Genomic DNA, 241148 nt, shown 5'->3' with positions numbered 1-241148 from the left:
CCCGACTGTTGCGGTCTTGAGGCCCGAGGGCCGCCGGGTCCTCTTCTCGCCTACCACGGCCCGTGGGTCCTCGCAGCTCTAGCCCCTCGCTTAGGCCTCTCCCGCCCGCCCGTGCCGCCAGCTTTCCCGGGGCCCCTCCGCGCAGTGTATGGGGTTATTTTTACTTTCGGTTATCTAGCTTTATGAAGACTCCACACCACTCATACAGCTAGATAACCAAAGATAACAACCAACCCCGCCTCCTGGCTGCCGTCGCCGCCTCTTCCACGCAGCCTCTCGGCTGCCGCTGCGGACGCCTGTATCGCCGAAGCATCCTGGTCGCCCGCCGATGGGCGCTGGGGAAAGGGTACACTGGTAGAGGTGGGGGACTGGGAGAGAAACAGAGTCCAGGACGGAAAAAGACTCAGAGACACTGGGACATAGACATGACAGAGACCGAAAAAGGCGTGGAAGGGACGCGACGGCCGACGGTGTCGAAGTCCGGGAATCGCCCCCGGATCCCCAAAGCTTGCGACGCCTCGTTTCCCGCTCCCCATTCGAGCCAGAAGCGAGAGAGTTCCGCTGGTCCCTGGGAGGAGGGACTCTCGGGCTTTTCGTGCCACACGGGAAGACTGCAGGGACCGAGACAGAGGCCTCCCAAACCTCACGGGGTCTACATTGCCCTCCTTTGGGAGATCCAGGCGCATCCGATAGACCGAACCTTAGCTTCCAGCGGAGCCCAAGCCTCTGTGTGGGGTCGTAGGGGGAAGGCGCGGAGCCGGCCCCACCACAGCTTCCACCTCGCGAGGGCGGTGGAAGCGAAGCGGAGCTCATGCAGGGGAAAGGGCTGGATCCAAGCCTCCGACTAAAAGGGGGAGCGGGTAGCGAAATCCTGGGGGTAAAACCCCGGAGGTGTCCCAGAAGGAAACAGGGAAATCCTAGCAACCCAAAGGGGGTGGGAGGAGGCGACCCAGGGACTACCAAGCGAGTCTCTCTAGGAGAGAAGGAAAAGGCAGAGACACACCCAAGAAGGGATCCGAGAGAGCACCCACGAGATGGGGAAGAGGGAAGAAAGCGGAGGGCGGGCCGGGAAGGTGAGCCGAGTCCCGGGCCCCGCAGGACCCCCCAGAGAAATGGCTTTGTACAAAGAGGTCCAGAATCACCCAGGGCTGTGAAAATGGCCGGGGGTCCGAAGCGAGAGGCGCCCTAGGGGTTGGTGGGAGTTCCGATCAGGAACGGGAATCGTCTTGGGGGTCCCGGGAGCCCTGAGGAGGGTGTGGGGCTCGGCCAGCCCCCCTAGAGGTGGAGGTGCCGGCACGCAGGATTCCGAGGCTCTAGCCCACCTCGTGTCCCGAGCCAACCAGGCCACTTACATCGAGCCTAGTGTGCCCATCCGTGCTCTCCCGCGCGGTCCTCCCTGCAGGTTCCCGCCCACGGAATGCCATTGCCCTGGGTCCGAGATGCCAGGGCTCAGCGGGCGCCGGGGTGGAGGCGCCCGCCGGGATCTCAGCCTCCGCCGAGCCAAGGCGAGCAGGGCAGAGCGGGCCTCACCTCCCTAGCTCCTTCCGTAGCTTCTGCCGCTGCTCTGACCCGGGCGCGCTCCGGCTCCGGACTTTTCATTCATCCTTTCACGCTCCCTCCCCAGGCGAGCCCGTGATTGGCTCCGCCGAGCCTGACGTCACCACCTCGTTCCCCCGCCGGCTCCGCCCCTCCCCCTTCCCAGGTTGAACCGGAGTGCGCAACTGGGGCGCCCTCCCCCCGGGAGAATGGTGAGGGGCGGAGGAACTACTATGTCTGTGTGCTGATTCCCAGCCTTTTGCTGCATCCCCGACGCCTGCCGGCCATCTCCAATCCATTGCCATTTGTGCTTTTGCACTCCAACCTCACTCTTTTTGTAGGTTCTACATTTTCCATTTTGGCCCTAGGTGTATTGCACCAGGTCCAGGGCTCAATGATGGGAAAAGAGATCGGGTGACATCTCCTCAAAAAGAACCAGATGGCTGGAGATTCTACCTCTACCTGCCTTCTCTCATCAGGATATTCTTTGTGCCTCCCAGACTGTGATCTTAATCTTTTAGGGTGGACGGGAACCTCCCTTGTTGGTTTTCAATCCAAAACAGTGAGGGAAAGATCCTGGAAGTTTGGGACTCCTATTGGGAGATGCAGGGTCTGAGCGAGGCTGGGCCTCCTTCTTCGCCGTGCAGAAATGAGAATATCTCTTGAACTTGTTCGCAGCACCAAAGTTCCAGGTAGGGGAGGCTGGGGATCCCAGCTGGCATTAGTCTGGGCAACACCTGCAGATCTGACCTAGCCCTGGAGGCCCTCGCTAGAGCTTTCTCTCCCTTCCCCCACCCCGTGCGCCTTGAACCGCGAACCCTGCACCCCCAACCCGGGTTCCATCTCCGGGTGTCTGGAGAGCCGGGGTCACAGGGAGAAAAATCATTCTCCAAGCAGGGTTTCAAGTTGCGGGCTTTCCCGACCCCGTTCCCCATGTGGCCGGGAGAATCAGAAGCGAATAATGCCGTGTCCCAACTCCCGGTGGCACACGCTGGTCCGCAGGCGGGATCCGGATTCTCCAAGGCTGGCGGAGCCCTCTGAGATCGAGCTGCGGACCCCCATTTGAGCCGCTGTGACTGACAGGGAGCAGTTCTATTTCCTGGTGCCGAGTTACCCCATCCCTCCACCCACTCTCCTCTGGGCCCCTTTTCTAAAAAATTCTATGACTTGGACATCGGGAGCCAGTCCCTCTGCCTAATATGGGTTGGGTCCTATCACCAGGGATCCTACAGCAACTGGGGTGCACTGGGTTTGGCCCAGTGTTTGGCCATCAGACCCAGCCAGGTGGTTTTATCTGCCCCAGGGTCCTGCCTCTGCATAGCCTAAGACAAAGCCCAGCCTGAATGCTATTTGCCTTGGTTAGATGCAAGCCGTGCCAGTGGATTTCATCTGGTGCTCCCCTCAAAAACTGGAAAATGTATGAATAATTGCTGCCTGATTGTGAGGTGGGGGACACTTTGAAATAGGATAAAGCCCAGGGCCCTGCGTTTCCCCACCACAGTGACAGGAGGGAGCTGAAGCAGATGCCCTGATTTCCCCAGGTCTCAGAGCAGTGCTTGGCACACCTTTTCCCCCTCTGTCAGCCTCCATAGGGTCTCAAGGCCCCTACCCAAGGGAAAGGCTCTCTAGAAACTTCCACAGTGTCAATTCTTCACCCTCCCAGAACTGACAGCACACCAGCCAATGGTGGGGTATAGCTGCAGAAAAGCAGAGCCCTCCCCACGCTCACAGGTAGACATACCCCACTGGTGTGCTGCTAAATGCATTCCCTACATACATCCCCCATGCCAGGCCCCAGAGAAACTATACGCCTCTTCATGCCTACAGACCTCCTCAAATATTTCTCAGTGTACCACCTCACACCCCTTTATAGGATACCCAATATCCTCTGGACATTCCAGCAATCCTAAAGAGGGCCTACACTTCTCCGAACATACCACCAACTTCCCCTACAAGTATCTCTCCATTTGCCCTTCCACGAGATCCCTTAAAAGCACCCTAAACGAACCTTTCTGCCCCTCCATCCTACCCTCACCCAGCTCCTGGAGGCTGGGGCCAGCATGTGGGAAAGAGGCTGTCTTGCTAGCTAGCACACTCCCCTTTCTCCTCTGTAATAATTTCCAACCAAGTTCCCTGCCCTCTGTGGGGCCCAAGCTTATCTCCACAATTCCTTGCCCTGGCCTGGGCCATCCAGACAGCTTAGCAAGAAGCAGGAACCTCCCTTCCCCTTCAGCCACTGCTGTATTTTTGTTGGGGAGGAAGGAGGACAGAAACAGTTTTTTGTCCAACAGAAACCCCTCAACCACACCCTTATTGCCCAAATTCAGACTCAACTGGAATTCCTGAAAAACCAAGGTCAGGAAAGAAGTGGGTACATATCTAAATTTCCCCAAATAGTTAGACAAAGAACTAGATCCCCTTGCACCTTACTATGGCTTTGGCTCCTACAGAGGTACCTCAGTCTAAACAGAGTGTCCAAATATAAGGGGTGGGGGCCCACAAAAGAAAATGGAGATTATTCTAAGTTGTCCTGGTACTATCTACTTGGAATCCCCCTCTCTGCCTAGATTCCTAATGAAGTAATTTTTTGTTTAGTTTTGTCTGGGTGGAGTTGACAACCTGATCTCCCACAGCTCCTGCTCAGGGATGACGATGAGTGGGGCACCGTCTTTATTCTAATGGAGATAGAACTGCAAGCCATGAAAGAAGCAGAAAACTCCCCACCATCATATTAACTGGAATTGGTTTGTATACCAAGCCACGTTGCTCCAGTTTCAAAAAAGAAACTAATTCAAGAGTAGCAAATGAGACAGCCCCTCAAGGGCAGAGGCGACTTCATACATTTTTGACTCTATGGTATCTAACACCATGCTTAAAACAAAGTGGGTACCCAGTAACTGATGAATTAATTTATTTTAATTTTTATTTTATATTGGAGTATAGTTGATTAACAATGTTGTATTAGTTTCAGGTGTACAGCAAAGTGATTCAGTTATACATATTCATATATTTATTCTTTTTCAAATTCTTTTCCCATTTAGGTTATTACAGAATACTGAGCAGAGTTCCCTGTGCTATACAGTAGGTCCTTCAGTAACTGATGAATTAATAAAAGAATGTGTGTCTCTGTGAGTGTGTCTGCAAGTCTGAGTTTGTCTTCATGTGGATTGAGCCCATTGTGGATGCAGAGGGTGGGCATTGACAAAAGGTGTGTCCTGTGGGATCTGCGTATGGGGATGAGAGGGGAGTGTGGGGAGTTGTATGTTAGTGACTATTCCGCAGTTCCTTTGACCAGAAGGGACCCTTCTACTGCGGAGAACTGGATACAGCAGACCTGAGAGAAGCTAACAGCTGGAGTAAAATGGGTGCATTAGATGCCCCTTGCGCTTGGCTAACCAGCCTCAGTCTCTCTAGGAAGGCCTCAGTTGGAGCAGAGCCCTCTGCTTCCAGCACACAGCAGATTCCGCTGCAGTGTTCTTAGAGCGATGGTCTGCAGACCCCACCCAAGTCCTTCAAGGGAAATTCTGGCAGACTGTGGAGAGAGCACACCACATCCCTGGTGCTGATCTCAGTCTGTAAGTGTCTCAAATAGCCAAGGAGCATACATTCTTTGCCAGTGCCTGTCCCCACCCCCATCCCTACAGCCCTGATGCCCACCCATTGTCTGTGTCCCTGAAGAGGTCCATGTATAAAAAAACATGGCCTGAATTATGCTCTCTGGATGCAGCTTTTGGATGGATCTTTATAATTTGGGTCCCAAAATATATTTTGGCATCAAGCAACTCTCTTGAAATATTTAGGTAATTAAATAAAAAGCATATTTGTTCTTTGTTTCAATTATCAGGTTAATTTGCCTCGAAGATACAGATGAAAGCTGCATTTGGAAGAGGGTGGGTTCAGATATTTATTTCTGTCTTATAAGTGCATCATTATTGTGAACATTATCATACATTATTCTTTTGCTATAGAATATTTGCATTTTCTATGGGATAGCGACAAATAAAGCAAGAATTTGCAGTAAAAAAAACATGGGGAAGCTGTGAAAAAAAAAATCTCTATATGGGCAGATGAGTTTAAAGGGCGTGGAGACATAATCTGGAAGATTTCATCCCTGGGGACACCACCCTTCGCTCCCCACAAAGTGTTTTTCTCCTCTTGAGAGGCCAGCCTGAAAATTCCTCAGGTCTATCTAAGCACTGCCTCCCTGCCTGCTCCCAATTCTGTCCTTGAACCCACACACAGCTCACTTGCTTGAGAGCCCTGTGGAGTTGGAAAGGTGAGAACAAGGTGACAGAGGTGATAGAGGGTTAGCCATCAGCAAATGGTCTCTTTGAGAGGCAAAAGCATGAGTGTGTAAGGGTGCTGTGTACGCACACATGCACGCGCACACACACAAACCTATCAACTAAGACAAATGCAATGACATATCTACAGATATTCTCAGCAGTACCACCTCCCAATGCTTACACACCCTGGCACACACACCCACTCACAGCTGTTTAAGCTCTGCAGGTCCCCCTTCACCACAACCCACACTCCTTTCCTTTCTCACCTCTATCACCCATGTGCAGATATCTCTGCTCCTCTGCAACCAACCACCGCCCCCTGTGTCAACTGGCCTCCATCTCTGTCCTCAGCAGCCTATGAGGGAGGGGGAAAAGAGTCCCCCGGAATCCTCAGTGCCTCTCCTCTCTCTCACGGAACTGGGTGCAGGGTGGCCTTCATTCCTAAGTCTCCATGTTCCATTCCCATTATCAATGACTATACAAGTCTTACAACAATCAGAATAGACCGAAATCAGGGGCTGAAAGCTAGAAGAGACAGGGCATGGGGTAGAGAGGTGTAGGGAACAGGAGAAAACCCAGATGATTGCAGAGCCAGCTTCTTTCTCCATGCTCACCCCCAACACCACCATCGAAAACAAACAAATAAGAAAATAAATACCCCCAAAGCCAAAGGGGGACACCTACGATGACACCAGAAACAAAGGAGGCTGCTTCTTCTCGGATGCCCAGCTCCTGTCAAGGAGGAGAATACAAAGGTTAAAGTCTTTTGAGTGGCTCCAGTCTTCTCTCACTAATACCTCTGTCTCCCTGACACTCTCTCACCAACTCCTTTTCTCCTAGTCTTATGTTTTTAGGACCTAGACAGTCTAGGTTCCCCTCTTCTGCCAGAGCTCTGGGCTGCACAGGGAGATAGCTAAAAGAGAAAAGCCTAGACATGCAGGGAAGGCAGGGCCCCTGGCCTGAACTTCTCTGGCTCCATCTTGCCTGGACGACTCTAACCCAGGCCCATCTTCACAACCTCCTTCCACCTCCCTCCAAAACCTTGCCGGCCCAGGGGTTTGAACTGAGCCTGTGGAGATGTTGTGGTCCTTCTGACTTAAAACTAGAGGAGTAATTCCCTGCCCCATGGCTACCATCCCCTCACAGATTCCTGTTGCTCATGGTGTACGAGAAAGCATGCTCAAGATAGAATGGGGTCAGACATACATTTTTGTCTCTCTAGCTGTAACTGCATTGTAAACTGTAAAGTGCTACGCACTTGAGATACTGTCAATCATATTGTGTCTCTAGCTTTCTTCCCCCTTCTCATCATTACCTATCTATCTATCATCTACCCATGAATATCACTAAGGATCCATAAAGACATCTCCTGTAGCTATCAATTTCTCCCTCTCTCCTTCTCCTTCTCTTTGTCACATACACAAAAGGTGTGAATACAAAGCAGTTTTTTTAAAAAATTTTAATGTTGGGTATGAAACCCAGTCTCAATATTTTATAGTCTTACTTTCCCAGTATTTGCTTCAGGCTAAATTATGATTTTGAGGAATGACATGTGTACCACAGGTAACCCAGCTCCTAAAATACTAAGAGAAGTGTATTTGTGTGTGTGTGTGTGTGTGTGTGTGTGTGTGTTGGGGTAATTTGGTGATTCCTTCTACATCAAACTCAATTCCACAACGAATTCTTCCTCTTCTCCTTTTTTTTTTTTTTTTTAAGTCAGGAAGATAACCTACCTAAATGCAGAGGAAATCAGAAAAAAAAGGAAGGCTGGGGAGCAGAGATAAGCCTTAAATCCAAGCCTGATTTCTAGGAGGGGTGTTTTGAGTGCCCCCCTCCCCACTTCTAACACCCATGAATACCCACTTAACTCCCAGCCTCAGCTCTGCCAGCCCATCCATTTCATAAAGGGGTGTCTCAGTCTGGAATTCTCTTCAGACCAAAGAGGGGGCCAACTCCAACCCCCAACTTGATAGAAAATAAGCACAAGGACAGTTGGGGAGCCTAAGGTTCCTTCTCCCACCCTAATCAAAAAGCGTCATGGGGTCCCTGGAGCAGCTGTACCTCTCTTTGCTGACCTCGGCCCTGCACCCCGCCCTACACCCCCACCCCCACACACGATGTCCAGGGGGACGTGGTGACAAGCACCACACCCCAGGAGGCATGGAACAGGTGTGTGCTTGTTTGGTGGCCGCATCCTCAGCCTCTCCCACAAACCTGGCCCCTGGGGTACCAGAAATAGTCTGCCGGCCTCTAGCCTCTACTACCCCACAATGGTCCCAGCCTCTCTCCCAGAAAGCACCATGTGGGTGGGGACTGGGGATAAGAATAGTGTTTTCTTTCTGTCTCCTCTGGCCCTTCTTAAAAAACAAGAAATTAAAAAAACCACCGTCAGATGGGTCGCATAAGGGGTGGAGCAGGGTTCTCTCCCCTTTTGAACCTAGGCATCTGCCCCCAATACCTCACTTGCCTTTAAGCTTTCCCACCTCCCAGCTCATGAGAAAAGCAAGGAAAAAGGGGAATAAAATTAATCTAAATGCTATCGATGTTTTTTCCTAATTCTGGTCTCCACCTTTTTGGAGATGTGGCTCCTTCCCCAGCCCCCAATCACCCCAGTCCCTCAGACTTTGTCCGCCCCTAAAACCTGAAGTCTTTGGGGCAGAGAGGAATAAGAGTCAGAGCGAGGGAAGAAGGTCAGGAGTCCAAATACAGAACCATTTTTTCTCTTCCCTCACATCTCCACTACAATCTTCCTTCCTGCCTCTCCTCTGGTGCAAGCATTAAGATGTTGGCCCTGTCTGGTGGAGAGAAGGGAGGGGCGGATTAATAGGATCAGTAGCACCGTGACCCTAAAGCCCCCCTGAATCCCATTGACAAACTTAGTAAGCTGTCTCCCGGTTGGCCTGGGCTAGGGGAAGGAGGGGGACCAAGAGGCGCTCTGGGACAGCTGGGCAGGGGCCTGCCTCAGCCCACCTCGATAGATAGATGGGGGAAGCAAGAGATGAAATCCCACTCTGCCAACTACTACTCACACACACGCCTCATCCCTTTTGGTCACCCCTAAATCTTTTATCAGCCTTTCTTTTCTGTGATTATTGTACCCGCCTCCATTAGCCAGTGGGCAAAGTAGGAAGGTAGGGCGCCCTGACTGATTTTAGGGGATCCCTTCCCACCCCCAGCTCAGATGTCTGAGGCGCTAGGACCCTCCCGAAAGAATGGCCACTTACCCGGCTGCTGTGAGGAGGACATCCTGCTCGGGCGTCCTGCCGCTGGACTGCCTGGACTGCCTCTTTCTCCCGGCTCCTAGCCGCTGGACTGCCTCTTTCTCCCGGCTCCTAGCCTCTTGTGGAGTGGAGGATGCAGCTCCGATGACGTAGCATCTGTCTATCCATTCAGGAATTTCGCTTGCCTCTCTCTTTCTTTCTCTTGCTGCGCTCCCTGGAAAGGCAGCAAAAAGGGGGTGCTGCCCCTGTCTGGAGACACCATCACCACCAGAATAACAACCCACTCTGATGAAGCCCCTCCTTCTCCCATCTAATGCCTGTCTGGGAAGGGGTCTTTGTCATCTTCACTCTTTCCCACCTCCTCCTACTGCCTTTTCTAACCTGAGGCAGGAAGAAGGGGCTAAGGAAAGCTATTGTTCCTCCAGGCCACCCTTATCCCCAAAGGAAGCAAGAGAAAGTGTGTGACAGAAATACCCTGTCCCCAGTCTCCTTCCCCTTCTAATTCACCTTCGAACTTGAGAGCGTGATTCAATGATGTGTGTCTAGGGTGGGGAGTGGAGTTGATACGGAGTGATAGAAAGAGGACACAGTTTGCCATTTGGAGGTTCAAAGTATTCCGGTCTCCCCTTCCCAAACCTCCCCCAGCTCTCTGTCCCTGTCAGCTCAACTAATCACAAATCCAGATCTTAGCTGTAAAAGAGAAAGTGACAGTCAGAAGATGAAGGCTGAGAGCTGGAGGGGTGACCAAGATGGGGGGGGCAGTGAAGGCCAGCACTTAGAAGCCTAGACAAGAGAAGAGGAGGGGTGCGACCACAGATCCAAAGTGGGAGATAAATTATCTTGTTCTTAGAGGAGGGAGAGTGAGTTGGGGGTTGGTTTCCAGGGCTGGGGTCCCGATATCTGGTGGAAGCTGGGGCCCAGAATGGTACAATGGTCGGGTCTCTTTTCTCTCCCTCACTCCCACCCTCAGCCCCTCCCTCTTCTCCCTCCCTCTCTTCCTGGCCTGCATGGGAACTCAGTCTGAGCTCGACGTGACAGACAGCAGGCCTGCATGCTAATGAAGTTTGTCTCAAGTTCATTGTCAAAGCCCCCCCTTCCCCAAGGCCCCCTCCCCTCTTCTCTCATACACAAATCTCCCTCCAACTTTTGTCCCACAGACCTGGAGGCCACTTGAGTCTCTGCTGGCTCCCCTCTCTCACCCTCCCCCACCGCTTTCAGTCTCCCCTCTCCTCACCACCTCCCTCAGCTGGGGCGGGGGGCTCTCTTCTCCCTGGTGCCTTCCCAGCCACCTTCTGGCCTGGCCATCCCTAAGCTCTGAAAGGGGGATTCTGAGGGCAAAGGTCAGAGTCTATAGACCTGGTCCTTCTTTGCCTACCCCAAAGTAGGCAGACTTTGGGGAGGTGGGAGAAGGTAACAGACTGCCCCCAATCAAGGCTACCTGCCCCCCAATTCTCAGCCCTGTTCTGGCCCAGTCCCCCCATTCCAGCCTCAGCTTCCCCCTCCCCTCATTCCTCCCATTATGATTATTTTGCTCTCCCCTTGATTACATCTGCTTCACTAGCTCAGAAATAAAGATCCTTTGAGACTAATTTTGCACCCCCCGCCCCCAGCTCCCCACCCCTTCCCTCCTCCTTCCCTCTGGACCAGGGCTCCCTTTAGCTCCTTTCTCACCGGCTGAAGACATTGAGTTCCTTGTCTAGGGAGCTGGGGGGTTGATGGGAGGGGGTGCCAGGGGAATGGAGGGGGGGGTCTCTCCAACTCTGGGACGTGTCCAGCAATCCAAACCTGTCCTTCCTTTGTTCCTACAAATCTCTTCATACTGTCACCACCCTCTGGAGTCTGCCTTTCTCCCAGTAACCAAGGGATTGGGGAGGAAGGGGAGGAGGACCCTGAACTCACTCCACCCCTCAATTCCAGGGAAAGGAGGGAGGGGGAGAAAGGCAGAAAAAAATTTAATCCCCCCCTCATTAGCCAGAAAGGAAGCTAAAGGGGATAATTATAATTAAAAGCAGACAGCTGTGGATTGCGTCTTTTATGTTCCTCCAGGCTTCCTCCCCACTTCTGCCACTATCACCCAAAAATCTGCGCAACTCCATGAGCATCTTCCCCTTGGCTTCCTGAGAGTGGGAGTGTGCTAAGAGAGGGAGGCATGGGGGCAGATTCGGGGAAGGGGACTGCACTTCCTCTCCCATAGACAGCACTTTCTTAAACATCTCAAAAGGCCTAGGACATGGAGATATCTCTTCCTATCCCCCAACCTGTACCCCAAAGCATGGGCCTGTAGGAGGGGGGCATTCAGGAGATTAATTCAATAATTTGGGGAAATCTTTGATTTTCCTAATAAAATAGTAATAACTTATTCATAATGATACTAATTCTAAGAATTTAAATATAACCTAGAATGTTTTCTCATTCAGGCTTCTCTTTCCTCCTCCCTTGGAGTGGCCTTAAAACATAGGAGGGGTAACTAAAAGCCGGAAGAGCTAGGATCTGTAAGGGAGTGTGTTATATCAAAGAAAGGCTCATAGATTTAGAGTACACAGAAATGCGCACAGATACATACGTATGCTCGATAATTTTCAGGGTGGTGTGGCTACGCCTAGCTCTGCTATCCTATGTATTTATAGAACTTGATCATAGGCCAGAACAGCAGGGTAATTATAACAATATTAGCATATATGCAAATCAGGTAACCTATATACACTGAATGGAAGCAGATTATTATTTATTTCTCTCCCCCCCCACCCCCCGCTCCTTCCCTGGTATCAGCTCTGGCTTCTCAGAGCTGCACACCAGCAATTATCTGACATTATAAGAGGGGGTTGTAGCCCTGGAGGAGGGGGCTGAGGGGAGTAGGACAAGAAAAAAAAACCTACAGGCGGGTTTTATCTCATTTTACTCAATGTTATTCTGGGAAGACTAGAGAGGGGCTCAGTGAGAACCCCTTGAATTAACAAAGGGAGGGGGTACGGAGAGACAGAGACCTGAGAACAGAGACAGATGAAGTCAGAAAAGCTGCGAAGCAGTGACAGAAATGGAGAGAGACAGATCCACAGTTCAAGGGAGTAAAGAAGCCAGAAACAGAGTCGAGAGGCACGAAGAATCCAGATCTGGAGAGAAAACAAGGATCTGGAGGCGGGAGGGATGAGCTTTCCAGGTTCACTCAGGATGGGCTTGGGGCAGCCCGAGGACCGAGGCCTTCCCCAGTCCTCTGCTGGCTCCAGAGCCCAACCCACATTACCAAGTCCTTTGCCCTCTTTCCACCACCTAGTAAGTGGTCAAGGGACCCCCGCCGAGGCTTTTGGCGCATCATTTATCCTAACAACCACAGGATAAGCATAAATCGCATGAAGCAAGTCCGACTCTCCAACTTCCTTTCTCCCACCAGGGCTGGGCCGGGAACCCCTCCTCTCCTCTCAGGGGCTGTCTCACTCTCTGGTTCCCCAGCTAGATCTCCACGGGGTGCATCGGTCTCTAAGGAGTCAGCCATACCACTCCCTCCCTTCTCCTGTTCTATCCTTCTTTTACTCAGACACTATTTATACCAGATCCAAGATTGGGAAGTGGGACCTTGACAGTTTTCATTGCTTTTCCATCATATTGTTCCCAGCGCTTGCCCTAATAAGTTGGGTACCTCTTCCTCTGCGTTGCGGGGTGGGATTCTGCTGGCCCATGGCAGCCATGGACCAGTGACTGGGATTTCAGAGCCTCACCTATATCCTTCCCTCCACTCCACTCAGAAGAAGCCTCCAGCCCCTAGATGAATTAAGGAAGTATCTCTGTTTGGTCCCAAAACCCTTTTTATGTCCCTAGATATTCTTGTATCTCCATCATGTTTCAAATGTCTTTCTCCAGGTACCACTTGCAATGTGGCAATCTAACTGTCTGTTTCAAAAAAAAACCTTTGCCCACCTGAGGCAAACTTCGAAGAAGGCGATATAGGGAAGGGGGGATTACCAAAACTGTGGCAGGGTCCAAGGGCCAAAATGCCTGCTCTTAAGTGATATAATGAAGAAGAGGAAGGGTCCCTGAGAGAAACGAGACAGAGACAGACACCCAAAGAGAACGCAGCCAAAAGACTGAAAGGAAACAAAATTTCAAGGCTCTACTTAGATTTTTACACAAAAACGAAAATGTGCTGTCACGTAAATCTACATAGACCAGCAAGATGGATAGGCTTTATCACCAATGAGCTCTGCATCTACGACATGAATTTGTTTTTGTATGTGCTCTTGGAGCTGGCTGTGTTTCTCTGTGGCCATGTAATACAGAATAGTAAAAGAATTGAAGAGGCAGTGAGAGAAACACAGACAAACGGAGCAGAGAGAGAAACTGAGAGAGGCAGAGACCGACCCAGAGACAGCGACCTGCAAGAGTGAAAGAAAAAGGTACTAAGAGGCACCAGAAAGCCAGTTAAGGATCAGGGCAGATCCAGAGACTGACAGCCAGCCAGCCCCAAGGGCCACGCTTTCCATTCTCTAACCCACGTTAGAGACATGGGACGTGGCCCTCAATTCTGCGTGTTTCTCCCCCAGGCTCAGCCCAGAAATTGGTGAGTAGATTTGCAGCTTCATCAGGCACATCCCTCTGCGTGCATCTGGAGTCTTTTGGACAATGGATCTAATCCCTCCCGGGGCTGCCCCTTAGACACCCATCTCCATGCAGCCTGGCATTCTACGATGGGGACTCACCTGCCTGTGTTTCCCTTTTGCGCTAGGCACTTTCCTGCTGCTGTGGCTCTCCTGTTACAATAACTGAGCTCCAAAACTATAGAGCGCCCTGTGTGCACCTAAATATCTCTTATCTTCTCTCCTACAAAATTAATTTCTCTGGCAATCCAATTGGACATCTGTAACCGCACATTGCCGGGTGTGGTTCTCAGAGCTGTCCATGTGTAGAGAGGGTTTGTGTATGGCATGAATAGGTTTATGTTTTTATCCAGCACAGTCTACGTGTACCGGCACCTACCTGCAGTCAGGCTCTACCATCGGCCAGGCATGTCTGGCCATCACTGGTGCTGCTACAGCCCAGGGCACCTTTCAAACCCGGGACTTCTGGGGTGCAATTCAGATAGTTTTTTACCCCAAAGTTCCCCCCTAAAGCTGCCAAACTCTCCCCTTTTGCTGGGTTGATAATATGTCAGATACATCTGATTCTCCCACAAACCAGTCTTTCACCAAAGAGCTCCCATGGCACCAAATAATCACGGCCACCCTGGAAAGGAGACAGACCTTGCCACAGAGGCTTGGTCTAGCATGCCAGCTTGATAATGATACCAGTGAGCTAGAGAGAGATTTTCTACTTGACATCTCCCTAGTTGTGTATTGGTACCTATATTTGTATACATATGTTACTTTTATTCTTGGAACCATATACATCTCTTCTGCTCGTTTTCACAAAAATAATGGTCTCCATGTGGGCACCTGGCCAAACACCGGCACTGTGTGGGATACATGTGGCACGGAATACATACTGGCACACATATCGCATGCCTGCTTTATACTCTAACACAGTGCCATTTTCTTGGTGCAGTGCCCGCTTCTGTCGGCTTCACAGAGGGTTCTTTAGGTCCGATGCTCATTTCTGGGGCTCAGGCTCTGGGGTCTGGGCTGGATCCCTCAGCTAAAAATGCAGTCAGTATTCCCCACCTTCGGAGCCCCTACAGCCTTAGTCCAAGCAGAGCTACTGAACTCTGGGTGGCTGCGTATATGGCTACTGCTGTGCCTGCTGGTGAGACCAGGCAGGTTCCCTCCCCACTGCCGGGAGCTCTCCCCAGGGTCACCACTGTGATGGGTTGAGTCGTCAGCACTGAAACCCCCCTGAGCGGCAGTGTGTGCACAAGTAGGTTTGTGTGTCTCTGCCTCATGTCTATATGCAGTGCGCAGTCATGTGTGTGCTGGTTGGTGTATGTGTACTATGATCACATATATGTCCGTATGACCATATGACCCTCTGTGACTGGTGTGTGTGTGTAGTTTGGGGCTATATGTGTTACATTTGTTGATCTCGGTGTTTGTGTTTGTCGCCGTGCGCTGTGCTTGCGCAGCGCACGCCCTTCAGTTGGCTGTGAGCCTCGGTGTCTTTGTGGCTCGTGGACCATGGTCTGCGGCGCCCTGAATCCCAGTGTGCGTGGACCTGTGGCTTCTATGTGTGAACTGCGGGTGCCCGGGCGCGGCCAAAGCCAGGGAGGAGCACGCCCGTGCGGCCCCAGCCGGCGCCCCTGCCTCTTCTCTGCGCTTTCGCGGGCAGCAGCGGTTCCGGCTCCCGCTTGCGACAAAGTCCAAGCTCCGCAGCGGCACGGGGCTCGGACGCGCCGGGCGGCGCCGAGGGGGCTCCGGGTGCGAAGGGCGAGGCGTGGGGGACACTCGCTTCTTCCCCAGGGCGGGACGACCGCGGACGCCTCCGACGCGAGAGCCGCAGGGCTGCGGGCGCCCAGGAGAGGAAATGAAAGCACGAGAAGAGCCGAGGAGAGAAGTGAGCAGAAGAAAACAGAGAATCGGAAAGAGAGAAAAGGGAAAAACAAAATCTATTTGAAAAGAAATAACACGTTAAAACAAACGAGATAAAATAACACTAAATGAAATGAAAAGGAAACATACCAAAGGCATTTAAAATGTTAAACTAAATTATAGAAACGGCAAAGGAACAAAATGGAAAAGAAACGACTCCAAGGCGCCCGAGGGGAAAGGGAGCCTAGACGGGGCGAGTCGGCGTTTGAGAGCTTCGGGGATCCGGGCGGCTGCGCTCGGCCCAAGCCAAGCCCCCGGGGCCTCCTCTGCTCGTCCGCCCGCTCCCCGGACCCGGGTCCGGCGAAAAGCCCCGCTGGAGGGTCTGTTAGTCCCGACTCGCCCCGCCAGCAGCGATGGCACAGAGGACCACCTCTGCCCCCCAACTCCGCTACTGAACTCACCCCCGGGGAAAATAAAACCAAGAATGATCCTCCTATCCCCCCCCCACATCCCCCGACTGTCAGGGTCAGTTCCCCCCAGGGTTCGTGTTCTTGGCCGCGAGGCCCTTGTAGGCGCTTCTCTGGGTTCGTGGCGCCAAGCGGAGCCACGGGAAAACCGGCCTGTTGACAGCGTGGGGTTTGGGGGACGCGGCGGCGCCCACTCCCTGCCGGCAGCTCAGGGCCCCAGCCCCAGCCAGGAAGTCCCGGACTGTGGTGCGGGGCCAGGGGGGTGAGTAATTAATAACCAGGAGCAGCTAGGGTGTCAGGGGATCCTGGCAAGATGAGGAGAAGGAAGATGAGAGAGACAGAATAGAAAAGACGGGGCCAAGAACGGGGCGGATAAGAGAGGAAGAAATGCTGGAGAAAAGGAAACATAGAGATAAAGGGGAAAAGGGAGACGGAGAAAGGTGGTGGAAGGGCAGCCGAGCCCCTCGAGGAGTTTGGCCGGAGGCACTGATATCCTCTCTCCCTGAAGCACCGCTGGGGGCCCTTGACCTTATCTTCCAAAGCTGCTGAATTCTGCCTTTAGACCCTGGGCTTCCAGTAGCGGATGGGGAGACCATAACATGGTAGCCTGCAACAGGCTTCAGAGAACTAGGAACGTGCAGACTCCGCTGAACATGTCTGTGGCTCTCAGAAGCAGAGAAAGGTGATAGAGAGAGTGTGAGGCGATGGGGAAGCTGTAACATCTTAGGGCACAGAGAAGGTGCCTAAGAGATGCACCCAGCAAGCTGAAGTTCTCCAGATAAAGGTGCAGAGCCATTTCTGGAATCACAGCCACCAAGAGGCTTGGCTGAGTTCAGAGCTCACCCATAAGCTCCAGCTGACTCAGTGGCCATTTTACTCTCAGAACACCTGAATAAATACCTACCCTAGTCTCTCTCCTGGCCCCCGTATCCATGGACTGGTGGGGAGCAGGCTGCTAGGACCAACTATGTGGCCTTGGCCAAGTTATTTCCTCCTTTATAAAAGGAGAGTCTGGGGCTGGGAGTCACCAGTCCTTCCAGTGGAAAGATGATCAGAGCCAGGAAGGAATGAGACCAACCCAGGTTTGGCGAGTCAGTCAGTCTCACCCCAGAACATTTTGGACTTCATCAGTAAACATACTGTGTATTAATTTTCAGCAGGGTGCGGTCCAACCTAAGAGAAAGGCACCAGCTGTGGGGAGCAAGAGGACTTCCCAGGAGGGTGAATAACCAGGCAGTGTGCTCTGGGCAGAGGATGACATAAGGCCAGACAGCTTGATGGGAGAGCAAGGTGTTGGGAAGAGCACAGTCTGCAATGGCAGCCCTGCCACTTAGCTGGCTGTGTGACTCTAAGCCAGTTACCTAACTCTGAGCCTCTGTTCGGAACAGGTAAAATGCAGGAGAGGAAACATACTTCCTTGGGTTGTGAACTCAGTGCGTTAATGCACCCAGTGTGTACCTGTTTGGCCCCTCATAGACACTCAAGAAATAGTAAGTTTCTTCCAGTCCAGGACTGTTATGTCAACTGTTTGATTTTCATATTTGCTGGGAGAAATTTTCATATTTGCTGGGGGGGAGGGGGGCTTGGGAGGTGAGGAATGGCTGTAGCTTGCTGCCTTCTTGTTTTAACCAGTCTACAAATCCTTGTGTCAGCCTCAAATTATCTCAAATAAACAAATACACACATAACAAAATGTCACCCTTTAAAAAAATGATACTAAAATAAAATAAAACATACCTCAGTACATTGAAATAGCCTGAAACAAAATGCTGTACAAGTGGAATTCCTCCTGGAACCCTCACCAGTCAACTGTTACATCTCTTAGAGTTTAATATACTCAAAAGTGTTAGAATTTTTACTTGGAACTGAATAATTTGTGCTGCCTTTCTATCTGCCCCTCCCCACCACCAACTTTCCTTATTTACATACTTATTTTCAGAGAATTGTGGAGATTCTATGTATGGAAAAATGCATATTTGACTATTTGTGTTTTGGTTTTTAATCCCCCAAGTTAAATCTATAAATCTGATACAATTCCAAGCAGATATCTGTTCAAGAATGGTTGTAACAATAAAGTTTTGGAAATTAATTCAATACTGAAATAAATCAATAAAATGTTGTGCAGTAGTTAAAATAAAAATTTAGACATCTATATCAACACGAGTAGATCTCACAATATAATGAAAGCAAGTTTCAGTCCTAGTTCTGTCACTTACTGAAGTGGGTGACCTTAGGCTTTCCAGTGTTTCGATTTCAATTTTCCTCACTTAGTTGTGGGGAACTACAAATAACTTACACACTACACACTACAAATAACTTATATGACCCTACCTACTGCACCACACCTCATACTGAATGCGTCTCCCTTACGCCTCCAACTCAGAGGCCCAGAGTCTCCAGATGGAGGGGATCCTAAGTCTGGAGGCACTTGGGCTCTGGGGGGATTGAGGTGAGTTAAAAGGATGAAAGGTTGGGCAGAGTGGCTCATTATCACCTTACCTCCCCTTTCACATTTCTCCCACCTCTCCAGTCGCTGCCCATTTCCCCTGTCCTGGCTCTTTCTCAGCCTGGCTTTCAAGTCTATGGAGAGTGGAGGGAGTCCCAGTGGAGGGAGTGGGAAATGGACTGAGATTCCACTGGGAGGGTTATCATTTGGATTCTAAGAAGAATTTTCTGACCTCCCAAGGCAGGAGACCCAATATCTTTCCCCAAAGAAGAGTTCCTGGGAATGGAAAGTGTTGGAGGCAGAGGACGTTAGTGAAGACACCCCAGCACCCCCAGGAGAGGGAGGAGGGAAAGGGAGAAAAAGGAGGCTCTGAGAGGGCACTGGGAGAATTCTTATTTCTGTGCTCTGTCAAGTGGAGAGGGGCTTCCATCGCCCAGCTAACGAACTTCTTCCCAAATTCTCTGTGCAAGATTCGGCTGCTCCCGGAGGGGGGTCCTTTCTAACAAGGTGCCCCCGGGCTCTGCCCCTCCCTCCCCAGGAGCTGAAGCCGCCAAAGGTTCCTGGAATATAATGGATCATTTTCCAATTTACCAGGGTCTTAGAGATTACGCCGCTAATCCCATCAAAGACCATCTGCTTACATTGTCCCTCCTGAGCCAAAATAAATAGATCCTTTACTCTCTCCACTTCAGCTCCTCTGGGGTATTGTAGCGGGAGAAAGTTCGACAAGGCCCATCCCATTTCCCCCTCCCTCCTGCTGCGGGCTGGACAGAAAAGGAGAAAACAAACTTAGCTTGTCTGAGGTGTGAAAGGTCACTTATGCTCCTGACCTGCATTCTTCTCGGGAGCCTGTGACGATGGGAATCGGGGAGAGGGGCGGGCCCGGGGCTCTGGGGGTCTCTGAGGATCAGCCCCCTGTGGAGGTGTGGGACAGCCTGTTCTGTGCCCCACTGGCCTGCTGTCTCAGCTCTGAGGCCACCTTGCCCCAGCCCACTTTTGGTCTCTCTTTCTCTCTAGTCTCTTCAAGTTTCTCCCACCTGTGACTGTTGGGAAATAATTATTGAAATCTAACTTTCATCCCTCCCTTGGCAGAACTGTGGGGAAGAGGACACGAAAATCCACAGAAGCACTAATTTAATTCCATCTAAAAGTCATTTCTTCTATAGACTTTTCACACTTATTCTCTTCTTTGTTATTACTCTGTTGTCAAAAGGGGCTTCATAAATGGTGGAGGGAGAGGCTTAGGAGGAGCCTCACGGGAAGTTTATTTATGGCTGAACCAGGAGGAATATGTATGTGCAAATCGGTTCCAGGATTTAGATCATGCAAGTTATTTATTGAAAGGTGATAAGTGCCATAGAAAATAAATGAAATATAAAACAGGGTAAGGGAGTGAGGGATGGGGCCTCACTGAGAAGGTGGCATTTGAACAAAGACTTGCAGAAGATGAGAGAATTATTCAAGAGGAAATCAGGAGAGAGTTCCACACACAAAGAATAGCCAGTCTCTTCCCATCGCTTCCTGTGTCTTGGCCACTTCTAACCCATTCTGTCTCTCAACCATTATTTTTAGCTGTTTTCTGACCTGCTCAAGAACCTAAAGGGGCTCCCAGCAGCCTGCTTTATCATCTCCAGGACAATCTGCAGAGGCAGGTCTCCCCAGCTCGGCCAACAACCAACTGCCTGTTTGGAGCGACTGCCCCAAACACACTTGGTCTCCAGAAGGGGCACATATTTTAGAAAAGCAGCGTAGTGACAGAAATAACACAGACATTGGAGTCAGGACGATCTCAGTTTGAATCATTCCAGCTCTGCTGCTTACTAGCTAGGTGATCTTGGGTCTGGATCCTCAACTCTCTGACTCTCCATTTTCCTCATTTGTAAAACAGAGATAATGCCAACCTCACAGGACTGCTGTGAAAAATCAATGAGGTAATACACAGTTCCTGGCGGGTGTTCTATACAAAACACTGTGCAAGACAGAGCAGGGACTGTGCCCCAACACCACAGAGAAGTTCGAAAGCCTTTGCTCAAGAAATTTAACAGCAGTGTGTAAAGCATTTGCACATTTAGGGACACAATGTTAATTTCCCAGTTATAAGATTTGTTCATTTGGCAAACGTGGCTGGATACTTCTATATACAAAGCACTAAGAGACACAAAAGGGAATGAGGCGTATGCCCTGGTTAAAGAGTGAAGACAAGGACACAGATTACTGATGTACATAGCAGGACATGATATGTGCTCAGAAAACGAGATAGAAATTCTAAGGGGAGAGCAAGAGGTCCTTTTTAAAAATTTATTTTATTTTATTTATTTATTTTTGGCTGTGTTGGGTCTACGTTGTTGCACGCGGGCTTTCTCTAGTTGCAGCGAGCGGGGGCTACCCTTCCTTGCAGTGCGCGCGCAGGCTTCCCATTGCAGTGACTTCTCCTGTTGCGGAGCATGGGCTCTAGGCATGCGGGCTTCAGTAGTTGTGGCGCATGGGCTCAGTAGTTGTGGCTCGTGGGCTCTAGAGTGCAGGCTCAGTAGCTGTGGTACATGGGCTTAGTTGCTCCGTGGCATGTGGGATCTTCCCAGACCAGGGCTCGAACCCGTGTCCCCTGCATTGGCAGGCGGATTCTTAACCACTGTGCCACAAGCGAAGCTCAAGAGATAATATTCAGTTGGCATAATGTGGAATCAGGAAGATTTCGTTAAGGGGGTGGCATGAGCTGGGTGGGCCTTGAAGGATGAATAGGACCTGAACATGCAGAATGTAGGGAAAGGAGAGAATGGGAGAGACCATGCTTCACGATAATGCATATCAATAAGACTTGAACATTTAGGTAATCGTAAGCTCATTATGAACCGATACCATCATGTAACTGGTAAAGGCTAACGTGGTCTTTGGCTTTATGAGGCGAAGAATCACATCCAGATCAAGAAAGATGAAGAATGTTACTGCTCTTTGAACTGGCTTCATCTGAAGTGAGATACTAACATATAAGATAGCACTGAGAAGAGGATTAGCTAAAAACAGGGGGCTCTGTGATATATAAGGGGTATGACCATGGGCGGGTTACTTCACCTGTCTCGTCTTCAGTTTCCTTATTAGTAAGTAAGGTGAGAATGACATTGGCTGCACAGTAAGTGAGGATTAAATGAGATTATATGAAAACACCCACTAAAGTGACTGGCACATGGAAAATACAAGACGTGATTTCTGTATTTAACTTTCAATGGGCCATCATGTAGAAGAGGGGCAGACTAGGGATTGACATATATACATTAATATGTATAACTAATAAGAACCCGCTGTATAGCACAGGGAACTCCACTTCGCTATACAGTAGAAACTAACACAACATTGTAAAACAACTGTACCCCAATTAAAAAAAAAAAGGAAAGAAAGAAAAGGGACAGACTAATAGTGCAGGGGAAAAACAAATACCACATGCTAACGCACATGTATGGAATCTAAAAAAATGGTACTGATGAACCTAGTGGCAGAGCAGGAATAAAGACGCAGACATGTGCAATGTACTTGAGGACACGGTGTGTGTGGGGGGGAAGGGGAAGCTGGGGCGAAGTGAGAGAGTAGCGCTGACATATATACCCTACCAAATGTGAAATGGATGGCTAGGGGGAAGCTGCTGCAGAGCACAGGGAGCAGCTGGGTGCTTTGTGACGACCTAGAGGGGTGGGAGAGGGAGCATGGGAGGGAGGCTCAAGAGGGAGGGGATATGGGGACATACGTATACGTATAGCTGATTCACTTTGTTGTACAGCAGAAACTAACACACCATTGTAAAGCAATTACACTCCAATAAAGATATTTAAAAAAATAGTGTAGGAGAAGAATCGGTGAATGGAAATAAGGAAGCAGATTAGGGTTGGCATGAAGAAGGATGTATAAATGGCCAGAAAAGACCAAATATAGAGAATGTTTTGTTAATAATGGCCACCCATCAAAGACATAGAGGAAGGAATTTCTGATTTGGGTAAGGGATTGAACTAGCTGTTTCAAACATTCCTTCCAATGCCAAGATTCTGACACAAAGCAGTGGATGTGTCAGCTTAAATTGAAAACTATAAGCTTCCTTGAAAGTTCCATGAAGGCAGGAATCATGCCCGTTTGGTTCATTTCTCTATCAAGTGCCCAAAAGAGTATAACAGGCATTTGATAAATAATTTGTTGAATGAATGAATAAATGAGTGTTCTGTTTCAAGTGCTTTATATGCATTATTACAAAGGCAGTAAATGTTACAGTTCAAAGGAAAAGCATGGGAAGAAGTGAGGTCTGGAAGAAACAGGGAGAATCAAGGAGTCATAGCCCATAGACAGAGAAAACAGGATAAGATGGTGGTATTTGTTGTACTGTGCTAAAGGAAATTTGGGGCGTCACTGGGCTGCACATCCACGGATGGCTGCTAAAATAGGATGTTGGACAGAGCAACAGGAGAAATGGAAATAATATAGAAAGGTGAATTTTGTCTTAGAGTTACAAAACCAAGCAGAGTGAAACTAAGGAGAAGGCAACATATTTCCACTGGGGTGATGTTCACGACACAGAAGACTTGCGTTATGGTGGCAAAGGTGGCATGATCAACTCCCTGCTTTGTACCACAGTAGCTTTTCAGGATTTCATGGCTGAGATGGGGGTTTACTCAATGGCCCCCAGCTTTTGGCAGAGCCTTCCTTCCTGTAGCAAAGAACCAATACTCGATGGGAGGATAAAATGAAGTTTCCATTAACTACACTCCTGATTTCTGCTTTGCTTTTGCTTTGCTGAGAAATGCTATGGGCTTTCTATCTATGGAGAAAGTGGAGGAGACATGTCTTTGGTGTCCTGAGGCAGGAATGGGTGAGGCACTCACTTCTTCAGAGTACCATTATTTGATTTTAAAAAAAGAAAAAAAAAGATTCCTGCCACAGTTCTTTTCCCAATCAGTCTAGATTGGGAGTCCTATCTGAATGCCTCCTTACCCTGATCCAGATTTCTCATGCAGTGTTCTGAATTTTCCTTTTTCTTTTTATGCCCTTTTGAAAGCTGGAACACTCCAACCCCAGGGGCTATTTGAAAACGACCCTAGGAAATATGCATTTGGTTCCCCTCAGATTTTCTCTTCCCTGCCTGCATCTTTACCATTAGAGAGTGTCATCCTTTGAAAGAATGTAGGTAGAGAAAGGGAAAAGGTGCTTAAAGTCAGGGGAATACAGACGAGGTGCTCCGTCTCATCTCTTGGTTTCTTGCCTTGTGCTGCCACCTAGTGTCCAAAAACCTTAAATACCTTGCTGTAGGGAGGGACCACAGTTCATTCATTCATGCAGATTCATTTATACATTCATTCTCTCTTTGTTTGTTTTCGGGTTTTTGTTGTTGTTTGTTTTTGTTTTTGGCTGCACCGCGCGTCTTGCGGGATCCTAATTCCCCAACCAGGGATAGAACCTGGGCCCCCAGCAGCTGGAAGCACAGAGTCCTAACCTCTGGACCGCCAGGGAAGTCCCAAAACATTCATTCTTTTTTTTTTTTAACTTTAAAATTTTATTTATTTATGTTTGGCTGCATTGGGTCTTCGTTGCTGCGTGCAGGCTTTCTGTAGTTGCGGAGATCAGGGGCTACTCTTTGTTGCGGTGCGCAGGCTTCTCATTGTGGTGGCTTCTCTTGTTGCGGAGCACGGGCTCTAGGCACGCGGGCTTCAGTAGTTGTGGCACGTGGGCTCAGTAGCTGTGGCTCGCGGGCTCTAGATCACAGGCTCAGTAGTTGTGCACGGGCTTAGTTGCTCCGCGGCATGTGGGATCTTCCAGGACCAGGGCTTGAACTCGTGTCCCCTGCATTGGCAGATGGATTCTTAACCACTGCCCCACCAGGGAAGTCCTACATTCATTCTTTTATTCACTGATGCCCTTAACCTTTTAGTAAAAATATGCTAAGCCTTCCCTCTGGCCAATTATGGAGCAAGTCACCCCATCCCTCTGTTTGTTTCTAGGTATCCCTGCTTTCATGCTGCTCTAGACAGTTCCCTCTCTGCCCTTTTCTCCCTGTTAAAAAAAGAGGCTCCAGCCTTTCAACCTCTTGCTATGGTTGAAACTCATTCCTTTTTGTTAGCAGAGGTAGAGAAGCTGTGCTCTGTATTCCCTTCCTGACCATGAGTTTCCAACTTGAGGCACAGCCTTGATGGGAATGAAGAGCATAGACCACAAAGACAGTGGAAGGGAGCAATGACACAGTATGAGATTAGACAAAGGTATAACCTTTGTGGCATGTTATAGTTAATAAATAGTGTCAACATATGTCAGGATATTTAAGATTTATAGCAACCTAGTGAGGCTCACAGGGCAGGTATTAGTATCATCATTTCACAGGTGAGGAAACGGATGCTAAAGAAAGTCAAGCAGTTAGCTAATCAGTGGCAAAGCTGGGTAAGTCACAGGTCTCCTGGCTCTCATCCAGGGTTCATTCCTTTAGAGCAGGCTGTCTGAAAGAAGAGAATGGAAATGTAGAGCTAGAGAGCCCCATGTATGCCTGGAGGAGGAGGGGACAGGGAGATGGAAGTGGTGGCATCGCAAAATAGCACACTACCAAGCAACATGCCCTAGAGGGGAGCGTATGTGGCCAGGAGACTCAAGCTGACTTTTTCCTACGGGAGAGTTGGAACTCCTCCTTTGGCACAAATGCTCCTCCTGGTGGCCATGCGAGGCTATGGCAATATCCTCCTCCACACAGGAGGAGAGTGAGGAGAGAGGAAGGAGAGGGGCTGGAAGGGCTGACCTGGGCTGGGAAGAGAAGCTGGGAAGTAGAGTCATTTAATCCACACTGATGTGGATTTCCAGAAAGACAGGCACATTCATACTAAAGTATAAATAGATAAAACCCATTTTGGGGCTTCCCTGGTGGCGCAGTGGTTGAGAGTCCGCCTGCCGATGCAGGGGACGTGGGTTCGTGCCCCAGTCCGGGAAGATCCCACATGCCGCGGAGCGGCTGGGCCCGTGAGCCATGGCCGCTGAGCCTGCGCGTCCGGAGCCTGTGCTCCGCAACGGGAGAGGCCACAACAGTGAGAGGCCCGCGTACCAAAAAAAAAAAAAAACCCAACACATTTTGAATGTATTTTATAATTTCTACAGTTACTATAACATCTAAAATGTATTAAACACTTAATCTTTGCTAGGCACTATTCTAAGTGCTTTACTTGCATTATATTGACTCCTCACAACCCTACGAGGTAAGTACTCACGGAGAGTCCAAGAGGTTAAGCAATATGTTCTGAGTCATACTAGTAAGTGGTGGGGCCTGGGCTGACTCCAAAGCCTGCAACACTGCTTCCCTCTACCTAACACTTGGAACAGAACTGACTGTGTAAAAGTAGGCAAAATTTATTTATGTCGGAATCCAATGGGAGAAAATAATCTCTCTTCCTAGGGGTATCTCTGATCTATCCCAGTTTCCAGGAATGACTCCCTCCTACAAGGCCACTCAGTCTAGAAACACAGCACAACAGCTCACCTGACAGAGCCTGAAATGTGGAAGTTGAAGGATTAACAAGAATGGACCAAATGTTTATTTGATTGGTTCAAATCAGCCAAACTAAAATTTAACACACAGCACATGACTGCTTTGAACACTGCCTAGTGGGGGGCGGGGGGAGGGGTGCGCGGGGGCGGGGTTAAGGTGAGAGGAGCAAAGATAGCTAAGAAACAGTCCATATCCTTTGAGAATATAAGAGACTAGTTGGGAAGACAAACATTTGCAAAAATATCTCTGAGATAAGGAAAAATATGACAAAGAAAAGCAAAAAATACTAAGAGTGGGGGTTGGAAGAGGTAGAACTAAAATGTCCCTTAGAGGATTTGAAGGGGTTTTAGGTAGGAGGTGGCATCTGAATTGGGCTTTAAGTGTGGGTAGGATTTCAACAGACACATATGGGGGGGTTAGATAAGGAAGAAAAGGAATTAAAGAGGGAAGCAATAGCAAGAACAAACACTGGGTTAGGAGTGCAGGGCATGTTGAAGGCTCATGTTTTGGCTAGGTAGAATATAAGTCCACAAAGGGCACTTGCAGGATGAAAGGCTGGCATTAGAGGGTGGAGAGCCTTGGATGCCAAGCTAAAGGGTTAGAACTTCATTCAGCACCAAGAGCAATTTCGGATTTTTACCTACAAGGAGTGATATGTTCAAAACTATGCTTTAGAATGAAATCTGTCAGTGATAGTTGAAGAGGGTTTGCTAATTTCTAGGCAAAAAGAACAAAGGCTGACTGAAGGAGGTGGTGGGCAGATAAAGAAGGGGCGGATGTACAGTGAACATGCAGAGATTCAGGGGACCTGGACACTGGCTGGATATGGTAGAGGAGCGGGAAGAAATTATGTGGTGAAATACCACACAAAGGCTTTACCACTAACTAGACTTGTGAACACCACCACTTTCTAGTAGTTTCCTCACCTATAACAATGGGAATAGTAAATCAACTTTACACAATTATTGTAAGAGGATTGGATTTGACTGTGTATGGAAAGAACCTGGCATATAGCAGGTACTCAATACCTGGTAACTATTAGATTATGGTGTGTTTTTTTTTTGCAGTAAGCGGGCCTCTCACTGTTGTGGCCTCTCCCGTTGCGGAGCACAGGCTCCGGACGAGCAGGCTCAGCGGCCATGGCTCACGGGCCCAGCCGCTCCGCGGCATGTGGGATCTTCCCGGACCGGGGCACGAACCCGTGTCCCCTGCATCGGCAGGCGGACTCTCAACCACTGCACCACCAGGGAAGCCCTAGATTATGATTTTGAACGTGATCATTAAAAGTATGGTGACAGCATTAACTGAAATGGGAAACATGGTGGGAGAGCAGATTTTTCTGTGTGGGGAGGGGAAGTGGTTGTTGGCTCAGGAATTCAATACAGGACTTGTGGAATCTGAGGAGTTACATCCAGGTAGAGCTGTCTAACAGGTAACTATCTCATTTGGGTCTGGAATTCAAGAGAGAGGCTGTGAGTCATCAACGTAAAGAAGATCACTGAAGCCACAGAAGTAGGTGAGAAAACCCAAAGAGAGAGGGGAGAGAGAGAAGAGATGAGGGTGGAGGCACACAAACACTTAGAGGGCATGAAGAATTACAGACGTTCTCTTGAGAGGAGAACCGGGAGAAGGCAGAGCCACACAGCCAGAAGAAGACGGCCTCAGGATGGAGGTCATCGTTCTGCATCACAAGCTACTAAGACGTGAAGGAGGACAACAGAGACCAAGATTTTCAGTATGGCTTTGAGACTGTTTGGGACCTTGAAGACTACAATTTCAGGAGAGAAAAGGGGCTGGAACACGTAATTCAAGGGGTGAGAGGTAAATGAGAGTCAATAGACACTTCTTGATCACTGTTTAGAAAAGTTTGATGATGAAAAATAGGAGAGTTTGAGAAGGTACAAGTTTGAGAAGGTAAAAAAGGTGATGGAACTCTTTTCTTGTATAGGAGAGATTTAACTATATTTGCTGGAAGAGGAAGGACATTAATACTCTATTAATGGAAGATACTGCTCAAATAAGGCAAAGGTTCTAGGGGAGGAGGGAAGGGCAGGAGTACTTCGGAAGGGTCAACCTTCAAGGAGGGAGAAGAAACGACTTTTCAGAGACAGGAATTTAGGAAAAGAGGGAGATAAGAGAAAATACTAAAGAGTCACCAAAAACATATTTTGGAAGCTCACATAGAATAGTCTAGAAACCACTGCGCAGGAAAGCAGCAAAAATCGGGCCAGAGGCTTAAAGAAAGAGCAGAAGATTGAGAATTATCTCTATGGGAAATTTGGTGTAACTTTCCCCTCGGCCTTTCAAGTGAGTTGTGTATCCCGGGGGAGTTGTGAGAAACAAAGGATAAAGGATTTTGGGGAAAGGCAGGGGCTGAGAGTTGGAGGGCCAAATATAATCTATCATATCAGCAAAAATTAAAGGTGTTAACATCCAATGTTGGCAGAAGTACAGGCAAATGAATGCTACCCATATACTTCTAGTACAATTTTTCTGGAAGGCCAACTTGGCAATATGTGTTAAAAGCTTTTCAAATGTGCATACTCTTTGGCCTTCCACTTTCAGTTCTAAGTATTCAGTCTAAGGAAATAAAATATGTACATGTATGTTCAGTGCTATTTATAATAGAAAAAAAGGAAACTAACAGAATTTTAATCAGGGCAGTACTATGCAGACACTAAAAATATAGAAAATCATTTACTGACATGATAAAATGATTATGACATTAGTAAGTGAAAAAGAAAACATAATACACAAAATATAAGTGTGTTCTCAGTCTTTTAAATGCCTATCTACCTACGCACACATTTGGAGAAAGAGAGAGAAGGAGAGGGAGAGAGAAAAAGAGAGAGAGAGATGAAGACATGTATCTGGCTTGGGCAACAGAGAAAGTATTGTGACCATTAGCTGTGATAAACAATTTAGGAGAAATTAACAGTTTCAGTCCTGGAGATACTGAGTTTTTGTTCAGTTTAATCCGTAAAATACCCTGGGGATATGTTATATAGGTAGCTGGATACATAGATCTGAAGCTCAAGAGAGAGATTTAAGCTACTGACATAGATTGGGAGTCATCAGCATTTACGTGCTTGCTTAAACCTCAGGACTAGATGACACTTCCCTGAAAAGGAGTAAAGAAGAAAGGGCAGCAAATACAGAACCCCCGGGAAACAACACACAGTAAGCAAAATGAGTATAGCCAGTAAAGAATAATGTCTCTTAGATCACCAGCAATCTATAGTTCTTGTACACCACCCCATTACTGGAGACATGTAACCTTGCTTCCATCTGACTGAAAAAATCCACAGGAGCTCTCCTACACCACCTTTCCTACCTCAAGGGTCTGTATATAATTATGACTTGTGCCTTTAACCCTGCTGCCTACTTCAGAGGAGGAGACTTCTCACTTCCTTGCAAAAGCCAACCGGTCTCTTCAACTGGCTGATTTCTCAACTCCCTCCCATCCCCTCTGATGATGCATGTTCAAGTGTTCCCTTTCTTGAGCATTTTCAGTATCTCCTATGCTGCTGGTTTTGTCCCCTTTACCTACAAACATGCCATGATTTTCTCAATCTTAGGAACTCCAACTGGCATTATTTCTCCAGTATTTCCTGCTTGATTTTTCTTCCCTGTAGTGCCAAACTTCTCTGCATGATTTACGTCCTCTGTCATCACTTCACAACTGCTTTCTTTATAAACCACAGCAATATGTTTACCAACTGCCTCTGTTGAAACTACCCTCTCAAAAGTTACCAACAATCTCCTTATCTTAAAATCTAATGGGTTTTATTTGGCCAACACAGTCTTTGATCTTTTCGCAAGTTTGATGATGCTGACCATCCTTCTTTCTTGAAAACAGTTTCCAGTTTGGTTTAATAAACTTTGATGGAACACCTCTTAGTTAGGTGCAAAGGATAATACTTGATCTCTGAGGAGTTTAGCCCAGTTGGAGCAGTTCAGTGAATTTAGCAACAGAGACCTTTGCCCCGGTCAGAAAGGCTTCAGTGGAATGGTGAAGGCTGACCTTAGACTACAGTGAGTTGAAGAGTAAAGCCAACTTATAATGGGAAAAGATAGAGTAGAAATAGCAAATGCAATTAATTCTGTTACGAAATTTGTTGGAGAAGGGAAAAAGAGATAAAACTTTCTAGAAAGTACCTAGAAGGGATTATAGGACAGTGGAGCAGTGGAGAGACTTAAACATGTTCTTAGACTGAAGGAAAGGTGCAAGTAGAAAGGGAAAAGTTGAAAACAGAGGAGGGGGACTTCCCCGGTGGCACAGTGGTTAAGAATCCGCCTGCCAATGCAAGGGACACAGGTTCGATCCCTGGTCCGGGAAGATCCCACATGCTGCGAAGCAACTAAGCTTGTGTGCCACAACTACTGAGCCTGCGCTCTAGAGCCCGCGAGCCACAACTACTGAAGCCCGTGTGACTAGAGCGCATGCTCTGCAACAAGAGAAGCCACCGCAATGAGAAGCCCACGCACCGCAACGAAGAGTAGCCCCTGCTCGCCACAATTAGAAAAAGCCCGTGCGCAGCATAAATAAATAAGAAAAGAAAAAGAGGAAGGGAAGGGTATAACTGATGGGGCAAAGCCCTGGAAGTACCAAGAGGGTTGGAATTGATATTATAGAACTGCTATGAACAGGAACAGGAACCTCTTCCACTAAAATTATACTTAAGCATGTATGATTTGAGGGTGGGAAAAGAGTTCCTCTTTGTTACTATACTAGAGAGGCTAAAGACTGTGGCCCAACAAATCTGGCCTACAGATTGTGTGTGTGTGTGTGTTTTGTGTGTGTGTGTGTTTACCTGCATAGAGCTTCAAAAGAATCTGAATTGGTTACCCACATTTAAAAATCATGAGATTTCAAACAAAAATCTGGATTTCCAGCTTTATCTTAAAAACTAGAAGATGTGGCAACACAAGCTTTGGTAACCAGAGACTGCTGACTTCTTTGGATGGGCTGTGGCCTCTCCAGTCTCCGCCGCTCCCTCATACTTACCACATGATCACTTCACTTATTTATGTTATCTGCCTGGCTCCTCTAGGCATCTGAATTTGTCACCCTTCCTATTATTATCTTTCCTACTTTTTTTTTTTTTTGGTCATGCTGTGCAGCATGCTGAGATCTTAGTTCCCCAACCAGGGATTGAACCCATGCCCCCTGCATTGGGAACGCAGAGTCTTAACCACTGGACCGACAGGGAAGTCTCTCTTACTTCTGAGACTGATTTTTATGTCACTTTCAATGGCTTCTCTTTCTTGTATCGGATAACTGGATGTTGCTTCTGTTCTCAATCTTCTTCTTCTACACGTTTTCCCTTCAAGAACTTGTTCAAGTTCAATCTATCACTTCTGTGCAGATTACTTGTAACTCAATATTATAAAATCTTTGAATATTGGAGTTGGAAAAGGAATTTAGAGATTGGATAGTTCAATCTTCCCAATCCATAGAACATAGTTGGATAACAGACTTCTATAATTCAAAAGAACTTTAAAGATGAACTAGCTTAATCTACAAATAAGGACATTTAGGTCTCACAGAGATTAAACATTGCTCTCTACTTAACCATACAATTCTGCGCAATTCAAGACACATCTACTACTTTGTGCAAGACACCTTGGGGGAATATAAACTTGAATTAGATAGGGTTCCTTCTCTCAAGGAACTCACTTCTAGCACAAGCACACGAAATAAAATGTGGTTAAGTCCTATAATGGAGAAAGAACATGACATTAATGGACAACCAAGGACAGCAAAGTTCCAATGATGGACATCTGCATATGTAACTATACGAGTAGATTTAACTAGATCTTGGGAAGGGGGTAGGGCACATTCTTCTTTTTATAGTTCTTGCTGTGTGTATATGTTCCTTAATATCTGAGAATATAAACTCAGATGGATTAAGTAACTTGTCCAAGGCGACTCTGTCAGTTAAAGGCAAGGCCAGGCCTAGAAATCTGGTCTCCTAACTCAGACTCCAGTGTTCTTTCTCTTACATCTCAGTGTGTCTTCAGCCCTCATTTCTCCTGAGCACTATCCTGTATTCTCAACTGTCTGCTAGGCATTTCTAAAAGAAGGCTTACTTCCTTGTTTTACTTGGTAGCACGACCATTCATCCAGTTGGGATGCGTCAACATCCTGTAGCTACCTACAACAATACACATAACAACAATACACATAACAACAATACACATAACAACAACAATACACCTACAACAATACACATAACAACAACTACAACACCCTCACACTTATTCTGGCAATAGGTCCTATTAATTTGTCCTTCAAAATGTCTCCTTTGTCCAGGCATTTCTTTGGTGACCACTTCCACTTCCCCAGTGGAAAGCCTTATTATCTTCATATGGTTTTGCCTTCAGCCCCTGATAAACTCATAGAGCCTTAGAGTTGAGAAGAATCTTAGAGGTTATCTACATCCACCCTTTACCCAGAGAGAGAATCACTTCTGTAGTACTCCTGATCCGGACAATGGTCAGCCAGCTGTTGTGCAGGGTATTCAACTACTTCTAGGGCAGCTCATTTCACCACTAGACACCCAAGTAATTAGAAAATTCAGCCACTCGCTCACTCAACAAATGTTTACTGATCATGTTCTCTGTTCAGGCGTAGTGCTTGGCACACTGGAGGTTTAGCTGTACAGGGCTCCCCACAGGCCTTCTGCATTTCCGCCTTTCCTGTCTTTGTTCACTGGCCTCAAGTAACTTTCAGTTGAGTTTCTTCTTCTCTAACATGGAGATAATAATACCTACCTCGAAGGGTTTTTGTGAGGATCAACTGATATAACATGTGTAGAAATGCTCTGGAAACCAAGTGTAATATAGCTAAGGCTTTCCCCTCATCTCTCCAACTGTGTATTATATTTGGGGGTGGTGGTGGTGGAGGTGATTCCACTATCATCTTTTAGATATTTTATACATACAAAAGAATAGTTGTTATATGTGTGTTATAAGATATAATGGATACCCACAAATCTACCATTTAGCCCAATAACTAGAACATTACCAAGAGCATCCACTTTTCTTCCCCATCCCATCCCCAAACTCTCTCCAAAGTAACTACTAATAAATTTTGTGTTTATCCTTCCTCTGCTTTTCAAAACATTTTGTCATATATACCCAAACAATATATTGTTTAATTTCGCTTGTTTCTGAAATTTATGAAAATGGTCTCAAATACTTGCAGTGTTCTGGGATTTCTTTTATCATTCAATGGTATGTTCCTAAGATTTAGTCAATCCAATTATACATACTTTGAAGCTTCATGTCCTTGACGTAGCCTCTTCAGATCACAAGAGCACAAAGCGATCCTTCCCACTATGAACGCCTCTAGCAGTCACTGTCTATTTTTAAAATGAGCTGAAATTGTAGCTTCACTTTTGCTATATCTTAAGTGGCATCACCCTAACTAGACGTAAACTCCTTGGAAGGCAGGGAGGTGGCTTATCGTGGTAGGAGGGCACTGAATGGGTGGCCTGGGTTCCAATTCCGGTGTCACCCTCACAGGCAGTGTCCTCGGCCTGGCTCCTTCCCCTTTCTGAGCCTCCCACTTCTTTCTTTACTTTAACAGGAGGGTTTTTGCGAGGAACTCCTGAAACAGCGGATACAACGCGCTTCGTAAACTGCGAATTAATATTCACGTCACCGTTGGGCCCACAGTTTCCAGAGGGGCCTCTGCAAACAGGGCCAGGCCAGTGGCGCTCTGGCTGTGTTTGCGGACGGCCGTGTCACCCGCGAGGGCAGGGACCTGGATTCTTCCTTTCTTCGGGATACTCCAGGCAGCTCCATGGCGGGCCATACTCTTAACGGAGGCTAAACTTCTGTGAAAACTGCCGGCAGGCGGGAGGGCGTTCCCTCCCCCTCGAATTGGGCAGGGCGCGAGGCAGTTGTATTCACGCATGCGCATCTCCTCCTCGAGGCCCTGGTGAGACCCAGCCAAAATTGGTTCGCTCCGCTCGTGTTTTTTCCATACAGGGGCTACAATCTTTTCTGTACGCACGCGTCTTGTGTAGGCTGCGGTTGGCTGATGGTCCCATCCGTCATCGGATGAGCCAATGAAGTGAGCCTCAAGATCCACTTCCCGCCCTTCGGTGGGGAGCCCTAGGAGTGGATTTGGGTCTTTGTCCGCACTCATGCCCGTGCGGGTCAAGCGGTTGGGAAGTTAGCCTGGGAGCGTGCAGGAAGCTTGGCTCACCCGCCGGCGACCGACTACCTTATTTGCTGTCATAGCGGGAAGGGTGAATGAGAGAGTGAAGGGGGCGGTGTAAAGGGTGACGGGGTCCCCAGGGGTCGTTGCTAGTCAATCACTTGTTGAGCACCCACTGTATGCCAGACGCTGCCCTAGGCAGGCGCTTTGGAACGGTCATGTCTGCTTCCATGGGGGCTTACAGCCTAGTGGGACAGGTTAAACAAGTGCTTTTATTGCCTTACACCTCCCTTCTTCCCCTTGGCCTCAGATGGAGATTCTCCTCTTCGCGAATACTAAACCAATTCAAGGTCCCCACCCGGCACTGGGTGGCAGCGCTGGGGTTGGACACCAAGGCGCCGAGGCCAGCCTCCCCTCCCAGCCGAGGGCGGTGTCTGGGGGTGAGGACTGGCGCTGCGGTCACGTGAGGGCGGGGTTTGGCGGGCGCGTGACCTCCGTGTAGGCGGGGCCCTTCCCCTTCCTCTTCCCTTTCCCCTTCCCTCTTGGGCCCTCGGCGTCGTCGCCAGCTTTTATTGGACACATGGCGGCTGATGCGCAGTAAATGGGAGTGGCTCTGGGCGGCCACACTGCGAAGGCGGGGACCTCAAGCCAAAAGAAGTGCCCAAATGAGGCCTAAGAGCTGTAAATAGGTGGAAACGGGGGCAAAGCAAAGGGGGGTGGGGTGGGTAAATGCAAGTCAATCCAACTGGAAGCAATAAAGCCTAGGCTCAAATGAACTATACCTTTTTGGGAACTGCGCTGTGGAAAGAACCTGAGAGCCACCTTTTCTTTTTGGGCCTAGGGTTTACCAACTGAAATAGAGCAAGGCACTGGACGTGCCCCTTAGCCGGGCAATGACACTGAATGATTTAAGTTTGCAATCAGAAACAAGCAGTCTGTATTGGCTCAGTAGGAGCCACTTTGGAGCCTGGGGTGGGGTCGCCTTATGTCCCTTTCACATCCGCTTGCTGTTCCTGAAACAAGTTTCCACAATCACAAGGCTGGAAAAGTTAGCCCATGGGACTGAGGGGTGAGTCACAAGAACATGAGCTACAGGGAACTGCTTGGCCTCCTTGGCTGGAACAATCAGATACCACCCTTTGTTTCCCACCTCCCAAGAGTCACCTCTTTGGGGATAGGCGCCCACTGGGTGCTAATTCTTCAGTGGAGTGATAACTAGAAGAAACTGGAATCCACGCTCCTCAGCCCCATTGGATCTGGTGCTGGAAAGTAGAGAAGCTGCAGAAAGTTACCACGCCCATGAGGGGAAAAAAAACCCTTTGTAGATTGTAGCGCTCAGTTTATGGACTGCACTTTCACATGCATTATCTCATTTTAGTCTGACTGAACACGTACTGTGCGCCAGGCACTGAGCCAGACACAAAAACGGGTGAGGCAGTGAATTTTTAAGAAGAGCTTTCAGTCCAGTTGTACAGAGTAAATAGAAACTAGTACCTACAGTTTCAGGTAGAATGAGGTAGGAGCTATAAAAAGGGCAGATTCCTAAGACACTTCATAAGAGAAGAATATCATAGCCAGCTGGGTAGGATGGGGGAAATCAGGAAAAGTTTAATGGAGGTAAAGTTGTAGGAGTAAAAGCTTGAATGATAGGAAAGTTTTCAAAGAAATAGGCATGTAGAGCCCTACTTATTGCCCATAGAACCTCTTCTTACCCAAGTAAGTTAATCTATTTTCATGTCTTTGACAAGTAGCAGTAATAAAAATAATAACACTGATTGAGCACTTAAGGATCAGGAATGGTTTCAAGTGATTAATATGTAACGTTTATTTAAATCTCACAGCAACCCATTTTACACATGAAGTGACTTGAGTCATGAAGAAGTTAAGGTACTCTCTAGGCTGATGTCTCACAAGCCTTCTCTTGCCTCTGGCCTACACATTGTCCTGAGCCCCAGCTTCATTCATCCAGCTGCCTACCAGGTAGTTCCTCCGGAATATCCTCCAGGTATCTAGTAAAGAAGTGTTCTCTCTCCTTATTGAAAGAAAACCAGTGACCTCTAGGGTTGCACCAGGTCCACCACACCTGACCCTGCAGTTACCCCTGGGGAGCAAAACACTCCTCCCTACCTTCGATGCCCCAAAGAATGCATCAGTGAATTTTCCCTTTTTCAAGGTTAGCACAAGCCTAATGAGTCAAGGGACTTCCCTGGTGGTCCAGTGATTAAGACTCCGCACTTCCACTGCAGGGGGCATGAGTTCGATCCCTAGTCGTGGAACTAAGATCCCGGATGCGGTGCGGCCAAAAAAAAAGACTAATGAGTCAAGCAGGCCTTTAGTGAAGTTAGGAGATCACAGATAAGAAATACACTTCTGGTTCTTCTGATCTCTACAACTCAAACTCTTATGCAGCTTGGGGCCCTCTATGAGTCTCTCCTTGCCCCGCCCTCCAGCCTTTTTCCTTGGTCCTTGGAGTTCCCATGTCCCAAGGACGACGACTTCACAGGTGACCAACACTATGAATGGCTTCCCTCTTCATAAAAACCTTCTCTCTACCCATGGGGTGACCTCACCCTGCTGGCCCTCCACGTACACCTCCAACTCAGTTCATCTGAAACGAAACTCATCTCCTTCGGACGTACCTGGTGGCCTTGTCTGGCGCCACAGCACCACCATCCAGTCAGTAGTCCAAGCATGAGTTTGAGAGTCGTTGACTCGCCTCCCTTTCCTTCGTCCTCTACCCTCACCAGGCAGTTTCCGAGTCCTGTTAATTCTACCTCTTAAGTTATTTACTAAATTCAGCCTCTCACTTGCAAAGGACCCTGACTGGACCTCAATTCTGCCTGCCTTCCAACTGGTTCTCAGCATTACTGTCTGAGGGAGCTTATACTGGCAGGAAGCTTTCTGAAGTGCAAATCTGATCAAGTCCCGCCTCTATTTAAAATCCTTTGATGACCAAATATCTCCTGCAGAATAAAATCCAAATTACGGCAATCAAGGCCCTTCACAGTGAGGTTTCCGCCTACCTCTTCAGCTTTCTCTGCTATACCTTTGACCCATACCACAGTATTAGATTTCCTGAATGCACCATTTTCTCTCCATACTTTACACGCTATTCCGGCTACCAGGAATGACTTCCCTGCCCTCATTTGTACATGTCTTCCAAATCCAGCTCAAATACCTCCCCTAAGTAGCCTCCCCTGATCTGTACTGGCTCGGATTTCGGTGTGCCTCCTCCTCTGATCCCACGGCCCACTTACAGCCTTCCTACATGTCATTTAATGCAGCCTGCTGACTCAAGTGTTAACTGTTGGTTCACCTGTCTCTTGTCCCCGCTTAACTGTGAGTTGAGGGGCAGGAGCTGTCTTGTTCCTCTCTGTATCTCCAATACCTAACAAAGAGTTTCACACACAGCAGGTGCTTAATAAATGTTTGTTGCATTTAAGACAGGAGGATGGCATGACTGAAGACTCAAAGGGTCTGTCAAGGAATGGACTGTACTGCCTGGTTGCCCTAGTGGCCAAGGGATGTGCAGTGGAGCTGCATGGACTACACCTGGAAAAGAGGTTGTGTCAGTTCTTTGAAGGCCCTGGGAACCCTGCCCAGGAGTTTGGGCTTATTTGGTGGGCAGTAGAGAACCATGAGGTGCTGGATGATCAGTGCTGTGCCAAAGATGGGAGGATGGATTAGAGAAGGCGAAGGCTTGGGTTAGAGAAAACGGGTAGCTATTAGTTCTGTCTTCCAGTTGATGAAACAGTGGCTTGGGCAAATGGTGACTACCCGAGGCCACACAGCTGGTAAGCAACAGAACTAGGAGTTGAACAAGTTCTGGACTATGCCAAGTCCAGAGATCTTTGTACCACACCACAGCGGGTATGCAGTAGATGGGGCTTCAAGGTTGTCCCAGTGTGAATGGATACTCCATTAATCAGGACAGGATAGGTTATGTTGCAGACACAATTCTCAAATCTCTGTGGCTTAACATAACACACTTATTTTCCATTCACACAAAGTCCACTGTGGTGCTGGACATCACCTTAAGGCAGCTTAGCCATCCAGGCTGCTTTGACATGCTTCCACAGTTGCCACGATAGGGAAAGAGCACTTGGAGAATCACATACCAGCTTGACTTTGGAAGTGACACACATTACTTCCAGTACGGTCCACTGGCCAGAACTAGTCTGATGACCTCACTTGACTACACAGGGACTGGGAAATACAGTCTTCTATGTGTCCAGGAAGCAGAAGAGGGCAGGAAATATTTGTGGGCAATAGTAATGCCTACCCAGGACATCAGGGGCCGATGCCTACAGAGAAGGAGGGGTGAGGCCAAACAGTCTGAGTGTATGAGATGTGCAAAGGAGAGAGGTTTTGCTCGGGATTTGTGTTAGGTCAAGGCTGTTCTAGTCACAGGCAGCCAGCAGGGGAACCTCATCCGGGGCGATAGTACTACCTTCTTAACCCTTTCCCACTCAGCATCTTTCACCTCTGCTCCAGCTGAGGGAGAAGTGAAGCAAAATCTGTAATGACCCTGAGAGGGAGGCAGGACTGGTACAGATGACCGCAGTTTTCAGATGAGGAATCCAAGGAATGAAGACATTCTGTGATGTGCCTGCATAGGCAGCAACCAAAGCATTAAAACCACGGTTTGTGGATTTTAGGCATTTGCAGGCCTGTCGCCGCCATCGTATGTGGGCCCTTCATACTGCATCTTTGCCTCTGCAGCACCTAGCATGGGCCTAGTACAGAAGAGTGGCCAAACCCCGTTAGTAGTGAGCCAGGCCCTCCCTGTGCACTTCCCTCCAGAGCCCCTGCATCTACAGCACAGCTGTGCAGGGCACACGGCTTCGGGAGCAAGAGCCACCAGCCCCTGCCAGCCTCTGCAGAAAGGCACCAGGTGGGGAAGCCCTTTGGGGTATGTGAGGAGGGCAGAGAGAGGCTCCTGGCACTGTTAAAGGGCGCTTCAGAAGGGAGGGGTAGGGCAGCTGCCCCTTCGGGAGGGAACTCTGTGGGGGCCGTGAAGGTGGACTCCATCTGTGCCTAACAGAGCGCCTGGGCAACTTTCTGCCGTGGAAGTTTTCCGTAGCTGAAGGTCCTCTATCACACTCCTCCTCCACGCACACTCCATCTGTTCCTGACCTGGCCTTGAGTGGTATTTGTTTTTCTTGTGTCCCAGGATCCCTCCTCTGGCTTCTAACCAGACAACCCTCCTGAGTCCTGGGGCTGCTTCTGCTTCTGACCAGAGCACCTGGAAGAAATTCTCAGCTGAAAACCCCACCTCAGACGTCGTGAGTGTCCGCCCGGCAGGCTAACCGCCCTTCTTTCCTGCTGAGGTGGAGCTCTGGACTCCCACCCTGGCAGGGCCACACGATCCTTCCTTCCCCTACTCAGTCGACCGCACCAAAGAAACCAGAACCCAGGCCGAAGTATCAGAAACGTGTATTCTTTTTCTTTTAATAGTAAACCTCTTTACAACAAATATAGTGAAAGAGTTTTCAAACAAAACTCATAAGAATCTCGAGGACTTTGTCTTTTCTTATTGTGTAGAATACTAAGAAAGCATCACCATACAGCACAAAAAGAAATATTGAAAACAAATCAACAGTCACACACTTGGACTCGCCCTCCCCAGGACCCAGGATGAGCCCTAGGAGTGTGGGTGATTGTCGGGTTTGAGGGTGGGGCACCTCGGGGCCTGTCTCCCCTCCCTCTCCCTCCCCCCTTCCCTCTGGGACTTGAATGGGGAAGACAGAGAGAATCCAGATTCTCCGTATGACACTCCAGCCCCCCTCCCCCGCTACAAATCCCATTCCTTCTACCAACTGCTTAGGGGATGGAGAGGTGGCAAGAGGGGAGATGAAGCGTTCCCAGGCTCCATGTCTCCTCCCCTCCGTGAAAGCCTAATTTCACCCCCCATCCCACCCCAGGGGATTCCAAAGAGTCAGTTAAAAATATATAGATATTTCTAGATACACTTTTACATCATTTCTGTCTCTCCAAACAAATAAATAATCAGCAAGAGAAGGTGCATTACTTCCTTCCTGTCCAAGGTGGGAAGGGCTGGATAAGGGTCAGGGGTCAGTCTCGCTGCATTGAGTGCACTGCTGGGGGGAGGGGAAATGGTGTGTTCCACTGGGGGAGGGGTATATGTGTGGGAGGTCCTCTTGCCCACTATCCCTGAAAGCTGTGGGAAACCTGGGGAGGGGAGGGGCATTGGATGACTCCAGTGATTACTTTGGCAAATGCCCAGTTCTTCGGAGGAAGGAGTGGGTGGAGGCAAATTTGGCTTGTGAGAGGAAGAAGAAATGAAGTCCCCACTTGAGGTCTGGGTTCCCAGAGACCCATTCATCAGGCCGGCCAGGGGCCCCTAACCCCAAGAGAAACCTCGGGATACTGAATTGCAGATCACATATTCATTCACAGATCACCCCCTGCCCCCAGGGATAGAGAGAAAAGGACACGCACACATCCACACATGGTAATCAAAAGCCAGGTTTGCCATTACAAGGCAGAGGGCAAAACTGGTGAATATTGCACCGTGAACTGCAGGGGCCCTCACCCCGACCCCATGTTTAATGGTGGCCAAGCCCAGCCTAGAAAGGTGGGCAGACTGATGGCGGGAATAGCCTGAGAAGGGAAGGCCAGTCATTCAACGTTTATTGAGCACCTATCATTCACCTTTCACCCAATCAGCATTTGTTGAGCGCTGGCTATGTGCCAGGCACTGGGCAAGGCTCTGGGAATGCATGCATGCATGCACAAGACTACACCCTGGCTTCTTTCAAGGTCCTGATCAAGTCTCATCTATTGACACTCCCCCTAGGAACGTGCAGGAAGACTGGGCATGCTGTGTGCCCAATCAGCGTTGGGGGGGTAAGCTGTAAGGAAGGACCACAGCCCAGGTGAGCAGAAAGCTGCAGAGAGGAAGAGGAACTTGAGTATCATCCTGAAAGCAGGAGGGGGTGTGGGGGGAAGAGGGTACTCCAAGAAAGGGAGCTGGGTATAAAGGCCTGGGGACTGGGTGAACAATTGTGCGTGGAACTGCAGGAGAGGTAGGGCTACAGGGAGAAGCAAAGAGGGCCAAGTGCCAGATCCCCAAGTGAAGTATAAACATATTAGAGCTGAGGGTAAGAACAGGGGCTGCAGCAGGGACGAAGAGAGTGGGGCTCAGGAAGGAGGGCCACAGAGCTGGAAGCCAGGGCTGTGTGGCTGCAAGAAGAGCCATCTGTCCCTCTGTAAACACACACTCAGGCACACAAACACACACGCACACACCCTCAGAGCGCAGTTCACACAGATTCACACACACATGCCCAGACGGGCTCAGAAACACATAAAGGTACACCCATGCAACCATACACACACACACACACACATAAATACAAAGGTACACTCAGACACATAAATACCAGATGCCCTCATAAACACACTCGGGTACCTGTGCGGTCACACGCACCCCTCTGCTCTGGTTTCCTTCCCTGCATCAAGTATCGGAATACTGCAAGCGGCTGGATCGTAGAGGCAGGCAGCGTCGCCTACCACAAAACCGGGCCTTGTCTAACTCTACTTTCCCACCAGGATGAAACCCCAAGGGAGCACTGCACCCCTTGGGCAGAGGGGCTGGGCTTCTTATGTGAAGGAGTGGGGCAGGCCCCAGTCTGCCTGCCCACGTCACCCCAGGACAGGCCCCTTAGGGCAGGGAGTAGTGGTGGACTGTGGGCCGGGGGCCTGCCCCCTCCAGTTTGATCTGTGATCCAGCCTGGGGTCTCAGGACCCCACGCTTTGGCTGCCCCCACTGGGGAGGCAGTAGAGAGGGTGGACTTGGGGGGGGGAGGGGAGGGGAGCAAGAACAACAGCAGAAGAATCTCGTCTGTACAGTACGGGCCGTTTGAGTCATTATTATTACAATATACTTTGACAAAAATAGAATCTCATTTCATATCAATACAACAACAACAACAAAAAAAACAGTTTCCTGGACTGTTACACTGCTAACGTTTTCCAAAGGTTGCTATTTACAATTACAGTAGCCAAGACAGAAGGTGGGATGCTGCCTGGGGGTGGTGGGACAGGAGGTAGCGAGACAATGAGGGCGCCAAGAGCAGGGAGGTGGGGTCAGGAGCGGAAGGAGCTGGGAGGAGGGCTGGGGAGAGGGGCCGAGGAGGAAAGAAGGGAGGCAGGCCTTCTGCGGACCTCCTCCATCCCCTCTCCCACCCTCACACACCACCCCAATGTCCACTCCTCTGGGGATGTGTACGTGCAAGGAAGAGCAAGTCCCCTCACTCACGCTAGTCCCTGGATGCAAGGGTTTCCAGTCCTCAGGCACCCCGGGGTGCCTGAGGCCACCTCCTGCCGAGCCACTTCACTCTCCCCAGTTCTCCCTGCGCTTTGTGGCCGGCTTTACGGGGCTGGTGTCAACTGAGGGACGGGGAGCTATTGCACTGTGTATCTTAGAGAAAGTGCTGGGGAAGGGAGGGGGCCCCCAATTCACCCCCTGCCCCAGCCCTTCTGCCCCTCCTCAGCCCTCTCCTCATGGCTCTCTGTCTTTCTCTCCAACTGTGCTTCATAGGGGCCCCACCTCAAGCCCCTTCCCTCCAGCCTCGATTCCCAGGCAGCCTTCCCAGCCCCAAACCTCGGCCAGCACCCGCACACCTTGGAGGTGCAGATCACATGAGAATCAGTTGAGAGTGTGTGGTGTGTGTGCAGGGGCCTCTGGGGCCCAGGCTTGGGTATTCTGCCCCATGTGCCTGTGGCCGTAGGAACAGCTGAGAAGCAGAGACCTTCTTCAGAACCTCTGCCTCACTTTCCCCCTGAAACACAAAACCACCCATGAGGCCGACTTTGGGGTTTCAGTCTATTGTAAGGGGTTTTTGTTGTTTGGTAGTTTTTGGTTATTTCCCTCTGTCTGGGGGATGGGGTGGGAGGGCCCCGCATGCAGGGCTCGGCACCTGTCCTTTCCCAAGGCCTATCGGGCCCCCCACCCCCTCCTGCAGCATATGTGTACAACGTGCAAAGTGTCCCCCCCTTCCCGCAAAAAAGAGCCCCCCAGCCAGTGAAACTGGTGGGGGGTGCAGAAAGAGGGGATGGGAGCATCCCCCTCTCCAAAGCGAGAATCCAAATTAAAAAAAATATAATAATAATAATAATAATATAATAATTATACACAAATGTAACCGTCAACAGGACACGGAGCACAAGAAAGGAAGTGGGGGTCGAGCGGGAGGAGCCCAGGACAGGGAGGGGTGGGCGGTGAGATTGTCAACTCTTCATCAGGGAGGCTGAGAGGAGGGGAGTGGGAACCGTCACTTTAATGTCTGTGAAAAGAGGAGATGGAGAAGGGGGTGTGAGGGCGTGGCCCAGGCTACGGGGTATGTGCCCCCCACGTCCCTCTCCCAGTAGGGCCAGGATTCTAGTGGCAGGGCCAGCTCTGAGGGGAGGAAGTCATCGAGCAGAAGGACTGATGCTGGAGGGAGGGGAGATGGGCCTTTGGCGGGGGTGAAAGGGTGTCCGTGCTGCCCCATAAGGGCTGATGGAAGGGCTGGCTGGCCACCTCTTAGGTGGGAGATGAGACAGGCTGGGGGCATATGGGCCAGTCCCTGGGTGCAGCAGACAATGGCAGACCGGAGGGGCGATGCTACAGTACCCAAGTATCGAGCCGCATCCTCTTCACAGCTGAGCCCTCAGCCTCAGGCTCTGGGGCTGGGCGCAGCAGGCCCAGTGTGGGCCCGAAGTCTCCCCGTCCATCATCCCGGTCCCCCGTCTCATAGGAGGCCCCAGCCGGGCTGCTGAGACTGTCGCCAGGCTCAGGGCGGGTAGCCGGAAACACAGCTGGAGGGGGAGGCGCAGGGCTGCGCTCACGGCTTGGGGACACTGGTTCCGACTTGATGCTGATGTGGGGGTGGGTGGTGACCGTGAGGGCAGCACCCACGTGGGGCAAGGGGCTGCCGGGGCTGGAGGCAGGCAGTGGGCATGGAGTACAGGGGACAGAAATAGAGGAGGTGAGGGACAGAAAAAGTGATGGGAGGTCACACGACAGGGAGTGAGAGAGGACAGAAAGTGAGAGGATGGGGGTTGGGGGTGGGGTGAGGCAAGTGGATGGAGACAGGGGCAGCAGGAGAGAGAGGACCAAGTGAAGGGAAAAGAAGGAAAAGAAGTCACGTGAGTTGTCTTTCCATCCCATGTCATCTTCTGCAGAGCCAGGAGGGCCCCGCACCCCACCCCAAGCCCGGGCTGGCTGGGGGAAAGGCTCAGGATGGCTCTCCCAGGCCTTGACAGGGGACTCCAGGGCTGCCACTTAGTGGCTTACGTGCTGTCCACTGATGACAGACAACCTCAGAGGGATCTCAGCTCTCAAGAGGCCCCTCCTCTTCCCACCCCTCAGCTCCCCCTTCCCCAACACTGGTGGGGCATCCCCTGGGACTCACATTAGGTTGCTGAGGGACACGGGGACCAGGTGGGGCTGCTGCTGAGGTGGCGGCTGGGGCTGCTGGGGAGGCTGGGGCTGCGGCTGCGGCTGGGGCTGCGGCGGCTGCGGCGGCTGCGGTGGCTGCTGCCAGGCGGTGACACTGCCTAGCGACAGCCCCCCAGGCGAACTGAAGGCCGGTAAGGAGGAGAGCTCTGCACTGGTCAACTGGTAATCTGCATGGGGTGGGGAAGAAAGGGCGGGTGAGCTTCTTGCAGTGGGAGAGAGGACCGAGGCTCCCATCGGGGAGCCGCCTCCAGGACTATCAGGGTGGGGGGAGTTGTTAACGACAGGTGTGAATAATCAACTAAGCCCGTACAAATTCAGTGAAGATGGCACTCAAAGAAACGCAAATCTTGATAACCACGAGGTGCTGTTTTTTAACAGGATGCAAAGAGAGGTGGTTTTTTAAAATAGTGTTTAACTTTTTTTTTTTTTTAACCGTGTGTAGGTATCACTTTTAGAATGTCAATTTTAAAAAAGAAGGCGAGGGACTTCCCTGGTGGCACAGTGGTTAAGAATCCGTCTGCCAAGGCAGGGGACACAGGTTCCAGCCCTGCTCCGGGAAGATCCCACATGCCGCGGAGCAGCTAAGCCCGTGTGCCACAACTACTGAGCCCACGCGCCACAACTACTGAAGCCCGCGCACCTAGAGTCCGTGCTCCACAACAAGAGAAGCCACCGCAATGAGAAGCCCGTGCACCGCAACGAAGAGTAGCCCCTGCTCACCACAACTAGAGAAAGCCCGCACGCGGCAGCGAAGACCCAAAGCAGGCAAAATTAAAAATATAAATAAATAAATTTTAAAAAAATAAAAAAGGGGAAAAATGGTAGGTAGGAAAGGTCTAATATATGTCTAATTGTCATCTCTTCAACTGCCAAGTCTTCAAGAGCCTTTCTGAGATTAGAGGGGAATGGTGGGAAATGCTAGGTGAATGGCGCATCTGAAGCAAATGACTGTAACTACCATTCCACCTTCCTCAAAGTCCCTGAGTCTCCTGAAGACTGTCAACACATAAAACAGGTAGGAATAGGTAGCAGCAAGCGTTCGGGCTGCTGTGCCCACAAACACAGAGGACGCACATCTGCCACCCAGAAGGGCCTACAAGAGCAGAGGGGCTGTGAGTGAAACAGGCCTGCGGTGCAACTGGCCAAGGTTCTGGCGGATTTCCCCATGAGGTGGCACTCGTTGTTTTCAAAATTTCTGTCTTAATGAAGAAACTGTGATGTTTGCACTGAACAAACAGAACCATGAAATGTTTCACGATTTACGCAGCTCTGTTCCGTTTCACGCCGCAGCCTGTTTGGGACACTCTAGAAAATGCCTTCCCTGAGGAACACAGGCTACTGCACTGCAGCGTGATGCGGGGGGCACACCCGCCAGCCTTCCCAGTGCTACACCATGCGCTCCTACTTGAGGGGCCATCTGCTCCAGCCCTCTGTCTTGACGCAGGGAAGACAGGATTATCTGTGCAACAGAACGGTAAGGTGAAGGGCATGAGCGATGGGGTCAAACTTCCTAGCCACCTCCACTTACAGTCCATGCGATCTTCGGCGAGTTACTTAGTCTGTCCATAAACCGGAGGCAATAATCCTGCCTGCATCACTCAGCTGCTATGAGGACTGAGCACGTTAATACACACGCAGTATGTAGAACAGTGTCTGGCACATGATAAATAATCAAAAGATTTACCTGCTGTTATTATTAATTTACAAATGAGGTGACTGCAGCCTCAAGTTTGAGGAACTCTCCCCAGGTCACAGAGAAAGCCAATGGCAGAGCTAAGACACGACCCCAGGCTTCTTTTATTACCTTTAAATCTCACTCTATAGATGGTCCACTCTTGCCTCTGGTCTCATAACAATGTTAATTAGCCAGGAGTTTTGAGATGCTTACATTTAAAAAGCAGACCAAGGGCAGACAGGGGCCCCTAGGACCAACTATTTGCAACATTCATTTTACAAACAAGGAAACCAACCCCGAACAGTGCAGTGTTGCCCATTGTCCCCCAGCCAGTGAATGGTAGGGACTCAAACCCCAGTCTTGCACTTTCCCACCACACTCCAGCCCTGTCTACCTGGAGATCTGGCTCCCCAGCAGGCCCCTTGGTCTCCTCCTAGAGCGAGCAAGCCAGACCTCTGCAGCCAGTGTCAACAAGGGGCCAGGTGCGTCCCTTATCCATGATATTACCACAGGCAGATCACCCCCAGCCGGAACTTGGACTGGGGCCAGGCACTGTAAATAGTGAACAACTAAACAGCAATGTGTTCATTGGGGATTTGTTTATATACGTAGGGTCACCTGAAAACACCTGCTGTTTAAACCGAGGTCTGCTTAACTACTCCTGCAGCAAGAGGAACTGGAGCCCTTGGTTTCTGAGAGGATGTGAGAAAGCCCAAACACTTCCCAGCAGGGCTCCAACGGCAGGCCCCGGGTCAGAATCTGCTTTCACACCAGACTGACAAATAGAGTCTAAAGTCTGGCCTTGCTGAGCGCCTGTCGCAGGTTCACTGACACCCACTAACCTGCCTCCTGCTTCACAGAGACTGGTGGAGGACCTGAGAAGATGGCAGGAAACCACCACCATGGGATTCCCAAATAAACAGCAGCTCCTGAAAAGTGGCCTGTGCTGCCCTCTACCAACCGCCCCCGCTGGTAGGGCTAGAAGGGCCTCAGAGACCTCCTGTCCACCCACAACTCACAGATGAGAACTCCCACTGGCCCCCAAAGGTGCGGCCATCTGAAGCAGTCCTCTCAGAAGCTGCCCAAGGACATGATAACTTGGGAGTGGGTACACACATGGGAGCACACACAAGGGACGAGGGACTTCACAAGACACCCAGGTGATAAAATCTGGACACAGACCCACATGCCAGGGTCTGGCCTCTCAACACGAGGCAGTTCCTCCAGCTCTCTTGCCTGCCCCGAAGGGCTTTCCCACACACAGGGTTGGGTTCTGGATTTTCACACCCAGGGAAGAGGTGGGATTTTGTGGGTATCTGTACTGGTGTCTGGGACCTACCTAGCATGGTTCAACTCTGGAATGTGGGCTTGGGGAGTGGGTAGAAGTTTAGGGGTCTTTTGGTCTAGTCTGATCTCACCACAGAACAGCCCTGATGCAAGCCATTCACAGGTGAGAAAAGCTGGGGAACATCAGAAGCCTCTTCAGTGGGAGAAACAGACCAGGTTCCCAGCCACATCGATGCTCTGAAACAAGGTGACAAGGCATTTCCGCACTGGGAAGTCCTTCCTGACACAGCAGCTTGGAATGCAGGCAAGGATGGCTGAAAATGTCACAGACTGTTCCTGGGAGGGTGTGAGTGGGTGACAGAGGCCAGGACAGCCCTGGGGACCCAGGACGGCCCAAGCACTGGGTGTCCTTTCTGAATTTTTCTACCCAGAGGTCTCTCCCATGTCTCCAAGTGACTCTTCACCTTCAGATCCCCTCCCCCACTTTCATCAGACCTCCTCCTCCCTTTCCCCCTCATCATTCCACCAAGCCAACATCAGGGTGAGAGACCCCCTTCTTCCTCCTCCGGCCCACCCTGGAGTCCCTACTTGGCTTTCCCAGGAAGCTGGATAAATCTTCCTGACCATGCTTCCTCTCGGGTCTCCTCAGCCTCCCTGTCTCTCTCTCTCATTCCTCCGTTCTTCTCCTCCAGGAAGCCTTGCTGAACTCGGCATGCTCCCCTCCCCACTCCCCGACCCTGGTCAGCCCGAGTCCCCAGCTGCTCAGCCCACCTCAGAAGGGAGCTCCCCAAGGACAGGGCTTCCCTCTCCATTAGGTCCTATTTAAAAATAAGGGATACTCATACCCACTTAAATTTGATTTTCAGACAAAACAATGAATAATTTTTGCACAAGTATGTCTTTGAGACAGTTCCAATAACACCATCACCGTGTGAATGGCATCCGATGTTACTATTTGCTAAATCTGGCAACCTTAATTAGGTAGGGGCTACCCCAAATCAATGGCCCTCCTCAGATGGGGGCATCCCCCGGAGAATACCTCGTGTTCCTTCTCTGGTCCCTCCTGTGCCCCAAGGCCAAGTGCACACAGCTACATGTCACATGAACACTCACCTGTGTTGTAGGCGGTGGGCATGGAAGAGAAGGGGAGGCCCTGGCTGAGTAAACTCGGTGTTGCCACGGAAACCACTGGGGTGGTGAGCGAGTGGGTAGACTGGGAGACCCCAAGGCGCTGGGCATTGTTCTGCAGGAGAAAAGAGTCTGTCAAGAGGTGGCAAATGGGAGGGCTGCTTTATCCAGGCCCCCCATTCCAAGGACAAGCTGGGGTCCCTGAATCTCAAGGCCCAGGAGGAATACCTCAGCATGAAGACACCGCAGACACACAAACACTGGTGCATTCACAGAGACACTGAGATCCACGGAGAGAGACATGCACACACAGATTCACTGACGCCTACACACATGCAAAAAGGAAAGTACATATGCTGGCCCTGGGGCCCCAACACCAGCCATGGGCCCTGTCTCCATTCTTCTCCTGGTTAGTCCCCCTAGAGTCTACCCTCCATCTGTCACACTGCAGCACACGCCCTGGTAGAAGTGTGCTGGCATCTGTGAGAGGAATGCAGGGCCTGGCGTGGCGTGTGCCTGCGTGTACGCACACACGTGTGTGGGGCTGTCAGCTCCATCTGCCGCTGAGTCACTTGTTTATTCCAACTCCGCGCTGGGGCCGTAACTGCCGCCGTGTTGGCCGCCAAAGCCTGCCTGCCTTTTCCAGCCTCTCTGGCCTCCCGTCAGGGAGTTCGGGAGGGAGGAGCCCCCGCCCCACTCCTGGCTGAGTGTGAGGATGTAAGCGTGTATATGTGTGACAGAGGAAGAGTGCTGCGTATGCCTCTGAGTGTCTGTAAGACAGGCTGCGTGCAGGAGGGAGCACCAGGAGAGAGGGAAGCAGGGAAGCCCCTGACCAAGGACAACTCTGGCCTTGCCTTGGGCCTCAGCTTTCCCTAGAAAACCGATTTTCCTGTCCAGCTGGCATCCCTCCTAAGGAGGTCCCTGTCCTGGGTGGGCATGAATAGAGTCAGAGGGCAAGCGCAAGGGCCTAATCCAGGCACCCAGGGATACACTGAGATGGGACCTCTGAGGCCTGAGGCAGGCCCACTCCACTGGTGCACGTGCATGCGTGCGCGCGCGCGCACACACACACACACACACACACACAGGTGTGTCTGCATGAATGCAACATCCCATGAAAACATCCACGGACACTCAGGTACACACACATGCATTGAACTCCTCGCCCCCACCCCGTTCATCTCTGCATCCCACTTGGCACTAAGCATAGCTCTTGGCAAATAACCAGATAAACAAACACCACACACTACACACACAGGCGAAAGGACAAAGGCACACACATACTCCATGCTGGGGGACCGCAGAGCAATGGGCTAACCCAGAATTTAAAGCCACAGCAAACATCTCACAGCCTCACTTACCAGATCTAAATGGTCCTCAGTCTGGGAGCAGAAATAAAACCAAGGGGATGGTTCAGTCTCTGGCCCCTGCCCTCCCCTCACGCCCCTGCCCCCACAGCCATGCCGTCTACCTCTTTGCATCGGAGCAGGATGGCTCTCCAGCCTAGGAGGGCAGAGCTCTTCACTGTCCTGATTTCCAGAAGATGCTATATCCCAATGCCCACCAGTTAGGAAACCCTCACAGCCTAATCCTCATCCCTCTGATCACCCTCCTATTATCGTCAGGGAACCTTCTCTCCCACCTCCTGTCCCTTTTTACTGCCCTTGAGACTGGTACTTCTGTGCTCCAACCTCTTGGAACGCCCTTCGGGAAGGAAGAGCTCATAAAAAGCCACGATTCCATGATCTCTCTAGGGAAGTCCTAACTGCTGGTTCTCTCTCCTGCTAGAGGTCGGCTCTGTCCTCCCACCCTACTGCTCCCCACTCTCCCATTCCCCAGCCCCTGGCCCTCGGTCCAGACACCCCACTCACCAAATGATGCATTAACCCCTTTCCTCCCTGGGAAGTGATGACCCTCAGGTCAGGCTTGCGGCTGGGGGCTCCAAGCTGGGCGCTGTGGGTGGGTGGGGGCGGAGACTTGGCAGGGATGACCTTGTTTAGGCTGTTGCCGTTGGCCATGGGGAGGAGGCCAGGGGAAGCCCGGGCACTGACGTAGCCATTCCCTGGAAAGGTGAAGAGATGAGGGTAAAAGGAAAAACGTGGACCCACCGCCCTGTTAACTGCTCCCAAACCAATACTCCTGTCACCCAGAACTTCTCAAAGCCATGTTCAAACTTTGAGTGGCTACTAAGTTCTCTCATTTTCCCCTAAAACCACCCTGGTCTTGGGAGTAAGGGGAGAACACTCCTTACTCCTCAATCATCGGGTTCATCCCCCTGCCTCTAAGCTACATGTGATGGGACTGGGTAGTAGGAGCTGGTCTCCAACGACAGGACGTCCAGCACCTGCCCCCAACTGGGCCCATAATGACGCAGGTTGGAGAAGGGTGGCAGCCTGGAAGTTGAGACTCAGTGTGGATCCCGGTCACAAGGGCAAATCAACCACTCAGACTGCTCCCCTTGCCTTGAGCTCGGGATGCTGTGATTTGGATAAGCACGTGACAAGATGCCTGTAGCTCTGGGAAAAAGATGAGCCATTCATTTGCAGTGCTGGTGTTACTGGAACTGGGGGACTGATGACATAGCTGCCACCAAAATTAGACTGGTAATAACAAGCAGAATAACCATCTTTTACATTTGTTCCACACTCCATAACCAACACAGGGCCTTCACACGGGTATCATCGTATTTAATCCTCACACTAACCCTGCAAGACGGACAGGACATGTATCATTAGCCCTATCTACAGACGAGGAACACCTGCCAACCGCTGGTTCGGAGAGGTGTGATGACTTCTCCAGGGCCACACAACCACTTTCTACGTGTTGCGCTCGAGGGCCTAGAAGTATCACCGTTCCCTTAAGGTCTGCAGGCACTTCACTGGACATTTCCCTGGAGAGGGAGGGGTATTCACCCATTCCCCCCATTTCCTGCCCCCGTACACAACTGCTGCCAAGGAGGTAGTACATGGCTCCTGGGGCCAAGCTGGGGAACTCTAAAACCCAGAGATGTGGCGGTGACCAACGTCAGAAGTATCACCTTGCCCTCTGCCCTGAGAGCACACTGCTTCCCTGGAAGTGTGTGGCTGCCTCCATCCCAATTCCCGGATCACTCCGGGAATGGCAGGAATGTTGGGGTGACGTCAATGGTGACATTCGAAGTCACAGTCACCAGCCGGACAACAGCACAGGGCAGGAGGGGCTGTCAGCTGCTGGGGGGGCGGGGTGGCATGGGGCGAGCAGCCTTTCTTCTGTGGTTCACAGGCGTGTGCTTACAAGTGCACATCTAATGTCTGGATATTTCCATAAGGGTGAGAAAGTGTCCGTACGTGTGTAAGTGCGTGTGAGTCTGTGCCTCTTATCGGTCGCCAATGTCAGATATTCGTATCTTCCAGATCCCAACCAGACGCCTCCCCCCCCCCAATGAACTGCAAAAATCTGGAACCTCTCTTCCAACTAGAAATGTTGGTCAGTTCTCAGAGTTTTCCCAGAATTCCCTGAGCCTACATCTCTGCCAATCATCCGCACCAATCACTGCTACAGACAAAAAAATCCAGGGACTTAAAAATCCTCAGATACTACAACCAGCTCAGGCCCTGGGATCTTCCTCTCCCCTAATCTAGGCCACTCTCGGTCCCTGGAACACCTGAGGCCACCGAGCAGGCAGACCCTGGCCCTCCCCCAGGCAGAAAGGCAGCTTTACTCACCGACAGGGCTGGGGCAGGCTCCGTTAGCACTGTTGAGGTCTCCCCCCAGCATGGCCCCTGGAGGAAAAAGAGAACCATAAGCCGACAGGACAGCCTCTTCCAGAGTGAGTCCGGGGAACTGGACTCACTGGGAGTCACACTCCCTTCCCTCTGGAACCACATACGTGGGAGAGTGCTGTGGTGGGTGAAGGGAAGTAGTCACCGTGGAAAATGGAATCCCAAAGTCTCACCACACCTCACTGCCACGTCACCTACCCACCTATCAGGTCACTTACCCGCGCTGGCTGGCCGCTGGGGCAGGCCGGGAGACACACTGTTCCTCTGTAGTGCTGGCTGCTGGGGGGACAGGAGCCGTGGGTCCGTGAGGGATGACGTCACCAGGGAAGGGGTGACCAGGGAGCCGCTGGGATTGCTGAACTGCAGTGAGCTCTGATTGGACACGGGCACCGTGACGGGCATGGCAAAGTTGGGGGCCGGGACAGCTGACTAGACAGAAGATGGAGAGGCAGGGTCAGGCCAGGGTGATCCCTTACCCTGGACTCACTTTGCCTGGGAGGGCAGGCCAGGGTTCCTCTAGCCTCTGGGCTGTGGGTCCTTGGGCCAGTAGCTCCATCTCTCTGCTCTGGAACCCCCTGGAGTCATGCCTGCCACTCCCACCAAGGAAGTATGCTGGTTGGAGTGCTTTGGGATCCAGCTCTGGCCCAGAGAATGAGAAGAAGGCTCTGCTCACTGCAGAGAGACCCGGGGACACCTGGAACCCCCCTAGCGGAGGTGGGTTAGTCCTCAGCCAGGCAGGACACACAGAGAGCAGGTTAGAGGCCCTGAGTACAGACCCAAACTCACACATACAGCTGTTAAGGATGAGCGCGTGGGTCGGGGCGTCACCTCACTTTGTCGCCTCTCATCCGTCTGCCTGCTGCAGAGGGCGTTCACCCCCCTCACTGCCTTCCCCTTCAGCAGGAGTCTCTGCCTCCCCTTGACAGTGCTATTATCTTGGGCTGGGGGTGTCAGAGCAGGCCCAAAGGGGCCTCTCCCCAGAACAAATCTGGGCAAAGAGCACATTCTCTACTTTCCTGTCATCTAAGGATCTCAGGTCATCTACACACTTCTTGCTGGTGAGGGGGACACTCCAGGCCTCTCCCGGCTTATGCTCCATCCAAGATGAGTCTCAGCAAGGGTCACGGGTTTATCACGACCAACGTCAGAGGTTCCTCAGTGGTCACCCATAGCCCCAGCATGGCTCAGAGCAGAACATCCATCAGAGGCAGCCGAGGGCCGGGGCGGGGCGCGAAGCCACACCATGCACCACAGGGAGGCTCTCCTCCATGCGACTACTCACGGCCAGTCTATAACTCTGCATCATTTTATCAAACTCCTCGTCTATCTTTTTATATTTCTCCTCCGTCTGGGGGGTCAGGGCAAACACCTCGTCCACCTCAGGGCTCTCACATTCCCTGTGCTTCTTGTGCAGCGCCTGGGGGGGAAGGGGCCGGAAGGGGGGGCCAACAGAGAGAGAGTGAGTGGGGCTCACCCCATAGCGCCGGAAGAGCCCGTCGAGCTCCTCGCTGGCGCGCCGGTACTTGTCCTCCAGCAGGGGGCTCTGTTCCAGCGAGTCCTCCCCGTCGGGCTCCGGGCTGTCGCAGCCGTTGAAGCCCTTCTTCCTCAGGGTCTGTAACCGCACCACTACCGTCAGCAGGGGTGAGGGTCCTCCCAGCCCCGACCACCCCCCCACCCCCCCCCCACCCCCCCCCCCCCGCCTCCCTGGCATTCCTTCCAGCCCTTCCCTAAGACTCTCCTACTAGGGCACTGTGTGACTGTGTGGTTGGTGGGGGAGGCGTCAGAATACAGGGTCACGTGGAAGGTGGGCCTAACCCAGGGACTGCAGCCGGCACAGGGACATGTGCTTCCAAGGTGACAGGTGGGGTGGGGGGTTTCTGGGGGATGAGCTGAGGGGCTGGTACCCTGTCTACCCTTAGGTGAGCCCCAGCCAGAAGGCACAGAGCGCTCTCCAGCGCAAGGCAGTCAGGGCTGTCTTTGCCCGGCTCAATTCCTGGGCTCTACTTAAAAGAAGAAGGGGAAAGAGAAATCGAAATGGAGACAGAGAGGCAGAAGAATAAGAGGGAGAAAGACAAAACATTTCTTTGCATTTACTGAGTTCCTACCATGTAGCACCTTGTACGCTGTCCTCGAGCAAAGGCCACAGCTTCTCCCATGCACCCACACAAAGGAGGGGATGCACACCTGGTGGTGTGGAGGAGACCCCAAAGCTGACCTCTCCATGCTCAAAACATCTTCACAGATGCTTGTTTTGTCTTGAAAATGAATGTGAATTTCACATTCTAGTCTACAGTAAATCTGTTTTCTCTAATATAAAAATAAAAGAATTTCTTCCACATCTGTGGAGTGGAAGTCTCGCTCCAGGAAGGCAGGCCTGTGGCTTCCCAGGCACCCTTCTTCATCGGCACAGGTCCCGTACCCCCAGTGTGAGAAGCAGGAACTGGGCTGTCTCATTCAATTCACACAACACCCTTCAAAGCAGGCACTGGCCCCATTTCGTGGAGGTGGGCACCAAGGCTCTGGGAAGCGAAACCACCTGCCCAAGGCCACACAGCCAGTAAAGGCCAGAGCTGGATTCCAAAGCCCACGTCCTTTAATGGTTTACAATGTCAGCTCTCTTTGAAACAGAAAATAGAGCCACAGGGACCCACAAAGGGACAGAGACAGAGCAGCAGAGATGGAAACAAAGAGGGAGACAGAGAAAGGAAGAGTCAGATGCAGGAGCATATCAAAAGATGGAGAAGGAAGGAAAAAGAGAGAGAGAGAGAGAGAGAGAGAGAGAATTTGAGAGCAGACAGAGCAGAGATGTCATGTTGTGCCTGACAGACATGAAGAAAGCGGCTCAGAGAGGGCTGGGGTGGAACTGGGCTGGGTGGGCAGCCCCATCTGACATCTACCTCACTGCCCTCCTTCCTTCTCCGGCCCGGGGTTTGTAGAAGAGGATGTGGGTTTATATGTGTGTGCGCACAGGTGAGGGGGCTTCAAGGGGCACGTGGACACGTGTGTGTGCACGGGGAGGTCCAAGTGTGCACGCTGCATGGGCACGTGGTGTGCAGTTGCAGGCGGGGGTGGGGTCCGCGTGCGCGGGCCCACCTCGATGATGTCGGCGTTGGTGCGGCTCTCGTGCGGCTCGTTGTACTCCGTGTACTTGAGCAGCACCTTGTCCATGTCCGTGCTGGCGTACTGGAACAGCTTGTTGGAGTGGTTGAAGATGATGAGCGCGATCTCGCAGTCACAGAGCACGCTCAGCTCGTACGCCTTCTTCATCAGCCCGAACTTCCTCTTGGTGAATGTCACCTGTAGGTGGGCGTGTGGGCGGCCAGGTCTGGCTCAGTCAAGGTCTGCCCAGGAGTCCCACCTACAGGAAGCTGGACATAGCCAGCCCCTGCCTCAGGGTAACCCTGTTCTCAGGAGCCCCTGGTCTGGGCAAGGAACAGGCCAGCACCCCTCTGCCAACACATGGCCAAGGCACAGCCCAGGGCCAATTCACTGAAAGCAGACATTCAGATGGACAGAACTCCACACCTCTGTGCTGGGGGCTATAAACAGGTTAGGGAGGGAGAAGAGAAGAGCTTCCAGGCTCTTCCCTTGGGGTAGGAGGAGGGGAAGGATTCATCTTGGGAAAGGGGAAGTGCCTGGGTGCGGCCTGAGGTTTGCACATTGCATATTGTAGGGGCTCAGGTCTGCCTGGTCGCAGCAGCAGGTAAGTCTTGGGGTTCTAGGACACAGGGTCCTAAGAGCTGCAGGGAGGTGGGGATTCCTCTTCTCCCAACTCAGCCCTTGCCCTTCCATAACAGGCTCCAGAGCCCCCTTCTTCCAGGAAGCCTTCTTGGAGTGTCTGGAAGTGGAGTGGAGGCAGAGGCCAGCTCCCTGCCCTCATCCACTCCGTGAAGCTCCCGGATCCCCTCACCTGTCGGTTCCGCTCATCGGTGATTCGCTGGATCTGAATCTTTTTCCTCCCCATCTTTTCCGGGGATCTTCACTGCCGGGGAGGGGAGGGGATAGCTGGGTGGCGGGTCTCGGCACACCTTACACTGTGCTCATGAACAGTCTCGGACCAGCACTCAGTTCATGGTCTGCGGGACACCTTCTGCACAGCCTCCTGGGTGGGGAGGGTCACAAGAGGACTGTCAGCCCTGGCAACCCTCAGGCCTGCTCCTTTGGCACACGGGCCAGCCTCACAGCACCCCTGTGAGAGGCTGGCGGCATCTGAGCCCCATCCACAAACTAAGGAAATGGTGGCGACCTGAGGTGATGGCATGCCACAGCCAGGCACAAGCCGGAATTCACTCAGGGCCCAGGACTCTGCTCCAGGCTCCTTCCACACCATCACTGCTGCCCTCAGGTTCTAGGTCAGACAGCACACAATCAGGGAGCTCCCTGGCTCCTAAGGGTCTGAGTCTTAGAGAACGTCCCACCCCCTCACTTCTCCCCAGAGCCCACCAGGAGCAAAGACACCTGGGCTTGCCAGCTGCCCCGCTGGCCTAGGACGGTGGCTCCCATACGGAGCCCGGTGCAGAGAACGTGCCGAGTGAACACCCGCCGAGGCTGTGAACAGCTAGCCCGGTGTGCCTGCTGCCAGAATGGGAGTGTGTCTGCACCCCTGGCTCGAGAATATACCAGAGCAGGTCTAGAGCAGTGGTCCTCATACCAGACTCATGGAACCCTGGAGCCTGGAGTCCCAAAGTAGGGCTTGGGCTGCAGAACCCCTATCTCCCTTTAACCAGGGCTCCTCTACACCAATCTGTTTTACTCAGTGGGCCTTGGCCTAAATTTCTGCTTTGAAGAAAGGATTCTGCTCCTTTAAATAAACAAACAAACCAACCAACCACCCCTCTACACCAGAGGTCAGTAAATTTTTTCTTTACAAAGCCAAATAGGGGGCTTCCCTGGTGGCGCAGTGGTTGGGAGTCCGCCTGCCGATGCAGGGGACACGGGTTCGTGCCCCGGTCCGGGAGGATCCCACATGCCGCGGAGCGGCTGGGCCCCATGAGCCATGGCCGCTGAGCCTGCACGTCCGGAGCCTGTGCTCCACAACGGGAGAGGCCACAACAGTGAGAGACCCGTGTACCACAAAAAAAAAAAAAAAAAAAGAAAAGCCAAATAGGGACCTCCCTGGCGGTCCAGTGGTAAAGAATCTGCCTTCCAATGCAGGGGACATGGGTTTGATCCCTGGTTGGGGAACTAAGATCCCACATGCCACAGGGCAACTAAGCCCTTGCGCCACAACTACTGAGCTCGCGCACCTCAACTAGAGAGCCCGTGTGCCGCAACGAAGAGCCCACGTGCTCTGGAGCCCACGCGCCACAACGAAAGATCCCACGTGCCGCAACTAAGACCCATTGCAGCAAAAAAAAAAAAAAAAAAAGGTAAATAAATATTTAAAAAAAAAAGAAGCCAAATAGTAAGCATTTCAGGTTTTGCAGGCCATACCGTCCCTGTTGTAACTACTCAACTCTGCCATTGCAGCATGAAAGCAGCTGTAGACAACACATTTAAAAGAACGAGTGTGGCTCTGCCCCAATAACACTAGATTTATAAGAACAGGCATGGCCAGATTTGGTCCATGCGTCACAGTTTGCCAACTCCTGCTCTAGAGGAGTGGGGCATGCCTAGAACCCAAGCCCAGCCTAAGAGCACTGCCTCCCAACCTTGCTCAACTCAAAGCATGTAGAGAAAATATAGAACCAGTGCCAGACAGGAAAGAGGCTGCTGGCAGCCAGGGGGACACAGGCACCAGGTGGAAGGATCCTTGTTTCAGTACACCTATAAACCCATCATGGCCCACTGGTCGAAGAGCTCCAATTAAAGAGCCAGGAAGGAAAACGGAGGCCCTGCACTGTACAGCGTGAGGTACCACAGGATGGAAGGAGGCACAGGGCTGGCAGCCCAGCCTGAGCCAGACAAGGTGCACGCTCTCAGGTGTGGGTAGCACCTAAACAGGCTGGGTGCGCCCCCGGGGACTGGAAGGGCCCAGGATGGAGGCACAAGATGACCCCAGGGCCCTTCTGGCTCTGTGATTCCAGAGATGGAATAGTGGGAGATGGTGGAAAGGGGCAGTAGGCATGGGACCCACGCTTTCTAAAGCCACTCTGATAGGGTCCTGGAAGGAGCCCAGACCACAGAAGCCCAGTCCTCCTTTCCAGAGTTCCCCTTCCACAGAGTCCCTGCCAGAGGGCCCACTACAGAGTCCAGGAAGGTGGGCTCTCGCCTCCCCACAACCAACCTGGGCAGAGGGTGGGTGTTTGACGACAGAGACACCTGTAATTAGGAACCCTCTCCCCAGCCCCCATTTCCAGTGGCTGCTGAGGTTCTCTAGCCTTCACATATTCACTCAACCGTGGGTCCCAAGGTTCCACAGTAGATGCCAAAGTTCAGCCTTGGCATCTTGGCCATAGAGGGAAGGAGAGAGGGAAGGCAGGGAATCTATGGCCTTGGGAGGAGCCAGGAATATCCCTCCCCACCCTTTCCCATGACCAGGACTTTCCCTCAGGCGTTGCCTAGCCCAGCTGGAAAGAGAGCTTCTGCTCTGTCCAGGTAGCTTCAGAAAACAATGTAGCCCCCTCCCCACACCTAGAAGGACGCTCCACACCTCCCTCTCTCTCCCCAGGGAGAAATCTTCAAACCCTCTTCCCTTCTTCCTTATCCTCAAGGTGCTCCATGGGCCTTGGGCCTCCTACTGTCCACCCTCACACATGCCCTAGGACATCACCATCACCAGCCCAGCCAACCCTGAGTTGGCTGAACAGATATCTGGACCCAGAACTAGCTCCAGCCACCCCATCCCTCGCCTGTGACCCCGATCTCTGCCAAACACACCACTGCAAAGGCTCCAGCCCGAGGAGTTCGGCTGCCCCGCCTCCCAGTGCAATCCAAAGGCTGTCTTTTCCAGAGTTGCAGTGGTACGGGTTTGGCAGAGAACAGGGCGGGGAGGGCACACTGAGGGCAAGGGAGGGCTAAGAAGAGGGCTTTTTAAAATTTTTCAAGAAGAAGGCTTTTTAAATGGGATTCTCTGGCCTGGCCTTGAAAACCCCAATCTCGACTGGTAAATGCAGTCACCATCACCCTCCTCTGGCTCACAGTATCCACCTTTCATCCCTCTCCCATTTTACTATCTCCTTCTCGCCACCTTTTGCTCATCAGCGAATTTTTGCTGAGAGGTAACCTCTACCAGTTTCTGGCCAATGCTGTCTCTTCCCTGAAGTTGGGAGAGATCCCTCTCTTTGCTCTCACGATCCTCAGAAAAGTCATTCCTACAGTCTAACTTCATTCCTTTGGTTCTCCCCAAGATTATTGACTCTCAGAGTATTTTGTTCTTTTCTTTCTAGCACTTATCATGATTGTAAATAATTACAATTCTGTGCTTCTATTTAATGCCTGGCTCCCCTATGAGACTGAAGCTTCATGAGGGCAGGAACCACATCTGTATCCTTCACCACTCTATCCCGTGTAAGGAGGAGCTTGGGAAATGTCTGTTGAAAGGAAGAAAGGATTGTTTCATCGCTGTGACCCTGTGAGAAGTCCTTCTTCTGGTCTAACTTCTGTTGCAGGACCAGCTCCTCCCACTCTATCCTCTGAGGAGACAGAACTCTTCCTCTCCCAGCTGCGTCGGCAGCTTGTCGGTTTGGACGCCACCTACCCTCCAACTACCCCTGCTACTCCAGGCCTCAACCCTCCCTACCCTCAGGTTGGTTGGTACAGAGGGTGAGACTCTAAAGTCTTCTAAGGAGCAGCCCTGAGTACATGGAGATGGAGAGGACTGGGTTGCTTAGGCAACTGTCACCTGGCAACCAGCTCCCTGGCTGATCTCCTACACCACCACCCCCACCCCCGCCTCATGCTGGGGGAGCTGGGATGCTAGAGGGATCAGGGCTGAGAAGACAGGGAAGCCACAGAGACCCACTGAGCATCCTCTGATAGAGCAAAGTCAGGGTTAAAAAGACCAGGCCTCATCTATATCCAGTAGCCCAAAGCACTTTTTATGATTCCATGTTCCCATGGCGCCCTCCCCATTGCCACTCCTACCTCTGTGCCAACACTGCCAGAGGAGGAGATGCCCCTACCTTGGGCAGTCCTTCCTCCTATCTAACCAGGAACCTTCCTACAAAGCAGGCTCAGTCTGTACTCATCTCTTTCCCCTTCTGCTATCCATTCTACACTGTTGCAGTCTTGGAAAGCTTGGGGGCAAGAACAGTAAGGGCAACAACTCAGCCCTTACTTTGGAAAAAGGGGTGGCTGGGGCCTGGGTGGGCACAATGAACCCTAAACTGACCCTATCCAAGGTATGGAGGCCTATCTTGACCAAGCTTCCCTCCTATCCAATTAGGGAGATTTTAATGAACACCTGGACCTCCTTAATTAGTTCTCTTCCTAATTACCTAACCAACTGCCAGGAGCCAGAGGCCTGGGCATCTGTTATCCAGATGTGAGCCTTTTCTTCTTCGCCTGGGCCGGCCCCATTCCTCTTCCCCTTTCCAGCCCGCTCCTCCTCTAGGAGGCCCTCCCAGATGACCTGGCTTTTGGCTGCTTCTCCTGGAGGCCAAAGGCTTGGGAGGGCTTAGGGCTGCCACGGAGACGGGGTTATCCAGGATGGCCTTCCTGCTCTGACGGCCCCAGGGCCCACCCAATCCTGACCTCAGGCCACAGCTGTGACTCCTTGGGCTGGCAGCATCTCTGTCACCAAAGGTACCCCCTCGAAGACTCCAGCGCTTCTGCTTCTGATTCACCTACTCGGAGTAGTGCTGGCAGGACAGGATTGGGCAGGGTGGACCTCCTGGGGAGTAAGTGGGAGCAGACAGAGATAGGGCCTCCCCCAACAGAGACAGAAGGAGCAAAGAGGGAGGAGGATGGCAGCTGGACTGAGTCCCAGGGAGGCAGGCGCAGACCCACCGTCTGTGGAGAAGGGTGGCTGCAGAGAAGCCTTTGCAAATGAGACAGGACACAGGGCAGGAGGCTCATCTGACAACACTCTTGACAAGGAGTAGAGGCTGAGTGAGGGGACCAGAAACGGTGGGGGTCCCAGAAGGACCCCACGGACAACCCGTTTCCTCAGCTGGGCTACAGACCCAATAGGAACATGTGGGTTGTGCTGACATGCAAATAAGGTGCAAATAACATATAAAATGTACCCTAAAGGGGATCTTGGTTTGGAGGGGGCATGGGAGAAGTAACAGGCTCCTGCCTCCCCCAGTGTAACACCACTTGGTACCTGAGCAATATTCAAACCATTCTCGGGTTTCAGAATGATGCTATCTCAGTTCCTGTGTGAGGGTGGCCTGGGGCCAGCGGGAGGAGTTGGGGCGAGCGGTCAGGGCAGCCTCCCGAAGCTGCAGTTGCAGCAGGGCTGCCCTTCCTGGGGGAGCTGCAGGAGAAGTGCCTTCCAGGGGCTAGCCTCCACCTCCCCTCTCCTGCTGTTGTCAGGGGACTACCTACCTCCCCTTCTGCCCTGCACCCTTCCACCCATATCCATCCTCTGTCCCAGCGGCCCAGAGGTTCAGAGGAACTGCAGAGCATCTGCTTGCAGCGCTGCCATACCAGCGCAAGTCAAAATGGAGCAGCTGCCCAGAGAGGCTGAGTGAGCAGCCCCCGTCACAGAGCATCGGGCTTCAAACCCTGCTCTTCCACACAGTGAGAAACTCTCATTAAGCAGGCCCTTCATCCCTTCCTCCCAGGCTGCTCAGGGCTGTGGACTGGAGGGGAAGGCAGGAGGTGCTGGAGACAGCTGTCATCCCTCCTCCCGCCCCTTCCCTGTAGCTGGGCTGCAGGGCATGAAATAAGCAGCAGGCGCTGGGGGAGGGGGTGACAATCCAATCCACCTGTCACCCCCACAGTCAGGCGGCCTCAAACAGCCTGCTCACTAACGAGGGAGGAGACGTGGGTGAGGCAGACACAGAGGGGGGTGGCAGAGGGGGACAGACACACAGACACAGGAAAAGAGACAGAGAAAAAGTGGCAGAGTCCAAGAGGAAGGCAGAGTGAGGGGCAGAGGCGGACAAGGCGAGGGCCAGAGGACAGAGGGAGAGGCAGGAGACTAGACAGAGACAGAGATTGAGAGAGAAGCAGGTAGAGAACAAGAAACTGCTTGCACGACGCTGATGCTAGGCCGAGCACGTGGGCGAAACTCAACAGGACTCCAACCCTGTCCTCTGAAATCCTGCAGTCCTGCCAAGAGACAGACAAGGGAAGGGCAGGGCCCACCTAGGGCAGGGCAGGGAGAGGCAAGGAGGCCCTCAGGGGCCAGGACTGAGCCCAGACCTGGCCGGGGATGGAGCATCTTGGCTCTTGAGGCTCTGGCTAGGTCCAGGCTCCAGGGCAAGCAGGCCCTGAGAGTGGGCAGAGGTGGGCACAAGGCCCAGCGGCCCTCTAAACGCCCGGGGTACTGCCTCCATTCCTGCCTCACCCCAGGGCTCACAAACCTTCCAAGCCACTCTCTCTGAACTGCAGCCCTCTACGCAGAGACACATGCTGAGGAGCTCTGGAAGATGGGTGGGAAGGTAAACTCAGTGACCACCAAGAGATGGGGCCCAGGCAAGAGAGCCCTGGGGTTCGCAGCCTCTGGAATCTACACAGACAGCCCTTCCTTCACAAACACTGTACTAGCCCCGAAGTGGGGGGCATCACCCTCCCCTCGAAGTCTGGGCAAAGGCAGTGCTGGGGTCTCAAGCTGCCCCTCTCCCCCACCGCCCACAGTCCAATTCTCACACCCCCGCCTGCTCCCCACCCACTGCTCCCTGGCTCCTCCCTGTTCTCCACTCTCTCTGCCCCCTCTCTGCTCCCCCTCCCACAAGGCAGCCTCCTTTCATTCGCCCCGAAGTTCTTCTAGGGTCTGCTCTCAAAGGCACAGGCAGGTCCCCATCCCCATCCTCCTCCTCCCTTCAAAGTTCTGTTTGGCAGGCTCACTCCCCAAACCCCTGGTTCCCACCATCCTCCCCTCCCTCGGGGACTCCCCTCCCCCAGCCCAACAGCCTCAGGGTTGGGCAGGGGCTATTTTTAGTCTGGGCACTGAGCTAATTTTAACTCACCGACAAGGGACCTGGGGGCGGACTGTTGGGCTGTGGGGAGGGAGAGAGGGCCAGTCCAAGAAAGCTGGACCTGGGGCGGGGGTGGTCTCAGGTCGCAGGCACCCTAAGAACACAAGCGGAGGTCGGCACTGAAGCCTTCGCTTAAGGGGCTTAAGGGACAGGAATCGACTTGCCAAGAGGAGCACCCAGTGCGGGGAGCAGGGCTAGGAGCCCTCCCTCCAGTTTCCGCTGGACAACTCTCCCGAGCCCCACCCTAGGCTTTCCGCCCTCTTCTCCTTGGCAAATCTCCTGGGATGGGGCCAGCCTGTTCTCTGCCCAGGAGATGCCTCTCCAGTGAGGGTCTGTCTCCCGAGCCGCCTCCACTGCTTCCCCACCCCAGCTTGTCCTTCCTGTAGTCTAGCTCTCATCCTTCCTGTAGCATCACTGAGGCTGTGTGGCCCCTACAGAGGCAGCAGCCGCCCCCCCACCCCACCCCCGACCTCCAGCACTTCCCACCCCAGCTCTGGCCTTGCCCTGGTGGCCTCTAGGCTGGCTCCTAGGAACCACCCTGCGCCCACAAGTTCCCAGAGCCACCCCGCTGACCTCAGGAAGAATCTGGGGGCAACAGGAGACTGAGTCCTAGTAGAAAAGGGGTAGGTGAGGTAGGGTAATGAACAGCCCAGGGAAATACGGGGACTATGGGTAGGGATTCTGGATGCCTGGGTTCTAGTCCCTGCCCTGGCCCTAACTCACTGTGTGAACTTGAATAAGGCACTGCCCCCGCCAGAGTTCACCCCACTGGCCAGTACAATGGGTAAGTGGAGTGGACTAGGTACCCAAGTGCCCTTCCAGCCTAGACATTCTGTTCCTATGCTCTTTATAGAGGCTCAAAAGGAAGGGAGGTCAGGACTGTGTGATTCCATGGAGAGATAACAGAAGAGTTGGTCCAGTTAGGTCCCCTGTCCTCCAGCTTAGGAGAGGAGGGCAATGTGGAGGCCAGAAGAGTGGAGGAACAGGCCTGATGAAGACGGAGGTGCTTTCGGAACGATAACCTCCACAACAGATGGCCAAGGGTTGACAGAGGCTCATGGTCAGCCAGGGCAGGCGCCAGGCAGGGCGCACAGGCCCTGGCAGCAGGGGTTCTGCCAAGCCACTCCCCTCACACACCTGGAGTGCCTGTCAGACCCAGGGCCTGGGATCCTGCTTCTGGTTAGAGTAGTGACTGGCCCAAGGTCGCTGTCATGGTCATTAGTGGGGCCAGCTCTGGAACCTGAGCCTGGGCCTTGCCTCATGCTCCACCCAGCAGGCCAATCAGTAATGACTCACTACTGCTTATTTGCATGGGGATTTGCATAGTGTCTCTGACCTCATTCCATCAAGTTCTACTTCCCATTCTAGGACCTGGGACACCCCCACCCAGCATCCCTAGGCAGTTAGGGACCCCACGTGGAGTTCTTGGCACCTCAGGTCTCCAGTCTCATCCTTCTTCTGCAGAAAACATTTCTGAATTGATCTAGTGGTACTGTCTAGAGCTCTCAATCCAACTGGGTCCTCCACTCTTGTCCAGGTCCCCTGTCCAGGAAGGGATTTGAGGGGAGGAGGTGTAATTATGAGGAACAAGTAAGCACTGTAGCTAGAGAAATTTGATAAGATGCATGGGGTAAAGTGTGATGGCTCCAAAACTGCCTGGGGGTTCCTCAGGAGAAAAACCCTATTCCCCTCTCTAGTGCCAAGGCTGGGGCAGCAGTAGGACATGAGCGGACTGTCCCTACTTCCACCTCTATCCCCACTTCTAAATTCCACTCCCCAAAGTGCAAAACGAGAGGAAATAGCCTAGTACAGCAGGCGACATAGATGTAGAGTACAGAGAGGACTTCCCAGGCTGAGTCTTTGAACTCAAAGTAGTCTCTGGGGCTAAAATTTGCTTTGTTAGAAGTTACCTGACTAAGCATGGGCAGCTGGTAACACTTGGGAGGGCACTGCGGCCCCAGCATTGTAGTCCAACTAATGGGAGCTAGAAGACAGCCAATCCCCTGCCTACCTTGAAGAGGTCAAATGACCTGTTTGTCCAGTTATAATACCTATGCTTCTAGCTGTACCCTCTGAAACAATGAAGCCAAGCAGGCAGTGGTCTCCTATCCCGGGAAGTCCTTCCTGCTATCTAACCACCATTCCTCCCACTGCAGCCAACCCTTCCCCTGCAACCTAAGCCCATTCCACTCATCTAGATGAGAGTGGCGGACAGGGGCCCCTGGCCAGCCGAAGCCTCGGCTGAGGAGAGGTGGGGCGGTTGGGACGGTTAGTGGGTCACCTTCCACCTCCCCACCCAACTTCCCTCTGGGGTCTCAGGAGACAGAAGTGAAAGTGGCAGCTGGGGCCTTGGGGGCGGGTCAGCTTGAGAGCCGTTGGGGTGAGCAAAATGCCACCAGTGCTGGGTCTGGGCTGCCTGCCACTGCAGCAGGCGGGCTGGTGGTTAGATCAGGAGAGGGACTGCCCATGGAAATGAGGGCTTGGGAAAACTATGGAGCATGGGCCCCTGGCCGAAGGAAGAACAAGCTGAAGAGAAAAAAGTGGAGAAAAACAGGCAGTAGACAGTCTCAGAAGGGCACTGTATTCCAGGGCAGTGGTCTGTCCCCTTGTTTAAAGCAGCAAGATCCTTCTTTCCCATCCAGAGAACAGGGGCAAGGCTGCTTTAGCTGAAGCAGATGAAGGGGGTCCAGGTCCTGATTGCTGGAACGTGAGAGCAAGGAGAGACGGGAGGAGGCCTGAGGCCTGGGCCCTCAGACTGGACAGCACCAATTCCGATGGAAGGGAAGGTGGAGGATGAGAATGTGAAGTGTTCACCTACAACTGCAGACAGCACTGCCCCCCACAAAGAGGCCAATCCAATCACGGAAAGCAAATCCTCCTAGAGACATCGTGACCTCGGGAAGCCACCGGGGATTTAAAGGGGCCGCTCAGGGTGGCAGCTGGATCTCCTTCTGACTCGAAGGACAGTCCTCTAAGCCCCTGGCAAGGGAGGGCCGGCAGTGCGGCTACGTGGGCCTGCTGAGGCGGCCAGCCAGGCAGCTCTTATAGGATTAGCTTGCTGCTTTCAGGAAAGGTGCCAGGTGAGGCTAAGATGCCCAGCCAGATGGAGCTGCCCCGACCCCGCCACACTAGCAGGCAGCACGGGGATGGGGGGTGGGGGGGGCCTACACACACCTAGGCAAATACTTGCCCCCAGACTTGATCCATGCCCCTCACCAATATCCAGTCTCTCACCCCTTCAAGAAGATACTGTGCAAAGGCCGCTCTGATTTCTGACAGCTAGGGCCCCTATGTGCTCAGCATTCTCTCCCACTCCTATGGTCAGGATTTACCCTTCCTCTGAGTGGGAAGTCCTGCCTATTGTCTGCTCTCAATCCCTCTGCTACATTTTACAACCAGGGCCCCACCCCAGAGAGCAGGTGAGGAGGCCAAGGGGTTCCTCATCTCTGCTCCCTGTCAGCTCCCCACCCTCTGGGCTGACAGGTGGGGGAGACAAGAGGGAACAGCTGGGCCAGGACACCTGTCCCCACCCAGTCAGCCTGGGCCCCACAGGCCTGCCATGGGGTATGCATAGGGGAGTCAGCAGAGAGGCAGGCAGCTGTGGGGGATGGAGAAAAGGGGCTCAGAGGTCAAAGAGAGATGTGCCTGGGGAGGCCTGAGGCAACCCTTTCAAGATCAGCCCTTCCTCCTGGTCTACCCCCAACCATTAACACACGCATGCTTTAAAGGTTTGAGGTCACCTACTCCATCCCCTTGCCTCCGTGTTACTCGATCCAACTGGAGTGGGAAGACTCCACAAAGAGACCAACCCTCCTCTCCCCATCCACACCCACTCCCGCCCGTATGTCTTCCCTTGAGATTTGAGGATGAGCTCTCTCTTATTCCTTGTTCTCCCAACCCTCAATCCCAAGTATTTGCTGGCAGGGGTGGGGGCAGGGAGATCATGAGAGATAAGTAAGCACTCAGCCAGAGGGATCTGGTAAGACTCTGGGGTGAAATGTGGAGTGGGCAGGTTCTGAGACAAGGAGGCAGCTGGTTGTGGAGGGCAGAGCTGGGCTCAGCTTCGCAAGCCCGTCCCAGGGTCCTCTCAGGGCCTCCTAAGTCCCCCTCACATCAAGTCCCTACCCAGGACACTGCGTGCCTCCACCCCACCTTCTGGACCGCTGCCTTAGCAGGCAAGTCCAGGGCCAGGTTGGAGCTGATGTCTGGAAGAAAGGATGCAGCCACTTTCCAAGCACCCACTCTGTGTTGAGTGCCACACGTTTTCCCATGGAACCTCCTTCCTTTTCCAGGGGAGGCATCTCTGTTTCACAGAAATGGAAACCAACTCAGAACGTGCAGACACATGCCCAAGGTCACCAGGAACTAGTGGCCGAGGAGGGCTGGCTGCTGAGCACAGCGCTTCCCCGCACAACCTGGACAGAGAGCAGGCAGGTTCTCCCTCCCAGGAGTAACAGCACATTCCTTCCAGGGCAGATTCCCTAATATCTGGGCCTGGGAGGCTCAAGTCAGCCATGCCTCTTGCCTTTGCACAAGCCCAGGACTCTTGTGGCTCAAGTCTTTGCTGATCTAGTCTCTCTCCTCATCCATCTCATATGGCGGCTTTAGGGGGTACCAACTGGTACCCAGGAAGGGTCTCTGAGTGTCACTTGTCCTGCCTACATACCCCTGCTTTGGGGGCTTCCTCCCATGGCACTCAATCAGAAGACAATACCTTCTCAGGGAACCAAAGCATGTCCCCCCGCCTGCCCCCCCCATCTTGCCACCAGACCCTAATCCTCTGCACTCCTGCCAGGGAATCCTACTGGGTTCGTTCTTCCCTTCAATGTATCCTCCTCCTCTTCCCAGGTCTCCCTGGGCCTCCTTTTCCACTGCCCCTCCCGCAGGGCAGGATCCTTCCCTTAACCTTAGACAAAAGCCCTGAACACCTCCTAACTGGGAAAGCTTGAGCAAGTCACTTAAATCTCTGACTCAGTCTCCTCAATTACAAAAAACAATGTGGAGAAAAATAAATGAGTCTTCCTATGTTTCCAGCACAGAGCTTGGCACACAGGGACACAACAAATGGAAGTTTCCTTTCTCCAATCCCCAGGGATCTCAAAAGTTTTAGTTTTTGGTCTCCAAAGTATATTGGAAAATAGGGTGAGTGGGGTACTGCCCTTGGGTAAAAGTGCTCACGACCAGGGGGCAAAAAATGTTCCTTCTCTATATGCTTCCCTGGTCTCTCCAACTCCTAGGGCAGTGGCCAGAGCACCCAGCCAGAGGCACCAAGCCAAGGTCAGTGAGCAGGCCTAGAGCCTGGAGCCTCCTGGGAGGGTGAGTTTAAATGAGTAAATATGGTCCCACCTGGCTGAGGCCAGCAACAGGCCAGAGCTCCATCCAAGTCCTTCCCTTCCCAGCCTACAACAGAGGGGAGAGAGATCAGACAATAGACACAGCTGCCACCCCTCAACCCCAGGCTATCAGGGTCCTGTGCAGAGTCAGTGAATGCATCCCCCTGTCTCCACACCAGGCAGGACCAGCCAGAGAAGCATGGCTAGGCTCCCAGGAAGGAGAGGTTGTGGCTACAGCCTCAAGAAAAGGAAAAATCAGATGCAAAGGGTCTTGGGGATCACCCAGGCCAGAGTTGGCCCCAAAATGCTTGAGGGCTCAGATGTAACCTTGATACCTCAGAATGGCCTTGCTTATCTGGGTGAGTGGGGAGGGCAAAAGAGACCAGTGACAAACCACCAAAACACCCAGGTGCGCTGCTCACCACAAGGCTAAGTGAAACTCCTGTACATCTGGAAAGCAGACTTACCCAAGGACATACAGTTCGAGTGAGGGGCTGAGGCAGGTTGAGCCAGGGGCACAGAGAGGGAAAAATGGTGGCAGGGGTGGAGTGCTGCAAGGGGCAGTGAGGGAAGTCAGCCAGGGCTCCCCAACTCACATGCCATGCTCTAGGTCTAAACTCAATCCCTCTTGCTCAAGTCAACACTCCTCTCTTCAGAGTGGTGCATGCCTCTGCCTTCTTGCCTCCAGTCCCCTCACCCTGTCCCCAGTCTCCAATCTTTCAATTATCTTTGCCTTTCGCTACTCCCACCCGCTACAGGGAGCAGCTGCTTCACGGGTGTCTACACAGTCGTGTGTATGTGCTGCACACCTCCATGCATGTGTGCCACTAAACGCTGTGGACCTGCCAGGTGCATCTGGGCATGCCAGTCTGCACAAGACCCCCACCCCGCCCCCTTCACGGGAAAGGAGCCCAAAGGCTAGCCATCCCACAGCTCTCAGGACAAACTCTCCTCAGGATACTTTCAGTCCCAGGCATGGGGGAAGAAGAGAAAATAAATATTACAGGAGCCAAACAGCACCATCCCCACTAGGCCAAAGTTCAAGGCCTTTCAGCAGAGCCACCAAGAGCCACTGGCGAAGAAAGTATTTTGAGATCCCATCCTTCCCAAGCCAAGTTAGAGCTCTCTCTCTCTCTCCCATCTATCTCCACTGATAAGTTCTTCCTGAAGTCTAAGCTCCATTCTGCCTGCTGCAGTTGTGGACGGACAGGGGAACATCAACCACAGAAAGGTTTTCAGCTCCCAGAACAGAACTACTAGCACCTAACACCTCCCCCTCACCCCATGAGTAAGTCACCAAACTGGGACAGAAGGACAGACGGTTGGCCGGACTCCTGACCCATGACTGGCTCATAAAAGTCACCAGAGATTACAGTGATGCTGAGGCTATGCTGGCCCTGCCACCATCTCCTCCTTCCCTCTAAAAGGGAGAGAATTGCCTCAAACCAGTTGGCCTCAGAGAGCCTGAAGAGTCCCAGCTATGATCGCAAGGGGTGGGGAGAACCCACCACCACAGTGCCACAAGACCCATAGGCTGACCCTTGAGGATGGATTCTAGGCCCATGTCTGATCCTCTTACCCACTTCCAGGACCCAGCCGAACACCAACTATGACTTGTTCCCAAGAGGTCGAGGCCTCTATTACACATCCCCCACTGACTCCCCTTCTCCAGTAAGGCCACCACCCTCTGGACTAGAGGGGCAGAGAAGCAGGGAGCCTGGCTTTAAATACAACTAGGGAAATGCTGGACCCACCCATTTGTTCCATTTGACTCCTCTTGCTCCCACAGAGGTACAGAAGTGGGTGGCAAAGTGTCCAACACAGGGCCCTCCCATACCAGGCCAGGGTAAGCATTGAGATTCTGGACCAAAGCCAACTGGGGAGGGCAAGGGGCCCAGCTGGCCAGAAGAAGAAGGTTGACAGGATGAGCAGAGGGGCAGGCTCTCTGGGGGCACAAGGCCCAGGGATACCCACAGCAGAGAGACCTTCCAGGGCAGGGTCGGGGAGGAGGGTGGGAGAGGCTAGGTCACAATCAATGAGGGCCTAAACCCAAGGTGTCCTCTTTCCTGTCCCCCTCAGAGGCCAGGAGGCCTCTCCCAGCTTCCTTGCTACTGGTCCTCCAGCCCCAACCTGGGGAGTCTACCCTCTGCCTTCTCCCCTCATCACACCTCCCAGGAAAGACCCAGGAAAGGTTAAAAAAAAAAAAAAAAAAATCTTCTGGCGAGATTATGTAACAGCAGCCAGAAAGACTATCATATCTCCGAGCCTATGAGAAGAACCAGGAGCCAAGAGGGGCAGAGCTGGGAAGCCCAGGCTCCTCCAGTCCAGGGACAGCAGGTACAGAGTGGTGTAGACAACGGGCAGTCCCCGCCACCCTCTCATGTCCTCCACTACTCTATTCCAGGCACTGGGCACAGCAGACAGAATCCAGCCCAACCTCTCATGCCCATCCCCCAACACAAGGGTCCTGCTTCTCCACTTGGACCAGGGCCTCCAAGGGGAAGGACTGTGTCTTCTTTCCTATGGTCTCTCCCTGCTATGAAGCCATGCCTGAAAGAGTGGTGGTTGGACTAAAGCTCTGACACAGATTTGCTGTGTGACCTCAGATTAAAAAAAACAACCTCTCTGGCCTCTAAAGGTATGTAAGTGAAAGCTCCCCCTTCTCCCAGAGAAACCAGAGACCCTGCCCTTTACAAATGCACACGCATATACATACATATACACACAAATACTCTAACACACATAGGCTGTGTTGGGGGAGGGGTGGCAGGGAAGTTACAACAAAGAGAATATGACCACTGAGACCCAAGGGTCCAAATGTCTGCTGGGGAAAGTGGAGAAAGAGCTACACATAAGCTCTTGTGAACCCCCAATCACTCCATATAAACGCGTCTTCAGCCACCCTCACACTGATCCCACCCCACCCCCATCTCCTGCCCAACACACTGGGAAACCACAGGAAGGAAATTCATTCCCAGGCAGGCCGTGGGAGCTGGGACAGCCAGGCTAAGTCCTGGGGCGGGTGTGACCCGGCGGCCACAGGCGGGTAGACATCTGTGAACACTGACATGTGCCTTTTTCAATGCTCTCCTTGGCTACTAAGACTTCTCTGTTGGGGGTTTGGAGGGGAGCGGGAGGTGGACAGCTCCCTAACTTCAAAATACCCAATGTTCTGCTGGCCAGGGCTCCCCTGCTATCTCGAGGCCAGAGCAGCCCAAGGTCACCGCCCCAGACGGTAAACTTCCCATAGTCCAGGCTGGCCCCTGAATTGCCTAGGACACCCACTGAGGGGATGGGGGAAGGGGCAGCAGAGGGCCACTCCCCCAAACCAAAGAAACCAGGCCTACAAGGAGACCTCAAAGGGGGGCTGAGCACTGAGAAGGGGGACACAGGATCCACCCACTGTACCCTCCCCCAACCCATCAACAATGGGCTGCTTAAGCGAAGGCAGAGAGAGTCCCCCACTCAAAGGACAAACCTGGGATAACCGAGTCAGTGGTTCCAAAGGTGCCCACACTCAGGAGCCCTCCTTTCATTGGGGAGAGACCTCAGGAGGCCACTGAGAGATGAGCTTCAATCACTAGGGGAAGGGAGGCCCTGTAAGACCAAACCTGATAGGAAAGGGGCTAGCACTGGGGTGAGAGACTAGATGCATCTTAGCCTCTTTGGCCCTCCCTCCCCAAAAGCCCCCCAACACTCACTAGACCCCCACTCCCAGCCCAGTTCAGCCAGCCATAGGTGGAGAGAGAGACTGGAGAACTCTTGCCCAGATGCTGAACAGCTGCAAACTTCTGGCCGGGGGTTCTCCAGCTGGGGCTGCTGACAAACCAGATCAGGGGTCTCGGGAGCGGGCTAGGAGGTCCCAAGGAAGGGTCCCGCGTGCCCACCTCCGTGGTGACTCCGCGTCCCAGCTCCACAGGCGCCGGGCAAACCCGGGCCCCGGACACACACACACTCACACACCTCAACCCACCACCCTGGTGTCATCTGAACAACATCCCCCCTCCCTCCCCCGCTTCCCAAACAGCTGCGGCTCCCCCCGCCCCCACCCTCCCGCCGCCCTCCCAGGCCCCCTTCTGCACCATTTCGGGCCAAGGAGGAGGGAACAGGCGGCGCGAGGAGGGAGAGGGAGGGAGGGCCGGCTGTTAAAATGTCAGTCGCTCCCGGCTGTCACCAGAGACCCCGTCTGAGGATGGCGCCCCTTCCCAGACCACTCAGGGATCGCCCTAAACCCCCGGACACCAACAGACCGGCGCGCCCCCAAGCCCCCGGTCCCCACCCCGACCCCAACACCCAAGGGAATTACAGCCCACTCCACTTGTCCCCACAGCCGACTCCCTCACCCAAACAGTCCCCCATATAATCTCCCACGAACGCCACACGAAAACAGCCCGCTCCGCGAGTTCCTCCCAGTCCAGAAGGCCACCCCATCCCACCCCTCAGGGGGACGGTCTAGACCACCCTCCACCCCAACCCCAGGACGGGGTGGGGGAGGGGGCCTCTTAAAGCGGCAGGCTCATTATTTTTCTATACTCACCGGCCCCACTGGGGGAAGGGGGGTGTCACGGCTGGGAGGGGGTAGCCCTCGCCCCTAGTCCGGGGGATCTTCAGCACCTGGAAGCCGCAGCTCCGGGCGGGGGGAATAATAAATGAGGCCGGCGTCCGCGCGGGCCCTGGGCGGCGCCGGGGGGCCTAGGCCCCCGTCCTCGGCGCGGGGGCGGGCAGGCAGGCGGGGGACCCGGGCCGAGCGTCCGAGTCGCCTCGGCTGTTGTTGATATTTTGCTTCCTTCCTCCTTTCGGGCTCCAAAGGTAACTCCTCCAGCCCCCAAGAGTCAAGGCCGACGTAGGCACAGCTCAGCCTAGCTTGAGGGGGTGGGGGGAACAGGGGTGATGGACAGGCGGGGGGCCAATGAGAGGAACCCGTGGGGGCGTGGGGGCGGGGCCGGAGTAAAGGCGGTCCCAGGGACGCGGCCCCGCCCCTCGCTTTCCTCGGGCCGGCCGAGCCGGGCCGGGTCGGCCCCCACCCCACCGCCCTTCCAAGCTAGGCTGCGGCGCCGGGAGCGGCAGATCCCTCCGCCAGCCGGGAGGGAGGGAGACAGCGACGGACCGAGGCTAAGTAGGCACGCGAGACCCAGAGGCCCCTAAAGGGATCGGCCCGCGCCCGTGGTGCCCCCGCTTCGAGCTGGCCGGACGGCCGCCTAGCACTGCTGCCACCGTGCGCTCGAGAAGGTCCTTTCCCGGGAGCTTCCTCGGACTGCGTGCACACTCTCGCATACACACACACTCTACCTCGACAGCTCCCCCCATCCCCCAAGCCCCAGGAGATTTGGGAGGTGGGAGTCTAAGTAGATAAATTAAGGGTAGACGCTAAGTGTTGAAAAGATTCCATCTTCCTCACTTAGGGTGTGCCGAAGCTCCACTTAAAGGGACACGTTCATTTCTGGCGGGTTACCTGGAGAGCTCGCTTGCTCCCTCTACCTGAGACAGGCCCCCTCCCCTCCCGGAGCCGGCTCGGCAGACGCCCATCAATTTAAAGCGACAGCTCATAGTTCGTGGGTGACCTAATCCCCAATGCCTGCGGCCCCAGAACACTTACAGCCGGCCCCAGAACACTTACAGCCGAGGGGGGCAATTTAAAGGGGTGTGACCCTAATTTCCCCCAGCACAGGAAACGCCCCAAAGCATCTTATTAAAGAAGCAGTAGTAGCTGTTTTAAAAAGTTTTTAATTCCTGTTTGCTCCAGGGTGTGGTGAATCTTCTCGTGCCCTGCAACAGGAGTGTGGGTGCCATGCCTACTGGACAACTGACCCATCAGACTTCCTCTCCCAGCATCCCTGTTACTCCAACGTCTGCTTCCTACCTTGAGCTTGAGGAAATGATGGAATCTGGCTTAGATCTCAAAGAACATTGGAGAACAGAAGGGCACTCAGTTCTTCACACACCCTGATTTCTATCTGGCTGGGTCTGATTTACTGGACAAAGACTCAATTCTAGGTTAAGGGCTGAAGAGACGAATATATCCCGAAAGAGGCAGCATGTTATGGTGATAAGAGGCATCAACTTTGGAGTAGTCAAGCTACCTTGGTTCAAATCCTTATTCCACCATTTATTAACTGGGAACAGAGGCACGTTACTTAACTTCCCTGTACCTCATGATCCTCATGGGTAAAATAGAGATTTTGATAATAGTACCTAACTCATAAATTGGTGTGAAGATTAAATTAGTTCATACAAGTAGATTGCTTTGAACAGTACCTCATGCTGCATTATAATAATTCAAGGGCTGGACTGTCAAAACCCCCTTTAGGCCCATTATCTCATACAAGCATTAGTGGAGGCAAGTTCAGTGGAATTGCTTTGCAAATAGATTGGAGGCTTATCTTGTATGCTTTAAGACAGGAAGCCAGCAAGCTCCTATTTCCTTGGCCTCAGTTTCCAACTCTTCCACTTGGCCTTTCCTTCAGGAAACCTGATTTAAAGTGTTCCACTTTGTCCCCAATCATAGCTTCTTAGTTCCCCATTAGATTTGAGAGATGGGGCCCCAGCACCAGAAGATGTCAGTCTTCCCTACCAGGCAGGGCTAGCTTGCCTGAAGGACCTCAGTGTAGGCAGGGGGAGCCCATCTGCCCTGTCCCCAAGGACTCAGAGAAGAACAGAGCCTTGTGCCAGGCCTGGGGCTGTGGCAATAGCAGGATGGGAAAGTGCCCCCCCCCTCAAGTGGGGAACCTCCCCTCACTTGTGGCCTCTATTTTTAGTGCTTCCCCAGGCTCTAGCTGGAGAAACCGTTTAGTCATCAGGGTGTTTATTTTCCGGCTGTTTCCGATGTCGGGAAAGCAGAATGTTGAGACTGGAGAGATCCAGGGCTGCTGGAAAAGACTTCTTAGGAACAGGCCTGGGAACACAGCCTTCAGACCACTGGGTCTCAGATCACAGGAAAAAAAAGTGGGCAGGGGGGCAGCCAAGCCCCCAGGACACTGAGAAAGCTGGGTTCTCAGCCTGCCTCCAGTTTTGAGGCTTTCAAGCTAGAGACCCTCTGGCCCCAGCTCTATTGGAAGGATTCTCTTCAAAACCATTAGCAGCCCCAGAACAAATTATTTCCCAGGGCTGATTCCCAGAAACCCCCTCCCCAACATCCTACAGATCTGAGTGGTGAGCCTCCCGCCAACCACAGCTCCAGCCAATCTCAAGCCCGAGGTAGGTTTGCCAGGGCTGTGATTGGCCACCTGGTCCTCCCTGCCTTGGAATGTTGGGTCCTAAATAAAGGAATGAGGAAGGAAGGTAGGTGAGTCACCTAGGAGGGTGTTAAAGGGCCAGGAAGAGCAGGGGGGAGAAAGGAGGGCAGGGAAAAGCTCAGTGGGGGAGATGGAGTGTCCTGGACCCTGAGATGCTGAAATGATAATCCACTAGAAAACAGAGTAGGAAAGAGCAGGAGAGGCTGACATTACAAGTAGAATAGAATTTACATATACATGTATTTATAGAGAGAACTTCATAGGAAAGGAAAAGTAACAAACATGAGGTCTTGATTTCCATGGAGAACTAAGAAAGGATCTAGGGAGTGTTGCTGGAAGTTAGATTATAATAAAGACTTCCTGAAAATGACTCACTACATCTTTTTCTTCTAGCCCCTGGACTACCCATCCCAGGATGTGCTAGGTGGAAAATGCCTAGGCAGGCTCAGATGGCTGGGTCTCATTTTTCCTTCTCTCCCTCTGACTACCAACTCAATCTTTCTTAGAGAAAAGTCAACTAACGTTGCTATAAAATCCCCTGTGAGTCGGACAGATGCCCACCAAAGTCCTAAAAACTGTGTGTAAACTCCTCAGTACAGTATCATCTTCATCAATTTATATGGCAAAGGGACATCAATAGCTCCCTTTAGTCACACCTCCCCAAGCATCCCTATCCAACTTAATTTGGAAAGGTCTTCCTCATCCACAAGGGCTGCTTCTCTCCTGACTGTTGTCTCATAAATAAGGGAAGCCATTACCACTGTTTCAGCCTCTAACTGGCTGCTTGGTTAACCCTCTTGCCTTCTCCACAGTCATTTGGACAATCTCCATCCTCACCTCCATCCATGTCATAGTTTCCATTGGGCTGATCATTCTTCCTCCCAGTTTTCCAGTAATCCCAGCAAAGGCCCCCAATCTTTCCCATCTTCCACCTCACTTGTGAGGGGAAGGGCCATCAGCATGGGTAATATACTGGTGATCCTTCGACTTGTGTGTCTTCCTGTACCTCTGATTCTGTATAGTGTTCTCCACTCTGTGTATCTACCTCATCGGTACACACTGCATTGTACTGACATTTTTGGTTTCTAATTTACTCTCCTTCACTAGATTTTGAACTCCTTGAGGGCAGCAGTTTAACTCAACTTTGAGTCTTCAGGGCTTTTCAGGGCCTGGCATGGAATGTGCTCAGCAAAAGTCTGTTTCATCAATCTGTATATGTGTTTGTAGCTGTGTATCTGAGTTAAGACTATAAAAACGTTATTGAACACTTCTAATTGTCTATTGATAACTGTGCTAGTCCAGGGATGGGGCTCTGATCTGGGACCGAACAAGTCCCGCTTTGGGCGGGGGCAGGGTGCGGGGCGGAGTTGGGCAGAGAGGTGTCCAAGACTGTGTTGGCAGAGCTGTGCCCCAAGCTCAGTGCCAGGGTGCCTGGGGCCAGGCCCAGGGCAAAGGGCAGACGTCCCACCCTGGAACTGAAGGAGGTAGGGAAGGGGTGCCTAACCTGGGTCCTGGGTGAGTGCCCACCCCCCCCCACGAGTTCCCTGCCCCCGGCTGGGCAGGATGTGGTGGCAGCTGCAGGAGGGTGGGCAGGATGTGGGGGTGGGGGCAGCTGAAACGAAGCCTGACAGTCGTCTCCCCAGCTCCTCCCTTCTTCCCTCTCCCCACCCCCCACCGCCCCCTCCATGTCACGTGGTTCCAGCCCGGGCACCGACGGACTATTTCCCCCTTCCCGCGGAAGGACATAATTGACATTGCAAACTTGAGTCACCACCGACTTTAGCTATACCACGCCTTTTTCTTGCCCCATAGCGCAAGACGGAAAGTTTTCCAAATACACATTTCTTTAAAGCCTTGATCGCTAACCCTGGAGTGGACCCTTTAAATGCAAATGAACCGCCCTCTCGCTTTTGCCCCCCCCCACCCCCACCCCATCTTCGCTCCTCGTGCCCAGACTCCGCCAGCTGCCATTGACGTCACGCGTGCGTCAGCGTCGCCAGCCCAACCAGACGGCACGTGGGGGGAAGAAGGTGGCCTTAAAGGGCCAGACGCTCTCGGACTGCCGGGTTAGTGCTGTGAGATTTGGCCTTGAAAAAGAGGAATGAAATGGGAGGTGGGGAACTCTTTTGGAACAGAAAGAAATGCAGGATAGACGTTAGGAAGGACTTCCCAGAGTAGGACGGACAGGCCTTTCCTTTAGATTCCCCAGAAGCTTGGGTATTTGCTCCTGGGAGAGAAACCAAGGAGGAGCAGAACAACTCTGAGGGTAAAGGAAACTTGGCATTTACGACTCGCGCAATTATAATTTCGGCCTTTCCTCTATCCCTGCCCAGCATGTCCACAGCGCAAGGACTTCGGTCACTTCGGGATCCTCAGCACCACCAACAAGGGCGTAGTAGATACTCAATTTAAGTATTTGTAGAATGAATTGAGTACGATGCAAAGCCACCTCTTTTAGGAGGCTTTCCCTGATTGCCCCACCCAGCCACGCGTAGCACATACCGAAGCTAAAGGCAATCTCACTCTCTTTTGAACACCCACGGGGTTTAATGAATTTACATCTTCCTTCCAGGCATTAGCGACCGCAAGGGCAGTGGTTAAGAGCACGAACTTGGAATCACATAAACGTAGGTTCCAGTTCCATTTATATAGTTTACAAGCTGAGTGACTTTGGACAAATCTCTTCATCTTGGTTCTAATAACTGTCAAATGGGGCTAATGCTACTTAGACCACAGATTTGTTATGAGGATTAAATGGGACAATTTTTGTGAAGTTCCTATATGGTATCTAATGCATAGTAAGCACTCAATAATGGTGGAGAGCAGGTTTTAAGATGGCCATCTCCCCCACTAAACTTCAAGTCTCTTGAGAGCAAGGAGCTTGCCATACTAATTTATTCCCAGCACCAACACAATGCAAGGCTTATAGTTGGTGCTTTTAAAATGTGTGTTGAATGAATAAACATGAATGAATGAGTATTTCAGTGTTTCCTGAAATCTGACCTCCAAACCCACCCCTGAAGTTGTTACCAAAGAGAGAAAACATTACAAGTGCCCCCTCTGGCCCCAGGTTTTAAGCTCTGTGGTAGAGCCTCGAGGTAGAGTTGGGGTGAGGCCCTAATCTCTGTGGTTGAACCAAAAGTATTATGCAAACAAGCCTCAAATGATTGGTCTGCAATGGAGACCTGAAGGGGCCCTCCCCACCTCTCCCCATCCCCAGCTGCTAGAACCCTGTCCCAGCAAACCCAGGCTGGTCATCTGCCAGGAACACAGGACACTAGGGAGCTAGAAGAGAGCTTCTTGCCCCTTCAGAGTTTCTCAGCCCCAACACTAATCCATCTTTGGCCTTTTCTTCCCTGGAGCCTAGTCTGTCCCCCCATCAATTCGTCTCCCCAGCTCTGCCTCCCATCCCCCATTCCAACCCTCATTCCCTCCACAGCTTTCCAACAGTTATAGTGGAGGGCGAGGGGGACACAAGACCTCCTATCACCTGATTCCAGCTCCTTGGCCAGAGGAGCAGTAGCCACCTCGTCCTGGTTCAGCCTGTCTTGAAGCTGCTTATCGATCTGATTTTCAATATCTGTCACCATCTCTGAAGTAGAAGGGCTGACAGACAACAGAAGGGACTTCCTGCCAGGGGAGGAGCTATGAGCAGAAGGCAGTGAGAGCCCTCTCCTTCCTTGAAGACCAGGAAGATGTGGTGAGACCCTCCTCTGGCTGAGAGCAAACCTGTCAGCCCAAGGAACCCTGGGGGGTGCGGGTGGGTTTCCCCCACAGGAATCTCCCATCGGCCTTCATGCTGGCTCCACCCCCTGCGGGGGTAGGGTGCCGCCCAGGAACACTCTGTGTTCCAGAAAACCCCAAAATAACCCGCCTTAGCTGTCCGGCTACTATTTCTGTCCATCTTGTTTAATTATTCAAACCCAAGTTGGGGAGTGAACTATAAAAAGCTCTCCTACTTGGGGACCCAGGAGAGCTGGGAGACTCGCCAGGTTGCAAAAGCAGCAGACCACAGGGTTTGGGTGAGGTCACTCAGTCCAGCCTCCTGCCTGAAAGTTCCATCTGCTGTTTGCTGGCTTCCTCTGCTAGAAGAGGAGAATCCAGGTCTCCCTCCCTAAATCTCCCTCATGCTCTCATTTCAGCATCCCTCCAACCCTGCCGTGCCTGGGCTCCACCCGGTCTCCCTTTACTCAAAGTATTTCCTCTCAGCCATCTCTTTGCTGACTGCTCCCTAGTCCTGGTTCTTAACCCACAGGTAATATTGTCAAACCCAAGCCTAAGGGATTGAGGGAGGTGGGGTGGCAGGGAGTGTAGGTAAAGAGGTCAGGTCAGGTGGAAACAGACAGGGGGATGGACACCATGCCCTGGGAGGGCACTCTATCAGCTGGGGGCTGGGCAGCACTGTTCTGGGTGGGGCAGGTTCCTGCCCACTGCAGGCGCTGAGTCTCTTCAGGAGCTTCTCTTGGGGACTCTGACATTGTAGCTGATCGGATGGAGGGAAGGCAGCAGGGAGGACTTTCTTTCTTTTCTGGACCTGGTCTTCTTCTAGTTGGCCAGAAGTCCAGTGTCAGTTTCCATTGAAACTGAAGCCCAGAGCAGGCTGAGAGCAGAAAGCAGGATTCCCCTGGGGGCCATTTCGGTGAAGCCCCTCCCACCACAGACCTTTCCTGGAAAGGTGGTAACAAGGGATGTGGTCATGGTTGCTGGGGCAACATGGGGTCATCCCAGTGACCAGTCTTTGGAGGTGGGGAGTGAGGGGATTGGTGTTAGTGAAGGGGAGACAGGCAGTTAGTTAGTCTGAGCAGGAGGGGCTGAAAGAGAGCCTAAGACAGCCACTGAGATCCCAGAGACAAACACATGTGGATGTGGAGTTATAGGATGACAAAGGACAAGGGGCCTTGAGCCTCAAGAGGGGAACAGACCACATGGGGAAGATCCAGAGACCCAGGGCAGAGAAAGCACAGCAGTGGGGTGAGATGTCCAGTGTGGGAGGGGGAACCAGCAGCCTGGCAGAAGCCAGGGACAGGGGAGGGTGGCAGGACTTTCCGAGAGTCAGTGTGGGACCTGTGTGTTAAAAAAGAACCTTGGGTTTCACACCTGGGCCTATTTGGGGGCTTGTTCCCACACATTCCCTTTCAGCAGCAGCAGCAACTCCTGGCAGGTCCAGCCTGGCTCTCCCTGCTGTGGCTGCTACTAGAGCTACAAGGGGAGGTTGCTGAGGTAGGGGGAAGAGGCACGCCGTTGCTAAGCAACCAGAGGCTGTACCTGTGTGGTGGCATAGGAGGGGGCCCTGGCACCGTTTGTAGGGGGCAGGGGAAGCAAGGAGACAGTAAAGGAACAGAGTGGACAAAGCTCAAGGCTCCCTCTCCCATCCTCCTCATGATGGTTACAGAGGAGAGGTGTACTTGTCACTCCACGTGTTAATGAGTGTGTGTATGGTCCTTCTCCAGGATGCTATGATTGTGTGTGTGGGCTTGCCTGTGAGGTACTCATCAGACTATCTCCTTTTTAAAATTAATTAATTAATTTATTTATTTATTTATTTTTGGCTGTGTTGGGTCTTCGTTGCTGCGCACGGGCTTTCTCTAGCTGCGACGAGCGGAAGCTACTCTTCGTTGCGTTGCGCGGGCTTCTCATTGCAGTGGCTTCTCCTGTTGCAGAGCATAGGCTCTAGGTGCGCGGGCTTCAGTAGTTGTGGCTCCCAGGCTCTAGAGCGCAGGCTCAGTAGTTGTGGCATGCGGGCTTAGTTGCTCCACGGCATGTAGGATCTTCCCGGACCAGGGCTCGAACCCGTGTCCCCTGCATTGGTAGGTGGATTCTTAACCACTGCGCCACCAGGGAAGCTCCAGACTATCTGTTGAGGGCTGTTGGGGGTGGGGACGGGAGGTAGGGGACAAAAGACCAGGTCAAGCATTTTTCATCGGGTGATAGAAGGGGTCAAGGATTTGCCCCATCCACTAAAAGGTAGGAGCTTCTGCAGAACTGCAAAGGCCGGAGGGTAGAAGCTTGGCAGGAGTTGGAATGGGAGGAGAGGCTGGCTGGAACCTGCACTGGCCTCCCAGTCAGACAGAGGCTCTGCAGAGGAGAGGCAGCCTGGCAGCAGGATCCCTCTCTCATCCTGGAAGTCTCAGTGTTCTCAAAGCTGAAGTTCCCCACAGTATTTCATTATTTTTATTCTATTACTTTAAATTTATTTTCAAGTTGGCTGGAGTTTGACAGTGGTAACCATCAAAAGGAACGACTCTATTGTTTCTCCTTTGAGGCCTGTCACACACCCAACCACACCTCTAACAGGTCTATCAGGAAGCAGCTCAGGCCTTCATGCAGTGTCGACACAGGGCCATCACCATTCTTCTGTCGCTTCCCCCATTGGCTCAGCCCCTATCCCCAAAGAGCATCTTCGTTCAGCAAGTTTTACTGAGCACCTGTGATAGGGAGCTGGGGAAGTGACGAAGGGTGGGCACCGTGGTGGTCCATACCCAGCTCCCCATGTGGAGTGCCAGCCTGCCAGCTGGCGTCTCGCCAAATTCTGGTTCTCCCATCGCTCTCCACTCACACATGTTGCACATACTGGTTAATAACTGCTTGCGGTCTGTCCTGGCATGGCCCCCAAATTCCACAGGGAACGGGGTGTGCTTCAGCCCCCTCCTGCTCTCAGTAAGAGCTGGGAAATTGCTCCATCTCACACACTCCTGACTTGCCCCTGGAGGGCTGTGTTGCTGCGAAGACGCAGGGGCCAATGAGAGGCCACCTTAGTCCTGATCCATGAGAAAGTTTAAAAATTGAGGATAAAAAAGGTACAAGCTTGTTTTGTTTTCATTCCTGCTTGATGCCAAGCACTCTGAAAGGCATTAGAGGCACTATTCTCATCCTCCAATAGCCCATCTGACATAGAGTTATCATCCTCATGTTACACATGACGAAACTGAAGCTCAGAGAGGTTAAGGAACGTGTTTGTATTCATACAACAGGTGGCTGTGGGATTCCAACCCAGGCCTGTGTGTGCCCAGTCAGGTCAGGGACAAAATGGTTTCACTGTTGCCAAATAAGAGAACCCCGACTACGTGGTTACAGGAACGCTGGAGCGGCCCAGGACTCCACACGGAGGGGAGACCCCAGGGCGTAGTTGGGACTGTATCCTCATGAATTCAGGACTGAAAGTGCCAATGAGGGAGAAAAGGGCACTCAGAGACCCAGCATGGTCACACACGGACCTCAGAATTGCTCAGGTTTAGAGAAAGCCTGGGGAAAATGCTGAGTCAGGCAGGTCTGAGATCCAATCCCAGCTCAGTCATTTCTAGCGGTGTGACCTTAGGTGAGTCACTGACCCTTTCTGAGCCTCAATTTCCTCAGTGATAACGTGAGGGTGATACTCATAAAGTACTGCAGAGATTACAGTAGTTAATGTAAATAACATATGTATGGTGCCTTGCTACAAGGCCTTCTCCTTCCATCCCCTACAGAAGGAGAGGGTCACATGTAGCCAAGGCCAGATTCCAGAGTGATGCAAATCTGTTGGTATAGTACCAGGATGCTCAAAGCCTGGTGGAGGTTTGTGGACCATCTTAGAGGTTTCTCTCTTTCTCTCATGGCAGGGGGTGGGGGAAGGTCATGTCTGGAGCAAAAGTGTTGAGAAAGGGCCAAAAAAGGGTCCTCTGCTGGAGCAGGCTGAGTAATGGTGACAGATGACAGAGGGAACACAATTCCCAACTCCAGTTTTCTACCCGTTTCTCTCCTAAAACAGATATTTAAAGTGGAAATGAGAGAACTGAAGTTCTGGAAAGGTGAGAATCAAGTCTACAGCCCATTCGTTCAGCAACTTCCTGTTTCCACCCCGTGAAGTTCAGCAGCGCAGCAGCGCAGAGGGAATTTGCACAGATGGTTGTGGTGGCATGGCCCCCGATCTGTGAGGAATTCTGGAGTTCTGGAGAATAGAAGGGGAGCCAAAGACTGGAGGTGAAAATAGGAGCTTCTAATCTTTAGGGAAGGACTTCCTTGGTGGTCCAGTGGTTAAGACTCTGCGCTCCCACTGCAGGGGGCGCAGGTTCGATCCCTGGTCGGGGAACTAAGACCCCACATGCCTCACCGCCAAAATAAATAAATTAATTAATAATAATAAGGAGGAGGGAAAGATAACCCCCACCACCATTTTGGTAGGTGAGAGAGGAAAGCAGGGGTCATCAGGAGCTAGCTGGGGTTTGCTAATCCCTGACCACTCAAGTGGGCACAGGCATCACCTGGGAGACGGTAAGAACTGCTGAGAATCTCGACCCACTCCAGACCTACTCATCACAACTTGCTTTTTTTTTTTTACCTTTTTTTTTTTTGGCCCCGCTGTGCGGCATGCGGGGTCTTAGTTCTCCAACCAGGGATCGAACCCATGCCCCCTCCATTGGGAGCATGGGGTCTTAACCACCGGACCACCAGGGAAGTCCCACAACTTGCATTTAACAAGATTCAGAGGTGATTCGAATGTACATTCAAGACTGAGACGTGCTTATCACAAGAAAAAAAAAAATTGGAACTATATGTGGTGATGGATTGTGCTGGTCATTTCACAATATATACAAATATAGAATCATCATTATGTTGTACAACTGAACCTAATATAATGTTATATGCCAATTATACCTTAAAAAAAGAGAAAGAGAATAAAAAACAGACAAGGAGCACTGCTGTGACCTACTGTTGGACCCTCTATGAGGTGAGTGAATTTTTTTTTTTTGGCCATGCAAGGGCAGCTTGTGGGATCTTAATTCCCCCACCAGGGATCGAACCAGTGCCCCCTGAAGTGGAAGGGTGGAGTCTTAACCCCTGGACTGCCAGGGAAGTCCCAAGGTGAGTGATTTTTAAATGTGTCATCAAAAGCTAGGAGTTCTTTCAAGGACGGGTCCCCCCCTCCATGGAGTGTAGTGAGGAGAGGCTCTGTCTGGGCCCCAGCGGCTTGTTTCACTTGTTTTAAACAGTGGGCTTCCAAGAATACTTTTCTTTTGAAGAGGCAGGCCCCAGCTAAAAGATGTTTGAAAATCTTCTATGCCCTGTTATGGAATATCTATGCTATGGAATGCTGCACAGCCTTACAAAACATGGAGTGGATCTGAGCCCACTGACACACATCAGTCTCAGAAATTGCTCAGTGAAAAAAGCAAGTCTCAGAGCAATCTATATAATGTAGGTCATTTATGCAAGTAAGCATAATATACATAGGTATATGTATATTAATCAATTATCTAATGGTTAGTGGCTTTTTCATTCAGGGTCTCACACTGTCACACTCTGATAGGGGTTAAGGTGAAAGCTTCCTCACATGTCTGGCACATGGGGTGGGAACACTCAAGCAGGGTGGGAACACTCAAGCAGGGGTCCGGAAAAGCTATGATCTATTCCCTCTGTAGTCTATCTTTGTGGTCTCTCCAGCATGGGGGCTTCAGAGTAGCCAGACTTCTTACAATGTGGCTTACGGCTCTAGAAGTATGTGTCCTAACACAGACAGCCAAGGGGAATCAATATTGCTTCTTATGACAAGACTTGGGTGTCACCTAGCACCACTTTTGTCACACCTTAGTGAGACAGGCCCAGAGGCCTGCCCAGGCTGCGGGGTAGAGGACAGAGCCCCCACCTGAGGGAGTGTGGTAACGTTTTGGAAGAGCATGTGGGATGGGAAATGGTGTCATGGCCATTTTTGGAAAATACATTCTGCCACAAAAAGTTCATATACATAAATGCAAATAATATATATAAAGAAGGTCTGGAGGGATCCATACCAAACTATCAATAAACCTTTCCTCTGGGGAAAATAGGTAGCAGATATGTTTTAGCTTACCTTCATATCTTATTACTTGAGTCTTTTACATTGAGATACAATATACATTATTTTATTTGTTTAATGAAAAGGAAACTGAAGAGAAGAAAAAAGTAAAACTTTGCTGTAAGCCTTTTATAATAAAATTATTTAATAGATTGGTATTTCTGGGGAATGTTGTATAATGCATCTGAATTTCATGAAAGCATTTAATTAGGTTGATTATAATATATTTAAACAAGATGCAGAAATGTGGACAGCATTAATATTTTATTTTATTTATTTATTTTTATTGGGGTATAGTTTTACAATGTGTTAGTTTGGACAGCATTATTATTATTTTTCTGTCTTTATTAAGATATAATTGACATATAACATTGTATAAATTTAAGGTGTACAATGTGATGATTTGATACATGTATGTATTGCAAAATGATTACCACAACAGGGTTAGTTAACACCTCCATAAACCTCACATAATTATCGTGTGTGTGTGTGTGTGTGTGTGTGTGTGTGTGTGTGGTGAGAACATTTAAGATCTACTCTCCTAGCAACTTTCAAGTACAGAATACAGTATTGTTAACTGTAGTCACCATGCTGTACATTAGATCCCAGAATTTATTCCTCTTATAACTAGAGGTCTGTACCCTTTGACCAACATCTCCCATCTCCCCACCCCCCATGGATAGGATCATTCATTCACTTAACAATTATTTATTGAATACCTACGTGTGTTAACTGAACAGCTATTCCCAGAACATTTTTGTTCTGAGTCCATTTTGAGGGACATCTCTGGTAGTTCCATCCATTGTCTCACCCTTTTTCACATATTTATCTGGAAAGAGAAAAGCCAGGCTTGGTAAGGAGTGGCATGTTGGTGTAAAAAGACTTCAACATATTAGGTAAGAATAGTGAAAATATTCAGCCTCACTCTTCCAGTTATCTATTGCTATGTAACAAACCACCCTACAACTTAGTGGCTTAGGGGACTTCCTGATGGCGCAGTGGTTAAGAATCCGCCTGCCAATGCAGGGGACATGGGTTTGCGCCCTGGTCCGGGAAGATCCCACATGCCACAGAGCAACTAAGCCTGTGTGCCACAACTACTGAGCCTGTGCTCTAGAGCCCGTGAGCCACAACTAGTGAGCCTGCATGCCACAACTGCTGAAGCCCATGTGCCTAGAGCCCGTGCTCTGCAACAAGAGAAGCCACTGCAATGAGAAGCCAGCGCACCGCAACGAAGAGTAGCCCCCGCTCGCTGCAACTAGAGAAAGCCCAGACAAAAAAGACCCAACGCAGCCAAAAATAAATAAAATAAATAAATTTATAAAAAAACAACAAAAAACATAGTGGCTTAAAACATCATCACCATCATCACCATCATCACCATCATCACCTTCATCACCATCATCATTATCATTATGGTTCTGGGCTTGCCTGAGCTCAGCCAAGCAGTTCTGTCTTAGGGTCACTCATGGGGTTGCAGACAGACAATGGCTGGAGTCTTCCCAAAGGCTTCCTCACATGTTTAGTTGTCAGCTAGGACCTCAGCTGGGAACGTCAACTGGAACCTACACTTGACTCCTCTGTGTCACCTTAGCTTCCTCACAGCATGGCAGTAGGCTACCAAGAACAAATGTTCCAACAGGACTGGGCAGAAGCCATATCATTTGTGACTACCTTTAGAGGTCCCAGAGCCTCACTTTCAGTGTAGTTCTAGGCCTGCCCAGATTCAAGGGAAGGGAACATAGATGCCAACTCTCAATGGGAGGAGTGCCGATGCCATGATAAGGAGAGCATGGGGGCTGGGAGAGTTTGTCATGGCCATCTTAGAAAATGTAATCTGCTATTTCAGTAATTATCAAAAAATGAAACCTAAACACTGACGCTTGTAGTTTTCAAACGAACAATGGATTCGGTTAACACAGAGTCAAAGCCAAGTCCTTCTGTATCAGGCCAGATGGGCTAAGTTGTGCTGCGGTGATGACCACCCCCCAAATCTCAGTAGCTGAAGATAGTAAGTCTCAGTGCCAGACAGTGCCTGGCTGTCTTTCTAGGGTGCCACCAGCTGGTGACTCAGCTCATGACACTTGTCACACATAGGATAGTAGGGGGAAGTTCTGCTCCATGTAGCCACTCAGTAGTGACCCAGGCTGATGGAGGCTCTACCATCTTGTAGCTGCACTCTCTGGACCACAGATACCGATGAGGGAAAGAAAGACCAGAAAATCACATGTGGGATTTTTGTCGCCTGTGAGCCTGGAAGTGACACACTACACCTCCTCTCACATTTCATTGGTCCAAACTGTTCATATAGACCTGTCTAGCTGCAAGGGGCTGGGGAATGTAGCCGAGTAATTGGGGTTTGGGGTGAGCATTTAGTGGTCTCTGCCACATCTTGTGTGACCCCAACAAGGCCATACACGATCTGTCCTTCCACCTTATCTCTCAAACCTTTTCTCCAGATATCCACATGGCTTACCTCTTCACCTCCTTCAAGTCATTGCTGGGATGTCTCCTCCTCAATGAAGCCTCTCCTGATCACCCTACTGAAAATCGTAACCCACGTTTTATTCCTCTCCTTCACCCGTGCTGTCCCTTATTCTGATTTTTCCAAAGTACTTATTACTTCTTTTTTTTTTCTTTAAATTTCTTTATTTTTGGCTGCGTTGGGTCTTCCTTGCTGCGCACAGGCTTTCTCTAGTTGTGGCGAGCAGGGGCTACTTTTAGTTGCAGTGTGTGGGCTTCTCATTGCGGTGGCTTCTCTTGTTGCAGAGCATTTGTGCGGGGTTCAGCATTTGTGGCACACGGGCTCAGTATTTGTGGCGCACAGACTTAGTTGCTCTGTGACATGTGAGATCTTCCCAGACCAGGGCTCGAACCTGTGTCCCCTGCATTGGCAGGTGGATTCTTAACCACTGCGCCACCACGGAAGTTCCTACTTCTTTTCTTTTCAATTGAAGTATAGTTGATTTACAATATTGTGTTAGTTTCAGGTGTACAGCAAAGTGACTCGGTTATATATGTATAGATCTATATCATTTTTTCAGTTCTTTTCCATTATAGTTTATTAAAAGCTATTGAATATAGTTCCTTGTGCTATACAGTAAATCCTTGTTGTTCAAAGCGCTTGTTACTTCTAACGTACTAAAGTATCTGTCTTTCTTTGCAATGTCAACACCATGAGGGCATCAATCTATGTCTGCTTTGTTTAACGACGGATCCCAAGTACCTAGGATAGTGCCTGGCACAGAGACGGCACTTAAGAAATATTTGCTGAAGGACTGAATTTTTAAAAATACTTGCTGTTGGCAAGGTCGTGGTAAGACTAACACTTCTATGCCCTCTTAGTGGGACTATAAATTGGTGTAATAGAGTTTTAAATAAACTTTTAATTTTGGAATAGTTTTAAATTTACAGAAAAGTTGCAAAAACAGTACAGAGAGTTCCTGTATATCCCTAAGGTTAACATCTTACATTGTTGTGGTACATTTGTCAAAACTAAGAAACCAATATTAGCATATTATTATTAATTAAACTCTAGACTTTATTCATTTTCACCAGCTTTCCCATTGGTGTCCTTTTTTCTGTCCCAAGATTCAGTCCAGGGTACCACATAGCATTTGGCAATCTGTATTTTTAAAATGTGTGTTCCTTGCCGAGGAAGGGGCCTTCTTATGCTACACTGGGAATGGTAGGAAGGCAACTGAGAGGTTTCGCAAGCCCCACGAGGGCAGATTTGTGTTGATTTGCAAGAGTCAGGCTGGGCTTCATTCTGGATCAAGGAGTACTAGCCCCATAGGGTGTACCGGTTCTCTCTCACCTTCTGTGCCCTCTTTCTTTGTTAATTGATACAGATTTTCTGGAGGACATTAGGCCACATGCAAAAAGTGCCTTTAAAAGGTGCCTACCCTTTGACACAGCAACTTCCCTTCTAGGAGTATAATCCAAGGAAATAAACCCAGGCACAAAGATTTAGGTAGAAAGATGAATCAGGAAGGAATCTTTGTAAATAATAAAACATGGCGCTGAGGAATTTCAGCAAGCAGGGATCTGTCAGGAGACGCTGATCACACTCAGGGTTGTAAGGAGTGAGATGACTTGACCTGGGAAAGATGACACGCTGACCCCTCTAGGGATCTCAGTGTCAGAAACTGCTGGCTGTCTCTCCAGGGTGCTGCCAGCTGGTGACTCAGCTTCAACTGGCTTTCCTTCCTGGATGCCGCCCTCAGAATTCAAATTCTGATTGCAGAAGGGAAGGGAGTCTGTGTCTATTCTATAGCCTTGAGCCCAGTGTCCTGGTCAGGGGGAGGCAGATTCTGCTAACCATTAATCCCACCAGTCATTTGGAGGAAGAGAGAATCAGTACCCTAAAGGAAAAGACTCAGGACTTCCCTGGCAGTCCAGTGGTTAAGACTCTGGCTTCCCCTGCAGGGGGCACAGGTTCGCTCCCTGTTCAGGGAACTAAGATCCCGTGTGCCGCATGGCATGGCCAAAAAAAAAAAAAAAAAAAAAGACCCAGAGAGAACAATGCCAACAGAGCCCCCTACAAGGGATTTGCAACATAACATTCTTCTATATATCAAAACTTAACCCTCTAGATGGTTATTTTATAGTGGATGAAGTATATATGGTCATTTTATAGTGGATGGATTAAGTAAATTATGGTATATCCCATTTAATATGGTGAATTTTTTACAGTGTTAAATGGAAAAAGCAGGTTACAAAATAAGACGCATAGTGTGATTCTAATTACAAATATGATTAGAAGAAAATACATCAAAATATTACAAGTAGCTATCATTTGGTGATGGTATCATGAATTATCTTAACGTTTTTTTGCTTTTTAAATATTTTCTAAATTTTCTACAATGAATATGTGTTATAATCTGGAAAAACCTAATTTTTTAAAATTTCATGCTCTTTGATCTAGTAATTTCTGTCCTAGCATTCTAAGGAGATAATTAGAAATGTAAATAAAGATCTTATACCCAAGGATATCCATTGCAGAATTATATAAATTAATGAAAATGGAAAACTGTCCAATATTATGGGAATGTTAAATATATGAACTATGTGGGTTATATTATAGACATTAATAACGTTTTTGAAGAATTTTTTTTTGTTTTTAATTAATTAATTAATTAATTTTATTTTTGGCTGTGTTGGGTCTTCGTTGCTGTGCGCGGGCTTTCTCTAGTTGCAGTGAGCGGGGGCTACTCTTTGTTGCGGTGTGTGGGCCTCTCATTGCGGTGGCCTCTCCTGTTGCGGAGCACGGGCTCTAGGCGCGCGGGCTTCAGTAGTTGTGGTACGCAGGCTCAGTAGTTGTGGCTCGTGGGCTCTAGAGCACAGGCTCAGTAGTTGTGGCGCACGGGCTTAGTTGCTCCGCGGCATGTGGGATCTTCCCGGCCCAGGGCTCGAAACTGTGTCCCCTGCTTTGGCAGGCGGATTCTTAACCACTGCACCACCAGGAAAGCCCTGAAGAAAATTTTAAGACATAGAGAATGTTTTTCACAGCTAAATGAATAAAGCAGACTCTAAAATTGCATATATAGTGTGATCTCAGCTACTCCAGTCAGTCCCTCTGGTTTAATTCAACAGTTCCAACGTGGGACTTCCCTGGTGACTCAGTGGTTAAGACTCTGGGCTCCCAATGCAGGGGGACTGGGTTTGATCCCTGCTCAGGGTATTAGATCCCACATGCATGCTGCAACTAAGAGTTCGCATGCCACAACTAAGGAGCCCACAAGCCGCAACTGAGGAGTCTGACTGCCACAGCTAAGACCCGGAGCAACCAAATAAATAAATAAATAAATATTAAAAAAAAAAAAACCCAGAAACCCCAGTGCTAATGCATTCTTTTTTTTTTTTTTTTAAATAAATTCATTTATTTATTTTTGGCTGCATTGGGTCTCCCTTACTGTGTGCGGGCTTTCTCTAGTTGCGGCAAGCGAGAGCTACTCTGTTCCGGTGTGTGGTCTTCTCACTGTGGTGGCTTCTCTTGTTGTGGAGCACAGCCTCTAGGCATGCGGGCTTCAGTAGTTGTGGTGCGTGGGTTCAGTAGTTGTGGCTCATGGGCTCTAGAGTGCAGGCTCAGTAGTTATGGCGCACAGGCTTAGTTGCTCCACAGCATGTGGGCTCTTCCCGGACCAGGGCTCGAACCCGTGTCCCCTGCATTGGCAGGCAGATTCTTAACCACTGTGCCACCAGGGAAGTCCCTGCTGATGCATTCTTATGTCACATGACTAAAAGTATTCCCTGTAGAACAGTTCTTCTCAAGCTGTCTGTAATGAAGGGTGACATCTTAAAATTTCCCATCTGTTATGGACTGATATTTTCGTGAAATACAATAAAAACTAGTTATTAGAAAAATGAAATGAAAAGACTTATAAAATATAAACTCAATCTTTTATTAGATTCAGGGGTAAAACTGCTGGCTGTGAGTTTCTAAATGCTTGTTCTCAGTTTCGGCATGTGTCCCAGTAGCGGACCAGGAACAGCTTGTGATGCCTAATCCCAGCAGCACTGCTGTAGAACAAGGGACACACCACTCCTCCGTGATGTTCACACCTCAGTTCTAGAGCCATAGCGTGCATTGGCTTTCCTTTTCATAAGACTAGTATAAACTCACTGTAAGAACAGCACAGAAAGATACTTCCTCCTCCCCAAAGGTGACCACTGCCACGTTTCTTGTGTATCTTTCCAAACAACATGTACCATTGACAGCTTTTCACATCATTGCACTCAGATCTAGCTCATCGTTTCTATTGGCTGCATTGTGTGGCTGCCTTTCTAAGATCATCACCATTACAAATAATACTGCAACAAACACTCCGGAGCTCTTTGCTCCCTTATCCAGGTGTCTCCACAGGAAAAATTCCTTACTGGGTATGTATGCTTACATTAAAAAAAATAAATATAATTCACATACCATAAAATTCACCCTTTTAAGGTGTACAATCAGGTGGTTTTTTACTATATTCACAGAGCTGTGCAGCCATCACCACTATTTAATTAATATTTTCAACATCCCCCAAAGAAACCCCATATTCACGAGAAGCCACTTTCCATTCTCCCCTTTCCCCAGGCCCTGGCAACCACTAATCTACTTTCTGTTCCGGACATTTCATATAAATGAAATCATACAATATATGACCTTTTGTATTTGGCTTTCACTTAGCATAATGTTTTCAAGGTTCTTCCATGTCGTAGCATATATCAGTACTTCCTTTTGATGGCTGAATAATATTCCATTGTATGGATATATCACCTTTTGTTTATCTGTTCATCAGTTGATGAACATTTGGATTATTTCCACTTTTTGGCTACTATGAATCATGATGCTATGAACATTTATGTACAGATTTTTGTGTGGACGTATGCTTTCAATTTTCTTGGGTATATACCTAGGAGTGAAATTGCTGGCTCATATGGTAACTCTATGTTTAAAATTCTGAGGAACTGCCAAATTGTTTTCCAAAGTGGCTCCACTACTTTACAAGCTCCCTAGCAATATATGACTTGTAATTTCTCCACATCCTCACCACTTGTTATTACCTACTTTACTTTAGCCATCCTAGTGGGGGTGAAGTGGTATCTAATGATTTTGACTTGCATTTTGTTAATGACTAATGATGTTGAGCAGCATTTCATGTGCTTATTAGCCATCTGTATATCTTCTTTGGAGAAATGGCTTTTCAAATTCTTTGCCCATTTAGTTGGGCTTTTTATTTTTGAGTTGTAAGAGTTTCGTTTTTTTTGTTTTTTTTTTTAATTTCTTCCTCCCTCCCTCTTTCCCTCCCTTTCTGTGTTGGGTTTTTGTTGCCGTGCATGGGCTTTCTCTAGTTGCAGCGAGCAGGGGGCTACTCTTCGTTGCGGTGCGCAGGCTTCTCATTGTGGTGGCTTCTCTCATTGCAGAACATGGGCTCTAGGCGTGCGGGCTTCAGTAGTTGTGGCTCGCGGGCTTAGTTGCTCCGCGGCATGTGGGATCTTCCCGGACCAGGGCTCGAACCCGCGTCCCCTGCACTGGCAGGAGGATTCTTAACCACTGTGCCACCAGGGAAGCCCCATAAGAGTTCTTTATACATTGTAGATATAAATCCCTTGTCAGATATATGGTTTGAAAATATCTTCTCCCATTTTTGTGGGTTGTCTTTTTATTTTCTTGAAAGTGTCCTTTGAAGCACAAGTTTTGAATTTTGATGAAGTTCAATTTATCGATCGATACTTTTTCTTTTGTGGCTTGTGCTTTCAGTGTCTAAAGAAACCATTGCTTAATCCAAAGTCATGAAAATTTATATGTGTTTCTTCTAAGAGTTTTATAGTTTTAGCTCTTATGTCTAGGTTTATGATGTTTTAATTTTTGTTTATGGTGTGAGGTAGGGGTCCAACCTCATTCTTTTGTATGTGGATATCCAGTTGTCCCAGCACCATTGGTTGAAAAGACTACTCTTCCCCCCATTGCATTGTCCTGGCACCCTGCACTTATATTTCTGATGTTGCCAAATTGTCCTCCGAGGAGGTTGCACTGGTGTATAGCCCCAACCATTGGAGCTAAGCGTCTGTATCTCAGATTGGGCATCAACAGTTAGGAGAAGACTTGATGAACTGAAGCTCATCAGGGACCATCACTAGGGTCGGGTCGGGTGAGCCTGGAAGAAGAGAGTGGCGTGAGAGTGTGGGGTGAAGGAAGTGGAAATGCTTCAGAGAAGAGAAAAATGCAAGGGAATATAATCTGAGCAGATGGGCCAGAGTTTAGAGACTTTTTGCCCCTTACCAGCTGTGTAGCATTGGGTGGTTATCCAATCCCCTGAATCACAGTTTCATCTGTTAAACAAGAATGGTGGCTGCTTTTACCTTTGTGGAGTTGTGAGGAACAAGTGTGTGTACATATCCCAGCAATGACGGTAGCTGTTGTGACTTTTCTACACGTGGTGCCTGCGGCTGAGATCGTGTGACTGTGGGGGGGCATCACAGTGGGATAGTGTTGGAGCCATTTGGTGAGTGTGAGACTTTTAATGATGACTGATCATGTGTAGAAACGTGGATCCACTGGTACGTGTCACTGTCACCCAGAGCGAGGCGGTACTTGAAGTTTTTGCTGTGACATGTTAAGGGGGGGAGAGGATGTGACTGAGATTGAATGTGACAGCAAGACAGATCCTGAGTGACAGAATGGAACGGAGTGCAGGGAGATGGGCTGCACTGGGCAAACTTGTGTGCACCCGCCCAGTAGGAGCTGCTTGGGAGTTCTGATGTCAGGACGGATGTCTGTATAGACTGTCCCCTCCTCCAGACTCCCCTCCGTGCTTCCTGAAACCTGGGAGGAAAGGAGGGCGGCTTTCCTCATGGACATGGGATTTTGATCATAGTGTAGAACCCACGATACTAAGGAGCTGTGGCTCAAGCACCTTTGGTGTCATCACCCAAGGCTCAGGAAAAGAATTTGCAGCAAATGTGTGCAAAACGGATGAAGTAGAAGCTGGACTGGTTTCTCCTCCTCTTGGCTTTAGTCTTCAGAGTGGCTGATAAAAGCAGAATCAAAACCTAAGCATTTCTTCCTACTCTCTGTCCCCTGGGGGAGGGAAGAGAGGAATAAACGCCACATCTCATTAAGCATTGATGAGCTCAGGCAGGCAGAGTGGGCCCACAGCCGAGGCAGGCAGGAGGCTGGGGGAGGCTGCAGGAAGGACTCCCCAGCTCACCAGGGAACATCTGTCCCAGAACTTGGAGGCCTGCGCAGGAAGTGAAATAAGGGGTTAACAACAGATGTGGGGGTAACAGCTGCTTTTATTAAAATGAAATCAGAAGGGCCACAGGGACAGGAAGCTGGGTAGATGTGGGGACAAGAGAGAGACAGTGGCTGAGACAAGACGGCAGATCTATGGAAACTGCCTGGAAGAGTCAGCTCTAAGGTGCAAGAATCCTGAGGGTGAGAGAGAAAAGGGGAAGACTGCTCTTTGTACCGTATGAAGCTGAAGTAATGAGATCTTAAACACGAGTGATCCAAGGTGACTTTATATACAAGGTATAAAAGATTGGCATGAATATTAGTTTGAACAGGGAAATGGGAACTCTTTCTCTGAGCTCAAAAAGAAAGAAAGCCATGATTAAGGCTGCACAGAGTATAGGGGTAGGAGAGAATAAATACCCTAGTGACCCGCATGTAAAACAGACTGTAAACAAGGGAATGAGATTTGAGGTTAACGGAGGGTCATCTTGCCTAGGCCGCCTTGGATGGCAACTGTGTCACAATGCCACATGGGCATTCACGAGCGCTGTCCACCCGGTGTGAGGGTGATGGGCTGGAGGGTGTGAGGCGTCACAGAGTGGCCTGGGCTTCAGCAGGGCAGGAACACACACTGCTGATGAAGTGGGAGTGGGGACAGGGACCCCCTGGCTTTGGGGTCTGCAAAGGGAAGGGAGGCAGCAGGAAATCAGGCCGCTGGGGCAGCGCTCACGGTATTGGGAGGGCAGCAGCAGACGCAAGAGCAATAGCTTTCTCAGGTCAAAGGGCAGGCCCTAGGTTCATTCCCTACCATCCGGCTGGAAAACCGTCGGGTTCTGGGACTTCAAAGCCACACAGCCAGACTCAGAGACAGGGTTCACTTGAGCCAATTAGAGTCCCTGCCTGTGCCCAGGTAGACAAACTCCTCCCAGCTGGGGAAAGGGTGAGACTCCTCGAGCCCTGCCCAGTCCTGAGCTCTGGGTGTCTGCAGGGAAGTGGAATAGTGCATTAGTGTTAAGAAAAGCATCCAGCGAGGTAAGAAAGGCTTGGGTAGCACCCACTGCCTCTGTCACTTCCGCAAGAATTTCTTGTTGAGGAGGAAGATGAGAAGGTTGACGTTGACCTTGGCCTTGTTGAAGAGTTTCATGACAGCCACACCCTCGTATTGGAGCTGCAGGAGGTCCTAGGAGGGAGGGAAGGGGCAGGGAAGCAAGTTTGAGGGTTTCTCACGGTGGACCATACAGCTTGTCTATAAAACACTAACATCTTGGAGCCTTACACAGTCATCCAGTGGCACTGGCCACTGAAGTGGGCATTGAAAACCCCTTCACAGATGAGGAAACCGAGGCCAAGAGACAAGTACAGTGACTTGACCAAAGGTCAATTCAAGCAGAGCCAGGGCTTGAAATCATTTAAAAGACAAAACAGCAGAGCAAAAAGATTTGGATTTAAAAATCACTGCTTCCCTGAACACTGGCTTATGACTTAGGCCAGCTTCTTAACCTTTTAGTCTCAGAGCCTATAAAATAGGGATAATGCTTGAGAGTTTCGGAGAGGATTAAATGAGGTAATGTGTAAAGTCCCTGACATGTGATAGGGCTTCAAATATTAATCCTGCTCTGACATCACCAGCCCACTCCACTCTCCTGATGCTTGGCAGTGGGGTCTGTGTCAGGGCACGGGGACAGAGAGGCTTGGGCTACACAGACCATCACCCTTCTCTTCAGGAATAGACGATATGGATTGGGTGGGGAACAGAGCTGATGTCATCCGCGGCCCAGGGAAGCCAGGCGAGGCTGCCATCTTTAGGCTAGCACCGAAAGACCATCGGGTGTCTTGAGGGCTCATGGGAGTGTCCTCTCACCTGATAGTGAAGCTGAAATCGCTCCATGTCCACACCCAGGAACTTGGCATTTACTTCGAACTTTCCTGCCTCATCTCCAGGGGTGATGTCAAAGATCACATTTCTGAAGCTATCAAGAACAGCATTCAAAACAGGGACCCACTGCCTCTTTCCAGGGCCACAGCCGCACTCTTCCACCCACTGCTGCTCATCCCAGGCAGTGCTGTGAGTCACCCAGAGCCAGGCTTCCCCTCTATCACTCTCTTTCTCCTCCCACTTTTACCTCTGCTTACATCTCAGCTCTTCTCTCTGCCCAGCCCTAATCAACTGTTCTCTCCTCCAGGACACTTTCCCAGCATCTTCTGCCTTGGGGTGTCTAGAACTGTGCCAGACCACACCCACTGCCCTTAACTCTGTCTGGAAATGTCATGTCTTCCCCATTGTTCTAGCAGCTCCTTCAGGGCAGGGACCATGCATCTCCTTCCCTCCCACCTGGTGCCCAGCCCAGAGCCCCACCCCAGGTTAGGACATGGGGGAGGTCTGACATTCTGCCCTCCAAAGACACATACTGAGAGGTGGGAAGATCTTCAATTTCCACCAAGACACCCTTCTCCAGGAGCTGGGCAGCAGTGTAATGGAGAGATGGCTGCTTCTTCCCTTTCCCAGAACTCCTGAGGAAGAAAAGGCCCCAGAGAATTCATCTAACAAACCCTTCAACACCAAAGACACTAGCTCTCTCTGTGGCCAGTAGGAAGGAAATTAGACCCCGAGGAAGACTTCTCACTGGTGGAAGACAGAGGAGGCGGCTGCACTTGAACCCGAGACTTTGCGAGTGAAACTCAAAGACCAGAGTCAGGAAGGGACCATGCTGTTCTGGGGTGAGATGTCCCTATCAAAGCTGGGAAAGAGTGGGGCAAAGGTCGACATGGGCAGGAGGAGTGGTCACAGGTAAGCTTCAAAGTGTAGGAAGGGAGCACCTACTTGGAGCTGGGGGCCAGGTGGTCCAGGCAGGCCCGGATGTACTGGCTGTAGTAGTCGCCCTGCTCCTCATAAAAGGTGGCCTTAGTGCTCAGGGCCTGGAACGTGGCCTGGAGCTTCACCAGCTCTGCCTTCCGCCGCTGCCGGTGCCTGCGCTGGTTGCGGATGTCCTGGGGTTGGGGGCACCAGGGGAGGGGTGAGTTGACCCTTCCTGGCAGGAGAGCCTCAGGGTCTGATTCAGGCCCGAGAACAACTCACTGTAAGGATCTTTAGGAAGAGCAGGAAGAGGAAGATTTCAAGGTTGTTTTCCCTAGGAGGAGGGCAATCTCAAGGACCCTATCCCAAACCCTTGAAGGACGTTTCCAGGGCCTCTCCCGCATTGAGGAGTAACTGTTCCACGGCTCCTTGTTTTGTAGTGAAAGAGAGTTTCAAGAATACTCCCTTCCCTGACGAATTTTGAGACCTTTCCTTCAAAAAGGACCCTTGGAGATTGCTTGGCCTTCCCCTGGCTGGTGACAATTTTGGGTAGGCACTTACCAGGGAGAGGCCTGCCCTTGAGGTGCCAGCACTATGGACATGCGCGTGCACACACACACACACACACACACACACACACTCTCACTCCCTCTCTCTCTCTCTCTCTTTCTCGCCCTTCCGCTCCCTCCAGGCCCAGGCCGTTACCTTGGCCAGTTCGTCTACCAGCCCCTGGTAGCCGTCGCTGGCGCTGACCAAAGCCAGGCCCTCGAGTCGGCGCAGGTTCCGCAGGACACGCTGTTGCTTCTCTGCCAGCGGCAGGAGGGAGGGAGCTGTCAGCGAGCGGTGTCGTCGCAGCGACACTGGGGTCTGGGCTTCACAGGCCTGGCGTCGGCACATCAGCCGCTTGTGGGCTGCCTCCTGGGGGCAGAGATGCTGAGGGTCTAGCAGGCCCTACCATTCTGCCCCCAGGCCATGGTCCAGAGGGGGAGGGCGGGGTGAGGTGGCTCGTGAAGAACATCACAGTGTGCGGCCTCGCAGGTGCTGAAGGGCCTCGTGGGTCACCTGAGAGGAGGAGTGGCCACGGGGGACCCACTAGGAGTACAGCATAAAGGATTCCGGTAGACACTGGCTGCGACTTCCCAACGACGGAGCTTTGTGATGGCTCCAGGGTATCTGGGGTTCTCTCCCTCCTTCTGTCCTGCGTTTTGGGACAGGCCTCTACTGGTTGTCCCCACCTGTTCTCTGGGAAGCCCCTGGCTGAGTCTGTACTCCAGCTGGCCCAACTTGCCCCTGGCCACCCACCACTCAGCACCTTCTCCTGCCTCCAGGCCCTCAAGCAGCCCACTCCCCACGCTGAGCACCAGCCCTTCGGTGCTCTTCAAGGGAGCCTGCCCAGACTGCCTCTCTGCACCCCCAGCAACTCCTAGCACTGACAGCAGGGGCTGGGGTCCCTGCAGGGCTCACTCTTATTTCAATGGGGAGTAGGGAGGGAGGTGGAGTCTTGGCACTCTGCAGCCTGAGGGTCTCTGGGGGTCAAGGGCAGAGGCCTCGGCCCCCCAGAGCTCACATTACTGGTGAGCACAGCTGTCTGCCCGGGAAAGGCATCAGCCATGCTGGTGGGGGGCGAACGAGACAGTACCTGTGGGCCAGCCTGCCGCTCACCTGCTCTCTGGAGGCCGAGAGGGACAGGGTCTCCTTGAGGGAATCCCCAGAGTGGAACTGCATGATGTCAGCCAGCATCTGCTTGGTGCTGCAGGAGGGGAGCGAGGGGGGAGAGGTGAGGGACAGGGGGTGGGTCTGGACGTGGGGCTGGCTAGGGAGCTGAGAGTAAGCGGACCTTGCCCCGCATCATGGCTGCCAGGGATGCTTGGGTGGTAAGGAGAGAGGGTGCGATGGGGGTAGGTGTTGTGAGGAGAACATAACCAGGACGAAGACCTAGGAGGTGGGGTGATGGGTCTGTGATACAGAACTACCATGGTTCCGAACACACTGTGCTCTCTTACACCTCTGTGTCCTCTGCCTACAATGCCTCCCACAAATGGTCTTCCTTTGAGTCCTTTGGCTGAAGGACACACTCCCTCCTCTGTGAGACCTTTTCTACCTAGGTGTCCCTCTGAGCTCTCACGCACCTGACACCCACCTCCCTCTTGGCGGCTCTCTGATGTGTACCCATCCCTAGCCTCGCCCCACTGTAAGGGCTTTGATGGCAGGACAGAGCTGAACACCCTGCTCACTGGTTTACCAGGTGAATGGGTGAGCAGAGGGACTGCCTTGCTGGCAGGGGGATCAAAGTGGCGACCTGGCTCCTCTTCTGCCTGGATGACCAGCCCAGCCCTGCTGGGGGTCCTCCCTCGCTTTTGCAGAACTGGGGTTGAAAAGCTCCATGCCCATCTCCTGACCATCACTCGTAAGGACAGGGAATTAGAACACGAGTCCCCCCACCGACCGGCTGTGGGACTTTAGGCAAGTCACTTAACCCAAGTCTCTTTCCTCCACTGGAAGGCAGGGAAACCATGATCTACCTCACCATTTGCCCCTTAGGCTAAATGACGTGTAAGAAAGCATTTGGTAAACAGCACAACAATACGCAAACAAGCGTGCTGCCAGTGTCCTAACTATTCCTTTGCCTTCAGCCACAAGACAGCGCAAAAAGCTGAGGCCGCCAGAAGGGAAACAGCTGAGACCGCAGCAAGGGGAAGGCCAATCGGCTTCAGGGAGAACTCTGTGAAGGGTGAGAGAGCCCGGGAGGAAGCTGGGATGGCCCCTCCACAGTAGCCATCTTACTGGCCTGGGGAGGCTCAGGGGGCCGAGGCCGCTCGCCCACCTCAGAAGCAGGCTCCGGGCATTGGTGCCGTCAGCATCTGTCTCCAGCCCTTCAAACTTGTTGGTCAGTGTCAGGGACACTTCTAGCTTGCTCAGATCCACGTTCCCATCCGCAGCTACGTTCTCCCCTGAGGCAGGTGAGGAAGGGGAGAGACTAGCACACTTACGCACAGATGGGGCCATGGTAAATAAATACACTGCTCCATGAGCCCCTCTTCCAGGAAGCTTTCCCACACTGCCCTGCGGAACCGCCCTGTACCCTCAGCCCTGAGCACCAGCGGAAGGGCTGTTACCCACAGAGCTCACCCTTGCATTACTGGGGCTGTGCCTCCCCAAGCCTGGAGATCCTGGCTGTCTCCCATCTGTCACCACCTCCACCCTGCCCTTCCACGCCTGTAAGCCAGCTTCCTTTCATTCCACAGCTCCTGAAATCCCCCCTCATCAGAGACACGTTTTAAGACCCAAGACAGGCCCTATCCCTCCACGGCTCTCTCGCATGATTGAACTGGCCATTTACATGACGGTACGGGGTCCCCTACTGTCTGTCCACCTTCTCCATATCAGTCTGTCCATCCCAGGACCAGAGGGAGAGAGGGAGAGCGTGTAACCAGCCTCCTGGCACACGTCCCCGACTGAACAAAAACTCGAGGGGGCACGTTCCCACGCCCTGCTCACCTGACTGCCCGCCCCCGCCGCCCGCCCCAGCTGTCAAGGATGGCACGTACCGATGAGGTCAGGGACGGTGGGCAGCTCCCCAAGGTCCTCCAGGAGCTCGTGCAGGGGGTCGCGGTGATCAGGGGCGATCCAGTCCTGGTGTTCTAGCAACAGCTATAGGATGGAGGGAGAAAAAGAGATGCAGAGTTTGAACCAGGCCTTCCAGGGCCAGCCCACCTACCCAGCGCCCCCAGGTTGCCGCCTCTCACCCTGTGCGTGTTGACCAGCTCCCCCACGGTGATGTACACCACAGGTTTGGCCACAGCCACCATGTCTGAGTACTCATCCATCGCAAAGCGCTCTTCTGGCTCTGGCACGTGGCAGGCTCGGCAGATGAACCTCCTACCTCCAGAGGAAGATCATGTGAGAGGGTGGGGCGGGCTGGCACCCGCCACATTTCTGTTCCCATCAGCCTTCCGCCGGCCCTCTCCAGTGACCGCTCAAGCCAACTGTGACTCTCCAGTCTCGACTCCGGCCCTTCTGTGCTGCTCTACCTTCTCTCCCGGTGGTCCCCTCAAGCCAACTTCCTTCAACAGTCCTCTTTTCTCTCCACTGGGGAGTCCTTCCAACAATCTATCCTCCAACCCACTAACTATACTCTTCCCCTCTATGCCTCTCCTCCTCATGGAGTTGAGAGGGGAAGTGGTACGTGAAAGAAGATGGGAAAAGGAGGAGGGGACAGGAGGAATAGGATGCCAGGACCCAAGACCTGAACTTGAGGTGTGTCTCCTCCAGATAGTCGTTCAAGACCCACAGGTGCTGGCTCTCCCTGGAGAAGGCCTTGCCAGCTGCAGCATGCTGCAGGAGTTGAGCCACAGCCCCCAGGGCGTGGCGCTGGGGGGTGGCCAGGGCGCCGCCTGCTGCCATGGCCACAATGTCGAAGGCGTCGGGGGCCACTACAGCCGGGTTCAGGAAGCGGTAGTACAGGAGATTCCCTACGACCTGCGGGCACAGGATCTTAGAAGCACCTGGGGCCCGCCTCCACAGCCCCAGCCCCGCTCTCCCAGCTCACCTGGCTGGAAGGACCACCTGCGTCAACCCCGTTATGGTACAGAAGAGTAAACAGACCCAGAGCAGGCCGGGAACTTGCTCAAGGTCACACAGCAAACTTGAGCAATAGCTGGGACTGGAACCCAGATCTGACAAGTCCAGGGTTGGCCACTGTTAACTCACGTCCTGGGTGTCTTTCCTTCTGCTACCTGAGCCCTGCTGGTGAGCCAGGCTCGATTGACAGGGTGGAGAATATTTTCCTTCTTGGATTTTTACAGCATAGGGTTTTCTGTCCTTTTGCGTCAGTCTGGGGGTTCACAGGCACCATCGGGGCAAAGGAGAGCGCAAGAGGTGGGGGATGGGAGACAACACTTGCCTTATAGACCTCATTCTCTGTGGCGTCGGGGAACTTCTCTGCCAGAGTTGTCTTCAGGACCTTGGCCACATATCGCATCCCATACCTGGGGGCAAAGCAATAGGTGTGCTATGGCCCTACCCACCCACCCCAGAGTGTGGGCCTGAGTGCCTGCTTCTCCTTCCCCGGGCTCAGCCACCCGAGAGCTGAGCTCAAGCACTGGCCCTCCCCTATCCACAGCCAGCTCCCTGCTGCCTTCCTCCAAACATCTCTGGGCCTTGTCCCTCCCTCCTGCCCTTATGTCAGCACCGAGGACCAGGGCCCAGTCAGCCACTAAGCTCTCACGCAGCCTCCAACCTGGCCTGAGAGCCTCTTCTTTGGTCCCCTTTAGTCTCCCCTGGGAAACACCCCAGATCCCAGTATTCATCCCGCACTCCCCACAGAGGCACCTTTAGCCTGTACCTTAGGTGTCTGACACCCACAGCCAGAATCCCATCCCAGGACAGCCTGGGAGGCTCTGAGGTTGTTATCACAGAGCATCTGTGAAGGGCCTGGTCTGGGCTAGAGGCAGGGGCCGAGGAGCACAATGAACTGGAGTAGAAGCATCCAGTCCTGATTCCACCACTAACCAGAGATGTCAGCTTAGGCTGTTTTGCTCCACTTATAAGTTTGTTCCCTCATCTGGAAAATGGGAATGTTCATTCTTGCCCTCTCTATCTCATAGGGTTTTTATGAGGATCAAGTGAAATCACATCTGTGAAAGTAACGGTAGTGCTATTCGAACATGCTACACTTAATTATTATTCCTATTATGGGTGTGCCACCTACAAATTTAATTAAATACCTTTAAAAGCTATTTCCACCTCCTAGGGTGTCAGGGACAGAAGTTTACAGCTCACTGTGTACTTTCCTTTATTAGTCCTAGGACAACCTTTTCTGAATCCTAATTTTAAATCCTTAATCCAGTCCTCCAGGTTTGGAGAGCAGGGTACTGAACTCTGTGGGCTCCCCTCTGCAGCATCCCCACCTTGCCCCGTGCACTACTCAGAAAGGCTGGGTGGCTGAGTGATGATGATCTAGATGAGGCCCACCTTCTCACCGTTTTCAATCATCTGTTTTCCAAAAAATAATTATTGACTAAATTTTAAGAAAGGAAAGGACTTTTATCAAGTGTTTACTGGTTTGAAGTTTTCTTATTTTTGACTTTGTGGACTGAAGAGTTTTATATTGTCCACCACTTACACTCAGACAATAATATGTCCCCATAATCACTTGAGGTTCCCTTCTCCGGCCCAGTGATGTCCTGACTGCCCACACAGACCTGCGTGCTGTATTCCAGGGCAAGTCTCTAGCCGGGGCTTTGGGCATTCTCCACCCATCTCCTGAAGCCCTTGAGCACCTCGAGACCAGTTTCCCTTCCTGCTTCCATCCTTCAGTATTGCTCTGCTCTCCCCATCGTGGCCTGGCCCTCTTGAGATCCTGTGCCTAGGCTGGTGTGTGGCTGTTGCACATACGGAATTTGGTCCGCAGATGAGATGATGGCTGCAAGGAATTTATCGGTCATGGCAAGGAGGTTGCGGAGGGAGATGTCCAGCCGTCTCTGGACCTCGGGGTGGCTCAAGGCCTGCTCTGGGGTGACGTCATAGGGGAGGTGGCTATGGGCAGAGAGAGACAAGTTATCAGCCAGAAGCCCCTCCCATGGTCTCCCCTCCCTAAGGCTCTACCCCCTAAATTCATCTAACAACAAGATCTCGTACATACACGCTGAGGGCAGCCCAGCATATGCTTAAGGGGATTAGGCCAGAATAAGAGAAAGGACTCGGAGAGGACTAGACTGATGTGGGTGGAAGAAGAAAGAGATGGAGCACCCAGGGGGAGGTGGAAGAGTGTAGGAGGAAATGGAGGACCTGGAGTCTGTGGAAAGATCCTAAGGGGAACCAGAGGAGACCAGGGCCACCCTGCATACCTTTGGTAGTTGTGGTGGTGGGGAAGGCTGGGCCACCCCCAAACTATACGCCCGCGTGCCACCCAGAGAAGCCACCAGCACTGCCTACTCTCCTCAGCGGCTCCATTTCCCTAGTACCTATGCACCTGAGTTAATGCCTCCAATCTATAAGGCCAACTTATTTCTCCCCCATCTCATTTGCCTATTCATCTATAAATTTGAATATTCAGCTATACCCCTATCAATAAGGAGTCCATATCCCAGCTCCCAGTAAATCTGACATATCATTTGCAAGCACTGACATGGCAATTAAACACATTTGCATATTCATCTGTGCTCATTCTATGTTAAGCGCACCAGGTCTGGTGTCATTTACAGCAGTTCCGTGTTAATTACCAGAGGGGGTCTAAAGGCTACCATATTTCATCCTATAGGGCTGGTGTCATATTTGCATAAATCAGCATGCTCATTTATATGCCACCTTCAAAGCACGCTCAAGCTTCCCCAGTGAGGCCCAAGACTGAGCTGATCAAAGAGAGCTCTCCCTCTGCCCGTCGGCTCACCTGCGCTGCCCTGTCTGGGCCTCGGTCTGGTTGATCCAGCTCTTGTAGAGGTGGACAGGGTCTGTGTGGATGCTGAGCATCTTGTCCTCCAGCACATCCTGGATCACCTTGCCCAGGATCTCCCGCAGGGCACTTTGCCCCCGCCCGTTACGATAGAATCTCACCACCAGCCTCACCACCGTTGGGTTGCCTGTCACCATGTCCTGGGGCTGCTCCACCTTCGACCTATGGGTCAAGAGGCAATTGAAGCTGGTCTCCTGCCTCTGTGTAAAATAGCTGCTTTTCCTTTTGAGATTTTTGGCTCTTTAAAGCCTGCTCTGGTATCCCTCCTGCTAAGGAATGTCTTGTTATCTCTGTCTCGGCCTTTGTGCTAACATTCTGTCTCGGCCTTTGTGCTAACATGTCAGCGCATGTCCTCCCTGCATGCTGTCCCAGGAGATGGCTTGTCTCCATAGGAGGCAGAGAAAAGAGGTCTTCTGATTCCATTTCTACCTTCAAACCTCAATAAATTGTCACCTTGTGAAGGAGCCAATAGTGGCATCTCTTCACCCATTCTCTTCCCATTCCTTTGCATCTGGAAAACCTACTTGATTTCCTCCTGGAGTGCTGTCTTGAACAGCTGGAGCAGGAGATAGGCCTCTCGGCGGTTGGAGGCATAGTTGTATAGACTGAAAATCACTGATTCCATGAACTTGGTGGTTTTGTTCTGCGGCATCTGAAAGATCAGCTTGGCCAGGTAGATGGGTTGAGTCTGTAGCAATGGGGGAGATAAGAATAGCTGATAATGCACCTTGAGGACTAGTGATCAGATAAAGAAAGGTTTTGCTGATTGGAACTTGGAATAGAGAACACTGTCACACTTTCTGGGGGGTACTGGGAACATTCCAGACAAATGAACAGAGGTAGTTTCCTTCCCTGGGTACAAGGCATTAGGACTGTGGGAAAGAACACCTTACTTGCAGGTAAAGGCACAGACACGAAGGCCTCAAGGTCCCAGACCCTCAGGAGATAGTGGAGATATCTCCTTCCAAAGTCCTCTGCTCACCTGGAGCAGGTAGAAGAGGTGTTGGTAAGCTTCTAGTTTCTGCCGTTTCTCTTTGCTCAGCGACTTTAATCCCTTCTGCTTGTCCAGAACCATCATATCTGACAGCTGTTCCTTATTCTTCTTGGTCAGCTTCTTGCAGTGGGAGACCACTTCCTGCAGGGGCGGGGGAGCGGGTGATACAACCGACCCAGGCCAGCACAGAGCACAGAACATATGGTCTAGAATCTGCCTTGAAGAGCCAGGGCTTTCTGCTGTTCAAGGTATTCAAGGAATGAGCCAAGGGAGATAAACAGTTCTAGGGTGAGAAAGGGCCTCCTACTGCCCCAAGACTCCATCTGGCACCTCTGCTGTCACAGGGTGAGTCCCCAGAAAGAAGTGGGTTACCAGACTGAGGCACCACGTCTATTCGTTTCTGCTATTATTTCTTATTAGACTGTTGTACAGATTTGAGGTGGAGATATCACTATATCACTTCCACCCCGTCACTGTATATTTGTATGGTAATTTACAGTTTAAGGAGCTTTCATATCTATTTTTACTTTTGGCCTGGTGAGGTAGGCACTCTCATTATTCCCACTTTACTAATGAGGAAACAGACCTAGAGGTTAAAAGACCAGCCCGCAGTCCCATCGCTAGGAATCAGCAGAGCCAGCCATTCCAATTTTATGTCCGGTGTTCTTCCTGCTATATCATGTGCCCCAACAAATTACTAGAAGGGCAGAGGACCACTGCACAAGGACCTGAGCCATGTGATAAAATCCAGACATTTAAAAAATATTTGATTAGCAACCAGAGAATGGCCAGCATCACCTCTCCAGAGGCAGCTAGATTTGGGAGAAGGGTGGGCCAGTGGGCCCCTCACCTGCAGGGTGATCCGATTCTTCACCAGCAGGCCAATCTTGATGTCCATGAGATTGAGGTCCTGCTCCAGCTGCTGATTGGACCGGATCTTCCTGACCACCTCTTCCTGGAGCTTCAGCAGCTCTGCCTCAGCCAAGAAGTCCTGGTGGCTTTGATTCAAGAGGTGGACAAATCTGCGTACCACGCTGAGAGGGGGATGGGGCACGTGGACTGGCAGGAAGGGAAGAGGCACCAGGATTAGACATGCCTTCACTAGAGGCTTCCTCTCCAGCCCCCTTCCCCAGTAATCCCTCCCTCAGTGTCCATTCTGCTTGAGGCTAGCAGGTCCCCAACCCCAGCCCTTTTCTAATTAGTTCTGTCTGCAGTTGGAGGGCAGTGGGCAGCCTCCCAGCCAGTCCTGTCCCCGAGCTCCTTATCTTATAACTAGGGATGACACAAGAGCTGTCCTTCCCCTGCCTGGATTCACCCCCAACCTGGGCCTACCTTGGTGACCTCCCACACCAAAGTCAGAGCCCTAGCATCCTCTGATGATCCGTTTAGGCTCCCCTATTCTGATTTACTCCCCACTCCTGCTGGGCCAACCTACTCATCCTTCATTCCAAGTTCACTTCCACCTATCAGCCTCCACTCAGCCCTGCCTGACCCTCACACAACCCTCCTCTGTCAGGAGTGTCTGCGTCGGGGGAGCACAGATAGAAGGAACGTTCAATGGGTTTTATAATATAGGGAGGTCAGAGTTAGATGGATTCTCCTTGAATCTCTTTTGGAATGATATTTGAGCAAAGAGAAGCCTGTGAGCTAAGCTACAGGGAATAACAACAAAATATCAACTAAGACATATAATGTTCACTATGGAACAGAAACTGTTCTAAGTGCTTTAACATACTTAAAACAACCCTGTGAGGTCAGCACACTGTAACTTACTGAGGAAATCACTCCGGCACAGAAAGGGTAAGTAACCTGCCCTAGGTTACACAGCTAGTAAGAAATGAACGAGTCAGGTTTGGAGGATAAACAAAACCAGGCCTGGTCCTTAAAGGCAGTCCAGTAAGGGAAGCAGACAAATAAACCACAATTCACTACAGTGTGGTTAGTGCTCTGAGAGGGGCAAGCATGGGGACCTTTGGGAAAGTGAAAGCCGGCCACCAAAGGCTACCTGCGGAGTGAAGAAAGGCTTCCGGGAGGAGGTGAGACCCAACCTGATGTCTGTGAAAAGGAGGTGAGAGGGAGTGCACTTGGCTGTTTTAGGAAGTGCTAGAAGTCCATCATGCCTGTAACACAGTGTGGAGGGTGCAGGTGCTGAGGGACGGGGCTGGAGGTCAGTGAGGTCAGAGGTGCAGGGAGAGGTTGGATCAGAGAGTTTGGGAAGCTGTGCTTAGGAGACTGGACTTTATCCCCAGGGCAATGGGGTGTCCCTGACAGGTTTCAAGGAGAGTGACAAGATCACGAGGTTTAATGGATCACGCTGGCTACTGTGTGGAAGACAGATCTTTGAGGAGTGAAGAATGGATAAACCAATGGAAGACAGCTGATGGCATCTTGGATTCAACGATATAGCACCTTAACTCATTTAATCCTCACAACAACCATACCTGATCATTATCTCCATTTTATAAATGAGAAAATGGAGGCAATAAAGAAGTTTAGTAACTTGCCTAAGGCCACACGGCTAGTAAGTGGCAGTGCCCTGAGTGGAGCTGGGGCTAATGAAATTGGGAGACAGACCTGGGAAAAACAAGTTCTTCCAGAAAAACTATAAACTAAAGAGAAGAAAAAGAGATCAAGGATGGTCAGGGTAGTGGTATTAATGCAACAGCAAGAGAAAAAACAGAAAGGGCCAGGCTGGGGAGAGGTAAGGAGGGAAAAGCAGCTAGCTGCCCGGAAGTAGATGGACCGAGTGTCTGTGGCTAGATAGGGGCAGATGGTACCCCTGCTGGCAGGACAGGGTGGGAAGATGGACTAAGGAGGTAAAGGAGATGATTCCTGAACAGTGTACTCAGCCTTGAAGCCCACAGGTGTGGCCTCAGGCCCAGGAAGAAAAGGGGCCTACCTCTTCGGAAACCCACGGGCTGGAGGCAAACCTGGAGATAGACCGCTAGTCCACTTCACCGAAAGGAGGGGGACCTCCAAGGCTGGGTTTCTGGGCTTTAAGAACGGGAGCCAAGAGCAGCCTAGAAGGACCTCTTTAAGGCTTTAGATGTATGCCCAACTACTGGGAACCATGGGGCACGAAGATGGAGCTCCCTCAAGAGCTCCTCCTCAAGTTTCCTAGCACTGCAGAGAGGACCCCAGGTACCTCGCCTGGCTTCCTGTGTGTTGGGCTACAGAGGGCGGGAAGTGGAGGAATCATGGGTCAGGGAAGAGGGCAAAGTTGGGGAAGGCTGGAACTCTAGGGAGAGGAGAAAGGTCCTTTTCTTTCTTTCTTTCTTTTTTTTTTTTTTTTGCTTGTGTGGTAGCAACAGGAAGATAATCTAAGACTGGTACAGAGGTACAGACAGAACCTTGTTAGAGGGGCTTTTCCTGTGATGAGGCTATCTCTTACTGGGGTGGGGCAGGGGGCTTTTGTTACCACCTCTGTTCCACATTCCTGCACAGACAACTTGTACCTTCCCCTTACCCACTATGTGACCCCAGGAGGGATATCTGGACCTCCCTTCCTATCCCTCCCATCAAACCGGGGTATCTGCAAAGGCAGGAGCACATCTCCTCATTCCTCCACCCACCCTGGGTCCTGAGGCATGCTCAAGGTTGGGAACATCAGCTGTTGGTGAGAGAAAAAGGCTTAAGAAGGCCAGACAACTTTTCTAAGGTCCCAGTTTGTGAGCTGTGGGGTCGTGTGACTTTCTACCTTGCTAACTGCTGAAAGTCAGGAAACTCGCAAAGACAGACACTTGCACAGAACCCAGGGAACCCAGGCAGTTTACCTAACATCCTGTAGTCATCCCGGGCTTTCCTGGCTCGGAAAAATGCCTGGATCTTCACGATGGAGTTAACCTGCCAGGAACACAGATGGGAAAAGGGTTGCCGGCTGCCTGTGCTCTGGTCTCATGGATAAAGGTTGGATATGGGGACAGGGGGAGTGGGATGACACTCACATTCTTCTGGAAGTAGCCCAGACGCCTCCGGTATCGCCTCCGAGCTGCCCACATCCGGGCCCAAGCCTGGATCTGGGGGCAGAGACACACTGCCTCAGAGCTCCAGGGTCAGGGCCGGCTCTCCAGGCCAATCCAGCCATCTCTAGAGGTCATAGGTGAGGGGACTAAAAACTGTTCTCAGAGAGTCCTTCAAGAAAGACAGGAACCCACCCAAATCATGATAGCTACCTTGATTATAGCATTCGTGTTTGCTTTTAAATACTGCAACCTTTCCAGGTAAATCTTCCGCTGTCTGTAACCCCGCCAATGAGCCTGAGATGAGAAGGGAAAAAGCGGTAACCACAGCTGGTCCCTGTTGGCCTGAGAAGCCTGTGGGAAAAGCCTCGTCCTGGGATCTCCAGGGAAGGGGCAGGGGGTGGGGGGAGGCAGGAAAGTAGAGGGGGAAGGAAGGGGAAACTGGCCCTGTTCTCAAAGAACTTCCAACTTCATGGGGAAGACCAAATGTCTGCATGTAGCCAATCATACCCTCTGCCACACTCCCTGGCCCCCCCCACACTCACGCTTGCACCATGCAATCAAACATACACATTCATGCTAAGCAACACCTCCTCACAGAAGCAGCTGTTAAGATACAAGCGTAAAAGATCTTAATAAAGCATACCTCTACTCACCAGCTTCACCACAGCATGTACCATAACCCCCCAACATACTCATCCGCCCACATAAAGACTACCACACTGTCACACACTCCATGGTCTGGAGAGGCACATGGTGGCACAGGTGGAAAGTGTATGCAGGCACAGAGCTGTGTGCCCACCATCTCTGCCAGTGGCCATCTGGGCAACAGGTCATTCATGCTCTCATAACTCACCCTTCTCTTTACAACTCTACCATTCAGCTCTGAATCCCAGCTCTCAGCAAATCATCCCTCTAAGGCCCCCAGTAATTCAGCTGTCAGGCTGATGCCCCTCCCCACTGCTAGTCTGCTGCAAAGGGTCTAAATGACCATCTCCTCCATAAATCACATCCCCTTCGGTTCCTAAGACACAAATCTCATGGCTCCCTTCTGTTTTGGTCTCCTTCCTAGGAGCCTCTTCCCTTTCACCCCAAGCTTGTGTGAGATTAATTTTCCTAAAGTACCACTTAGACCATGTTTCTTTCAGCCCCATAGTTTCCAGAAGTTCTCAACCATCTGACCCCACACTCCTATCTGTCTACCGATCTCTACTTCCTTAAGGATTTTAACCACCTCAGACATTTCACTTTCTCCTAAACATGCCTTATGATCTTCTGCCCCTGAACCTTTGTCTATGCCCACCCTCACCCCAGCCCTGTCTCTACCCACTGAAATCCTGTCTTTTAGGGAACACATTAAACATCTCCTGAGAGCTCAGGCCCTGGAGAACTCTGCCGCTGACATTGCCATGGCTTGGTGCATTAAGGGCATCCCCTTTCAGACAACTGGCCCTCCCAGCCCCTTCTAAAGCCAGCTCTCTTGGCCAGGCTTTCCCCTAAGACTTACACTGTCCTTCTGTTGGGAAAGGATATAAAAGAGACAGCTTGGCCCCATGATACCAGCTGTCCATCTTGGAGTCTAGAGGCCAGGAAGCCCCAAGTCTGTGCGTTTCCTCAGCACTCTTTTCCCTCCTACTCCAGGTACTGCCTGACATACTGTCAGTTGCTGTGGGGAAAGGCTGAGGGGTCTCCTCTCTGCTCTTACCACCTACCCACCCCCACATGGCTGCTCCTTAAAGAGAAGGCCTCCAAATCTGGATTGGTCAGAATTCAGGACCCTGACTGGGGTCCTGGCCAGGGTCAGACCTCTCAGGAGAGATTAAAGCCTCAGCACACCTAAGCTGCTTCGTTTATGAGTCTCACACCCGCTAGCTGGAGAGCAGGTAGCCTGGGGCTCTGGGACCCCTCTCCCTTTCTCTGTCTCCCAGGACCCAGGCCAGAGCTGGCACACATCCAGGCTCAGTAGCAAACTCGCCTTCAGACGTTGTGCCCTCTCCCACTGCTGGTGTGGCTCTTCTGCTCCTTAGAGTTGCTGTGAGATGCCCGGCTGTGCTCAGGAGGGAGGAATTCCTATGATTTAGACCACTAAATGCTGATTATTAAGGTTCTGTTTTGAATTCTGGGATCAATGCCCCGAAATTTACATCTCGTAATGGCTCCCACCAATAGAGTATGTACTGCACTAAGTGCTACATGTAATTTTCCTACTTTACCCTCACAATCAACATGAGGCGAGTACCACCATCATGGATGAGGAAACTGAATGCTGGAGAGGCTTAAGTAAGGTGCCCAGAAGCAGTAGGACCAAGAGGCAAACTGCAGCCTCTGACTCCAAAGCCTGAGTTCTCAATGACCACCACATGTCCCAGATCATAATCAAGGGCCACTGGCCAGTCTCAGTCTGTGCTTCTGTCTCCCTTGGGGTTCTCTGCTATTATCTCTGCGTCCCTACTATCACAATATCTCACATCCACTGTATTCCAGTTCCTGCGATGGGAGAGATGTGATCACTCACCTGTGTCTCTCACACCCATCTCTCACCCTTGCCCAGTGCCAAGTGGCATCCTTCTCAGATACTGGGCATTTGGAGGTGTTCATTAAATAAAATCTCTTTTACACTGCCAACATTGCCACGAGGCCCTCCAGGTCACATCTGCCTGAGGAGGTCTCTGTTTGCTCAGCTCCCACTGTTCCTGGCTTGTAAAGTGCCTGGGCCCGAGGCCTATCTTCCCAGTTGGCCTCGTGCCCCAGTTACTTGGGGGTTGGTCTCAGAGGCCACACTGGACCATCCACAGGTTGGGAGAATAAAAATGGAAAGGCTGGCTGCAGAGAAAAGGTAGAGTTCTTTCCATAAGGGATTCCACTCCTTTTCTGTTTAACCACCACCACCTCTTCACTACTCCTTTTCTAGGCAGGAAGTCCTCCTGGTGTCTATACCCTGATGCCTCACCAGATCTTCTACTCTCCCCCTGGAGGAGCTAAAAAGCAGCTCTCACACCCTCTGGAGGGTGATGGTGATGACAGTAACTAGCATTTATACCATGTTCTTGCCTATCTGCCAGGTACTGTTTAGATGTACTTTACATATTACCTCAGAACAGCCCTATAAGGTGGGTGCTACAATTTCCAGATTCCTCGTTTTCAGATGAGGAAACTGGGAGAGAGTAAATAACTTGTTGACGTCATGCAGCTAACCTGGTGGAACGGGGATTCAAACCCAAGTAGTCTGGGCTCCAGAATCCACGCTCTTAATCACTCCTGTTCAGAGGCCAAAAGATCATCCCAACTCCACTCAGCAAGAAGTAAGTAGGGAGAAAACCCTGAAGCTCAGGTCTGTCCAGGCCCTGAAGCCTCAGATGGCCAGAGCCTGCTACCTGGATTTTGATGACTGCTGGGAGCCAGGTCCTCAGAAAGTGGGAACGTTCAGCAAACTTCTGCCGAACAAGGAAGCCGCGGAGGCGGGCCTGGAGCCGGATAATGAAGCCCACATTGGCCTTCCAGAGCTGTTGGCGGTCGTGGGCAGCGGTGATCTTGGTGACGGCCAACTGCAGAAGTAGGAGAGAGAGCCTTTGGTGTCCTGGTGGGTGGGAGCCTCTCCCGCAGGAAACTTCCCATCCATGAGCCCCCTTCTTTGCAGGGGCCCGCCAACCTGGATCTCCTCCCGAGTCAGGTGGGAGGTGTTGAGGCGGCAGCCGGAGGGTCGCTCCCAGGTCCCCTGGAAGGTCTGCAGATGGAAGTAGTAGGCGGTACCATCCTTCATGTCATGTTGAACCCAGAGCGCTGTATCCCCTAAGCAGAAACCAAGTAAGCAGAGAAGGCTCAGAGGAGGCTAGAGGTGGCTGAGGCATGCAGAGAAGGGAGGGGCATGGTAAGGCCACTACCTGGGCGCCGCTTCTTTGCCATGGCATCTTCCAGGACTTGCTGGTAGCCGTCAGCACAGTCAGGAACCACCCCTCGGAGGCCCACGGAGGGGTTTCTTAACACCCGTTCTGTCTGGGCTGCCTTGCCCTCCTTGATGGCCTGATTGATGGCGGCCACACCAAGAGCCACTAATAGGGGCATCGGGAGGAAGTGGTCAATCTTTCCGAGCCCCTCCCAGAGACCCTGTCCTGTCTGTTGGGAAGGGATCCAGAGAAGAAGGACACAAAACCACTCTGCCTGATGGAAGGGACAAGGACATCCCAGGATGGACACAGATGAAAAGCAGCATGCAGCTGTGCTTGGAGGAAAAGCTAGCAATCAAGGAAGGCTTCCTGGAGGAAGGCTGTGTAGGGCTGGGCTGGGGCTTGGTAAAAGGAAAGTCAGCTTGTACAGAAGATCCAGGGCAGGATATGGTCAGAGAACCTCAAGACAGTCTTTTAGGAGAAGAATAAAGTCCAAGAAGTGGGGGGAGTTGATGCAGCTCCTGCCTTCCAGTCACTCATAGACAGACAGATGGACAGATGGACTCCAGACACTGAAAACTAACACCATCAGCACCCCACACCAGAAATAACACCAGTGTCTATTTGTACTGACCTTGCCTAGTTTTCCTCAAAGCCAACCCCTCTTCGCCAACTTCAAGACTAAACATTCTCTAACCAGAGATGATTGTTGGAACCCAGACTCAAGCTACCAGTAGAAAACGGGATGGGTTTTTGACCCCCATGTGGTTTCACATGCTCACATTGTAGGAGGAAAGTGTACACAGGAAGGCACAGAAGGAGGCAGTGGGTGGACTATGGGCTCTCGACTCCTGAGGATTTCCTGCCCAGCTGACTGCTAGGAAATCCATCCTACAGTCGAAGCAGCAGCCCTGTTCTCATTCTGGCCTGCCTCCCCAAAGAGGTTGAAATGGAGAAGGAGGTGACTGGGGAGGCTCCCGCTGAGCCCACATCTCCTCGCCTCCCCCAACCCCTCTCCCCTCTACTCCTGCCCCCACTCCCGCCCATTTACTCCTCTGAGCTGTGTTTGTGTCCTGGTTGGCTCTAACCACTTCCTGGCGGATCTCTTCCAGCCATAGCGCAGCTCCAGGATCCCCTGTCACCTGGTAAATTGAGAGAGACGGGACAAGATGAGAGCCCAGGCTGGTCTCCCCAAGCCCAGCTGCCCAGGGGAGCCAAACTGCAGGCCCACATTGGAAGCCACAGGGTAGCAGTCTCCACTCCCCTCTGCCTACCCTGCGTGGGCATGGCCTTATGGCTCCCTTGGACTGCTGCCAGGTTCACAAGGTTCTTTCCTACCCTGCTTTCAGGCCAAGCATCAGCTCAGCTTGGCCACAGCACCCCCAGAACCCTCTTAAACCCTCAGCATCCGCCATCCTCTCAACAGCTCACTTCCCTGCCCTTGTGCCTCAGCCATGTCCAGGGAGAGCCCACGCCGGAGGCCCCACTTACCTGCCCCTCCTCCCCATTCCCCTACGCCTCAACTCACAACTTCTTGGGCCCATCTGACCCTGACCTCCACCCTCGCCTTCCCATGCCTCTCCACGGTCCTCTGCCGCACAAGGCAGTGGGAAGATTGCATGTGACCACGGGTCAAGTGAGCCTGTGCCTGCCACGCTGTAAGGCTTGTTCCCTCCCTTGCTTTAGCCAACCCCAATACCAGGCTCTACTCCCTCCCAGCTCTCCTCATTAATAGAGTGAATGTTCTAAACTAACATTTTATTGAGCACTGTGTTCCAGGCAGTGTTCTAAAGCACTTTCTTATGAACTGAAACTTGCAAAGCACATAAGACAATGCTCAGGAACAGAGTTAGAACTCCATCAACCTTAGCTAGTACTCCTGTCATATTACCTCACTTAAACCCTATAAATCTGAGACAAGTTCACTATTATCACAAGCTTGTAGGTGAGGGAACTGAGGCCCAGAGAGGGTAAGTAACACGTGCAGGGTCAGGTGCCAGGTTGCAACCTGGAGTTGGATGCAACCTGGACAAGGATGCAGGAGTCCTTGTCCTCAGCCACTCTCTACGCTGCCGCCTGCTCTGGATGTTACAGGTTTTAAACCCTGCCACATTCTTCAACTCACTTGGTTTTTACCCTCATTCCAGTAGGGACCAGGGCATGTGGTATTTTACAGATGTGTAAGGAGAGCTCAGGGATGTTAGGGAATTGCTATAAGTCACATGGTCACTGAGTGTCAGAGCAGGGAATCCAGTCTGGGTTTTCTGGCTCCCAGACCTGTGCTCTTCCCACACACAAGGCCCCCACCATTTGCTCTGTGCTGGCGACTAGAACTCTGCCCTTCTTCCCCATGGCCAGATCAGAACCCCCGCTGCCTCGCATTCTCAGAAGGGACAGTGTCCATCAGACTGGCTTTCCCAGGGTGCATACTGGGCACAGCTCTACCCATAGGGGATATTCTTCCTGCTCTGGTGACCAACCCAGCCAGCCCAAGCCTCACCTGGGCCTTCTGCTTTTTGGCCGCCACGAGGAGGAGATGGTACCGCGGGGCGACAGAAAGGCTGACATCGTCCAGGCCAGCCGCAGGAAGCAGAAGGGAGGAGAGGGTCTTTTCAGGGTTGTTCTGTTCCAGAGCCTCATTGATGAGGCTGACCGCAAGGATCTCTGGGAAAGAGAGATACAGGTGGGCAGAGGGCCCAGACTTATGGCTAAGGGACGGGGCTGTCCGCATTGGGCCATCTTCCCCCAGTCCTGGACTCCACTCACGATTGGTCTCTTCCTGGACCTGGGCGTTGACCTGACTCACAGTGGCCTGAAGATCATTCCAGCTCAGGAAGGCCCCATCCATTCCATGCACCTGTTGCAGCTTCACCAGAGTATCAAAGTACCTGGTAGCCAGGTGAGTGAGAATGAGGGGGGTAGTATGTGCACCATTAGCCAGAGGTCAGGAGAAACTTCTGGACTACTTTCCTCACTTGACCTCCAGGACGTCACATTCTCCTGGTTCTCGTCTCGCCTTACAGCTTGTCCTTCTAAGTCTCCTCTGTGGTTCCTCCCTCACTTCTAAATGTCGGAGCATCCCAAGACTCAGTCTTCAGGCTTCTTCTCTCTCCGTGCTCACACCCTAAGTGATCTCACCTAATCTCATGGCTTGAAACACCACATTCTAATGACTCCAAAAAGTACACCAAAAGCCCATTCATAAATGCCAGCTGCCTGCTCGGCATCTCCACGTGAACGCCAAAATTCACCGCAAGCCCAGCAGCAAACATCTAAACTCCCGATCCCCCCCCATTCAACCTGCGTTTCCCACAGTCTTTCCCATCTTGGTAATTGTTTACTCCAACTTCTCAGGCCAAAAATCTTGGGAGTCATACCCGTCTCCAGTCTCTCTCACACCCCATATCCACCACATAACCAAATCCTGTCAGTTCAGCTATCAGAATATACCCAAAATCTGGCTCCTTTTCACCACCTCCACTGCTACCACCCTAGACCAAGCCTCCATCAACTCTCGCCCAGGTTACTCCAACAGACATTTAACAGGTTTCCCTGCTTCTTCCCTTCTAACCCGGTAGTCGATTCTCGGCACAGCAGCCAGAGTGATCCTGTTAAAAGTAGGTCAGATCATCTCCCTCCTCACTTAAACCCCCCCACTGTGGCTTCCTTCCTCACTCAGAGTAAAAGCCAGAGGCCTACATGGTCCAGCCTCTGCAACTTCTTCTCCCATTATTTTCCCTCCCTCCCTCCACTCCGCCTCATGGCTTCCTGGTGTTCTTTGAACACATCAAAGACACTTCTTTTTCAGGGTCTGTGCCCCAGATAGCTCATGGCCATCACTTATGCCTTTTAGGTCTCACTCCAAATGACCCCCCTACCAAAGAAGGCTTCCATAACCATTCTATGTAGCAGAGACAAACTGCCCTTACCATGTTCCCACCCTTTATCTGCTTTGCCCTGTATTTTTAATCACCATAGCTCTTCTAATCATTTGACATGTTTGTTTTTTGTCTGTCTCCCTGTACTAGCACATAAGTTAGAGAGCAGGGAACTGTGTTTTGTTCACTGTTGTTTCCCAGCACCTAGAATAGTACCTGGCAGGACTTACCTGGTGGAGCAGTGGTTAAGACTCCGAGCTCCCAATGCAGGGGGACTGGGTTCAATCCCTGCTCAGGGAACTAGATCCCATATGCATGCTGCAACTAAGAGCTTGCATGCCACAACTAAGGAGCCTGCTGGCCGCAACTAAGGAGCATATGTGCCGCAACTAAGGAGCCTGCGAGCCACAACTAAGACCCGGTGCAACTAAATAAATAAATAAATAATTGAAAAAAAAAAAAGTATCTGGCACATGAGTGGGTACTCAAACCTTTGTGATAAAAGATTAAATAAATGGAGGAAAGGGGAATGACTGTGAACCCACCAACTCCCAGGAGAAACACAGGCCAGGGAACTGCAAATAGACCCAGAGGGTTGGCCTGTGCCGGAGAACAGGGCATCATGCAGAAGGCTAGTCTCCGAGCACAAGAACTTGGACTCTTGACTACATTCCCTCCATCACCCACCCATCCCCTCTCTCAACATGCAGCTAAACCTTAACCTTTCTCACCGTTGAGCATTCTCTCCTTCCACCTCGGCCAGCCCTGTGGCGGGGTTCACCAGACTGCTCCAGAAGCTGCTGGCATCCCTGGCCTCCAGAGCTCGGTTGATCAGGACCACGGCTGAGAGCATCTCCACGGCCACGAAGAGCTCCTCCTGGCCAAGCTCCTACAACAGAGGGAGGGCTGATTCCCTAGTGGGCTGGTGAAGGGCCTCGGGGGTCTGCCTGCCATCCTGCCCCCAAGACTCTCCCACATCCCAGAGTCTCTGTCTCAAAACACCTATGGCCTAATCCATTCACTAATAATTAATCATACTTAATACTTGAGAGTGCTTACTATGTGCTCAATGTATAAGTACTTTGTGCACATTATCAGTTAATTTTCATAACAAGCCAAAGAGGTAATAGATAAGTATCCCTATTTCACAGATGAACCCATAGTCAAGTAATGTAAGTTAAAGCTAACTGCCGGATACCAGAGCCCACATTCAACCAGTGAGTTCTACCTGCTCCTTTCTGGTCCCTACCACACACCAAGAACTGCACTAGGCCCTGGGCACACTGAGAACAAGATAAAGTGGGCTCCTCAGTGCTGTGCTACACACCCAAGGGCCCCTTCCCTGCCCAGTCTTCTCATCCTTCTCAAATATCTGCTCGTGCTGTTCCCTGTCTGGAGCACCCTTCCTGTCCTCTACAAATAGAATGCTGCAAACAATAATAATAATGATCATGATGATGGCGGCTAAAAATTTCACGCCACGCTCACTTCTAAGCACATATGTTAACTCATTTAATCCTTACAACAATCCTATGAAATAAATATATTATTGTTCCCATCTTATATATGAATTGAGGGGCAGAGCAGGCAAATAGTTTGCCCAAGGTCACGTAGCTAGGAAGCAGTAGAGCTGAAATTTAACTCAAGGATTCTGGCTCTAAAGTCCACATTAGTCGCTATGCTTTACTTCTTAGGACTTATTTTATGCTTCCTTGTACTATAGTCTCATACATTGAGACCATGAGCTTCCTGAGTGTCGTGCCTGGAGTCGATGCTCTATAAATGTCTGCTATGGTTAGGATTCTTTATTGAGTCTCCTCTCTTCCAAGAAGGCTTCCCAGACTTAGCCTGAGCTCTGCCCCTTCCATTTCCCTAGTGTGAAGTCATCTCCCATTTACATCATCTACTCCTCCCTGTGTCTCTGCCTGGGCCCTCGGGTGTGTTCTAACTCCTCCAACAGGCTGGGAAGTCCCTACAGGAGGGCCCTATCACCTCACCGTCAGAGAAGCTGTATGGACAGGGGGAGGTGGGACAGCAGAGTGGTTAAAAACATAGGCTTCAAGTATATTCAGCTTTGCATGCACTCCCAGCACTGCCAGCCACAGCTGTTTTGGGCAAGTTACTTAACTTCTGTATCTGTTTCCTCATCTCTAAAATGGAAATAATAATACTTATCTCATAGGGTTCTTTTAGGATTAAATGAGTGTTTAAAGCAGTGTTTTCTCAAAGGTATTTGCTATTATAATACACTCAGGATGGCAAGGATGGTAGCCCACCTCCCACCCCTAATCTCCTGCCAGAATCTAAGGGTGCCCTCATGGGTGCTCTGGACTGACTGCTCTGATCCCTCCAGCTCCTTGGGAACCCAAGAGCTGGATCCTCATTTCTAGGGCTTACCCCCTGCTGCTGCCGCTGGAGCACTGCCAGCTCCTGCTGGTACACAGCTGATGCAAAGGGGTACACTGGAGGCAGCTGGGCTTCTGGGCACATCAGCTCCTTCACGGTGTCAGCTGCCACTCCCCTCCGGATGGCTTTGTTGATCCTCTGCACAGCCTGGAGCACTGCAGGGGAGGAGGGAGAGGCTGTACAGGCTGGGCATCCAGTGCCATTTCCACTCTCCTGGCTAACTAGGTTCTGCTGGCGATCTCTGAGGGGAAATGGCTTTGAACCTCTGCTAGGTTCAAAATGCGTTTCTAAATGTTCAGGAGGGAAAGGGGTTGGGTCGCTTTAAGGAGAGGCTCCGGAAGAAGCAATTTGTCAGGCCTAGAAGTTGAGTAGCTCAGCAGGTGGCTGTCATAGCAGAGGTGAATTCTTAGGGTGGTGAGCATAAGATTGACAGGAGGCTATGTAGCACAACTAAGATGAAGTTAGTCAAGGGGCTCCAGGGACCAAATCTTGATGACAGCGCAGAAGAATAGGGAACTAGCTCCAAGGTGGAGCCATTTGGGCTGCAAAGGGCGAGAGTAAGCTAAAAAGGGGCCCTGGTGTATCTACGTAGTTTTAGTTTTCAAATGCTGGGGCTTATAAAATGCCAAGCAGATATGGGCATTGACATCAAGGAGCACAAAATCCACTGGGGAGAAATAAGGATACAAAATTACCTACATTGCATTGCTGCCACCGCTATGTGAGAGGTACTTCCCCTCCCTGCAAATCCACTGGCAGCGTGGGGGAGGAGGGATTCTAGGGGGAGAGAGTAGGAAGATTTCACAGAGGAGGAGGCATTTGAGGCAGCTCTGCAGGATATTTTCATCTGCTTTCCACTGGTGAAAACGTGGGAGAACTGTAATCCAGAGGACCAGAGGCCTGGCAGTGGGCAAAGCTGTGGGCAGTCAAGGAAGAACAGGTCATCTGACTCAACTGGGCTGGTGGGATGTGAAGAGAAGGGTTGGGGGAGACATTTGGAAGGTCTCACCTACCATGCTGAGGAGATGGGACTAAAGTCTAGGAGAAATATGGAAGAAGCCACGACGGTCTGAAGATGTTCAACAAAGAAGCTAAGATCAGATCTGTGCTTGAGCGATTATTCTGGCAACAGCAAGGAACTGAGCGATAAGCAGGCAGTTAGCCAGGAGCGGCCTGGGGGCTCCATGAGGTAGGCACAGAGAGCCCTGCCAGACAAAGGTGAAGGGTGACTGAGCAAGTCCAGTCGGAGGCAAGCATTCGTGCCAGGTGTGGTTGTCCACAGGCTGCTGCGTGGCGCCTCGGCACTCTATTTCTCTTCACGCCTGCTATCCAGATTGATCCCCTTGGAGGGAGACAATCGCTAACCCACATTCTTTTAATAAAGAATTATATTTGTATATCATGTTTTTAAGGGAAACTGAGCTGGATCATGAGTTTCTCTCTCATCTGGGCCATCACTATATTTCAGAAGCCAAAGGAACTCAACCAAGTTGAAACGGTCAAAATACAGGGGAGGTGCCTAGAAGGAAACTGCCTGTCCTAGAAGTCCAGCCTGGTGCCGTACTGGCTGTTATTATCTCCAGGGCCTTGATGAACTTACCTGTAGCATCCCCCCAGGCGGCCAGGAATAGGGCACACTAGGTGGGGAGCTGGAAAATCGGGCAGCAGTTTACCTTGCTCTACACAGAAGCTGGCAAAGGAGTTACATGCTCTCCCAAGAGCCAGTGATACACCCAGACCAGGTCTCAGTCTGGAGATGACTTACTGGCTTGTTCCTGATCACCCTTTATGTTGGCTGCAGCCACACCAGCTTGGACCTCCTCCTTTTCCAGAAGCTCCACCAGGCCCAGCTCCTGGAAGAGGGAAGAGATGCAGTAGAAGAGAGTCCTCCTGGGACCATGAACATACTTCAGGAGCTGCCAGCATGAGCCCCAGGTCCACCCAGTCACCCACCCTCAACCCCACCTCTCCCCTTTAGGCAGAATAGCCTGGCCCACCCATCCCTCAGAACTCATCTCTAACCTCTGGCTCTTTCTTACCCAGCAAGCATCTGAAATAACAACACGGGCAACACAAATATAGTGTCAGGGAGAAAGTCAACAGCATTGAAAATAAGATTGCTAACTTGAGGCCTCAATTCAGCAATGGGGGAGCATATCACTGCTTACTGGACTGCCCCTGGGTCCCCCCCTCCCCGGTCAGTATGAGAGATTCTCAGAAGGCAGAAGCTGATCAGCGTGGTCCGTTAGGCTTTGGGGTGATTTAACCATTTAAACATGTAGTCAGTACTTACTGAATACAAAGAATTGACAGTGGTGAGGCCCTCCCCCATCCTATAGTCAGATAGAGGAGGTAGCAGGTCATAGACAGAGCCTGACCTGTGCTTTCTGCTCTCTGTCTGAGCTCAGCTGTTCCAGGTACCAGTCTGCAAAGTCTCTCTTCACTCCTTGCAGGGCCAGGACAGGGTCTTGAAGGGCCTCAAGCAAGGCCTCAGGGCTCTGTCTTTCCAGGGCATCATCAACAACTTCTAGAGCCCCATGGACTGAAAAGACCAAGACTCCATAATGGATAGTGTGAGAAAGCCCACCCCTTAACATCCCCAGTTCAGCCCTCTTCCTGCCTGCCCAGGGTTACCCTCACCCCTGCCCCCTGGGCTCCTAGGGCCCAGCCCAAATTCTTCAGCTTGATCTTCACAGCCTTCCCATCTCACTACCCCCTACCCTGAGGATATCCTGACCTAAAAAGGTAGAGGCACGCTCCATCCTGGGCTTTCAAGCAGCCTCTCCTGCCCTGATCTCCTACCCCCATCCATTCTCCAAACTCTCTTCTTGAAGGACCCCAGACCAACTGCCCCCGGGACCAAGAGCTGAAAAGCCTGTCCCTCTGCCTCTGTCCACTCTATGGATGTCCATTCAAACAGAAGCCCCCTTGACAGCGACCACTTCTCCAGACGTTAACAGACGTAAAATAGAGCACACACAGCCTTGACTTTGATCTTCCCTTGAAATAAGTGTTGGCCCAAGTGAGGTCATGGGTCTTCTGGCCTGAGAGAAGCCAACCCCATAACTCCCTAGGCGGGGGCTTACCCTTCAAACCCCTCCTGGCCTTTCTCTCTTACCATTGACATGGTTGATGTTGCCCTGGATTTCAGCCTGAGTTAGGTAGCAGTCATAGATGTCCTGGCTTTCTCCATCATTCTGCAAAAACTACATTGAGAGGGGAACCTGGGAAAACCAATTCAATCTTTCTTACCCCTCCCTCCCTGTCTATAACTATTTCTTCTTCTGGGGGTCTTCCCAAGGCCAAAGGTCAGTTTGGTTGGAAGGAATCTGGGGAAATCGTGGGATCTAACCCCCTGGCACTGACACAGTTAAGTTGAACTACCCTTTGGAATCTCCAGTCTAATCTCATCCAGTTCTACATTCCAGTCTCTCAGCCCTGCCCCAGAACATTTTCCCCTATCTTCTCTTTTGAATTCCCATTATTCTCCTGAGTTCCTCTCCTGTTTCTCAAAAATAACTGACAAGTTAGTTTCTCTAGGCAACTTTGGATTCCGGAGACAGGACAAATAGGAGTCCTGGTTTCACTCGAGATTTTCCAGGCCACCCAGCTTTTCGGCCCCTGCCATCCAAGGCTCCTTACGCGGTTCCTGGCATTGGCAGCCTTCTCCATCTTGGCCTGGGCCAGCAGCTCCTGGTAGATGGCTGCCAGAGGCTCTCGAAGATTCCCCAGCAGAGCACTGGGATTCTGCAAGGCAGCCAGGGTGTCCTTGACCACTCCTCGCTCCACTGCCTCATTGATGGCAAGAACAGCTGCATGGACTAGGAGGGGACATAAAGACAAGGTCAGGATGCCAGAGCAAACCCCAGTCCAGCTACAGCGTAACCAGCTGCAGACCCCACTCTGACATCATCCCCTTTTTCCATCCACAGGGGCTAGGCAAGCCAGGTAGGCTGTTGGCCCTGCCTATGATGAGAAGTATCCAGGATTTATGCAGGGGCTATAAGGTTCAGAGTCCTCCCATACTCACTGAGCTACCCCAGCAGGGGAGCCTGGTCTCTACCTGCAGCCTCATCCACCGAGAGTTCATTGGCCAGGATGCCCCCGATCTTGCTGAAGGCAGGCAGCTGGAGGCCATATTTAGCTAGTTCAGAGGCCATGTTGCTGAGTTCCTCAGCTGCAATGATAGCACAGATGCCCTTCATCAGGCCCAGAACCCCCAAGACCTGCCCAGACTGTGGTGGTTGGGGAAGGAGCTGGGCTTACCTGTGAATTTCACTTTCCCATATAGATCATGTATCTGAGGGGCCAATCCCAGCCGGAAGAGGAAGAGACTAGGAAAGAATAGAAGGCATTGGGGCCTATTCATTTTCACATGCTGACTGTAATAGGTTTGCAGGAGATACTACGGGGACTTGGAGATGAAGACCATACAGCGCCTGCCCACAAGTCATCCCCCATTCACAGAGAGAGATGTTATTGTAAGTCAGCACAAGGCAATGCCATAGCAGAAAAATAAGATGCTGTAGGAGCTCTGGGGGGATTGCGAAGGCTTCACAGAGAAGGACACATTTCAGTGGAAGGTCACTGGATGGAGATGGAGGATGGAAAGGGCATAGCAAGCAGAGACCCGCTAAGCTAAGGCACAGAGTCCTCAAAGGATGTGGGAAATGAAGTCAGGTAGAGATGACATGATTGACATAGGAACTGGTCAATTACTTTCTATGCTTTAGCCAACTGGTTGCTGATGGCTGGCTGCGAGTAGGACTAAGTAGCCTTCTCCATTCACGCTGACGGCATGTGACACTCCAGACGCATCCTAATCTGACCTCCTTGCACCCCCGGGCACAAGCTGAACACTCTTCCCCGCCTGCTCTTTCCCTTCATCCACACAGATCACACATAAATGTGCCCTCCAGCATGCACATAAGTCTAAACAAAGCTATGTAGATCAAAAATGTCCCTCTGAGAAGTGTTCCCTGTGGTCTATCTTCCATCCTCCCTGCTGCAGTGTTTGTTGCTGTTGACTGTTGGTTGCATCCACCTAGAGGAACCTGGATGACAAAAGTCTCGGTCTCTCACCTGAGTGCATGGATGCAGTAGACCACCCGGGGCATGTTCTTCTTGTCATAAATGTCCGTGGTCTCTGGCAAGAAGGTCTAGAGGGGAAACCAGCCAATTACTGCCATTGAAGACTTTGAAGCAGCACCAGATATGGAGAGAGGGGCTGAGGAATGGGTTTCTTCTCTGACCTGGGGCTTCTGGGTCAATCTCCCCAACTCTTTACAGTCAGCACTGCATCCACACACTCAGTGTAAAAGAAAGGCATTGGGGACACATACTAAGCCAAGGCCCAGCCAAGGACACACAGCCCCAGATTAACCAAACACCAGACAAGGCTATCAAGGCTATAGGACGCAGGCCACATGCTCCAGGAGAAACAGGCCCCCTTTTCATCCTACAGACACAGCCAGCCTGTGCCCCTCACCTTGGACTCTTGCCAGAAAGGTGGCATGCTGGGAGCTGGCCATGACTCCACAAGGGGCCTAATGAAACACACACTGCCAAGGACTGCAAAGGGTCAGGGCATGCCACCCCTGTCTTCAAGCCAAAGGTCTCTGATCAGTGGGGGCCCCTCTAAGAACTGAGTAACCCCAGGCATGATTTCTCATGCCACCTGGCGACTGTAATGAGGTTTAACCTCAATACCTCTTGGTTACCTTAGATACATAAGAAAAGACCAAATCTAGAGACTTAAAAGTGTTCTAGCCTCACTGAGAACACATGGCCTCTATTGATCTGCCTCTCACCAAAGCATCTGTCTTAGCTGTTATTTCCTTGTCTTATAATTGCCTTCTACAGTGAAGAAAAACACTACAGAATCTTATGCCTTAATTTGTATAGTTCTTTATAATTCACAAAAGGAATTCACACAGATCATGTGATCTTCCTGACAACCTTATAAGGAAGACAGGGGAGGGATTACTATCCCCACTTTACAGATGAGAAACAAACTGAGAGTCAAAGAGTGAGAGGACATGCAGCATGTGTCCAGTTGGGGTCCTGGCCTAGGCTTCCAAGTCTAACGCCTTGGGATGTGGTTTGTCCTTGCTTCACACTATGAAATTCTGGTGGAAAGATGGCTGGCCAACATGAGGCCCACCTCCTGCGTTATATAGGGGCCTCACTGACTAATGGGAACAATGGCAACAATGCATCCTGGGCCAGGTTGCCTTCACCTCCCTTCACTTCCCTTACCCACAAGGAAGTGAAGACAGAGACCAAGTAACATGGTTCAAAGACATACAGCCTCAGGGAACTTAAACTCGTAGATTAAGTTCATTTAGAAGACACATGGAGATGAGCACTAAAGAGTGCCAGGGAGATAAAGCATGTGTGTGGTGGAGGTGTGAGTACTGGTGAAGAGCAAAGATGAACCCCAATCCTGAGACCCAATGTTACCGAAGGCAGACCGATGTGGGCTACTGCAGACAGCCAAAAGTTGATGTTGTCTGTGTGACGGAAATGCAAGCCAGTTGCCTAAAAGGGAAGGAAAGAGAAGAGAATCTATTTCCACAGTTCTCAGGGTTCCCTCTGGGTAGAGCCCAGACCACAGCTTGAAGATTCAAGGGGTGGGGGCAGAGGACCCTGTGCTATGGATTTCCCATCCCCCCAGGACAGAGACACAAAAACAGAGAGAAACCACCAGGGATGGATGACCCAGTGGGTCATTTGGGAAGGATGGCACAGGGATGGGATTAGCAAGCTAGTAAGGCTTCCTGGAAAAGGGGAGTCCGGAGCTGGGATGGGAAGGAGAGGCGGGTTGGGTTGACTAGAGCACAGGGAAGGGGCAGCATGTCCTGGAAGTAACTTCAAGGTGGCAAAGCTCACAAGCCTCTGAGTGTAGACTGTGGGTAGAAAAGTCTGCTTGGAAGTTCTCACATCAGAGGCATCTCAAAGCCCACCTAGCAAATGCCCCTTGCTGCTAAGCATAGTACACACCGCCTAGCTGCAAGACACCAATTGAAACCCGTTGTTCCAGTGCAATGATTACTAGCACCCATTTTATCCTCAATAGTACCCAGGTTTGGACAACAAATTATATGGTCACCCCACTCTCACAACTTTGAGAATAGATAGTTTGAGAGGAAGAAGGTAGAAAGTAGAGACCTCTGCTCCCCACCTGGTACCGTAGCTGCTCCACATCATAGATCTTCTTCAAGGGAACCACAGAGGGTGCAAAGCAGTGGCCCAGCTTGGCCAGCAGCACTCCGTTCCGGAGGCTCTCCTCCAGCTCCACCGGGGAAGGAAGCTCCTCCTTCAGGCAGGCCTCCATCCAGCTGAGAGCATGAGAGAAGCTTCTCACCCCCTCTGGCAAGCCACAGCACTTCATTCCAACCACAAGACCTTCCCTCCCTCCCTCTCTCCCCCTAGGCAGCCTCTCACTCTCTCCTGCCTCCTGTTCCTGCCCTACTCCCAACTCCCCTCTCTGCCCATTGCCTGGCTGTTCCCACCTTCTCCCAAGCTGCCGCAAACACCTGGATTGGCCTATCCTCAGCCCCCACCCACCCTATACATCCTCCCTGAGATACTGAAGCTGCCCATCTTCAGTGAGGCTTAAACAGGCTCTTACCTGTTACATGATATAACCTCTCACTCAGTCTGGTTATGCATTTGACTGTTGAACCAAATTGTACCTGCTCACTTCTCTTATTCTGCAAGTTCTGAGAACCCAGGTATACAAAAGTCATGTCTACACAGCACATAACCCAGCTTTGATGGTGATGAGGGGAGTAGGGAAGCCCCAGGGTTGAAGCGAGGGGAGCAGCACAAAGGGACAGAAAGGTCACAGCCCTTCGAATCAGAAGACCTGCTTTCTACGCCACCTCCCTCACTTCACCTCTCTGGGCCTCAGCTGTATAATCTGCAAAATGAAGATACCACCTGTACCTCCTGCTTCAGTGGGCAGCTGCCAGGATTAAATGACTTAATGAATGTGAAAACACTTTGAATATAAATGTAAAGTATTATTATGGCTGATGATTGTACGAGGGAGAGAATAAGGGCTTCTCCGCATATTGGGGCCTATAGGAAAGATCTGTTTTCAAAGAGAGAGCCAGTCACACCTCCCTTCATGCCTTCCCTACCCCATCCTACCTACTTTCTTTGGAGAACATTAAAAATATGCTATTGATTAAAAGGAAAGAATTAAGCATTTATCCTGTCTTTAGAGCCAACATCCATTCACAGGAAACATGGGGTACAGAAGAACAAGTTGAGGGACACAGGAAGTGAATAGACAAAGCCAGAATGTAGGATGTTCTACAGGACAAATGACCCGGTTTCTTCAACAAGTCAATGACATAAAGAACTGTTTATGTCAGTTCCAGATGAAAGAAGACTTGGTAGTACATAACAACCAAATGTAAAATGTGAACTCTTTCAGATCCTTAACTGAATAAGCCAACTGTAAAAATAGATGATTTTTTCAGACAATCAGGAAAATTTGAAGATGGCCTGGGTGTTGATCCAAGGATTAATGAATAACTTAGGTGGGTATTATAATGGTATTGTGGTTATGTAACCAAGCGTCCATATATAGAGATATGTATTAAAGTATGTAAGGGGATAAAAGGACGTGATGTTGTCTTTGTTCACAGATGGCATGACTGTCTTTGTAGAAAATCTGAAAGCATGATACGAGAAAATTTGTGGCGTTAGTAAGTGATTATAGCAAGGTTGCAAAAGACAAGGTTAATATATAAAAGTCAATTGTGGGACTTCCCTGGTGGTGCAGTGGTTAAGACTCTGTGCTCCCAATGCAGGGGGCCTGGGTTTGATCCCTGGTCAGGGAACTAGATCCCACATGCATGCCACAACTAAGGAGCCCGCGAGCCACAACTACAAAGCCCACCAGCCACAACTAAGGAGCCCGCCAGCCACGACTAAGGAGCACATGTGCTACAACTAAGAAGACAGCAAGCTGCAGCTAGGAAGCCTGCAAGCTGCAACTAAGGAGCCCACCTGCTGCAACTAAGACCTGGTGCCACCAAATAAATAAATAAAATAAATATAAAAATAATAAAATAAAATATTATATAGCAGAAACTAACATACCATTGTAAAGCAATTAAACTCCAATAAAGATGTTTAATAAATAAATAAACAAATAAAATAAAAGTCAACTGCTTTCCAATTCACCAGCAACAAACAAGTGGAATTTGAATTAAAAACACAATACCATTTACATTAGCACTCCCCAAAATGAAATACTTAGGTATAAATCTAACAAAATATGTACAAGATCTACATGAGGAAAGCTACAAAACTCTGATGAATGAAATCAAAGAACTAAATAAATGGAGAGATAGTCCATACTCATGGATAGGAAGACTCAATATTGTCAAGGTGTTAGTTCTTCCCAACCTGAGCTATAGATTCAATGCAGTCCTAATCAAAACCCCAGCAAGTTGTTTTGTGGATCTCCACACACTGATTCTAAAGTTTACATGGGGGCTTCCCTGGTGGCGCAGTGGTTGGGAATCTGCCTGCCAATGCAGAAGACACAGATTCGGGCTCTAGTCCGGGAGGATCCCACATGCCGCGGAGCAGCTAGGCCTGTGCGCCACAGCTGCTGAGCCTGCGCTCTGGAGTCCGCGATCCACAACTACTGAAGACCTTGCACCTGGAGCCTGTGCTCTGCAACGGGGGAGGCCACCGCAATGAGAAGCCTGCGCACCACGGTGAAGAGTGGCTCCCGCTCGCGGCAACTAGAGAGAGCCTGCGCAGAGCAACGAAAACCCAACTCAGCCAAAAATAAATTTAAAAAAATAATAATAAAAATAAAGTTTACATGGAGGCACACCCAGCTAACTCAGTCGGTGGAGCATGAGACTCTTAAAATTTACATGGAGAGACAAAATACCCAGAATAGCCAACATGATATTGAAGGAGAAGAGCAAAGCTGGTACACTAACACTACCTGACTTAGCCACAGTAATCAAGACAGTGTGGTACTGGTGAAAGAATAGGCAAATAGATCAGTGGAACAGAACAGAGACCCATATAAATATAGTCAATTGATCTTTGACAAAGGAGCAAAGGCAGTACAATGGAGCAAAGATAGTCTCCTCAACAAATGGTGCTGGAATAACTAGACATCCACATGCAAAAAATGAACCTAGACCTAGACCTTACACCCTTCATAAAAATCAACTCAAAATGGAGCATCAACTTCCAAGTAAAACACAAAACTGTAAAACTCCTAGAAGGCAACGGGGAAACCAAGATGACCTTGGGTATGGCAATGACTTTTTAGCTACAACACCAAAGGCACATTCCTTGAAAGAAATAATTAATAAGCTAGATTTCACTAAAATTAAAACTTCTGCTCTACAAAAGGCAATGTCAAGAAAATAATAAGACAAGCCTCAGACTGGGCGAAAATATTTGCAAAAGACACATCTGAGGGAATTCCCTGGTGGTCCAGTGGTTAGGACTCGGCACGTTCACTGCCAGGGACCAGGTTCAATCCCTGGTCAGAGAACTAAGATCCCGCAAGCCACATGGCATGGCCAAAAATAAATAAATAAAATAAAATAAAATAATTATTTAAAAAAAGACACATCTGGGCTTCCCTGGTGACGCAGTGGTCGAGAGTCCGCCTGCCGACGCAGGGGACACGGGTTCGTGCCCTGGTCCGGGAAGATCCCACATGCCGCGGAGCGGCTGGGCCCGTGAGCCATGGCCGCTGAGCCTGCGCGTCCAGAGCCTGTGCTCCGCAACGGGAGAGGCCACAAGAGTGAGAGGCCCGAGTACTGAAAAAAAAAAAAAAGACACATCTGATAAAAGATTGTTACCCAAGATATCCAAAGAACTCTTAAAACTCAACAGTAAGAAAACAAACAGTCTGATTAAAAAATGGGACAAACACCTTAACAGACACCTCACCAAAGAAAGATATACAAAGAAGGTATACAGACGGCAAATAAGCATCTGAAAAGATGCTTCATATCATATGTCATCAGGGAAATGTGAATTAAAACAATGGTGAGATACCAATGTACACCTATTAGAATTGTCAAAATCTGGAACACCGATAACACCAAATGCTGCTGAGGATGTGGAGCAACAGGAATTCTCATTCGTTGCTGGTGGGAATACAAAATTGTACAGCCACTTTGGAAAGCCGTTTGGTGGTTTCTTACAAAACTAAACATACTCTTACCATATGATCCAGCAGTTGTGCTCTTTGGTATTTAGCCAAAGGAGTCGAAAACGTACATCTACATAAAAACCTGCACAAGGATGTTTATAGCAGCTCTATTCATAACTGCCCAAACTTGGAAGCAACCAAGATGATCCTCAATAGGTGAATGGATTAATAAACTGTGGTACATCTAGACAATGGAATATTATTGAGCACTAGTAAAAAATGAGCTAGGAAGCAATGAAAAGACATGGAGAAAATTTAAATGCATATTACTAAGTAAAAGAAGCCCATCTGAAAAGCCTACATATTGTATTATTCCAGGTATGTGAAATTCTGGAAAAGGCAAAACTATGGAGACAGTAAAAAGATGAGTGGTTGCCAGGAGTTGGGGGTGGGGGGTGGGGGTGCGGCAGAGGGAATGAATAAATGAAACAGAGACTTTTTAGGGTAGTCAAACTACCCTATGATACTATAATGATGGATGGCTATGTCATTATACATTTGTCCAAACTCATAGACTACAGTATACAACATGAAGAGTGAACTCTAAGGCAAACTATGGATTTTGGAGGATTATGTGTCCAAGTAGGTTCACCAATTGTAACAAACATACCACTCTTGTGGGGGCTGTTAATAATGGCGGAGGCTATGCATGTTTGTGGGGAGGAAGCATGCGGAAAATCCCTGTATCTTTCTCTTAATTTTGCTGCGAACCTAAAACTGCTCTAAAAAATAGTCTGAAAGAAAAAAAAAAAAAAAGATGCTATTTCAACTTTCCCTTTCCCATAGAATGGACTCTTGTCTTTTTGTATTTGCTTTGGGGGCAGGTGCCTGGGGTGGGCAGGGTGGGAAAGGGAGACCAGAAAGAGGCGGTCGCTCTGCTCACCGCTTGGCTTCCTCCAGCCGGCACAGGTACTCATAGGCGACGTTCTGCCGCCTCTGCTCATCCATTTCCTCAGCTGTGAGGCGTTCATCTGAGGAACCAAGGAGGGGAGCATTAGACAGAGGGCTGTAGCAAGCTTCTTCTTAACAGACTTTCCAAGGCAACTCTGCTCGGAAACCGGAGGCATCTCCCACATGTCTGTCCCCCTAGTCCCAGGACACTGGCTCCAATCTTCTCTCCCATCCAGTAAAGCTTTCCTAGTCAGCGTCCTGTTAAAGGGAGGCCTCCCCACCCTTTAAGAGGGGATCCTTCCTGTATTGGAGGCATTCCTTCCCTTTCCCCTCTAGCCATCTTCCTGACCTCCCCCTTCCAAAACCTACTTCACTGCGCTTCCCTCAGTACCTCCTAGTAGGAATGTCCAGATCCCTGCTTGGCTGGGAACTTAGCTCCTCATTTTATCCCTAATTAGATTCTGAGTTCTCCAAGAACTGTACTTGTGTCATCCTCCTCAGATACTCTCCCAGAGGCTAGGTTAACAGGACTAACTAGAACTCATCATTCAGCAGCCATTCATTCATTCAATACCTCCTATATGTCAGGCACTGGACTAGTGGACCCCTACTCTCAAGAAGTACAAAGATTATTATTAGAAGAGAAAAACATGTAAGTAAAAAACTTCAACCTGATGTGAGAAGCGCAATCATAGCTCATGAATAGTCTATGGACATAGATATAGAGAACGGACATGTGGACACAGGGCGGGAAGGGGAAGGTGGGACAAACTGGGAGAGTACGATGGACATATATACACTACCATGTGTAAAATAGATAGCTAGTGGGGACAAGGTATAAAGCACAGGAAGCTCAGCTCGGTGCTCTGTGATGACCTAGATGGGTGGGATGTCGGGGGGGGGGGGGGAGGTCCAAGAGGGAGGGGATATAGGTATACATATAGCTGATTCATTTCATCCTACAGCAGAAACTAACACAACATTGTAAAGCAATTATACTCCAATAAATAAATAAAAATAGTCTATGGAAGCAGCAGAGGAAGCAAAGGATTCTACCTGTGAGTAGAATCTTAAAGAATGAACAGGCAGAAAGGGAGAAAAGGCAGTTCAACAGAGGGAACCATGTGAATAAAAGCCACTCACTTGGGTTTAAGTGGAAGGACAGAGAATTTTAAAAGATCACAAAGGTGTATTTACTCTCCCTTTTGGTATAGGTCACCTGAGGAGTAAAACAGTCTCCAAGCTAAATAAAATGCAGAAAATCTCTGACTCCCAAACTCAAGAACAGGAAATCCCTGAAATGAGACAGCATTCATATTCTGCCTTAGCCACAGCCTCCTTTTATCCTTTTCCCCCCTCTTCTCCCCTATCTCTCTAGTCTCCTTAGGGAAGACAATACAAAAGCTGACAAAATGAGAGAAAGCTACACACATACACCAAGAAAATAAAGTCAGAGAGCTTGAAAACAGAGACAGAGCTTAGCAAATGTCTTTGACTCAGCACTTAATGTTGTTCCAACTCTTTCTCTCTTTTCATTATGTTGCATATCCTGCAATATGATTGGGGCAGGGGCAGGGCTTCTTTGAATTGTCAGTTAAGCAAGTTAAAACACACACACAAACACACACACACCCCTCCATGTTCAAATTGGAAAGCACTGGCCAATCGCAGGAAATCCATCAGTTCTTCTGAGGGGGGTGTACAAGAAACAAGTTTTGGTTGCTAAGCATGGAAAATAAACCAGTAAGTGAGTGACATCACTTCAGAGTTATGAATTGAGGACTGTGAGAGATGGGCGGGACTTTGTACATACACACAGAGTCTTAAAAAAAAAAATCAGTTTTCCTGTCCTTTTCAGATCTGGAACTAGCTTTCCTTCAACAGATAGGTGGACGTGGACTTCGCTTTTTGAATCCTAATGGAGAGCAAGGGAAAGGAGTAGATTTTGCTTTTCTTTCAGAAGGTCAGATGGAAACCTATCCGCGGTCCCATTTTTCGGACCCCAGTCTCTCTTTCTAAAGCAGTGTTTTTGAAAGTGTGGTACTTGGACTACCCGCATCACAATTATGTGGGGTGACGGAAGAAGCACAGCGGTGCTTGTTATAAATGCAGATTATGGGCCCAAGTCGAGACCTATAGTTGCTAAAGCTCTGGGATAGGATTCAGGAATCTGCATTTTAAATTAGCTCCCCGGGTAATTCCGACACCGTAAAGTTTGAGAGGCATTGTCTCAAAGAAGCATCAAAAAGTCAAGGAAGCCCCCGCAGGCCCTTTTAGGCGTCCCGTCCCCTGGTAGCGCTTGGCAAGTATGGTAGCCAAGAGTAACTGCCGAATTTTTAAGGGGCCATCCAGACCACCTACATTCCCCCAGCCCAGGAGCCCCAGAATTTGGGAATAAGTGAGAAAACTGTTTGTAAGCTTTGAAGCGCGACACAGAAGTCGGAGCGTTTCGCAGCTCACAGGTTTACTCCCGCCCGCAGGAGTCCGGACTGAGTGCTCCCTCCCCACTGAGCACAGTTCGGCCGCCCCTTGCTTGGTTGGCCCTGCGCCCAACCCCAGCCCCCATCTCTCCCAGGACCGCCGAGTCCCCGACCAGTGGCATCACTGCCGGACCCTTCTCGGCCCCTTCTGGCACTCACAGGTCGCCCGGGACGGGCCCGTTCCTCTCCCCTCCATGTTTCTCCTTCTTCCAGGTTTGAATCTCCCGCCGCCCGGCCACCGCCCCTCATCGTAGCCACAGGCAGACAGGACACTTCCTGTCTGTGCCGCAGGGGCCTCTGGGATTTGTAGTTCCAGGCTTGGGAGGTGCGCCGCCAGGTGGGACGAAGGGTACTGTCCAAGACGGGGAGGGGCGCTCCCGGAGGGGAGCTCCCGTTCCTGTGGTATTTTGGGTCGCTGTTTCTCCAGGGCTCCTTCGCTGTTAAACCGTCTTATTTGAAGTAGCCCCTGCGCCCACCCCTGCCTCTATCATTTTTCCCTGATATTCCCATTAACCCCCCCCACACACACTTCCTATAGTGTTCTTTGGTCCCTTTAACTTGAGGGCCTACTATATATATATATATATATATTTATATATATATATATATAATGGAATATTAGCCATAAAAAGGAATAAAATATTGCCATTTGTAGCAATGTGGATGGACCTAGAGAATATTATGCTTAGTGAAACCAGACAGAGAAAGGCAAATACTATATGGTATCACTTATACATGGAATCTAAAAAATAATACAACTGAATGTATATACAAAACAGAAACAGACTCACAGACATAGAAAACAAACTTGTGGTTACCAAAGGGGAGAGGGAGGCAGAGAGGGACAAATTAGGGGTATGAGATGAACAAACTACATAAAATAGAGAAGCAATGAGGATTTACTGTATAGCACAGGGAATTATATCCAATATCTTGTAATAACCTGTAAAAGGATATAATCTGCAAAAGCACTGCATCACTATGCTGTACACCTGAAACTAACACAATATTGTAAATCAACGATACTCAATTAAAAAAAAAATTCAAAGGACTGGATGAAGTTTTTGAGGAAGAGCATGTAAAATAAGAAATGAGCAAAGTGGCAGAGTGTTGGGGAACACTAGCATTTAAGAGGTGGACAGAGGGCAAGCAAAGGAGATGGAGAAGGAGTTGTCAGCACAGGAGAAGGACAGCCAGGACACAGTGGGTCGTGGAACCAAGTGAGGAGAGAGTTGCAAGGAATATATCAGATACAGCAGGGAATCAAACAAGAAAAATGATTCAGAAATGATCACTAGATCATTGAGAGGTCATTGGAACCTTGGTGAGAACGGTTTCAGTCCCTGCTCCCTCCCCAAATCCTCCTCTCCCCTTAAGAGAGGCTACTCAGTGAACAACAGGCTGAGCTGCATATTTGGCTCTGGCTATGCTGTGGTAGCATCCTGAAGGCCCAGCCCATGGGCAGAAGCCGCAGGCTGCTAGGAGAGCCGGCCTCGGGCATGGGCACCATCTGTGGCACACAGCACCAGGCCTGCACGCAGCAGGCACTCAGCAGAGGCTACCTGGCAAATGCAGGTGAGCCCAAGTACTTCCTTATAATTTTGTTTCTGGCCATGGCCTCTACTTAAAAGAGGCCTTTCTCCCGGATAAATGAGGACATTTGCTTTCTGATGCAGGCCACCCTTGGTGAGTTAGGGCAGTAGGTGCCTGTTGTCCTGGGGCCTGCTGTCCTCTCATTAAGCAGAACCTGGAGGTTGCAGATCAGTGGAGCTGGAAAAAGGAGTTCCAGGGGCAGAGAGGCTCTTCTGATCTCCAGGCCCTTCCTGACCATCAACCTTTCACCCTGTTTCCAAATGTGAAACTACCACACAGAAGCACAGTGTATAAGAGTGTGTGTGTGTTCGTGTGTGTATGTGTGAAAGGGTTCACTTCTGGGACAACCCAAGCCTCATTAAAGCTCGCAATTACGGTTAGTGGAAGGGACCTTAGGCTAATTAGCCCAGAATCAGAAAACCTGGGCTCTAATCCTAGCTACATGAGTGCTCTGTGACCTCAGGCAAGTTACATCTGCTCTTCTGAGGTCCCTTCCTCTGTGAAATAAGGGAATGGGATAGACGATCTTTGAAGCTGTGACTAGTAACAAGCCCTTGATGCTTTGATTCTTGCCTGAAGTGAAGGATTGATGCGTGTGTCTGCAAGGGTGGGGAGAGGTGGCGCAGGAAGGGCAATGGAATCCAGGTATCTGTGCCCAAGCACCAGCAGGGTTCAGCACTAAGATAGGGCATTTGAGCTGTCAATCAAAGAATTCCCTAGGAGTGGAGGGAGGTACCTGGTTGTCTAGGAACCCCAGGGGCTCTGAGCTAAGAGATAAGGGAGGTAACCCTAGCCTGAGGGACCATTCCAGAAAGCCAGCTACAGAGGAGATCGAGGGAGGTAAGGCGTTTTGTGTCTGGGGCCCCAAGACCTTGTGGGGGCAGCCGGGAATGCCTCGGGAATGCGGGTCTCAAAGAGAAGATTTCTGGCTGTTCTTAGGAGCAGGGGGAGTTTCTTTAAAAGGAAAATGTATCACCTCTGCCTGCTTCTCCTAAAGAAAAAAAAAGGGGGAGAAGAAGAAGCAAATGGGAGGGGCTGAGAGCTCAGCTACTGGATCTTTTCCACTCCTTTTCCTGTCTCTTGGGAGGAGAGTTCATGAAAAGGCTTTGCCTTTCTGGGGGAGAGATACTAATGGGAAACACATGCTGATGAGAGAAATGTATTTGGGTTTAAGAGTGCCCTGGAGACCAGAGCAGGATGTTGGGGGACTGAAACTAGCAAGCAGACAGAAAGCCAAGGAGGTAGGGGAGAAAGAGGTTCCCCTAGAGATAGGGAGTAAGCAGTAAATGGAGAGACAGTAGCCCTGCCCCTGGAAGTTGGCTCCTTGCCAATTCCATGGCCTATGCAGCTTTGTGCCACCAGTGCCTTGTGTGGCTCCCTCCCAGCACACAGCAGGAGCTCACTGTTCGGTGAGCTGACTTGAACTATACCTTGAGATTAGACAGCAGGAGAATCTAGATATGAGTGGGTGTCTTTGGAGGCACAGGGTGAAGGAGATGGTGGAGAAGAGGCCATGTATGTGCTCTGTTCGTTCATCCATTCATTTATTCATTCAATAAACCTTTTTTATTGTGGTAAAATCTATATATATAATAATAATGTAATGATCTATAAAACTTTTTCATCTCATTCAATAAGCATATATTGAGAATCTATGTGCCAGACCCTTCAAGTTGCTCCAAATCTAGTAGGGGAGATAGACAAGAAAGTCAATAACCCTAAACCCAGTGTGATAAATGCCGTAAAGGACATAAGGTGCTATGGGGGTACAGAAGAGGGACCCAGTTGGTTGAGGGGAGGGGCTTTCTGAAGGAAGCTTGAAGTAAGTCTTGGAGGACGAAAAACTAGTCTGGACATTAGAGCGAGAGTTAATATGGTGTTCAACGGGTTAGATGAAGCGAAGTGAGATGTCAGAGAGAAATCCTTGAGACCCTGAGGGTCACACCAGGGCAGAGGTAGGGCTGAATTGCCTAGAGGGATAGTGCTTCGGAGGAAGCCAAGGATGACATACTGACCCCTCTGCTCCCTATCGTCAGCACTATGTCTTCCCTCAACACTGAGGATACCCTGCAAGAGTCCTCGCCCTCTCCTTCAAGCTCCAAGAAGAAAAAGAAGAAAAGAAAGTGGCCACGGCAAGAGGCCAGAATCCAAGCCCTCACCAGGGCTGGCCACAGGGCCCTATTGGCTGGTCAGAATCATGAGGCCTTGACCAGCTTCCAGAGGGCCTTCCTCCTGGCTTCCAAGTCACCACAAACCAGGGACACCCCTGTTCTCCGGGCCTGTGCCTTCAACCTGGGGGCTGCCTACGTGGAGACTGGGGACCCAGCCAGAGGGCTTGAGCTGCTCCTACGAGCTCAACCTCAAGAGACAGCCCAGGGCGGGTGTCATGGCGACCAGTGTTTCAACGTGGCTTTGGCTTACCACGCCCTGGGCGACCTGCCTCAGGCTTTGGCCTGGTATCACAAGGCCCTGGGCCACTACCAGCCACTAGGTGACCAGGGGCAAGCCCAGGCAAAAATGGGAGCCTGCTACCAGGCTCTGGGACAGCCTGAGCTAGCAGCCCACTGCCTGCAGGAAGCGAGCCGGGCCTACGCCCAAGCAGGGCAACCCAGGGCTGCAGCCCTGACACTGGGGGCTGCAGCGGGCTGTATGCTGAAGAGTGGGCAGCATGGGGTGGGTGATGTGGTGCAGGTGCTGGAGGAGAGCCGGAGGCTTGCTGAGAGGAGCACTGAGCGAGGACTGCTGGGTGAGGCCTTTGGGCAGAGAAGGTGCGGGATCTGGGGAGATTAAGACTTGGTGATACTCTGAGAAGTGGGGTGGAAGCAGAGGCAATTCTGAGGACTGGGGGAACCCTGGGAGAGTGGGGCAGAGGCTGCAGCAGTACAGCTTCAGCTGCATCTGACCTGGCTACCACTGACCTTGGCCATGCCCTCTAGGGCAACTCTATAACGACCTAGGTGTGGGCTATTCCCAGCTCCAGCTGTTCCCGCTAGCAGCAGAGGCCTTCCAGCAAGCCCTGCCCCTGTGCCGGGGGCCAGGAGAGGAGGCCACGGTGCTAAGAAACCTTGGGATGGCCCACAATGCCCTCGGCAACTATCAGGAAGCCCGGGAGTTTCACCAGAAGGCTGCCGACACACACGGTGGGTACCAGGGGCTGGGGAATGGGATTGGGGCCAAGGGACTAAGAAGGGGTTCCAGCTGGGGCCCGGAGGCTGAAGAGTAGATGGACGTTTAGAACTAATTATGGGACTGGGAAGTCCAGGACAGGGGAGTGAGGGGGTGCAGGGGGTGCAGGAGATGGGATAGCCAGACAGGACAGAGGGTCATGGGCCCAGAGGCTGAGGCCTGGGGTTGGGAAGGCAACAATGGGCAGAGGGAAGAGCCCTGGCTGGTAGAGGAGGCCTGAAGTGGAGCCAGTGCTTGCTCTAAATGATTGTGTGACATTTAGCAAGTCATTTTTGCTTTCTGAGCTTCAGGTTCTACATGTATAAAAATGGAGCTATTAATACGTGCCTTGCCTGACGCCCTGGATTTATACGTGGCTCAAACTAGCATGGGGGAGGCATTCAGGCCAAAGCTCAGGACTGAGGAGAGGCTGGGTTTCAAGCGTTCAGGCCTTTGTGGTGCATCTGGAGGTGTGCCAGGGTTGAGAACAAGGACTCCTGGCAACCCTCCCTTTGTCTTTGGGGGTAGGGTCCTGATGCCCCAGCAGCCAAAGTCCTCTCTTAATATGGGGCGGGCTCTATCACCAGGCTCTGTGGGGCAGCGGTGGGAGCAGGGCCGGAGCTTTGGAAGCCTGGCATTTGCACTGAGCCAGCTGGGAGACCACAAGGCTGCCAGAGACAACTATCTACATGCTCTGCAGGCTGCCCGGGACACTGGTGAGGGTGAGGGGGTTTGCAGGTGGCTTGGGGTGGGACAAAGGCTGAGAATCCTTGGGGCTGGTGGGGAGGCAGATAGGGGGACTGGGGGTGGGGAGTACCTCTGGAGGGGTAGGGAGCTGCGGGAGGACCTCTCAGGCTGTCTTCCCCAGGGGACGTGAAGGGGCAATGGCAGGCCTGTGAGGGTCTGGGGGCTGCTGCAGCCAGACTGGGGCAGCACGACCAGGCTTTGAAGTACTATAAGGAAGCGCTGGCCCGGTGTCAGGTGAGACCCTCCATCCCGGAATCTAACTCTTCCCCAATATCCCTCCAGCTGCTCTCCTGCTATCCTTTCTCTGGCTGATATTCATTCACTCGTCCAACGTGCATTGAGCACATTGTGTGCTAGGTCCTGGGACACTCTTGAGAGGAAGAGTCCATCTCTGTCCACAATTCTGGGCAGGTGGTGGCAGGACCCTGGCAAAGGCATGGGGATGGGCTAGAAAAGAGGGGAGACAAAGTCCCCTTCCCTCCCCCTTTCCTCCCCCTTCCCTGTTTCTTTCTTCCCCAATCCCCAGAGGACCACAAAGCCCAGGCTTCCTCCATTACTCCATTATCCACTCTCTCCTCAGAAGGAGCCAGATTCTGTGCGAGAGCGGCTGGTGGCCAAGCTGACAGACGCCATAAGGACCAACTTGGCCCGGGGTGGGCTGCTCCCAACCCACGCCCTGGTGAGATGACACCTGAGACAAGGAGCGGGGGGTGGGGAGAGGTTACCCAGAGAAAGGGGTGGTGGTGAGCAGAGCTGATGTCCTCAGGGCTGCTGCTGCACTTGACTGCTCATCTGTGTTCATCTGCCCTGGGGCCTGCATATGGGACATATATCACTTTCCAGAGGCCACCTGGGGATGGGGAGGTGGGTGGGGGATTGTGGCACGTCTCCAACACTAGGGCTGTGCCAGGGCCTTGGCTGAGTGGTAACTAGCTCAGTGGGTGAAAGCCAAGGGGTGCCTTCAAAGATACTGAGCAAAAAATCTGTGAGCAGGTGGAAAGGTTTGTCCTTGGCTGCAGTTCCCCAAAGGGCCACAGGATGGGAGTAGTGCTCCAAGGACGTTCCTCTCTCCCCTCCCTCCTTCGCTGGGGGGCATTTCTCTGTGGGTTTCTAGCCGTGCCCCTCCTTCTCTGACCCCTCCTCCCCCTCTCGCTACCTCCCAGCCTCTCTCAACAGGTCAGCGTCTCTCCAGCTGCCTCCTCCCTCACACTCTGAGATTTCTCAGGCAACCTCCTATGCCAGGAATTGAAATTATACTTTACTATTTGTTATATTTATTTACTAGGTTTTATGTTCTGTCTATTTGAAAGACTAGGACATCATATTTATAATTTGCAAGTAAAATTAAATGAGCCTGGTATAAGCAGAGGACTGGATTGGGGGTCAGAAGACCTGGGTTCCATCTGAAGTTGGCCACCGACTTTGTGTGACTTTGTCCGGGAGGCCCCAGGCAGGATGAGGTGGTCATTAAGCTCTGGCCAGTTCTGACAGTCCATGAACCCGAGTTCTAACTTGAGAGTTACTAGCAGGGACCTTAACACAACAAAGGGCCTTGCCCTGTAATTTCATCCTCAGACACAAGGCACAGCCCAGCTGTCTCTAGCACTTCTCTGTCCCTCTGGGGCCATTGTGTGTGGAGAGAACATACATGCACACCACAACCACTGCTGGGGTGGCCATTTTTCTCAAACTGATTCCCTTTACTCCCCTTCATTCCCAGACCTCAGCTCCAGGGGGGCCCCAGGCTCCAGGTGGGGCCTGCCCCGTGGTGGGGACCCCAGCCAGGGTGGGAAAAGGTACAGCAGGAGTGCGGTACAGGTGAGTGAGTAGGGCAGGCAGGAACAGAGCTTCAGGTGTGGGTATGGCCTCTGGAGGGTGTTGGGAGGTGTCATAGCCTGGCAGTGGCCGGTGGGATCTGGGGAGGGGGGGATCTGGCCAGAGTGCCACTCTGCCCCCTGTTCCCTGCCCCTACAGATCTTCCGATAGGTGGGAAGATGAGTTAGAGGAGGGCCACGAGGGGAAAGAGGAAGATTCGGCGAATGTTCTCACGACGTCTTGGACACCAAGACTGGAGCGTGAGTCTAAGTAGGCTGTTTCCAGCTGTGCATCACCTTCCCCCAAATGGGAGACTCTCATTTCCTTTATCCCCACGCCCCACTCTGTCACTTCCCTGCCTCAGGTCTGATACTGAGGCCGCACCCCACACACATTATATTCCCAACCCCAGGACCAGCCCTCCCCACTTTCTGCTTGTCTCTCAAGGCACTGGCCCATTTCCCCTAAACCCTCTCCTGAATCGCCTCTTCCTCCCTGCTCCCGAGGCTTTCCTAACATCTAGAACTTTGTATCTTAGGGCACCAAGGCTTTCACACCTACTACATGTCAGGCACTGGATGCTTTTCTTACCTTAACTTACTGTTTACTAATCTCTTCCCCAAGGGCTTGGCACTCTGAGGACAGAGTTCCTTGCTACTTGGTGACTTGAATTCACTGATGTCTTCTTTTCAGCGTGTTTTCTTCCAGGCATCAGTGACACTGGTGAATCATCCCCAACTTTAGTCGGCCCAGGTTTGCCAAGCACCTGCCCTGTACAGGTGTCTCCTCTGTGTACAGTGACCAATACATCCCCTGATACCCACCCTCCTTGTTCTTCTCCCAAAGATGTCTTGTTCCCACCATGATGGTTCTTGGTGCAGAGAGGCCTGTGATGAATGTGTTTGGTCCTCTCCATTCAGGTCCAAGACCCAGGGCCAATCTCTCATTTGGAGGCCAAGGCCCCCTCAGAATGGAGAATCCTGGCCTTCTGGTCACCAATGGCCCCCACAGCAAGAGGTGGGTCCCTGCGGGAAGGGAAAAGGCCTTGAGAATGGATAAAAGAAGTAGGAGAGGGTGTGGCTTTGGATGACTTTAATGGAACATGAAGTTGGGGGAAGATGTGGTCTGGTGCTTAGGGATATGGTGCTTTGAGCCTCTTTGTCTTTGCCCTTTAGCAATCTGAAGAACCCTCACCCGGCTCTGGAGGCCCAGGGTGTCCCCTGCCTCCTGCACAGCCTGAGTGTAGCCCTCAGCGAAAGAGAGAGTCCTGCTGAACTGGGGGACAGGCGGCTTAAGCCTACTCCCTCCTGCCCTGGAGCCTGCGAGCAGAGGTAAGGGTCAGAGAGGGTAACAGAAACGGGAGCCAGGGCAAGCTGCCTTCTGTTCGCTCCCTAGTCACTCCCATTGGCAAGCCCCTCTCTGCCTCCTTCAGGTCATCCAAACAGCCCAGGGAACCCCCCAGCAGGAACCCTCAGAGGAGATCCACTGAGTCTGGCTTCTGCATGATCATGTGACCCTCCCCTGCTGGCCATAGCATGGCCCCTGCAGTACCTCCTCAACATACACACTTCAGGGGCTTCTGGGGCTGAGCCCCTTCCCAGTCATTCCCAGTGAGCACTGTATGGACACAGAATACAATGTCAGAAAGTGGGATCCGGAGCAGGCTGGACAAAGGCTTTGCAGTCTCAGCACTGAGGCAGTCTGTGTGCTCCTCGTTGGGAGTTTTGGACTCAATAAGCAAAAGAAAAATGGAAAACGGATGGTGAATTTCCCCCCTTTCCTTCTGGATTCAAACCTCACAACTGCTAAGGCCCCTGCCAGTTCTTAAAACCATGACATCTTGGTTAAGAGGCTTTGGAGTCACTGATTCCATTTTCTCACATAGAGAAATGGCGATCTAATGCTACAGAAGATACGCCTTAACCAACTAATGGATGCATTCCTCTTCCTCCAAGAAACATAGCAGATCCTGGATACAGGCCCCTCAGGCCTGTAGCAAAACTGCTACCAGCAGCTGCAACAACAGTATTATGTAACACTGATCACTTAGCACATGCCACACACTGTTCTAAGTGCTTCACAAGTGTCTTCTCCTTTAATCCTCACAGCAGATGAATCCCCTGTCACAGATGAGGAAAACAAGGCACAAAAGTTAACTGGTTTGCCACCCAGGTCACACAACTAGTAAGTGAAGCTGCGATTCAAACCTAGGCAGTGAGAAGCTTCTAGAATGCTGTGCAGTCAGTTCTACTCCCCCAGTTAAGCCATTGCTTACCGAGTTGGTTGTGTTTGATACCAAATGTGTTTATTCCAGTTGTGTTATTGTAATATGTAATTTAATTAAATTGATAAACTAAGAGTGTGAAAACAAGCAGTTTCTATGAAAACTAAATTGAATCCTTAGAAGACGTGATTCAGGTGACTCACCTTAAAAACTGCTGTTGAATTAGATGTAAGCAGAGAGACTATTACAAATTGGGGGAAAATCATAAAAATCTAGATGAATTTTGCACTCAGTTTGCTCCAAATATACAATAAATTTTTTTCCACCTTAAGGACACAGACTGCAAATTGCAGGTGATATGTAAGTGGTGAAGTTTATGAGATAAAGAAGATGGAGAACTACAATCTTTGGCCCTATCCTCAGAGACAAGACCCTGGTCACACTTTGACAGATGGCAAATGAATGGGTTTTTTTGGCCGTGCCATGCGGCTTGTGGGATCTTAGTTCCCCCACCAGGGATTGAACCCTGGCCCTCGGCAGGGAAAGCGTGGAGTCCTAACCACTGGACCGCTGGTGAATTCCCTGTATTTTTTGTTTTAAGTTGAAATAAGATCATCTACTCCCAGTCATGTCAGATAAGAGCATGTACTGTACTGTGAATTACTTCACAATGAAATTTTGAGGATGCATTAAAATATTTGTAGAGGACCTACTATGTTCCAGGCACAGAACTAGGTGCAGGGGACACAGCTGTTAATCTTCCTTATCTAAATGGAGCTTATTATCTTGTCAGGCATTCAAGATGTCTTGACTGGGATGCAGATTCACTGACTGTAACAAAAACCAATATAACATTGCCTTTAAATAGAGAAGAATGGATTTTGAGGGACAAGTAGCAGCATCTGTCACACGAGAGTATTGCTACTGGGTCAGGCCAACCCAATATCAACCATCATTGGTTCTACCATTTCATAGCTATATTATCTTAGGAAAATTACTTGACTTCTCTCTGCTACTCAATTTCTCATCTCTAACATGAGGATAAAAATACATCATAGGATGGACAGGATTAAATTAGATAATATGTGTAAAGCATCTGGAACTCATTAGGTGCTCAATCCACATGCCCTTCTTGAACTGGTTTTGAAGGCATTTCCCAAAGAAAACTCCAGAATCTGAAAGGCAGCAAGGTGGACTAGGGCACTTGGGCACTGCCTTCCTGAGGATAGCCCTCATTTGGCTGTTTCATAAATTGTGAGTGTGTGTGTCATAATTTTATAGTTACGTCTCATCAGAATGAAGTCAGCAATTGACAACCCTTTAGTTACATAGTTCTGCATTTGGAGAGGCATTTCAGCATAGAATAATGCTTAAGACTACATACCCTAGGGGCTTCCCTGGTGGCGCAGTGGTTAAGAATCCGCCTGCCAATGCAGGGGACACGGGTTTGAGCCCTGATCTGGGAAGATCCCACAGGCCTGCCGCGGAACAACTAAGTCTGTACGTCACAACTACTGAGCCTGTGCTCTAGAGCCCACGAGCCACAACTACTGAGCCCAGGCGCCACAACTACTGAAGCCTGTGCACCTAGAGCCCATGCTCTGCAACAAGAGAAGCCAATGCAATGAGAAGCCCGTGCACCGCAACGAAGAGTAGTCCCCACGCGCCGCAACTAGAGAAAGCCCACGCACAGCAACGAAGACCCAACGCAGCCAAAAATAAATAAGTTCATTAATTTAAAAAATAAATAAAAATAAAAACACTGAAGAGCACTGCATACACAGCAGCCCTTAAAAAAAAAAGACTACATACTCTAGGTCAAGCTGCTTGGATCCTAGCTCCACTGACAGCTATCACTGTATCATTGGACATGTCATTCAACATCTTTGAGCCTCAGTTTTCTCATCTGTAAAATCGGGATAATAACAGAGTTGTGAGGATGAAATGAGATGTTTCATGTCAGCACTGGGCACATAAACTCAAAATGTTATCTATGTCAAAGAAGCATGCTTCACATTGTGTTTTAGAAATGAATCTTCAGAATTACCAAATTAATTTTCTCAAGTAGGCCTGTAGGGAGTCTTGACTAATATATAAAAGTGAAACTACTTATATACCGGTGAAGTTATAAAACAAAGTTAATGAGGTCTTGAATAAGATTATCCAATTGTAATGTAAACCCTACATTTCAATTTAGATGAGTAAACTCTATGAGTAAACCACAAACAAAGTCTAACAAAAACAATTTTCCACCTCAATCACAGTCTGATACATTCAATTTCCCACAACAAACATGTAAAACAAACATAGATGAAGGCGAAGGGTACAACCCATAGGAGATGTTAAACCTCTTATAATTAAAAAGGAGACTATCAGAGGAGTAGTTAAAAGCAGGAGGGGTTCTTGTTTTCTCAGTGAACTAGCCGGGAATGGAATTCACGATACAGAAAAAGAATATACTAGCATAAAAACAAGACCTTCAATCCTGTAATAAACCATAAAGGAAAACGGAAAAAAACAAACAAACACAAAAACCCAAGACCTTCATTCCACCTGGATAATTATCTTTATCTTAATGCCTTAATGTAACTGGTCTGTTATTCCCCATACTTCTCTCTTAACCCGGCAGGAGTGTGCTTGCATTCTTAAAAGCTCTTGGGTTACAAGTTTAGTCTTCCTCTCTAGGTTTTTCTTGAAATATTACCGTGACCTGGAGTCTAGGGTTTCAACTACATTTTTAATCTTGGCATACTCAACCTATTTAAGGTTTATAATTTTCTATTTCCACAGCTATTACCCGATGAAGAGGGATAAGTATTATGTATGATCAGGGAAGTACAGCGTGCTCTCCTGGTAAACAGAGATAGGGGAAGCTAATTTGGTGGGGAGAGGGGTACTAAGTTATATGAAATGCTTAGCAGTGTGAATAAGAACATTAATTTATTGAGCCCTATGTACCAGGCGCTGTCGACGACTTTGCATGGATTACCACCAGATGAAGTATGTACTCGTATCCCCATTTTATAGACAGGAGACTGAAACCTGGAGAGCCAAGTTCACTCAGCCACTAAGTGGTAGGGGAGGAACCCGGGCTAACTGCTATGCTATACAGCTTCCTGAAAGAGCTACGAAAAACAAGAATTATTATCAAAGGGCGGTTGGAAGCAAAGCACTTCGGGTCATCTGTGAGGCAATATGAAAATGCTCCCGCGAAGGGCTGGCATCTAGACAAGGCGCCCGGACGAGGTGGGGCCGGGGCGGGAGGGCGCTGTCGCGCATACCAACACACGGAGGAGCAGTGGAGTCCCACTACCGGTCCCGCCAGCCCCAGGACCACCTCCTTCAGGGGCGCGCGCGGCCCCGGCCTCTCGGGGGCGGGACGAGGGGCCGCGCATGCGCCGGGCGCGGCGGGGCGAGGCGGGGTGGGGCCGCGCGCTCTGAGAGCTGAATGTCCGGGCTGCGGGCGCTCCTGGGGCTCGGGCTGCTGGTTGCGGGCCCGCGCCTATCGTTCCTCAGAGTCCAGGCAGGCGCCTGTCGCGCGGGAGCCACCTGGTGGGGGCCGCAGCGGCTGATCTCGGGTGGCCGCGGGGACTCAGAGGTCATGGCGAGCTCAGCAGTGAAGTACCTGAGGTTGGACGGGCACGTGCTCTCTGGGCGGGCACGCTGGGAGCGGGACTTGGGTGGAAGCCCACCCCCCCCAGGGGCGGGACCTGGGCCGCGCCGCCTGCGCGACGGAACACCTGAGGGAAGGGGACTCAGGCTGTGGGTTTCCTCAGCCAGGAGGAGGCCCAGGCCGTGGACCAGGAGCTGTTTAACGAGTACCAGTTCAGCGTGGACCAACTTATGGAGCTGGCCGGGCTGAGCTGTGCCACAGCCATTGCCAAGGTCAGTGGCACAACTCTCCACCTAAGGGGCAGTCACTGCGCAAGCCACCTGGCCTAGGCACAATGAAGTGGGAGGGACGGCCAGGCCGAGACTGGGCTGTCACTGCCCGAAGCCCTTCTGAATCCCCTTTGACTCTGCCTTCAGGCATATCCCCCCACGTCCTTGTCCAGGAGCCCCCCTACTGTCCTGGTCATCTGTGGCCCCGGGAATAATGGAGGAGATGGCCTGGTCTGTGCTCGACACCTCAAACTCTTTGTGAGTATGTGGGGAAGGGCTGTCGGGGAGAGTATGAGGTTTCCAGGACCTGGGCTTGAATCACCCCTTTCCTTTCCTCATAGGGCTACCAGCCAACCATCTATTATCCTAAAAGGCCTAACAAGCCACTCTTCACTGCACTGGTGACCCAGTGCCAGAAAATGGACATCCCTTTCCTTGGTGAAATGCCCCCAGAGGTAGGTGGTTCCGGTACTGCCCTCCTCAGTACTGCTGCCCGTGTTCTGCTCTTCCCTCACCTTTCCAGACTGAGCTCATTTGCTTATCTTCCTCTCTAGAGGATTAACTCTTAGAGGGCAGGGATAGCGCCTGACACAGAAGATGCCTAAAGCATGCTATCTGAATGGAAGTGGTGTAAGAGCCTTCTCCATAAGGCGTGCTCCATGAGTTCCCAACACTACCTTCTCTTCAGCTTCATTTCCCCTTGTCACTTTTTTTTTAATTAATTAATTCATTCATTTATTTTTGGCTGCATTGGGTCTTCGTTGTTGTGCGCGGGCGCTCTCTAGTTGCGGCGAGCGGGGGCAACTCTGTGTTGCAGTGCGCGGGCTTCCCGTTGCAGAGCACGGGTTCTAGGCGCGCGGGCTTCAGTGGTTGTGGCTCGTGGACTCTAGAGCGCAGGCTCAGTAGTTGTGGGGCACGGGCTTAGTTGCTCCACGGCATGTGGGATCTTCCCGGACCAGGGCTCGAACCCGTGTCCCCTGCATTGGCAGGCGGATTCTTAACCACTGCGCCACCAGGGAAGCCCCACTCCTGTAACTCTGCAGCCAGGTCCTCTTCGCCTAGCTTGCAGTAAACACATCATGTGCATCCCTTGGGAGCTGAGGTGACTGCCTCATCCTAAACCCTTTCTTCAGATGCTTCAGATCTTGGATTTAGGAGTGGAAAACTTGAGAACTTCTTTTTAAAATTCCTTAACACATTTTACAGATGAAGAGACTGAGATGCAAGAGAAGGGAAGTGATTTGTGCAAAGTCACAGAACCAGATCATGGCACAGCCAAGACCAGAACCTGTCCCTCCATACTCCAAGTCTCAGGCTGTCCTACACTGTAGCCTCCCCAATGGTTGGCAGGCACTCAGAACAGAAAATGTGCCTGGACTCAGCTTGGCCTCAATCAGTGACCCACTTGCACTTAACTCTAGGCTTCAGAATGCCATCTGAACGAGATAAAATTATATTTGTGCCTATGTGAATGGTCTGTGGGTACAAAGGACAGCCCTCTCCTGTTAAGGGTTCTTTGTGCAGCTGCCGGCTCTGACATCCTTTCCTTTTTCTGCTCTACCACAGGCCACGCTGATTGATGAACTATACGAGCTGGTGGTGGATGCCATCTTTGGCTTCAGCTTCAAGGGTGATGTTCGGGAGCCATTCCGCAGCATCCTGAGTGTCCTGAATGGACTCACTGTGCCCATTGCCAGCATCGACATTCCCTCAGGTGCTGGGTCCAAGGAGGTTGGGGGGGATTGGGGCCCTGCCCTGCCTCGAGGTAGGTACTAGGAGTCCTGGTTCTTGACTCAAGGTTCAGACCAAGTGTAGAGGTGCATACCACAGCCAGAGTAGGGCTGGGGAGCAAAGTTCAGGAATGCCCTTTACAGTGACTGTCAGAGACCACAGCCCAGGAGTACATGGACACGATTTCCTCAGGTGGGGACCCAGGGGGCTTCCCACTCTTTTAGGACTAGAGTAGAGCAAGGTGTGCAAGGGGACTGGACATCTGGTCTTTTCCGCTCTTTCTGAATACCACCTTCTTTTCAGGATGGGATGTGGAGAAGGGGAACTCTGGAGGGATCCAGCCAGACTTGCTCATCTCCCTGACAGCACCCAAAAAGTCTGCAAGCCAGTTTACTGGTCGCTACCACTACCTGGGGGGTCGTTTCGTGCCTCCTGCTCTGGAAAAGAAGTACCAGCTGAACCTGCCACCCTACCCTGACACCGAGTGTGTCTATCGTCTGCAGTGAGGGAAGGCGGGCGGGCATTCTTCCCAATAGATTTAGTTCCTCTCTCCCAGAACTGTGGAGTCCTGGGAGCTCTTCTGGCAATAAAGGTTAAGAGATGGCAGGAGCCAGAGAGCAACACTGGAGATGTGGTGCCCTCTCTCTGGGGGAACAATATGCAAGAGGGGTTGCTATGACATTTGGGGGCAATGACAATTCACTTTCAGATGCTAAAAAAGGCTCCCAAGTGAGGTGTGCTGTCCTTTACACACACACACAATTCTTATCAGGGATGCAGACAGGGAGCTGGGTGAGGTTCTCTGAACTTTCTCCTTCCACTTAACAGCACAGCAAGACTACAGGAAGTTAACAGAAGGAATTTCTTCAGAGGCCTCCAAGGAAACTAACTTGTATTCAGGACCTTCTCAGGCTGAGAATGGAGATGATGGTCAGGACTTATATATAGGCTTGGAGACCAAACTGATGTTTATTCAATTTGGTATAGTTAGAAACTGGCAACCTATGGGCTGAATTTGCATGTCTTTCTTAGCCTTCACAAAATTAAAAAATCAGTACATTTCCCATAAGTCTACATTTTCAACTTCTTTTAGCCAAGATGCCCCTTCAGAGGCTGTCTGCATTCCCGTTCCCATAGCCCCCAGCATCCTTGTCCCTTAGCTGCCCGGGCCTTGCAGGTGCAGGTTCAGCCATCTCTGGGTTAGATGCTGTAAGGGGGACTGTGCCTGCTCCCTCAAGTCAGACACGGCACTACCGCTCTCCTCTCAGCGGACTACTGTTCCAGAGCTGTTTCCTCCTTGGAAGGGACTCCTCACTGAGAGGGTACACAAGACCTGTACCAACTCAGGTCCCTGAGGCTTCAACTCCTGAAGAGGAATCGATCGGGCTGCATCTTGACCTGGCCTTCAGTTTCTCTTCTTTTGTTTCTTCTTTTTTGCTCTCTGGTCAGTGTGGACTCCAGGTCTTTCCTCCTCTGGTTGCTTCTGCCTCTTCTTACCTTTGCCACTTGAGCCCGTGTATGCCTTGCTCTCTGCTGTCCTAGCCCTGCCACCTTCCTCCTCCCCTTCATCCCCTACATGCAAGACGTCCTCCTCCTCCTGATGCCGCTGTCTTTTCTTCTTGCTTCTCCTACTTTTCCGATCACTGCATGATCTGCTTTCTGCTTCTCTGGTACCACCATCTACAACAGCCTCCTCCATGTTCAAGTCTTCTTCCTCACGCTGCCTCCTCTTCTTCTTCCTTTTCCTGAGGGACTGATCAGTTTGTTCTCTGTTTTTCAATTCCCCAAGCCCACTTGTTCCTGTGGTCTCTTCTTCCTCATGCCTTACAGCTGTTCCCTCTCTCTCATCTGTGACACTTTCTTCTTGATGCCGCCTTTTCTTCTTCTTGCTTTTCCTGACACTCTGGTCAGTGTGTTCTGGGTACTCTTCTGCATTCCTTTCAGTTGCCGTGGCCTCTTCCTCCTCTTTCTGCTTCCTTTTCTTTTTCTTTTTTTGTGGGGGCTTGCTCTCAGACTGCAGTTGAGGGACCCCAGGGTCCTGGCCTTTGAGACGAGCCAGGAAGGCCTGCTCCTGGGCCTCTAACCGCGCAAGCTTAGCCTTCATCGTGATCCCAAGACGGGCAGCCCTGAAATAGATGGGGCCCAAGTCAGAGGGAGGGTATTGGGGAAAATAGGCCTAATCTCTGAGACTGCAGGGAAAGTTCGTAAGGGAGGAGCTGCTAGTCTTCAGGCAGCTTCAGAAATGGGCAGAGAATAGGAATCACTTTCTCTGGGGTGAAAAGAGTGGCACAGGGGTGGGCTTGTGATGGGGAGAAAAGAAGGGAGCCCAAGAAGCTAACCGCTACTTACTTGTGTGCTGTTCGCCCCTCACAGGCTTGGAGCATCATCTCATCAGTCAGACTGTTGGGGAAGGGCAGGAATCAGGAGTTACAAACAGATCTGGTGGAAAGGCTTGACCTCTCCTCCCCTCTAAAACATTCCTTCAGCACTGAGTTCCTATTCAGGACCTGGCACTTTTCTAGGTGTAGGGGATACAAAGATGAGTACAACACATTTCCACCCTGATGAAGCCCACAGTCAAGCATTACACTTGGTCCTTTCTTTTGAGATTGGAAGGCATCTCCTCCCACATGCCCCTGGCACTAAAAAGAAGTCTCACATCTTTGGAGGCTTGGACCCCTGGCTGTCGTCATCACTGCAGCTTTCCAAGTCCTTGTCTGGCTTCTCCCCACTTGAAGTCAGTGTGGCCGTCTAGAAGGAGGAATCATGGGGGTGGGCAAGGCCCACTCAGCACCACCACCATTGCTCTTCCCTCCTGGAAAGGGAAGAGCAGTGGTGCCACTGCCACCCTGAACAGCCACTGGCACAAATCTGTCAGCCCCCAACATCGCTCCTTGCAGCCCCACACGAGATGTGCCAAACTGCATACATCAACTTGGGCAGGAGGTGGGCTGCAGTTGGGGGCGGGTGGGGTGGGGGCAGTCCTGGCCTCCCTGGCTCACAGCCAGCTAGTGGGCAGAACAGGAAGGGAGGAAGAAGTGCTCTGGGTCATCAGGTCTTCACAGTGGGACAAGTGCCCCCTGGCGGTCATCCCATGGTGCCAGTAATGTACAATAAAGATGCTACTTTTCATGCCCCCTCCCCCTATACCTATGCACAGTACTTTAACCAGGTTAAGAACCTACTTTGGGCTAAGAGGTTGGGGATAGAGTGGAATAAGGACGAGATGGTTCCAGCCCAGATGGAATCTACATGGTTGAGGGGTAAAGGAATATGGCAGAACATAGAAAATGATGATGAAAGTGTTGTCTGTGCTAGAGGAAGGGTACCCTACTCAGGCTTCAGGGTTTGGGGAATAGTTTCTACAAGGAGCTGAGCCCTGGAAGACAAGAAAAAGGTCAGCAGGTAAAGGGGCAAAGGAAGCAGAATGTCCCAGGCAGAGGGAATAGCATGTGCACAAACTTGAAAGTGAAAAAACATGGTACCTTGAAAAGATTCAGATTCCATCTGGCTAAAGTGTAGAGGTCCTGAGAGGTGGCGAGAGACAGGCTAAGAAAGAAGGCAGGGACAAGGCATGAAGGGCCACGTGAGCCAGTCTGACACATCTGGACCGTGTCATCCGAGGTCAAGGAGGAGCCAGTGACAGAATGAAATGTGTGTTTTTCAGAGAACACGGGATCCTTTGTGGAGGATGAACTAATCGTGGTGGGGACTGAGACTAGAGTGAGGGGTCTAGTTATGAGGCTGTGAAAGAAATGAGGCAGGAGAGGGTGATGGTCTGAACTGGGGCAGAAGACGGCCACAGAGATGAATGGGAAGGATTTGCTAGATAATACATAGAGCCCTTAAGGACATAATAGAGGATCGTTAAACGTTAGCTCCCTTCTATTGGCGGGCTAGAAAAGGGGAGTCTGAACACCTGGGTTCTAGTCCTGTCTGCCATTACTAGCCAACTGTGGGCTCTTCAGCGAGCCACTTTCCCCCCTTTTGGCCACATCTGCAAAATAAGGACAATGGGTCAGATGATCCCGCAGGTCTCCTCTGACTTTTAAGTCCTCTGAATTAGACATCCCCTCCCTGCCCTGCTCTGACAGCTCCTGACTGTGCCCCACCCCCCACTCCCCGTTGCTGCCCCCTCAGCAGATGGCAGGGATCCATTCAACCTGAAGATTTCAATTCTTGCTGAGGGTCTGGGCAGTCTAGCTAAGCAACAGCGAGGTTGGTCACAGGATCCCACTGCTAGGACAGTCCTGAGAATAGGTAGGGCATACAAGGCAATTGTTCAGGCCCCAGGGGAGACCAGGGAAGGAAAAAAGGATGGGCCCTCTCACCCCCAGCCTCTAATACCTTCACAAACTTCTGATACAGCAAGTTGGGCTTGGAAGGATCATGACGGGTGGTCTCCTTAGACAGGCACCTTATCTGTACGCCATCCTGTGGGGGAGTATCCGTGAGCGGGTGACATGCCATGTCTCCCTCACCCCCACATGTCCCAGGCCTTCATGGTTCATGTGCCTACTATTAGAGCTTATACCTGCCCAGTTTTCACTACCAAGCTGGCCGCAGTCTTATTGAAGAGATCATTCCACCAGTAGTTTGTGAACTCTTTGGCAGGGTCGTGTCCCACCTGCCAGAGGAAGAAGTGTGAACTCGGGACCCATCATTCCCCTTCCTCCCCCTATCCTCAAGGCCCTCCTCTCCCATCCACACTGACCTCCCTCAGCCTGCCCAGTCTTACCCCATGAGTGTCCTGCTTCAGCGTTACCCTGAGGGCCTGGGTGATGCCATTCTCCTTCCGGCCCAGGCCTTTGCCTGCAAACACAGTGAATGATTTGGCTTATTCCACTTCTGCCCCAAGCCCTCACAAGGCACACCCAGCACATGCCACTCCTTGCCATTCCACATACCTAACTTTGGGCATGCTCCGTCCATCTTGGAAGCCCTCCCAGTTGCACTCTTTCTAGCACCTCTCCATGCAGTCCTCCCATCTTTGAGCCCAAACTATCTTTCCTTCATAATTCTCTCAGGACACAAGTCGTGTCTCTTCCTCCCCCTCCCAGTCCTCCGAACCACTTCTTTCTCACTATCCACCATCATATTTCTTCCCTTCTTCCCTTTTCTGGAAATGTCAGCAATTTTCTTCTGCAAATTTCCCTTTAAACTAACTTTCCTCCTTCAGTTGAATGGACTACATAGGGGTTAATCCAGGATGATGCCTCTTCCCTGGGCAGAGGGTAGTGAGGGAGTTGGGGAGATGTGAAAAGGGCCCCATGGGAATCACCTCGAGTCCACCCATGCTTTAGCAGCTGCTCCTCAGCAAACTTCATCCCACGACTCTTGACCTCTGGGGTGACGCTCATGGTGAGAAAAGAGTCACTGTCCTCAGGCCCTCACCAGAGAAGAGAAGGGGTCACTATCTTCCCTTTAAGAGGAAAAAAAAGAACGTGCCCAAATCATCCATCAAATCCATCCTGACTGCTCTTGTAAGAATTCTTTCCTGAAGCTGGAGCAGAGACAGAGGAAAGAGGCCTGGTGCTTGGGGAGCTCCCTGTCCGACCACTGAGAGGTCAATGTCAACATGCTGAAGGCCAAGGAAACCTGGTATTAATAATAACACCCAAATGTATGGAGAACTCCCTACATGCCAGGCTGTGCTAAGATTTTACATGGATCATTTTGCGTACTCTTCCCAGCCCGGGAAGATTTCCTGAACTTTACATTCAGGAAAGTATTATATCCCTGTTTTACAAATGAGGAAACTAAAGCCTAAAGAGGTTAGGTGACTTGCTCAAGGTCACACAGCTGATACATGTAGAACTCAAACCCAGGCAGCTTGTCTGCAGAGTCCCCACTCTTTACCACTACCTGATAACATCTCCCACGATTTATTACCACGTAAAAAGAAAGCAAGGAGGTGCTTGTTAACCTGAGTTATAAGACAACAGTACTTAACAGAGCCCATATTCTATACCTGTGCCCCAGCATTTACACTGTCCTCTCAATGTGAAGGCTACATGCCTCTTCCCCACTGTCTTTCAGTCTTGTTGGAGCACCCCTTTTGAAACTGTCCAGCTTAGGAAGGGCGCTCTTATTGAGCATTTAAAGCGTAACAGAGGGGTTACACATATTGCTATACTGTCTCATTTAATCCTGACAGTCCTGTGAGATACACCTTATCCTTATTTTACAAAGGGTTTTTTGCCTGGGGTTACACAGCTGTTAAGAGATGGAGCTGGAATATGAGCTCAGGTTGCCTGACTCCACAGTGGCCCACTTTCTATCACATTCCCAACTACAGTCATCCCTCAGTATCAGCGGGGGATTTGTTCCAGGACCTGCTGTGGATAGCAAAACCCATGGATGCTCAAGTCCCATACTTAGCCTTCTGCATCCCAGGATTCAACTAACCACTGATTATGTAGTACTGTAATATTTATTGAAAAAAATCCACACGTAAGTGGACCCATGCAGTTCAAATCTGTGTTGTTTGTCACAGCTGTAGTTGCATTTGTTTAGAGTTGTTCAGGTGTTCCTCATTTTGGACTCCACAATGGCACTGTCCAACTTATATACCAAATTTGCCTCTGAAACGGTTAAGATGGCTTATTACACAAGACATTCAAAGCTAAGACTATCACTGCTGACTTGAGTCACTAAAGTTAACTTGTACTAAGATCATTTATTACAGGCATTGCAGACCATTTTAAAAGCTGATTAATGGCACTCCTGGAGTAACCCTCTGGCCTCCCCAAGTGACAACTGCAAAGGCTATAACTTTCAGTTGTGTTTAAGAATGTCTAGTGAGTATGCTAATAAAAAACAAAAAGTCAGACACATCGTCACCCCTCCTAAACATTACATATTAGGTTTAACAACGATGACCAGTCTGGTTAGGTATGAAGAGTAGCAAATTTAGGATGAATCACACTTCTGTTCACATTTCTATTGTGAAGGATGATTATTTGAAAACCTAACTGACACCTTGAGAGTCCCAACAGAAAAGCACTGAGTGAAGAAATGGCCCTATCTTGCTTCTTGATAATGCAACAGAAGTAAAATTCAAACACTGAGGCCTTTGAGGCCACCTCAAACCTCTGCTTCTTCTCACAAGTTATTTCTAATCTACTAGCCCCCAGATTTCAATAACAACAACAACCAACACATGCATTTACTCAATGCCAGCCTGCTGCTAATTGCTGCACACACATTATCTCATTTAATCCTCTCAACAACCCTATTAGGAGTTGTTGGGTTTTTTTGTTTTTTTTCTGGTAATTGACAAATGGCCCTGAGAAGTTTAGTTACTTGTCCAAATCAAACAGCTGGCAAGTAGCGGATCCAGGATCTCAGGCATTCCAGAACTGGTGTTCTTAATCACTACATTGCTCAATCTCATAGAGGTTTGTACTTTACGCTGTAAAACCTACCACTGCCTGTCCCTTGTCGCAGTAATTCGAAACTATACGCTCTGGTTTTATTACCCAACCCCGGTGTACTTAATGCAACTCCAAGAATCGAGAATGCGTTCAGTCGTCATTCGTTGAACTGAGTGACATAGATGGTGATTGCTTTAACCGACCTAGAATGGATAACTGGACAGAAGCAACTAGATCCCAGGCTGTGCGCCGCAGTCTTTGTAAACTTATAGCACACTTTCAGGAACTGTTTTCTTTCCAGTCAACCTGAGTTTTCTGGAGAAGGGGCCCTGGGCCACCTTTCTTACAGCGATTCCAAAGAACCGGCAACCCTTTCCCTAGGCCTCCTTCCTCTTGAGGTCTAAACTCCAGCCCTCCTCCCGCAGTTTCACTTGGGTAAAACTACTCTCCTGCTCTCACATTTGCTCCTGAGCCCCGGCTCTGACAGCCACCGTTCGGGGGACTGTAGGCTCTTACCGTTAGTGTAAGGTCCTCTCCGCAGAAACATGTGCCAGACGTGATCTGTGCGCCGCCATCTTCCCGGAAGTGCCGTTTCGGTCGTTCTAGGCTGTCGAAACCATAGAGACGCACGCCGGAACCGAACTCTCGGTCGTCCCCGGAGGAACTGTGTTGTGCACGTTTCAGAAGATCCGGAAAGTGTTCTATTTTCTTCCTCCCTGCCGGTCTGAACGGCCGTGGGACTTCAGTCCTATCCGGCTCTATTGGGATGCCGAGAACAGCTTTGGGTCCGACACTGACTAGTTACAGGCACAAATATGAGGAAGGAAAACTTTAGGGGAAACCATCGAGAGTGGCCTGAGAGATTCGTGGAGGCAGAGAAGGAGGTAGCACCTCTGAGGTGATTTGCGGGGATGAATACTCAGCCTGCAGGGACAGTTATTTATAAAATCCTAGAGATGAGAGGTTTCAGTAGGTTCATCAAACACTTTTTTTTTCTTTCTTTTTTTTGCGGTACGCGGGCCTCTCACTGTTGTAGCCTCTCCCGTTGCGGAGCACAGGCTCCAGACGCGCAGGCTCAGCGGCCATGGCTCACGGGCCCAGCCGCTCCGCGGCATGTGGGATCCTCCCGGACCGGGGCACGAACCCGTGTCGCCTGCATCGGCAGGCGGACTCTCAACCACTGCGCCACCAGGGAAGCCCATCAAACACTTTTTGACTCACCACGCTGTGCCAAGACCTGCCCCTTCTGGTACTGGTGATACAAAGATGCATAAGAGAGAGCCCTGACTTCGGGGTGCACCTAGTCTAGCCCAGGGAAAATCGGGACCTCGAGTGGGACTGGAGAGAGAGGGAGGATCCCAGAATCCATGCCAGGTTGAGGAGTTTGGACTTGCCTTTTAAGTATTAGGGTCCATTGAGCAGGGGAGGGAAAGAACATATTGCAAACAAATCAACAAGAGAGGTTGCACGGGCTCTCATCCCCACAAACTGTTCCTAGGCTTCACTGAGCCACCCAAGAACTAAAACCTGAAAAAAAAAAAAAAAATCCCTTGTTTGCGTCCCTGTATCAGGATTTACGGTAACTTAGAGGCCAACCCACCCCCACCCCCACCTCCACCCCCAAGGAACTTCAAAAAGAAAAACTGCTGTTTCATAGTAAAGTTTTGTCATAATTGCTCAGTATGTCATACTCCCTCATCCCCATATGATTTCTTTTTTTACATAAAATTAATTTTACTTTTACAATATGCTACCTGGGAAGGAAAAATAAAGGGGGAATTCCCTGGCGGTCCAGCGGTTAGGACTCCGCGCTTTCATTGCCAGGGATCCGGTTCGATCCCTGGTCGGGGAACTAGGATGCAGCAAGCCAGAGCAGTGCGGCAAAAAAAAAAAAGAGAGAGAGAGAGAGAAAATTCCATAGATAGGTCTTCGGTTTCCACCATTTTCCCACTCCATCTCCCCTATCTATCTACCTATCTATCTAATATATTATACTGTGGGCATAAAAGAGGTTTGGAAACTCCTGAATAGGGCAACCTCAAGGGCCCTTTCCAGCTTGCAACTTCTGTGTGGCATACTTTGCCAGCCACTCCAAAAACCTAATGGCCATAATTCCTTGACTCAAGATTCTTCCTCTGGCCTAGGACCTTGAACTCCTGTTCTGCCTGACTCACTCATTTGATAAACATTTATTAAGGGTATTCTGTAGGCCAAGGGCTAGGGGTCCAGCCCTTGTCCTGTTGGACCTCACCGTCTCGTGGGAGTGTAACAAGTTACCAGGCATTTATATGAGTGAGTGATGAGAGCTGTGGCAAGGTCAGGACACAGTGCCACAGGGGTAAGAGGAGAAGCCAGGGTCCCTGAGGGCTTCCTGAAGGAGTCTCTCCCAGCCTGTAAGCCTGTCCCTGGGGGCTATGTGGGACTGCAAAAGAAGAAATGGGCCTCCAGGAGTTCCACGTTTCATGGGGTCTCACACTCCTCACAAGAGTTGTGAGAAATAAAATCCATTGTAAGAACAAGAATACATGGCTATTATAAAGTGAGCTGAGGGTCTTTCTACGCCGCCATCTTGGCTGCTCTCAGTTCTGCATGCTGGGAAGTCCAAGATCAAGGGACTGGGACAATCACCTTCTGGTGAGGTCCCTCTTCCTGATTCATATCCGGCACTTTCTTGCTGTGTTCTCTCGTGGGGGAAGGGGCCATGACTACTTATAAGGAAATAATCTAAAATGCAGACATAGCAAGATCAATAGAAATATTTATTACAGGAATATTTATAAAATGGAAAAATTGTAAAGAACCTAAATATCCCACAACAGGAGAATTGCTAAATAAATTATAGTGTAACCGTACAATGCACTAACATGTAGCTTTAAAAGGAGTCTTAATAACTTGGGGGAAATGTCTAGGATATGATTGAAATGAAAAAAGCAGGTACAAACTGGTTCCTGCATAGTAAGAGCCCATCTATGTTAAAAATACATAGGCAGGGCTTCCCTGGTGGCGCAGTGGCTGAGAGTCCGCCTGCTAATGCAGAGGACACGGGTTCGTGCCCCGGTCCGGGAAGATCCCACATGCCGCGGAGCAGCTGGGCCCGTGAGCCATGGCCGCTGAGCCTGCGCGTCCGCGGCCTGTGCTCCGCGGCGGGAGAGGCCACAACAGTGAGAGGCCTGCGTACCGCAAAAAAAAAAAAAAAAAAAAAAATTCATAGGCAATGGCCTCAAAAGGAATAAAGCACTTAGGAATTTAACACAATATAACAGAAGAAGAGCAAGAGTTGTACACTGAAAATTACAAAATGTCATTGAAAGAAACTAAAGAAGAGCTACGTAAATGGAAAGATACATGTGTTCATGGGTTGGAAGACTTAAGAAGATCACAATAATCTCCAAATTGGTCTACAGATTCAACGCAATCTCTATCAAAATCCTAGCTGGCTTTTTTTGCATAAGTTGACAAGCTGATTTGGAAATTCAAATGGTAATGCAAGGAGTCCTTTTTCTCGAAAAAGAACAAAATTGAACGACTAACACTTCTCAATTTCCAAACTTACCACAAAGCTATAGTAATCAAGACTGTGGTTCTGGCATAGGCTAGATATAAAATCAATAGAATAGAAATGAGAGTCCAGAAATAAACCCAGACATTTATGGGCAATTAATTTTCAACAAGAATGCCAAGACAATGCAATGAGGAGAGAATAGTCTTTTCAACAAATTATGCTAAGACAACTGGATAGCCACATGCAAAAAAAAAAAAAAAAATGAAGTTGGACCCCTACCTCGCATCATATGCAAAAATTAACTCAAGATGAATCAAAAACCTAAATGTAAGAGCAAAACCTCTAAAGCTCTTAAAAGAAAACATAGATGTAAACTTTCATAACCTTGGATTAAACAATTGTTTATTAGCTATGAGTCCAAATGTACAAGCAACCAAAGGAAAAAAACATAAATTGGGCTTCATCAAAATTAAAACGTTTGTGCTCCAAAGGACACCATCAAGAAGTAAAAAGAGGGACTTCCCCGGTGGCACAGTGCTTAAGAGTCTGCCTGCCAATGCAGAGGACATGGGTTCGAGCCCTGGTCTGGGAGGATCCCACATGCCACGGAGCAACTAAGCCTGTGCGCCACAACTACTGAGCCTGTGCTCTAGAGCCCAAGAGCCACAACTACTGAAGCCCGCGTGCCTAGAGCCTGTGCACCGAAACAAAGAAAAGCCACTGCAATGAGAAGCTCGCGCACCGCAACGAAGAGTAGCCCCCGCTCGCCGCAACTAGAGAAAGCCCGTGTGCAGCAACGAAGACTCAACGCAGCCAAAGATAAATAAATTTATTTAAAAAAAAAAAAGAAGTAAAAAGACAATTACAGAATGGAAGAAAATATTTGCAATCATATTTCTGGTAAGGTTCTAATATCCAAAAAATACATGAAGAACTCTTACAGGGGCTTCCCTGGTGGCGCAGTGGTTGAGAGCCCGCCTGCCGATGCAGGGGACACGGGTTCGTGCCCCGGTCCGGGAAGATCCCACACGCCGCGCAACGGCTGGGCCCATGAGCCATGGCTGCGGAGCAACGGGAGAGGCCACAACAGTGAGAGGCCCACATACTGCAAAAAAAAAAAAAAAAAAAAAAAAGAATCCGCCAAGCAACTAAGCCCATGCACCACACCTGCTGAACCTGCACTCTAGACCCCGTGAGCCACAACTACTGAAGCCTGCGCACCTAGAGCCCGTGCTCCGCAGCAAAAGCCACCACAATGAGAAGCCCACGCACCGCAACGAAGAGTAGCCCCCGTTCACCGCAGCTAGAGAAAGCCCTTGCGCAGCAACAAAGACCCAATGCAGTCAAATATAAATAAATAAATAAATAAAATTTAAAAAAAGAACACTTACAACTCAATAATAAAAAGACAACACAGGGCTTCCCTGGTGGCGCAGTGGTTGGGAGTCCGCCTGCCGATGCAGGGGACACGGGTTCGTGCCCCGGTCCGGGAAGATCCCACATGCCGCAGAGCGGCTGGGCCCGTGGGCCATGGCCGCTGAGCCTGCGCAACCCGAGCCTGTGCTCCGCAACGGGAGAGGCCACAAGAGTGTGAGGCCCGCGTACTGCAAAAAAAAAGACAACACAATTTTAAAATGGGTAAAAGATTTGGATTGACATTTCTCCAAAGAAGATATACAAATGGCTAATAAGCACATGAAAAGATGCCCAACATCATTAGTCATCAGGGAGATGCAAGTGAAAACCACAATACAATATCATTCCACACCTTCTAGGATAACTATTATTTAAAAAATGAGCAATAACAAGTGTTGGTGAGGATGTGGAGAAATGAGAACCCTCATACATTGCTGGTGGGAAGGTAAAATAGTGCGGCTGCCTTGGAAAACAGTATGAAAAATTCCTCAGAAAGTTAAGCATAGAATTACTATATGAACCAACAATTCCACTCCTAGGTGTATACCCAAGAGAATTGAAAATATATGTCTATACAAAAACTTGTACACAAAATTTCATAGAAGCACTATGTATAGTAATAGCTAAAAAGTGGAAACAATCCAAGTGTCCATCAGCTAATGAATGGATAAACAAAACATGGTAGATCCACAATGGAATATGATTAGGTCATCAGAGGAAATGTGGTATTGATACATTCTACAACATGGATAAACTCTGAAAATATGTTAAGTGAAAGAAACCAGACACAAAAGGCCACATACTGTATGATTCTATTTATGTGCAATGTCCAGAGTAGGCAAATCCATTGACATAGTTCAGTTGGGAAGAGAAAAATGGAGAGTGGCTACTAATGGGTGGGTGGAGGGTTTCTTTTTGAGTTGATGACATGTTCTGGAATCAGTGGTGTTGATTAAACTTGTGAACATACTAATACCCACTGAATTGTACACTTTAAAAGGGTGAATTTTATGGTAGGTGAATTATATCTCAAAAAAACCAAAAGAACAAAAAACCACAGGCACAGTAAAAGAACAAGAGAACACTAACATGTTACAGGCAGTCATTCTGAGATGAAGGAATTATGAGTAAGTGCATACCCTTCTTTATACATTTTCTCTGAATTTTAGTTTTTTCTACAATTAACATACTTTGTCAGGAAAAATAACTTTAAAACAGCAAATGAATACAAATCAGAGTTCCTCAGTGCTGAGGAACTTGGTGCAGAAATGAGGAGAAATATGACTGGCAACAGGGAGACCTTCAGGAGGAGGTGAATGTGGCACTAAGATGACCAACTCTTTTTTTTTTAACTTTGTTTTTAATACATTTATTTATTATTTATTTTTGGCTGCGTTGGGTCTTTGTTGCTGTGCACGGGCTTTCTCTAGTTGCGGCAAGTGGGGGCTACTGTTCGTTGCAGTGCTCGGTCTTCTCATTGTGGTGGCTTCTCTTGTTGTGGAGCACGGGCTCTAGGCGCGCTGGCTTCAGTAGTTGTGGCATAGGGGCTCAGTAGTTGTGGCTTGTGGGCTCTAGAGCTCAGGCTCCGTACTTGTGGCACACGGGCTTAGTTGCTCTGCAGCATGTGGGATCTTCCCGCACCAAGGCTCAAACCCGTGTCCCCTGCAGGCGGATTCTTTACCACTGCACCACCAGGGAAGTCCGAGATGACCAACTCTTGAATTCCTTTCTAAATTTCTGGAGCAGAATGAAATCCTAAAAATTAGGTACTGGGTTATCTTTCTATACTCTAAGTCCACACACAGTGTCATAAAAATCATACTACGCTAACAAATCCCTCTGGTGCATAAACTTGTGTAACATTTTCCTCCACCTCTTCTCAGTTGTTTGTTCATGTATTTATTCTATTACTGAAATCTGAGAATGAGAGAAGAGAAAAGAGCTTGTGGTTGCAACTTTGTTTTTTGTTTGTTTGCCACACCATGTGGCATGCGGGATCTTAGTTCCCTGACCAGGGATCCATCCCATGTCCCCTGCAGTGGAAGCATGGAATCTTAACCACTGGGCCACCAGGGAAGTACCAAATGTTGGGATTTTTGAAAGCTTATATCACAAATATTGGCAATGTTTACCTAATATAATGTTATTTTTCTTTCTGTTGGGAAAAAAAAAAAGGTGCGCCTATGTGTCTTAGGGTTTTTTCTTAGACTGATATTATTTCTTAATCCTCAGGCCTAGGCAGTTTGTAATTTTCCTACTTCATTAACTATTTAAGTTCATAACAACAAAAATATTACAATCCCTTGTGCAGAGTGCTTTGCTATTTAAAAATAGTGGGTTTTGGGGACTTCCCTGGTGGTCCAATGGCTAAGACTCCGTGCTCCCAATGCAGGGGGCCCGAATTCGACCCCTGGTCAGGGAACTAGATCCCACATGTACGCTGCAACTAAGAAGTTGGTATGTTTAAAAAAAAACAAAACAAACAAACAAACAAACAAAAATTACCTCAAACATTTTTAAAAAGTTTAATTGAAAAAAAAAAAAAGAAGTCGGTATGCTGACAACAAAGATCCCGCGTGCCACAAATAAGACCCGGAGCAGCCTAAATGAATAAAAATGACTCAAAAAAATTAAAATAGTGGGTTTTATTTAAAACAGTGGTTCACAGTTTAAAATATCATTTTCACAAACATCATTTTATTTGATTCTCAGCCTAATCCCAAATTGTATATAATCTTCCCTATTTGTAGGTAAGTAACCTGAGGGCCATCAGCACAGAAAACCGAAATGAAATGGTCTCAGCCACAGACGGCTGTTCTTTGATGCAATCTGGTGTGGGTTTCTGCTTAACAAACCCTTTGAAGCATCATTGCCATCTGCCCCTTGGTACCACGCTTCTCTCCAGTTTGGGTCAAGACCTGTCTCTGAGCTCTGCATCCCTGTCCCTCTAGTTCTTTTCTCTGTCTTTCCCTGGCCTCAGTGTGTCCTTCTGTGAAGGGGCTTGGAAACCCCAGTGTGTGTACATGCTGGTTGTGGTGGTGGGGTGGTGAGAATGGATGAGGGACGGAACTGCCAAAGGGGCCCTCTTTCCTTTGTAGTGCTTGCTGCCACTTCTAGAGTCAGCCTAGAGAAGTGAAGTTTTCAAGGCAGCAGACATTTCCAGTTGGCTTGTTTTTTATATTTAAAAAAATAAAATACTTCCAGGGACTTCCCTGGTGGTCCAGTGGTTAAGAATCGGTCTTGCAACGCAGGGGACGCCGGTTCCAGCCCTGGTGGGGGAGCTAAGATCCCACATGCCCAGGGCAACTAAGCTAGGCGCCGCAACTAGAGAGCCCACATGCCCCAACTACAGAGCCCACGCGCTGTGGAGCCCTCGTGCCACAACTAGAGAAGCCCGCGCACCGCAATGAAGAGCCCGCGCACCACAGTGAAAGATCCCGCGTGCCACAACTAAGACCTCATACAGCCAATCGATCAATCAATATTTTTTAATGAAATATTTCCAGATACATCAGTAAAAATGCCATGGAAAAATTTCTGAACGGGGACAGTATGAAAGACACCAATATGAGTGGAAGTAGAGGTGGGAAAAAGGACCCTGCTGGAAAGAAAAGCAGCAGGGTATCCCACCTCATTCTTTCTCTTGGCACTGCTGCCACAAATACGAAGGAAAACGCTTTGAGATATTGGGACTCTCTCCCTCTGAACTGAAGCTTAGCTCAGCCTTGTCAAAGCGAGTCTGAAGGGCGCTCTGAGTCTGGAGGACGCCCCCAAAACTTTCAGGTCTCTGCTATAGCATTCCCATCTCTGAACATCGTCCGCAGTAAACAAGCGGTGATCCTCCAGCAGTGCCCAGGACTCGAGCTGTATGCGGAGCCCAGCACTCTGCAGGGCCCGTCAGCGCCGGTAACGCCGCCTTCTTGAGCCACCTGCTGGCTATCAGATGTATTGCATATTAAATCATGAAAAAAATCATACACATAATGAATACATAAATGCCTTGAAAGTTTGGAAGGACAGACAACAAAATGTTAAAAGTTATTTTCTCTGTGTGGTAGGATTAAGTTTCATTTTTAAAAAATACTTGCTTATTTATTTGGTTGCGCTGGATCTTTAGCTGCGGCTCTTGGGCTCCTTAGTTGCGGCAGGTAAACTCTTAGTTGCGGCATGCATGTGGGATCTCGTTCCCTGACCAGGGATCAAACCCGGGCTCCTTTCATTGAGAGCGTGGAGTCTTAACCACTGAGCCACCAGGGAAGTCCTGCGATTTTCATTTTTTAATGTTTTTATGTTTGTTAAACTGTCTACAATTAAATGTATCATTGAGGAATCAGTTTTTAAGAAAGCAATAAAAGTTGCCCTCCAATTTAAAAATTATTATTCTATGACTCATTCTGGCTTCATTTTTACATCTAAATGTTTGAGCTTCCAGGAATTTATTTAGTTTAAGGAATGAATTATGGATCATATTTTTTTCCCAAGATGGCTAACTTGTTGTCCAACCTCTAGCAGTCTCCAACAGTAGACATCTCGTTAAATAAATTATGCTACAGCCACCCACTGGAATGCTATGCAGACATGGAAAAGAATGAAGAAGCTTTATGTCATGTGCTGATAGGACTGATGTTCACAACATATTATTAGGTTAAAAAAAAAAGTAGGGAGCAGTTTGTATATGATCCTAATTAGATTAAAAAATAGAATATATGCATGATGCATGTTTCTATTTATGTGAATTCTTGTAGATTCTTAAAACCTTTGTGGGCACGTACAGAAGAAACTTAACAATGGTTTAATTGTTCCAGGAGGAAGTAAGAAGAAGGAAGGAAGAAAGAAAGGAAGGATTTTACTTTTCATTTTATCCCTTTGTTAGTGGTTTAATTCTTTTTCATTATGTTCATGTATTAATTTTGTTATGTTTTGTGATAAATAAAAATAAGTGGGACATTGATTTGTATGTGTTTATGGTTTTTAAAAATCACGTGATCCCTTAGGATCAATCAGTCAGTATCTGTGTTTTGATTGATTCTGTTCCCTTTGACACTTCTTCCCCTCACCAACAGTAAGGGCTAAAATATATTGAGTGCATTCTATGAGTCAGGCACAGTTCTAATTACTGATGTCATTATCCTCATTTTCAGAGGAAAACAATGAAGTAAAGAGAAGGCTAATGTTATCCAGTTAGTAGGTTGCCTGAGATTTATCTCCAGGCGCTCAAATTCCAGAGCCTGTGGAACTTAGCCATTATGCCCTGCCCTTTGGTTAAGCTTGCAGAAATTAAAGAAAGAAAGAAAATGTCAAATTTATTTATTTATTCAGTAAACATTTTCTGAATGCTAGTATATGCCAGGTGAGAAAACTGTTAAATTGTTTCTTGGGAGGCTTCCTTGAGGAAGAACAATGGATGCAATTTAAAGTCTCTGAAGTAGCTAATGAAATTGAGTTGCTGTAACAATGGTGGCCCATTGGAGCAGCAGCCTTCGTAGCCTTAACTACAAGAAGGCACTGTAGAGGACTCTTGCTGAGAATGGCCACTTCCTCCTAGTGCCCTTGCTGGTCCTCTGCGGGCTGGAGATACAAAGTATCCTCCCCTCAAGGAGGTTCAGTCTCTCAGGGCACTCATGTGTTAGTTCTACAAGTGGATCTGCTATTCCAGGGAAGCAGAAAGCACTAGGATGTTGCTTTCAACATAGGGAAGTTGAGAAGTGGAAAAACAATTCTCAAAGTTATTTTTTAACTCACGTCAAAGATTTATTTAACTCATTAATGGCAGAACTAGGAGAAAGACAAAGGAGCTGCTTTGAAGAGCATTTGAGAAACAGGGATTTATATAGTCAGTAAAAAAAGGAATGCCGAAATAAGATTGCTAATTTAGATATGACTGGTCAAGTTTCCAGGACAATAAAACCAAAACACCTTTGTGGTTAACTTCTCTGTTGGGCAATAAAACCCTATCATTTTATCAACTTCTCCAAGTTAACCACTAACCATACAGACTGTAAGTGTTTCATCTTTTTTTGGTTGTAGATTATTTATCAAATATACTATAACAACAAAGTTACATTCTCCAGGAGAGTCAGTTGAGTGTCAAGCAAGCTTTTAGACAATGCTCTAGAGCGACACCAAACCAAACCAAACCAACCCCCCCCCAAAAACAAAACGCCCAACAACCAACAAAAAAAAGCAATTCTCATTTTACCTTTTCTAAGTTTGGAGGAATTATTCTTCCACAGAAGGGAAGAACTCATCTAGCTTCGGAGATGAGCTCCCTGGGTTACTCACTAACAATTAACTTTCTCTAGACATCAGTTTCTTTGTCCATAAAATGGGAATGTTAATACTGTGAGAGTATTTATGTTTCCCATGTGAGAGAATGTAGAGCTATAAGTTAGGGCTCACTTTTTAAAATTATTCACATTCTGGCCTGAGAATGGTTGATTAATACTTGCAAATCTTCTTATTTCTGGGCTTAACTTTGACTAATGTGAGACTGGGAGTGAGAGTCTGTACAAAGTAAAGTCAGATCCAACTTAGACTGCCCTGAACGAGAACAGAAGCAGGGATTTGAGAGAGCAAGCCTTGAGGCCTGGGAGTGTGAGAAGGGCTGATAAAATGAGGACTCGGGAATCTCAAGGTATTTGCAGAGGTAGATGAACAAAAACACAATTTTATCTTTTAAAATTGATTTTATTGAAGTATAGTTGATTTGCTGTGCTGTGTTAGTTTCTGCTGTACAGCAAAGTGATTCAGTTATACATATATATGCATTCTTTTTCATATTTTTATATGGTTTATCACAGGATATTGAATATAGTTCCCTGTGCTAGACAGTAGGACCTTGCTGTTTATCCATCCTATATATAATAGTTTGCATCTGCTAATCCTAAACTCCCAATCCTTCTCTCCCCAACCGTCCTCCACCTTGGCAATCACAAGTCTGTTTTCTATGTCTGTGAGTCTGTTTCTGTTTCGTAGATAAGTTCATTTGTGTCATGTTTTAGATTCCACGTATAAGCGATATCATATGGTATTTGTCTTTCTCTGTCTGACTTACTTCACTTAGTATGATAATCTCTAGGTCCATCCATGTTGCTGCAAATGGCATTATTTCATTCTTTTTTATGGCTGAGTAGTATTCCATTGTATACATGTACCACATGTTCTTTATCCATTCATCTGTAAATGGACATTTAGGTTGCTTCTTTGTCTTGGCTATTGTGAATGGTGCTGTTATGAACATAGGAGTGCAGGTATCTTTTCGAATTATAGTTTCCTCCAGATATTTGCCCAGAAGTGGGATGGCTGGATCATGTGGCAACTCTATTTTTAGTTTTTTGAGGAACGTCCATCCTGTTTTCCACAGTAGCTGCACCCCAAAAGTGCAATTTAAATGGCCCACTTGAATATAGCCATGAACTGACTGTGACAAACAGAGACATGATTAGTAATATGTAAAATATAATTGTTAAATCTTAGTAACCATGAAAACAACTTCTAGACATTTGTCTTTTGCTGTTCTCTACACTTTCCAACATTTTATTTTACCCTCATCTACCTCTGTGATAGGACAGGTGTCATCCCACTAGCCCGAGCACTTCATAAGGTCAAGACCTTCCTAAGTTCATTTACTGCATTTGCTCACACAGTTCTCTACACCCTGAGGCCCTTCAGAAAAGGGGGAATTCAGAAAAAGCACTACCCTGGCCGCACCCCTCAGCCACCACGCCCTCAGGATAGAGATGGTTGAGGAATCTGAACATTTGCCAGGTTGAGATGAGGACAACCAGATATCCCCACTGTTGTCTTTCAAGACCTTTCAGAGCCAGGAAGAGGCTGCCCATAGAGGATGCCTCTGGACTTCTTTGCTTCTAGTTTCTAGGTTCTGATCAGTACTGAAGTGGGCACTGTGGGTCCCACTTCTCAAGAGCCCCAGATCAAGGGGCTGGAGTGATGACCAGGGAACTGAGTTCTGTCAGGACTCCTGGGCTGGGCAGGGCAGCTTGAGATGGGGCATGGTCAGGGCTCCACGTGGCATCTTAGTCATGGATGGTGACATCCCCCTGTTCTTCACAGAGATGGAAACACAGAGAGGGACACCCTCACTGTTTAGAAAGAGACCTCAGCCCCATGAAGGGCCCCCACTGTTCTTGGAGGGTGTGGCTAGTTCAAGGATGTTCAAGGATGAGGGGGTCTAACGGATCTCAGCTCTTTCCCACCTCATTCTCCCCTTCTCTAGCAGTTTTCCAATTTGAACCAACCATTATAACAATGAACCTCATTCACAGCGTGCTTTTCACTGGGTAGAAGGCTGCTCCATCACCCTCACACCAGCCAGTCCCATTGGGCAGGTGTGGTGCCCGTTCGATAATTAGAGAGACTGAAGCTCCAGGAGGTTGGTATAGTCTCATAGGAAGTCAGCATCTGGCTGGAACGGGATTCCTGATTCATGGTCCAGTGTTCTTCCCATTAGCCCATGTGGCCTCATGCCCCCTCCAGACTGGCAGCCCACCCCCCACCCAAGGGCATGGGCCACATCTTCCCCTTCCTTCCCACCCTAGACTCTGTCTACAGGACAAAGGCTGTTCAGGGTAGTGAGGCATCCTGAGCGGAAAACATGTCTTTCCACAAGGCTGACTCCCCCAGGCTCACCCCGCACATGGTCCTGCAGTGCAGCCAGGATGCAGCCCCACAAAAGGCCTGAGCCTGGGTTAGAAGCAAGAGGAAGCCTGGGGGCTCCCAGGGAGGAGGAGAAAGGTGAGACCCAGCAGAGGAGGAGCAAGAGAGGGCCCTGCAGCGTCTGCTGGAGACTCTGCGGCGGCCGGCCGAGGCAGGTGGGGGTGAACGCAAATTTCACTGGAAGGAGAGGGAAGCCCCCCCCACCCCCCCAACCCCGGCACACATGGCCCTTCCCTGCTATGCACCCTAAAGTACCATTTTGCCGACTTTTCCAGTCCTTCATGCAACAATCCCGTAGTAAACTGGGCCCATGCTTGCCGTCACCAAAGATCCAGAAAATTAGTCTGCTGAACATGCCTGGAGGGTGGAGGCTGAGTCTGGGGTGTCAGGGAAAGAGGTGTCAGGACTCCATGCTCCTCTTAGATGATTCCACCTCACCCTGGTTGGTAGGCAGCAGGAGTGGCAAAGGCCTCTCCTCAGAAGGTGCCAGAAAAGATGCCAACTCAAGCTTGAGCAGTCTTACCTCATTCCTGTCTCGTAGTGTCTTCGGGAAGAACTGAGAATGAACGTGACCTGAGCAGACTGAACAGTTTGGTTATTCACGCTGTATTTATTCTTGGTCTGTTCCTTTCTCATTCCATCCTCAAGGGGTTCTCTTTGCATCTATCGCATAGTTCTAGGCCTTCCTCCCTGCCAAACTCAGCCTTTTACGGATTTATACACCAGAGACTTCCAAACTGCAACTCAGAAGTGGTCTGGGGAGAAAGGAGCAGCGAGGGGTGAGCCTGGGAATCAGGGTGCGACCGGTCAGGCCATGGAGGCTTTATACCTCCCCCTCCGCGTAAGGCTGTTTGTTTGTATTGGGCGGAAGCCAATCAGATGCGCGGGATCATGGTGTCCTGGCAGAGGAGACAGGCGGCTATTTGTCTGTTCTCGTTTGTCCTTCTCTCTGGGAGGAAGAGGGAAGGGTTTAGGAAAGGATGGAGCGGACAGGAAAAAGTCAATCCAATCCTTAAAGAGCACCGTCGGGGTGGGCTCCATGCTGTCAAATATGGCCCCAGTGAAGACCCTGCAGCTCCGGGGCTGACTCGGAGGGTCGAGGAGAGGAGTGGAAGAGGGATTAGCCGGAAAAGCAGAACGTTCTAGGCTTGACTCAACAACTGCATTCTGTGTGGTCTTGGACAAGTCACTTTCCCTTCCCTCTGGTAAATGAGGAAGCTAAGGATCCTGAAAGTGTAGGATTTAGTAACGTGAAGCCACTGATGTTGGGTTGCAGAGAGAAAAGAAGGGCAAGAGGCGATTTGAAGCTCGAAACATTTCTAAATGGCTATTTATGGAGGGAGTGCTCCCTTTGCATTGACAGCAAACAAAAAAGAAATGCACTTATTCTGGGTGTTGGAAACCTTCTATATCTTAATCTGGGGCTGGGTAGTTACAGGGTGTGTACACATGTCAACATTTATTGAGCTGTACCCTTATGATCTGCACTTTGTTGTATGTAAATTATATCTCAATAGAAAGGTTTAAAGAATGAGCTTAGGACTTCCCTGGTGGCGCAGTGGTTGGGAGTCCGCCTGCCGATGCAGGGGACGCGGGTTCGTGCCCCAGTCCGGGAGAATACTGCATGCCGTGGAGCGGCTGGGCCCGTGAGCCATGGCCGCTGAGCCTGCGTGTCCAGAGCCTGTGCTCCGCAATGGGAGAGGCCACAACAGTGAGAGGCCCACATACCTCTTATAAATAAATAAAATTTTAAAAAATAAATAAAAAATGAGCTTAAACTCCAGTAGGAGTTTAGACTTCCAAAAGAACTTCCTAATAAGAGGGATTTTAGAGAAGTGAACCTTCACTCGGGGAGGTTAAGGATCTCCTTTCTCTTGAGAACTTTAAGATTATCCATCTGCTGAAGGAGGCGATGGGGAACTAGGGAACAAATACGATGCCTTCTCTTGGAGAACTTTCCAAAATCCTTCCATCCTCAGAAATTCCCATGTCCTTCCCAGAGACAGCAAAATCCTCTGTGCTATCTAATTTCCATCTCTCCCCGTGCAATGCTGACTTCTCGCTCTGCTCTCCGTGGAGTTCAGCCATTTCCCCAGCCTTACACAAAATCTCTTCAGAGCCGTGAAGCTTGAATATTGAGGGAGACCTCATTTCAACCTTCTCACAAAACTTCTCTCTCCCTCTCCCCATTTTCTCCTCCTTGGGGATGTCAGTTCCTGTTCTGAGCCCGCCTCCACCCAGGCCCTTTTTCCGGTGGCATGTGCCAGCCGGTCCTGCATCCCACATCCCCAGCTGTTGACATTTCGTTGCCATTACCCACAGGATAAAGAAAGGGCCCCTGTTATTCAACAATAGGGGAAAAGAAGGAGACAATGGGAAATTGTGCTTCCGATGGGGTGGAGACAGAGAAGGAAAGGACAGACAGATGACAGACAGGGGAGCTGGACAGAAGGGGTCAGGTTTTCTGAAGCAACTGGAGGTCCTGGAAGTCTGATTCCCACCTTGAGAGCCTCTTCCCATAGGCAATGCGCACCCAGGCACCGGAGTGCAGAGGTGAGGGCTTTGTTGGGGGAGGTGGAGTGGTGCTACGCAGAGTAGGCCCGTATGGAAAAGTGGAGGCAGCTGGAACTTGACACTTATGGATCTTTGAGCCTCATTTGTAGTTCACTCCATGCCCATCAGTCCAACATTCTTATACCCACCCATTAATCCATCCTTTCTCTGGTCTAAGAGCATCTAGAAGAAACGAGGCATCCCATTCTCCACACTATTCCAGGTAATTATTCCTGGGTTGCCTCCTTTACTCCATCCCTCTTCATGGGTTCCCATGCCTCTTCCTAAGCCGTGTCTTCCCCTGAGCCCAGGACAGTGAGTGCCACAGACACGGTGCCCGGCCACAGAGCTGGACCCTAGTCACTTAGCCTGGCTTAGTGGAGCGATGAGTGGGGGAGTTTTTGGTACCTTGATTTCTTTGAACTCAGGGCAGAAGCCTTTCCTCAAAGGTGTGAAAGGAGAGAGTACGATGATCAGGGGTCCAAGTCCTGGGGCTCTTAGATGCTTGGACCTCCCAGGGGCCCAGGCAACTCCTTCACCTGGAGCCTCTTCCTCCAGCAGGACAAAAAGCTTCCAGTCACTGCTCCCTCCATCTCTGTGAAGAGGCCCACTTCTAACAGGTCAGTGTCAAAATATCTTACACAGTACTGTTGATCAGAATGTTCATAAAATAATTATCAGTGAAATAATTTTATTCTATACCTAAAAGTGTCTCATAAAAATTATGAATATTTAGCTTAAAAAAACCTTTTAAGTGGGAAAAAAAAAGGTGGGGGGAGGCACTGGAGCTGTTAGCCACGCTCTCATTCTCTGTAAAGGGTATGAAGAAGATAAGTGTGCGCCTGCTTTGAGAAACAGAAAGACAGATCAGTGACTAAGAGCTTGAACCTCATGTCAAGTCTGGGTTCAAGTCCCACAAAACCCCTCCTCTTACTAGCTGTGTGACCTCACTCAAGTATCCTGACATGTGAGCACCTTTGAGCATATAAAAATGGGATCCACAGTTGTTCCTACCTCATAGGATTGCTAAGGGGAGTAGATATAAAAGTGTACATGTAAAGTGCCTAGAGCAGTTTCAGGCACGTTAAACTTTAAACGTGTTGGTGCTGGCTGTCATTACTATGGGTCCCTCAATCGGTCTCAGTTCCCACTATCACTGTGCTTACCAGGTTCTCCTGTACAGGAGATGTGTTCTCTCGCTCAGGTCCCTGTCCCAGATGCTTTCCTTTTTAACCATTGGGAAGTCCTTTCTGCACCTAAACCCTGTCTCTTCTGCATGCTCAGCTCTGGCCTTCATCTGCAAGAAGACGGAGTCCAGCTCCTTAGCTTTCCGACCCTTCCTCAGTCTTGCCTTCCTCTTGCCGTGTCCCTGCTCTCCTTCCCAGAAGTCCTTAATGTGAGCTCATTCATTAACACACATATTTATTTAGCACCTACTGTGTGCCAGAAACTATGCCGGGAGCTGCAGATAACAGCTAACATATACATAGCCCTTACTAGATATCAGGACCTATTGAAGCATTTTACATACATTCTTCTAATCCCCACAACTGCTCAGTGAGGTAGGTGTGCTGCTATTCACCACATTTTACTGGTGAGGACATTGAGGCAGAGAGAGGTTAAGCAACTTGTTCAAAGTCATGCGATTAGGAAGTGGGGGAATCAGATCTCAAAAAGGAATAAAACTAGGTTAAGGGGTCTTTAGTCTAATTCTAAAAAAAATGGCCAAGGTGATAAAGGATAGAATAAAGAAGGGGGGAAAATCAACGACTGAAATAGACAATTGTGTTTGAAATCTTTTTTTTTTTTTTTTTTTTTTGCGGTACGCGGGCCTCTCACTGTTGTGGCCTCTCCCGCTGCGGAGCACAGGCTCCGGACGCGCAGGCTCAGAGGCCATGGCTCACGCGCCCAGCCGCTCCGCGGCATGTGGGATCTTCCCGGACCGGGGCACAAACCCGTGTCCCCTGCATCGGCAGGCAGACCCTCAACCACTGCGCCACCAGGGAAGCCCTGAAATCATTTTTAATAGCCTTATAATTTTATACTTGATAATTACTGGAAAGCTCACCGACATAGTCTACATATGCATATGTATTAGTTTCAGATCCACACTGCTAATTTAGCTGTTAATAGAACTACTTCTAAGAAAAAAAAGTCCCCAGTCCAAGACAGTAGGGGAACCAGAGGCGTAGATCACAGTGCACTACAGCGTGATGAAGTGGAGGGGAGGGGAAAGGTTTCCCAGAGGAGGTGAGGCCCAAACTGATTGCCTGTAAGAAGAAGGTGAGGGTGAACTTGGACTGTGTTGGAGCCAGAACATGTCTGGAGCACAGCGCAGAGGGCACAGGTAGTGAGGGGTAGGGTGGGGGGGGGCAATGCTGGAGGTGCTGGGAGAAGCTGGATCACAGGGAGCCTTGGAAGTTGGGTTCGGACACTGGATTTGATCCTCACGGCAATGGGGAGTCACTGTTTTCAGCAGGAGAGTGACAAGACCATATTTACTCTGGCTTCAGATGAAGAATGGGTATTGGGAGAGGACAGAGACCACAGCTGGCCATCCAGAAGGCGAGACTTGGGAAGTACAACTGGTGCTGAGAATGGATAGGTAGAGGAGGTGCTAAATTAGGACCTGCTGACTGCAGGGATGTGAGAGAGGAGGAGGGATGGGCTCAGGAGGCCTGGCAGGGAGTGGAGTTAGTTACTGCCCCTCCCCCATTACCTTCCTTTTGCGAACAACTTCAGCCCCTTTTTCTGCCCTCACGGCTTCCAGCTGGACAGTCCCCTCTCAGGAATCCCTGATGGGAGATCTACCCTGTTCCTTCCACCCCATGCCCTTAGTCCTAAGGAATGCTCACCCTTTGTGCCCTGCAGACCGTGCTGGGCTGACTCCCCATCATGCAAGGCAGGGCCAGTCTCCCCACTCTCTACCACTTCCTTCTCCCTTGGGCCTTCACCACCTTCCACAGAGCCCTGGGGGACTCAGGTAAGACCTTAGCTCTGCCCAGAATCTGGGGAACAGTGGTGGGGAAAGTGGGAAGGGCAGCTGTTGGAGATACTCTGGGGCTGAGAGTCATTGCTGAGTGAGCAATGGAGGAGAGGGTTGGGGGAGCCTGGGGTAAGGGGATCTGGGTAGGCACTCGGGGCATTGAGGGTCGGGGGTTCCTGCCACTGTGGCCCCCTCTGCTCAGCGCCCCACCCTGGCCCCCACTACCTCCTGCCCCCCATCCACGAGGTCATTCACTCTCGTCGTGGGGCCACGACCACGCTGCCCTGCGTCCTGGGCGCCCCGCCTCCCAGCTACAAGGTGCGCTGGAGCAAAGTGGAGCCGGGGGAACTCCAGGAAACGCCCATCCTCATCACCAACGGACTGCACGCCCGGGGCTACGGGCCCCTGGGGGGGCGTGCCAGGATGCGAAGGGGGCATCGGCTAGACGCCTCCCTGGTCATCGCGGGCGTGCGCCTGGAGGACGAGGGCCGGTACCGCTGTGAGCTCATCAATGGCATCGAGGACGAGAGTGTGGCGCTGACCCTTCGCCTGGAGGGTGAGGCCCTTCGGTTACTGCCCCGCTCCTCTCCAGGGGTGGCTCGGCTGTCTCATCTCAGGCCTCCCAGGGCTCCTCCCCAGCCTCTCCCCCGCCTGCTCCTGGGGTCCCCCTAGCCCTTTTTCCTAGGCTGCACCGCCCTTCCTTCCCCCTCTCCTTCTGCCTGCCCTCCCCAGGCTGTCTGCCACCCCCCAGGTGTGGTGTTTCCGTACCAGCCCAGCCGGGGCAGGTACCAGTTCAATTACTACGAGGCGAAGCAGGCGTGCGAGGAGCAAGACGGACGCCTGGCCACCTACGCCCAGCTGTACCAGGGTGAGCGGCCGAACCCCGGCACCGCCCAGGCGCCCTCCGGGCTGTCACGTGGACCCCAGTGGAGGCGAACTCCGGGTCTGCTCCCGCCTGTGACGCCTCTAATCGCCCTACACAACCCCCACCCCCCGCCATCTCCCCCCAGCGTGGACCGAGGGTCTGGACTGGTGTAACGCGGGCTGGCTGCTCGAGGGTTCCGTGCGCTACCCTGTGCTCACGGCGCGCGCTCCTTGCGGTGGCCCAGGTCGGCCCGGGATCCGCAGCTACGGGCCCCGCGACCGGAAGCGCGACCGCTACGACGCCTTCTGCTTTACCTCTGAGCTGTCGGGTAAGGGGGCGGGGCTAGCCAGCCTCAGCACCGGAGGGGGCGTGGCCTGACCGGCTGCGAAGGAGGAGGATTCAGCCTGTGAATGAGGCGGGGCGGGGCGAGCGGGGCCAGGACCCGGACCTGAAGGATGGGGCCGGGAAGGTAGAAGGCAAGTGGCTTGAGATCCCGGGCCAGCTCCGTGGTCTCTTGAAGGCCTCGCCCCTCCGTCACTCCGCCCACCCAGGCTCCAGCCTGTCTCCCGCAACCTCACCCTCACCCCCAGTCTCGTTACTCCCACTCCTCCTACCCAAGCTCGGACCCACCCGACCACACCTGCCCCCCCGACTCTGCTCCCTGGGAGTCCGAATCCCGCTGCGCCCCGACTGGCCCTTCTCTGGATCAGTCGGTGACCCGCTTCGGTCCCCAGGCCAAGTGTTCTTCGTGCCGGGGCGGCTGACGCTGTCTGAAGCCCACGCGGCGTGCCGGCGGCGCGGGGCCGTGGTGGCCAAGGTCGGGCACCTCTATGCAGCCTGGAAGTTCTCCGGGCTGGACCAATGCGACGGCGGCTGGCTGGCGGATGGCAGCGTGCGCTTCCCCATCACCACGCCTCGGCCGCGCTGCGGAGGCCTCCCGGATCCCGGAGTGCGCAGCTTCGGCTTCCCCAGACCCCAGCAGGCGGCCTACGGGACCTACTGCTACTCCGAATAGGGGCCCACAGCGCCCCCTCCAGCGCGCGCGACAAAGCCTGGGAGTCGTGTCAGGGGGTCTCTCGCCGCCCCTTTCCCGCGAGCCTCCGCTTCCATCAGACGAGGAGCAGTCCCTCCTGACCCGCCTTCTCGGCCGAGGGCTGCAGGCCGAGGATCCCGGCTGTCCCGGCGTCGGGGAGGGGAAGTGGTGGCGCACCCGGTGGCGGTGCGCGGCTACGACCCTCGGACCCGCGGTGGTTCGCGAGCCCCGGCAGACGAGGCAGCCACTGCTAGGTGACGGAAGGGGAGTCCAGGGGGCATTAACTGACTTCTATATACAGCAATAAAATAACTCGAGGACTTTTTGTGTTGGGTGAAGCTGTAAGCGCGGCGGCGAGGCGTGGGGGGATGAGGGGGATAGCCTTGGACCCAGCGTGCTGACAGCGCGCCTAGGAAGACAGAGTAAGAGCAGAGGCTACTGCCCCTGAGGGGTGAACCTGCAAGAGAGTAGGGATTGCGAGGAGAGGGCACCAAAATGCCGAAAGAGAGTTGGATTCACCGTTGACGGCCTGGTCACGGATAGGAGCGAGTGAATCCAGGGTGGTGTTGTACCAGGCACCACGAGGGGGCGCCACACACTCACTTAAGATTACTCTAGTTCAAATCTGCCAGGAGCGTTCCAACCCCCGAGGCCTAGCCCCTGGGCACCACAGAACAAATACAAGGTGGACCTGAACATATTTCAAAATGTGTTTGTATCCTGCCAGTCTCCCAGAAGGGTTTACATGATTGCTATTAAAGGAAGGAAAGTCATTCCGCTGTTAACAGCTGATGGGAAATTAAGCCCTCAGAAGGAGGAGGAGGTTAACGGACACAATAAGGTTCTCGCAGGGCTGATACTGCAGGGTGGTTATGTGCATTGGGTTTAGCGTTCACCACCATCACGACTGCCAGGGCAAAAGGGGCAACTGGACCAGGGGCATTCTTAACAACTGGCTAAAAGAAACATACCAGTAACTCAAGAGACAAACTCCAATGTCATTAATTCATTTTCCTTAATATATATTATATTCTATACATTTTCTTTGTATGTTTGTTTGTTTATTACTGTTCAAGCAATCTAACTACACCACAGAAAGCCTGGGCTAGAGAATAGTCATGACTGGAGCAAAGGGTATGAACTTCCTAATGGCACTTCATACATGTTGTAAAATTGCCTTCCAAGAGGATTCTTGCAATCATTGTCAAATGAATTCATCCCATGGGACTTTATATAAGGGACAGAGGGTGACTGAATGAACAGCATCTTCAATAATCCTCATATAGCAAATGAAATATTTGTTCCAGTTCTTAAGCTTTGGTTTTTTTCATCTCGGTCATGGGATAATAAGATCTGCCTCCCAAGTTTGCTGTGAACAGTAATTGAGACAATGCATCGACTGCATAGTACATGCCTGGTACACATAAGAGGCACTCAGTAAGCGGTACCTATAATAATTAATGAGTAATAATGATAGTAACAGAACAAAAATAATCATTCCTATTCAGGTTCTTACTAGGTAGCCTGTAGTATCCGTTGTTGTATGGCACTTATTAGTCAGGATAAGCTAAATTATGCTGTGATAACAAAAAAACCCCAAATCTCAGTGGCTTAAAACATAAAGGTTTATTTCTCACTCTAGCTACATGTATTGTGGTCAATAATGGGGCTCTTCTCATTTTAGTTATTCAGGGACCCCGGGTGACAGAGCAGCCACCATCTCATATGCCATCAATCACCATGCCAGAAGGAAAAAATAAAAAGAGCTCTGGAGGGTCTTATACAAGCAGTTAATAGCTACAGGCCCCAGGGACACCTGTCTTGTCCACAATTCAATTCTCCAAAACTAATTACATGACCCCACTGAACCAGAAGGGGGCAGCAAAGAGCAATCTTACTCTCACCTAGAAGTAGAATTGGAACTATTTGGTGAACAGCACCAGCACAAATGTTGACCACCAACAGCAAGGAGGGCAGTCTAAATTCTGGGACACATTGGACATATTGGTAGTCACCCACTCCCCCAATCTTCTGGGTTTTCTAATGTTTGATTCTCTTAATGTTTGATTAATGTTCGATTCTCTTCCATTTGTCTTAGACAGGTGCTATGGAGTGAATGTTTGTGTCCCCCAACTCCTATTATGGAGTCAGAACCCCAGGAAGCCAAGGTCTAAGGCCTTGCAGCTCAGCCCGTAGGAAGATGGCATGCCTTCAGTATAATGCCTTCAGCATTTGTCAAGAGACCATATGAGAAACGGTCACGGGAGGAGCTTTTCATTTGCTGCAAAGCTTTGTTTCTTTGCCCATAGAAACATATGACCACAAATTCTTACAACTACTCTTCATATTGCTATTACTATTATTTTTTCGTTATAGAGAATTTAAAAGGTACACAAAAAATAGAGGGAACAGAATAACAAATCACTCCATCCTCCAGCTTGACGATTTCAAAATTATCCTTGTTTCTTGAATCCTCTCATTTGTGTTTGTTTTTTGCTGGAATATTTTAAAACAAATCTCAAATAGCCTATCGTTTCACCTGTAAATACTCAGTATGTATTTCTAATATATAGTGACTTAAAAATAACCATAATTCTGGGAATTCCCTGGCCGTTCAGTGGTTAGGACTCCACGCTCTCTCTGCCAAGGGCCCAGGTTCAATCCCTGGTTGGGGAATTTGTGGTAACAAGCCACCCAGTGTGGCAAAAAAAAAATTTTTTTTTAAACAAACAAGCATAATTTACTATCACACTCCTCCAACAAAATTAATGTTATCTAACATTTAGTTCATGATCAATTTCTCCTGAATGTCTAAAAGTATAATTTTATAATAAGTTTATTTGCTCAAACCAGGATCCAACTAAGGTCTACACATTGCATTTGATTAGTTGTTTTGGGTTAATTTAAGTATGTTTTTTTTTTTTGGCTGCATTGGGTCTTTGTTGCTGCGCACAGGCTTTCTTCGAGTTGCGGCGAGCAGGGGCTGCTCTTCATTGTGAAGCATGGCGTCTCATTGTGGTGGCTTCTCTTGTTGTGGAGCACGGGCTCTAGGTGCATGGGCTTCAGTAGTTGCAGCGCGTGGGCTCGGTAGTTGTGGCTTGCGGACTCTAGAGCCCACGCTCAGTAGTTGTGGCGCACGGGCTTAGTTGCTCCGCAGCATGTGGGATCTTCCCAGACCAGGGCTCGAACCCGTGTCCCCCGCATTGGCAGGCAGACTCCTAACCACTGTGCCACCAGGGAAGCCCCTTTAAGTATCTTTTAAGCCATAATACTTCCTCCTTCATTTTATCTATGCCATCTTGTTTGTTTATGTAACTCGGTCTTTTTCCTATCAGGTTTCCCACAGTCTTGATTTGGCTGAGTGTATCCTCAAAGCGTCATTTAATATATTCCTCCAACCCCTGTAATTATATTTACAAGTTTGATTAAATTAACATTCACTTTTCTTTCCCCCAGGAGTATTTAGTAAGTGATGCTGCATACTTCCTCCTTCGTCACATCAGAAGGCACATGGTGTCTGAATATTGGGCTGAAATAGTGATGCTAAGGTTGATCAGTGAATTCAGGTAGTGTAAGTCTGATCCACTCATTATAAAGTTCTTCACTGTATTAGTTTCCTATGGCTGCTGTAACAAACTGCCACAAACCTGGTGGCTTAAGACAACAGAAATTTATTCTCTTACAGCTCTGGAGGCCAGAAGTCCAAACTCAAGGTGTCGGCAGTGTCACACTCCCTCTGGAGACTCTGAGGAGAATTGTTTCTTGCCTCTTATAACTTCTGGTGTCTGGCGGTGTTCTTGGGCTCCTTTGGCTGCATCACTGCAATCTCCACCTCCTCCTTTTCATGTGCCTGTGTCTTTTCTTCCGTCTCTCATAAGGGCACTTGTCACTGGGTTTGCCTCACCTGGCTAATCCAGGATGATCTCATCTCAAAACCATTAACCGAATTCCAGGAATGAATTCATGTAATAAATGACATCCACAAAGACCCTTTTCCAAGCAAGTTAACATTTGCAGATTTTAGGGATTAGGACGTGGATATCTCTGTGGCCAACTGTCAACTCACTACACTCATCAACTTTTTAATCTAATGGCTACTGATGATCACTGTCTAGATCCATTATTTCATTAGAAGTGCAAAATGGAGATGCTCTAATTTTGTCATTTCTCCTTCATTTATTAGCTGTGAATTGTCTATGAGGAAAAATTTCTCTTTACCCACTATTTTGTCACCCTGACATATAACCCATTCGGGAAGGTAGGATTAATGTTTGATTCTCTTCCGTTTGTCTTAGATAGGTGCTGTGGAGTGAATGTTTGTGTCCCCCCACTCCTCAAAATTCATATGTTAAAACCTTAATCCCTAATGTGCTGGTATTTGGAGGTGGGGTCTTTGGGAGGTAATGAGGTCACAAGGGTGGAGCCCTCATGATGAGATTAGTGCCCTTATAAGAAGAGACTTCAGAGAGCTTACTTTCTCTCTCTGCTCTCCACCATGTGAGAATACAACGAGAAGACATCTGAGAACCAGGAAGTGGGCCCTCACCAGACACCAGATCTGCTGGCCTCCAGTACTGTGAGAAATAAATGTTGTTTAAGTCACCCTGACTATGGTAATTTGTTATAGCAGCCTAAACTGACTAAGACAACAGGGTTCCCTAAAAGCAGATGTGAGTCAAGACTTTGAGTGCAAGGAGTTTATCTGGGAGGTCATGCTAAGGAGCACTGGTATAGAAGTGGAGAAGTGAGACAGGAAAGGGGAGGAAGCTAATGAAACGTTGTGATAGAGCAGGTGGAGCAACTGGGGCTCAATCCTGCTGGGGAATTCTAGAAGGCAATGTAGAACCTGTCTCAGGAAATCCCACCTGAGGGGCAAAGAAACTAAAGTATTATTGGTCAACTTCCTGTCTGAAAGTTGAGGGCTGCGTCTGGAAGCATTAACCCTCTACCATTCCTGGCTAGCCCTGAGCACAAATATGCTCCCACAGCCAGAAAAAAATGTCCCCAGGCAGAGTCACAGATGTTCTCCCAGAGGCCTTCCCCTTGCAGAGGTGAATGCTAAACCCTTTGCACTGCTCATCCATTTGTGTCTCCATGATAATATCACTTTGTCCCCTCACCGATTCTTCAAGGTCATGGCTGGTCGCAATTTCTAATTCATTAAAAAGAAAGTCTTGGGAGGCTTCCCTGGTGGCGCAGTTGTTGAGAGTCTGCCTGCCGATGCAGGGGACACAGGTTCGTGCCCCGGTCCGGGAAGATCCCACATGCCGCTGAGCGGCTAGGCCCGTGAGCCATGGCCGCTGAGCCTGCACATCCGGAGCCTGTGCTCCACAACGGGAGAGGCCACAGCAGTGAGAGGCCCGCGTAATGAAAAAAAACAAAAACAAAAACAAAAAAAAACAAAAAAAGAAAGTCTTGGGAATTCCCTGGCTGTCCAGTGGTTAGGATTCTGTGATTTCACTGCCTAGGGCCCGGGTTCAATTCCTGGTCAGGGAACTAAGATCCCACAAGCTCCATGGTGCAGCCAAAAAAAAGGAAAAAGCATCTTATAACAAGAAGGTTAGTGGAACAAACAGTTGCTGCAGTTGGTTCCAAGGCCGTAATCAATATTCAACATCTCCCTCCTCTACAATTCACTCTGTTGGTCTATGAGTCTTTCACAATGGAAAAACGCTGACCTTCATCCCTGAAGGCCTCAGCCTTTCATTACCATGCCCTTAACAGGCCAACATTGCTGTATCTGCCTGTTCATGATTACCACTGGACATGGGATAATCAAGATCAAACATCTTGGCCAGTATAATTCTTTTCTTTGTTTACTGGTCAGTTGGCATGAGGTGCCCAAATGACCCAGAAGTTGCTATAGCCTTAGGTTTAGTGATACCCTTACTGTGACACCTGGTAGATGCATCTCCCACTCCAGGAACTATGGCTTCTAATCCTGCAGAGCCTAAATTTATAGGTACAGGAAGCACAAATTCCCGAAGTGGGTCACTGGTGAGAGGGGTATTGCTTCTTCCATATCCTGGTTCCTGTACCCATGATTTTTACCCGTGGGATACAGCACCATGGAATGGCCATTGGTTCAAATATATATATATACTGTGTTTTGAAGGCCAGTACCTCAATCCTAGAGGATGTTTTCCCCAAGCTGGTATTTAGATGTGGTGTAAAGAGGCCATACTAACGTACTATCAGGTTGGCAGTTTCAAGGAGATATGGTGCATTGTAGGGCCAATGGATCCTGTGGTCATGTGCCCACTGTCACATTTCCTTCACTATAAAGTTGACCTCCTTGGTTAGAGGTGATACTATATGGGATCTCATAAGGATAAACCATTTCCTTTATGTCCTTGGATATAGATATTGGTGATGGCCAAAGCACTTGGGCAGGAAAGGGAAATCTATATCCAGAATATGCATTAATCCCAGTAAGGAGTTACTGCTCCCCCCTCCAAACTGAAAGAGGTACATTGTAATCAACAGGCTTCCCAGTGGCTGGTTGATCTCTTTGAGGGAGGGTACCATGTTGAGGCTTTAGCATCTATCTCTGCTGTTCACAGGCCGAACATCCAGCATCGGCAGTAGCTCGATCAGCCTTGGTGAGAGGGAGCCCATGCTGGTGAGCCCTTATGTAGTCTCCATATTCACTGCCACAATGGGCACATTGTGCAAACCCCGGCATCGCGGAGGACAAAGGCTGGCTGTTATCCACTGGAGTCCTTCTGTTCCCCTAGCTGTTCAATGTCTCCTCTGCAGTGAATGCTCTCAAATGGTACTGCCATCAGACACAATGTCCACTCCTGTAAGTCCATCCATACAGCTCTTCCCTAGACTTCTTATCTCCAGCCTTCCAGTTGTGCCCTTTCTGGCCTGACCAACCAAGCCATTTGCCACTGCTCAAGAGTCCATGTACATACTTCCTTCAAGTCACCTCTCTCACTGCAAAGTAGATGAGCTGTGTACTGCTTGAAACATCCTCCTGGGAGGATCTTCCCTCACCACTGACTTTCAGGGACACCCCTTTGGGGGCTGCAGTGTGGTAACAGGCCATGTTTAGCTCACATCAATATGTCGCAGTGATTCATCTATGGACCAGGTGTGGGCTTTGTCCTCCTCTGAATCCTAATCACAGACAAGCCCCACAAGGCTACAGGGTGAGCTGGGAGAGAGGCAAGGGTGCAGCAGAGATAGGTAATGTGGGAATCTGGGCCTACTGCTCACGTGGTTTACTCATGCCTCTGTATGTGTTCACGCCCAGTCACAAATATACCACTGTGGATTGCCACTGTGCTCACCCACGTGTGCTCATGACTTAGCAGGTCTGAAAATTCCCGGATCTTGATAGGAAAGGGAAACAGGGAAAGAAAGGAATCCAATAAGTAATTAAGTAAATAATCCAAATAATTGGGCAGGTGATGGCTCTGGGCAGCTGGAGCTCAAAGCTGCTGGGAGCTCTGAGAGGAACTTGCCTCAGAGTGTTCCCTCCTAAGAGGCGAGGGGCTGGGGTTTTAGGCTATCAAGTCCCATTCTGTCACTGATTGAGGGCCGTTTCCAGGGGCATTCTGACTTGCCATGCACTTAGGCCAAGTGTACCTCCACATCAGAAATGAATCCTTATCAAGGGACAGGGACACCAACACGATCTGCTATATACCCCATTCATTTTCAAAATTGTGAGTTGATGTCCTGTCAACATCCAGAGGTGACCATTGATCTTATTTTTTATGAAACCATGGACGTTTTATCCACTTGACGTGTTTCAATCTCTTCCAGTCATTATTCATCTTAATGCTGATGTTTCATTTTTGGCCAGTGGGAGTCTTCTCAAGTTGGCTACTGGGTCCTTTTGACATGAACCTGACCTAAGTCTCATAACTTCCTTATTCTCAAGTATGACAAACTATCCTGCCCCAGACCTGGAATCTCTCCAAAGAGTTCCATTTAGTGAAAAGTACTATTTAGAGACCTCAATCTGGATACAAGGGGTATTCACTGTTATTGGTTTGTCATTGCTTCTAAGCCTTTTCAGGAGACAGAAGATAAATATGCAAATCTTGAGTTCACGCTGCTACTTCCAATGCAGATTTAAGATTAGCAGCTTTTGCTTAACTTTCATTTTCTAACACTGAAAATCTTAGTTCCTAACACCATTACTATAATTACTTATTTGCTTTATCACCATAAATAGCCCTTTCCAAAATAATAATGCCAGCAGTAACATATCTCCATGGTTCTCTTTGTTCTTAGGGTTCTATAGTCAAAATGCTGAGTTTTATAATCACTTGAAAGAAAATTCTTCTATGTGGCTTTGCCTCCAACTTTATATATAATTAGGTGCATGAGTTTCATTTTGTTTTAAAATTTTAGGGATTGCATCACTTTTCCTCTGTTTAAATTAATCTAAAATTAATTCCTTCCAGTTTAATTTTTTGTTTTAATTATATGATTCCAACATCAAAACCATAAAATAAAGTGTTATTACCATTTTACTGGTGAAGAAACTGGGACTCAGAGAGCACCTGCCCCAGCATCACAGAAAAGTGAGCGGTCTTTCCCCATCAGGGGGCAGGAGAAGGGCTGCAGGGAGTCTGCAGATGGGACAGACTTTTTCTCAAGAAGTAGATTTGGATGTACTCAGGGTTGAGTACTGATGCGACTGGAAGCAGTCCCTTCAGCTGTTCTTTGTGGAACAGGCTGGTGGTCTTCTCTGAACACATGAGTTTGCAGCCCTCAAAGCGAGGGTCTGTCAGGTCAGGGGGGACAGTTGGCTCCTCCTCATGCAGCAGAGGCTCTCCCACAATGTTGGTCAGTCTGTAGGCCCCCCCACTGTCCCTCCACCACCCTACGCCCCTCCCACCCCCAGCCCATGGTCAGCTGCAGGAGCCCTCAGAGCTACACCCAGCCATTCCTGGGCCCTCCCTCCCCTGGGCTGGGGTCCCAAGCTTCCTGGCCCCTTTCAGAAGCTATCAAAGCCCCTATTCTCCAAACACAGCTGTGCCAGCCTTTAGGGCCATGTTCATCCCCCCTCTTCAGCCCCACTCTCACGTCCCCGTGGCATAGGATCCAGGTGCCTGTGTGATGTGCATGGCCTCAGAGAGCAATCAAGCTGCTTGGGCGCCCACCCCCAAGTCTGGGAAAGTGGAGACAGGTGTTCAAGAAGCTGGAAAGACAGGCTCTCCCAGTGGCCACTGTGATTGGGAGTCCAGTGGGAGGGTGGGTTGGGATGCTAGAACTTGGAGGGTTGATTCTGTTTCCTGAACTTAGGTCATGACCTCAGCTTTGTCTTGGTTGGAGGATATTGGGGGTGGGCAGTGGGTTGGAGATTGTTCTCATCTGGAGAGACTGGAAAATTCTCCAGGGCCCAGGAGGCTGGGAGACAGCCAGCTGGGTTGCACATGGAAGGGGGAGGAGAGCTGGACCCACCTCCTTCCTTCTCTCTTCTTTCCACCTCTCCCATTTTCTCTCCCCTGAGAGATACAGCTGTGGGCCCTGGCAAGAACCCGGGCCTGGGAGTTGGGAGACCTGGGTTTTGGTCATGTCAGTTACATGCCATGTGACCCTAGATGGTCACTTCACCACCTGGGTCTCAGTTTCCTCGTCCAGAAGATACCTAAGGTTACCTGAGACATTCTCCTCCTGTTACTGGGGCAGGAAGTTCTACTTAAAATCTGACTTTCATTCTTCCTGCTTCCATTGATCCTGTTTGCTTTCAGCCAGTCCCTGAGGATCTCTTTCTGAATCCTAGAGGGGAAGGCCTTAGATCTCATCTCTTCTCAAAAAGAGGACAGAAATGGGGAGTGGGGGAGATTGTCACATGGCCATGGGTCAAGATGCAAGTAACGAAAGTCCCTGATCAGAAATTGGCAGATCAAGTGCAGGTTAGACTTCAGTATGAATTTTCACAGCTGGAAATACTGGAAAGTCTTGGGGAGGTGTTCATTTCCTCCCCTGGGAAATCCTTGGGAAAGGACTCCTCTCTCAAATAATGAGCACTCTATCCCATTCACAGGGGAGTGGCCCACTGACCTCCTGGCCAAGAGATCTGGTGCAGGTTAGGGTGTGTGTGTATGACTACTAAAGGAAAAGAATTAGATTTTGTTGCTGTACACCTGAAACTAACACAATATTGTAAATCAACTTTACTTCAATTAAAAAAAAAAAGAAAATAAAAAATAATTAGGGCTTCCCTGGTGGCGCAGTGGTTGAGAGTCCGCCTGCTGATGCAGGGGACGCGGGTTCGTGCCCCGGTCCGGGAGAGTCCCACGTGCTGTGGAGTGGCTGGGCCTGTGAGCCATGGCCGCTGGGCCTGCGCATCCGGAGCCTGTGCTCCGCGACGGGAGAGGCCGCAGCAGTGAGAGGCCCGTGTATCGCAAAACAAAAAGAAAAAATTAGATTTGACTGAGCCTAAGCCATGGGCCACGTGCCTCCCCTACCCAGCCCAAGTGCAGTACATGTTACCCAGTGCAGCAGATACTCTTCAGCCTGTTGTACAGAAGAAACCGTTCCAGAGAAACAAAGACCTTCCCAAGGTTTTGCCACTACAAATGGCAGAACAGGAGTTTGACCTCAGTGCGCATGACTCCAGAGTCCTGTTCTCATCAAGATCTTCACAGCAGCAGTTCACTGTTCTCTCACCAGGTCTGGTTTCCCACCAGGGGTCTGCCTCTTGGAACAGGCTGTCTGGTACCAGCCCTTGACCAGACGCAAGTGCTGCTGGAGGATGGATTCCTCCAGGGCACCAAAATGTGTGCCCACATTTCTAGTCACATGGGTAGGTGGCAAGGAAAGTCACTTTCGCTGTCTTTTCTGGTCACAGCCAGGTTTCCCCAAGGCAAGAATTGTCGTTACTTGTGAGCCACCGCTGGGACTGAATTTCAGCCACTCAGTTGCATGGCTCTGCCTGGCTGGGCTCAAGCCCCATCGAGCCCATGTAGAGACAAGCCTAAGTGGGGGTTAGGATGGATTCAGGCACCGATGCTGAGACTGTCTCTCAGCTTGGGGATGCAAGGTCTGAGGAAAGCAAAGGGAGGTCCTAGGTCTGCCCAGGCGTTGCCTAGATCTGTCCCCAGAGGCATTCTCAGATCCCTCACCCCCACTAAGGAACGTGGGACAGCATTCCCAAGGCCTAAAATAGTGCCTGATCCATAGCAGACATTCAGTTAGTATTTGTTTAATGAAATGAATAAACTGAGGTCTCTTTCTCCCCAAACTCCCCAGACATCTTGTCCTGTCCCCTTCAGTCTTGCATCCCTGCCTGGGGCATGTCTCTTACTGAGGGACCTTACCACCCACTTCCCCCAGGTCTTCTTGTCCCGTCTCTCCAATAGATGGGTCTGTGTGGAGAATTCTACCTTTAGGTCCTCAAGAATTTGGGGAGGAGGGTTTTTGTTTGGGGGGGAGGGTTGGTTTGTATTTTTTGTGTGTGTGAACTTCTCCAGTCCTTCGGAACCAAGTTCACAGCACTGTGAGTGGAAGCCCAGGCGGTGGAAGCCTAGGCAGTGGTGAGTGGGGCAGTTGGGACATCCACTAGAGGGCAGTCCAGAATTTCCATACAAGACGGACTTGGGTGAGTCTAGATGGATGGACGTGGACCTGCCTTGAGGCTGCATTTGCATTGCAGGCACCCCACGTTACCTGGGATATTTTGGAGGTGCTGTTAGAGATTGTGTAGATCAAAGCCCCTGACAAGCTATCCTTGATGCCATCACTGGTATCCAGGGGAGAGAATCCAGGCGTCTGGCTGTCCTGCCCACAGTCTGTGCCATGGCCTTTGCCTGGAATCCCAGGAGGGAGGAGGGAGAGGGAAAGAGAGCCTGGGAAAGAAGAGGCAAGCAGAGGCCCTGGCGCTGTGGAGGGGGGTGTCATTGGTATTCTGGGCCCTGAGGAGTCCCCAGCGGCTGGGCAGCGCTCAAGGCCCACCCCCTGGCACCAGGCTGTGCATTCATCAGCGACAGCTCTGGCCAGTGGGCCCTCTGGGCTCCCAGCAACGCCTGCATTTGGCACATTGGTTTGCATGACCAGTGATGACCGTTCACAGTGCCACATTCCCCCCTCCATGTCCAGAGAGTTCCTTGCTTTGCTTAACCCATGAATCTCTGCCTAACCTCCATCCCTCCAGCTGCAAAGTCAGCTCCTCCTCTGTGCAGGGAGTGGGAGCGCCACAGAAGACAAAGCCCAATCAGAGCTTCCTCCAGGGAGGTGGCTAAGGTCATTTGCACCTGATCCTGCCTCCAAAAAAGAGACTCCCTCCCCCATTTATACGTGCGTGTGATGTCTCTCCAGGAGCAAAGCCTCCCTCCCATTCTCCCTTCATCCTTTTCCCTACTGTCTGAGTCCCTCCTCCTCTCCTCTTGACCAACGGGAAGTCCTTCCGACTGTCTAACTTCCATCCCTCCGGCTGCAACATCATCCTCTAGCTCGGCGAGCGCTCCCTGCCCGCCCCTTCTGCCCTCCCTCCCTCCCTACTCCAAGTCATCGGCTTCTTATCCCCAGGACGCTGTCCTACTTCTCTCGTCCTTGCTCTCGCGGCTGCCGCCGCCGGGAACCGACGCAGAGAAGGCAGCGGGTCTCGTGATCTTCCCGAGCCCCCCGCGTTCCCAGCCCGAGGGCGGGGGCAGACTCGAGGAAGGGCGGGGCGGGGGCGGGGGGGAAAGAAAGGGGGTTTTGTGCGGCGCCCGGCCGCCCGGCGCCCTCTTTCGAGCGTCCTGCGGGCCCAGCCTCTGCTCGCGCCCGCGCAGTCCCCGCCGCAGTCTCGGCTGCAGCTGCGGGACCGAGCCGTGGACGCGGAGGAGACCCCCGGAGGAAGCAGCAAACTTCGCGGTGCCGCACCCCCACCCCTGTCCTCCGCCTCCCGCCGGTAGGTGAGTGCGACCGCATCCCAGCCGCCCAGACCTGGGAGGGAGAGAGAAGGGAGCGACCCCCGGCTGCCCTGTGGTCCGCGTCCCCGACCCCTCAGGCCTTGCCTCGCGTGGCTCCGGCACACCCAACCCGCCGACCCCTGACACCTCGGCGAGGTCCGCTGTCGGCCAGCCCGGAGCGCCTACGGCCCCTGCTGCCGTCCTGCCATCTCCAGCTCTGCCTCCCAGCTCTGCCGCTGGCACCCCCATTGCTGTTTGCAGCCTGACCCGCAACCCCCTTGAGTCCGCAGGCTAATGGAAGCGCCCCTCTGGGTCCTTGCGTCTTCCCTGCTGCGGGCTCCAGTCCCAGCACCACCGCCCGAGATTTGCGACCTTGTCCTGGTCAGGGCGGCAGCGGTTCGAGTCAGCCCCCGACTCTGTACCCACGGTGCAGGCAGCACCGCGGGAAAAGCCGCGGCCGGCCACCCTAGGGTACCTTCCCGGAGCCCGCAGGACAGCAAACAGGAGCCGCTGTTGTGGGTGGTGCCGGCGCCGACTGGAGCTGGAATCCCAACTCTGCCGCTTACTTGCTGTGTGACCTTGGGCAAGTTAGTTCTCCTCCCTGAACCTCGGATTCCTCATCGATGTAATGCCTAGTCTGTATTTTTCTCAAAGTTGAGGTTATACGTGGGAAGCATTTAGTAAGAGGCCTGGCTCAAGTAGATGGTCAGGAACTGTCAGCTGGAATTCCAGTTACCACTCCTGCTTTCCTTCCTAGCACTGCTGTTGGGCCGGGAACCCCTCTCCCCCCAGGTACTTCCATATCCCCTTCCTATCAGAATAGCTCTGCCCACTTGGTTCTAACAGGACCAAGATTTGCCATTAGTTTTGTTAGCACCATTCATATCTGCATTACTTCTATTCCAGATAATACCAGTGAGATCAAGGGACAATGACCTAACCCATAGACCCACTCCCAGTATTACCAGTGCCTGTGTTGTCATGGCTAACTTTGCTGTTGATAACAGCATCATCCACATTTCAGATTTTATACTAGGAGGAGTTACAATAGATCAGCTGACGATGTTGCTAATCATATTGTTAGTTGTGCTTCCAATAAATAGGACTATTTATATGGTTACTGCAATTACTCCTGCAGGCCCTGCTAAGGCCTCACTGATATTGTGTAGGTTCCTGTTGCCCCTCACACAGCCACTAAGGGGGTAGCCGAAAGCTTCCCTCCTGCTGTGACTGAAGCTCTGGCCTCTTGTGCATCCCTGCTCACCCTGCTGAGTGCTGGAGCTCAGTTCCCATGGGGCAGACCTTGAACCGCCAGCTGGTGGGCATTCAGCATAGAGATGGTGGGCATTGGGTATGTGTGCATAAGTGCACGCACATGCATGCGTGCGCGCGCACACACACACACACACACACACAGCTTGGTCTTGATTCTCTGTGCACTGGGTTTTTGAAGGCTGTGAGGGGATAGACATCCATGGTCAGACAGGAATGATAATGTAACAAGAGGGAAGTTTCCTGAACAGCTGGGAAAACTCAAGACAAGGGGAGAAATCCAGAGGCTGTAGCAGAGGGATGGTGTGGCATCAGGGAAAGGGACAGGAAGACTGCTGAGCTCTTGAGGATAGAGATGAAGTGGTGGTGTGCCCTGCTCTGGAGGATGAGAAGATGTAGTGGAGGGGGGTGGGTGTGTGCTATGGAGACCAAGCCTTGGATCCTTGAGTCTGAGTCTGGTACCAGAGGAGGGGATGCCTAAGTTTTCTCAGGACTCCTAGCTATACCAGGAAGGGGCTGAGGCCCAAGCTTGGTGTGACTGGTGTGGGGTTGGGAGGTGTGCAGAACTCTCTGACTGAGAACCACACAATCAGGGCCACTCTCTTGGCCCCTCTGGCCAGTGACTCCAAATCTTGGAGGTGGGGGTGGGATACCCTCTATGATTCAGGGCATCCAGGTCCTCATCAGACTCAGACTTTCTCCCTTCATTCCCCCACTTACATAACAGAGGTGAAAGGCGGGGTCTAGGGTGTTGGTCCCAGAGTGGCTCCAACTATATGGGTTTCTGGGCCGCCCATCAGAGAGCTGTGAGTAGCTCCAGCTCCAGCCCAGGGTGAGGGGAGGGAAGGCGCCAGAAAGGGGTCCGGCTTAGGACCTGGCACAGCTCAAACGCATGGCAAACAGTCTCCCAAGCACCTGGCAGGCACTGGCTGTTCATACCAAATGGTCCCCACTCCAACCCCAGAAAGCAGTCCTCTCAAGTGCCCCCATGCCCAGAGTTGGTCTCACACCCTCTGATTGGGCCCCATCAAGAACCTCCTCCCTCTCAAAGGTCGAAGAGAGGCCCTGGGCATCTGGCTTCTGCCATTCCTCCCCCACCTCTGACCTTGAGGTCAGAGCCACAGAGCCACAGAGCCCTTGATGCCCAGCCACAATGGGGGAAATGGATGTTACCGTGGTGGGGAGGCATCCTTAGGAGGATCTGGGATCCTTCAGAGGATCTGGGAGAAGAGGGAAATTTCCCATCAGCTCAGGCTCAGAAAAGGGCGGACATGTACGAAGGCAGAGCCTGAGTGGTCAGGGCAGATAGAAGTGGAACAGTGGGCCTGAAGTGGGAATGAGTAGACAGTAGGAATAAGCCTGATGTCTAGGAAGCCTTGCCTGCAGTCTAACCTTCATCTCTCTTGCTGTATCATTGGCCTATTCCATGGCAGCCTTGGCTCTCCATGCTCTTTTGAGTCTAAGCCAACCATTAAAGATGACGTTGGCTCTGCAGCCTTCCTTCCTGGGGGCACACTGGCCTGGTGCCTGACTTGGTTTCACTGGGGACTCAGGTTCAATCCCTCTCTGGGCCCATTTCTCAATGTCCCACCCCCATCCCTCCATTATGAGAGTGTAAGAGCTTTGAGATCTTCAGAAGAATAGTTCAAGCTCTCAGAGCTTCTGATAGCCAAGGGCAGGAGGGAAATGGTCCCTTTCATTTATTCTCACACACACCCCTTAGCCCACCCCCCAGCCTGGGGCTGGGGTGGAGGAAGGGAGAGGCTGGATGGAGGCCAGACTGGCAGAGACAGGGGCTTTGTCCCAGCTGGTTTCTAAGCCAGGAGATCCTGTGGGAAAGCCCGTGCCAGGCAGAAAGGAAAGGCTGGGAGGAAGGAGGGAGAAGGCAGCCAAGGATGAGGGGGTGGAGGATGCTGGGGGGTAAAGAGAAGAGTTTCCTTATAAGTAATGGTGCAGTGGGGGGAGGTCAATGAGGGGTTGGGCTGGAGAGATGTTGTTCATTGCCCGGGTTTAGTCTGGAAAGCCTTCCCAGAGGAGGCTAGGTGGGTATGGTAGTCAGGGAGGAAGGGACAGGAAGGAAAGGTTGGAGGGGTACTGTGGGAGGAGGAAGGTTCAAAGAAGTCTGGTACTGGGAGGGGCAGAGGAGACTCAAGCATAATGGCACCCACAATTCATGCTATATGCTGTAAGCATTTATTGAGCTCTTACTGTGTGCAGGGTGCTATACATTCGTACAGGTTTTTTTGTTTGTTTTGTTTGTTTTTGTTTTGTTTTGTTTTAGGATAAAAAGCACTCTCAAAGCCCATAGCCTCATGACAACCTGTGAGGTGGTAGTAATGGTGCTCCTTTACAAGTAAGAAGACAAAGGCTTAAAGAGGGTAAGGAACTTGCCTTAAGTCACACAGTGAGTTGATGAGGACCCAGGTCTCGGTTCTGAATAAGAATCCCTTGGTGGGGGGACTTCCCTGGTGGCCGGAGTGGTTAAGAATCCTCCTGCCAGTGCAGGGGACACGGGTTCGAGCCCTGGTCCAGGGAGATCCCACATGCTGCGGAGCAACTAAGCCTGTGTGCCACAACTACTGAGCCTGCGCTCTAGAGGCTGTGCTCCACAACAAGAGAAGCCACCACAATGAGAAGCCCGTGCACCGCAACCAAGAGTAGCCCCCACTCGCCACAACTAGAGAAAGCCCACGCGCAGCAACAGAGACCCAATGCAGCCAAACATAAATAAATAAGAATCCCTTGTGGGGAGACAGAAACAGTGTTAATTAATAGTGAGGTGGGGGCAGTGGGCTTCTGGAGTCAGGATATGTGTGATCCATGTGGACATGGGAGGGAGTCAGAAGTCCATCCTGAGGTCTAACCCCATCTTTCCTCCTCCATTCCCCACCTCATCCTGCAGCATGGCCCTACCATCTCTGCCCCTGCTGGCAACCCTGGCTCTGGCCTGGGTCCCTGCAGCCTTAGCTGATGCTCTGGAAGGAGACAGCTCAGGTAAGCAACCCCACTCAGGGTCACTGTCAGTCTCCTATATCTCCCCTGTGGTAGGAAGGAGCCTCTTGTTCAGCCCTAACCAACGTCTGTCAGCCTTGAGGGACCCAGGGAGGAGACAGAATTGGGAGCACTGTGGGGGAAGATCAGGGCAGGGACACTTGAAAATAAGGGATGATTTGTGGGCCGCTGGTCGGGTGGCGGAATCTTGGGAGTAGGGCTGGGGAGGGGCACTAGGTGCATGGCTGCCAGTCTCCAGAGTGGAGGATGGGAGACCCTTGGGGCACGATGAATGGGGCTGGGAAGCAGAACAGAGGTGGAATTGGGAGAAATCGTGAAAGTGACTGAAGGGAACAGACTGGGAAACTTTGGGGATAAGGCTGCAGGACCCAGGGGGTGAGGTTAGAAGACCCTGGGGTGGGGGCCAGGAATCCTGGGGTGGTACTGGGAGACTTTGGGGGTGAATTTGACTGGGAGACTTTGTGGATCGGTCTGTAGACCGTGGGGGGTGGGCCTGGGGGACCTAGAGGTGGGTTTGCAGGACTCAGCGGGCCCGAGCCCAGGTTCTTGGGGGCGGGGTTACGAAAATCCCCGGGCAAGGCCCGGGAATCCTAGGGCGGGGCGTCGGGATCCTGGGGCGGGGCTCGGAAACCCTGGGGCGGGTCGTGGCAGATCCACAGCACGAAGTTCCAGCCGGCCCCGCCCGCCCACAGAGGACCGGGCTTTCCGCGTGCGCATAGCGGGTGACGCGCCGCTGCAGGGCGTGCTGGGCGGCGCCCTCACCATCCCGTGCCACGTTCACTACCTGCGGCCGCCGCCAAGCCGCCGGGCCGCGCAGGGCTCCCCCCGGGTCAAGTGGACCTTCCTGTCCGGCGGCCGGGAGGCCGAGGTACTAGTGGCGCGGGGGCTACGCGTCAAGGTGAGCGAGGCCTACCGGTTCCGCGTGGCACTGCCTGCCTACCCAGCGTCACTCACCGATGTCTCCCTGGTGCTGAGCGAGCTGCGGCCCAACGACTCGGGCATCTACCGCTGCGAGGTCCAGCACGGCATCGACGACAGCAGCGACGCTGTGGAGGTCAAGGTCAAAGGTGAGAGGGCAAAGATGGAGAGAGGTTCCCGGAGAGAGGGAGGGGAGCCCACAGTCTGAAGCGGAAGCAAACACCTAGAAGGCACAGACTGAGTTGGAAAAGGAGTGGGTAGCTACAGGCCTGTGTTACCTCCTTTCTCTCTTCAGGGGGAGGAAATTCTACCCACAGTCTAACTGAAGCCCCTCATGCTGTAGAGCGGGCGCTATTTGGACTTTACCCTTTGTATACAGGGGGTTGACAAGGAGGGGAAGGGGAAGTCAGTGTGCTGGGTGATCCTGCCTCAGGATCCTCTCTGCCCCTCAGGGGTCGTCTTTCTCTACCGGGAGGGCTCTGCCCGCTATGCTTTCTCCTTCGCTGGGGCCCAGGAGGCCTGTGCCCGCATCGGAGCCCGAATCGCCACTCCGGAGCAGCTCTATGCCGCGTATCTTGGGGGCTATGAACAGTGTGATGCTGGCTGGTTGTCCGACCAGACCGTGAGGTGGGCTGGGGCTGGGGCCCTGGAGCTTCTAGCTGTTTCTGAGGTGGGCTGTGGCCTCTGGTTCTGCCAGGGGCTGCCTCAGGCTGGCCATATAGGGCTCCCTGCCTCTGGCGGATGCAGCTGGTCTTTGGAGGGTGGGTGAGGACCCCGCCTTGGTGGGGGGTGTGCATTTCTGCAGAGCTAGGAGGACAGTTGGCTGCACTGAAAGGCAATGTGATTCAGGAGGGTCACCATGGGATGGCTCCCTGGTGAAGGCATTTGTACCCCTTCCCCAGGTATCCCATCCAGACTCCACGAGAGGCCTGTTATGGAGACATGGATGGCTTCCCTGGGGTCCGGAACTATGGAGTGGTGGACCCGGATGACCTCTATGATGTCTACTGTTACGCTGAAGAACTAAATGGTGATTGGGGGTAGGGAGTTGCCAGGGGAAGAGCCCCCTCTCCAGTGCTGCCCATAGGTCCTCCTGGGCCTCTGCTGGACCTTATCATCCTTTATCATCCTGTATTTAAGTGGGCAGCCAGTGGTAAGGAAACAGTCAGTGTCCCTCCCTCCAAACACTGTCATAGAGACAAGTTCATGGCCAAAGCCTCAGACAGGTGGTAGGTGACTGAGTTTGAGTCTGCTGTTACCTGCTGTGCATCTCTCTATGTTTTAGTATCTCTGAGCCTCAGTTTCCTTCTTGGCAGAATTAGGAAGTTGGGCCAGGTTCTTTCGAGCAATATTATCGATCCTAAGGTTCTATCAAGACTTCGATCCTGTAAAGTAGTGTGATGGACTGCATGTCGCAAATGAGGAGACTGAGGCCCAGAGAAGCTTGCCCAGAGTCTCTGTGGGAGCCCAGGGTGGAAGGAGCTCCCTTCCTGGTAACCCAGCCTCTTCTTCTCCCCAGGAGAGCTGTTCCTGGGTGCCCCTCCAGACAAGCTGACATTGGAGGAGGCACGGGCGTACTGCCAGGAGCGGGGTGCTAAGATTGCAACCACAGGCCAGCTGTATGCAGCCTGGGATGGTGGCCTGGACCGCTGCAGCCCAGGCTGGCTGGCTGATGGCAGTGTGCGCTACCCCATCGTCACGCCCAGCCAGCGCTGTGGTGGGGGCCTCCCTGGTGTCAAGACTCTCTTCCTCTTCCCCAACCAGACCGGCTTCCCCAACAAGCACAGCCGCTTCAATGTCTACTGCTTCCGAGGTGAGCCCACCTCCCTGCAGTGGCTGAGACCAACCTCAGGGAGACGGAGTCGAGGCCTATGCTCTTACCCCAGCCCCGACCAGTTTCTCTTGGGTCTTTGCCATTTGCCTCAAGGAGCTTTGGGTGGTGCTCAGCTTGTCACTTAGGGTTCTAATTCTGGTTGTGCCCTCTGACTTGGTCTTTGTGGCCTCAAGGAGGGCTCACCTTGCTGCATCTCCTCACCTGCCTCCACACCAGTAGTCCCTGCCTTGTCTCTTCCTGTTGCAAAGCTGCCTCTCCCTTATTGGGCTGCCAAATATGTCTCCATCTCTGGTCAGCTCATGAGCAGACCAGAGATGACTGACATTCTCTGAATCCAATGAATGATCTGCTCCAGTTAACTAAATACACTTCAGAGGGGTTTCCAGAACCTTCAGCTTGAAGGTATCAGATTTTTACCACCAAATATTGAGGGACAGACATAATTCCCCCCACAGGGAGCAGGTCCTTAAAGACAGCTGGGTGTAGAGATGGCTTCCTACCCACATCTTATATTGGGAGCTGGAGGGGAGGCAGTGCCTGCGACCCCCAGAGGCACAGGGCGCAGGCCAAGGATGACTGACAATCAGGGAGGCATTGCCATGGAGGATTGGAGTCCCTGCCCCAACTGTGAGCCTGCAGTACTGGTACCAGGGCTGGAGGCAGAAATGGAAAGAGAAGACACAGCCTACTAGGAGCCCTTAGTCTGAAGGAGGAAGACACAGTTTCTGCCCTGGGAGCCCGCAGTCTGACCAAAGACGAAATGCTTCACTCCCAGCACAAGGAAAGACTGAGAGAAAAGCATTACTTCCCCTGGGACAGATCTCCAGATGGCTTTAGCCCGAGGCTGGGAGGGATGGGGAAGGGAAGTCCACAGGAAGACAGGTCCATCTGGAAAGACTTACTTGAACACAGATAATGGTGATGACGCTGCTGCTAATTATACCAATAGTAGTTAGCACTTCTAGCACTGATTATAATTATGTCCCAAGCACTGTTATGGAAAGAAATTGAAGGAGGAACTGAATCAGGAGAAGAGGGGAAGGAAGAGGACGACCATGGCTGGGAGCAGGTGGAGGGCAGAGGCGGGCAAGGGTACAGGTTTGCTTGTCTGGTATGAGCAAGGCTCACTGAAGCAGGTGACGCAGGCAGGATGCGCTGTCCTGTCTTGTCTGGCTGAACACAGCTGGCCCTCAGGGCTTTTCTTAGCCCAATTCCACCTTTGCTTCACTGGTTTTCTGCTCTTGGTTCCCTTCCCCTGGGACAAGGTAATTCATTCTAAAACTCTGGTTATTTGAAGAGAGCAGATCCTGGAAGGATGGGGTGGCCACTTGCCCTTTTGCCCCAACACCGAGATCATCGGGCGGTGATGGTTGAATGTCCTTCCTGTACCCTACCCTTCAGCTCTCCTGTGGTGATGGCAGCCTGTCCCCTTCCATTTCTAGAGTCTTAGGATGACTGGGATCCCTCACACCTTACCCTAAAGCCAGGGTCCCAAGGTGCTGAGGCCATTCTGTCCATCCTTCTGCCTCCATCTCCTTACTCAAGGGATGACCTCTCTCCTGAGCCTTCCTTTACCATTCTATCTAAAGTAGTACTTCCCATCTCCTTGCTAAACTTAATTGTTCTTTATATGGTAACATTATATGTTTATTTGTTTGTCTGTATCTAGAATATAAATCCCCTTGAGGGCAGGAAGCTTGCTGTTTTGCTGTGCACTGTATCCTCAGTGCCCAGGAGAATGCTCGGCATGACACATAGCGGGCACTCGATTAATGCTTGAGGAATGAGTGATGAAGCCCCGGGGTGCTCTCTGGGCCCCATGGGTGCTCCATAGGGAAGATGAGAGAGAATTAAGAGAATTCTATGGTCTCTGAGTCTAACCCAGAACCCTCACATGCAGGCCTGTGAGGGCAGAGGCACCTCCTTAACCTCCCATTGGCACTTTCCTCCTGCCACAGACTCTGCCCAGCCCTCTGCCATCCCTGAGGCCTCTGACCTGGCCTCTGATGCACTGGAAGCCATTGTCACAGTGACAGAGACCCTGGAGGAACTGCAGCTGCCTCAGGAAGCTGTGGAGAGCGAGTCCCGGGGAGCCATCTACTCCATTCCCATTATGGAGGATGGAACAGGTGGAAGCTCCACTCCAGAAGACCCAGCAGAGGCCCCTAGGACCCTCCTAGGTAACTCAAATCTCTTATCCTGGGGATATCCACACCTGGGAGAAGTTGGGGCAGAAAGGGCAAGCCCAGGCTGAGGCCGGGGTTGTCGCTGCCTTGATTCTACCCTGTCCTCTCTCAGCAGCACAGTCGTGCAAGGCACCTCTCCTGCTCCTCTCCCAACCTTTGCCTTTCCAGCAAATCCCACTCCCAGATAGCTGGGTCTGGAGATGCTTGGACTAAGGAGCTGCCCTCTGGGAAGGAGGGATCTCCTTTCTTTGGTCTCTCCTCCTCCTCACCTACCCAAAATAAACAGAGAATTTTAACAGACTGGGAGAGGGAGATGCAACCGCCAGGTTTTCCTGGGCTAATGACAGCTCATAGAGCCTTCTCAAGTGTTGCCTCACTATTGCAGCTCCAGTTGAAATTCTTCTGGTGCGGAGCAAAGGCAGTTCCTCCCCAGGGCAGGCTCTTCCCTCTCCCTGAGGGCTCACCCTCCCCAGCCCCACCTTTCTCCCCTTCCCCTTCCTTCTTCCTGTCCTCTGGTGGGTGCTGTCCCTGGTGCTGAACCATCTGTGCTTTGCCTAGAATTTGAAACCCAATCCATTGTACCTCCCCTGGGGTCCTCAGAAGAGGAAGGCAAGGTGTTGGAGGAAGAAGAGACATACAAGGATGAAGAAGAGAAAGAAGAGGAAGAAGAAGAAGAGGAGGAGGTGGAGGACGAGGCCCTGTGGGCCTGGCCCAGTGAGCTCAGCAACCTGGACCCAGAGGCCCCTCTCCCCACTGAGCTGGCTCCAGAGGAGTCACTCTCCCAGGCATCCCCACCAGTGAGGGCAGTCCTGAAGCCTGATGCATCACCACCTCCCTACGGAGAGCCAGAGGCTCCCAGGCCTCCAACGGTCCTTGGACCACCCACGGAGGCCCTGCCCTCTCCCAGGGAAGGGAACCTGGCATCCCCATCACCTTCCACTCCGGTTGGGGCAAGAGAGATAGGGAAGGAGACTGGGGGTCCTGAGCTGTCTGGGGTCCCTCGAGGAGAGAGTGAGGAGACAGGGAGCTCCGAGGATGCCCCTTCCCTGCTTCCAGCCACACGGGTCCCTGAGGGTACCAGGGACCTGGAGACCCCTTCTGAAGAGAATTCTGGAAGAACTGTCCCAGCAGGGACTTCAGTGCATGCCCAGCCGGTGCTGCCCACTGACAGTGCCAGCCATGGTGGAGTGGCCGTGGCCCCCTCATCAGGTAACTTTGCCCAAGGCTCAACCTCCCTCTTTATCCTCGTCCTCTTTCCCCCCCTGCAGCTCTGGATCACCTGACCTATAGTCCTTTAACCCACCACTGCCCCAGACTCTCTTGTCCTTTGCCTTCATTCTCCTACCCACCTCTACCTGTGGGCTTCCAATCTTGGATACCCCACCTTGTGACTTCCATTCCAGCTCTCTGAGTCCTCACCCTGTAACCCCCAACTCCATGACTCCCACCCTGTGACCCTGTCCCTGTTTCTGAAATCCACACTGTGACCCCCAGCCCTACCACCAAACACCTGGAACTTTTTCCTACCCTCGACTCTCTACCTGTGACTCACATCTCACTGGCCCCACAGAGGACCCTCATGCCTTGTTCAGTGGGTGCCCTCATTGCCTTTTGCGTTCTTCAAGGCCCAGGCCCATCCTCCACTGCTCCCTCCCCCTCCTGTGTGCCACCTCCCTTCAGCTGCCTCCCACTGGTATCAGGGAAGCCTGGGATCCCATGCCCAGCCCTCAACCTTTGGGGTCCAGGAGAGCCCTATCCCCACAGAGCCTTAAGCAACTACTTCTGTGAAGTACTTTTTTCGACTGTTTCATGGAAACAAGCCTTGGAAATAAATCTCTATTAAACCGCTTTATAACCAAAACTCTGGCACCCTCTGTCTCCACCCCCAGCTGTTTGCCCCTTTCATTCCATGGAGTTGTGTCCTGGGTAGCTCTTTGATGGTTCTTTTGGTGCCATCTCTCTCTCTCTGTGTCTCTGTCTCTCTCTTTCTCCCCCTGGGTCTTTGTGTGTCTTTGTGCCTCTTCCGTCTCCATCTTCAGCCTGCACCCTTTCCTGTCCTAGCAGTCTAACAGCCCCTGCTGTTCCCTTGTCCTCTCCTCAGGCCTGTCTCTGCCTTCCTTCCTGACTGCTGAGATCCCAAATCTGACTGTACACTTTACCCCAGAGAAGTCTTTGTCTGTCAGTCTGCGGGAGTGCTGGGAGTTGTAGTCCCTCACTCCTGATGGAGAGAAACCTCTGCAGGCCAGAGTGTGTGTGTGTGTGTGTGTGTGTGTGTGTGTGTGTACACGTGTCCCTTTCTGATCCATCTTGATGGCTCCCATCTAGAGCCATACATACAGAGGACTGACAGAGAAAGCCCCTCTTAGCATGAAGGCCATTCCCTGGTGTCCGGGTGCCCCAAGGCTCTGTTCCCCTCCCCCACATATCAGCAGGGGAATGGTATCTCGCTTTCATCCCACTGCCCATGGCCTCCCTCTCCTCCACTAACTCCTGCACTAATGACCACCCTCACCCACTATTTCACCCTTCCTGAACCCAGAGGATCTCAAAGTTCCTATTGCTGGAGAAGAAACAATTCAGGAGGGGAGGATGGAGAGTGTGGAGGGAGGGGGAATGGGGAGTTAGGTTCTGGGGTCTGAGAGAAAGAAGCCCTATCTATTCAGTGAAGGTTGAGCTTCCAAATGGAGATCTCTGGAGAAGGCTGGGACCCTCCTAGTACCAGGGTCATTCTCCTAGATGGCCCAGGGTGGGCTAGGGGGCTCTACATCACACCTAGGCTCACTCGTTTCAACTACTGTCTCCCTGCCCAGCTGGCCTTGGAGTTCAGTGCTGTGGGGTGAGGAGGGGCTTTGGTGGGAGAGGATCACCATTGGAAGTATCTGCGGTGTCTTAGTTACCCCACCTGGGGGATGAGTGAGAGGCCCTCCAGCCTGCTATTGCAGCAGTAAGGAAGGAAGAACTTTCTGATTGTGTATAGTAGTTGATCCAGAAGCGGGGAGGTGGAAGACCAGAAAGTCTCAAGAGGAGTTCCTTCACCACCAACACCCACCCCCCACCATCCTGGTTCAGGTTCTGCCACCCACAGCCGGGGGGAGGGACCTGTGGCTTGGGTAAGGCCCCAGGGACCAAGTTTGAGAGTCTTTGGCCCCCAGGGTTAGGGGGTCGGACAGAGAGGAGCAGAGAGGATCACGGGAGGAGCAGGAAAGTGTGAGGAAAGGAAGGGGGTTCAGGACTCCTACCCTCTGTAGGACCTGGTCCTTAAAGGGTTAAATAAAACACTTCCCCTTCTTGCTTTGCCCTAGAAGGTAGCAGTACCAGCTTGAAAGAAACTATTGGCAGAAGGGGTGATGACAGGGGGAGTGGTGTTGGAATAGCTGATTCATTTTACCCAAAACAGCTAGGTCATCCCAGCAAAATTCTTTGAATCACCTCCAGCTTCTCCTCCCCCCACCTCTGCTCTGATCCCCACCAGACAGTGGGATCTTGGGCCAGAGTAAAGCACTGTGGGCATGGGCCTTGGCTGCTAGGAGCGGATGGCTTGGTCTGAGGGGTCCTGCCCAGGGCTGGGCCGAGAACACTGACCTGCTCTGTCAGTCTGTGGGGCCATCATCTCCAGGTCATCCGGATCAGAAAGGAGTAGAATCTGACAGCCCCTTCAGCACCTAGGCCCAGTCTAAGGGCAGCCACCCAAGATCATGAGAGAGAGTCCAGAAGAGAAGGCAGATGGCCTAGCCAGACGGAGCTGGACGTAGACAACAGATTGCAGGCCTTCAGAGTAGTGTGTTAGTCCAAGAAGACTGCCTGGAGGAGAGGGGCCAGAAGGAAGGAACAAAATGGGCTGAAGGGGTTTCTAGGTTGGGGAACCTGCAGGAGGCCCCAAGTGGAGGGGGAAAGGGGAGCCTGGTAACGGTGTGGGGGGAGAGTCCTGGGAGATAAGAAGGGGAGGCAAAGAGGTTGGATGATGTTGAGAGAGTGTGTGGAGCCAGTGCTACAGGACAGGGGGAGCTGCTGCAGCTCCATTTCTGGGAAGGGTCGGGGGGGCGAAGGAGTAAGGCATAGAGTGAGGGAAGTGCATTGGATCTTCACTAAGAGCTTCTGGGCCTGACTCTGCCCAGTGGACAGCAGGAGGAATGGTTAGCTCCCTCCTAGACCACCCCAGTATCAGGTCCCAGAAGCAGCAAATGGCAGGCCACACCTCACTGTCGCTATGGTGACTCTCCTCTCCTTCAGTTCCACCCAGCCCACCTAGACTACACAGAACTGTGCTAGGACCTGGCACAATGACAAGGGGTGGGGGACTAAACTCTAGGCCTAGAGAGGTAAAGTGACTGGCTCAATGTACCCAGCAGATCCAGGAGCTAGGTAAGAGTCCAGGACGCATGACTGACAGCCAAGTATCTTTCCCCTTAATGGGATTAAACCCTGAAGGCCTTCCTGGACACTCCTCTCGGCCCCTGTTAGACGTGGCCCACACTGGTGGGCATGACAATGACCAGCACTGGGCTGAGCCAGTGCTGAAGTGGGGGGCAGTGAGGAGGGGAAAAAACCCAGAACTCAGGTCTGGGCTGTGACCAGAGGCAGGCTCCAGGGAGAACATTTAGGGTGCTGTGATAGCCCCCAGGACAAGCGGGTCAGGGCTGGGACCCCTGCTGCAGAGCTGTGCTCCCCTGGCCCCCCACCTCACACCTCTCTCCCCCTCAGGTTACTGTGTCCCCAGCCCCTGCCACAATGGTGGGACGTGCTTGGAGGAGGAGGAGGGGGTCCGCTGCCTATGTTTGCCTGGCTATGGGGGGGACCTGTGCGATGTTGGTGAGTGTGCTGAGGGGCTGTGGTGGGGGGAGAGCTGAAGCCTAGACCCTGCCACAACGCGCTAGTTCCAGGGGGTGGGACGGGACACTGGTTTTGGCCTTGCCATTAATGAATTTCCATTTGTTGTTGTTGGATGCACCCCGCACTTTGCGGGATCTTAGTTCCCTGACCAGGGATTGAACCTGGGCCTCCTGCAGTGGAAGCGCGGGAAAAGAATCCCCATTTCAGACAAATCACATAACTTCTCTGAGCCCTCCCCTCAATTTCCTCATCTGTTAAGTGGAATCAAAAATGACTCTCTCAGGGAGTCTATGCTCCTGGAATTTGGCAGGCAGGCAGTACTTGTCGGTTTCCATTCTCCTGGGAAGAGAGGAGGGTTCAGCTCTTCTTTAGGAAGGAGGATTGCAGAGACCCAGGCCGGGACTCCAGCCTCACCCTGGTCTGTGTCGCTCAAGAGAAGGAAGGCATCAAGGCCCCCCTCCAACCAGGGCCCCTCCAGCTCCTAGCCGCTCCTTCTCTACTCTCTCTTTGGCACCGCCCTCCTACACTTAGCCCGCCCCCTCGGTCTGAGGTGGTGGGAGGAGCCCAGTCCCTGTCTGGGGACCCAGCCTCTCAGAGTTTCGGGGTTCTCCCGCCTAAGCTGCCTGCCCTTCTGTGTCCTAGGCCTCCACTTCTGCAGCCCCGGCTGGGACGCCTTCCAGGGCGCCTGCTACAAGCACTTTTCTACACGAAGGAGCTGGGAGGAGGCGGAGAACAAGTGCCGGATGTACGGCGCGCACCTGGCCAGCGTCAGCACGCCGGAGGAACAGGACTTCATCAACAGTGGGCTGGGGACAGGGCGGGAGGCGACCCTCGTCACCTGTTCTCTCACTCACACACTCACTCATCAATCAATCAGTTAATGAGTGTGTTAATTAACTCCCTTATACATTAATTCAGGTACTCATTACTTGGTTTACCTCATTCATTCATTCATTCACTTTTCTTTCCTCTCTCCCTCCTTCCCACTCCACACGTGGGTAGTGGGGCTTCAGGCAGGGGAGGGCTGAGATTCGCGCAGGAAATACACCTGCATCAGCCTGGCGGTTGCTTGGGGGCTTATCTTTAGTCGCTCCCCACCTCCCTGGCTCTCCTGCCTCCGTCTACTCTCCCCGACTCTGACCTTGCTGAGAGTTTTTACTTTTTCCAGAGTTTCCCTTTTCTAGCCCTGGTGATATTTTTCTTCTTCCCTCACCCCCCACGCCCCTGCCTTCCATCCCGCCCTTGTGCAGATGCTGGAGGGATAAGGATACCGGGAAGCGCGGATTTGGGGTTGCGGGAAGGACTTCCCCCCGCGAGCACCCACAGACAGCCCGATGACAGGGAATGGCCGCCATCTGCTGGCAGCGAAGCTCACTGCACACCTTCCTCTCCCCTGCGGTTCTTCCCCAGATCGATACCGGGAATACCAGTGGATCGGGCTCAATGACAGGACCATCGAAGGCGATTTCCTGTGGTCAGATGGCGTCTCCCTGGTGAGAGGTTCTGGCCGCCCCTCACGCTGTCTAGGTCGCTTCTTCGAAGCATTTCTGCCCTCTACCCCCAATAACCCCCATCCCTCCCTCTCCTTTTACTGGCCCCTTACCTTTTCCTCTTCCTGGCCCTCCTGCATTCCTTGTGTCCCTTTCTCTTCTCTTCTGGTTCCCATTATCCTTCCCCCCAAAGCCCCTGACATCTTCTTTTTCCTTCTGGGTCCCCTACTCCCCATCCCTCTAGACTTCCCTCTCCTGGTGCCCCTCCCCCACCCCCTTCTCCTCAGGTCCTCCAGGTCCATTCCTCCCAGTGCTCCTGGGGCTGGAGCTCCTCACCACCTCCTCCATCCTCCCCCCACCCTCCCAGCTCTATGAGAACTGGAACCCTGGGCAGCCAGACAGCTACTTCCTGTCCGGAGAGAACTGCGTGGTTATGGTGTGGCACGATCAGGGACAATGGAGTGATGTGCCCTGCAACTACCACCTGTCCTACACCTGCAAGATGGGGCTGGGTGAGGGCGGGCGAGGGGGAGGAGGGGTGGGGGCTAGAGAATCCTGGAACTGATGTGTGTGCAGAAGGAGGGTGCAAAGCTACACAGAGAAATCAGAAATATGTCCCAGGCCGTGGGCATGGGCGGGATAACAAATTAGATGGGTCCATTTGGAACCCCTACTCTTTATTATTTATTTATTTGGTTGCACCGGGTCTTAGTTGCGGCCGGTGGGCTCCTTAGTTGTGGCATGCAATCTCTTAGTTGCAGCATGCATGTGGGATCTAGTTCCCTGACCAGGAATTGAACCTGGGCCCCCTGCATTGGGAGCTCGGAGTCCCAACCACTGTGCCACCAGGGAAGTCCCTGGAACCCCTAGTCTTTTTGTGTGTCATGTTAAGGCCTACTCCTCTCCTCCTTCATCCCAGTTCTGGGAACTGTTACCCCCAGAGCCCAGCTCCCAGTTCCTGACTGTGTCCCCCCTGCAGTGTCCTGTGGCCCCCCACCAGAGCTGCCCCTGGCTCGAGTATTTGGCCGTCCACGGCTGCGCTATGAAGTAGACACAGTGCTTCGTTACCGGTGCCTGGAGGGCCTGGCCCAGCGCAACCTACCACTGATCCGCTGCCAGGAGAATGGTCGCTGGGAGCCCCCCCAGATCTCCTGTGTGCCCCGCAGGCCTGTGAGTGCCAGGAGGAGGCAGGTGGGGGGCACTAGCCAACACAACCCTGGGCTCCAGTCCTAGCTCTGTCCATCACTGGCTGTGTAATCTTGGAGTTATCACTACCCCTCTCTGGGGCAAAGAGGAGGTGGGCTGAATGCTCCGGGGTCCCCTTCAGTGCTGCTGTCTGAGAATATGCAGCCACAGTCTGGGCTCTTAAGGGCTGAGCCAGGGAAAGTGTTTTGATGAGGTCAGAGGTCAAGGAGCAAGAACCCAGAGGGCAGACTCTGAGAAGAGAGAGAAGGAGGAGGAGCCCAAGGGTGGAGGGTGAGTGTGTGTGTCTTTCCCAGGCTCGAGCTCTGCGCCCAATAAAAGCCCCAGAAGGACATCCGAGGAGGCTCCTGGGGAGCTGGAAGGCACGGTTGACACCCCCTCCCAATCCCGCTCCAGGTCCCTAAGGGTCAAGGCCCCCAGCACTGTGCTCTGCCCCCAACCCTCCCTCCAACCCATGCTTTTCCCATCGCAGGGAGTGACAACGAGAGGGGTGGAGCTGAAGTCCAGGTGATAGTGCCTGGAGGGGCTTCTGTGAAATACCTGGGTAGCTCCAGCCCTGCCTTAGGCTCTCTCACCCCTATCCTGGGCATCAGGTTTTTCCCTCAGGGCCTTGAGTAGGTCCCTAAGTGCCTCAACTGCCCTCTCCTTGCCAGCCATCCTGTCCTCTCCATTCCCCTGGGGGGCACTGTGCCCACTCATTCTCGGTTTTCCAAGAGAATGTGTTCGCAGGGTGGAATACCTGTAAAACCAGCAGGAAATAAAGCTGCATTTGAGCCCAAACAAGATTGATGCCTCTGTGTGTGAGAGAGAAAAGTGCAGTTGGGCCGGGCCTCACAGGATAAATAGACCTTCTGTGTTTATTAGCTTCTGAAGGTCAGAGAAGTCCTCAAGATGTCAGTGCCTGATATGAGTGCCCGGCACAGAATAGCTGCCTAGTAAGTATTTATGGAATGAATAAGCCCACGGGGGTTGGGGAACAGCATGAGGATATTTGGAAGAAGCTGGAGTGCCCAGAGTGTCCAGTCAAGCCGACCTGGAGAAGTTCAGTCTGGGGAGGTAGAGGGGCTGAGGGCCCGGAGAGGAAGGCAGAGAGGTGGGTGCTTTGGTGTCCCCATTCCGAGGTTCCAGAGGGGGATTCTCCCAGGGGGTGTGAGGGTGAAGGGAACGCAGAGGGTTAGGCTTCAAGAAGGCTTACTTTCAGCAGAAGAGGCAGAGATGCAGGAACGGGGAAACAAGGGTGGGCAGGGATCTGGGGAACGACCTGCGAGGCCCATAGGCTGTGGTCAGCAGAGGGCGCTGCGGCTGCAGACACGTCAGCCTGAGAGTGCCGTGTGCGCGTGCGTGAGTGGAGCCGAACTGGAGGAGTCCCAGGATACCGCCAGGGAGCGCTGGGGTCTGTCTTTCTGAGGAGCCCAGGGAAGGGAAGCGGGTTGCGGGCTGTGGGGCGGGAGGAAGGTAGGACTTCCGGCCAGGCTGAGCTGGCCCTGGGGTCTGTGAGTCAGCGGAGATTGAGATGATGAGGTCACTCTCTGAATACTGGAGAGAGAATGATCAGCTGCGCGCGCGCGCGTGTGTGTGTGTGTGTGTGTGTGTGTGTGTGTGTGTACCTCATCGCAGTCCACTGAATTGTGCCTTCTTGTGCCTCCTGGTAAAGTGTTTTGCCAGCATGCTGTCTGTCTTCTTGATGGGGGTGAATCTTACTGCTGCAGATCCTCACACTTAACCACACTGGTTCACACACATGCACACACGTGTGCACACTGTCATGTGTACACACTTCTGCTTGTGCCCACGGTTACACCACATTCACGCACATGGGCAGTTCTTACTCCTTTTTGTAGAAGTCAGTAAAACCTGATAAAACTAAGGGATAGGGAGACAGATCCAGAGGAGCAAAAAGCTTAGAGAGGGCAATATGAAGAGACCCAGACAGGTGAGACGGGACAGAGAAAGACAGGTGATTGTTGGGGGGAGCTGGGGGCTCTCCCAGGCCATCCCTGCCCAGGCCCATCCTGGGCCTTCTCCAGGTATGTAAACCCCAACCAGCTGGTCTCTGAGACACCAACACTGACCTCCCAGACCCAGCTCCCAACCAATCACCAACCACCACATTCCTCTCTTCGCCCCAGGCTCTCCTGTCCCACCTTCTGCCCGGCCCACACTCCACACCTCCACACGACACAGCCTAGCATGGCTAGGGAGTGGGACTGTTTTTTAAGCAGCTACAAAGAAGATGATGATCCTGGGGCCAGAGCAGAACCCCACTTTATCCTGTATTACCCTGCAATTACCCCACTCATTGCACTTTTAGGGATGTCAGAGCATTAAGCTGGAATTGTAAGTGGATCAAGCCCAAAGTGGGCCTTTGAAGGTGGGGTCTGAAGAGGAGAAGGCTGAGGAGGGGGCAGTGTCTGTCCTTGGGTTTTTATTTTTTAATTAAATTATTTATTATTTATTTTTGGTTGCATTGGGTCTGTATTGTGCGTGGGGTTTTCTCTAGTTGCGGTGAGCGGGGGCTACTCTTCCTTGCGGTGCGTGGGCTTCTCATTGCGGTGGCTTCTCTTGCTGTGGAGCACAGGCTCCAGGTGTGCAGGCTTCAGTAGCTGTGGCACATGGGCTCAGTAGTTGTGGCTCACGGGCTCTAGAGCACAGGCTCAGTAGTTGTGGCACACGGGCATAGTTGCTCCACAGCATGTGGGATCTTCCTGGAGCAGGGCTTGAGCCCGTGTCCCCTGCATTGGCAGGCGGCTTCTTAACCACTGCGCCACCAGGGGAGCCCTGTCCTTGGGTTCTTAAGGGAGGTTGTCTGAGAAACATATCCTCACAGAGATGGAGTTTAGGTAGCAGGTTGGATTTCCTAGAGAGACTCTGGTGGTAAGCTGGAAGGGGCTTTGGTTTCCCAGCCTTGTCATCAGCTTTCTCACTGAATCTCCCGGCAGCAGTAGGCAGGGATCTACCATCATTGATCTGTGGATGAGGAGAGTTCCAGAAGAACTAGAATCCCCCCTGTTCCCCTGACACCTGCTGAGCTGCTTGGGCAGGGCTGCCGGAAACGGAAGCCTTCTCCTGGCTTTGTTGGACTTCCTGGGGAAGGGAGAGCTGGTCCAGGGATGACTCAGCACCCTGCACAGAATCTAACCCCTGGACCAGTGTGTGGGGGTGGGGGGGGGGCTCTCTTGGTCTGGATAGGGGGAATCGGCCCCTCATGGAGTGTCATCCCTATCTCTTTGGACAGCTGGAGTAGGGGCACAGCTGTATCTACCTCTGCCTCCAGGACACAGCAGAGTGCCCTGGGTATACGGTTAAGCTCCCAGCCTCCTTCCCACATATCTAGAATGGGGGTTCCCTCCCCCTCTATGTGGAGAGAGGAGGCCCAGCTTGGGTTAGAGGCTTGGGCATTGAAAAGGGACCTGAGAGCCCAGGGAGATGGGCCTTCCAGAGGTCCTCCACCTGCCAGGGTCCCCAGCTTTTCCCAGTCTGCTCTTACCCACATCCCACCTCCCCATTCCTCCCCCACTCCCCACCCCCCCACCCATAACTCCCACACACTGCCCTGACCTCACTGAAGCCTTTGTCCTAGCCTGTCTGTGGGCCTGTCTCCTGGGCAGGGAGAGAAAGGGCCCCATTGTCCTGGCTGCCTTCTGTGACACAGTAGCTCCCAAAGACTTCCAAAAATGCTCAGCCTGTCAGACCCCCGTGGGTGGGAGGGCTTTCCGTAGGGGGTGCAGTCAGATCCCGCCTGGAGTGAGGATCCAGGTGCTGTCTCTCCCAGCGGTATAAAGGTTCCTCTGTTCCCCAGGCTAAAGGTCCTTCCTGAGATCTAACTTCCCGTCTGCCTCCTGCAAAGCAGCCTTCTTCCTCCTGGGAAGGGAGAACTGAAAGATTCAGGGACAGAGCAGGGGAAAAGGATTGGGAAGGAGAGGAGAGAAAAGAAAAGAGGAAAATGTAAGAAAAATGTGAGGAAATTCCCCACTGAAAGACTCTAGACTCTCATTAATCGTCTGAGTGTGTAGATCCTGTGGCCTCTGTGTTTATTTCCTGATGATTCTTCCTTTGTCTTTAGAAGTTGTTAACAGAGGGAAGGCTATTGGTTGACCACTTTGGACTGGAGCCCTGAAGAAGAACAGCCCACAGACCGCTGGCCCATGTTCTATGGACCCCAAGTGACATCTAAGGATTCTTAGTATCCTTGGCAAGAATGTCTGTCTGTGCCTTTATCCCCATCAAGGTGAACTGAAGTTCTCTTTTGACACAGAATTTCCTGGCAAACGAGGTGAATAGAGAAAGAGGGAATCCAGGAGAGACCAAAGGATTCAGGACTTGGGAAGGGGCCAGGGAGGAGGGAAGAAAGGAAGTGGAAGAGTGGAAGACAGAGGAGAGGTGAAAAGGGGGAGACGAGGAAGGAGAGTGGGTCTGTGAGTGGTGAGTGAGGCTGACAGGGAGGGGGTGTCTCTCCTTAGCAGGAGGAGGGAGGAGGGAGCCAGAGCCAGCGAGACGTCTCCCCACCCCCAAAATTGAACTCTCCAAGCCACCCCTCCTGGGACCCTGGGGCTCCACTTGTCAGCAGGAGCCCACAGCTGCTGGGAGGTGCTTCCTCGACAGTGGCCCCCTGGCACCTGCCTCGGTTTATTTCTGGTGCCACAGCTGAGTCATGGGGTGGGGAGAGTGAATAAAGGCTGGGGGAAGGGGAGCTTATGACTGGAAGAGGAGAAAGCTGAAGGAGGCTCTAGGACCTGGGACTCTGGGGCCCAGGTCTGCCCCTTTGGGAAAGAGGGGCCAGAGGCGACAGCATGAGAAACAGGAGTTAGGTTACAGGAGGGATGTCCACATTGGAGACCCTGGATTAATGGGGCTGGGGAAAGAGTGGGGAGTGGGAGGCAGAGTCTACTGCTTCTGAATTGTTGGAGAAGAGACATGATCTAGGTGTGCCAGTGCTGTATTAGAAAGAGAGGGGAGAGGGGCCCCCGGGGTGGATGGAGACGTGGATATGGGATCTTCGGATCATGAGAGTGGAAACAGAGACGGCCGTGTTTTCCTCTGCTTCTGGTCGCAGACTCTGTGGACCCTCACCTGAGGCCATTCTGTCCCTCTTCCTGCCCCCGAGCCCAAAAGTCCCTTCCCTGGTGGCTCACTTGAGACTCTCCTTTGTCTTTTTAAGGTGGGCCTGAGGACTCGGGAACGGGTCCCTGGGTCTTTTCTTTATCTACTGGAGCTGCATTCACATGACACCTTCTCTTTTTCCACCTCCTAGGAAGACCCTCATGTCTAACTTCCATCCATCCTGCTGCAGCACTGTCCTGGAACTTACCATCCCCTGTGGGCTGGGGTGGTCTCACAGGGACCCAGGGGCCTGTTGCCAAGCCCAGAGCCCTCTTGGGTTTCTTGGGCTTAGGTGGGCTTAGTCTCCATTCCCTCCCCTTTCTAGGGGCGGCCCCAGAGGGCACATTCCAGCTGAAATTAAATCACATTCCTCCATCCCTGCCTGACAAGGATGGCATTTCTGATAGCAGCTGTGACACCACAGGGTCAAGTGGCAGCAGCTGGTCCCCCAAGGAGGGGCCGAGAGGGGGAAACTAGGGGAGCTGAGAGACCAGGGCCTTTGGAAGCAATGAATGAACTCTGAGTCTTTGATCTCAAGAGGCCAGAGCAAGAAGCATAGACCCTGCAGTGGGAGGGATCCAGGTTAGACGGCAGCATCTCCTAGCTGCATGGAGCAGCAGGGAATGATCCAGTCCGAGCAGTATTGTGCAGATGGGAAAACCGAGGCCCCCAGCATCACCTTCTGAGAGGACCCTGGAAGAACACCCCCTCCCACCCCTGGACTGGGCTCCTGCATAGACGTGAGGCTGAGGGGGCCCTTTAAGAGGCCACACTCTGAGCTCCTTGGCCAGAACCCAAAGCCAAGGCCTTTGATTTCCTCTGAGCCTCTGGCGGCAGCAGCAGCAACGGGACAGCATCAGGCTGGGCTGAATGGTGAGCTCAGCCCCTGACCTCACCCTCCCAGGCGCCTCAGCCTGCACAGCCTTATAAGGAAGTGCCCCAAGCAAACTGAGGAAGTCACCTCCAGCCCCCCCCATCCTACCCCCACCCCGTTCAGAGGCTATATTTACCCAGAGGAGGTCCCAGAATAACCTCCCACTTGTCCTCATGCTGGGATGGGGGGGGATGTGGCGGGTGCTGCCTCCTCATTCCCTCCCCTGGGACTCCACCCTTCCAAGTGCTTCCTGTCGTCTGATCTCATCACAGTCGTTCATTCATTCATTTATTCATGTATTCAGTCCGTGTTTACTGAGCACCCTTGGGCCCCCAGACCCCTCCAATTCTCTTCTCCAACCTGGTCCTCTCTCCTGGGCTCCACAAACCCACCCTCTCCCAGGGCAGCTCCTCCTAGAGGTCACAATTTCCTGCTGGATTCTCCAGCTCAGAAGATGGGACCACCGACTCCCAGCTGCCCCTACTGCCACACTCCCACTCCATCTCCCACAGTGGGTCACCAAGGCCTGAGACTGTGCTTCCCTTACCTGCCTCCTCTCCTTCCCACTGCCACCCTTGTCCCCCACCTGGACCGCTGCAGTAGCCTCCCTGAAGCCCACCTACCTACCCCAATCCACTCTCACACAGCAGCCAGAGGTTCTATTTAAAATGCAAACCTGGTCATGTCATCTCACTACTTACAACCCTTCAAAGCTCCTCATTTCCCTTAGGATGAAATCCATATTTCTTGGCTGCTTGGCTAGGCCTTGGCCCACTGGCCCCCAACTCCTCTCTAGTCTTATTGTGGACAGTTTACCCCTCATTCTCCACCTTCTGGCCACACAAGCCTACATTCTGTTCCTCAAATGCCCAGACTTCTCTTCCTGCCCCAGGACTTTGCACCTGCTGTTCCCTCTGACTAGAATCCTTTCCTCTGCCTCCTCTTCCCTCCTCCTCCCTCCTCCTCCCTCCTCCTCCCTCCTCCTTCCTCCTCTTCTCTCCTCTTCACCACGCAGGTCAGCTCCTGCTCATGCTTCAGGTTCCCAGGGCAGCCATCCCTGACCTCCTCCTCCCAGCCTTCCCCAGCCCAGATCAGGTGGGGCCCCTGCTCTATGCTCCCATAACCTCCTGCCCTTCTCTGTTTTCAAATATGATTTCCACTCAGAAACCCTTGTTCGGTTAGAAGGTAGAGCTCTCGGGGCCAGGAACCTTGGACTCCCTGCATGGTCCATGGCGCATAGGAGATGCCCTGTAAACATCTGACAGTCCCTGTTACTGTCCAACCCTCATTTCTCTTGCTGCACAGATGGACTACCATTGCCAAAGAGAACACACCACCCACCATATACGTCTTTTAGAAAGTCTTCACTTCTGTCTAACTGATGTCCCTCCACCTGTTTGGGATTGTTGGCAGAAATGGCTAGTTTGGGTAATTCTGCAGGGGACCAGGGATCTTGGTGTGGGGGTCAGGATGGGCACCAGACACAGGGAAGGACTGCTTGGCTTGGCCTGTGTCCTTGGTCCCCCGTCCAGGCGGGGGTGCCCGAGGGCCTGGGGAGATCGAGCACAGGTCTCCTCTGTCCCATTAGAGGAGCAGGGAGTGGGCCTTATTTGCTCGGGCCAGTGTGCTGGCCCACAGCCTGGCGGGAGCAGACATGGCCTTATTAGCAGTGAGTACAGGAAGGATCGTGGAGGCTTGGGCTGCCAGGAGGGCTGCCAGCATCCTGGACCCCAAGGGCAGAGGAGGGGGCCTGGGTACCTAATGCAAAGACTCTTAGGTGGAGGAGAAAGGCATGGGCAGAGAAACAGACAGTGAGGTTCTGTCAGGGGGCCTCTGTCCACCCCTCCTTGTCCAGAGGATGAGTTGAGGTCAGAGGGCTTGAGACTTCATCTTCTCATCTTCCCCTGCCCTCAGCCTTGGGCCTGAGGAAAGGAAGGGCCTGCCCCTGGTCTTGGGGTTGTCCCCAGACGTGGAACATTTGTCTGTCAGCCCCTGCCCCACCCCCACCCAGGATATTTAGAGGTGTCGCCAGCTCTTCCTTCCCTGCAGAGCTGAGCTGGGGAGTGGCTTCTATTTGGGTATCCTGACTTCAAGGCCTTCAAGCCCCGCCTAATCCAGGAACCCCTGGTGTCACCCTGCCCTACACAGGGACCCAGAGAACTCCTGGGAAGGGGGGTACTCTTGGGAAGAAGCTGTGGCTGGGTGGACCCCCGATCTAACCCGTTATCAGCACACCCCCTCGCTCTTTTGTTTCACCCCTGACAGCTTCAGTCTATCCCAGCCTCACCTCCACTTTCCTGTCTTCTCTGTCTCCTGCTTTAGCATGGAAGGGAAGTCCTACCGAAGATCTAAACTGTAGCCCTCTGGCTTTCCCCAGCCTTCCTCCTGATCACCCTGCCCTGGGAGACCCCGCAGTCACCTGGCCCAGCATCCCTCGCTGTGTGGCTTAATCTGAGGTTCAGAGAGGTTAAACGCTGACCTGAGGCCACACAGCCAGACTGAGACAGAATAGGCCTCCCTCTTCCCTTACCCAGCTCTGACCCAGCCAGTCTGAGCAGATGCCAAGGCCGTACAATTGTTTGGGTTTGGGGGCAAGGGGGCTTATTATGCTGGCGGCACTGAGGGGCCAGCAGCGAGGACATGCGCGGGCGAGTGTGGCCCCGAGGCTTAATCCCTGTAATCAGTGCTGTGGGCAGAGATGATGACAGGCCTGTCTTCTGCAGGCGCCCAGGCCACAGGGGCTGGCCCTCCTTCCCTGGTCAAACAACACCCCCTCCCTCCCCAGGTCTCCAGCACTGCTGCCTGCAGCCTTCATCTGTCCGCCGTGTCTCCCCCATAAGGCCTTCCAGGTCCTCCTCTCCTCAGGAGGCAGCCCCTCCCTCACACTAGCATCGCCTGCCTCCTCTCCCAGTCTCCTCTGCTTCTGTGTCAGCCCTGAGGCCCCCGTGAATTGAGGAAGGAAGAGTCCAGACTTTATAGGCAGAGGTATTACTTTATTCAGGCAGGGAAAAGCCAGATGGGGCTACAACATGGCAGGCATGTGGGGGGTCAGGACATAGAAGCACCCCCTCACCCCCAGTAGCCATCAGCCAGACATCCCATGAGGGTGCAGTGAAGAAGGGCAGAGCTGGTGAGCCCTGGCGCATGGACCACCACGGCCCCCTCCCCATGGAGGAGCCACTGGGCCTCTGGCCTTTTCCAGCTGATGGGATGGGGAGGAAAGGGAGTGCAAGGAAAAGGGGGGGCCTAGTCCTACAGAGATTCAGTTGGCTTCAGCCTCGTGGGACAGTGCAGGCCGGATGTCCCCCTTAGCAGGGTCCAAGGGGCTGGTTTCTATTCCCAGAGCCTGCATTCTTGGAACGGGTCCCTTTGCCACACCCATTTCACCTCGGCTAGCCAGGCTTCTCAGACAGAAACCACGGGTCAAGAGATAAGTTAAGGGTGCTGCCTCCGAGCAGGGAGGGGGCTTGGGGATACCCCCTGCCCAAGACCTCAGTGCAGGAGGGGGTGCTCTTCCTCTAGTCCTCCCCTGAGGACCAGGAGTCTCCATCTCCCTCTCGCTGACTGAATTTCAGGAGCTGGCCTTGGCCCAGGTGAAGCGGAGCCCCTGCCCAAGGGGTCTTCAGGGCACCCCCCTCCTCCTCCTCCTCCAAGGGGCTCCCTTGGTCACCCTCAGGGGGCCCCGGTTTCCCCTGCCTTACTCCCCCAGACTGCTCCAGCCCGTTCACCACACCCCCATTCACATGCTCCAACTCTTCCTTCAGGCTGGGGCCCTGGCCATTGACACCAAGGGTGTCCCCTGCCTCCAAGCCCGTGTCCTCCACCGCACTGAGGGTCCCCAGAGGGCCAGGGGCTTGGCCCTCCCTCTCCAGGGGAATAGCATCAGACTCGTCCTCTGATCCTGAGGCCTCCGTGCTATCCTGGGACTCAGTCTCCAGGGCAGTCATGGGGGCGTCAGATGCCGCACCCCTCAAGCCATCATCCCAGGGGACACTGACATCCATGGTCTCAGACCCCAGGAGGTTCCCTCTCTGAGGGCCACTCAGGGCCGGGAGGCTGCCCACAGAGGGCCCTGCCCCCCACCGCCCTGCCCCTGGCCCCCTCTCCCCTTCTTCATCTTCTTCCTCTCCCTCCTCCCCGCTCTCTTCCTCGTCTGCAAATCCATCAGATTCCCCATCCGGATCCCAGGCTGCAGGCTCCAGTAGCAACGGGGGCACCTGGCCCGGAGGTTCTGCCACCTCCCCAGGGACCCCAGGAAGAAGAGAAGCCTCAGTCCCCAAGTCCTCAAATTCTTCCGACAGCTCAGAGTCATGGCCACATTCCTCCTCATCTCCCCCCTCCTCCTCCTCTGAGGGATGGGCCCCAAGGCCCTCAGAGGCCAGGACTGCAGGGCCCCAGCCTTCCTTTCCAGTCTCCTCTTGAGGGGAGGGCCTCTGCTCTCCAGCCAGGTCCCACTTGGGGGAAGCAGGGGACCCGAGGTAGAGGCCCAGGGGCGTGGAGTCGGGAAGGGTCTCCCCTAGCTCATCAGCCTCACTCTCTTCTCTGCTCTCCTCCCCCTCCTCCGAGAGGCCTTCAGGGATTCCCCCGGAGCCCATATCCTCCTGCTCACCCTCCACCTTTCCCAGGACCTCAGCCCTGCCTGCCAGCCCCCAGCTAGCCTCTTGGCTACCCTCAGCCAGGGGCTGGGGCCCAGGGGCATCTTCAGGGATTGGGATGGGTGAGCAGGACTCAGTGGGCCGCGGGCTGGGTAGCCCCAGCACTGCTTTGGCATCCTCCTTTGCTCCCTTGGAGCTCAAGGGCCTGGGTTGAGGTGTATCACTTCCATCGCAGCACGAGGTCTCAGCAGGGAACATCTCCTCTGCTTCCTCAGGGGCTTCAGGCTCAGACTCCTCCCAGCCCCTGGCAGTGTCCAGCGGGTCTCTGCTCTTCCTGGGCAGTGTGGAGAGCTCTGGCTCCAGAGCAGCTGCCTCCTCCAGCTCCTTTCTGGGCCCTTCCAAGCCCTGTACTCTCTTTGCCTCCAAACCTTCCTCCCCCAGGGGTGGCTCCATCACCTCCTCTCTGGCCAGGCCGCCTGGGTCCTCCAGCCCTTCCGCCTCCTGCTCCGGTCCCTGTTCCGCTCCTGCAGTCTCTAAGCCCAAGGTGACCTCTGGGGAGGCTCGGCCATCGCTGGGGGCCACATCCTCACCTTCCAACACTGGCTCTAGCACCTCTGACATTCCCTGGGGAGCTGGGAGGCCCGGGGTCCCCACCTGGTCTGGCTGCTCTTCAGGGTCCTGGAGGCCCTCAGTGCCTCCCACCCCACTGGCTCCCTCAGCTGAGACCCTCTGCTCTTTGGGCTCGGAGCTCCCTGGCTGCCCCTCACCTGGGCTCCAGGCCTTGCCTGTGGCCGTCAGCTGCAGCTCCCCCTGGTCTACAGCCTCCCCCTTCCCAGCGCAGCTCTCCCGTTCCCTAGGTTCCATCTCTGCCTCGTCCGCACTGTCCACTTCAGGTCTCCCAGGGGGCGCTTCCTGATCCAGTCCTTGACCCCCCTGCACCGTATCTTCCCACTTCTGCAGATGTGCAGAGAGTGGCAGCTCCCGTCCCTCCTCCTCCAGGGACCTCGGTGGCTTTGAATTCTCTCCCTTCTCCACGCTCTCTTCCTCTTCCAGATACCTTTGACTTCCCTTGTCTACCTCCTCTGGAGATCTCACATCCTCTACACTCTGCCCTCCCAGAGAGCTCAGTGATTTCTGAGTCTCCTTTTCTAGGGGTCTCAGTGTCTCTTGGTTCCCTTCCACAGACCCCAGTGGTTCTTGACTTTCCTTTTCTAGAGGTTTCAACATTTCCAGGTTTTCTTCTCCTGTAGGCTTTAGTGGTTCTAGAGTCTCTGTTCCTAAAGATCTCACTGCCTCTACACTCTCTTCATTTAGGGACCTTAATAAGTCTTGATTCTCTTTTTCGAGAAGTCTAACTATCTCCTGGTCTTTTCCAAGAGACTTTAGTGCCTCTGGTTTCCCCTTTTCTAGAGGGCTCAATGTCATCTGGTCTTCTTTTTCTAGAGACCTCAGTGGCGGATTCTCTTTTCCTAGAGGTCTTGATGTCTCCTGGTCTTTTTCTTCTAGAGATCTCAGTGGCTCTAGATTCTCTTTTGCTAAGCGTCTCAATGTTTCCTGGTTCTCTACTTCTTGACATCTCAGTGGCTCTTGCCTTTCCTTTTCTAGAGCTCTCAATAACTCAAAGTTCTCCTCTTCTAGAGACCTCACTAATTCTTGATTTTCCTTTCCTGGAGATAAAAATGCTCCTACATTTCCTTGAAGAGACCTCATTATTTCTTGACTCTCCTTTTCTGGTGATTGCAATGTCTGTGCATCCTCTTTTCCTATAGGCTTAAGTACTTCTAGAGTCTCTTTTTCTAGAGGTCTCATTACCTCCATCTCCTTTCCTTCTAAAGACTGCAATAACTCTTGATTCTCCTTTTCTAGAGTTTTTAGTGTTTCTAAGTTCTCTTCTTCCAAAGACCTCAGAGATTCCTGATTCTCCTTCTCTAGAGATCTCATTGTCTCATGGCACTGTTTTTCCAGAGAAATCAGTGGCTCCTGAATCTCCTCTTCCAGAGACTTCAGAGTTTCTTTTTCCAAAGGACCCGGGGAGTCTTGGATTTCTTTCATGTCCAGATCCCCCTCTTCTTGCCATGTTTCCTGCTGCAAGCTGCTTATTACTTTGACCTCTACAGCTGTTTCTTTCTCTGCCAGCCCCCAGATTTGTCCTTCCCCTTCCTCCTGGAATCTGCTAGACCCACTGGGTTCTCCATCTTTGGCCTCTGAACTGGGATGGTCAGGGCTGAGGGCTGGAGCCAGGGAGGCATGATCTTCAGAGGACTGGCCTGGACTGGGCTCTTGTTCCTTGCCCCCAGGCTCCTCTGGTCCTGGCAGGATGCTGGCAGGGATGGCCACCTTGGCTTCAGCCCACACCGCTTCTGGAACCTGTTGCATCCCAACCTGTGGCTGGGGCAGGGAGAGAGGGGCATCCTGGGCTCTGATCTTGGCATCTGTGGCAGGGCGGGGAGCCTGAGGTGTGGGCGGAATGGGGGTGCTGGCTGAGGTGGGGGCATGGCCCTGAAGGAGTTCCTGGCTCTTCAGGAAGCCTGGCACAGGTGTTTCAAGGGTATCAGGCAAAGGTGAGGAGAGGGGAGTAGGGCTCAGCACAGAAAGCAAAGGTCCCAGACGCCGGCCCTCTGGGGTCCCAGGGAAATGCAGCTCCAGCTTAGGGTCTGGAAAGGTAGAGGGGAAGAAACGGTGTCAGCACATACAGGTTGGGGGTGGGGTAGGGGAGCAGCTACCACTTCTGGCAAGAGGGTCCTGCTCCTGCCTTTTATGGGCTGGGCCAAGAGTATGCTCGCTGCCGTGGAGGACCACGGTGTCAAGACTTAAGACTGCTGCTTTTCAGGAAAGGCATCGCTCTGGGTGTGAAGAGGAAAGAAAGGTAAAGTTTTGGGGGGACCTTGGCCCCTCCTCTTACCCAGGAAGCTGAGGGAAGCCTTGGAACCGCTGCCAGGTGTCTGCAGCCGGGAGTTCTCTGCCTCTAGGAGGGTTCTGGGGACAAGGGAGGAAAAGCTGGGTCAGCCCTCTGCCCACAGGCCAGCCGGCAAGCCAGCCAGGCAAAAGTCACGGCTGAGCATGCGCGTCCCTGGCCTGGCAGGCTATCTCTTCATTTTCACCACTATCACACAAAAGCCACACACATACTTGGCTCTGCACATGAAATCACATGGTCACATCCCACAGATATCACCCATTTGGTCACACGGAGTCACACACTTATTTGGGACACACAGCTGGACTCACAGACACACAAGCAGATTCCCACACAGTCCACACAGTGTACACACACACCCACACATTGCTTAGACTAGTCCCCTCCCAACCCCAGGCCTATGACCTCATCCTCCGTGTGGGGGGCCGATTCTCATGCTAATTGATGCCTTTGTCCACACTGCCATCTGGAGGGTCTGAGTAGGGGGCTTCCCAGGGGAAGTGGGAATTCTCAGGCCGTTCCCATGGGATAGGCTCCCTCCTCCTTCTCCCCCAGGGCCCCCAGAGCTGGTTCCAGACAAAAGCCAATGAATTCAGCTCCCTCTCTCCAAATCCTTTTCATGCCTCAAAATCCAGGTTAAGCCTGCACAGTCCTTTCCCCTCAGTGGTTTGATTTAGGGGTCAAGGCCCTCATCTTGGGATCTCTAAGTACTCTGGATCCCAAGCCTTTCAGGGCAATGGAGGCTTTCGTGTACATGCCCCTGCCTTAGTGCCCCGTGGGGACTGAGGAGGAGGGGACCGATTGCGGGGTGGGGGGAGGGAGGACCAATCAATTCAACAAGTTATCCTGAACATCTATCTCCTCTGTGCTCTTCTTCATGATCTCTGAGTCTGGTTAGTGTTTTCTATGGTCTCACCTCTGTCCTTCTCGATGCAGCATCATGGTCCCTGAGCTCTGTGCCCCATGGAGGTGGAGGCCCTCTCTTCTTCATCCCTAGATCCTCACCGACCTTCCCTCTCTGGGCCCGGCCTCCCCTCCCCTCCTTAACCTGTCCCAGGGCCCCTGCTTTTGTTTGCCTGTGGATTCTGGGGGCACTGTCCTCATAGCCTGTCTAGCCCTGGCTCCACCCTGCAGGCTTGGGGTACACAGCCCTTCACAGTAGCAAAGCCCCTTCCTCAGGCTTCATCAGTGGATCCTTGGCTAACCAGGCCAGTTTCCCAGAAACTGGGTTTGCCCAAGGCCACAGAGCCAGAGAAGCAGCACTTCCTTGGTCTCAACCTTTCCTGAGCCAACAGGGAATGTGGTCAGTAGAAGGGCTGGGCGGGGCCAAGGCTCGAGAGAAGCCAGGCCCCAGGACATTCAGGATGGAAGGGATCTTGGCTGTCACCCAGCCCATCTCCCATCCTCCCGACAAGGAGACTGAGGCCCAGGTCAGGTGGCAAGTCAGTGCCACCGGCCCACACCTGCAATTCCTTCTTCCTGAGGCTGCTCAAGGACATCACCCTCTCTGTGTGAGCACACACACAGAGACTGGGCTTTTCAGCCCCTTGGGGTAAGGTTCTGGATCTGGATGACCCACACGTGTCCAGCCCTCTCCTTTGAGGCTGTCCCACTCAGCTATGTCACCTCTCCTTGGGGGATCTCCTGGGCACAGGATGCTTCTCTGGTCCTGAACCCACAAGAGAGCAGGTGGGCTTAGGTGGCACACATCGTGGTGTGGAAGGGATCAGCCTAGAGTCACAGGACCGAGCAGTGGCAGAGCCTCCACCACCCGTGGCTCTGGGCCTCTTCAGCCAAGGAGTCTGCCCCTGCATGTATGTGTGCATCTGTGTGCCTGCATGGGTCAGGGTCAACCTGTACCTGTATGTGGCCACCTCCAAGCTGAGGGACATCTTGAGGTGTGCCAGCTGCTGCCGGCCTTCCAGGACCTGGGCGATCTGGCTCTGTAGGCCCTGTTTCTCCTGCTCCAGGGCCTCCACGGACAGCTGCAGAGCAAGCCAGAGGCAGTCAGTGAAGGGACGGGGTCCTTCTGCTAACGTACCTGCATCCCCATTGGCCACTGCAGCAGCATTTTCTGCTCCCTCACTTCTCTGCAGAGCGGATTCCGGCCTCCCCTACCCCACTTCCCGCCCAGAGAACCCCTCCCGAAGCCCCCGAGAGGAGCACAGCGGCCCCTCTCAGCCCTCTCCCACGGCCTGGCTCCTCCTCTACGGATGCTGACTGAATGGTAGCACATGCTGCTCAGAGTTCAGCTCCCACAGGAAGGGGGGGCGCGGGAGGAGAGGAGATGGCTTACAGAGAGGAGGAGAAGGAAAAAAGTGGAAGCAGAAGGAAAAACCATTAATCACCAGGCCTGGAGCCTGCAGGATTGGAAGCCAAACAGCCCGGGTCCCAGTCACTGTCTCCTGCTCCCCAGGCTAGGCCCCCACCCCCTCCACTTCCCACATGTTCTGGAATCTTTCTCCTCTGAAGGGGGTGGGGCGGTCATGGTGAGACCTCTGTCTGGCCCAGGCAGGAGGCTGTTTTCTCAGCTGCTGGTCACATCTGCGCAGTGTGAGGGGGAGCAGCTGTCCCGGGCCTCTGGAATGTGCTCAGGAGCAGAAAAGCCCAGACAAGGGAGAGAAGGGCTGGTGGCTCCCCATCCAGGGCCCCTCACCCTCTCCTGTCAGGGGGAGGAGGGCAGCTGGGAACTTGGAGACTCTTGAGTGGCCAGACCATCAGATCAGCACTGAGAGGGAAAGTTCTGAGCATCTTCTGAGCAACAGCAGGGCCTAGGGAGGGGTCCAGGGGCCATCAGCGTACGAAGGTGCCGTTTAGACAGTGAGGAGGCCGCTGCAGTCTTGTGCCTGTCTGCCCTTCGAGGGGGTGTGCTTTGAGGTCTGAACCTCCATCATTCCAGCCCTACACTAGACAGAGTTGTGAAAGTCTAGGACAGTGGCACCAGGCACGGTTTTCTAAGAAGTGGCCCCTGAATCTGCAGCCACCACACCCCCCACTTCCCGCTCCCTTTCCCAGGTCTCTGATCCCCAACGGGACTTCCTGAAGCCTTGTCTTGCCCAGGCCCCCAGCCTTCCTCACCTGGAACTGCTCAGTAGCCCGCAGCCGCTCCTGCCAGCGGCCCTCCAACCTCTGCTCCAGCGCGGCCCTGCGCTCCTGGAGGCCGCTGCGCTCCGCTTGGAGCTGCTGCAGCTTCAGCCGACCCTCGCGGGCGCCCTGCAACGCGTGGCCCAGCCGCTCGCGGGCCTGGCCCAGCGACGTCTCCATGTGCGCCACGCGCTCCTGGTAGCCGCGCACTGCCCCGCGCCACGCCTCGCCCAGCCGCAGCGCCAGCTCCTCAACCTCGGGGGCCGGCACGGGGGGCCCGCGGGGCGGAGCGGGGCCGCGGGGGGCGCAGGCAGCCTGAGCGTTCAGGCCCGCGCGTTCCTCCTCGTGCGCCGCGCGCAGAGCCTCCAGCTCGCGCTCCAGCTCCGCCGCCTGGGTGCTCAGCCAGGCCTGGGCGCACTTTTCGGCCTCGACCGCGCGCCGGCTGCGGGCCGTCTCCTCCGCGGTCCGCTCCCGGGCCAGCCGCAGCTGCTGGCACCGGCTCGCCACGCCCTCCACCTCTTCTTCCAGGTTGTCGCGCGCCACCTCGGTCGCGCGCTTCTCCCGCCAGCGCTGGTCGACGAGGGCCCGCAGGGCCGCCAGCTCGTCGTCGGCACGGGCCCTCCAGGAGGCGTCCCCGGCCTGTGCCCGGAGACCCCCGAGCTCCGCGCTGAGCAGCTCATTCTGCTCCTCTAGCGCCTTGACCCGGGCCAGGTAGGCCTCCAGGCGCCGGTTGAGCTCCCACATCTGAAAAGATTCCTCCCCCAGGCAGCCCTCCATCCTGCCCGTCTGACCCACCGAAAGTGGAGAGAGGCGAAGCACCGGGAGAAGCCAGTAGCTCTCAAAGCTTTTAGGACGGAAGGGTAAAGAAGACGGATGGAGACAATGACGGGGCGGGGCGAGGAGCAGCTGAAGCGACTGAGAGTCGGGAGTGGGAGCGAGGCTATTCATACTCCCGCCAGCCTGGCGGGAAAAGGGGCGGGACCCAGGCCTTAACCCCTTAGAGTTCAGAGAAACGACGGCAGCCTTTGTCCCTGTGCCCCCGGTATGCTGGAGAGTGAAACCAAAGGAAAAGCCATGCCCGGAGAATCCGATCCGATGGTGGCTTTCAGGGGGAAGAGGCCGCGAGGCAAGGTCAGAGCCGCAGATAAAAGCAGATTATACACAGAACTGAGCCTGTGGAGGGGGTGCCAGGGGATTCAGTCCTGCGAGGGGGCGCGAGTCTCAGTTACTCAGCGCATCCAAGAGAGCTATCACTTACTGAATTCCTCTAAGACTCAGTTTCTTCATCCAAAAAATGGGAGTGATGATGGAACTGTCATGGGACTGTTGAAAGAATAGATGTGGCCATGTTTTTCGTAAATAGCGAAGGCTCACCCTCCTGAAATACTGGAAGAAGGCAGCATTGCAGAGAGAAGTTAGAAGAGACATTGCCTGGAACACAAGAACAAATGTGTCCTACTGGGAAACACCCCATATGCACACACACCCTATTTCCTCAGTCTCCACCAGGAAACGGAGAGAGCAGGCAAAAGGATGTTCTCCCCATTATTCACCTCCATCCTTTCTACTCATCTTTCATATAACCTGAGGTGCATATACCCACTTTTTACGTAATGGAAGCCCCCGCCCGCCCCGCCAGTTCGCAGGGAAGGACACCCCATCCTGGCCTCGTTGTCAGGGATTTTTGGGCAGAGGGCGCCCCCTGGTGGCTCGCAGACCGGGCCAAGAAGAGGAAGCAGAAAGCAGAGGCATCTTTTGTCACAACCAGTCCAAATTTATCGAGCCTTTGTAATATGCCAATCACGTTCTAACATTTTATTTACGTTATCTGACTGAATCCTCAAAATATCCCTTTGAGGGTTCCACAGTTCAGGAAACGAAGAGCTCACTGAGGGCGGGAGTAGCTGGGAAGGCCTGGAGGAGGAGGGGTCCTTGAACTGGGTAGTGAGAGAGGTGGGATTTGGGGTTTGTAGTGTAAAGGGGAAGCAGGGTCCGAGGGAGAGGGCCAGAGATAATGAGACTGAGGGGGGTCTTTGGGGAAGGAATTTCTGCTCATGTAAATCCAATTTAGCTCTACAAGTTTTCATTGAGACCTACTATGTGTCAGCACTCTGTCCCAGCCCTGGAGGAGCACATAGTTTGGTAATGTGAGGGCGACAGCAGTGGTGGTGGAGGTAATATTATCATAATACTTAGCACCTGAGCTATCCACAGAGACCTGGGGGAGCACAGATAATGGAGAAGGTTTTCTGGAAAGGGGGTACAGCAGGGTCAATGACCAGGAGGCCATCCCACCAGGCCAACTGGACTTTGAATTCACTACCACATGTGGAGCAGAAAGGGAGGGGCCGGTGGGCGTGGAGTGGGGGGATTGACTGAGACATAGTGCAGACCGGGAGGCTGAGGCTTCTCCATCCCCACATTACCTCACAAATCCTGCGGTTTGGTTTGGGCTGGGGCATCCCAAAAGTTGTGTCCAGGGGAGGTCCCTCCTCTTTCTCTTCCTGGCTGTGGGGAGAGAGAAGCTGAATACTTGAGATCCCTGGGATCCTCCAAGGGGGGGGTCCCCTGGAAATGTGGGGTGGCACCGGTGTGGGGAGTTTCCCTCCTGGGCCTCTCACTCTCACCCAGAGGGGAGACATTTGGACTGTGTTTCATGCAAAGAGCACTGGGTCTGACTTTTACACTTTCTAGCTGAATGACCTTAGGCAAATCACATAGCTTCTCCAACTGAGCCTCAGTTTACCTGTTTGGTAAAGGAGGTGAATACTTACCCATCCCCAGGCGTTTGTTCTGAGCATCAAAGAAGACCGGGTATGGGGACGTCTTTGTACAAAGCCTTTTTGAGGACCATCACCATGAAAGCCATCAAGCTAGAGCAAACCCTTCCCGTGAACCACTCTTGGTGAGTTTTGGGAATCTTGGAAGGCAGAGATGATCTGAATTGCTGGAGAAGAGTGGGATGTTGATTTTTTTAAGGCCGGAGAAGGTGGGTCCCAGCAACCACAGCTGGTGGAGCGGACACCAAGGCCCAGACCATTCTAAACAGATAACTGATATTTGAGGCAATGAGAAGCTGAGGAAAATGAGGCCTTCCATGCGACCAGGGGACACTCAATGGGCACAAGTTGGGCCAGGTGTCCTCTCCTCCCTTGGGGGGTTGCATTGTTACTGGGATTTCTTTTTTTTCTTTCTTTTTTTTTTTTTTTTTTTTGCGGTATGCGGGCCTCTCCCGTTGCGGAGCCCAGGCTCCGGACGCGCAGGCTCAGCGGCCATGGCTCACAGGCCCAGCTGCTCCGCGGCACGTGGGATCTTCCCGGACTGGGGCACGAACCCGTGTCCCCTGCATTGGCAGGCGGACTCTCAACCACTGCGCCACCAGGGAAGCCCTGTTACTGGGATTTTTATGAGGCCTTTGCCTGCACTTCTTATGTCCCTGTGCCTGGCCAGGACACATGGACTGTGTGATACTACACTGGGTGGATACAAAGTTCAGTAGCCATCCCCAGAGATGTCCATGAGAAAGCTGAAGAGGGTTCTGTGGGCCCTCAGGGTTCTGTCCTTGGTCCGAAGATCACAAGTTTTTATTAAAGACTTGGATGAACTCATAGAAGCCATATTGATCAAGTCTACATATTATGCAAGAAATGAGAGGGTTTGACAGAATAGGAAAAAAAATGAACCAGATGACATTTAATAGGGATAAATGTAAAATTCTGCTTTAGGCTTCAAAAAAAAAATCAACAGCATAAGAAGAGAAAAGAATAAAGCCTATCTAGTGAAGAAAACCTGGGGGTTTTAGCAGACCACAAGCTTGTTATGAACCACCACTGTGATGTGGCCACCTAAAAGAGTAAAAAGGATATAAGGGATTCGTAGATGCAAGGTGTCCAGATCAGGGGTGGTGACATTCCCTTTGCCCTTCCGCATTTGGAGTATTGTTCTGGACACAGTATTTTAAGAGGGACCTTGGCAGGTTGGAATTGATCCCAGAGGAAGATGAGCAGATGGTAAGGCAACTTGGAATCATGGTTGATGAAGAATTTCTGAAGCTACTCATGTCTCAGGACTGCAGCTAAGTTCCGAAACTAAAAGATAATAGCCTCTGAGCACCATACATATCCTAAAGAAAGTTGCCAGACTCATCTGCAAGGCTTCACCCCTGCCCGAGTCCCCAGGAGAGAAGGCAGGCGGAGGGCAAAGAGGTTGCACACCGCAGCATTGGATTGCAGGGTGGCCAGCCCTGGAGGGCAGGCTGCGGCTTCCCCTCCTCTGCTCCGAGGGGAAGGGTGATGCCTACTGAGGCGAGTGGGTGTGGACTTCCAAGGGGATAACTCCTCACGGCCGGGCATCCGCATGAAGGGCACATCGGTGTCCCACCTCTGGGCAGCTGTCTTTTAGGGCACGGGGCTTGTTCATCTGGGCCTCACTGAGACACAGACACTGGAGAGGGATGGCTGGGAATAGAGGGGGCCACAGGGAGGGACAGGCGAGGTTCTGTTTGCCAAGAGGACTCTGTGAAAGGAGCCCCCCATGGGGAGCAAGCTTTGGGCATCACCACCCCCAAGGGAGGTCTGCATCTGAGGAAGGCTGACTGTAGCCCTGGGTAAGTGGCACTCACCCCTGTCTCCTCCTCTGTCCTGCAGAGGAGAAGGAAGCCTCGGGGCGGGTCTGCCAAAGTGTGCTTAAGGGACAGGAGAGGGAGACCCAACAGAATGTCATTGCAGGCAGTGGTCAGAGAGATCTAAAGCTGTTCTTTTTTGTTACCTCCCCTACCTCTCACTTCTTTGCCTCATAATACGGAGGCTAGGGCAGGGGCAGGACATCACTCTTGCCCTATCCCTAACTTGACCCCTCCTTTTTATCTCCCTGTCCCCCTTCTCTCTTCCCCTCCACTTCCAGGACTAGATGGGTCCTGCTGGACATGTGTGGCAAGGAGTAACGTCAGCAAGGAGTCACAAGTCTTTTGACAACAAGAAAAGAGACAGGAAGAAGGAAGTGAGTAGGTTGGAGACCAGATGATAAGAGAGACGGCAACTTTGGGAAGCTCTGTACCGAGAGATCTGGAGACATAGAGAGAGGGAGAGAGCGGGTGCGAAGGAAGCGATCAGCAGAGCAGAGAGCGGGCCCAGGGACCCCTCCTGGGAAGTCTGGCTTTGGCCTGAGAGCTTTGGGTACTGGCTGGACCCTCCCTTTCCATGCTGCTTTTCCCCATCCCCGTGAGGGAGGCTTGGAGCTGGAGCTGGGTCTGGGAGGCTGAAATGTTCCTTCTCTCTTCATTTTTTCCTCTCCCGGCTGGAGGGATGATGGGGCCGGCTTTGTTTTGCAGCTTTCTCCTTTCCCTCACATCCACAACAGGCCAGCTGGACTCCTCCTTCTCCATCCTGAGGGAGGGGTTAAGGGAAGGCAAGTAGCATGGGAAAAGCATTGAACAAAGAGCCTTGTCTCTCTATGCAACCTTGGACTAGTCAGTTCACCTCTTTGGGTCGTGGTTTCCACAGTAATTTATTCAAATAATATTTAGAAAGCACTTATTGAGTGCCAGGTGCGCCATAGGCACTAAATAAATATTGTGAAGGAATCAAAAATGACTAATGTGGAGCGCTGCCCTCAGGAAGCCGATGGGCACGTTGGAGGACAGACGTGGGAACCATAGAGTGCGATCCGGGTAGAGAGGCGTGATGAACTGGAGGAGGAGGGGGGAGGGGGCAAAGGAGGTGGCCGTGTGGTTCATTTGGGGCCTTTGCCCTCCAGGCAGCGAGGAGCCCTGAAAAGGTTTTAACCTCAACCACGGGTAACCTGGTGAGATCACTGTGAAGGATTGGGGCGGGCTGGGGGGAGACAGGCAGGATGGCCAATCAGGAGGTAGTTGCCACCGTCGCGGTGGTGAGACCAGAGCCTAGGGGCGGAGAGGAGGGATGAGTGTGAGAATACTTAGGATGTGTCGGTTCCAATAAGAGTTAGATGTGGGATGGCGGGAGGGGACAGGGAAGATTCCCATACTGGTGGCTTGGCCCTAGGGTGGGGAGGGAGGGTGGCATGGGGAGAGGTGCAGTGGCTGTCAGATGTGCAGGGTTGGGGATCACATTTAGAAGGATGATGCCCGAGTGGGGTGGATAAGCTGGGGGACTGTGAGCATGGACTAGGTTGTTCAGGGACAGGGGATAAAAGTACAGAATGATGAGCTGTTCCCTTCTCTCTGTGACGCGCTGGGTCTGTGGTTTGCTGAGCAGCTTGCAAAGCAGCAGCCACCCGCCTGCTCCGGCTCAGCTCAGGTCTCCACCCCCGCAAAGTAAAAGGGGCTGCAGTGGGGCACGGCCACCGGGCGCTACTATTGCCACAAGAGAAGCTACATTCCCTGGGGAAATCCTGTGATGATGAGTTTAAGCTATAATATCTAGGTAGTGAGGTAGGTACTATTACCATCATTATCATTCATGATTTTCTAACAGAGGAAACAACCTAAAGAAGCTAAGGAACCTATCCAAGACCACACAAATAGAACTTGAACTCAGAGTTCTGACTCAGCCTGCACCTCCCTCTCTCTGGGAAAGAAGGTGATGATGGGGGGGCGGGGTCAGGGGATGAGTCAGAGAGGACCTTGTGGGAAAGTCTTTAATCTCTACCATCCCTCATGCTTCTCCTAGCATCTCACTCAGGGCCACCTTAGCACACACAGCACCAACCGGGAGATGACTAACTTAAAACACCCTCCCCTGGTTAAAATCATCCAGTCTTCACCCCACCAACACCCACCCACCCACCCAGTTTTTAGGAGAAGTGGACAGAGAAGGCCAGCTGGGGCTGGACTGGAGCTGGAATCAGGGAGCTAGGGTTGTCTTGGGCTGGGATCCCAGGGAAGATGCTGAAGGTGCCGTCTGTGTTTGGTGGTACCTTGATGCTCTGCCTACACTGAGCTCCCATCAGGTGTTTGCTGACTGACTGTCCAACCCCACGCTGGTCTGGCCACACTCCAGGGCTGAGTTTGGCTCCGAGCACCCTGCTGAAGGAGGGCACAGACACACCGTAACGTGCCCACTGAAGGACCAGGCACCTGGACGAAGTGTGGTGAGGATGTTAAGAGCATAGGCTCTGGTGGCAGACCTGAGTCCTGGAGAGACACTTAACCTCTCTGAGTCTCAGCTTCCTCATCTATAAAATGGGGGAAATAATACCCACCCAATCTGAGCACAGAGAGCTCGCCTCTCAGTCTGTCCAAGCGCCTGGTCCTGAACAGGTGTTCAGTGTATGTTTGTGAAATGAATAAATGAGTGAATAAGGTGGGGTGTGTTAGGTTGTTACTACCCATGCTGCTGCAAACATTCTTGGCCAGGTCTTCTGGGGCCCGTGTGTGTCCCATTCTCTTTGGAACCATCTGGAAGGGAATTGCTTGTTGGAGGGAAGGCACATCTTCAACTCCACTGGACGATGCCACAATGCCACATCTTTTTTTTTTTTTTTGGCCACGCAGTTTGCGGGATCTTAGCCCCCCAACCAGGGATCGAACCCACGCCCTTGGCAGTGAAAGCCTGGAGTCTTAACTACTGAACCACCAGGGACTTCCTGCCACATCGTTTTTTAAAGCGGGCATACCAGGTTACTCTCCACTAACAGTGTGCAAAGAGTTCCCGTTGCTCCACAGTGTCTTGGTACTGTCAGATTTTTTAATTTTTCACAATCGTGAAGTGTGTTCATTCAGTACAATTGTGGAAACACATCAGCATGGATGAACCTCACGAACATCATGTTGAGAAGAAAAAGCAAGCTGCAGTAAAATCCACATGGCAGATGCCTTTTCCATCAAAGTTCAAAACCCTGCAAAACAATGTGTTATCTGGAGATATGTACGTATGTAGTAAACACGTTTTTGAAAGGCAAAATAATGGTAAAAATAAAGGAGAGGATAGTAGTTCCCTCTGGGGAGGAGGGAGGAGATGCAAGGGGGATGGAGAGGTACACCACTGTGCGTAATGTAGTTCTTTATTGATAGAGTATGTGAAATATTTGAAAATAAATACATACGGTAGGGTCATTTGAAGTGCCTGAGGGGCTCTTGGGTAAAAGGGCCCAGACTTCTCTTAGTGGGTCCAGAGATCAGAACCCGTCCTGATGAGTCGATGCTACGGGCCCAGATGCCAGCCCAGACAAAGGAGATGGGCACAGGACTTGTTTCTGTCCTGGAGCAGGTTGCCACCAGAGGGAGTGTGAGCCCCGTTACTGGGACACAAGACAGCTAACCATTCTAGGGTGATCCATTTTGTGATCTGTCCTAGAGGACCTTGGTGGCTTCTTCAACCCTGGGGATTCCAACACTCTAGGAATGAACAACAATCCATCTGGACCCCAGGACCCCGCTCCTGTCCTCCCTGGAGAGCTGCAGTTCCTGCCCTGAAATATTGCCAGAGGGTTGTCTTTTTTCTGGCTGCACTGTGGCTCGTGGGATCTCAGTTCCCCGACCAGGAATCGAACCCAGGCCATGGCAGTGAAAGCCCAGAATCCTAACCACTAGGCCACCAGGGAACTCCCTGCCAGAGTTTGGTTCTTTGAGCCAAAACAAGAGGCCTGGAAGTTAATTCCAGGAAGAACTTGCCTGTCTTGTGGGATCAAACAGAAATGGAGTGGGATAAGGGAGAGGATGAGGCAGTGGGCTCTTGACAACTGGCCCCTCCCCTGGCCAAATAGGAGAGGGACCCCAGGGCTGAGGCTGGGGCCAAGGAGTGACTCCTGTCCAGCACCTCCTCCCCAGGGCTCTCTGAGTCTTGCCCCAGCCATGCCAGTCGAGGGGGAAGCTCCCATGGAGCCCTTGTCTCAGGAAGCCACCAAGTGGAGGCCGGACACCGGGACACCTCCCACCTCATCTATGGGGGTTTGGGGGTCAGGCTGTCTTCCTGCTGAGAGTCCAAGGTGGGGGGACCCACTAGGGAGGAATGTGATGGGAAGGCATTTAGCAAGACTGAGGAGATTGGATAAAAGGTGGGAGAATGAGGGTATCTGGAGGAGGTGTTGGCCTATGCAGGGCAGCTGGGGGAGGGGGAGGTATATTTATCTTCTGAGCTGGTGGCATTAAAAATAACCAGGGGCCCTGAGTAACCCAAGCTCCCAGGTTCCTATGGCAGGGTGGAGGCCATCAGTGGGGACTAGAAGGGCAGAGCAAAGAGGAAGCAGAAGATGGAATCAGAAAGGTCTCCTCCCACCCCGCCCCCGCCCCCCCCACAGCCTGGGGCTACTGAGGGCAGGGACTGGGCAGGCTGGTGCCCCTAGGGCTGGCTGGAGGGGGCAGGGAGGGACGGAGGAGGGGAGCGGGGAGCCAGGCAGGAACAATGCTGGCACTGAGCCAGGAGCTGGAGTCGGGGACTGAGGAGAGAGGAGGGAAGGGGAAAGGATGAGGGGTGGAGAAGAGAAAAAGAAAAGAGAGCTGGGAGAAGTGGAGAAAGTGTCCCCACGTGGGTGCGCCCACACTACTCCTCTTCTGAGTCTCTAAAGCTACTTGAGGAAAGGAGCCTGTCCTCTGAGTTCCAGCCCCTTGAGGAGCTGAAGCTACAGCAGGAGGAACTTCAGTTAGCCTTTAGGAAGGACTTCCCTGGAGGAATGGGGGCAAGGGAAGGAGTGAGCCAGAGAGGATTGTGGGAGGGTGCAATCTCTCCTTCTCTGTTAAGTCCCGGGACTCAGCCGGGTTGTGGCCCACGTTCTTGCCCTGAGACAGGCTGCTGGAAGGATGACCTCACCTTTCTGCCTCTGTTTCTGCAGTTCCTTGGCTGATTTCTGAGTCAGGGACTGTGATGACAGAAGGACAATTACAGGAAAGTTTCGCTGAAAGATTAGCCTCTATAGCCAGCTGTGAGGAGAGGGGCTGGAGCTGAGACCTGGGCAGCCTGATGGTAGAGGCTGAGGATGGCACGAGAGGGCCCTTCTGACGCCTTGTCCCACAGATCTTGCTGTGGGGTGTCCCATCCCGGCTCAGCTCTGGAACTGAGGGCGAGGAGCCGGAATGATGTGCTTGGCACATACTAGGAGGTCGGGGAGTATTTCCTCAATGGATGAGAGGACGGATGAAAGTCAGGGACTGCATTGGTCCTGCTCAGCACAGGGTCTGGCGAATAGCTGATGCTCCGTAAATGTTTGTCGAGGGAATAAATGCTGCCCATCTGGCCAAGGCCAGGCCTGGGCCCTGCCTTTGTAGGCATCCCTGAAAACAGTAATGGCACCTGTGCTGTGGTCGAACCAAGAGGAGGATGGTCTGGTCCTTGGGTCTCCTTACGCTTAGGTACACCCTGGGTGGGCTGAAATGAATTGGGGGCTGGATCATCAGGCCTCTGAGGAAGCTCCAGTGTCCCGCCCCAAAGCTGGGCCAAGTGAGGGTGGCTCTCCCTCCCCAGGCAGCTCTGGGCTGAGCCCAGGATCCCCTGCCCTTAGGCTCCTGCTGAAACTTTAGCCCATAATCCCCCACCTGAGCCTGAAGGGCTCCCACAGCTATCCTGGCCTCATAATCTTCAGTCCAGAAGGAGAGGAGAGGCCCAGCAAGGAGCAGAGGCTTGTCCCCCTTCCAGGGTGAGAGATGGAAGAGAGCCTATGGGGAAGACTAACACTTCTCCACCCTGGGCCACCCACTTCCCCGGCTGGGGAGAAAGAGGATGTGGAGGGGTCCTGCTGACACCTGTTGGGACCAAGCAGACCCCTCTTAATGTGACCAATGATTTCCCTGCTGCCTGAGTGATCCCCCAAGCAGGCCACACCACTTTCTGGTCCTCAGTTTCTTCTTGAACAAAGGAGAGGCATGATCCCCAAAGGCCCTTCCTTCTGGGACTCTGTTCTCTGGTTCTACAATTCCCAGCTTCTAAGATTCCACCTTGGGGCAGCCGGAAGGGAGGGCACGTTGCCGAGGACCGTGCAGCTGTCAGGCTGCTCCAGCTTGAGTCACCAGCTTGAATCCCAACCTGACCTGACACACCTGCTCACCTCAATGAGTGGGGGTGGGAGCTGAGACCTGAGTCCAGTCAGCTCCAGACACCCCCAGATCTCCTCTGATGGCTGCCAGGATTACCTTCCTCTCTGCTTTTCTCATCTCCTACTCCCTGCAAGTGGCTGGATCCCCTGGGGGAAGCTGGGAGAGGCTGGCCAGACCTGTGGAGGGCTGGGATAGGAATGAGGTTTCTGGGGCGTTGGCCGGGGGCAGAGGTCAGCCAGGCATTTGATGAGGAGGCAGAAGAACGGAGGAGACGACCTTTTAAAGTCCCTTCCAGTTGGAGGAGTCGGGCATGCAGCTCCAAGGGATGAGAAAAGGACCAGAATGTCATGGGAAAAGAATGATGGTTCAAGAGGAGACCAGGGGCTGGGGTTAAGTGGGGTCAACCCTGTCTCATCTCACCCCCTTTGGTGCCAGTGACTGGGCAAGGGGCTGACCCTGCTGTCTGGGAGCAATTGTCACAGCCCTGTGGGGAGCGGGCGGGGAGCAGGGGAGGAAGGGGCAATTCAGGCAAACACCACCAGCCCACCAGCCCAAAGGGAAAGGGGAACAGAGATGGGAGGAGAGGGACTGGGGTTCCTGGGACACCCAAGGAAGAAGGTGAGGGAGGGACACTGCCCCCTACAAGGCTACTCTGAGGAGAACTTCTCTTTGAGTGGGAATAGGGCTGGGAAGGAAGGTGCGACTGGACTGTGGGAGGGATGGTGAGGAAGGGGCCAGGCCACTCTCGGGTGGGCCTGGAGTGGGGAGCTCTTGGCAGCCCCGGCTGGGAGTGAGGGTGCTGTCAGCCAGCCAGGTTTCTGCCGCTGCCTGGGAAGAGCCCAGCCCAGAGATCCTTATCCAGGGCAGGGACAGAACTGGTTTCTCGACTGGCAGCACCAAGGGGGACAGAGGAAGGAAGAAGCCAAGAGGTCAGGAGGGCAGTGGCAGGCTTGAAGGAGAGGTGGGAGGACCTGACTTGGGGACCCCCGACCCTCACTAGAGCCGCAGTCTCAACTGCGGGGGGGACCTCCGTAGGCATCGCTTTTGCATCCTATTTGCATATGACGGATTCACTTTCTAGACGGACTGAAGGACCCTCCCAGGTCCCCCAGCTGTCCCTGTCCTGCTATCCTGTCCCTCGTCTTTCTCAGGTATGACTGGCCCAGGCAGGAGAAATCCCTGGGTGGACTCCTCCCCACCTCCCCACCCCAGTCTCTCCCTTTCCACTGACACCTGAAGAGTCCTAAAGTCACTGAGGAGAGAGGCAGAGGAGCCAGCAAGAGGTGGGGGACTCTGAGGGACTCTCCTCAGAGCCTGCTCCCTTTCATCCTCCGCTACAAAGGGCTGGCGGCCCCAGTCCCATCCATCTTGTGCCTGTGGCGGTCCTTAAGTAGCCCTTTGTTGGGACCTGGGGTCAGAGGGCCTGACCAGCATGCCCCTCTCCTCTGAGCCCCACCCCTGGGGCCCTTTCTTTCCCCCTCTTCCCCTCCTCCTGAGTATCTCAGCCTTCTCCAGCCTAGATCTCTCTGTCTCTCTCTCTGTCTCTCTCTCTCCCCTCTCTCAGGGCTTCCTGTATCTGGCTCCACCTCTGCCAATCCCTCCCATGTGGATTCCTGTAACGTGGTTCCTCCTGTCACACGCTGGCACGGAGCTGCCCTCAGGCTCTGGAGGCCTCAGAGGTACCCTGGGCCTTGGCTTCCCCAGGGCTTTCTCCTCTCTGGTCTCAGCTGTGCCCTGACTCTCTTGGTTTTGACATTTCTAGACCTTTCTCTCAGTTCCATGCTCCTGTTTCTTGGGGGGTGTGTGTGTGTATACTTCAGTTTCCCTAAGATGTCACTGTAGACTGTCCCAGTGCCTGTAAGTGCCCCTGCCATGTGTGCCAGCCCTGATCTCAGGAGAGAATCACACATACCCCCTCCCTTGGCTTGGCCCTCCCTTCCTCTCTGGCTCTTCTTGCTCTGGCCCTTGTTGGGGCTCAGTGACCCAGGCCCCTCTGTTGCCCCAGAGGTTTCACCTTCTCCTTCTCCTCTGAGAAGCTTGGACTCTAGAAAAGACTCTGCCCACAGATATCTCACAGAATTTTCAGGATGCATGCAGGGGGTGGGGGTCCTATGCATTTTCCCTCCAATGCACTGCTGAGTAATGAGGGCAGGTAACAGAAGAGGAACCCAAGAGGCCTTGGGTTGGGAGGGGAAGCTGGAGAGATTTTCTCACAGGCTGGGCTGGGCTGGGCCAAATAGGTGAGGTGGCCGCTCCCTGGTCCAATCTCCTGGGTCCAGGACTGTAACTTCCTCGTCATTTCAGGCTGGCAGGCAGGGAAGTACTGGAGAAGCAGAGCCAGGAGGAAGTGCCTGCCCAAGGGGAGCCTCCGTCTCAGGGTGGACACACAGCTACTGCCTTCAGAGAACCCCCAGTCCGATGGGGGAGACCCAGTCCCTGCCCTCCGAGATCTCCTGGGAAAAAGAAATGTCTCTTCTGTCTGCCATTCTCAACAACTTTATTCAGAAAGAGACAAGCTAGGCAGAGAAACAAGAGCAGATGCCCCGAACAGACAGACAGAGCTCCAGCCACAAGGGCCTGGGAAAGCCTTGAAAAAAGGCCTCTCCAGGGTGGGAGTGGGGAGTCAAGTTGACGGGGGAAGGGTAGGTTGGGGAGCCAGCAGCCTGGATGCAGGCCAGACAGAGCTGGAGTCAAGGATGGTGTGAGAGGGGAGGAGGTGATGCCGAAGATAAAGAAAGGGCTCAGGCTGACAAGTTAAGACTCTTCTGGGTTAAACCAAACACAAAACGCATCCAGAAAGCTCAGGCTGATTCATTCTTCCATTTCTGAAAACAGCACCAGCAGCGACCAAAGCCAGACAGCCATTCTTTTTTTTTTCATAAATTTATTTTTATTTATTTATTTATTTATTTTTGGCTGCATTGGGTCTTCGTTGCCACGCACAGGCTTTCTCTAGTTGCAGCGAGTGGGGGCTGCTCTTGGTTGCGGTGCGCGGGCTTCTCATTGCGGTGGCTTCTCTTGTTGCGGATCACGGGCTCTAGAGCGCGCAGGCTTCAGTAGATGTGGCTCGTGGGCTCCGTAGTTGTGGCTCGTGGGCTTTAGAGGGCAGGCTCAGTAGATGTGGCTCACGAGCTTAGCTGCTCCGCGGCATGTGGGATCTCCCCAGACCAGAGCTCGAACCCGTGTCCCTTGCATTGGCAGGCGGATTCTTAACCACTGTGCCACCGGGGAAGCCCCCAGACAGCCATTCTTGACGCCTCCCTTCTAATGCATCACAGTCTGCACCCTCCCCCAAATTTTTCTCCACCTCCTGCCCGAGCATCTCACCAGTCTTCTGATGGCTTTCCTTCACTTCCCCTTTTCTCTGTTCCATCTCCACCTGGCTGCCAGAAGAAAATCCTTAGAACACAAGTGAAATGCCACCCCCTTTTTTAAAATCCTTCAATGGCTCTCATTGCTCTTAGAATAAAATAAGAAATAGTGGCAATTCCCTGGTGATCCAGTGGTAAGGAGTCCGTGCTCTCCCAGCTGAGGGCCCGGGTTTGATCCCTGGTCAGGAACTGAGATCCCACAAGCTGCGCAAGGCGCAGCCAGAAAAAAAGAAAGAAAGAAAAAGAAAAGAAATACTTACTGTGGCCCTCAGGTCCTTCAGGCTCTGCACGATCCAGCCACTGATGGCCCGCCCCCAGCTGCCAGGCACTCCAGTTATGGGACCTTGAACAGCCCCAAACTGTCCTTAGAGACTCTACCCCATGGTTTTCTCTGCCTAGAGCACCTTCCCCTCTGCTCTACCCCACTGAGTCCTCCAGGACCCCCCCTAAGTGCTTTGTCCTCCAAAACACCTGCTCTTCTGATGCTCTGCCCACCCCCAATCTAAATGAGGTCTTCTCTATGGCACTCTCTCCCTCTACTCCGCTTCTCCTTCATAGCACCTACCACACAGGTAATTGCATATATATATATATATATATATTTTTTTTTTTTTTTTGCTGCATCGGGTCTTAGTTGCGGCACGCGGGGTCTTCGTTGAGGCGTGCGGTGTCTTCGTGGTGGTGCATGGGCTTCTCTCTAGTTGTGGCACCCAGGCTCCAGAGCTCGTGGGCTCTGTAGTTTGCGGCACACGGGCTTTCTAGTTGAGGCGCGTGAGCTCAGTCGCCGTGGTTCATGGGCTTAGTTGCCCTGCGACATGTGGGATCTTAGTTTCCTGACCAGGGATCCAACACGCATCCCCTGCATTGTAAGGTGGGTGCTTTACCACTGGACCACCAAGGAAGTCCCTTGCATATTTATTGATGCATTTACTTTTTAACCATCTTTCCCTGCTAAAGGTCTGTTCTCCTCCCCCCCACAGCCCCCATGAGGGCAGAGATCTTGTCCATTTTATTCATTTCTGTGTTTCCAGTACCTAGCAGGGTGCCCAGCTCCTAGGAGGCTCTCAGGAAACAATAGTTGGATGAATAAATGAAAGGGTCCCTCACCTCCCCCACCCCACACTCAGAGACGGGACTTGCTTACCCAAGGACTCTGCACACTGTCTGCCTGCTCCCTGGCCCTGACCCTCTGCCCTCAGCTGCCGAATGTGGCCTCTCTTGGGGCAGGAACAGAAGGCTCTGGCCCCAGGGCATCCCGGTCTTGCAGGGAGAGGAGGCTCCCCAGCCCACACAGAGGCTCTGAAGCGTGACCACCAACTGTGCACTGTGCCGATGGAGGGAGAGGCCGCTTCAGGCCGTGTGAGGAGCTAAGCTTTGGAGAAGCAGCTGAATGCCAGTGGGTGAGAGGGCAGCATACCATGCAGGGGAGGTTGGAGCTGAGGCCTGCCTGGAGGAACACACACCGGAAAGGGCAGGGGCCATGTCTTGAAGGGCCTCTAATACCCATTTGGACTTTATTTTGGACAAAAAGAGGGGGTGCAGCTAAAGGGATTTTGTGTCTTGTTTTATGGTTTTTTAAACAGGGCTCTGACATAATAAAATGTATGTTTTGAAGGATCCTCT

At 51.5% G+C, this 241148-nt stretch overlaps 8 protein-coding genes and 1 long non-coding RNA gene across 14 annotated transcripts; 5 read left to right on the top strand and 4 right to left on the bottom strand.

The window, feature by feature from the left end:
* Positions 1-39489: 39489 nt before the first annotated feature.
* Positions 39490-74034, bottom strand: MEF2D (myocyte enhancer factor 2D). 4 transcript variants are annotated; one of them, XM_022559258.3, is made up of 11 exons: positions 73290-74021; positions 56300-56491; positions 55483-55686; positions 53864-54001; positions 52608-52818; positions 52333-52389; positions 50500-50690; positions 48614-48743; positions 44492-44705; positions 43711-44017; positions 39490-43381 (listed from the first exon to the last, which is right to left on the bottom strand). In XM_022559258.3, the coding sequence occupies exons 2-11, from the start codon at positions 56351-56353 to the stop codon at positions 43370-43372; spliced, it is 1518 nt and encodes a 505-aa protein (XP_022414966.1). In that variant the 5' UTR covers positions 56354-56491; positions 73290-74021; the 3' UTR covers positions 39490-43369. The 4 variants fall into 4 exon arrangements, with proteins under 4 accessions (XP_022414966.1, XP_089769872.1, XP_089769868.1 ...); XM_089913746.1 differs by lacking the exon at positions 55483-55686 and having other exon boundaries at positions 73290-74034; XM_089913736.1 differs by lacking the exon at positions 39490-43381 and having other exon boundaries at positions 43388-44017; positions 73290-74023.
* Positions 73654-77317, top strand: LOC149750605 (uncharacterized). The gene is made up of 3 exons (XR_016393664.1): positions 73654-73872; positions 74496-75946; positions 76378-77317. It is a non-coding gene; the product is annotated as an uncharacterized LOC149750605 (long non-coding RNA).
* Positions 77318-95511: 18194 nt separating this feature from the next.
* IQGAP3 (IQ motif containing GTPase activating protein 3) lies at positions 95512-135700 on the bottom strand. Of its 2 annotated transcripts, none has more exons than XM_030759549.2 (38): positions 135630-135700; positions 132983-133070; positions 128068-128224; positions 127347-127424; positions 125967-126043; positions 125151-125218; positions 124948-125061; positions 124527-124705; positions 124003-124081; positions 123263-123426; positions 122650-122737; positions 120876-121039; positions 119210-119367; positions 117367-117488; positions 117101-117264; positions 115652-115742; positions 114598-114765; positions 114366-114505; positions 114091-114261; positions 110930-111013; positions 110702-110773; positions 110531-110600; positions 107608-107816; positions 106746-106898; positions 106288-106451; positions 105701-105925; positions 104707-104847; positions 103214-103298; positions 102557-102789; positions 102057-102189; positions 101859-101961; positions 101135-101261; positions 99973-100060; positions 99016-99228; positions 98338-98504; positions 97926-98027; positions 97378-97486; positions 95512-96696 (listed from the first exon to the last, which is right to left on the bottom strand). In XM_030759549.2, the coding sequence occupies exons 1-38, from the start codon at positions 135664-135666 to the stop codon at positions 96583-96585; spliced, it is 4899 nt and encodes a 1632-aa protein (XP_030615409.1). In that variant the 5' UTR covers positions 135667-135700; the 3' UTR covers positions 95512-96582. The 2 variants fall into 2 exon arrangements, with proteins under 2 accessions (XP_030615409.1, XP_089769736.1); XM_089913610.1 differs by having other exon boundaries at positions 95513-96696; positions 124003-124090.
* Positions 135701-138511: 2811 nt separating this feature from the next.
* Positions 138512-144367, top strand: TTC24 (tetratricopeptide repeat domain 24). The gene is made up of 10 exons (XM_022559259.2): positions 138512-139809; positions 140000-140203; positions 140816-140944; positions 141097-141209; positions 141556-141654; positions 142696-142793; positions 142950-143050; positions 143711-143807; positions 143966-144121; positions 144223-144367. The coding sequence occupies exons 1-10, from the start codon at positions 139104-139106 to the stop codon at positions 144302-144304; spliced, it is 1785 nt and encodes a 594-aa protein (XP_022414967.1). The 5' UTR covers positions 138512-139103; the 3' UTR covers positions 144305-144367.
* A 4057-nt stretch (positions 144368-148424) lies between these two features.
* NAXE (NAD(P)HX epimerase) lies at positions 148425-151250 on the top strand. Its single transcript, XM_022559502.3, has 6 exons — positions 148425-148644; positions 148791-148899; positions 149044-149154; positions 149238-149351; positions 150463-150610; positions 150931-151250. Exons 1-6 carry the CDS (start codon positions 148463-148465, stop codon positions 151131-151133), a joined length of 867 nt encoding a protein of 288 aa, XP_022415210.1. The 5' UTR covers positions 148425-148462; the 3' UTR covers positions 151134-151250.
* A 5-nt stretch (positions 151251-151255) lies between these two features.
* GPATCH4 (G-patch domain containing 4) lies at positions 151256-158610 on the bottom strand. 2 transcript variants are annotated; one of them, XM_022559501.3, is made up of 8 exons: positions 158520-158610; positions 155909-156049; positions 155366-155439; positions 155162-155254; positions 154975-155061; positions 153287-153378; positions 152977-153027; positions 151258-152753 (listed from the first exon to the last, which is right to left on the bottom strand). In XM_022559501.3, exons 2-8 carry the CDS (start codon positions 155985-155987, stop codon positions 152033-152035), a joined length of 1197 nt encoding a protein of 398 aa, XP_022415209.1. In that variant the 5' UTR covers positions 155988-156049; positions 158520-158610; the 3' UTR covers positions 151258-152032. The 2 variants fall into 2 exon arrangements, with proteins under 2 accessions (XP_089769719.1, XP_022415209.1); XM_089913593.1 differs by lacking the exon at positions 155909-156049 and having other exon boundaries at positions 151256-152753; positions 158520-158606.
* A 17737-nt stretch (positions 158611-176347) lies between these two features.
* On the top strand, positions 176348-179016 carry HAPLN2 (hyaluronan and proteoglycan link protein 2). Its single transcript, XM_022559606.2, has 5 exons — positions 176348-177133; positions 177339-177692; positions 177888-178004; positions 178147-178329; positions 178736-179016. Exons 1-5 carry the CDS (start codon positions 177046-177048, stop codon positions 179014-179016), a joined length of 1023 nt encoding a protein of 340 aa, XP_022415314.1. The 5' UTR covers positions 176348-177045.
* A 15845-nt stretch (positions 179017-194861) lies between these two features.
* On the top strand, positions 194862-210490 carry BCAN (brevican). The gene is made up of 13 exons (XM_089913582.1): positions 194862-196160; positions 196871-197245; positions 197549-197723; positions 197999-198126; positions 198616-198909; positions 200889-201110; positions 201675-202325; positions 205818-205925; positions 206589-206747; positions 207357-207439; positions 207804-207948; positions 208416-208606; positions 208936-210490. Exons 1-13 carry the CDS (start codon positions 195995-195997, stop codon positions 209041-209043), a joined length of 2805 nt encoding a protein of 934 aa, XP_089769708.1. The 5' UTR covers positions 194862-195994; the 3' UTR covers positions 209044-210490.
* A 7101-nt stretch (positions 210491-217591) lies between these two features.
* On the bottom strand, positions 217592-226108 carry NES (nestin). The gene is made up of 4 exons (XM_022559558.3): positions 225204-226108; positions 223986-224110; positions 222111-222184; positions 217592-221862 (listed from the first exon to the last, which is right to left on the bottom strand). The coding sequence occupies exons 1-4, from the start codon at positions 225984-225986 to the stop codon at positions 218132-218134; spliced, it is 4713 nt and encodes a 1570-aa protein (XP_022415266.1). The 5' UTR covers positions 225987-226108; the 3' UTR covers positions 217592-218131.
* Positions 226109-241148: the final 15040 nt, after the last annotated feature.

This window comes from Delphinapterus leucas, chromosome 1 (assembly GCF_059928025.1).
Source record: "Delphinapterus leucas isolate spDelLeu-1000000601 "Yukka" chromosome 1, BTC_Dleu_Yukka2, whole genome shotgun sequence".
Taxonomy (NCBI): Eukaryota; Metazoa; Chordata; class Mammalia; order Artiodactyla; family Monodontidae; genus Delphinapterus; species Delphinapterus leucas.
This window is presented reverse-complemented; position numbering and strand designations above follow the sequence as displayed.

Excerpts from the sequence above, each read along its gene's own strand:
- MEF2D (XM_022559258.3), bottom strand. The coding sequence starts at position 56,353 with ATGGGGAGGAAAAAGATTCAGATCCAGCGAATCACCGATGAGCGGAAC. Across the intron at positions 55,687-56,299 it reads CCGATGAGCGGAACCGACAG|GTGACATTCACCAAGAGGAA; the intron begins GTGAGGGGATCC and ends GCCCACCTACAG. Across the intron at positions 54,002-55,482 it reads CCAACGCCGACATCATCGAG|ACCCTGAGGAAGAAGGGCTT; the intron begins GTGGGCCCGCGC and ends GTGCGGTTACAG.
- IQGAP3 (XM_089913610.1), bottom strand. The coding sequence starts at position 135,666 with ATGGAGGGGAGAGGAACGGGCCCGTCCCGGGCGACCT. Across the intron at positions 128,225-132,982 it reads CGGCTGGAGGAAGCCAAGCG|CTGGATGGAGGCCTGCCTGA; the intron begins GTGAGCAGAGCG and ends TCATGCTCTCAG. Across the intron at positions 100,061-101,134 it reads GCCCGGAGCCTGCTTCTGAG|CACCAAGCAGATGCTGGCTG; the intron begins GTGGGCGAGCGG and ends CCCCTCCTGCAG.
- TTC24 (XM_022559259.2), top strand. The coding sequence starts at position 139,104 with ATGTCTTCCCTCAACACTGAGGATACCCTGCAAGAGTCCTCGCCCTCT. Across the intron at positions 139,810-139,999 it reads CACTGAGCGAGGACTGCTGG|GGCAACTCTATAACGACCTA; the intron begins GTGAGGCCTTTG and ends CATGCCCTCTAG. Across the intron at positions 141,655-142,695 it reads TGCTCCCAACCCACGCCCTG|ACCTCAGCTCCAGGGGGGCC; the intron begins GTGAGATGACAC and ends CTTCATTCCCAG.
- NAXE (XM_022559502.3), top strand. The coding sequence starts at position 148,463 with ATGTCCGGGCTGCGGGCGCTCCTGGGGCTCGGGCTGCTGGTTGCGGGC. Across the intron at positions 149,155-149,237 it reads CTCGACACCTCAAACTCTTT|GGCTACCAGCCAACCATCTA; the intron begins GTGAGTATGTGG and ends CTTTCCTCATAG. Across the intron at positions 149,352-150,462 it reads TTGGTGAAATGCCCCCAGAG|GCCACGCTGATTGATGAACT; the intron begins GTAGGTGGTTCC and ends GCTCTACCACAG.
- GPATCH4 (XM_022559501.3), bottom strand. The coding sequence starts at position 155,987 with ATGAGCGTCACCCCAGAGGTCAAGAGTCGTGGGATGAAGTTTGCTGAG. Across the intron at positions 155,062-155,161 it reads TGGTAGTGAAAACTGGGCAG|GATGGCGTACAGATAAGGTG; the intron begins GTATAAGCTCTA and ends ACTCCCCCACAG. Across the intron at positions 153,379-154,974 it reads TGTATCAGAAGTTTGTGAAG|ACGGCCACACTGACTTCAAG; the intron begins GTATTAGAGGCT and ends TCCTCCTTCTAG.
- HAPLN2 (XM_022559606.2), top strand. The coding sequence starts at position 177,046 with ATGCAAGGCAGGGCCAGTCTCCCCACTCTCTACCACTTCCTTCTCCCT. Across the intron at positions 178,005-178,146 it reads CTACGCCCAGCTGTACCAGG|CGTGGACCGAGGGTCTGGAC; the intron begins GTGAGCGGCCGA and ends ATCTCCCCCCAG. Across the intron at positions 178,330-178,735 it reads CTTTACCTCTGAGCTGTCGG|GCCAAGTGTTCTTCGTGCCG; the intron begins GTAAGGGGGCGG and ends TTCGGTCCCCAG.
- BCAN (XM_089913582.1), top strand. The coding sequence starts at position 195,995 with ATGGGAGGGAGTCAGAAGTCCATCCTGAGGTCTAACCCCATCTTTCCT. Across the intron at positions 206,748-207,356 it reads GGAACAGGACTTCATCAACA|ATCGATACCGGGAATACCAG; the intron begins GTGGGCTGGGGA and ends GTTCTTCCCCAG. Across the intron at positions 207,440-207,803 it reads GGTCAGATGGCGTCTCCCTG|CTCTATGAGAACTGGAACCC; the intron begins GTGAGAGGTTCT and ends CCACCCTCCCAG.
- NES (XM_022559558.3), bottom strand. The coding sequence starts at position 225,986 with ATGGAGGGCTGCCTGGGGGAGGAATCTTTTCAGATGTGGGAGCTCAAC. Across the intron at positions 222,185-223,985 it reads TTGGAGGTGGCCACATACAG|AACCCTCCTAGAGGCAGAGA; the intron begins GTACAGGTTGAC and ends CCTTGTCCCCAG. Across the intron at positions 221,863-222,110 it reads GGCTTCCCTCAGCTTCCTGG|ACCCTAAGCTGGAGCTGCAT; the intron begins GTAAGAGGAGGG and ends CTACCTTTCCAG.